The sequence below is a fragment of the Tamandua tetradactyla genome, chromosome 9, assembly GCF_023851605.1.
Source record: "Tamandua tetradactyla isolate mTamTet1 chromosome 9, mTamTet1.pri, whole genome shotgun sequence".
In the NCBI taxonomy this organism is placed as follows: Eukaryota; Metazoa; Chordata; class Mammalia; order Pilosa; family Myrmecophagidae; genus Tamandua; species Tamandua tetradactyla.
In genome coordinates, this window is record NC_135335.1 from 36,088,684 (window position 1) to 36,377,041 (window position 288,358).

Below are 288,358 nucleotides of genomic sequence, written 5' to 3' on the forward strand. Positions count from 1 at the left end.
ATCCTTTGAAGTGTTTTCAACAGGAAAGGATGTTGAATCTTGTCAAATGCCTTCTCTACATCAATTGAGATGATCATGGGAATTTTCTGCTTTGCTTTGTTGATATGGTGTATTACATTAATTGATTTTCTTATGTTGAACCATCCTTGCATACCTGGGATGAATCCTACTTGGTCATGATGTATAATTCTTTTAATGTGTTGCTGGATTCGATTTGCTAGAATTTTATTGAGGATTTTTGCATCTATATTCATTAGAGAGATTGGTCTGTAGTTTTCTTTTTTTGTAATATCTTTGCCTGGTTTTGGTATGAGGGTGATGTTGGCTTCATAGAATGAATTAGGTAGCTTTCCCTCCACTTCAATTTTTTTGAAGAGTTTGAGCAGGGTTGGTACTAATTCTTTCTGGAATGTTTGGTAGAATTCATATGTGAAGCCGTCTGGTCCTTGACTTTTCTTTTTGGGAAAATTTTGAATGACTGATTCAATTTCTTTACTTGTGATTGGTTTGTTGAGGTTGTCTATTTCTTCTTGGGTCAAAGTTGGTTGTTCATGCCTTTCTAGGAACTTGTCCATTTCATCTACACTGTTGTATTTATTAGCATAAAGTTGTTCATAGTATCCTGTTATTACCTCCTTTATTTCTGTGAGGTCAGTGGTTATGTCTCCTCTTCCATTTCTGATCTTATTTATTTGCATCCTCTCTCTTCTTCTTTTTGTCAATCTTGCTAAGGGCCCATCAATCTTGTTGATTTTCTCATAGAACCAACTTCTGGTCTTATTGATTTTCTCTGTTGTTTTCATGTTCTCAATTTCATTTATTTCTGCTCTAATCTTTGTTATTTCTTTCCTTTTGCTTGCTTTGGGATTAGTTTGCTGTTCTTTCTCCAGTTCTTCCAAGTGGACAGTTAATTCCCGAATTTTTGCCCTTTCTTCTTTTTTGATACAGGCATTTAGGTCAATAAATTTCCCTCTTACCACTGCCTTTGCTGCGTCCCATAGGTTTTGATATGTTATGTTTTCATTTTCATTCACCTCGAGATATTTACTAATTTCTCTTGTAATTTCTTCCTTGACCCACTGGTTGTTTAAGAGTGTGTTGTTTAGCCTCCACATATTTGTGAATTTTCTGGCACTCTGCCTATTATTGATTTCCAACTTCATTCCTTTATGATCTGAGAAAGTGTTTTGTATGATTTCAATCTTTTTAAATTTGTTAAGACTTGCTTTGTGACCCAGCATATGGTCTGTTTTTGAGAATGATCCATGAGCACTTGAGAAAAAGGTGTATCCTGCTGTTGTGGGGTGTAATGTCCTATAAATGTCTGTTAAGTCTAGCTCATTTATTGTAATATTCAAATTCTCTGTTTCTTTATTGATCCTCTGTCTAGATGTTCTGTCCATTGATGAGAGTGGGGAATTGAAGTCTCCAACTATTATGGTAGATGTGTCTATTTCCCTTTTCAGTATTTGCAGTGTATTCCTCACGTATTTTGGGGCATTCTGATTTGGTGTGTAAATATTTATGATTGTTATGTCTTCTTGTTGAATTGTTCCTTTTATTAGTACATAGTAGCCTTCTTTGTCTCTTTTAACTGTTTTACATTTGAAGTCTAATTTGTTGGATATTAGTATAGCTACTCCTGCTCTTTTCTGGTTGTTATTTGCATGAAATATCTTTTCCCAACCTTTCACTTTCAACCTATGTTTATCTTTGGGTCTAAGATGTGTTTCCTGTAGACAGCATATGGAAGGATCCTGTTTTTTAATCCATTCTGCCAATCTATGTCTTTTGATTGGGGAATTCAGTCCATTAACATTTAGTGTTATTACTGTTTGGGTAATGCTTTCTTCTACCATTTTGCCTTTTGTGTTATATATATCATATCTGATTTTACTTCTTTCTACACTCTTCTCCACACCTCTCTCTTCTGTCTTTTCGTATCTGACTCTAGTGCTCCCTTTCATATTTCTTGCAGAGCTGGTCTCTTGGTCACAAATTCTCTCACTGACTTTTTGTCTGAAAATGTTTTAATTTCTCCCTCATTTTTGAAGGATAATTTTGCTGGGTATAGAATTCTTGGTTGGCAGTTTTTCTCTTTTAGTAATTTAAATATATCATCCCACTGTCTTCTTGCCTCCATGGTTTCTGCTGAGAAATCTACACATAGTCTTATTGGGTTTCCCTTTTATGTGATGGATTGTTTTTCTCTTGCTGCTTTAAGATCCTCTCTTTCTCTTTGACCTCTGACATTCTAACTAGTAAGTGTCTTGGAGAATGCCTATTTGGGTCTAATCTCTTTGGGGTACGCTGCACTTCTTGGATCTGTAATTTTAGGTCTTTCATAAGAGTTGGGAAATTTTCAGTGATAATTTCTTCCATTAGTTTTTCTCCTCCTTTTCCCTTCTCTTCTCCTTCTGGGACACCCACAACACGCATATTTGTGCACTTCATATTATCATTCAGTTCCCTGATCCCCTGCTCAAGTTTTTCCATTCTTTTTCCTATAGTTTCTGTTTCTTTTTGGAATTCAGATGTTCCATCCTCCAGTTCACTAATTCTAACCTCTGTCTCTTGAAATCTACCATTGTAGGTTTCCATTGTTTTTTTCATCTCTTCTACTGTATCTTTCATTCCCATAAGTTCTGTGATTTGTTTTTTCAGGCTTTCCATTTCTTCTTTTTTTTTTATTAATTAAAAAAAATTAACAAATCATTTAGAAATCATTCCATTCTACATGTACAATCAGTAATTCTTAATATCATCACATAGTTGCATATTCATCATTTCTTGGTACATTTGCATCGATTTAAAAAAAGAAATAAAAAGACAACAGAATAAGAATTAAAACGATACTAGAGAGAAAAAAAGAACCTATACCTCACATGCAACTTCATTCAATGTTTTAACATAATTGCATTACAGTTAGGTAGTATTGTGCTGTCCATTTCTGAGTTTTTATATCCAGTCCTGTTGCACAGTCTGTATCCCTTCAGCTCCAATTACCCCTTCTCTTTTTTTTTTTTAATTAACGGAAAAAAAGAAATTAACCCAACATTTAGAAATCATACCATTCTGCATATGCAATCATTAATTCTTAATATCATCACATAGATGCATGATCATCGTTTCTTAGTACATTTGCATCGGTTTAGAAGAACTAGCAACACAACCGAAAAAGATATAGAATGTTAATATAGAGAAAAAAATAAAAGTAATAATAGTAAAAACAAAACAAAACAAAACAAAACAAAACAAAACAAAAACCTATAGCTCAGATACAGCTTCATTCAGTGTTTTTTTGTTGGTTTTTTTTTTGCCAAATTTTAAAAGGATTTATTTATTTTTTTTTTATTAATTAAAAAAAAATTAACAAAACATTTAGAAATCATTCCATTCTACATGTACAATCAGTAATTCTTAATATCATCACATAGTTGCATATTCATCATTTCCTAGTACATTTGCATCGATTTAGAAAAAGAAATAAAAAGACAACAGAATAAGAATTAAAACGATACTAGAGAGAAAAAAAAAACCTATACCTCACATGCAGCTTCATTCAATGTTTTAACATAATTGCATTACAATTAGGTAGTATTCTGCTGTCCATTTCTGAGTTTTTATATCCAGTCCTGTTGCACAGTCTGTATCCCTGCAGCTCCAATTACCCCTTCTCTCTTTTTTTTTTAAATTAACGGAAAAAAAGAAATTAGCCCAACATTTAGAAATCACGCCATTCTACATATGCAATCAGTAATTCTTAACATCATCACATAGATGCATGAACATCGTTTCTTAGTACATTTGCATCGGTTTAGAAGAACTAGCAACACAACCGAAAAAGATATAGAATGTTAATATAGAGAAAAAAATAAAAGTAATAATAGTAAAAACAAAACAAAACAAAAATCTATAGCTCAGATGCAGCTTCATTCAGGGTTTTAACATGATTACTTTACAATTAGGTATTATTGTGCTGTCCATTTTTGAGTTTTTGTATCTAGTCCTGTTGCACAGTCTGTATCCCTTCAGCTCCAATTGCCCATTATCTTACCCTGTTTCTACCTCTTGCTGGACACTGTTACCAATGACATATTCCAAATTTATTCTCGAATGTCTGTTCACATCAGTGGGACCATACAGTATTTGTCCTTTAGTTTTTGGCTAGACTCACTCAGCATAATGTTCTCTAGGTCCATCCATGTTATTACATGCTTCATAAGTTTATCCTGTCTTAAAGCTGCATAATATTCCATCATATGTATATACCACAGTTTGTTTAGCCACTCTTCTGTTGATCCATTTCTTCTTTTTGTTCATCCCTTGCCTTCTTCATGTCCTCCCTCAATTTATTGATTTGGTTTTTGAAGAGGTTTTTCATTTCTGTTCGTATATTCAGAATTAGTTGTCTCAGCTCCTGTATCTCATTTGAGCTATTGGTTTATTCCTTTGACTGGGCCATATCTTCAATTTTCCTGGTGTGATTTGTTATTTTTTGCTGGCGTCTGGACATTTAATCAGATTTCCCTGAGTGTGAGACCCAGCTGGTTGAAAGACTTTCCTGTGAAGTCTCTGAGCTCTGTTTTTCTTATCCTGCCCAGTATGTGGTGCTTGTCTGTCTGCGGGTCCCACCAGCCAAAGATGTTGTGGCTCCTTTAACTTTGGAAGACTCTCGCTGCTGGGTGTGTGGTGGAGACAGAGGAAAGGTTGTAGGCTGGTTTTAATGACTTCAAATTGCGAAGTCCTGGGATCTGAATTCCTTGAGAGAGGGATTCCACCTGAGATGCATTTCACCCCTCCCGTGGGGAAGGTTCAGGTGGTAGAGAGCCCTGAAAACAGCCTGTTTCTGTGTTTGGGGCAGTTGCAACCTGTGTAATCCTGGCGACCAAGCCTCCGTAGAAACAGCCGCAGAAGGCTCTGTTTCGCCCACTTTCCTCTTTTTCAGTTAGCCCAATAGGCGACTTCTGCCTTTATCAGTTTCGCCTGAGCTGGGGGCCTATTTTTAGTAGTCAGAATTTGTTTATTAATGCCACTATTGGTGTTTTGTTGGACTCAGTCCCTGCTACTGTTGGAGACTCTTTCCTTTCCCTCTGGGTAGCCGCCTGTGGGGGAGGGGCGCTGGCTGCCGGCCGCTGCGGCTTGGGGATCTCGCTGATCTGAGACCCGCTGCCGGACTGGGAAGCCGCCCGCTGGGGAGGGGCGCCGGCCGCCATGGCTTGGGGAACTTGCCTCTCCGAGACTCTCAGCCAGCCCAGGAAGGAGGGAGGGAGAGGCGCTGGCCACCAGCCACCGCGGCCCGGGGAAGTGCGCGCCGCTCGGGGATCTCACCACAGCGGATTCTCACAGTCGGTCCAGCAGTCCAGACTGGGGTGTGCTATGTGTCTGGTCTCTGTCGTGGCTCCAGGAGCTGTTCTGTACTGTTTCTGGTTATTTAGTAGTTGTTCTGGAGGAGGAACTAAGACGCACGCACCTTACTAAGCCACCATCTTGGCCCCGATTCCCCCAGTACTATTATTTTTGGTTTGTACCTCCACTTTTTGCTTCCTACAGAATCTAAACAGTGGATGCACAACATATAATGGTAAATCAATGATTTTGAACTCAAAACATATAAATATATAACTTGGGGACTACATAGAGAGGTTTAGGAGAATAGTTTGTTTGTGCTATTGAAGTTATCTTGGTGTCAAAGCAAAGGAGATTGTTACAGATTTAGTATATGAAATTTAAGTCCCAAGGTAACCACAAAGAAATTATCAGAGAATACGCAAATTCATGGAGACAGAAAATAGAGCACAGGTTGCCCAGGTACAGGCAATGGGAGTTAATGCAAAATAAGTGTAGAGTTTCCATTTGGGGTGAAGGGAAAATTCTACCAATGGAAGGTGGTGAGGGTCCTGTGACAGCGTGAAGGTGATTAATCCCACTCAATGGTATGCTTGAGAGGGGTTGGATGGGAAGATTTATCCTGTACATAAATTTCCACTGTTAAAAGAGAAAGAAACTGAAGAGATAAAAATTAAATGCAATGCATGATACTGGATAGGATCTAGGAATGGAGGAGAAAAAGCTCAAAAGGACGTTATTAGGACATAAAAAAAATGGAACATAGAATATAAGCTTTATGTCAATGTTAAATTTCTTGAACTTGATAACTGCACTGAAGGTTGTTATAGAAGTGAATATACTTGTACCTAGGAAGTGTTATCTGTTCAAGGATTATAATGTGTGACACCTGCTTTCAAGTGTTTAGAAAATAGATAGATAGACAGACAGAAAGGTATGGCAATGGTGGCAAAATAATTTAACTGGTGTCTCTGGGTATCTGGGAGTAGGGATATGTTGAAGTTTTCCATCCGGGGCTTGTATCATTTTTGCAATTGTCCCTACAAGTTTGAAATTATTTCAAAATAAAAAGTTAAAAAAAAAAGTAAACTAAAATGTGGTATATTATTCAGCTGTAAAAAGCGAGGAATGCTGATCCATGGTAAAACAAGGATGACCCTCAAAGGTGCCATGTTGAGTGAAATAAACCAGATACGAAAGGACAAATACTGTGTGATTTCATTTATTTGAATTAATTAGAATATGCAAATTCATAGAGTCAGAAGTTAGAATACAGGCTACCAGGGGCAAGAGTGGGGTTAACGAAGGGAAGGTGTTGTTTAATGGGTATAGAATTTCTGTTTGGCGTGATGGAAAAATTTTATTAATGGATGGTGGTGATGGCAGTACCTTGTGAATGTAATTTACCCCGCTGAACTGTATACTTGAAAGGCAAATTCATAAAAACAGAGAATAGATTGTAGGTTAGCAGGGGCTGGGGGCGAGATGGATGGGCCATTGCTACTTAATGGGCGCTGTGTTTTAGGGGTGATGATAAGTTTTGGAACTTGGTAGTGATGGTGGCACAACATCATGAATGTAATTAAGGCCACTGACTTGTATACCCAACAATGGTTAAAATGGCAAATTTGATGTTGGAGATATTTTACCACCAAAAAATGTTTCAAGTACCCCCAAAATTCAATTACTCTGAACGAAAAGGAAGAACATTGCTTCCACGAACAATTTTATAAGCACATATTTGTGGACCACAGGAAGACCGTAGGATTAACTCCTCATCATGGAAGGGCTGTGCCAAAAGGTTCATGCATTTTAAATTTCCAAACTGTCTTCCAAAAACATTGCCCTGGTTTTCCCTCCCACCTTCAGTGAGGAGAGTGCTTGGAAGCTACATTTATTAGCTGAGGTCTCTCCTATAGCAGGCACCGTGCTGAGGAGTTGGCATCTATAACCTCGTCTACACCTACCACAGCCCTGTAGGGAAGGGTCAAGGTTGTCCTCCTACTACTCTTCCTCCTCCTCCCTCTACTTCCTTCTTCTCTTCTCCCTCTCTTCTTCCTTTTCCTCCCTGCCCCCCCAACTCCTCCCCTCCTCCTTCCTTTTTATAAAAGGAAGCTTTATAGCTAGAATATATAAAGAACTTTTACAATTCAATAATAACATGACAAACCAATTTAAAAATGGGCAAAGGATCTGAATAAACATTTTTTCCAAAGACGATCCACAGATGATCAACAAGAACATTCTTAGGGATTAGGAAAATGCAAATCTAAACCACAATGATCTAGCACTTCACACCCACCAGAATGGCTGTGATAAATCTCATCTGTTGCTGATTTTACATCTGCAGTCGGCTAGGAGGTGTGCCTGCTGCAATGAATGATGTTTGACTTAATTGGTTGGTGCTTAAATGAGAGAGCTCAATGTAGCACAGCCCCAGCAGCTCAGCATTCCTCATCTCAGCACTCGCAGCTCAGCCCAGGCCTGTGGAGGTGCAGAAAGGAATCACCCTGGGGAAAGTTGTCGGAACCCAGAGGCCTGGAGAGAAGGCCAGCAGAGATCACCCTGTGCCTTCCCACGTAAGAAAGCACCTCAGTGGAAAGTTAGCTGCCTTTCCTTTGAAGATCTAGCAAAATAAATCTCCTTTTATTAAAAGCCAATCTGTCTCTGGTGTGTTGCATTCCGGCAGCTAACAAACCAGAACAGATGTCTTCTCACTTTCTTGGTGGTGTCCTTTGAAACATAAACGTTTTTCATTTTGTTGAAAGCCAACATCTATTTTTGATTGAGCTTTTGGTGTCATAGCTAAGAAACCACTAATCCAAGGTCACAAAAATTTATACTTATGTTTTCTTCTAAGTATTTTATATTTTAGGCCTAATATTTAGATCTTTGATCCATTTTGAGTTAATTTTGTATATGGTGTGACATAGGAGTCCAACTTCATTCTTTTGCATGTATTTCTCATTGTCCCAACTTCACTTACTAAGAAGACTATTCTTTCCCCATTAAATGAACTCGGCACCCTTGTAAAAAATCAGCTGGCTAATGAGTAAACTATATGGATTAAAAGTAAATAAATAGGGATACAGACTGTGCAACAGGACTAGATACAAAAACTCAAAAATGGACAGCACAATAATACCTAATTGTAAAGTAATCATGTTAAAACACTGAATGAAGCTGCATCTGAGCTATAGGTTTTTGTTTTGTTTTGTTTTGTTTTGTTTTGATTTTACTATTATTACTTTTATTTTTTTCTCTATATTAACATTCTATATCTTTTTCGGTTATGTTGCTAGTTCTTCTAAACCAATGCAAATGTACTAAGAAATGATGATCATGCATCTATGTGATGATGTTAAGAATTAATGATTGCATGTGTAGAATGGTATGATCTCTAAATGTTGGGTTAATTTCTTTTTTTCCGTTAATTAAAAAAAAAAAAAAAAAGAGAAGGGATAATTGGAGATGAAGGGATACAGACTGTACAACGGGACTGGATATAAAAACTCAGAAATGGACAGCACAATAGTACCCAATTGTAATGCAATTATGTTAAAACACTGAATGAAGCTGCATGTGAGGTATAGGTTTTTTGTTTTTGTTTTTTTTGTTTTTTTTTCTTTCTATTATTGTTTTAATTCTTATTCTGTTGTCTTTTTATTTCTTTTTCTAAATCGATACAAATGTACTAAGAAATGATGAATATGCAACTATGTGATGTTATTAAGAATTACTGATTGTACATGTAGATTGGAATGATTTCTAATTGTTTTGTTAATTCTTTTTTTAATTAATAAAAAAAACTAATGATAAAAAAACAAAAAAAAACAAAAAAAATATAATTGTTACCTATAGTCAAAAAAAAAAAAAGTAAATAAATAATAGTGGGAACAAATGTTAAAACAGATTTAGTAGACTGAAATGCTAGTGATCAACGAAAGGGAGGGGTAGGGGGTATGGTATATATGATTTTTTTCCTGTTTTCTTTTTATTTCTTGTTTTGAATTGATGCAGATGTTCTAAGAAATGATCATGATGATGAATATACAACTATGTGATATTATGAGTTATTGATTATATAACAAGAATGCACAGATCATATGGTAAGAATGTTTGTGTTTGTATGGGGATATGTTTTATAGAAAAAAAAATTGATGGCTCTAGATGTGTGGGTTTATTTCTTGACTGTCACGTCTATTCTCTTGGTCCATTTATCTGTCCTCATGTCAATACCAAACTGTTCTGGTTACTTAGCTTTGTAGTAAGTTTTGAAATCAGGCAATGTGAGTCTTCCAATTGTATTCTTTTTTTCAAGATTATTTTGGCTATTCTAGGTCTCTTACATTTCCATATACATTTTTAGGTATAAGTTGTCAAATTCTGCAAAGCAGACAGTGGGAAACTTTTTAAAAATGTCATTAGAGAAATTGCAGGGCTACAAAAAAATCTTTCAGAAAATGCAGAGTTCCCATATATTCCTACATGCACACAGCTTTCCCTTTGCATTACTGTGATACCTTTGCTGCAATTGATAAAACTATCATTATACTATTACCTGTAGTCCATAATCTACATTAGGGCTAAGTTTGTGTCATTCAGTTCTATGGGAATTTTGATGGGTTACATTGACTCTGTACATCAATTTATTGTTTTGCCTCTTTTAAATTATGTATTACTTTTTAACATTTCTCATTAAGAAAACAATAGCCTCCAAACCTAAAACCCCAAATTAACCACAGTTAATGGTTTGGTGTGTTATCTGTGGGTCTTTTTCTTGAAGGTGAATGAGCTCATTGGTTTTTATTTTGTGCTCCTTTTTCTTTCACCTAAAAAAAGTGTTTTTCCATTATTATATACTACATAAGCATCATTTCCAACCACTGCATATATTATGATTTACTTAATAGTCCCTCTAGAGCGAGGAAATAACATTAATAGCTAACATTTGTTCAGTCCTTCTAAGCACTTTACATTGATTGTGTCATTTTACAGAGGAGGAGAGAAAGACACTGAAAATTAGGTTCTGAGGTTTTGATTCCAAGCAGTTGTATATAACTTAACTTTTTTCTCAAGGGAACTGAGAGTGCACACCAGATATTTACCAAACATATAAAGAAAACGTAAGATTAAAAAAAAACCCCACAAGATTTCACAATAGAAATATGAATGCGCCTCATTTATAGGAATGTCCCTGTGGCCAGTTCCAGCACTTCTTCACTGTGATGTTGGACAAGCCTTTCCTTCTCCAAGCCTCAGATTCTTTTTTCCTTTTGTCCCCATGCACTTTTTTAAAAATATTTTTATTGGCCTATATTCACACACCTACAGTGCATGCATGGTGTACAATCAGTGGCTCACAGTATCATCACATAGTTGTGTGCTCATCACCATGATCATTTTTTGGAAAATCTGCATCATTGCAGAAAAAGAAATAAAAAGGAAAAAACTCATACATCCCATACCCCTTACCCCTCCCTCTCATTGACCACTAGTATTTCTATCCACCCAATTTATTTTACCCCTTATCCCCCTCTTATTTATTTATTTATATCCATATTTTCTTATTCATCTGTCCATACCCTGGATAAAAGGAGCATCGGGCACAAGGTTTTCACAATCACACAGTCACATTGTAACAGTTATATCTTTACACAATCATCTTCAAGAGTCAGGGCTATGGAACACAGCTCTACAGTTTCAGGTATTTCCCTCTAGCCACTCCAATACACCATAAACTGAAAAGGGATATCTATAATGCATAAGAATAACCTCCAGGATAACCTGACAACTCTGATTGAAATCTCTCAGCCACTGAAACTCTATTTTCTCTCATTCCTCTCATCTCCCTTTTGGTCAAGAAGTCTCTCTCAATCCCTTGAGGCCGGGTCCCAGCTCATCCCGAGAGTTCTGTCCCACGTTGCCAGGGAAATTTACACCCCTGGGAGTCATGTACCACATAGGAGGGAGGGCAGCGAGCTTACCTGCCTGCCGAGTTGGCTTAGAGAGGGAGGCCACATCTCAGCAACAAAATAGTTTTCTGGCAGTGAGTGTTATGCCTAATTTTAAGTAGGCTCAGTCTGTCCTTAGCAGGAATAAGTTTCATAGGGATGAGCCCCAAGATTGAGGGCCTGGCCTGTCGATTTGGTTGTCCCCACCGTCTAAGCCTTTGATTCTTCATCTGTGCAGTGGGAGATCAGAGCACACCCCCTCCCGGTGTTGTGGCGAGGATAACAGACCATTTTATAAAGCCTCAAATGCAGTGGCTGGCACGCAATTAGATGCTCAGCAAGTGGAAATTATTTGATTAGAGCAGGGTCCCCTAGAAAATGGGAAATCAGATTTGTAAGAAGTGTGCGGTACTAATTTTTAAAAATTTCAGCTGCGTTGTGGCCCGAACAAAACTGGCTCCATGAGATGGATCTGACTGCAGGCTGTGGGCTTACATTGCATTGGGGACTTCCCACAGTGTCAAACTGGAGACAGGAGCTGAAAGAGGTACCCACGGAATGGGGGAGAAGGCCAGAGTGAGAACAAGAGCACAATTATTTCTGTGTCATTTTTCAATTTGTGGAAGTCTGACTGCATTGCAGAGTCATGAATTCAAATCCTAGTTCAGCAGCTGGGAGCCTTGGCCAATCTGGGTCCCAGATATTAAAGAAGGGGGTTGGGGCGGGCCACGGTGGGTGGCTCAGCAGCTAGAGTTCTTGCCTGCCATGTTGGAGACCAGGGTTCGATTCCCAGTGCCTGCCCATGCAAAAGAAAAAAAAAAAAAAAAAGAAGGGGCTTAGGCTAGCTGGGCTCTAGAAGTCCCCCCATGCCCTAGGAGAAAATCCCCTACTCTCCAGACCTCTGTCTGCCCCAGCATACTGCCTCTTTGGGGCCCCAACCCCCAGCACTGCCCTTGAAACCTCTCACTGCTTCTCTGCCAAGCTAGAGCTCAAGGCCAGTGCCAGCCCGGGGTTTGGTTACACCTACGGCGTCAGGCAGATTCCTGGAGCCCCAGTCCAATGTGTGGTCTAAAAATAAAGCTTTGGCTCCTGGGCCAAAGAAGGCCGGGTTGGAAAGTGGAGGAGGACTGCCCTGGACTCCGTGTGCTAGATTTCTGCTGAGATCACAGGAGAGGGAGGATGGGGTAGTGAGAGTGTTTGGAGGCTACCGCAGGTCAGCCTGTGCTGGGGAGAGGGGAGGGAAGCCCAGGAGGGCTGTGGCAGTTGTTTGTCCAATTCTCCTGACACCACCCCTAGGAATCCTGCCGACTCCAGAGGGCCCCAGGCCTGGACCAGAGAAGGAGTCTGTGGGAAATGCAGACCGAGCCTGGGAAGCTAAGGAAGGTGGTTGATATCGGAGCCGGGCTTAGAATAGGAAGATGTCGGGAAGGACAACCCAGGCAGAGGACACAGTGGGGGCTAAGGCATAGAGGAATACAAGAGGAGAGCCCATCTGGGAAGGAACAGGTAGTCAGTTCAGTGTGGTTGTGGCATATAAGATGTGACCGGGGCTGAGGATTGGTGGGTAGTGGTGTACACAGGGTCAATTGCACACCTCACCCCTCAGTGGGACTTTGAGAACTGGACTAAGGAGCTGGGACTTCAGCTTGAGGACACTGGGGAGCCATGGAAGGGGTTCCAGCAGAGGAATGGCATGGCAAGACTTGCATTTTAGCAAGATCACTCCAGGAGCCCTGTGGCGGTTGTGGGGATCATGAGAATGAACCTCAAAAATCTCCAGCTACTGGAATCATAATTGGTTGCTGTGGCCTGTGTTTGCTCCAAGGGATACTAAAGTAGGCCCATTCCTTGGAGACTTAGAACTCCTCTGGCAACCGATTTTAGCTTCCCAGCAGCTTTGCCAAACCTTCCCTAGATTCCATGGCAGACTATGAGTCTTCCGCCCAAACTTCCTTCCCTCTCTCCTTCACCTGGTGCTAGACTGACAGCAGCTCTCCCAGCTTACCCAGTCCCTCCACGTTTTTCTCTCCCACAGGTTTTTTTCTTAATAAAATTCTTGCACTCTTAATCCTGTTGTGGCATTAGTTTCTTGTAGAACACAAGAGGTGAGATTTGATGTAGAAGATACCAATGGCCACAGGAACAGAAAGAAAAGATGAACGTGAAGACATTTAAAGATCTTATCCACAGAACTACTTGAAGATTATACCACCCGCAGCCCTCTGGGCTTTCCCCACAGTTGGATTTCTTAACACCCCACATAGCAATTGCTTAGTGTATTCCCCACTAGACTCCGAGTTTGTTCAGGGAATAAATTAATGATTGAATGAAAGAACAAATGTGGTGAGGGCAAGAGGAGAGTCTAGCATGACTCCAGAGATTGAGACTGAACCACTTGGTAGATGGTTATCATAGATATTTGCTGTTTAGGTCCCTAGTATTTTGGTGGGTTGTTTGTCATTGTCACTCCAGGTTGCCTTTGAAGAATAAACCTGAACCAATGGGGTTGGGGTTGGTTGACCCCACCACTAGCTCCACAGGTAGGCTCAGACTGATCTTGGTAATTGATTCAGGTGCTAGTTGTCTCCTGGCATCTGTTCTTTCCTTCTCCCTTTTTTGTATCTCTTTGACACAGCTGCATAGTCTGGAAATTAATTAATTCAGGGTCAGAACTCAGCAGAACCCATAGGTTACCAATGGGATAGACTCCTAAGATGCATGCCCACACTTTCTCTTCCTTATATGCATGTGCTTCTCCCCCCATCAAGAAGTGGAGTCTAAGTCCCTTCCAACATGAAAAAGTTAGAATGGGCATAGCCCAAATACCCCTACACTGTGGGAGAAAGATTGAAGGTGATGGTGGAGTTATACAGAGAAGGTTGGGTTTAACAAACGAGTATGAGTGCTGAATCCTTATATTGTTATTTCTTTCGATCTCCAGTATTTTAGAGCAGCAAGAAGTAAAAACCTAAAATTGTGGAATTGTAACCCATGCCAAACTCTGAAATCTACTCTACAACTAATTGTTGTACTGTGCTTGAAAATTTATTGCTTTTTTTGTATAATGTTATTTTTCACAAAAGAGAAAAGAAAAGTTGATTGTGATTATTAAAAATATATATATTTATTCCTTCTAGTCTCTTATATTCTGGAGCAGCTAGGAGGAAAAATTTGAAAGGATGGTATGATAGCTCGCCACAAACTCTGGGATCTGTCCTGTAACCACTTGTGGAAGAGTGCTTTGAAAACTATTGCTTTTTTCTTTCTTTGCTTTGTACATATGTTATATTGTACAGTAAAAAAAGTAAAAAAGAAAAGAAAAAACTATTTTAAAAAGTAGAATCTATTTCCTCTCCCCTTGACTTAAAACTGTGACTTGCTTTGACCAATAGAATGTGGCAGAAGTGACATGTGACGGTCCCAGGACTACTCTCAAAATGCTGGACTGTTCTACTTTTCTTCCTGGAATTCAGCCTCTCTGTAAGAAATATCTGACTATCCTAAATCACCCATACTGTGAGAAAGACCTATCTTGCCCTTTGGAGAAGCCAGGTAGAGAGAAGTCTGACCAGTCCCAGACTTCTCAGCTACTACTTGCTATGGCACCAAAAATGAGCGAAAAATCATCTTGGACTTTTTAGCCTCTATAGAAACCATATTAAGCAGAACCACCAGCTGAGCTCTGACCACACTGAAGAATCATAAAAATAATCAATTGCTATTGTTTTAAGCCACGAACTTTGGGATAGTTTGTTTCAGCACTAGATTATTGAAACAGACATCTTTGCTGGGGCTTCTGAAAGACAAGAACTTTCTCCTTTGTCGCATTTCATGGGGTGAGGATGTGGACTTTGGGACCACCGTCGCCATATTCCTACCTGCAGGGGACCAGTCTGAGAATGAAGTCCACACAAAGAAGGGAGTAGAACTCAAATAGGTTGAGAAACCAAGCCCTGATAATAATGGTCAGTCTTTTGGGTCAAACCAAAATGGAAGTGAGCTCTGTTGTATGAGGCAACACATTTCCTTTTTTTTTTTTTTTTTTTACAAGGGCAGGCCCTGGGAATCAAACCTGGGTCCTCTGGGATTGCAGGCAAGCATTCCTGCCTGTTGAGCCACCATGGCCCACCCTACATTTCCCTTTTTTTTTTTCCTTTCACCCACTTTGAGTTGGTGTTTCTGTCCCTTGCATCCTAAGAAGCCTAACCAAAGTAATAGCAATGACAGATGTTGCCCCCATCAATGTGGATGGGAAAGCAGATTTATGGGTATATTCTTTAGGATCATAGCCTTAGCTGTTATGGCAGAGATCCAAAAACACTTGTTTAAATAAAATGGAACTTTATTTTTCTTTCAGTAACATTCCAGGGTGGAGTAGTCCAAGCTGGCATGACAGCTCTCTCCACAGGGGCTCCATCTGTGACCCAGCCATTCCTTTGAGTATTATTCTAGTCAGCATGAACAAAGATAGGTGGTTGCAATATCCACATTCCAGACCTTGCCAAGAGAGAATGAGAGGAAGTGAGAGGACAAGCAAATTTCTTCTCCTTCTCCTTCAAAAGCAAGGACATGGAAGTTGAGCCCATCACTTTCATTTACATTTTCCTGGTAAGAACTGTCATGAGGCACACACTTAACTCCAAAGGAGGCTGGGAAATGTAGTTTCTTGCTGGGAAGCCATGTCCCGAGCCCAACCCCATTACAGATGAAGAGCAAAATTGGATTTGAGGGGACAGCTGGAGCAGGTGATACATTCCATCTTGGGCATGATTATTTTTTTTTTTTTTTTTTTTTTTTTTAAAGGAAAGACAGAGAGAAGGAAGGAAGGATAGAAGGAAGGAAGGAAGGAAGAAAGGGAAACATTTTTAAACATTTTCTTGTTTTTATTGTATTCTGTTTCTCCGTTTTTGTTACATGGGCTGGGGCCGGGAATCGAACCAAGGTCCTCCGGCATAGCAGGCAAGCACTTTGCCCGCTGAGCCACCGCGGCCCGCCGGCATGATTATTTTGAGGAGTCTGCAGGACATCCAGGAGGGCACATTTCTTCTGCAATTGGACATATGGGGCTGAGAAACAGGTGAAAAGTCACACCTAGTGATAACAACTAGACAGAGAATAAGAGGCGAGGAACTGTAGACATTGAGTGTAGACAGCTCTTTCAAATCATTTGGCTGAAAAGGGTGTCCCAGGAGGACCTTGAAAATATTCCTTTCAATTGGCCTGAAGCCCCACTTTCTTTTTTTTTTTAATCCAAATATGGTTTATCAGGACAGTACATATACAAAAGCAGTGCATTGTATATAGTTACTTGAATAATACATATATATAAAACCTACTATGATATGTTTTATATAATAATATATTTGCTATGTATTATATAATATATAAAGCATATTACAGTTTATAGGACTGGTATGCATATACAAACATGTGTATTGTATCTCATGACAAGTAAGGATTTCTGAAACTGTCATCAGAAAAAATGACTCTAACACATTAGCTGGTATCATTGATGACTTGGAAATAGACGTTCGGCGGTCTTGAAAAGTTTTTCATATGTGTTTGTAATCAGAGCAGCACCATTCTCAGAGCATTAGTAATAAACGTTTCATCTTTGGGGGATAAAAAGATCTACAAGTTACCAATAGTACTATTTCAGGCACATCTGTCTGTAAAGACACTACTTTTTGGAATTTAAAAGATACCACCTCAAAGAAATTCCAGCATTTCAGAAACATGACCATTTTACGCTCCTTCAAAACGATGATATATGCATACCCACAAGAGAAACAAGTATTTTTTTTTGAAACAGTACAAAAATGCCAAAAAAAACATGCATATATTGAAGCAACAGCTTAATACTAGCTACTGTCTTAGTACAGATTGTTTCTTTATTATATATTTGCCAGAAAACATGACAAACATGTGAAGCCCCACACTCGATGAATTTTGCTTCTCAACCCTTTTTTTTTTTTGCATGGGCAGGCTCTGGGAGTCAAACTCAGGTCTCTGGCATGGCAGGTGTGGTAGTTAGATTCAGTTGTCAACTTGGCCAGGTGAAGGCACCTAGTTCTGTTGCTGCGGACACGAGTCAATTGTACGTGAACCTCATCTGTTGCTCATGACCTCTGCAGTCGGCTAGGAGGCGTGCTGCTGCAAAGAATGATGTTTGACTTAATTGGCTGGTGCTTAAATGAGAGAGTGTAACGTAGCACAGCCCAAGCAGCTCAGCATACCTCATCTCAGCACTCGAAGCTCAGCCCAGGCCTTTGGAGATGCAGAAAGGAATCACCCTGGGGAAAGTTGTTGGGACCCAGGGGCCTGGAGAGAAGGCCAGCAGAGATCACCCTGTGCCTCTCATGTAAGAAAGAACCTCAGTGGAAAGTTAGCTGCCTTTCCTCTGAAGAACTAACAAAATAAATCCCCTTTTATTAAAAGCCAATCTGTCTCTGGTGTGTTGCATTCCAGCAGCTAGCAAACTAGAACAGCAGGTGAGAACTCTGCCTGCTGAGCCACCATGGCCCACCTACAACCCTCTTTTACTGGGGATAAAAAAGAAGGAAATAATTTGATCAGATTCAGAGGCAGCTCCCAAGCTCTGCAGTGGTCATATCGTCTACCCAATCAGTCATTTAGTCATTCCTTAAATCTGAATTGGAACTGCTCTGAGTGCCAGGCCCTGTGTGCACTGAGTTCTCAGGCTACAGAGGTGCGTCAATATTTATTGGTTGTTTGGCTCTGCTATAGACTGTCTAAAATACAGCCCTGAACTAAACCAGGTAAAAGTTCTAGCCTTAAAAAAAGGGGGTGCCAAGGGATAGATATGGTAGATGGTATCTGGGTGATAGGTATATGGGTGTGGACTTTACACTACTTGCAACAACTTTTCTGCATTTGAAATTTTTCATTAAAAATGTCGAGAAACTTTTTTTTAAAGGCCCTGCCTTCACGTAGCTCAGGTTCTTGACTGGGAGCTGTTTTGCCTCCTCCTCCCACCGTCGGGCGACATTTGCTAATGTCTGCAGACGTTTTTGGTTGTGACGACAGGAGGGAAGGGATGGCTCCTAGCATTTGGTTGGTACCGGCCAGGGATGCTGCCAACATCCTACCACACATGGGACAGCTCCAATGGCAAAGAATTATCTAGTTCCAAATGGCAATCATGCCGAGATTGAGAAAAAAACCCTGATACAACTTTCATTCTGGTAGGCAGAAATGAAAAGTCAATAAAATAGGTAAAATATGTCAGATGAGGGCTAAGTGACATGTGCAAAGGGGAGTGGGTAAGGAATGCTGGGGAGGTTCCAATTTTAAATTGGCTAGTCAGGGAAGGGATCATTGAACAGATGATGTTGGAGTAAAGGGTAAAAGGATAGCAATGTAGCTACCTGGAGGAAAAGTGTTCCAGGCAGAAGGAACAGCAAGGCTCTGAGGCAGTAGCGTCCTTGGCATGTCGGAAGAATGCTGAGGAGACCTAAGTGGGGATTCTGGCTTTCACTCTGAGGGTGAAGGGAGCCATGGGAGGCTCAAAGCAGAGGAGGGACAGGGTCTGACTTAGGCTTTAACAGGACCCCTCTGGCTGCTGCTTGGGGCATAGACTTCAGGGGTGAGGTAGAGGCAGGGAGCCCAGTTAGGTCTAGAATGTACGCTGTTACATTCATGCAGGCCAGAGAGGACGGTGGCTTAGACCAAACTATGGGCATTGGAGATGGTGAAAAGTGATTGGTTTCTGGATGTATTTTTTTTTCATTATTATTATTTCTTTATATATATATTTTTTTACTTTTTTTTTTCTCTCCCAATCCTTCCTTTAATGTCAGACAGTGCTTCAACCCAAACATACACAGTATACATACCGTAAAGAAAGGGACCCGGGGGCATCTGAGCCATGCAGCGGGGTGGCAGGTACAAACCTTGGCCCAAGGTAAAGGAGCAGTCAAGGGCCATTTCTCTTTCCTACTGGGCTTAAACTAAAATCCCTGGAAGAGAAAGTGTTCAATCAGTGGAACTGATGAGGCCCCAGGGCCTTGGAGGGTAGATTTGGTTGCACAGTATTACAAAATGTATTAAGAAAAAAACAATCCAGGCCTCCCAGTAACAGCCCAAGTGTCAGCTGGTCCAGGGGCCTGACCCCTATAACTAGGTGTTGGGCAGCAAAGAGGAGAGGGTGACTGCTGGGTGTCGTTTTATGATGGAGCAGCCTATGATTTTCCCTGCCCTGTGAACACGTACTTAAATATTTATAGGCCCCTCCCCTCAGTCCTGCTGTGCTGCAAGAAAGCAGCTGACAGTGAATGACAGCTGGGCACAAAACATCCGGTGAGCTCAGTTATGGAGTCTAATGCTGTGAAGGAATCATTTCTTTAGGACCTAATTTCAAATGGGCAAGAAAAACCAGAAGCTTCTACCTCACTCTTAAAAGTGAAACGCCCCAACCTACACAATTACCTGTATCAAATGTCTCAGCTCAAAACACAGACCTTAGTTTCTGCTAAGGTTTGAAGTGTGGGATACATATAATCCAGGTCTTCTTTTTCGGTCCGAGCCCTAGCTTATCACCAAGACTGTTGCAGAAGATTTCTAATTGAGAGGCAGAAATAGCTGCAGTGAGGAAGGCAGCCATTGAAGGATTCCAGGAGCATGAGACTGAGTTTGCAGAGCTGGGTGCTGTCAATTTCCTTTTCTACCGATATCTTCTTCCTTCAGAGCAAACTTCCTCCGTAAGACTTCGGAGATAAGGACAGCAGGGTCTTCCTCCTTCAGTAAACTCCGGTTCAGATCTTGGCTCTGTGTCATCCGGTGAAAGTCCTTCAGGACACCCATCACGTCTGCAAAGCTGCTGGCCCTGGACAGAGAGAGGCAGGCATCCTCTTCAGACGAGCTGCAGGTGGCTTTGTGTTCTGGTTTGCAACATTCAGGGCTGGCAGAACAAAGCAGGGGGACTGATGGTAGCTCAGGGTCCTCTCCTTTGGTTTCCTTGGTGATGTCACGAATGACAAAGGAAGTTGTAGAGTGGAATGAGGATCCAAAACAAGGTAAAGGAGAAGAGATATTTGAACTTCCTGGAGAAGAGAAATCTGGCGTTAATGAAGCCTAAGCTGCATCAGCTGCCACTATCTTGGCCATCTGGCTGCATAGGTGGCTCAGCTCATCCTGCAGCTCTGCGGTACGGCTCAGGGCTGGCAGGTCTGGCTTCTTCAGCGACAAGAGTCTTTCTTCAGACCCACACATGTTGGGAACTGAAGCATTACGCTGCATGACAATCAGAGGGCTGGGCTTCCAGGTGTGCTCAGGGGTTGTGTATGGCTCCTGACCTGAGCATAGTTCCCCTCTTCACCTGCAGCGACCCAGGAGATGTCAGCCAAAGTAGGGACTGGGGGCACATCCCTCAGACACAGGTCAGAGATGTTGGGCAGGGTCTCAAAGAAAGCCCGGGAACATGGCTTCAGGGGCAGGTTGGTCCCGAGTCTTCTCACTACACTTCAAGCAGCTCCATGTGGCTTGTTTTGCCAGATTGGGATGGTCACGTGGGCTTCCATTTCTGACATTTCAACTGGTTCCTGCACTTGAAGGACAAAGCAGCCACAGCGCAGCTCTAGGGACTTGGGGAGGTGGAAGTCGTGGCTCCCTCATGACAGGCCATCTTGAGGGACACCAGACTTCCCTTCCTCACAGCTCCTCCTATCACAGCCTTACTTTTTTTTCTTAATATACATTATGTATTCACAGACCATGTAATCATCCAAAGTGTACATTCACAAGTTCACAATCTCATTGTAGAGCTGTGCATTTATCATCGCAGTCGACTTTGTGTGTGTGTGTGTGTGAAAAATAACATATATACAAAAAAGCGATAAGTTTCAAAGCATATCACAGCAATCAATTGTAGAACAGATTTCAGAGTTTGGTATGGGTTACAACTCCACAGGATTCTGGATGTATCTCAAAGGTAGAGTAGACAGAAGTCTCTGACGGGTGAGATGGAAGGGGGGATATAAGGGTTGAGAGAAACAGAGGAGTCAAGGATGAGGCTCAAGGCTTTTGGTTTAAAAAGAATGATTTGCCATCAACTAAGATTGGGAAGGCTGGGGATGGGACAGGGGTGAGAAGCAAGCTTGGGGTGTGGCTGGGAAGAGCAGGGGTTCCGTCCAGAGCAGGTAAAGTTTGAGGTGCCCATCAGATATCTAAGTCAGAATGTGGACAATTATATATGAGTCCAGAGGTCAGAGGGGAGGTCTGGACTGGGGATACATATTTGGGAGACATCAGTGTTGTGCCGGTTTGAAACTATTGTGTACACCAGAAAAACCCTGTTTTAATCCTGATCCAATCTTATGGGGGCACATCTATTGTTTAGGGTGGAAACCTTTGTTTAGAATGTTTCCATGGAGATGTGACACTCCTAATTGTGGGTGTGACCTTCTGATTAGATGGGCATGTGACTCTGCCCATTCAAGGTGGGTCTGATTAGTTTGAGTCCTTTAAAAGGGGAAACATTTTGGAGAAAACTCAGACACAGATACTTGGAGAACAGCTGCTTCAGAACTGACAAGAGATGTCTAGACACAGACGTTTGGAGATGTAGAGCCCAGCAGACATCACCATGTGCCTTCCCATGAAATACTAAGCAAGCAGAACCCAGAATTGTGACCCGGAGGAACTAAGTGAAGGCCCACAGATGCCTAGAGGGGAAACCACTGGCATCAGAAGCTGGAAGCAACAGAACCAGAAACAAGGACCAGCAGACGCCAGCCACATGCCTTCCCATGTGACAGACACCAGCTTTTCTTGAGTCAGGGTATCTTTCTCTAGATGCCTTAGATTGACCATTTTTATGGCCTTAAAACTGTAAACTTGTTACTTAATAAATTTCCTTCATAAAAGCCATTCTAGGTGGGCCACTGTGGCTCAGTGGCAGAGGTTTTGCCTGCCATACTGGAGACCCGGGCTTAATTCCCAGTGCCTGCCCATGCAAAAAAAAGAGATATACAAAAGCCATTCCATATCTGGTATATTGCATTCTGGCAGCTTTAACAAACCAGAACAAGTACATAGATGGTGTTTAAGGTCACAAGACTGATTGAGAGCTCTAAGCTCACGAGTATAGGAAAGAGCCAGCACACCTTCCTTCAGGGGCCCCATCATTGTAGTTATTTTTACACCAAACCTCATTCCATGGAGGAGGAAAAGCCTCTTGAAAGAAGAGAAGTGTTTTCCTAGATGGAGAAAGGGAGGTCTGGGCAGAGGAAAAAGCAGGACGTGGAGGCTCGCTGAAGTCTACATAGGACATGGTGAGTGGTCTTAGGGTCGAAGGTCAGGAAGCAGCAAGTGGGCAACAGAAAATATGGTGGCCCAGAAGGCCAGGCCAGGTGGTGAAGAGTCTTCATGGTGGAGCTGAAGAGTTTGGGCTTTGTCCTGATGGCAGAGCAGAGTAAGAGAAAGGAACTGTAGAGGGGCATGAAGCAGTTGGCTCTGAGCTTTAGAGAGAGCCCTCTGCCTGCGAAGTGGGTGCAAGGAGAAGGAAGCATGGAGGAGGGGAAACTGAGGAACAGGCTGGGGTAATTGTCCTAGGGAGATGGGGAGGCTGAGCTGAGGCAGAACTTGAGGGAGACAGAGGAGAGGGCAGCTGGATACTACCACCTTGGCTGCTGGGCAAAGGGTTCTGGGAGGATGCTGTGCTCTTGGGGAAAGGTCTAAGGCAGTTGAGCACTGGGTCTCAGGCTATTCCCATCCCAGAGGGCCAACCCTGAATGCCGAAGACAAGCCTGTGGTCAGAGTGGGCCAGCCAGGGCTGCTGGGGAAGCAGCCCCATCTGTGGCAACTTTCCAGCGGCCTGGCCTGGGGGTGAGACTGGGCCTCTTGGATGAACCCCAGGCCCTGTATGCCTTCAACTAAGTCCTTTTTCCTTTCAGGACTTCAGTTTCCTCACCTGGAAAATGGACTTTTCAGGGAATATGGGATTTCTAGGGGAAATGTGTAAACAAATTAATCACAAAATCTGCTTGGTACCACGATGGGGTTGAAGAAAAGGTATGAGAGCAGGCTGGAGAAAGAGAGATTGCTTTGGTGAGAAGGAGGTCTTGGGGGTTGAATCATGTCCCACACCAAAGACATGTTCCAGTCCTCAACCCTGGTCCTGTGGGTGTGAACCCCGTTATGTTTAGGAGCTTTGAAGACATTGCTCCTAGTTAAGGTGTAGACTCACTTGTGAGTGGGATCTTTGAAGGTCCTATTTAGATGAGAGCAAATCGGATCAGGGTAGGCCTCCATCCATACGGCTGGAGGCTTATGAGGCAGGGGAAATTCGGGCACAGTCAGTCAGAGGAAGCTATGGGATGACGCCAAGGAGAGAAATGGCCATGCGACAGAGGCGGAGACACAAGCTAAGGGTCTCCAAGATGATGGCAAGCCAGCACCAGCACGCTATAGGCTCTGGAAGAACCTGGGGCCTGCTGAGACCTTGCTGCTGGACCTCTGTCCTCCCAAACCGTGAGACAATGAATTCCAGTCGTTCAAGTCGCTAGTGTGTGGTATTTGCAGCCCTGGCAAGCCAAGATAGGAGGTCAGAGAAGTCCTTACCCTATAGTCATTTTGAAACTTTCATTTTGTAAGCATTGGTCCAATTGGTGGCAATGGAAACAGGCTGGCGGGGTAGGGGGTGGGGGTGGGGGGTCTGGGGGAAGGGGAGTTGGTGGTGTTAAAATTTAGAGAGTCTTCCGGTCAAGTGCAAAGAAACTGGTTTCAAATTCTGGCTCTGACTGTGTGACTCAGGGCCAGTCACTTCATCCCTTTCGACCCCAGTATCCTCATCTGTGATATGGGGATGACAGCACTCCTCGTGCCTAGAAAGTGAACGTGGGAATAAATGAAAGGCACTTGATGGAATGTTTGGCACATAGTAGGTGCTCTACAGATGTTAAAAATGAAACTTCCCCCTCATCCATCTCTTCTCTTCTTTAAATTAATTTTTAAAATTAGAGACATTGTAGATTTACAGAAAAATCATGCAGAGAAAAATACAGTTCCCGTATACCCTCCCGCATTATTAACTAATTTTGCCTTCATGTGGCACAGTTGTTACAATTGATAAGTGAATATTATTATAGTTGTACTGTTCACCCTAGGCCGTGGTTTACATTAAGGTTTATTTTTGTTATACACCCCTATGGTTGGTTCTTTTTTCATCTATACACCACCTAGAATTTCCCCTTTTTAACCACAGATATATAATTCAGTGCTGTTGGTTACATTCACAATGTTGTGTTATCATAACCACCATCCATAACCCAAACTTTTTTTTAATAAAAAAGTTTATTAGAGAAGTTGTGGGTTTACAGAACAATCAGGCATTAAATACAGGATTCCCACACACCACCCCTCCATCAACACTTGCATTGGTGAGGAAAATTGGTATTCTGCTTTTTTTTTTTTCCAGAGAGAGAAAGAGTTTATTACTAGAAACATAGTAGGAGAGCAGATGGCCTACCGGCCCAAAATCTGTCTCCCCAAGTTTAGGGGGTTCAAGGTTTTTATGGATTTTGGCAAGGGGAAATGAGGTCATTACAATTTCAAATGCAAGTTCTAAGCAGAAAAGGAGACAGTGTAATCAGTATCAGTTCAGTAGGAGAACATAATCAGAAAGGAGGGGAGGCAGAGCTGTCGTTTCAGTACTAAAGGGGTAAACCGAAAGGAAAGGAGACAAGTTATCTTTCCACAGCACAGTCTAGCTGATATGATTTACAAATGTCCAGGATTTAGATTAGCGAATGGCTGACTTCAAATTCATTAGCTTTAGGGCCTTTGCCCTACAGGAAAATGACCAGATAAAGGGAATGACAGCTCTTAACAGTCACAAAGGCACAAGATATGGGCTTTTACAATCATTACAGATATCAAGCCAGCTGAATTATAGTTTGGGGATTTTGGAAGTTACCTTTTGTCTGCTCCAATACACCAGAAAGCAAAAAATATCTATATAACGATTCAGTAACCAATATCATCCCTTAAATCCTAATTTCTCAGTTACAGTTCCTCCCTCTCATTTGATAATTCTCTCTCAATCTTGAGGGATATATAGACCATAACTCTTCTAACTGCTTCAAGGCTGAAAAGGTATTACCAGGTAAAGGCCATGGATTTTTTTTGCCTGACCCACTCAATAACCAATTCCTGAGACACAGGAGTTTCAAAGAGAGAAAGAGTTTATAATTAGGCACATAGTAGAGCAGATGGCCTAGTGGCCCAAATCTCTCTCCAGACTACAATAATTCGGATAGTTTTATTAGTGAAAAGGATGGGCAGGGTTTAGGCTAATGAGCACAGTGGCCCCAGATGATGTAATTAGAAGAGATCTAATTTTTGCGCCTGCGCAGATTGATTACATGCTTGGTCACAGGTAAGAAAATGGCAGAATGAGGTATGAGTGACTTCTAAGTTAAAGTCAAAGCTACTGTGCATGTCAGGCGGGCCCACTTTGGTTAGATCCAGTCTCAGCTGTCAAGATAACTTTGGACCGGGGGTGGGTTAGGTCTGGGCTGACCCAAGACCCTTCATTAATAAGCAGTATTGTCTTTAGTGATTACAAGACTCTAAACTTGAAAAACTGGACAACTGGGTATAAATGAAGGTTAGTCACAAGGTTTTTACAATCACAGGGCAGAAGATAAGGGCTATAGAATCATCAGAGATCAAGGCAGCTGGATTACGATTTAGAGATTTCAGGAACATCCCTTTGTCTACTCCAATATACCAGAAAGCAAAAAAAGGAATATCTATATAATGATTCAGTAATCACAGTCATCCCTTAAATCCTAATTTTCGGTTACAATTCCTCCCTCTCATTTGATAAATAGCTCTCAATCTTGAGGCATAGCTGGATGACAACTCTTTAGGCTGAAAAGGGGCGTTGTTATTAAGGGGCAAAGGGATGAAACAATGAAACCAGTTGTTATCCTTGGAGAGTCAAGTATCTCTGGATTTCAGAGCTTCTCTGGCATTCGAATAATCCAGAGGTTTCAAGTCTCTGAAAAACAAATTTATGCTTACCATTTCTAATCTCCAGGCCCAGTAAAAAAAAAAAGAACTCTAAACCATACCTCCGCCATCTTTCTGTATCTAGCTGTCCCCCCATAACTGCTTTAGGTGGTTGGGCCTTGGGGCAGGGGTAGGTTAGATAGAAAAAAACAGGCCTGTTGAGCTTGGTTTCAAAAGTTTTAGGTGAGGGACATGGGAGATTTTTTGGAGGGGTGCATGGTCCAGGAATTGAACCCGGGTCTCCCGCATGAAAGGCAAGCATTCTAACCACTAAACTACCTATGCACCTGGGACATGGGATTTTGAAAGTTCCTATGCCCTACTTTAACTATTTCCAATTATTAAAAGCTAAAAGCTGTGACCAAGACCATTGGAAAAGGTCTTTGCTTTTTACAGAGGCAGCCCTTTGGCAGTTTTTTGCTGCCTTAGGGAAATTACAGGGGCAATTTCTTTCTAATGTCCAAGTTTGTTCACAGTAATTACAAAGCTAAGATTTTGAATCTTGCCCTTCAGAGAGTTTTTTCTTCTTCATTTCAGAAGTATCAATTTATATATTTCTATCAGGGACCTAATTATTTCTAAGCAGTTCAAATAGAGCTCTTTAATAATTTCCTTATTAATTTGCCATTAGCATCCAGAGTTATGAGAATATACATGAAATTCTCATGTATATTGTATCTCCTATACATTGTGTCTCCTATATCAATGTATCTCCTATACATTGAACAGGCAAACAGACACAAATAGAAAGTATGGGCCACTTTTTACAATTGATGAAAGCACATTTTTATAATTGTACTATTAACTATGTAGTACAATGAAATGCATTAGGCTTTTGTCTTAAGAGCTGGTGAATTGATTTTGTATTTCTCTTTCTTAAAATGTCTCAGCTAAATTGTTGGTTGTCTAGAATAACTTGATGCATTTCTTTCCCACTTTGATTGAAGTTTCCACCCTTGCTCTAAGACTCTCCTCAAAAGACCATTTAAATTTGCCTTTACTGTTATTTCCCAAGATCAAGGACATTTCTGCATTGCTTATGGATGGCCTATATGTATATTAAAGCATTAAAAAATTCTGCTCATGTCTTCCATTGTTCTTAGAATTTCTAACTGAACATGCCTTGGGAAGACATTTTTTCATTGGATACTCCCATTGGGCATAAAAACACCCCTATATCTAATCCTTTTTATCCAAGTGGATTTCAATACATTTTCATTATTAGGTGGTGCTAGCTGTTAGTAGAGACGGTACAAGAGATTGTCGCTCTCACTGGGCCATGTTCTCAAAATTAGTTGTAAAATGGGCTAACATGAATTATACAGAAATATAACTTGGTTCTCTAACATAATCTGTCTTCAAATGTATAGACCAATTGTAGCACACTTCATAAAATTTCTGCTGTGGCATATCCATTAGCTTTCATGTATGTCTCCTGTACATCCCTTCTCTTCAAGAGAAGGAGAGAACAAAAGGAGAGGAGAGAACAAAGGCCCACAGAGGAGCTCATTCGTGGCCTCCGAGCACAGGGGACAGCAGTGAAATGTCCTGTGGGGTTTCCAGGAAACCAGCCTTGGGCCCTGGATACGGCTCCAATAAGGAATGGCCAGTCTCCATTCTGGGCATTCGTAAGTCAGAACCTGAGTAGATCTCGGAAGCCTTGGGCCCCAGGAGGTGAATCTGATGAGATTTTTAAGATTTGGAAAGCCAAGAAAATGCTGACTTGGAATAACTAGCCTCAGCTTTTAAAATTAGCTTTTTGTTTATTTACTTAGACCAGGGAGGTAAGACCTGTCCATGTATAAAAGCCATAGTCTTTTCAGGGGGTGCAAGGGTAGTTCAATGGTAGAATTCTTGCCTGCCATGCAGGAGACCCGGTTCTATTCCCAGCCCATGGACTTCCCCAAACAAGCAAATCAGCAAACAAACAAATGAAAATCCAAAAGCAAACAAAAATAAACATTAACAAGTCCCCCAGGAAGGCATGCTAATTTCCCTGCACATAATAACTGCTTCCCCCCATCTCTAGCCTGAGAGGGAATTACATTCATAACTTTTATGATTAACAATGTCCTTGCTTTTCTTTGGCGCCTCACCGCCTAGGATTGCAGCCCTAAAAGAACAGTTTAAATGTCCCTGGCTTTGAACTTTAGATATACAAGGGCTCTAGCTTGTGCCTGGCTTCTGTCACTCATAGTTACGTTTGTGAGATCTATCCATGCTTCTGTGTGTAGTTGCAACGTGTGCGTTCTTTTTGCTGTAAAGCAGTTTGAGTTGCAAAGTGTGATCCCAGCACCATCATCATCTTCAACGTGGAAAATTTGGCGGCTCCACACACCCCCTGCCCCGATCCACTGAATCAAAAACTCTAGGGGGGTTTTAGTTTATGGTGTATTGGAGAGGGTAGAGGGAAATGCCTGAAGTACAGCTGTGTTCCAGTAGCCACGTTTCTTGAAGATGATTATATAATGATATGGTTTTCGCAATGTGACTGTGTGATTGTGAAAACCTTGTTTCTGATGCTCCTTTTATCTATGGTATGGACAAATGAGTAAAAAATATGGATAAAAAAATAAACAAATAATAGGAGGGGAAAAAAACTCTAGGGGGAAGTGGGACTCACAATTTGCACATGTTTGTTTTTTAAACTGCTTTATTGGGATGTAATTCACATACCATATAATCCACCCACTTGCATGTGCACAATTCGATGGTTTTTAGTACATTCACAGAGTTGGACAACCATTCACTACAATCCAATTCTGGAATATTTTCATCACCCTGAAAGAAGCCCCACACTCATTAGCAGTGCCCCTGGCCAGGGTCACTGGCAATCACTAATTTACTTCCTGTATCTATGAATTTGCTTGTTCTGTATATTTCATATAAGTGGAATCATACAATGTCCTTCTGTTGTATGGCTTCTTTACACAGGATAATGTTTTGAAGGTTCATCCATGTTGTTACATGAATCATCGGCACTTCATTCTTTTTCGTGGCTGAATAATATTCCATTGCATGGATAGATCGCATTTTTGTGTATCCATTCATCAGATGATGGACATTTAGGTTGCCTCCACCTTGGGGCTATTGTGAATAAGGCTGCTATAAGCATTTGTGTGTAAGTTTTTGTGTGGACATAAAGCTCTGCAGGTGGTTCTGAAGCATGCTCAGATTTGAGAACCACTGCTGTAGAGTCTTCGATTGGACAAATACAGTACAATTTAGTTATCTTTTCTACTGTTGAGAAACAAAATCACTCTATGAACATTGTGCATATTTTCTGGTGCACCAGTATAGGAGTTTCTCTGTGGTCGTGAAATTCCTGGATTATAGGTGTGCATGCTTTGAACGGATTAAAGCCATACTCTTTCCCAAAGTGACTGTACTACTGAAAGCTTTTTAAATTTGTGCCAATGTGTTCAGCGTATATTGCAATCTTGCTGTGTTTTAATTTGCATTCTCTAGTTTATTAGTGAAGTTGACTGCCTTTTTACATATTTAGTGTCCATACGAATTTCTTCCTTGCGAGGAGCTGGTTCAACTCTTTACTCCATTTTTTCCCCTTTGGGTTGTCTTTTATCTGTTGATTTGTAGGAATTCTTCATGCATTTTTTTTTTTTTTTTTTTTTTTTTTTTTTAAGAGAGAGGGAGGAAAGGAAGGAAAGAAAGACAGAGAAGGAAGGAAGGATGGAAGGAAGGAAGGGAGGAAGAAAGGGAAACATTTTCTTATTTTATTATATTTTGTTTGTTTGTTTGTTTGTTTTTACATGGGCTGGGGCCGGGAATCGAACCGGGGTCCTCCGGCATGGCAGGCAAGCACTCTTGCCCGCTGAGCCACCGCGGCCCGCCCTCTTCATGCATTTTTAATACTATTTTTTTTTTCTTTAGCATTTGTTGTCTAATATGTATGTTTCAATGCTCTTCTGCCTCTTGATGGCTTATCTTCATGATGCTAGAATCTCTAGGCTTATTATCAACAATATCTTGCCACTGAAGGAATGAATAACATACTGCAGTGATGTTCGGATTTAAAACGATGCTCTGGAACACAGCATGAGTTCTGTGATATTATTGCCAAAACCCACAACCTGAATCTGATCACAAGGAAACATCAGACAAGGTGGAGGGACAATTTACAGAAACACTGATCCTTCAAAACTGTCAATGGCATGCAAGACGAATAATGATAGAGGAGGTATTACAGATGCTAAAGGGATATAACAAATGAATGTAACACACGATAGTGGATTTTCTTGAGCTATTGAGAACATTATGTGGTCGATAAGCAAAATCAGATACGTTCTGCAGATAAGACACTGTTAGAGTGTCAGTGTTAGTTTCCTGATTTGGTTCAATATATTATGGTTAGACAAGAGACCATCATGGCTTTTAGGAGATACTAAAGGATTGAGAGTAAAGAGGCATCATGTTTACAACTTGCTCTTAGATTCAGAAAAAAAGATACCTATAGAGAAAAGGCTAAAATTTTTGTGAAAACATGTTAACATTTGGGAGTATGGTGAAGGAGATATGGGAATGACTTGTTCTATTCTTGCCGCTTTTCTGTAAGCCTGAAATTATGTCCAAATAAAAAGTGAAGGGAAAAAAAACACTTTGTCCTCTGCATCAGCTGTTGAAATCAGAAGTGGTTAAAGAGCAGGCTCTAGAGGTCTGCTACAAACACAGACAATCCAAAAGAAAATGGACAAAGCATTTTAATAGACACTTCCAATGAGATGAGACCCAATTTGTCAGCAAACATATGAAAACCTGCCTAATCTCTTTCCTTGTTAAGAATGCGAATTAAAATTAAAATGCAATACCGCTGTACACTCACCGGATTGGCAAAAATTCGGGACTGACAATATGAACTTTGGCCCCCTGGAGTGCTGCTGCGTGGAACTGGACATTGATTTGTTCAACCGCTTTGGAAAATTGTTTGGCAATATTTAGAAAAATCAGAGATAGACATGCTCTGTGGTCCAGTAATTCCACTCCTAGATACAAAGGCTGGAGAAATACATGCGTATGTGCAACAAGACACATGTATAAGAATGTTCGCGTTCAAACTCGCCCTAATATGGAGACAGCCCAAATGTCCATCCAGAGGAGAATGGATAAATAAATTGTGGTACGGCATATACTGGAATATTATGCAGCTGTGAAATTGAATGCACTACATTTGCACATAACAATATAGATGAACCTTACAAATGTAATATTGAATAAGACGATGTGGTTTTTTACAAAGCTCCCAAAGAGGCAAAACACAGAGTGTTTAAGATCACATGTACAGGGCCGGCCACGTGGCTCAGCAGGCAGAGTTCTCGCCTACCATACCAGAGACCCGGGTTTGATTCCCGGTGCCTGCCGATGTTAAAAAATAAATAAATAAATAGATTACATGTACAGGTAAATAAAACCATAAAGAAAAGGGAGGAGGGATACCTCAGAGGTCCTGAGAAATCTGAAGGGATGACAGTGTTCTATTTCTTTGCTCGGCTGATGGTTATAGGGAGGTTTACTTTATAACTATTTGTCAAGCTGGGTGTAACGTTTTCCCCCCCCTCTAACTCCCACTTAGAGTTTGTTTTTTCTTCCTTTCAAATACGTTTCTGTATTCCAAAATAAAAGTGATTTAAATAAAGTGTTAACTAAAAAACAAAATGTCATCTTTGATCTTTGCTCAGCTAGAGATGCTAATGCAACGTAGGAACACAAGAGGGGGCGCTAACCAATAAGCAGCAGAGACGCGAGGTTTCCTAGCAACGGATAAAAACATTATGGGGAGACGCTCCTCAGCATCGTTAACTGATGGATTTTGGCTCCTTTACCTGCCAGGTGGGCATGGGGTCTGCTCTGACCCCTGGAGCGTCTCTTTTGGGTCTCAGCGTCTCTTCTGACCTTTCGTGGTTGAGTGCGGAGGTGGGGGGGGGCTCTTCTCCCAAAAGCCAAGATGGGTCTGCAAAGCCGGGGAGGCGGTGCCCTCCCATCGCTGAGCTTTCTTCTCTCTCCAGGGTCAGGTAATAGTGACTCCCACAGGCCTTGACTGAGAGCCCTTCTTCTTAAGGACCCAAACAACGTCTCATTAGAGTTTCCTCTCTGGCAGCTTCCCTCAAAAAACAGAGGAAACTGAGGAATGAATAAAGGGGACTTTGTCTGCAGCTTTCTGAGACACCAAGTTTCAAAAAAAAAAAAGAAAGAAAAAAAGAAGAGGGAAGAGGGCTTTCAAGATTTGGGAAGCAGTGAGAATTTTCCAGATTCTTAATAAAAATGGAATGTTTTATAATGAATAGGTGACTCAGTAAGTTTGAGGATGAGGGTGTAATGATAATGAATACATGCAGAATCCACTGTTAAAAAGAGCTTTCCCATACTTACCTGACTTGATCTCACAATCACGCTGATATGACTCCATTTTGCAGATGAAGAGACGGAAGCTCAGAGAGCTTAAATCACATCAAGAGTTTGGAGGCAAAACTACATCCAAAGAAGTCCAGAAATTTCCTCCCCAGCCCAATTTACAAAGAAAGAAATATTGACTTTTTTTTGTTTCCTAATCACCAAAGAAAGGACATTTGAAACAACAGGGAGGTAACTTGTTTTCTCCATTAAATTAGCAAACAACTTTAAATCATAATGCCCCCCCCCCCACCTCGGAGACGGCTTGGAAACTGGCAGTCTCGTTCAAAGCTAGTGGCGGCGTAAACTGGTAGGGCCTCTGGGAGAGAAGCTTGGCAACACCTAGCAAGAGCTGTAAAAATGTTCCTACTCTTAGATCCAGCAATCCCATTTCTGGGAACCCATCTTAAGGGCATAATTAGAAATTTGGGAAAAGGTGTATGTGCAGATATTGATGGCAGTATTATTTACGAAGGCGAAAAATTTGTAACAAGGGGGAACAGTTAAGTGATAAACGGAATAAACATATTAAGTAACAGTAATGGCTCCATTAAAAATGATGATTCTGAAGACTGTGGCATCATGGGAAATGCTGCTGTATAACAGTAAATAGAAAAAAAAAAAAAGCTGCCAAAATTGGCCTGTACACTAATAAAGCTTGCAAGTCATCTCATTAGTGTGATGGTGGAGTCAAGGTGGGGGAAGAGAAAGCAGTAGCCATGCTAGGGGGATGGGAATGCTTTTATTGTTTTCATAACTTTTATTTTTCCATATTTTTCCCCCCTTTCATTTGGAGTTTACTTTTTCTTCTTAATTTGTTTTCTTTTATTGGGTATTTTTCTTCTATCAGAAACAATGTGTGCTCACTCTAGGAAAAGACTATTAGAATACCCATACGACTCACAAAGAAACACTTTCCAGTGACATCTTAGGACAGTGGTCCCCAAATTTTAACATGTATTAGCATCTCCTAGGCAATCTGTTAAAACATAGATTGCTCGGTCCCAGTCCCAGAGCTTTTGATTCAGTAGATATGGGAATGGGGCTTGAGAATTTACTATTGTAACAAGTTCTCAGGCGATGCTGATACTTCTGGTCCCCCAACAATCCTTCATGTTGTTTTAGTGTCTCACCTTATAGATTCTCTGTGTCCCACATATATATTTCTCACACAAAAAATGGTGGGACATTCAAGTTGTTTTTCTAGGAGCGTTCTCGTAGCTAAATCTTTGGTGCAGCTTTACTTGTTATCTGAATAATGAAGATGAGCATGATTATTCATTATCCTAATTATTAAAATTATTAGGATTAAGTCTCACAAATGGAAGTGCTGGGTCAAAAGACAGATTTTTCAAGCTTTTGACATATAATGTCAAACTGCCACCGTGCACTGTCTTCCCCTTTAGTCCTCAAAATTCATTCATTCATTCAGAATATATTCAACAAAAGTTACTTTGTGCCAGGTAATTTAGAGACTCAGAAATGAGCAAGATGCAGCAACCCCAGGGGGTAGATACAATTATTCCCATTGTATAGATGAGAAAGAAGATCCATGAGATGACAAACTCTAAAACAGATGGACTATAGCTGTACCTTGGCCTGCTTCAGCATTTGCACAGGGTAATTCACTGCCAGCTCTCAGCAACCTCATGCCACATTGTTCCATATGGAAAGGAATGTTTTTATTTTGGGTGGCAACTCATTTTCCTCTTTTTTTTTTTTTTTTTCCATTACGAGCCTGGAAAAATCAAATGAGCAAACATCCTGGCATGTGGCTTAGGAAATAAAGCTCATCCAAAAACTGCCAGGAATAAAAGCTTATAGAACTTTTCTCTTACTGACTTTGACTTTCCACTCTTAAGAAATAAGACAGAATTGGCCCCCTTTGATTCCAAAGCTAGGCTTGTTAGTAAAGCTTCTACAAAAAGCACCCAAGAGGGTGTGGACATGCTGCCAATAGGCTGCTTTTCTTTTTATAACTCTATGATTATTGGCTGCGTAGCTTAGTGATTAAAGCAAAAGCTTGTCAATCAAACAGATTTGACAAAAAGTTTTACAATAAGTAAACTGTATAACTTGCTAAGCTTTGGTTTCTTTATCTGCGAAATGGGGCTAGGAATACTTTGTTCACAGATCTCTGTGTAAGTTCCAAAGGACTCAAAGGTGGTGGTTACCATTTATCCCCATTAATTCACTAACCTGACCCCCTACAAAACCCAGACAGATCCTAAAGTATAATGGCGGACTCCCACAAACTTCAGCCAAACAGTAGTCCCAACGGCATTTGCTGTGTTAGATATGGTATTTTTTGCTGGATCAGATTGACACAGCCTCAAGTTAAAGAAATGCAACCATGTATCTAAGGTTTCCATCCTAAGAGGAAAGAGGGCCAGAAACAGTTCAAAAACAGTTGTGTTTGTGTGTGTGTGTTTGTTTTGTTTTTTTGCATGGGCGGGCACCAGGAATCAAACCTGGGTCTCTGGCACGGCAGGTGAGAATTCTGCCTGCTGAGCCACCGTCGCACCACCCAACAGTTCACTTTTATGTGAGGCAGAAAACAATATACATTTATGACCTACCCCAAAATATAGTCTGAAGGAACTGGGACGATCTGGGCTTCACGTTGGTCCACTGTATCAATGAAATAGTGTTCATGGGACCGAATGAACAAGACACGGCTCTAGAGAATGGGAATTCAAGGGCTCCAGAAGATAGGAGATTAACTGTCAAGTTCCAGGAACCCACCACATTAGTGAAGTTTTTAGGGATTCAGTGAGCTGGGGGATGTTGGGACATCCCTACACATCATTGTATCCTGAACCTTCCACCATTGTGAAGTACGCAAGATACCTGGTAGACCACTGAAAGTTCTAGAGTCAGCATATATTATACTTGGGAATATTCCCCTACCCCATTTTCTGAGTGACATGAAAAGCTGCCAACTGTAACTGAGTCCCAGGGCAGAAAAGGGCTCTATAGCAGGTCCAGGCTTGGTGGCAAGTAGCTCTGCCTCTTGGGCCATATGACTTGAAGACCTTGTGGTGGGAAAACATGCCACGTGGAGTTTATGGCAAGCCCCAGGGACAGCATCACAACCTAGACACCTTCAAGTTCTGGAGCAAGACTGCTCAGTCTGCAGTGCAGAGTTAATCACCATTTGCAAATCTGTTTCTGGTGTGGGCCCTGGTAGACATGGAGCACCTTACACTGGGACATTGTGACCCTTCAGCTAGAATCGCCCACCACAAGTGAGGTTCTGTCAGACCCACCCAGTCATAAGGTGAGATGGGCTCAACTGCAATCCATGTAAGATGGTACAGCAGGAATCAGACACAAACATGTTTAAGGCCCTCATGTTACAGTAGCACCTCTCCTTCAGCTCATACATGTGACTGCATTGGAGCTAACCTTGTGACCAGCTAACAAGGAGAAAAAAGACCAAGCTCAACTCAACAGATGGGTACATTTGGTATGTGGGCAGAAGTTGAAAAGGAAAGAGTTGCACTATGTCCTCGTTCAGGAGTGGCCCTGAAGGACAATAACGAGGAGCCATCTTCCCAAAGGTGCTTTGGGCATCGCACCTGGTGAGCCCCTTGGTGGACAAGGAAAGAGGCCTAAGGTGAGAATAACTACAGACAGATGGGCTGCAGCAAATGGCTTGGCTGGTTAAACAGGAAACTGGAAGGATAATAACTGGAAGATTGGGGACAAGGAGGCCTGGGGGAAATGGGTATGTGTGTGGACCAGTGGGAATGGCCACAAAGTATGAGAATCTGCATGACATGGTAATGCCTACCAGAGAGCATCCATCATGGAAGAGTCACTGAGCAACCAAGGAGACAGAATGACTCAACCAGTTCATCAGTGAGCCTCTGTGACTGCCCACCACAGTTTTGGCACAATGGGCTCGTAAATGGAGAAGCTGTGTGGCAGGGATAGAGCTCCTGCCTTGACCAAGGATGAGCTAGCCCCGTTCACTGCTGAAGGTCCCACTTTCCAGCAACAAAGACAAATTTGGGGCCCTCAACATGGTGCCCTCTTTTTGAGCAGACTTACCAGCCACTTTGTGGCAATTCAATTATATTGGATCTCTTCTATCATGAAAGGGGAAGCAATTCATCTTACTGGGACTGACACATATTTCAGGTGTGGGGTTACGTGTCCTGGCTGCAGGGCCTTGGCCAATACCACTATCCCAAAGACTTGTTGAGTGTTTGATCTACTGACTTTTGATCTCATCACATTAGACCACGGGACTCACTGTACAGCCCAGAAGGTGTAGCAATGGGCATAGGACCATGGTATTCACTGGACGTTTCACATTCTGCATTACCCAGAAGCTACTGGCTTGTAGACCCAGGGCCGTAAACTACATCTAAGCCAGTCAACCTGGGGCCTGAGGAAAGAATAAGTTTCAGGTCTCTTCTAGTCCTAGCCCTGAAGTGTTATTCATTTCTACTCCACAGACCTGTAAGAAGTAGGTATTTTAGTTCTTCATTCTTTACGACTTGCATCCTTTCTCTCTTCCACATACGTGATAAATTCTGCCTGAAAGCTATTGTATCATTGTGCTGCTTGGGTACCACTGGCCAAAAGCTGCTTCCCACAGACCTCCCTGGCTTGCTGTGACACTTTCTTGGTCAATGTCTGGCAAGCTTCCAGCCTTTTTAAGCCAAAGACTCTGTCATTCCTTCCCCTTCCCAAATGTCTGAGTGTATCTACCCCAGTTTCCAGGGTCACAGGCATTCTGGTAGGAGGTAGGCTCAGATCCAATTTCTGTTCTATTCCCGGGGAGATTTTTAGCACTTCTCAATCCAGTGGCCCCTGGAAAACTCTATCCCCAAAATGTGACTAGTCTGACATGCTGTAGAATGATAAGGTGCCTCTCCTACTATCTTCTAATTGGACCTTGCTTTTCCTACAAGTTGCCATGATATGATGAAGGGGGTCTACTGTATTCAGCCGTCTTAGAGTTGGCGTTAAGGTCCCTCGGCCTCTGGCTGCCTTGACTTACCCTCTGCTGAGGCCATGTTCTCACAGGTGACAGGAGCGAGTGCAGGAGAGGGAAACTGTCAGGAATCTGAAAGCCCTTCCTCCCTCTCATAAGACTCTCCCCAGCCCTCATACTCCCATTCCCTGCTGAGCCTCTCACCATACTCCCAGAATATGTCTCCCCATCCCCACGAGTCCAGTCTTTGCAGAGTTAGGGGTCCTGGTTCCTAGCAGGGAAATGCTTCCATCAGGAGACACAGCAGGAGGCCCATTTAACCTGAAGCTGTAGCTGCTACTTGGTCACTTCAGAGACCAAGAGGCAAGAAAAGGAGTCACCATCCTGCCACGTTAATCGACGCTGATCAGCAAGAGTAAGTCAGCTTGTACACAACAGGGCAGAGAAGAATGCACTCGACACTTCAGGTGATCCATTAGGTTGTCTCTTGGTTCTTCCCTGACCAACAATTTAGATGGTTAACAGAGACAGATGCAGCAGCTTTGGCCCGAGACAAGCATGATGACCAGGGTCTCAGACTCCTTAAGGATGGGGGTCTGGGCCATCTCACTAGGTAAATTATCTAGACCAGTAGAGGTGCTGGCTGAGGGGGCAGGCATTCTCAAATAGGTAGCAGAGGAGGGAGAGGATGAGTACCAGTTGTGGCCTAAGACCACCTATAGTATGGGAGCTAGCTGTAGTTCATTCCACTCACCCTTTCAGGTTGCCCCAGAAAAAAGATGAAGCAGAATCTTGGAGGAGCTGTCCTCAGATGGGCTGAACTTATTTTATGACCCCAAATGGTGCAGAACTGTAGTGGATGCTGTGGTGTGTTGCCCGGACCTTTGTGCTCACTCCCCAGCAGCCAGGATTCTTGCCCTATAATCATGGGAGCTGCCTTCTCCAAAGTTGCAACCCCTCCTTGGGGGTGGCCCTAGCCAATGCCCGGTCACTGCAGGAGGACAGAGGCCCCCATCCCTCAGTTCAGGACAACTCTGAAGGGCCATCCCTTTTTAGAACTTCCTACAATGGAAGTCTCTGTTACAAATGTGTTGGAGTTTATCTGCTCCCATCATTCAATGTTGCTTTCCTCACTCCCTTGCAGGTGTTATCCCTGAGAGCACTCCCCAGTAAATCTCCTGCATGCAAATCTTCTCCTCAGAACTGGTTTCCCAGGGAACCTGACCCAACACTACGCACGTTCCTAAACCGCACTAGATAATGTGAAACTATTCCCGAGGTGGTTGTACCAACTTACGTTCCTACCAACAATGCTTGGGAGTTGCATTTGCTCCACATCCTTGCCAAATCCTGTTATTGTTAGGCTTTTATTTTTAGTCAATCTGGTGGGTGTGAAATGGAATCTCATTGTGGTTTTAATGTACATTTCCCTGATGACTAACGAGGTTGAACACCTCTTCATAGGTTTACTGGCCATTTGGATACTGTACTAGTCAGGGTTCTCAGAGAAACAGAACCAACAGGACATATCTGTAAATATCAGATTTTATAAAGGTATGTCATGCAGTTGTGGGGATGCACGAGTCCAAATTCCATAGGGCAGGCTGCTAGCTGGCAACTCCAATGAAGGTCATTGATGAACTCTCCAGGAGAGGCTGGCTGGCTGAAGAAGAAAAGAAAGTTCTCTCTTTTCACTTAAAAGTCTTCAATGGATTCGATTCTCTCATTGTGGAAGACACTCCCTTAGTTGGTGGTAGATGTAATCAGACCTGGATGCAATCAACTGACTGATGATTTAATTAACCAGCCATGAAATGTTCTTGCAGTAATAGCTAGGCCACTGCTTGCTTGATCAGACAACTGGGCACTATTACCTAGCCAAGTTGACACATGAACCAAACCATCAAGGTGCACCCTTTGGGAAGTGGCCCCAGCAACTTTGTCAGTCCCTATTCACCTACCCACTCATTTAACACTGTCTTATAAGGGAGTGGTCCAGGATTAAGCCCAAGTAAAACTGAAATGGCTTTTCTTAAGGTCACCAGCAACCTCCACGAATCCTTTGGCCCTCCTTCTTCTAACTTGATATCTGAGCCATGTAAAATTTGGTTGACCACCCCTTTCTTCTATGTCCCTCTCTTCTTGGCTTCCCTGACATAGCACAGTCCCAGTCCCCTTACCTCTCTCGCTGCCCCCATTCTGTCTCCTTCGCAGACTTGACCTCCTTTGTCCAACGGTTAAGCAATGGGGTTCCTCAGAACTCAGTCCTTGACTTTCTTCTCACCTTCCTCTGGGCCTTCTCTTTGGGAAAGCTCACCCTCACCCTCACCCTCAGCTACACTTACCATCTCAAGTCACTCATAATGCCCACAGTCCCCTCCTTTGATTCTTCTACGCAAACATCTCAAAGACTCTCAATGTCAATATGTCCGAAATGGAAATCCTGGGTCCTCCCCATCCCGAAACCTGTCTGTTCAGCATTCTCTAGTTCAATGATCTTGTAATCCTTCTGTACTGGTTTGAAAGGAAGTATGCCCTCTAAGAAAAGCCATGTTTTAATATAAATCCCATTTCATAAAGGTAGAATAATCCCTATTCAATACTGTATATTTGAAACTGTAATGAGATCATTTCCCTGGTTGATGTGATTTAGTCAAGAATGGTTGTTAAACTAGATTAGGGGATGACATGTCTCCACCCATTTGAGTGGGTCTTGATTGGTTTACTGGAGTCCTATAAGAGAGGAAACATTTTGGAGAGAGAGATTCAGAGAGAGCAGAGAATGCTGCAGCACCACGAAGCAGAGAGTCCATTGGAGATGAAAAAGGAAAACGCCTCCCGGGGAGCTTCATGAAACCCGAAGCCAGGAGAGAAAGCTAGCAGATGACGCCATATTCGCCATGTGCCCTTCCAGCCTAGAGAGAAGCCCTGACTGTGTTCGTCATGTGCCTTCTCACTTGAGAGAGAAGCCCTGAACTTCATCGGCCTTCTTTTTTTTTTTTGGCTTTTAAAAAGGGGAATTTAATCAGTTGCTAGTTTACAGTTCCAAGGCTGAGAAAATGTCCCAATTAAAACAAGTCTACAGAAATGTCCAATCTAAGGCATCCAGGGAAAGATACCTTGGTTCAAGAAGGTTCATTGGCCTTCTTGAACCAAGGTATCTTTTCCTGGATGTCTTTGATTGGACATTTCTGTAGACTTGTTTTAATTGGGATTTTCTCAGCCTTGGAACTGTAAACTAGCAACTGATTAAATTCCCCTTGTTAAAAAGCCATTCTGTTTCTGGTATATTGCATTCTGGCAGCTAGCAAACTAGAACACCTTCCAAATCTGAAATTCAAAATTCCACAATGCCCCCTCTCTCACCCTAAATCTCAACACAGAGTTTGAAATGCATAAGGAAGCTACTAGCTCTGCAGCCCCACCACAAAGGAGTAGAAAAGAGATAGATGTAGGGAGAGCACTGGTTAGTTATGGGAGTACTTCTCAAACTTACAGGAGTTATTTTAGTTTGTTAAACTGCCAGATTGCAATATACTAGAAATGGAATGGCTTTTAAAAAGGGAATTTATTAAGTTGCAAGATTAAATTTCTAAGGCAGTGAAAATGTCCAAATTAAGGCACCAAGAGGTTATCTTCACTCAAGAAAAGTTGATGCCATCCGGAACACCTCTCTCAGCTGGGAAGGCATATGGTGACGTGTGCGAGTTTTTCTCATTTCATAAGGCTTCCCAGGGGCTTCTTCCTTCCGCATCTCCAAAGGTCTCTGGCTATGTGGGCTCTGTCTGTTCTAAAACTTTTCCCGAAAGGGCTCCTGTAAGTGACCTCACCTTGAATGGGTGGGGACACATCTCCATGGAAACCAACTAATCAAAAGATCCCACAAAGCAATATTGAATGAGCATCAAAGAACCTGGCTTTTCTGGGGTACATAACAGATTCAAACCAGCACAGGATCATCGGAGGGTCCTTGTAAAATGCAGCTTCTGATCCAGCAGGACTGGGGTGGGCCTGAGATGGCGCATTTCTGACAAGCTCCCAGGTGACTCAGATGCCTTCCATCCATGAATTGCACTTCGAGTAGCCAGGATTCAGGGGCAACTTTTTTTTTTCAAATGCCAAAAAACACCAAACAACCGTAAACATTCTTAAGTCAGTTCCCCTCTCTGAGCCTGGGTTTCTTCATCTTTAAAAAATAGGTGACAGTACAGATGCTGCCTCCCCCCCTCCGCCCCCCACCCCAAACAAGCCTCTTACAGTCAGCTACTTGGTGTCAGGGTTCTCTGGGGATCCAGAGCCAGCAAAGCAGGAGGTCCCTGTGAAAGCAGGACCGCAGGCTGACAGCCCATGGGTGAGATGGCCCAGGAGCTCCCCTCCTGTCTTTCTACTATAAGCCAACATTAAACATTAAGGGACATCTCACAAAATCCTAGAGCTACACCTCCTTCCAAGAAAGCATTGTATCTAAAAGCACTGTATTCCTTTTTCAGCAACACTCCAGAACTCTCCAGTTTGTCACAGGATTTACCCCTCCAGAATTCTGACAGCCTGTCTGCTAGCTCACAGACCACGCCCACCCAGCCCCTACAAGCCTTTGCATCCTCTGGCCTTGCCTGGTCAGCCTGAGGAGTCAGAGGATGGCAGGTTCTAAGACAAGCCTCGCTGTGTGCCAGGCACACCATGCATGTTCGTTCTCAGGGCCCCCTAAAGGGTCATTGCTCTATTAGCCCCCACTTCATGGGTGAGGAAACAAAGCACAGGAACTAAATAAATCGCCCAAATTTGCACAAGTAGGGTGTAAACGCAGGCAGCCCGGCTCCAGTGGCTTTGGAGTTAACTACTCCCCTGCATTGCCTCTGCCAGATTCACTGAGTGCTTTCTCCTGTTTGTGCTTCTAAAGAATAAACTAGCTTTTGTTTTTCTGATAATGAAAAAGATACATGCTTGAAGTATTAAGTGTTCAAAGAGCATGATGTATACAACCTATACTCAAATGTTTAGAGGATAGGTGGATAGAGATAGATACATATAGATTAGATGGATAGCTAGATTCATGGATGGATGGACGGATGGATAGATGGATGGATAAAATGACACGGCAAATCTGGCAAAATGTTAAAAGTTGGTGGACCTGGGCACCTGGGTGGGTAGTTTGGAGTTTTCTGTATGGGTCTTGTGTTATTTTTGCAACTGTCCAGCACTCTTGAAGTTATTTCAAAATACAAAGTTAAAAAAAAAAGATACACACTCCTAAAAAATAGAAAAGTTTAAAGAAGCAAGTGAAAAAATATCTCAAACTTTCACTCTCTATTCCTCTCCAAGAGTAACATTTTTGGATCATCTCCGCAGGTTTACTCAAATACATGTTACATGAAATGGAATAATATCCCCTGTGTCATTTTGTAACACAAATCTACAAAGATAAGAGACTGATCAAGAACTCACACTCGGGAGCCGTTCAGCTCTCTCCCTAGCTGTGTGACCCTGGGCAAATTAATCTTAACTTTCTGTTCTCCCACTCCTAAAATGGTACTGATGAGAGTCCAACCTCACAGAGTAGACTTAAAACTTCATACACACACACACACACACACACACACACACACACACACACACACACACAAATGCTTAGCAGGGTCCCTGGCTTATAGGGAACCCTTGATAGATGTTTATCTATGATTTTATTTGAATATTCATTTTGATTAGTCATGATCAAATCCAATGGCTTTATCAGGTAGGCTCCTTGGGTGTAGTGAGCTCCTGGCCCGAGGGTTGAAAGGTACTGGGAAAATGAGATCTGAATTCTTGCTGCAGAGAGAAGCAAAGGGTCAAAGCTGCAGGAGGGCTGAGGGCTGAGTTGAGGCACCAAGCGTGGATGGAAGGGCTGTGGTCAGGGTCCGGCAGGGCCAGGGGCAATTTCAACAGTGCCAGGGTACTTGGGCCAGTATGTGAATGTTTACTGGGGGTGGGGGTGGGGGGCTAAAGGTGTAGAATGGAATCAGTCTCAGTCCGAAGCTCTCTGACGGAGAAGATTCCCTTGTCTTGTCTATTGGGTGTATTCATCCTCCCGGGCTCAGGATAATCACCCATGCTGAAACTCGCCCTGCCCTGCAGCCTCCTCCCTCCAAGTAAATAGGTGTTGCTATTCTCAGTCAGGCTTGTGATAAAAATACTTGCTTTGCTTTGGAGGAATTTTTTTTTTTTTAAGCCGTGAAAATAACAGGGCAGTGGGCTGTCTATTTTAGGTTGGGGCTTTTGGCTGGCTTTCAAATGGCCCAAATGAGGTCTGTTTAGAATCGGGTTGCTGTACATTTTGCAGAGGTTGGTGGTCCCATAGCACAAGCCTCCCTGGATGCACCTAAGGGACTCTGCCAGCTGTCCCTGAGGGGGTGGAGTTGGAAGGAATCGAGGGGGAAGAGAGGTAGGCAGTGTTTATGCTCGAATGTAAATGCGAGCCCTGGCATCCCTCCCTGGGCCTCAAAGCCCTCCTCCAAAGTTCTCAAGGAGTAGACTGCCTGCCGCTCTCCCCACCTTAGGAATCCTGGGTCAGGGTGGGACTGGGACGTGAGGAATGCTCCCCAACATCTCCATAAATCAACGTGGCATGCGGTTGCCACGGAGCCAGGCTGGAGCTCCAGCTGGGGCCCGTCATCCGGAAGGAGCCTGGGTTTTTCCATCCTCATTGGAACCGATGGGTGCCTGTGGGGACTGAGAAAGAAAGACATTCTTGTGGGTGTGGCTTGTGATGACACGGCAGCTGGCATGGAAAGAGCCTGAGCAGACCTGGGGTTTGAATCTTGCCCTTAGCCCTCATGAGCTGTGTGACCTTGGGTAGCTAACATTACCTCTCTGATCCCTTGTTTTCTCGATGGTAAATTAGGGGATAGAGCGCCAGGCGTCTTCACAGAGTTGCCATGGTTTCTTGCTTCCACAGTGCTTGAACGCAGCTTCCCGCTGCCGGCCAGCCAGCCCAACCCAGCTCTCTGCCACCTTCTCACAGCACCCTCGGGCCATCTGGAGGTCCTGCTGCCTCTCCTCAGTCACCCACCAGGGAGACCACGTCCAGGCCAGAGCCCAGCCAGGGCTCAGAAGCGGTCATCAGCTGCCAGATCAACCTGAAGCCCCAACTTCTTGGGTCCATCTGTCCACAGCTTACCAATTTGACTGTGATGACATGGCCCCGAAGAATTTCGTCAAGTATTTTCTTTACTAAACTCATGTGGAGAGGGAACATAACTCAAGAAATTACGAAGCTGCAGAGCTAATGAAGTGGCTGAATCTTCCTTCAAAATATCAAGAAACCAGACACATGATGACTGGGAGGGTGGGCTGACTGCAATGCAGAGAGGGTTACACTGGGGCTGGGAGGGGAAAGGGAAGCGGTCACTAAGGGGACTGCCCAAACCGGCCCCTGACAAAAATGACCCCCATTTGTGTGACTTCATCAAGACTCATTACCTGAAAGAGCAGGAGAAATCCATCTAAGAATTAGGTGACTGTGTAGCCCAACTGGTGCAAGGTGGGGGTTCGGGGGGGGGGGGGCAGGGGTCCAGGAATCTGGCTTGGCAGAGTCTCCCTTTGACAAGTCCACGCTGGGCAATGATGAGAACTAAAGCCTTAGGCCGGCTTCCCCACACCTCCAGGGTCATCACCGCTGGAAGTGCACGTTGGGTTAATCTTCAGCTTGTCTCTAAGTTTTATCAGCATCCTCCAAGCTCTTTCATTTGTACCTTTCCTTCAAATTTAACTTGGTACCCCTACCACCACCGTCAAAAAAAAATGTGGGGGATAATGAAGTCAATGTTTTGAGGGATATTGGGAGGATTAAAGAAGATAATGTATCTAAAGCATCTGGCACATCCAAAGTGGTCACATGTCTGGCAACAGATGAATTTTTATGATCACTGGTTTATTGAAAATACATAGGAAAATAATATTCTCCATGTTTCCAGGTGGGCTGGTTTGAAAGGATGTATGTGCCCTAGAAAAGCCATGTTTTAATCCCAATCCCGTTTTGTAAAGGCAGCTGTTTCTTTTAACCCCTATTCAGTATTGTATGTTTGAAACTGTAATTAGATCATCTCCCTGGAGATGTGATTTAGTCAAGAGTGGTTGTTAAACTGGATTAGCTGCAGGCATGTATCCACCCATTTGGGTGGGTCTTGATTAGTTTCTGAGGTCCTATAAAAGAGGAAGCATTTTGGAGAATGAGAGAGATTCAGAGAGAGCAGAGCAGAATGACATGGCCACGAGACGCAGAGAGTCCATCAGCCAGCACTTTGGAGATGAAGAAGGAAAACGCCTCCCAGGAAGCTTTGTGAAAGGAAGCCAGGAGAGAAAGCTAGCAGATAACGCTGTGTTCACCACATGCCTTTCCAGATGAGAGAGAAATCCTGACCCTGTTTGCCATGTGCCTTCACACTTGAGAGAGAAACCCTGAACTTCGTGGCCTTCTTGAACCAAGGTATCTTTACTTGGATGCCTTAGATTGGACATTTCTATAGATTTCTTTTAATTGGACATTTTCTTGGCGTTAGAACTGTAAACTAACAACTTATTAAATTCCCCTTTTTAAAAGCCATTCTGTTTCTGGTATATTGCATTCTGGCAGCTAGCAAACTAGAACACCAGGCCCTGTGACCTAATTGCTAGCACTTACATGGTTCTAACCAGACACTGTTCTAAATACTTCACATATGTCAACTGATAAATGCCTCATAGCAACCCTATGAGCTAGGCACTGGCGTTGTTCCCATTTCACAGATGAGAAAACAGAAGCTCAGAGGTTAAATGACTTGTCCAGGGTCACACAGCCAGCAAGGGACAGAGCCAGGAATTAAACCCAGACAGTTAACCATTACCCTATTGTTCCTTTTTCTAAGACAACTGGTGTCTCCACACTGATACGTGAGAATAATGATGAGGACAGATATGACAGAGTCCTGCCATTGCAAGGAATCTTAAGAGGCTTCCCAGGCACGGTGGTCTTAACCCTTTGTCTTTCTCAGTCAAGAACACACCAGAAGTACCTGTGAGATAGTGAGCAAACATTCTGACTTTGCCCAGTTGGCTAGGTGAGAAGTGGTCTCAATGTGATTTCTCCCATGGCAATGGCTAACTGTCTTCTTAAATGTTTGATTTAATTGCATGCTTCTTTCTGGGAATTGTCTGTTCATACTTTGGTCATTTTTCTATTGAGCTCTTGATCTTTTAATAAAACATTGTTTTTGGCGCTCTTTTTATATTAGGGAAACCACTCCTTTATTTGTGAATAGATCTGCAAATGTTTTTTTCCCAGTTTGCCATTTGATTTTTTATTTTGTTTAGGGTATTTATTAACATGCATTACATTTGATGTAGCTGAATTTATCAGTCTTTTCTTTTTTTGTATGCTGTATGGTGGGAGTCACATCTCATTCTTTTTTCCAGGTGACTATCCCGGTATTATGAGCACCATTTGTTGAATTATTTTGAGGGGGAGGGCAAGTGCATGGGCCGGAAATTTAACCCAGGTCTCCCTCAGGGCAGGCGAGAATTCTACCACCGAACCATGCTTGCACCGCCAGTTTTTTCTTTTATGGTGTCTGTCCTTTGAATCATGCATTGAGATGTCTCTCTCCCTGCACAGTGATTATTATAATTTTAAAACTTTTTCCCCACATGTTTTTCCTTTAGTACTTCTATGGCTTCATTTACATTTAAATCTTTTGCTCATTTGGATTTTATTTGGGCTTGAGGTGCAAAGGAGAGATCAAGATTTTCCTTTTCTGTTCTTTTCCATATGCTAGCTAGAGTCCCAGTCCGTTCTATATGCATAGCATTTCCACATTTCATCACAGTATCACTTCCGTCCAGTTCTCCTTGGGTCCAATTTTAGTAGGAAAATTTGGCTGTAAGGTAGTTCTTCAAAACCATCTAAGGGGGTGCAAGGGTGGTTCAGTGGTAGAATGCTTGCCTGCCATGTGGGAGACCTGGGTTCGATTCCTGGCCCATGCACTTCCCCAAAACAAAACAAATAAGCAAGCAAACAAAAAACAAACAAACAAAAATTTAACAAATGGTGTGCAATAATGGGATACTTACATGGAAAAAGAATGATATATGACCCCCACCATACAGCATATAAAAATCAAAAACAAAAACAAACAAAAAACATCTAACTTCTAGAGGTGACATCTTAAAAGCCATAGAGGGCCGTGTGACGATGGCTCAGTGGCAGAATTCTTATCTTCCGTGTCAGAGATATGGGTTTGAATCCCAGTTTGGATCATGGAAAAAAAAAAAGCCATAGAAAGAACCATTAAAACACACACACACACACACACACACACACACACACACATCAAAATGCAAATGGAAGGGTGAGCCACAGTAGCTCAGTGGCAGAGTTCTTGCCAGCCATGCCGGAGACCCTGGTTCGATTCCCAGTGCCTGCCCATGACAAAAAAAAAGGCAAATGGAAGACTTCTCTGGTTTCAAAACTTCCCTAAACCCCAAGACAATAAAAACAGATATAACAACAAAATTACTAAAAAAAAAACAAAACAGCCTCAAAATAAAAAGCAAAAGATTAAGACTAAACATTTGCAGCAAATACAAATGATAAGAAGTGAATTTCTTTATCATAAGAAATAATTCATTAAGGGATATGGGATGTTTTAGGTTTTCTCTTTTTATTTATTTTCCTGGAATAATGAAAATGTTCTAAAATTGATCATGCTGATGAACGCACAACTTCATGATGATACTGGGAGCCACTGATTGTTTAGTTCATATGGATTGTATTTGTGTGTGAATATATCTCAATAAAATTGCATTTAAAATAATAATTCATACACACTGATAAAACAATGCCCACACCCCAAGTTAGACAAATGGTCAAAAGTTATAAACAGATAAGTCAGAAAATAGGAAATATATTCGTGGGAAAATATTCACACACACACACCAATGATTAATTAAAGAGCTACAACTTAAAACAATGGAAACATACTTTCCTTTTTTCTAATAACCATCAGAAAAAAATTAAATCGTCGTACTCTGTGGTGACAAGGGTGTGGGGACACTGACATTCTCAGATGCCCCTGCTACCGGTTCAAATCTGTAGCTGTTTTCTCTTGGAGTGACAGACCCCAGAAAAGCATGTTCTTAATCCCTTTCCGTGGGTGTGAACTCTTGTAAATAAGACTTTATGATGAGGTTACTTCAGTTAAGGTGTGGCCCAGCTCAATCACGATGGGTCTTAACCCTATTACAGGAGGCACAGAGAAGGCAACAGAGAGAGAGAGAGAAGCCACCGGGGGCAACCAGAAGCCAGAGAGAAAGAAGACGCCACCATATGCATTACCATGTGACAGAAAAGCCAAGGAACCCCAGAGATTATTGGCTGGCCAGAAGATACTGACCCCTAGAGGAAACAAGTTTTCTAGCCCCTGAAACCATGAACCAATAAATTCCTGTTGTTAAGCCACCCCATTGTGTGGTATTTGCTTCAGCAGCCAGGAAACTACAAGAGTAGCGGGTGGGAAGGCAATTGTGCAATATATATCAAACGCCATAAAAATGTTCATACCAGTCAATCCAGCAGTTCTACTTCTGGGACTCCATCCTCCAGAGATAATCTGAAGGTTGGTAAAATCTATTTGAAAAAGGTAGGGAAGAAGGGTGGGCAATGGTGGCTCAGTGGCAGAGTTCTTGCCTGCCATGCTGGAGACCCGGGTATGACTCCTGGAGCCTGCCCCCCCATCCCCCCCCCAAAAAAAAGGTAGGGAAAAAGGACGTTCATTGGGTCTTTTGTAGACACCAAGATCTTTATATGTCTTATCTCACTTAATTCTCTCAATAGCCTCATGAGGTACCTAACTTGCTCCCTTCACAAATAAGGGAACCAAGGAGTTGCGAGGTTAGACCACAGTTCAAGGTCACACAGCTTAGAGCTGTGTTTCAATCCAAGAGCTAGGTTTCAATCCAAGGGGATCCAATTCTGACCCCTTTTGCGTCTCAACTCCTATTGGCTGCTTGGGAGTCCAGGGCAAAGTGAAAATGCAGGCCCCTTTTGCAAAAAGTTGGGAAAAGTGCTGCTAAAAGTGTGAAAATAGAAAATCTTTTCTTTTTTCTCTCTATCACATCGTGGTGTTTGTATTTGTTATTTAATGTCGGGCTTCCTCAGGCACGGGGAGACTCACAGGGTGGGTGTAGAGCCCACAGGGCCTCAGGACTCCCACTCCTGCACCCCCGGGCTGGGTGCTGCTCCCCCACTGCCTGCTGCATTTCTCTGCCCATCGAATCTGAGACTGGTTCTCTGTATCTTCCCTTTCCAAGGGCCTATCGTCCTGACTCATGGTACAGCAACTTCTGTACCAGGCCAGGCATGGTACCTGAATCAGGGGTGCCCCCACCCCACCAAATGTGCTCTGTGTTCTGCAAATGTGTGGTGATATTGCCCCTCCAGGGCACTGAGGCTGCAAGGTTGGCCCTGACCTTCTCCAACCTTCCCTGTGCTTGTGCCCAGGCAATGCCAGGAACCAAGGGTAGAAGCGCTGACTGGTGAGGGCGCAGGGAGGGCTGGGCAGGGCCGGGGGGCACCAGAGAACCCCCCTTGGGGAGTCTGGGACGTAGAGGTGGGTTCCATCATGTGTGAGCTGGAGCTCCAAGACTCCAGGGCCATTGCTCCATTGTCCCCTCAGCTCCCCTTACAAAATACAAAGAGAAAATTATTAAGAATTTCGAGAAGGTGACCACAGAGCATGAAACCCCAAGCATGGGGTCCTTCTGAGTGCAGCCTGCTGTGACTGTGCAAATCGCACACGCACAAAGCCCTCTCTGCCTCTCTCCAACACAGGGTAAGGTGCTTTAAATAAGGATTTCAACCTTCTCAGAGCCCTGTGAGGTGGGCATTCTAATACCCGATTTCACAGATAAGATCACAGAGTAATTCTCAGACAGGTGTATTAGCTAGTGAGCCTGGCCTGGAGTCACACAGCTTATCAGAGAAGGTGCTGGAAATTCAAAGTCTGATTCCAAAGCTTGGGCCTTTCCTGCTAGCTGAAGCAATAAGAGGCTAGGCAAAGACAATGTAATGAAATGTGGGGGTGAAGCGGAAGATGCAGGAAAATTCAGAGGAAGGGCAGGTCACTCTAGGCTAGGTTGCCAGAGGGGGCTCTGTGGAATGTGGTCCTTGAGCTAGGATTTAAAGCATTTCCAGTGGAGGAAAGATGTGAGCTGCCTGCCAGAATGCTCTGTTTTGCGGTCCTGTGAGGGGGTGAGGGGGAAAAGAGGAGCCATTCCTGGGACAAGAGGCATCAGAGAGGCCCGTGGAACAGGAGAGAGGCAAGGAGAAGTAGAATTTCAACAGGAGGAGGATACCCTCTACCAAATGTCATAAAGGAACTGGGACCCGCACTTGGGAAGACCTCCTGGGACTAGCCATAGAGGCCAGTTTCAGTGGGATGGAGAGGCCTTCTGGGGGATGGCTGTGGAGGGTGGACTATAGCGTTTAGGAGAGGGATAGGTGGGAAAATTAAGCCCGAGTTCTAGAACATTTTTGGATAAAGTTGGTCCTTGAAGGGAAGAAAGAACTAGAGTGGAAGTGGAAGGGGTAAGGGGACATTTGAGAGTGCTGGTGTTCTTCTTCTTTGAGACAGAGCAGGCTTTATTTAAGTGCCAGGTCGAGGAGAGATGATGGAGAGGGAAGGGCGGAAAGAGCAGCACTCACTGAGCACCTACTGTGTGCTAGAGCCTGCACGGTCTTGTTTCATTTACCTCACAACCCCTGGTGAGTGTCCCGACTCCTGTGTTACTTGAGAGAGGGGCAAAGAATCACAGTGGTAAGGGGCAGGACTGGGACCTCTGACTGCAGAGCCCTGGCCCCTCCTCAGTGCTGAGGAGAGAGGAGGGTTTGGGTTTTTCAAGCAGAATGTTTGCCTTTTCCTTAGAAGCTGCTCAAAAGGGGGCAGTGAACAGGGGTCTGGGTTCTTGTTGAGGGAAGGTCTGGGGTGGGTGGCATAGGGCCTTGAGGGCCCGGAAGTGCGCCTCGCAGGTGGTGGAGGAGGTTCTGGGGTGGCCCACACATCGGCCATGCACGAGGCAGGAGGACCGTTGACCATCCTAGTGATGGTCCCTTCTCTCCCGGGGCTGTTCTGCTCAGGGGCTGGAGTGGAAGGGGCTACGACCTCGGGAAGTGTGGAGAGGCTGGCCAAGTAAGACGGGGTCACAGAGGGCCAGAGGCTGCGGCCCTGAGGCATAGCCCCAGGAGTCCTGGGTGGTCAGTGCGGCCTGGTGAGGGTCACGTTGGATTTGGGGGTGGGGGGGAGTGTGAACGAGGGCTGGGTGGAGAGGGGGGTGGGGCCAAAGAACTATTGGCCGACTCCATCGACTGTTATTCCCTAGTTTCCATGTCCAGTTCCGGCCATTTAATTTGACTTCAGGGTCCGTTGTTGTTATTATTATTTAAAGTTGTTTTAGGTGAGTTTTGTTTTCATTTTTACTGTGGTAACATATATGCAACATAAAATGTCCTATTTAACCCACAATCCAGGTATGCAATTCAGGGCTGTTAATTACCCCAGTCCCTGGTAACCTATATTGCAATTGATGACTCTGAATTTGCATATTCTAATTATTTCACATAAGTGAGATCATACAATATTTGTCCATTTGTTTCTGGTTTATTTCATTCAGTGTGATATCTTCAAGATTCATCCACGTTGTCTCGTGTTTTGGGACTTCGTTCCCTTTTATGGCCAAATAATATTCCGTTGCGTGTATAGACCACATTTTGTTTATCCATTTTTTGGTTGATGGACAGTTGAGTTGCTTCTATCTTTTGGCAACTGTGAATAATGCTGCTATGAACATAGGTGTGAAAATATCCGTTCAAGTGTCTTGCTTTCAATTTTTATGGATATATACTTAGAAGTGGGATTGCTGCTGGGTCATATGGTAACTTTATATTAATTTAAATTTTGAGTGAGTAACACAATCACATCCTTCAAAAATTAAAACTCATAAAAGGCAGCAAAAAAACATTTTTCCCACTCCTGTTCTCCAGCTACCCAGTTCTCACCCTCTCCCTAACCTGTCATTGCTGTTAATTGCATACACTGTTAGCTGTATCCAAATTTACTTGAAGTCCTTACAAGTAAGTATTTCTCTCCTTTGTACAAAAGTAACATTATTTTCACACTCCTTTGCCTCTTGGGTCTTTATTTTTTTTTTATTCAACAGTATTTCTTGGACATGTTTCCATATCAGTACATAGAGAGTTCTCTGTTCTTTCTTAAAGCTGCACGATATACCTTTGTTTAGATTACAAACAATGCAGCAAAGAGAGACCTTACACATCATTTCACATGCTTGCAAATATATTTGTGGGATAAATTCTCAGGAGAATCATTGGGACAAAAAGTGTATGCATTTGTAATTTTGATATTGCCAAACTGACTTCCCCAGGGTTGTACTGATTTATATGTCCACATGTAATTTTTGAGAGACCTGAGGTTTTAATTCTCTCACTGGTTTCCTCAATTACTGAACTTGGCTTTCCTACATACAACATCATAGTATTATGGTTGCACCCCAGCAGCAAGTCCCCTACCCCCACTATAGAGCTGCCCCATTATGGATTGAGGGGGTTGGCCACCCTCAGCCAGATATCTTTTGCCCTTCCAGATCACCCCTTTACCATTGTCTCCTTGCTCTCTGCCCTAGGGAGATGACCCTAACCCCACAGAGCTGTTGGTTGTTTCCCAAACATGTCACTCTATGCCCTGGCTTTTGCTCTTCCCACCTTTTGCCCTGCCCTCCCTTTCCTGTCTGGAAAATTCCGACTCATCATCCTTTAAGACTCAGCTGAAATATGGCCTCCGTGGAGATTTCCCTGACCTTTCCTCCCTGGGTGCTCTCCCACGGAGAGTGCATTAGTATCAGTTGGTGGGGTAACTGTTTTTATGACTCCCACAGCTCCCAGCATCCAGCCAGGGCAGCCCCACACCTCACGCTCATCTTTGACTAAAACTAAACTTGCTCAAGAGGCAGGATGGCATGGAAAGGCCACAGGTGTGGAAGTCCAGACTGGATTTGACTTCATCCTTTGTCCCTCTTCCTGCAGAGCTAGCCTCATCTCCTTCCTGACTCCCTGTGTTCTGGCCACACTAATCTGCTCCTTTCCCACTCCTGGCCCTTGCACATGCTGGTCCACCTGCCTAAAATGCTCTTCCCTGCCCCTTCCAATCCTTCAGCTTAACTATCTCCTCCCCAGAGACCTCCCTGAACTACTAAATCTAAAGGCTGATTTCTGTTATTCCCTGGTCATTCCCTTTGTTGACCTAATTATCAGGTTAATAGATTGGTTTACTCATTTGTTACTCCTCTTAAGGGGTAGGGGCTTTGGCTCACTTACTGCTCTGGGCGAATGCAGGACCTGGCATAGACCAGGTCCTACGAATTCTTTATTGACTGAATGTGGAATGCACAGGTGAACAGGTTCAAATCCCGGCTCTATTGCTTGCCAGGTTTGTCTTTGGATTACTTACCCTCTCTGAAGTTCTCTGCATCTGAAAACCAGGCCTTTTGGGGGCGGGGTATTTATTGGAGATTGTGTGAAATGCCTCATACATGAAGATGCTTCATAATGGTAGCTGTTACTGTTAAGTTTTTCACCCTTCATCTGAGAAATGCATGCTTTTGGCCAGGCTTAAAGTCCTTACTGTTCACCTTTCAAAATAATTTTTTATGGAAAGGTAATAAATGTATAGAAAAATACACATTTCTTAAGTGTACAACATGACCAATTTACACATACACACACACACACGACCAGATCAGAAGTAGAACATTATAATACCCAGGAAGATTTCCGTCTTGCCTTACCCCAATGCCCTTCTCTGACCTAGAGACACCTTCCATTTTTTCCCCTCTCCTCTGTGTGACCTGAGATCATGGTGTGCCCATTCAAACCATTTCTGACTCATTCCTTCCCACCATTCCTTTTCTGAGTACTCTTGATCTCTCCCTGAACTTACCACCAAACCAGACAATTCCAAAGTAGGGGACACACACCCAGCAGAGTGCAAGATGATCCATCAGAGCGTGGTTTTCCTTGGCTTGGACTAGGTGACACCCCCATCCTTGGGCCAATGGCTGTGACTCCCATTGACCAGGCTTGGGCCAGATGTGCAACCCTGGAGCCAGGGGCAGGGGAGGGGCTGAGGGAGGTGGTGCCAGCCAACTCTGAGTGTCATCGACTGAGAATGGAGAAAGGGTGATGCTCAAAGCAAAGCTGAGGGGAGAGAAGGAAGGTGGGCAAGAGTAGCAGCTGCCGGGCGGGCCGCGGTGGCTCAGCGGGCAAAGTGCTTGCCTGCTATGCCGGAGGACCTCGGTTCGATTCCCGGCCCCAGCCCATGTAACAAAAACGGAGAAACAGAATACAATAAAACAAGAAAATGTTTAAAAGATGTTTCCCTTTCTTCCTTCCTTCCTTCCTTCTATCCTTCCTTCCTTCTCTCTGTCTTTCCTTTAAAAAAAAAAAAAAAAAAAAAAAAAAAGAGTAGCAGCTGCCAAGAGGCTACATAGTTAATTATATAGTAAAACTAGACAGCCAGGGTTCAAACGCCAGGTCCTCCAATTTACTTGTGTCTCTTCAGCAAGTGGCCCAACTTCTCTGTGCTTCAATTTCCTCATCTACAAATGGGGATAATAATGGTTACCTGCTTCATCGGGCTGTTATGAGGTTCAAAAGAGTTAATAATATATGTAAAGTGCTTAGTGCCTGGCATGACACATAGGGCTCAATAAATATGCCAGCTATTATTCCAGAGATGGACAGGAGGACTTACGTGCAGGGGTGACGCAGGTTAATTGAAGAGACAGGATCTCACGAACCATGGTAAATCTAGTCATTCCTTCTCCGAATATTGTCTGAGCCCTCCTCCATGCCAGGCACTGTTCTGAGCCAGCTCAGGTCTTCTGAGAGATGTCTGGTGGAGGTGGACAATCTCGATGCATACCCCACAGTGTGCGGTTGACACCTACGCACAGGAGGAGCCTGCCGGAGACCTTACCCTCTCCTATGCTCCTGGGTCTGAAACTCAGCCCTGGAGGGGAAAAAGCCTTACTTCTGCAAGTGTGGGCCTCAGACCAGAATCTTCCATAGCCCCTGGGCGGCTTCCCCAGGCCAGACTTCCTGAGGCAGAATCTGCATTTAAGCAAGATGTCTGGGTGATCCTTGAGCACACTGCTGTTTGCAAAGTACCTGGGAGAAGAGAGGGCAAGTTTCCTGGAATCCTTTGAATTGGGCCATTGAGGCAGGTGGGTTCAGGGATGGGTAGCCACCCCAGCCTTCTTCCTTCCCTTACCCCCAATATTCCTTGAACCCCGAGACCAGTGAGTGTGCTTTCTACCATCAGGGATGCTGTACCTTGCCACCCTGCCACTCCCCCCTTGGCCTGCGTGAAGCCCAGCTCAAGGTACCCCCTCCCCACCCTCACAGACCACCTTTCTCTGAGGTCTGAAGATCAGCAGCCTGGGTTGGAGTGCCCCACTCATCCCCAGGTGATATCCATGCTAGATCTCACGGAGGGTGACACTCCAGGCTGTCCCTACTACTCCAGGTGTTTTTATTCTGTCTTCTGAAGGAGGCTAATAGGTGTTGGATGACCAAATTAATTTTGGGAAGTGGAGGGTTGAACAAAGTCAAGGAGTTTATTTCTAATTTTTTAATCAGGACATTTAAAAAAATTGAGGATGTAAGTGGAACAATGAATTCAAAGGAATTGTTCTGCTTTTCACAGATCTATGGATATAAACCCTTATGCAGTGAAGAAATGTAATTAAATGAAATACAAGTTAAAAAAACTTTTATCAGTCTTCTGCTAAAATATCAATCCAGATTTAATTAGCTTCTAAAATAAAACCCATGGAAAATTGAGGAATTGCTTGAATTTTAATGCTATGAATATGAACTAGAGTTTTAGTAGCTTTTAACTTCCTGTAAGAAGTCCACAATTGGTAATGGCATACATTATATTAAGGATGGTGTTAGTTCCTGAATTAATATTCCAGGCAAATTTAAAGAAAGGTATCTTCATGTTTGCTTTCTTCAGCTCTAAGCAGGCTCTATACCTGTTACTCGAGGTAACAACTTGTACAGTAAATGTTTACTTATAAATTAGTGTTGAATTTAAAAACTGATAGGTTAAAAAAATAAAATAGTAGATATGGATATTCTGAAAGCACTGTTAAGGCATTTCCCCCACACCATGGGGGAAAACATGAACATGACACTTCATAAGATCCACAATAAAGTATGAAAATGTCTCTTTGTTGAGGGGTAACAAACCCCTCATGACTCTTTGTTGAGGGGTAGCACGTACCAGCAGAATCACATGCTGTAACTTTAAAGACAGAAGAAGTAATTTGTATTTCCTTGGTTTGAAGATGCTTTTGAATACTCACCATATCCTTATAGATAAGTCTTTGCAGCTTTCAGATATGGATTAAGTGCATCTTCATATCGACAAAGGGTTCTGCCAAGGCAAAAATGTTTAAAAAGACAAGCAGGAACTCTTCTCTATTTAGTTGGCTGAACACCTCATATTTTTCTCAGTCTTTCACTAGCAAAACTTCATAACTCATCGGAAATGAGAAAGGAATCACGAAAAGAATCTGAACATTTAATAACATGCCCATTGTCTCATACAATGTCTTCATCGTATAAATGGTTAAAAAATGACATTGAAAGCTGTGTGCAAGGAATGTTTATTGCATCAATTTTTTTCACTTCAGTTCCTTGTTTCAAGAAGGCCGATGATGTTCAAGGTTTCTCTCTCAACTGGGAAGGTACCTCGTGAACATGGCAGCGTCCACTGGCTTTTTCATGGCTCCATAAAAAGGCTAAGGACTTTATTTTAATTTTAAATCTCATGAGTCTTTAGGGCAGAGATTGGGAAGTGATGGCCCAAGAGCTGAATCTTCTCCCTAGGCCCTCACAGTGTATTTTGTTCGTTTGTTTGTTTTAACATATAACTTTACGGTCACCCATGACTTCTCTGTTTCTCTCACCCCTCCTTCCTCTCTCTTCCCACCCCATCCACTTCTAAGCCATTGGAGAATCAACCATCATTGGCTCAACCTTCAAAATGTAGCCAAGCATCCAACCACTTCTCACCATCTCCACCACCTCTACTGGTCTGAGCCACCGTGACTACCTCTCGCCTGGACTTTCTGATACTTCCTGTTTTCCCCACTTCCACTCTTGATTTCTTAAGTCTGATCTCAGTACAGCAGCCACACACAGGTGTTTTAACTTAAAAAGCTGCGTCCCATGACTCTCATATTGCTCAGAGTAAAAGCCAAAGCTTTTCAAAACAAGGGAGTTCTTCCAAAAGTCTACAAGACCCTGTACCATCTTTCGTCCTGGCCTTCTGACCTCATCTTCTACCTCTCACTCTTCACTAGATCCACCCCAGCCACACTGGCCTCCTTGCTGCTCCTCGGACAAGCACTAACTATTCTCTCTGCCTGAAGTGCCCTTCCCCCAGACATCTCCATGGCTCACTCTGAGTCTTTGCTCAAATGTCACCTCTCAGTGAGGCCACCCTCTTTCATTTTGTAACCTGCCCCCTCCCAGTCCCCTTCACCCAGCTTTATTTTTTCCCAAAGCATTTATTCACAAATTACATATTTTACTTATTTATTATGATTTTTATTATTTTTTAATATCTCCTCTTTCTAGAATGTGTGTTCCTTCAGGGCAGGTACTGCTGTCTGTTTTGTTTAATGATGTGTCCAAGCACCTAGGATAGTACTCTGTACATAATTCAGTGCTCAATAAATATTTATAGAATGAATAAAAAAATAAAAGTCTGATTTTTGACTAAAAAAAAAAAAGACAAAACCCTAAGAGCCACCACCACTGGGTTGCAGCCCTCTCTGGTAACCATTGTGGTGGCTGAGTGGTAGCTGCCTGCTTTAGATGGGACCTACATTTCCAAAGGGCCATAGCTCCCCACCCCATGTCCACTTTACTCATTCATCTCATCTGCCTAGTACCTGCAGGCACTTGAGTTTGCAATCCCTGTTACCAGATGCTTTGGGATCTCTGAAGAGGAGAACAGAATACATGGAGCCTCCCAATTTTTCAGGCCATAGAAGCTTTTGCTGAAATGACCTTTATCAACCTGCAGGCAGCGGGAGAAAAGGTGAACATCAGCTGTTTGCTGAACTGACAAGGGTGAGGGGAGTTAACACAAAGGATGGGGAGGCCCTGGAGTCATTTTCCTCCCCATGATAGGGGTTGGGAGCTCCCTGACAGCTGGGGGAAAGTCTGATTCAACTCTATCTCTTCCACAGGCTTTCAAATCAGGGATGGTGGGAAGGGCTGGTCTGGCAGTCAGAATAAGCTCCCTGATTCTGCACTGGGTGACCTGGCTTGAGTCATTGAACATTTTGAGTCTCTAGTCCCTCATCTAAAAAACGAAGGTGTAGCCATCTTTCCAGATCAGCTGTGAGGTCTGAATAAGGCATAGTCTTCTTGAGCTTTCTAAGCTGCAAAATGCTTGGAAAATACCATCTGGAGGAAATTAAAGGAAGGCATGACCTGGGAATGAGCCAAGTGTGACCCTGTCACTCTGCCTCACCCGATGATGCTGATGCTGATGACAATGGTGGTGATGATAAGTGATAGCTTTAATTATAGTTAACTGTATTTAATGTTACTACTACAGGCCAGGCACTATTCTAAGTGCTTTACACCTTAAATTCACTAAATTCTTACAACTTTTAAAAACTATCACATTTTTGTTACAGATGAGGATACTGAGAAACTGAGAGGTTTAAGTGACTTCCCCGAGTCCCAGATCAGGAAGTGGCAGTGTTCGGATTTGAACTCAGGCAGGCTGGCTACATGTTACTGAAGTCTCAACCGTCTGGCGGTGTGCTAAATGCTCTCCACACAACACAATCTTATTTAATTCTATGAGGTAAGAGTTATTGTTATCACTCTTATTGGAAAAAAAATACCCCATTCAGGGTTCTCTCCACATTCCATGCCTCAGTTTTCCCCTGGCTTTTATTTTCATGCAGGATCACATGTTCCTGCCTATCCTGATTTGCTAGCTACGGAAAGCAATATACCAGAAACAGAACGGCTTTTAAAAAGGGGAATTTAATAAGTTGCTAGTTTACAGTTCTAAGGCTGAGATAATGTTCCAGTTAAAGTAAGCCTATAGAAATGTCCAATCAAAGGCATCCAGGGAAAGATACCTTGGTTCAAGAAGTCTGATGAAGTTCACGGTTTCTCTCTCAAGTGAGAAGGCACATGGTGAACACAATCAGAGTTTCTCTCTCATCTGGAAGGGCACATGGCGAACATGGTGTCATCTGCTAGCTTTTTCTCCTGGCTTCCTGCTTCATGAAGCTCCCCAGGAGGCATTTACTTCTTCACCTCCAAAGATAGCTGGTTGGTAAACTCTCTGCTTCTGGTGGGTATGTCATTCTCTGCTCTCTCAAAAATCTCTCTCATTCTCCAAAATGTTTCCTTTTTTATAGGACTCCAGAAACTAATCAAGACCCACCCAAATGTGTGGAGATACGCCTTAACCTAATCCAGTTTAACAACCACTCTTGATTAAATCACATTTCCAGGGAGATTATCTAATTACAGTTTCATACATACAAAATTGAATAGGGATTAGAAGACACAGCTGCCTTCACAAAATGGGATTAGGATTAAGACATGTCTCTTCTAGGGTACATACAACATTTCAAACCAGCACACTGCCCTTAACTCCTTACCTTCCTTCATTTTTCCTTGTAGTGCACATATTCCTACCTGAATTTACACATTTTTTCTTCCCATTACTAGGAGACAGGGATTTTGATTATTGTTGATTTCCTAATACCTAAACGCTATGTGTGGTATGTAACAGGCTGTCAATAAATAGTTAAAAGAATGAATGTAACATGTAGCTTTGTATGCATGTGCTTGCATAAAAGCCTTTTTTTTTTTGTTTTACTTCATATCTTGGAGGGTTTTTGTTTGCTTTTATCAGTATATAGATTTAGTGTATTGTTTTAAACAGTTGGGATATTCCACACTGTGGGTGTGGCATCATTTAACCAGTTTCCTATTTAATCTACATTTTTCTATTGTTTCTCTAATCCAAACAATATGGCAATAAACATCTCTGCACATACCATTTTGCGCGAGTGTGAACGTATTTCTCTAGAACGAGTGCCTATAAATGGAACTGCCGGGAGCATGGGCGCTTACATTTAAAATGTTAATAATAATCCCAAATTGCCCTCCCTATTCACTCCTGCCACTGCTGTATGAGGATACGTGACAGGTGTGCATATACCTAGGACCAAACTGGATATCAGTCCTTTAACTTTTTGCCAGTCTGATGGGAGTTGGTGGAGGTGGGGATGAACCTCATTTACAACTGAGGTAACTGCGGCTCAGAAAGGTTTAGGAATTTTCCCAGGCAACTGGTAAGTGGCGGAGCCATGATTCGGCATCGGATGTGAGACTGTTGAGAGGAGGCACCATAGCTGGATACTGTCCTCTCTGCACGTGTACATGTGGTCATCTCTGAGACTCAACATGCTGACAAGCACGCAATTCTCGGCCAGGCCGCTTTCTCTCCCCATCCAGGCCTTGGGGCTCTCCCCGGGAGCTACACTCGAAAGCTCCTCGCTCCCCTGGCAACCTGCTCGGTTCCAAAATGGCGGCTGCAGCAGTCGGGAGCTCGAGGCCACGCCCCTTCCCCAGGGGGCGGGCCTTGAGATCAGGCCCAGCGATCGATGCCGGAGCCAAGCTCTAAGTGGGGCCTTCAGGCGGCTGGAGCCGCAGCAGAGTCGGAGGCCCCGCAGGTCGGGAGGAAGAGTACCGAGCGGAAGGCTCGCTTGCCGGGGCTGTCCGAGAGTCTCTTCATCGCGGGCACTGTGGCCGCCATTTTAGATGGCGGGAGTGAAACGAGAGCGAGCGTAAAGCGGGACGTCTTCCCTTCTGCTCTCCTCCGGCCCTTGGCCGGGCTTTGGGGCGTGTGCCCTGAGGCGCGGAGCGTGAGTGGGACGATGCGGGGTCTGCCCGGGGCCCCGTCCCCCGGGCTGGGGACGCGCCGAATGTGACCGCCTCCCGCTCCCTCACCCACCGCGGGGAGGAGGAGCGGACGAGACGCCGCCGCTGGACGTCGGGACACCCGGGCGCCCCGTCTCCCTCAGGTAGGCGGCCGGGCCTGGCCCGGCCCTGGACGCCGGGGGAGCGAGGCCGGGTTTCCCTGGAGCCGGGCGGGGGCGGCGCTGACTGAGCGACCCGGCAGCTGCCGGGCTGAGGGCCCGGGCCAGGCCGCTGTCACCCCGGGTGGCGCTGGGCGGGTGGGGGGCCCGGTGTCATGGCCGGCGACCCGAGTTCCCACATCCCCACTCAGATTTCGTTGTGTGTCGGGGAAACGTTTCAGTGCCACCTACGTGCCCAGTGCACATTCCTCATGTTTTGGCCGTGGGAAAATCCACCCAGAGCTTCGCCGTATCGTTGTCATTAGGACAGACTTGTTTCTTTTATATCTGGCGGCGGAGTTGGGGACTATGCTTTCGCCTTCTCTCCGGGTTCATCACTAAGTAACACCCTCTTAGGGAAGACGAAAGGAATCCGGGAAGAGAAAAGGAAATGGGTCAGTGCCTCACCACAAAGACAGAAGGGCCTCGCCTTGGTTTCAGGACTCTGTGGGTTATTAATGAAAGGTTTGGGATGCTTAGACTGAGGATTGGTCCCGGGATGCTTTGGAAGGGAGAACCAGGGCTATCTTCTGTGCCAAGGAAGAGCCGCCAGGATGGTTCACTTCTGTAACTGCAGAGAATCTGCAGAGCTAGTCGATGCCCGGAGACCAAGAGGAGTTTGGACGTCGTGAGAGACGAGGCGGCTCTGTGTTCATTCATTGTTCTTTTTCCAGGACTCTGGGTGTGCCCTCTGGTATTCGTTCTCTGGTGGGAAGAATGATAGGATCTCGTTTGTCTCCTTGAGATGCGATCTGGTTCCAGGGGGTCACGCAGTCTAAGTAGAGAAGGAATTCCTTGCACATTCACATAGCATTTCTGCCTGCCTTGACTCTAATGACTGAGGGAGGAAGTCTCCTTTTCGTTGCGCTCCCAAGACGAGAGAAGAAAGCCTTGTGATGAGGTTTGGCTTTCCGAATGCTATGGAAACTTGGAACACCTAGTTCTGCCTGGGGGAGCTAAGGAAGCTTGTACACTTCAGGGGACTTTTGCCCGGAGTTTTGAAGGATTGATGAGTAAGTCCTCACCAGGTAGGAGGAGGGGAAAGGCATTTTCTAAGCTGAGATATAAAGGCATAGAAGCTGCCGGAGTTGGGATGAGTTTAGGGAGGAGCAAATAGTCTGCCGGGAGAAATGGTGAGAGTTGAGAATCCAAAAGAAAAGTTGCTAGATTGGGAAGGGTTTTTCTTTATTGGAGGTAGCGGTCAATTAATTGATTTAATTTGGATTCTTCTAAATTGGTGGTGTTGTTTCGTTGTTCTTACCGAAAACTCGTTTCTCTCCCCTCCCTTCATGATTTTGAAACTAACAGTAATTTTTGAAAAGATTTACTTTGTTTAACCCAGTTAAGAGCATTTTTGATAAATGGTTTAGATAAAATGTTTTGCATTTATGCAACGGTGAATGGACTGCGCTCATATTCCTAGGGAATTTTGCAAAACATTTTTCTCACGTTAATGCTTGCTCATTAACGTGACACACAAAAAAGTGAATTTTTAAATGTCGCACACACTGTTAATTCTCAGGTTTAAGTGGCTGTTTCACAACATAAACAATGTTTCCAGTCATACAGAAATTGGCAGATTATATATAACATCCAAAAAAGTGTAGAATGCAAATGACTATTTTTAGCTTAATAGATGTGTTTTACGTTGTAAAATGGGTCTTCGGGTTCCACTTCTCGTATCCTGGTTCCAATTCTCATATAAAATCTGAAGCTCTATGAACATAATTTTCCTAAAATAGTTGTGTTATTGTGATTAATTCTTATGCTAAAGTTGCTATTAACATATTAACAGACTTCAGCTGGTAGTTCCCACATCTTTCTTAAAGGATTGTGATTATATACCACTGAAGAACATTAAGTCTTTGGCTGGCTGTCACCCTTATCATGTCAAGGGCTAAGCTGTTTAAAATGCAACAGAAACATTTGACCCAGTTGAACAATGGATAGTTGGGAGTACAAACCTATTACTGTTTCTGTTCTGAAAATGTATCTATTCGGTGTGTGGCGTTTGTGATTATAAATCGTAGTAATCTTAAGCTCTTGTCCATAGTTGGAAAACTTTTCGTCTTCAAAGTAGAAGGCTGGAATGAAATATTTGAGGGTATTTTATGGGATTTAATTTAGCAGAAAGAAAACTTAAGTGAAAAGCTGATTAAGCCTGTCATTTATGACAAAAAGTATCTAGAAGATGAAATAGAGAATGGTTACACATCCGGTACCTTAGAATTGCTGTGAACCTTGTTGCTTTTAGTTTAAAACATGCCATTTGTGAAGTCCAATGTAGGTGGTTTGCTCTGAAGATTAAAAAAATGACTTCATACTTCTTGTATGTTAAATTTGACTTTTCTAGAAGCTCTAGATTACTTATGAAATAGGAAATAAAAGTAATAGCTTCATTTACTGTTTCAAGTGTCCAGTTAGTAGATGTATGAGTCTATATTTTAATTTCAGATAAAACATTGCTAGTGACCTGTAGCCTAAAAATAGGAAAATATTACACAAGGGAATACTTTTATTTGCATGTTAGAGACATAATAGGCCCTACACAATAATACTATTCTTGGGAGGAGCTTGTTTGCCAAGCAACATGCCTTAACGTTGACTTGCAGATGAGAATTTTAAATATTGCCTTTGAAAGGTGGTAGACTAATGTAACAGTGGAGTGGGGGAAGAGGGATGGTGTACTGAGCTTTGACTTGAAAAGCTTTTAGATCATGGAAGTAATTTCTTCAAAACAAATAACCGTAGTTGGAAAATTGCTTACCTTGACGAAATTAATTGGAAAGTCAAGGAACATTGGCTTCGTTCAGGATTTAAGTCATAATTTACTCTGTGTGAGTGTGTATGCATGCGTATGGGCGCCGTGTGCTCGTGCATGCCGTGAGTGTATGTGCCTATGGATAGGTAAGAATTCCTCGTTGCTCATCTGGGTTAAAAAAATGTAATACTAGCTATTTGTGTCACAGTTCAGTTGGTACCCCTTGTATATGGCTACGCTACTGTGCTGGTTTGAAAGGATATATGCCCCCTAAGAAAAGCCATGTTTTAATATAAATCCCATTTCATAAAGGTAGAATAATCCCTATTCAATACTGTATATTTGAAACTGTAATGAGATCATCTCCCTGGTTGATGTGATTTAGTCAAGAATGGTTGTTTAACTGGATTAGGGGATGACATGTCTCCACCCATTTGAGTGGGTCTTGATTGGTTTACTGGAGTCCTATAAAAGAGGAAATATTTTGGAGATTGAGAGAGACTCAGAGAGAGCAGAGAATGCTGCAGCACCACGAAGCAGAGAGTCCACCAGCCAGCGACCTTTGGAGATGAAGAAGGAAAACGCCTCCCGGGGAGCTTCATGAAACAGGAAGCCAGGAGACAAAGCTAGCAGATGACACCGTATTCGCCGTGTTCACCATGTGCCCTTCCAGCTGAGAGAGAAGCCCTGACTGTGTTCGCCATGTGCCATCTCACTTGAGAGAGAGAGCCTGAACTTCATCGGCCTTCTTGAACCAAGGTATCTTTCCCTGGATGCCTTTGATTGGACATTTCTATAGACTTGTTTTAATTGGGACATTTTCTAGGCCTTAGAACTGTAAACTTGCAACTTATTAAATTCCCCTTGTTAAAAGCCATTCCGTTTCTGGTATATTGCATTCCAGCAGTTAGCAAACTAGAACAGATTTTGGTACCGGAGAGTGGGGTGCTGCTGCTGCAGTTTGCAAATACCAAACATGTTGGAACGGTTTTTTAAATGGATATGGGGAAGATTCTGGAAGAGTTGTGAAAAGCTTGATAGAGAAGGCCTAGAATGCTTTGGAGAGACTGTTGGTAGAAATGTGGACTCTAAAGATACCTCTGATGAGGTTTTAGAAAGAAATGAGGCACATGTTATTGAAAACTGGAAGGAAGGTGATCCTTGTTTTAAAATGGCAGATAATCTGGCAAAGTTGACTAATGGTATTGGCTGGAAGGCAGATTTTAAAAGCCATGAACTTGGATATTTAGCAGAAGAGATCTCCAAATTAAATGTCGAAAGTGCAGTCTGGTTTCTCCTTGCAGCTTATAGTGAAATGCGAAAGGAAAGAGATAAGCTGAGAACTGAACTCTTGAGTAAAAAGAAACTAGAAATTGAGGTCCTGGAAAATGCTGGGCCTCCAGAAATGGAGACCCCAGAGAATAGTGCTCCATGTGAGGATTTGACCAGATGTGGAAACAGTCAGCCATTTCAGAGAAAGTCAGGATCGGACATGGAGTTATCCAGGAAAGATTTGTGGAAACTCCTTATGTCTGATGGGCATGATCCAAGGCTACTGCATAGAAAGCCAACGAGAGTGCTGTGGGACCTGTATAAACAGAGCTGCTGCCAGTCTGGACTGAGGGGTTCAGAGAAGGGACACATTGGAGGAAAAATAACTTCAGAGGCAAAACCGTGGGGGCTGAGGTCTGAAGTCAGGAAGCCTCGGGCCAGGAGAGTGGACCCACCCAAGCCCGTGGAGAGGGTGAGTTTGCCCCAAGGGCAGAGAATGGGCCTTCCACCTCGTTGCAGTGGAAGAGTCATGCCGCCTCAGGCCTTGGAGAGAGTGAAGCACGTTTCTTGGGGTTGGGGGAGAGCCTGGCTGCCACCACATGGAGGGGCTGAGCGTGTGCCCCGGAGATGGCAGAGAGCCCGGGTGCGGCCCCAATGCTTGGAGAGGGTGGAGCCGAGAGAAAGGTGTTCTCCCCAATATCCCCCAAGGTTGCATTCAGAGATAGGCAGGCGTAGGCATTTGGAAAGGGTGGGACTGCCACTTTCTGAAGCCCTGAGGATAAATGAGTCTCAGACTTTGAAAACTAATGGACTTTGCCCTGCAGGTTTTCGAAACTGTACGGGTCCGGTGACCCCTGTGTTCCTTCCTCCCTATGGAAATGTGTCTGTGTATCCTGTGAATGTTCCTTCTTTGTATGTTGGCAGCAAATAACTTGTGGATGAGTTTTCAAAGGTCCAAAGCAAATGGAGAAAATTTTGCCTTAGGACAGACCATGCCTGTAACTGACTTGATGACATTTTATACTGTCTCTAATTTTGTACTTCATTGTATTGCTACTGAAAGGTTTAAGGTTTCTAATATTGTTATGAAATTAATGTATTTTGTATTTGGGAAAAACATGTCTTTTTTTAGGGGCCAGAGGGTGGAATGTGCTGGTTTGAAAGGATATATGCCCCCTAAGAAAAGCCATGTTTTAATATAAATCCCATTTCATAAAGGTAGAATAATCCCTATTCAATACTGTATATTTGAAACTGTAATGAGATCATCTCCCTGGTTGATGTGATTTAGTCAAGAATGGTTGTTTAACTGGATTAGGGGATGACATGTCTCCACCCATTTGAGTGGGTCTTGATTGGTTTACTGGAGTCCTATAAAAGAGGAAATATTTTGGAGATTGAGAGAGACTCAGAGAGAGCAGAGAATGCTGCAGCACCACGAAGCAGAGAGTCCACCAGCCAGCGACCTTTGGAGATGAAGAAGGAAAACGCCTCCCGGGGAGCTTCATGAAACAGGAAGCCAGGAGACAAAGCTAGCAGATGACACCGTATTCGCCGTGTTCACCATGTGCCCTTCCAGCTGAGAGAGAAGCCCTGACTGTGTTCGCCATGTGCCATCTCACTTGAGAGAGAGAGCCTGAACTTCATCGGCCTTCTTGAACCAAGGTATCTTTCCCTGGATGCCTTTGATTGGACATTTCTATAGACTTGTTTTAATTGGGACATTTTCTAGGCCTTAGAACTGTAAACTTGCAACTTATTAAATTCCCCTTGTTAAAAGCCATTCCGTTTCTGGTATATTGCATTCCAGCAGTTAGCAAACTAGAACAGCTACCTTACCTATAATCCTCGTGATAGTAATAACTGGGTATTTTATTCTTGTTTTCAAGTTGTGAATACAAATTCCTTAAATATATTTAAACGTTTTTATCTTTAATTTTATGTTTGAGTCATTCTGTTCCCTCTTTCTCCCAGAATTTCTTTGGTAGTTCTCATTGATTTTAGTGTTAAAGATGTTTGTTTTCCTTCTAAAATTACTCCTAGAATCTTAGTGTCACCAAGAAAAATGTCAAGTGATACTGTTTCTTTATTATTACTGGTTTTGGTCCAGGCTATCTGAAATCTTTTTGGCAAATCACTCTCAAAGTTTATTAATTGGCATCACATTCCAATCATTGTACCAACCGTTTGGAGGAACATGTAGCAAGTAGTTTTATTTTTAGATCTATTTCTAAGGGGTAAGGATTAACAATCCTATAACTAGCTCTGAATTTTAAAACCTTTGTGACTTAGTTTGTTTACATTTTTGGTTAATGAATGGAGGGCAGGCTGCAATGACAAACAATGTTTATGGAGAACTCAGTATGTTTAATTGCTTCTGAGAACCCTTGAGGGTTATATGTGTCATCTTCCTCTTCTGTTCACCTGTTGGGATTTAACTCAATTTCATCCAGCAGCAAGAGTAACCGCATCTTTACTGTTTTAGTCAGAATGTTCTCTCTTGATTTTCCTCTGACTTGCTATGGAAAGTAAAAACAGTCTGATTTCTTTGAAGTTTCAACATACTAGCTGTCACACTTGGCCAAATGTTCCCCTTTTTTTCTTCCCCCTAGATTTCTGATGGAATGTTTTAATAGTTACGAGTTTTCATTATTAATCTGGCATTTGGGAGGCACCCTTTTCAACCTTAGGTAGCTTTTAACGTTTATCCTTTATCAAGATTTGGGGTAGATGAAATTTTGATTTTTCCCTGGAAGAACATAACTCTTGCCCTCTATAGCACTTCTCATTAGGAAGCTCGGCTTCTGGGAGAGGCATTTCTCTGGATCCAGATAGCTCATTAAGAAAGGAGCTCCCACTTGTATTTCAAAAAGTTTATTTGCAGTAGGAAAAAAAACTGGAAACAGTTCAAATGTCCAACAACAATAAAATGATTAAAGTAAACTGTGTGTACAACTACTTGATGGAACATTGTTTTTCACTAGAAGTAACATATATAAGGCAATTATAGTGTGAAAGATGCTGAACACAATATATCTGGAAAAATTTTAGTTGTATTGAAAAGACAAACTTAATACAGTGGAATATTATTCAGCTTGTAAAACAAAATGATGTACCTGAGATGTGCCACAACATGGCTGGACCTTGAAGACATGCTAAGTAAAAGAAGCCAGTAACAAGGGACTACATATTAAATGATTCAGTTTATATAAAATGTCCTGAATTGGCAAACCCATAGAGACAGTAAATTAGTGGTTGCCATGGGTTGGGGGTGGGGTGAGGTGGAGTGGGTAATGGCTGGGAATAGGGATTGTTTTTTGAGGGGATGGTGAAAATGCTCTAAAATTATTTGTGGAGATGAATGCACAACTCTACAAATACACTAAAAACCATTGAACTGTACACTTTAAAGGAGTGAATTGTATCGCATGTTAATTAATCTCAGTAAAGCAGTTAAAAAACAACAACAACCCCACACTTACAAAAAGAAGACTGGAAGAAAATACATGCACATATAACAGGTGGTTATTACATGGTAGAAGTACAGAGAATTTCCTTTTTAGACCTTCCAAATTGTCTGAATATAATGCTTTTATAATACAAAAGCATTTAATTAAGTTAATATAAGAAGTTAACTCTATTCAGTGTTGGGCCCTTACTTCACTCTATATTTTCATTCACTTGTCAGATTGCATCGACGAGTATGTTTTTAAATTGCTTTTAGCTGCTTTTACTGCCTCCAATATAAGTTCAGGTTAATTGCCTGGACTACTGTAAGTCCTCTGAAGAGTGAACTTCTTTTTCTTACAGAGCAGATTAAAAAAAATTAAATTTTATTTATTTTTTGAATAGGTGATACATTCATATTCCACAAAATTCAAAGATTAGGAGAATTTATGCTTTGCAGGGTAATTTTGCCTTTCTCTTTGTTCCTCCGCTACTTAGCTTTCTTTCATAAAGGGAAATGCGTTCTTATGTATCCTGTACTCTGATACTACAAGAATATTCAGGTATAAATGTGCTTGCCTTACTTCCTTGTTCACATCTTCCAAGGGTTTCTGTTGCCTACCAGACTAAATATGCAGTGCTTGCCTCCATGCTTTGTTAATGTGTCTTCTTCAGACTATATTGGAATTCAGCAGGCTTTTTTTTTTTTTTTAGCATCTAGTAGGTAGACTCAGGTTCCTATTTTTGGTGCAGCGTGAATAAGGCAATTTCCTGCCTTCAAGGACTTTATCATCTGGGGCGTGGCACACAGTTTCTTCACTTTTATGTGTTCCTCTTTTTTTAAAAACAACAACAACATAAATTAACCCATTTGTTATAGGCTAGAGATGTTTCAAGTTGTGGTGCTTCTACTGATCTTTCAATTCTTTTGGACTCCTGATGGCAGACTTTACTATGACTGCAGAGGTGATGTAGGCAGGAGCCACAGTTTAGCTCTTCACAGTCTTTTCGTTTAGGTTATACCACAGAAGGAGCAAGTATTCTTGTTGTGCTGGCTGATTTCACTTTTCTTAACCATTTTCCTGTGGGAGGTGTCATAATGAGTCTCATATTTACCAGCGATTTCAACTTTGTGGTGTATTTAACCATGTTCTATCTGTTCCTCTTTTAAGAGCCATTTCAAGCTGCATCTTCCAAAAAATTATTTCCTGATAATTTTTCTCATTCCTACTCTGTTTCCTTCCTTGAACCCCTCCATAAAATCTTTGCATTTGTTTTTCTTAGGGTCTTATGCATTTGTGAACATCCCATTGCATTATAAATGCACATTAATGTTTCCTATTCAGTATTTTTAATTCCTTTATTGATGCTTGTGAAAAAAGTTTCCATTTCATGGAGACCAAGGGTCCAATCTTGTGTGATTCAGTGAATTCTTTTGATACCGTGCAAAGAAGAATTTATATGCATTTATCGTGATGTGCATTAAAGTATTTGTTTGCCTCTCTCCTCTTCTGGAGGACTATTTCAGTCCCCTTTGACTACACAGCTTAGCACATTGGCTGGCCCCTGATTGCAACCACTTTGTTAAATATTTGTAAGGTGCTAAATGATATATGTTCATTTTTTGTATAGATGTCTTATGTTTCTGGCTAGACTTAAGCTTCTTAAAGGTGCAGTACTGCTTTACTCTTGTTTATGTATCTATAGTTTTTAAAACCTTGTCTTGCTTATACAACACACATTAATTGAAGGAGTAGATTCAGAGGTTAATTAAACCTGTGGATTTAGTTCCTTCTTATTCCCACCACGCATGCGAAAAAAAGAGAATGTACTTACTGAACTCATGCTTAGAATGTCTGTTGAAGGAGTTACCTTGCTTATGCTTTGTTCTCTATTGAGCATTATGTCGAGTGCTTTGGGTTCTCATTTCTGGCTTCTTGAGACATTTGCCTGCTTTACTGGCTTGCTAAATCATTGGCTCACAGCTCCTTTTGCCATGCTGGCTATTTCCTTCTGCCTTTATAGGTTTTATGCATGGAAGAGAGTTTTAATCAGAATGAGGGGTTAAATGATTCTCTTCTACCCCTCTTGACCTTAGTTTGGACTGGAATTAGAGTGTGATTGTGAGGGTGGAGATTATGACCTTTATGACTAGTATTATCTAGCTGTCTGACAATTCAGAATGGGCCCTAGGCTCTTTTACTTAATGCTAATTAGATCTCAAGGGCAGTATTAGAAGCTTAGAAGTTGACTATATTTGGGTCTGATGGACTTTTTCTCTATTATGATTTTTTTATATATAGCATTCTTCAAGAATATAATTAGTTACACAATCAGTGACTCATCTTTTTTGAAAAGAATAACATTGTTTTCATTAATTGCTGTTGTGGTTACCTTCTTTATATCTTCATATCCTTTTATAAATGATCTTATATTTGATGTAAATTTTACTTTTTTTTTACATATGGTTTTATTTAAGAAAAGCAATATACTTAGAACTACCAACAGTGGATATCTTAGCTTAAACTTAAGCATATTTAATAAAGTATCCATAGACTCATAAAACCAGAGTTTGCGCAGTGAGTTTCATAAACCAATTTAAAATTAAGGCAACAAGGAAAAAAACCTACGTATTCAGATAGCAAAGTTCAAAATTTACATAAGCAAAGTTCTTATGTAAATTTTACTATTTAAAATAATTTTTTAAAGAGAATACTCTGTCACTGTTATATGTTGTAATCAAATTACTCCCTCTCTTTTTTTCTTTCTTTATTTATACTTCCTCCTGGATATGGGATGAACTAGATGGCAGGCTATCCTCATATCCTTTAATAAAATGTATTTAGTTGATCAGTGCAAGATGATTTCAGTTAATCCTGGTTGATAAAAGATATTAAGAGAAAAAAGCAGGATACTAAAATGTGTACAGTAATATCCTGTTTTTATGAAGAAACATTTACACGTTTGTATCTGTGCATAGAAAAGACTGGATATATATGCCCACAAATATTAGTGAGGGTCAACTTTGGTCATTTTAGGTTTTTTTTCTTCGGGGGGGTATATTTTTCCATTTCTCCCCTCTCAATGAGCATGTCTTCTATAATCAGTTTATTGTTTTTTTAAATTAGTAGATAGGGAAATACAAGTTACTGCAAAAGACCTGTGTATGTATGTATATGTGCATATGACATCTATATGGGATTATAAGGATGGAGAAAAATACAGTTATTTGAGCAAGGGTAGAAGAGGAAAAGGACAGGTAAAGCAAAGATGAAGACCCCTCTAATTTATATATAAATTTTTCCTAAAAACAAGGATATTCACTATATTAACCACTTTAAGTACAGTTATCAAGTTCAAGAATTTAACATTGATACAAAGCTTATAGTCTATATTCCATTTTTTTTCATATGTCTATAGATACATTTTAAGTGCTATAGAAAAAAATAAAGCAGGGTAAAGGATTTATTGAGTACCAAGGGTGATTGAGGGGTTGCTGCTTATAATGGGTGTGTTTGTAAAGACATTAAATATAAAGATTAAAACACAAAAGGAGAATAAAGTTGTGTAATAAGCAAAAATGTCTGTATCCTTCATGATCAGGCCTATTTTTTTTAGTGTTTTCTTCTGCTCTCATTTACTTGATGCGCTTTGACTTTTGTTTTACCTCTGTATCCATCTGTTTCTGAAATACAAATGATACTATCAATTTTAACGGTACAACAGATGTATCCATTTGTTGAAATACCTCTTCAGACTCAGATATTACAATAAAATCATCCTTTATTGTCCATCCTTTCCTTAATTTAATCTAGAAGTGTCCTTTCCATGATTTCAGTTCTTAACAGTAGTTTTTTTAAGGTGTTACCAAAAAAAAAAAGTTTTCACATTTTGTTGTAGGTTTGCTTGTCTTCCTGAAAGTTCTTAGCAGTGCCCAGTACATAGTAACTTTGGTAAATGGTGGTTTTATTTCAAAAACTTCTGGAAGTCAAGGGCCATGTCTTTTTTGAACTTTATATTCTTCAAAACAGCTAACAGATGAATGTGGATGCTTCAGAATTGTTGGATGAATGATGCTCCTTATATTTTTCCTCTCAATTCTATGCCGTACTGCAGTACATGAGGCATTCTGATTCTTTAGATTATATGTCACTGTTTTTATGTGATAAATGATCCAGCGTCCATGAAAAAGCGTTAGGATAAATATTGTAATGTATCTTTTCTCCATTAGTGTTTAATTCAGCAAATCTATGAGCACCTAATTTTGTGTGCTGTACTGGATGAGAGAGCACCAAGGTGCATATAGTTTTTTTCCTGAAGGCATTTATAATTTCATATATAATTATATAGGCTACATTTTCATGTGTTTTTTCTCCCCATGGCAAAATAGCTAGGTATAATTTAGAACTTCAGTTGGTTAATGGTCTAACTCAAGGGGAAAATATCTCTGCATATTCTTGTTTTAAGAAAGTTATGCTTAAAAAATTGATTAAAAGTAGTTTCTGAAATACAAATGATACTATCAATTTGAAAGGTACTTTATTTCTTATATGTGTTCAAGCGAGCGAGGTGATTAGCTTTGGAGATATTACTAAAGATGAGACAGTCTTTCTCTATGAAAGCCATCAATCAGTTCCAGAAGAAAGTAGGAGAGATGGCTGAATCACATGATTACTTCTTGAAATTGTTTTGGCAAGATGTAAGTGTGGCAAATACTTCCTATCTTTAGGAAAAATTCTAGTGTCTTCCTAAAGAGTTGGTGCCAGTGTGCAGAATGGTGGATTCATTTATATTTTGTGCTTCTTTATGAGGAAAGCTGACACTATTTTTTTTAACCACTTGTTGACTATGCAAGATTTGCCACTAAAATTCATACCTTTCATGTGGACAGAAATTAGCTGTACAAGGTTAAGTAAATGTTTAATAAATTTAGCAGGATGACATCTGAGTGACTTTTGTTCCTCTTCCTAGCTTTTTTTTTTTTTGTGATCCAAAAACTTATATTTAAAATTTGCCAGCTGGGCTCAGTTTAGATGATCCCAATTGTGTTGACAATATCCAAAACATCATAGTCAGGAGCCAGTTGAACATATGCCTTCTTTTCTCCATCACTCCTGATGTGTGCTTGTTGTGCTTGTTGGCCTTGACATCCACAGTGGACACAAGTGTGTTTTTTTCTGTAGTCTTCTTCATGGCCGATTCAGTGGTTGGGGGAACTTGATGATGGCATAGTGGTCAAGCTTGTTTCTCCTGGGAGCGTTGTTCTGAGGATATATTCTGAGACAGTTTCTTGGGCTGGCGGAATGTGGGTGAAGTGTGGATCTTTTTTTTTGTGGCTGTGGATGCCTTTCAGTACTGCCTTCTTGACTTTCAAAGCCTTTGCTTTGGCTTCGGTTTTGGGAGGGGCAGGGTGGTCCTTCTTTGCTTTTGGCAACATCTTTGCGAAGAGACATTTTTTACCCCCTTGTTACCTGGCCATCAGAACGATCATCCCTAAACAATGTTTTTTTGTGTGTGTTATATGTCTGGTACTTGTGATAGTAGTGTACTTTGTAAATGGGTCTGTTCATTTTAAAATTAGCAGTTGCTGCCCAAGTGACCAGGTAACGACTGATTTGGGATTGAAAACAAAAATGGGTTAAAAAGATATTCAGGGTGGGCCACAGTGGCTCAGCAGGCAGAGTTCTCACCTACCATGCCGAAGACCTGGGTTCGATTACCGCTGCCTGCCTGTGTAAAACAAACAAACAAAAAAGATGTTCAGAATATCGTATGGTCTCTCTTAGAAAATACCTATAAGAAAATCGGGGCCTATATTGTAAACTCAAAGCAGTCACATTTAGTCCAGAGCTGCAAATGTTATTTCTAGATTTTGAGATGTTGTGCTGTGTTATCTAGAACATGGTATTTCCCTGGAATTTTTGGTACCTGTGCCACCTAAGACTCAGAGTTGGGAGTTCTGCAGCTCTGAAAGCCGCATTGCTATATACACTAACTGCTAAAGAAGCCAAAAATCAGGCTTCCTTCCGTTAGAAGTGAGAATGAAGCTGATGTAGTTGGAACTAAGGTAAATCAGAATACAGGGTAAAGGATGATATTGTCTGTATTTTAGAACTTCACCTATTGTATGAGTCCAAAGGAAGAGAGGTTTATTTTCTTCAAAACGTAAATTTTCTGTTGCACATAATCTTAACTCAACCTAGATAGCTCATTTAAACAACCCAAACACATGGTGCCCAGAATGGAAATAAGTGCTTAATGTAATAGTATTATGTATCCCATAGTAAGATACATCCCATAGTATGTTGAGCAGATAATTAAAAAGTACTGGCTAAATCCCTTGAGGGACTGGATTAAAAATATGGAATTCTTAAACCTTCCCACCAGGGACACCCCTTTCCAATGTGAAAAAATTAGAATGGGCATAGCACAAATACTCCTGAAGACTGGGAGAAGGATCAAAGGAGAAGGAGGAGTTATAACAGAGAATATAGGATTTAACAAACGAGTATTACTACTGAAGCATTATATTGATATTTCTTTCAGTCTCCAGTGCCGTGGAGCAGCTAGAAGGAAGAATCTAAAATTGTGAAACAGTTACCAAAACTCTGAAATCTTCTATAACTACTTGTTAAAAGGTTCTTTGATTTGTTGCTTTTTTGTATATATGTTATATTTCATAATAAAAATGTTTAAAATTCCTTCCATGTATATAAAAGAAATTTTAAAGTTTTAGATGAAGTGATTTAAAGTGGGAAACTCACTTGTGAGAGTTAGAAATAAAATCAACTCATCACATCTTTTACTGTGGAATTAATTGCTTAAACATAATTGATTTTGAAATGGCTGATTTTTATTTTGTATTATAAGTTACAATTTTAAAAAGCTAGAGTTTCCTAAACTTGGGCAACCCCTGCTTGTCAACTTTTAGAAGGATAGAGTAGTATATTTCATCATGTGTCAGTCACCTGATGAAGTTACCAGTTCATAGTCAGAAATTGAGAAAGAGGATGAGGAAACTCAAAATATTGACACATGCACACCACCTTGCAGTGCATCAGAGTGCCCTTTTGGATTGGTTGGGAAATTGTAGCCTAAGCCTTTTCCAAAGTAGACATATTGTTTCCTAGTTTGGATGAAATGATTTAGGTTTTTATGTACTTGAGCACCTCTTTATATTTAGTAGAAACTTATGTATGGGTTTTTTTTTTTTTTCCCCAATGAGGTGTGACCAATTGAAATTCAAAACAAAATGAAATACACATATTCCCTAAAGGAAACTTGGGATGCTCTTGAAAAGTTGGTATGCCTTGATCACCAGTCTATCAGATGGACCAAGGCTAGAGAAGGAAGGAATGTACTTAAAGGAGGAATGAATACAATGAAATTACATTTTAAGCACAGAATGTGGGTTTTTGCTCTGCCAAAGGAGGGAACCGTGTTTTTAAAGCTATTTTAGCCACCATTCCTCACACTGAGCACTAACATTCTTATGAGAGTTTGTTTTTTTTTTTTTGCATGGGCAGGCACCGGCAATCAAACCCAGGCCTTCGGCATGGTAGACGAGAACTCTGCCTGCTGAACCACTGTGGCCTGCCCCTTTTGAGAGGTTTTAATTGCAGCTGAAGTAAGTGAATCTATTCCCTCAGTCGTTCTCAATTCCCACAGGTCTTATAGTTATAGTCTTACAGTTAAGTATGATACTTTTGTCTAAAGATAAAATTAAAAAATATGATCCCTAATCATAATAGCTTACCTTTATTGACTGAATACTACCTGCTAGGTTCTCTAACTTTAACTCATTTAATCTTCTCAACAACCTACTTATATAGATACATTATGATCCTTATTTTAAAGAGGAAGAAACGGAGGGAGAGATGGAGTAAATACCCTAAATACAGACCATCTAAGCTAAATAAAGAGGAATGGAAATAAGTGGAATGGGAGACTAAAGAGATTTTTTTAGGGTATTTTTGTCTCCATTCTATCATTACCTTAGAACATAACCCCCAGGTATGATGCACATTTGTTAACTTTCTGGGAATGACCTATAGTAGTTCCAGTTCCTTCTTATAGACCATATATAACTAATCTTACCAAATCCCTGAATTGTCTCTTTAACTAAATTATGAAATTATTGAAGGCAGAAATTAAGTCTTAATTTCATTTTCCTCTCTGTGTTCTTTGCCTTCTGTTTTCATAGTGTTCAGAGATACCCTTTTAAAGAATTGTCTTTTCTAAACTTTTGTTGACTTAAGTAGAAACACTAATTTCCATTCCTGTTTTTTTTTTTTTCTGTAAGATGGAGGGTTAAAGTTCTTATGTCAATTTGGCTAGGTTATGGTGTCCAATTTAGTCTAACAAGCACTGGCCTGATTGTTACTGTGAGGGTATTTCATGGCTTTAAATCATCAGTCAGTTGATTGCATTTGTAGCTGATTGTATCTACAGTCAACAAAGGAGATTGCCTTCAGCATAGAAAGAAGTCTGGTCATCCAGTCAGTTGCAGGCCTAAAAGGGACAAGTGATGATTTCAGCAGTCAAAAAGAATTTTTATCTCTGTCTCAACCAGCCGTCTTCTTCTGGGGAATTAATTGAAACGTTCATTAGAGTTCCCAACTTGCAGCCAACTCTATGAAATTCAGACTTGAGATAATTCTTGTAAATAAATCTCATAATATTTACATATATGTATATATATGCTGTTGGCTCGTTTCTGTATAGAACCCTGACTAATGTAAATGGTAATGAAACATTTTGATACTACTGTTTTATGTGAAAACCTTTCTTCAGGTCTCAAATATTTAATTTAGGGGCCGAGTTTAAAATACGTGTTTGGAAATAGTCTTTCTAAAATGCATTTCCCTTCACCACCAATTAATATTTCCTAATGTTCTAAGAAACTTCCTATCCCTATCATTTATATATATATAAAGTGTACCCTGTTCAAGCCTTGTTGGTGAGGTTATGGACTTAAACTGAAGCATTTTTAACCTAAAACTTGAGGCAATTATGTATAGCAATCTGATATTTTATCTTAAATATTTACCATTTAGTGGGGGAGTTTCTTTCTTTGGAAACTTTCTGTGCTAATTTTGTTAATTCTTAGGACAATGCCTAATTCCAGGTGCCTGGAATTTTGTGATAGGTAATACTAGAAATGTTTTAGTAGAAAGATTTCAAAACTGGACAGTCTTGGCGTTTGGAATAGTAAAGATTCCTTATGCAATTAAATAATCATGAGCAAGAAGACACAGTCTTTGTGCTGTGATCAGAATGTCTATTGACGTCTTTAAATATATATAATTTAATTTATTCTTGGTTTAGTTCATTACTACCACTTCTCATTCTCTTTATTTCCAATCTATTTTGTAATCTTCTGATTTATCATTAAGATACTTTTAATATCTGTTAGAATATTTACTTGGAGGTGACTTAGTTAACTAATAAAATATTAACTGAAATATACTTCAAATAAAATTATAAAGTATATAGCATTAATAGGGCTACTTTTGCCTGAATATTTACTTCAAGAACAGTGAAACAGATTTTTTACATTTCTCTTAAGCATTAAGTAGCTTTGAGTTGTACATGGCCTTTGGTTTATATTCACTTGTACTTGGTTTGATAATTAATCTTGTCTTAATCTCTGGAGAGAGAAGATTTTTTTGAGGAAGTGATAAATCCATGCTGGAGTTGTCGGGAGTATAGGGAGGAAGAGAGGTAGGGGGAGAGGGGGGAGAACGAGAGATAGATTGATTTTCCAAAAAGTTGCAACGGTTAATTGGAGGTGATTTTAGGAATGTATTGATGCCACTTAAATTAATGAGTTTAGAATTTCCCCATGCAGGGTCTGCATAGGATCTTTGGGCATCTGCAGACAATTTGCAAAGAACTGTACATGAGTAAGAGTGTATATAGTCAGTGTGATTCCCCCTAAGTAATCTGAGAGTTAAATAAGCTCTTTCAGAATTATTCACCTTCCCCATTTGGAGAATTCCTGATATTCTCACAAGCAGTGTGGACAACCAAAGCAATAGGTTGAGCCCTTAATTTTGGGGTTTACCTCTATGAAACTTATCCCAACAAATGATAGGCTAAGCCTACTTAAAATAAGTCTTAAGAGTCACCCCCAGAGAATCTCTTTTGTTACTCAGATGTGGCCTCTCTCTCTCTCAGCTGACCCAGCAAGCAAACTCACTGCCTTTTCCTCCTCTACGTGGGACATGACTCCTGGGGGTGTAAACCTCCCTGGCAACATGGCATCAAGGGATTGAGAAAATTTCAACCAAAATGGGGAAGAGAGAAGTGAGACAGAATAAAGTGTCAGTGGCTGAGAGATTTTAGAGTCGAGAGGTTATCCTGGAGATTATTCTTAAGCATTATATAGTTATCCTCTTTTTAGTTTATGGTGTTTTAGAGTGGCTAGAGGGAAGTGCCTAAAACTGTAGAGCTGTGTTCCAGAAGCCATGTTTCTTGAAGATGATTGTATAATGATACAGCTTTCACAATGTAACTGTGTGATTGTGAAAACCTTGCATCTAATGCTCCTTTTATCCATGATATGGACAGATGAGTAAAGAATTTGGATAAGAAATAAACAAATAATGGGGGAACAAAGGTTAAAATGAATTGAGTAGATTGAAATATTAGTGGTTAGTGAGAGGGAGAGGTAAGGGGTATGGTATGTATGAGTTTTTTCTTTTTTCCATTTTCTTTTGCTGGAGAGATGCAGATGTTCAAAAAAATGATGATGAGTACATAACTATGTGATGATGTTGTGAGCCATTGATTGTAATCATATCAAGAATGTTTGTTGTTCATTTAAAAAAAAAGCAGTCACTGAAAATGGGAAAAAAAAGATCTTTCAGAGTTTATCTGTACTGTGGAATCTGGGACTTGATTTTTGGAACACACTAAGAGCTTAGGCTTAAAAACCCATGCTGGATGTTTAATTCTAGCTGGATGACTGGGCAAATTAATGTCTTTGAGCATCAGCTAGAATGAGATAATGTGGAAAAGCACAACACAATGCCAGGTACAAATACGATTTTTCTGTTGTTTATTCTTGTTACTAATACTCCAAAATAAGTAAGATGCCCTCCCTATTCCTGTTAATGCGTTCAAGGCAGTTAAAACAGCATAGTCACAGAATCAGAGTTCTAGAAGAAACTTGAGTGACCGTGTAATCATTTAAACACATTGAATTAAAACACTTTGTAATTTAACACTTTGAATACATGTGTTAATTTTTGCCCTCTCTGAAACCTACTAAAAATGGTAATAAAGGAATAAAATAAGCCCACAACGATAAAGAACAGGACGGGAGAGGTCAGCAGAGGAGAAGTAAATGATTTTGGAAGCCAGGAAGTAGACAGAGGAGTGGTAATAGACCAAAGGAAGCTGAAATCTGAGCCTGTGAGGAGGTGGGAGAAGTGAGAGAGCCTTGCTTAAATAATTGTATGCCGCAAAGTCCTGGAAAAGTTCAATCACTGGAGACACCGGGAAAGGTGTGGAGTGGGGCTGAAAGTTGGAGTATTGATTGAAAGCTTGAATAGGAGCAGTTCTTCAAATCCTTTTACCTGTCCCAGCTTAAGGTAGAGAAGAATGAATTGGGGAAGCTCTGGTCAGAGGCGCCAGATAAGAGTGGGGTGGAATATTTTACCAAAGAGAAAAGTTAGGAGGAAGCCTCCCTGCTTAGTTGTAGAAAGGTGGCTCATAGCTCCCCAGGCAGAAGTTTGGAGGATTCCTACCTGGGGAAAACAACTCAAGAGAAAAAACGTTAATTCTCTTTCTCTCACTTTCACACGCTCTAGATTTGGGGGTTGGGGAGGGGGTTCCAACTGAGAAAGACATATGGTTTCCTTATTACTCTTATTACTCCATGCTAGTGATGCCCATCACCTGTTGACAAGACTGCTTATGCCTGTAGACCTTCTAATCAGCTTTTTCATTCCTTGCTTTTAAGTTTGAATATCTAGCCAAAGACCACCAGACAGTTTGAGACCATAACAAAACAGAAAAGAAGAAATTGGAGGAAACAATGCAGGAACTAGAAGAAAACTAAAACAAAACAAACCAAAAAACCCAAACACTTCACATATCTTTAGAGATAAGAGATTCGTGGATGTAATAAGAAAGTTCAATGAAAATAAGAATAAGAAAGAGATTTTGGAAAGTAAGAATATGCCAAGTACAGAAGAAAAGAATGCAAGTAAATCTTTAATTTAGGTGTCGGTAAGTTAATGCCTATTTTAAAAAAACAGGCACCTAAGTATATTCAGGTCATTTGTGCCAAATAGTTGACATTGCAAGCTCTTGCTACCAGTTCTTTCTCCTTCCTCTGCTTTCAAACCAAGGATAAACTCAGGGCAGCCAGATAATATTACAACAGAATTTATTTACTTATTAAACATAACCTACAAACACAGACATTATTACCATGTGATCATTCCATTCTTGATATATAATCAGTAACTCACAATATCATCATAGTTGTATATTCATCATCATGATCATTTCTTAGAATGTTTGGATCAATTCAGAAAAAGAAACTAAAAGAAAACAGAAAAAAATTCATACATACCATACCCCTTACCCCTCCCTTTAATTGATCACTAGCATTTCAATCTACTAAATTTATGTTGACATTTGTTCTCCCTATTATTTATTTATTTTTAATCCATATGTTTTACTCATCTGTCGATAAGGTAGATAAAGGAGCATCAGACACAAGATTTTCACAATCACACAGTCACATTGCAAAAACTATATCATAATGCAATCATCTTCAAGGAACATGGCTACTGGAATACAGGTCCACATTTTCAGGCAGCTCCCTCCAGCCTCTCCATTACACCTTAACTAAAAAGGTGATGTCTATATAATGCATAAGAATAACCTCCAGGATAACCTCTCAACTCTTTGTAATATCTCAGCCATTGGTACTTTATTTTGTCTCATTTCTCTCTTCCCCTTTCTGGTCGAGAAGGTTTTCTCAATCCCTTGATGCTGAGTCCCAGCTCATTCTAGGGTTTCTGTCCCATATTGCCAGGAAGGTCGACACCCCTGGGAGTCATGTCCCAAGTAGAGGGGGAGGGCAGTGAGTTTGTTTGTCATGTTGCCTAAGAGAGAGAGAGAGAGGCCACATTGAGCAACAAAAGAGGTTCTCTTGGGGGTGACTCTTAGGCCTAATTTTAAGTAGGCTTAGCTTATCCTTTGCAGGGTTAAGTTTCATATGAACAAATTCCAAGATTGGGGGCTCAGCCTATTGCTTTGGTTGTCCCCACTGCTTGTGAGAATATCAAGAATTCTCCACTTGGGGAAGTTGAATATTCCCCCATTCTCACCATTCCCCCAAGGGGAATTTGCAAATTCTTTTAAATCTTATTTTATTTTACCATTCAAATTACTCTGGGATTTATCAGGGCATCACTCTGGACAAACCTACAAAATCTCATGCCCTGCTCAAGGTTCCATGTACTGTGGTGTTCAATTAAGGTGTCCACATAAGTTATATTAGGAAATGCACTAGTCAAAATATAAATTTTGTACCAAATAAACATTTTTTGCTTCAGTCTCACACTTAAGTTAAAGTTTTAAAATATTAATCACCGTCTGTTTTCAACGCCCTGCAGTATTGACATTCCTTTGTTCTTCCTTATGCAAAAACATTTTAAAATTTTACATCTGTGCTGGTTTGAAATGATGTATGTACCCTAAAAAAGCCACGTTTAATCCTAATCCCATTTTGTAAAGGTGGCTGTTTCTTCTAATCCCTATTCAGCATTGTATGTTTGAATTGGGTTGGGTGACGACATGTCTCCACCCATCCCAGTGGGTCTTGATAAGTTTCTGGATTCCTATAAAAGAGGAAACATTTTGAAGAATGAAGGAGATTCAGAGAGAGCAGAGGATGTTGCAGCACCACAAAGCAGAGAGTCCACGAACCAGCGACCTTTGGAGATGAAGAAAGAAAATGTCTCCCGGGGAGCTTCATGAAACTGGAAGCCAGGAGAGAAAACTAGCAGATGACGCTGTGTTCGCCATGTGCACTTCCAGATGAGAGAGAAGCCCTGACTGTGTTTGCCATGTGCCTTCTCACTTGAGAGAGAAACCATGAACTTCATTGGCCTTCTTGAACCAAGGTATCTTTCCCTGGATACCTTTGATTGGACATTTCTATAGACTTGCTTTAATTGGAACATTATGTCAGCCTTAGAACTGTAAACTAGCAATTTATTAAATTCCCCTTTTTAAAAGCCATACTGTTTCCAGTATATTGCATTCTGGCAGTTAGAAAACTAGAACATCAGAATTTTAACTCCAGGGCAGTGCCTGGGTTATTTTAATGTATAAGAATTCTGTTGTATTGACCAATATTCAGAATTAGTGAGTAGTGGTTTGTAGTTCAGCAGTCTTCTCATTACATGGAAATTTTCTTTTATCTAACCCATATTTATTACCAACTCTGGGAATAAAATTTTGGTGATGAAAGTGAAAAAGAATGGCTTGAAAGAAAGAAATTTGTACATTCATATTTGTGTGTATCTCAAATCTTTATCCATTTGCCACAGATTATAGTAGCTAAATAAATAAGAGATTATCAGTTTGGTGCAGTCTCTATTCCATATCATTTAAAGGGTTAAGAGGAAAGAAAGACTGGTTTAGAAGAAATATTAGGGATGTAACTGCTATAATACAGTAAGTATTGTATCTAATCTAAAATTCTTTATTATTTAGAAATGAAGTAAAAAATCTCCTAAACATGTAAATAAAACTTAATTTGTTTTTGGTATATAAAACATGGTATGTATACAGTTTCCTTTTCTCCATATGTATGTCCATTGCATTACTTATAAACAGTATTTGTTTCAACGTATAATAGTAATTTATCATTAAATTTTTTCAAGTTCAAATTTGCCTTTTTAAAATCAGTATAAAGTAGTACAGCTATAATTTAGTATGAAGATCTGAATTTTTTTGTTTTGCTTCTTTAAATTGTCACAAATTTGACATGTCACCTTTGAACGTCACTTTTTCCTGATTTAAAGAAGAGAGGAACGTTTGCTTTAGCCTATGCACTTCTGCTGGTCTTTTGAGATGCAGATAAGAGAGCTGAATAGACTAAAATTTTGGAAATTTTTAAGTTCTCTTGACTGAAGTAAACTTTCTGGAATCAGTCTTTGGATTTTTCTTTACCAGTGACATCATATGCATTGTTATGTTCTCAGAAACTAGGTTTCAGGTAGTTGAAACCTTAAAATCTATTTAACGCGAGGCCATTGGCTACCTAAGACATTTTGTTCTACCATTTCAGTATTTTAAAGTAAAATATAGTATTTGAAGAAAAACTTGAAAATGAGGTTTTTCTGAGTGGTTGTAATTACTGATTTGCTGAGGCATTTTTCAAGGAAAAAAATAACAATTCCTTCCCTGAAGTATTTACGTTGTGTGTGTGTATTTCCCTAATTCAAAAGGGCAGCTGAAGGATTTATTTGGCTACTAGACTTGGCTGAGGTGGGAGAGGGTAAAATAAGGTAATCCCTTAACCCTCAAGTCTGCCCAACTGCTTCTTGCCTCTCTTTTGGGCAGAAGTTTTAGAATTTTGGTTTCTTGTACACTCAGCTAGTAGAATGCTTCCTGGATTAACGAGGGATTGTTACAATTGGTTTTTCTTGCCATGGCCCAAAGAATCAAATTCTGTCTTTTAGGAGAGGATCTGTAACAAGAAAATCCGTGGGAAATGTTGAATGAGCATTCCAGTGTGGTCTGTATCCCAAGAAGTTGGCACAGTGAATTTCCAGTCTAATATTTATGCCTCAGATTAGGTTTTAAAGTGGGAGATGTACTGTAAAACATTAGGACTAAAAAACCCCAAGAACCAAAAAAAAAAAAACCATTGGGACTTAACTCACTAAAAATTACACCCTATGTATTTGTAGTTACGTTTTTATAATTGTACCCTCATCAGATTTGACTTATCCTGAGGCTACTTAATAGTGCTTCGCGTGTGTGCTGTTCTAAATAATCTTACATCTTGGAGGCAGTCTTGCTTTTAAAACATTTTATAAAGCATCTGGTAAATTCAAAGAGCAAAAACAACAAAATCCTTCCAGAGTTTTGGAAAAGTTTATTTTGTTTTCTAATTTATGCTTTATTAAGCTGGCACTGTGTTTTGATTTTGTAGAAATGCCTCTGAATGCAGCAATTTACTGAAATTATTCTGAAGCCGGACCACATGATGAGAAGGCTGAGGTGAATGGGTTAGAATTTAAAATGCCTTTATCACAATCCAGTGTTCTCATGGGTTATGGGCATCAGAATAAATTATATGTGTCCTTTGTGAGATAATTTCTTACGGTTCATAAGAAATTGTGCTAGGAAATAACTGGTTTGCTTTTAGACTTTTGAACAAGTCATTTTTTTCACAAACATAGTCTGGCCCCTCTATTTACTACCCTTTTACTTTGTTTGATCCTTAACATATTTGCAAATCTACTGTAAGCTGTTTCTCAGACGTGATGCTTTGTGTGGATTGTGGTGCTCAGGAGCTCTGCAGGCTTTCTGGAAATACAGTACAGTTTTTTGTTTTAGCCAACAGAATACTTGTGACTTCTCTGTTATTGCATGGGGATTGATTGGTAGATACTGTATTCTTACCTATTTGATTTGTTGCCTGAGGATAGAAGTGCAATTGTATGGGTGCCTTGCCTTACTTTTGCCTAGACTTTTAAAAAGGTAATGAATCTTATTTCTTGGAAGTGTAAAGAGATGAAAATCACTTGCCTGCTGTTCTTTTTCTTCATAGCTTTTCACTTTGCATATTATCAGAAACTTTATTGCCTCCACTACTGCAAGTTGTTTGGTTGTTCATGGAAATCCTCAAGAATGCATTCATGATTTTAAAACATATGAATTTACTGTTAAAGTTGAATTTTCCCTAAAATTCCTATAGTTTTGACTTACTCAAGAAGTATAAGACAATTTGTTTGAACCATAAAAGTCAAAGTTAATTAGTTGTGGTCTTTAAATTTTGTTGATAGTCAACAGTCCCTTTATTTTATGCATTGAGAAATTGGCTTCATCCTTCACTAAAATGGGAAATTTTTCTTGGGATTACAACATTATGGCCTGCAGTTTCTATTTGTCCAGAGCAAGTCGATAAAAGGTAGTGACTACTCTCTGATTATAAAATCATTCACAAATATGAGATGTATGTAGCTATTTTCCCACATTTAAGCATTTATATGTTCTGGAAATTTCTGGAAACAGTAACAGTATATTAATTTTATGTTTGTTTTTCTCCTTAATTCTACTTAAGGTCTGGCTGATTTCACAGTTGACAACCTATGTATATGAAGAATATTTTAAATGAACACCCAAGGACCAAACTCTAATTAGCATTTTATGGTTAATAAAGTATCTTTGTTTTGGGACATGTCCCCAGAATATTTGGAAATTTGTTTTATTTCTTTTAAGCTGAATTCTTTCTTCTGCAAATGTGAAATACTCCTGTCACTAAACAGGCTTTTACATTCTACACAATCTTAAATATGTTTAAAAACACATTTCTGCATTTCATTAGCAGGGGTGCTGTGGTTTAAAATTACTTTTTATTTTTTGCAGTATACATTTAGGAAAAATAAGTTATGTGCAAGGTAGAGAATGTTTACAGTTTACTCAGACAAAGCAGGTTTTATTGGTAAAAATGAAACAGCTATAAAGGAATATGCCCCAACAATAATAGTAAATAAAACTTGGGAAATAACTCCAAAATATTTGAATTCCATAATGGCTTCAGCTGTGTATCATCAGCTGATTTTTGTGTGTTTGGTATTTGTTTGGTGAGCTGTAGCTGACTACCAGGCAACAACTATACTGTTGATTCTATAGTTTTCTATGGTTGTCAGTGTTCTAGTTCTGGAGTGTAGCCCTCAGCATAGTGTGGTTCCTTAATGAGTGCAGTCCATCACTCATTGAACCCAGATGGCAGCGTTTGTTATTCCTTCAAGAAATAATTCATAAGGACCTGCTATGTGCTAGGTACTCTTAAAGGTGATGAGAGTATAAGAAAGAACTGAATTTAGCACTTCCTTCTTGGAGCATACTCTTTCCGAGACAGTAATCCATAAGTAGGCAAACATCAAATATAATTTCAAATGGTGATAAAGTGCTATAAAAAACACAGGGCTGAGTAAAGGGAGGGGCAAGATACACGAACAGGGTATTCTGGAAGGTTCCTCTTCTAATTTGCTAGCTCCCAGAATGCGATATACCAGAAACAGAACAACTTTTAAAATGGGGAATTTATTAAGTTGTAAGTTTACAGTCCTAAAGCTGTGAAAATGTCCAGATTAAAACAAGGTTATAGAAATGTCCAATTTAAGGCATATAGGGAAAGATACCTTGGTTCAAGAAGGCCGATGAAGTTTCAGGGTTTCTCTCTCAGCTGGAAAGGCACATGGCAAACATGGCGATGTCCACTAGCTTTCTCTCCAGGCTTCTTGTTTCATGAAGCTCCCCTGGAGGTGTTTTCCTTCTTCATCTCCAAAAGTCTTCGGCTGCATGGGCTTCTGTGGGCTTGTGGCTCTCAAGCTTTATCCTCTTTTAAATTTTTAATTCATGGACATGCTCAGAAGTTGAAGGTTAGAAGTTAACCCTCTGCCTTTCACTAAATGATGGTCTAGTTCTTTAGTAAACTTACTAGTAAGTATAATACACTTAAAACAAAAACAAGAACAAAATCATCAACCTGGTTCAGCTTTCCATTTGAAGAATTTGTGATAGCAGAGGCACACAATTTTTGCTAACTTTTACAGTGCTTTTTCTGTGATGGACTATAAGCTAGGTGCTTTACATACATTGTCTTAAGGCTTTGCTGCAATTCAGTGAAGTTTGTATTGTTATTATCTTAATTTTATAGCTAAGAAATCTGAAATGCATGGAGTTGAAATGTTGCTTGGATGTGGCCTCTCTTCAGATAGCCTGTAAATTGTGAACCTGAATTTTAAACCTGGTACCTGTTCTCTCATACAATGAATTGCCTGTTTCTTGGATAATTCATGGAAAGTGTTCAGTATTAGCACACAGTACTCATATTGTTGCTGCTGTTGTTAGCAAATATATTTTTTTGGCAACTACTATGTGCCAGATTTGGTTTTAGATACTTAGGGATATGGGGCAGGAATTGCAGGATTTATGCAATTCCCCTCCCAATCACAAGAGACCTGCCCCCCCCCTTTATTAAATGTTTCATTGAAATACAGTTTACGTATCATACATTCACTTGTTTAAAGTGTATACTTCATTGGTGTTTAGTATATTCACAGAGTTGTGCAACCATTACCACTATGAATTTTGAACATTTTCATCACTCCAGAAAGAAACACCTTAGCTGTTACCAATCTCCCTCATCCCCCCAGCCCAAGGCAACCACTAATCTATTTTCTGTCTCTGTAGACTTGCTATTCTGGAAATTTCTTATACAGTAAATGGAATTATATCTGTTTGTTTTGTGACAGGCTTCCTTCACTTAGTGTGTTTTTAAGGTCCATTTGTAGCATATATCAGTCCTTCATTCCTTTGTCTTGCCAAATAATATTCCATGTATGGATATACCACATTTTGTTTATCCATTCAACAGCTGATGAACATTTGGGCTGTTTCCATCTTTTGGTTATTATGTATACTGCTGTTGTGAACATTCGTGTCAAGTTTTTGAGTGGACATATGTTTTCAGTTCTCTTGGGTATATACTTAGGAGAGGAATTTCAGGGTCATATGGTAAGTGTGTTTAAGCATTTGAAGAATGGTTAGATTTTTTTTTTTCATAATTGAATAAATTTATTAAGATTGAATAAAATTTTAAAAACATATCATTACTATGACATTTAATAATTAAGGGCCAAGAGTATATTTCTGATAATAGTTGACGCTGAAATATTTCCAGAGAGCAAAATCTTTCTTTTCAGTACAGGGACTGCTAAAAGTTGCAAATCCTCTGGGTGTTCCTTTAGCCAGAGTTTACAAAAATTCAGTCAGCCAATAAAAATTAATTTAATAGCTTCTTATTTTATTTTATTTTATTTTTTGATTTTTGTTTTAATTTTTTTTATTAATCAAAAAAAAGAAAAGAAATTAACACAACATTTAGAAATCATTCCATTCTACACATGCACTCAGTAATTCTTAGTATCATCCCATAGATGTATGATCATCATTTCTTAGTACATTTGCATCGATTTAGGAAAAGAACTAGCAAAACAGCAGAAAAAGATATAGAATGTTAATATAGAGAAGAGAATTAAAATAATAATACTAATAAAAAATATATATACATATAAAAAGGAAAAAGAAAAAAAACAAAAACAAAAGATACAAACAAACAAACAAACAAAAAACCATATTTCAGGTGCAGCTTCATTCAGTGTTCCAACATAGTTACATTACACTTAGGTATTATTTTGCTGTCCATTTTTGAGTTTTTGTATCTAGTCCATTTGCACAGTCTGTATCCCTTCAGCTCCAATTACCCATTATCTTACCCTGTTTCTAACTCCTGCTGGACTCTGTTACCAATGATATATTCCAAGCTGATTCTCGAATGTCGGTTCACATCAGTGGGACCATACAGTATTTGTCCTTTAGTTTTGGGCTAGACTCACTCAGCATAATGTTCTCTAGGTCCATCCATGTTATTACATGCTTCATAAGTTTAGTCTGTCTTAAAGCTGCATAATATTCCATCGTAGGTATACGCCACAGTTTGTTTAGCCACTCATCTGTTGATGGACATTTTGGCTGTTTCCATCTCTTTGCAATTGTAGATAATGCTGCTATAAACACTGGTGTGCAAATGTCCATCTGTGTCTTTGCCCTTAAGTCTTTTGAGTAGATACCTAGCAGTGGTATTGCTGGGTCGTAATCCATTCTGCCATTCTGTGTCTTTTGATTGGGAAATTCAGTCCATTAACTTTTAGTGTTATTACTGTTTGGATAATATTTTCCTCTACCATTTTGGCTTTTGTATTATATATATCATATCTGATTTTTCTTCTTTCTACACTTTATTCCATACCTCTCTCTTCTGTCTTTTCGTATCTGACTCTAGTGCTCCCTTTAGTATTTCTTGCAGAGCTGGTCTCTTGGTCACAAATTCTCTCAGTGACTTTTTGTCTATAAATGTTTTAATTTCTCCTTCATTTTTGAAGGACAATTTTGCTGGATATAGAAGTCTTGGTTGGCAGTTTTTCTCTTTTAGTAATTTAAATATATCATCCCACTGTCTTCTAGCTTCCATGGTTTCTGCTGAGAAATCTACACATAGTCTTATTGGGTTTCCCTTGTATGTGACAGATTGTTTTTCTCTTGCTGCTTTCAAGATCCTCTCTTTCTCTTCGACCTCTGACATTCTAACTAGTAAATGTCTTGGAGAACGCCTATTTGGGTCTATTCTCTTTGGGGTGCGCTGCACTTCTTGGATCTGTAAATTTAGGTCTTTCATAAGAGTTGGAAAATTTTCAGTGATAATTTCTTCCATTAGTTTTTCTCCTCCTTTTCCCTTCTCTTCTCCTTCTGGGACACCCACAACACGTTTATTTGTGCGCTTCATATTGTCATTCAGTTCCCTGATCCCCTGCTCAAGTTTTTCCATTCTTTTCCCTATAGTTTCTGTTTCTTTTTGGAATTCAGATGTTCCATCCTCCAGTTCACTAATTGTAGCTTCTGTCTTTTAGATCTACCATTGTAGGTATCCATTGTTTTTTCCATTTTTTCTTCTTTGTCCTTCACTCCCATAAGTTCTGTGATTTGTTTTTTCAGATTTTCTATTTCTTCTTTTTGTTCAGCCCATGTCTTCTTCAAGTCCTCCCTCAATTTATTGATTTGGTTTTTGAAGAGTTTTTCCATTTCTGTTCGTATATTCAGCATTAGTTGTCTCAGCTCCTGTATCTCATTTGAACTATTGGTTTGTTCCTTTGACTGGGCCTTATCTTCAATTTTCCGAGCGTCATCCATTATTTTCTGCTGGTGTCTGGGCATTTGATCAGATTTCCCTGGGTGTGGGACCCAGCTGGTTGAAAGGTTTTTCTGTGAAATCTCTGGGCTCTGTTTTTCTTTTCCTGCCCAGTAGGTGACGCTCGTGGCGCTCGTCTGTCTGCGGGGCAGTCGGCTGGGAAACCGCGCGTGGAGGCGGGGGTCGCTGGCCACCGCGGCTTGGGGGAGTGCCGGTCCAAATTGCCCAGCTGGCCCGAGACGCCAAGTGTGACGGGAGGGCCCTGCTATCCAACGTTCCCAGTCAGACTGGGGAGCCACGTGCGTGGAGGGGACCCCAGTCGCCAGCCGCCCTGGCCGGGAAAACGCGCGCCCCTCGGGTATCTCACCGCAGCGGATTCTCCCTGCCCGTTCAGCCGTTCCAGAATGGGGTACGCTGTCTTTTTGGTCTCTGTCGTGACTCCGGGAGCTGTTTCGTATTGTTTCTGTTTCTTTAGTTGCTTTTCTGGAGGAGGAACTAAGACCCGCGCGTCTTACTAAGCCGCCATCTTCTCCGGGAGCTTCTTATTTTTTAAAAAATATTTTTATTGAGGTGTCTTCACATATAATGCATCCAAAGTATACAATCAAAATAGCTTCTTATCGTTATTATAATGAGATGAGATGTTGTGTCTTTCCTGCCATGTGGGGTTTCACTCTTCCAGAGGAGGAGTCACTTATCCTCAGAGAAAGAGACCAGAAGTTCCTCATAGAGTACTGTTCTAGTTTGCTAGCTGCCAGAATGCAATATACCAGGAACGGAATGGCTTTTTAAAAGGGGAATTTAATAACTTGCTAGTTGACAATTCTAAGACCAAGGAAATGTCCCAATTAAAGCAAGTCTATAGAAATGTCCATTCAAATGATATAGCTTTCACAGTGTTACTGTGTGATTGTGAAAACCTTGTGTCTGATACTCCTTTTATCTAGTCAACAGACAAGTAGAACATATGGAATAAAAATAAATAATAGGGGGAACAAATGTTAAAATAAATTTAGTTTGAAATGCTAGTGATCAGTGAAAGGGAAGGGTAAGGGTATGGTGTGTATAATCTTTTTTCTGTTTTCATTTTATTTCTTTTTCTGTTGTCCTTTTATTTCTTTTTCTGAATTGATGCAAATATTCTAAGAAATGATCATGATGATGAATATACAACTATATGATGATATTGTGAATTACTGATTATATATGTAGAACGGAATGATCATATGTTAAGAATGTTTTTGTTCGTTTGTTGTTAATTTTTTTTTAAATAAATAAATAAAAGGAAATGTCCATTTGAGGCATCCAGGGAAAGATACCTTGGTTCAAGAAGGCTGTTGAAGTTCATGTTCTCTCTCTCAAGTGAGATGGCACATGGCGAATACTGCTAGCTTTCTCTCTTGAAGCTCCCCGAGAGGCATTTTCCTTCTTCATCTCCAAAGATCTGGCTGGTGGACTTTGCTTCTCGTGGCTGCATTCTGCTCTCTCAGAATCTCTCTCCTTCTCCAGAATGTTTCCTCTTTTGTAGTACTTCAGAAACTAATCAAGACCCACCCAAATGGGTGGAGACATGCCTCCAGCTAATCCATTTTAATACCCGCTCTTGATTAAGTTACATCTTCAGGGAGATGATCTGATTACAGTTTCAAACATACAGTGCTGAACAGGGATTAGAAGAAACAGCTGCCTTTACAAAATGGGATTAGGATTAAAACATGGCTTTTCTATGGTACATACATCATTTTAGACCAGCACAAGTACACTCAGTTGGGTATGGGGACAGTTTCCCTCAGACTCCTTTAAGACATGAGAACTCTGATCAGAAAGTGTGAGCTTCTCAGGAAGCTGAGAGGTGGGAAGAATTCTAAACCTGGAGCTCTACCATCATTGTCCAACCAGAATTATCTCAGAAGACAGTTCTGAGGGGCTGGCCTGGACCATGGCTTGGTGGTGTAAGTTGGGATGTGGTGTATGCCTGGACAGTATTCAGGTGAAGTCTGCTGTGTGCATCCTGGAAATCTCTGCTTGCCATCTGTACAGATGTCCTCATGATCTCTTGGGGTGCCTTCTGTGTTCTAGTCCAGTTATACTGGTGGGAGCCTGGAGAGTATAGATAGCCTCCATATGAGGTCTCAGTGTTCTGCTGGGGTGCCTGGCAGGGACTGAGTCTTGGTTTCTTTCAGGGATTCTGGTAAGTCTGGAGGGACATCTGGCTGACTGTGGAGTCCTTGGTCAATCTGTGTGTGACAGGCTCTAGTCTGGGATTTGAGTTTATATCTGGACATTTGTCCCCTGCCTGTTCCAGGCTAAGCTTTTTTGGGGTCGAGTTGGAGAACATCATGGGAGCAAACATGGTCTGTTGCTTGTCAGCTGAACAGTTAGAGCTGGGTCCTGGCTGAAGTGCTTGGATACCAGCTGTGGGGAGTCAGGGATATCCACTTCCTGTGATTTGATTTCTCCATGAGGATAGAAGAAGCCGCTCCAGGTATTTTAATGGGAGACACTGCAGAGCAGTTGGATCTTATGGCATGTAACTTGACAGGAGGCCAACTTCTGGTCCAGCTCAGGTCTCTTCTTGGTTGTGTAAACAGGCTTTGGCTGGCACAGATGCGTACTCCATTCAAATCAGCTTCATTCATATCTCTAGTCCAAGTTTGATCACTTTTTCAACTTTTTTACAGTTGCTGTATGGGGTAATGCTAACTTTCATAGCTTCAGTGCTCTAATTGCATCTTGGAAACACAGATACCCAAAGTTCCAGGGGACAACTGGATTGTATGCAAATAGCTTAGCATCTCAGCACTTAGAAATAAAAGTTACAAGCTTGGACTTGTGACTGCTGTACGAGCTTGCAATCTAGGAACCTTTACAGTAGGCCCTAACCTGTTAACCCATGTTCTTGATTTCAGTTCTCTGAGTTTGCATATTATAGTTAGTCCATGTGAGTGAGGCATGATTTTTTTTTTTGTTTCTGACATTTCATTCAACATACTGTCCTCAAGATTCATTAATGTTGTTGCCAGACTTTTTAAAAGTGGCTGTACCATTTTATACTCCCACCAGCAATGTACGAAGATTCCATTTTCTCCACATCTTTGCACTTTGTTATTACTTTTTTTTTTTTAATTCTAAGCATCCTAGTGGGTGTGAAGTGGTATCTCATTATGGTTTTGATTTGCATTTCCTTGATAATTAATAATGTTGACCATTATATTTCATTTGCTTATTGGCATCACGTATCATTGGATATACGTGTTTAATTTATAGGTCAGTTTGGGAATATTTTTGGTTTAATAGCAGAGCTGCTTTTACTCCTTTGGTTATACATGAACCACCATTCTCATCCTATAATTTCTCAGTTATTATGTCCTAAGTTGAAAGGACCATTCTATCTAGGCTCTCAATTTCAAATCCAGATTTCCAGCTTAAATGCTCCCTTCATTCTGGTTGTATTGAAGGCTAGAGGGGCAGGATCATTAATATAAACATGGGTAAACATAGCTGCAGAGGGCTTATTCCTGTGGGTAGAACAAAACTAGATCTCAAAAGAGGAGTGTAAGTTTGAAACAGCATAACAGTTTCCACTATACTTTACACTGATGGGCGCAGTAGTTCAGGATAGAAAGACTGCAGAACACAGCCTGCAGGGAAATACAGCTTTGAGGTACATCCATGGTTGGGGCAGAAAGGAGAATAAGTAGTGGCAATGTGCAGGATTGTTTATTTAAAGAATGAATTGCCTTCTGCTAGACTACAGTTTCTTCAGTTTTAGTCATTCAGGTATTTACCTTCCTGACTTTTATAATAGTGGAATTGTGTATTTAATATTTTCTTTTGGATAGCTCACTTTAAAAAATTAAATACATTTATTTTTAAAAGGAAGCTGTAAAATTACCATTTATGGAAAATCAGTTTAAGCATTTCTCCCATAATGTGATAAGTGTTTGTAGAAATCCTTACATTTTGACAAATCACACACTAAAGTTAACAGGCCTTATAGGTAAAACAAGGGCGGACCGCTTAACACCTGTGCAACTTAGAAATCCCGATATAAATGTACTATAAATTCTAATATAAATGTTAGCAGTTTAAAAGACACTATAAATTCCTAATATATATGTAATGCAGTAAATGTAGGATTTTACTTTAAAGAAAAAGGTGAACATTTAATGGAAGTGTTTAGGCTGTTGAGTAGAGGAGCTAATGGTGCAATGATATTATCATAATTACAAGCAGGTGTGAGCTTCTTTGCTGGAAATGTAGTAATTTAGGGTGGTTGGCTGTGGCTCACTATCTTGTGTTGAGTTCATTTGCACAAAAATGAAAATAACTATTTTATAGGGACTTCTAAGACACAGAGTTAAAATGAGGCCAGAGGAAGTCTGCTAGGAGAATAGGCATCATGATAGGCAGTATTTATATTCCTCAGTTGCTGTTTAAAAACCAAAACAATGGTATTAATTTCTAGTTAGATATTATGATTTGTCAGTGGCTTTGGAATCTCTTCTTTTTATTAAAAAGGGAGGCTAGGAGGTGTTCCGGAGGTATTAAAGATATTCTAGCACTGAAATGAGATTCTCTCCTTATCAGAATCTTTACATGATTGAGTCAGTTTTAATTTAAATCATATCCACACATCCCCTAAAATCATTTTGCAAGCCATGAATAATAGGTGTCCTGTGGTTTGGGAACCACTAGGCTGCTAGTCTGTTTTATTCATGTTTTATAGCCACCTGGAATATCTCAACCCAACACGGATCTCACTCACTACCTCATCTATGAAGAGAGTGTACTTAAAAGGGGCTTGTTCCAGTTTGCTAAAGCCGCAGGAATGCAGTTTACCAGAAATGGATTGGCTTTTCAGAGAGGATTTATTAAGTTACAAGTTTACAGTTTTAAGGCCATGAAAATGTCCAAATTAAAGCATCAACAAGAGGATACCTTCATTCAAAAAAAGGCCGATACTGTCCTGGGCTTTTCTGTAACATGGGAACGCATATGGCAACGTTTGCTGTCCTTCTATCCCAGCTTCTGATTTCAAATGGCTCTGATTCCAGTAGCTTTCTCTGTAAGCATCTTGGGCAACTCAGGTTTTTTTTTTTTTTTTTTTTCCTAATTTAGCATCTCCAAACATCTGTCACTTTGTTTCATCTGTCTGCTCTCCAGGTCAGCCCTGAACTCATTCTCTTTCTGTGAACTGTTTTAAGGACTTCAGTAAACTAATTAAGATCCACTTTGAATGGGCGGGGCCACCACTCCATTGAAATAATCTAATCAAAGGCCACATCTCTCTGGAAACAGCCTAATCAAAAGATTCCACCCTACAGTAGGTCTGCCCTCATAAAACTGGATTAGGATTAAAGAACATGGCTTTTCTGGGGATACATAACAGTTTCAAACCAGCACAAGATTATAGGATCAAGTGAAAAAGGTAAAATTTGGTGTTGTTTCTTCCCTCTTCCCCTACCTCCAACACATCAAGAAGAAAGAAAATAATATTGGCATAAATGAGTGGTATTGGTGGTAGTTTGAGGTTACTAGGAGGGGTCACATAATTATGGATTCTCGTGCCTTGTGTACAGTTGTCATCCAGGGATTTCCCTTCACTGGTCTGGGGATTTCCTTTCCCTCTTTCCAGTGTCGGGTGGCCTGTTTTCTATGTTTCATGTCTTCCTCTTTCTTGATTTGCTCATACGCACATAACAAATCCCTTGAGAAAGGGTCCGTAGGAGGTAAAAATTTTATAACCATGAATTTAGAAAATACCTCTCTTCTATCTTTATGATAGTTTTGTTTGTTATCTTATTGGAGATAATTTTCCTTCAGAGTTTAGAAGGCTTTGCTCCAATTTTAGTGTTGTTGTGAAATTCGAGGGCATTCTAATTCCTGATCTTTTGTATTATTTTCCTCTAGAAGTTGATAGAATCTTCTGGTCCCCATTGTTGTAAAATTTAATGAGCTAAGCATATAGTGGTCTCTTTTAATCTGATAGTTTAAGACCAGCAATTGTGTGTTTGTTTCTTTTCCTGTGCGTTTTGGTTTTAGTCTTTATTATCCATATTTGAGGCTTTCCTCTGGTAATTCTTGTTAGACTGTTTTTAAAAGAATGGGATTAAAAAACTGATTGGAATGTTTTGAGTGTTTGGGTGGGGTTTGTTTCTTTGTTAACTTCATTGTAAGGTGGGGGCGCTTATAATATTGATTTCCTTGGGGCTGGTTGCCCAGCTAGGGAGGAGGCTGTTTGTTTCTGCATTCAAGCATAGTTAGTATGGTTTTCAGAATGGTGCCCATGCTCCCGATTGTGCCTGGAATCCCCCTTTTAGAGATCTATTTTACTTCCCCAGAGAAGAAGGGCCTAGGCCTTCTTATTAGGAGGGTTTCAGAGAGCTCTTTGAGAATTAGGCTAAATTCTACTTTTCTTCTGATGAGTATAAAAAACCACATAGTCGCACTCAACACTTAACCCTGCTGATGGAAAACTGATCCAAATGTGGACTTCTTTGAAAGGTTACATCCATTGATATTGCCTTTATCAATCTGTATCTTTACCCTTTATGAAGTTTTTGAAGGCTTTGTCTATTCTAATATGAATTAGCAGCACAACCCTCCTTTTCCTGGTTAAATCTACATGTGTGCCCCTTGCCCCCAACAAGTGATAAGAACAATTAGTGACCAGTTACTTTAGAAAACAAGTATATCTTACCAACAGAACCTTCCCAAGACCAGTTTTGAAATAATTAAAAACATGATTGTAGCAGTAGTCATACATATATTACCTTTTGACCTAGTATCCCACGCCTACAGTATTAGGCAAAAACTCCATATACTTGAAGGTGTTTATTTCTGGTTGTTAGGACAACAAGGTACACCAGTGTTTGTAAGATGCATTCTTACTTAAGAGGTTTTAAAATTGGAAAAAAAAAGTGATATAAAAATAGTTAAAAAATAATTTACATTGGGCAGGCCATGGTGGCTCAGCAGGCAAAGTTCTTGCCTGCTATGCCGGAGGCCTGGGTTCGATTCATGGTGCATGCAAAAAAAACAAAAATTGGAAGGAGACTAATGCACCAGAACGTAGATTGAGAATGTAATTGTGTAAAATGCATATGCTTGTGGACAAAGGCCAGGGCCACAACTAACTCCAAAGGCACCTATGGTGGTTTGAAGCTATTATGTACCGCAGAAAAGCCATATTCTTTTAATCCAATCTTGTGGGTGCCGACCTGTTGTGTGGTGGGACCTTTTGATTAGGTTGTTTCCATAGAGATATGGCCCTGCCCATTCAGTGTGGGTCTTAATCCTTTCCTGGAGTCCTTTATGAGAGAGAACTCAGATCCTATATGGAGGGCAGAGAGATGAAACGAAGGGACAGGTACTTGAAGATGCTCAGAGAAGCCACTGGGACCAGGAGCTGAAAGTAATGAAACCCGGGAACAAAGAGCCAGCAGATGTTGTCATGTGCTTTCTCATGTGAGAGAGAAACCTGGACATGATCAGCCTTTCTTGAGTGAAAGTATCCTCTTGTTGATGCCCTTAATTTGGACATTTTCAATGCCTTAAAACCGTAAATTTATAACTTAAAAATCCCCTTTATAAAAAGCCAGTCCATTTCTGGTATATTACATTCCAGCAGCTTTAGCAAACTGAAACAGCAGCACTGCTAAAACTATAAGGTCCTCTCTGGCCAGATGAAGCTCTACAGAGGCATAGCTCAGTAATTATTGTGGCCTCTTCTTGTGAATTAGGAGGGTCCCCTTCCTCTAGAATGATATGGTACCTGTACCAGGCTTAGTAAGTAAAGCATGGGCTGAATTTCCCCCCCCCCCCCCCCACTTCCTTTGCTGGCTACCCTTGTGTAAGGCAGAAGCTATGACAATAATATCATTTACTGTGCATCAGACAGTGTTAAGTGCTTTACAAATATTATTAAACTTAATTCTCATAACAACTCAATGAGGTATATATTATTATTATTATTATTGTACAATTAATTCTTCCACCTAAATATTTCTGAACTGTATATCTAGCTGCCTTTGTAGTTTATTTTCAGTATAGTAGCTGGACCAATCCTTCTATGATCTAAAGCAGATCATGTCTGTCCTGTGCTGAAAACCTTTCAGTGGCTTCCCTTTTCATTCATTAAAAGGCAAAGTTCTTACAATGGTCTACAAATGCTATGTTATATGCATTCCTCTTCCTTCTCCCACCCCCTAGCTCTAGTGTCACATCATTTAACTGTACTGATCTCTTTACTGTTTCTTGTGCTTGAGGCACTCCTGCTTTAAGGTTTCTTACGGCTCTTTCTTCTGCCTGGACTGTTGTCCCAGCTATCCTCAAGTCAGACTCCTAATTTCCAAGATGTGGTTCAGCTGTTTCCTACTCATTGAGACCTACTCTGACTTCATTATATAAATTGCAACCTGTAATCCTCTCCCAGTACCTATCACTCATTAACATACTATATAATTTACTTCTGTCTTTCCATTCAGAATCTTTGTCTCTTGTTCAGTGAGGTAACCCAAATACCTAGAACCAGTGGCTGGTACATAGTAGGTGCTCATTGTTCATTGAATGAATGAATGGGGTAGGGGTGGAGGAGTTAAGCAATTTGGCCAAAGACCACACATCTATAATAAATGATAAAAGGTGGAGGGAGATTTTGAACTCAGATCTATATATTGTACTTCTAGCATGAGAAGATGATATCTAAAAAAATGTTAGGATGAATAAGATTATATAACTTTTCCTTAATCACCTCCCCAAGTTTAATTCTTGTTACATATATATATATTCATTTTTTATTTTTGGAGAAATAGGGACAATATTTTATTGCTAGTGGGACTGTAAAATGGTACAGCCTCTGTGGAAGACAGCTTGGGAGTTCAGGAAGCTAAATATAAAATGACCATATGACCCAACAGTCCCATTAAGAACACATCCAGAAGAACGAAAGCAGGGACTCAAACAAACATTAGAACACCAATATTCATAGCAGCAGCATCCACAACTTCCAAAAGATGGAAGCAGTCCAGGTGTCCACCAGTCAAAGAATAGACAAACAAAATGTAAATACACACAGTGGAACATTATTCAGGTGTAAAAAAAGGAATGAAGTACTATGTTTATCAGATTTTGGTATTAATTTCATTGAATGAGTTGGGTAGTGTTCCCTCTTCAATTTTTTGGAGGAGTTTGAGGCAGGCATGGTATTAATTCTTGGAATGCTTGGTAAAATTTGCTTATGAAGCCATTCGCTCATGGGCTTTTCTTTGTTGAAAGGTCTATTGACTGATGAGCAGAAGACTGGACTGTCATGTACACATACGATGGAATATTGTGCAGCCAACAGTAGCGTAATACACATTCTTCTCTAGTGTATGTGGGTCATCCTCCAGGAGAGTCTCCACAGAAAGATATGGGAGGCAGGACCACCCGGTATCTTCTTCTGCCCTGAGCAGGCAGGAGTTGTGAGCATTCTCTGCCCCAGGAGGGTACTGACCTTGTCAGCAGCATCTGGGCTAGTGCATTTCCTGCAGCAGTGCCCAGTGCTGGTGGGGGTGCTTATGGACCTGGAGCTGAGGCTCTATGGAGCACGGGTTGGGCTGCCCACTCCTGCACAATTCCTGGGCACTTCCCTCCTGGGTCTAGGCCCCATTGGAGTGGATCATCCTGTGCCAGAGGCCCCCCGTAGGTGGGGTGGGGAGGGTGGGTATGCTCCTGGAGTCCACTAAGAAGATCATCTGCAGTGCCAAAGATTTAAGGTGTCAAATATTTGATTACGAAACTTCCAAATAAATGAAACATCCCTGGATAACCTTCATAGTTTAGGGCTTCTGTGGCTGCGTAGGCTCCTTCAGCCCCTGAAGGGATTGGTCATGTTTCTCCCAACCACACTAGTGAGAATGGGAGCTAATTCTTGTTATATTTTAAATAAAAGCATAATTAAAAACAAGTTACTGCAATTTGTTTTTAGGACAGATGCTATTCTGTATGATACTGTAATGGTGGATATATAGTATTATGTATTTGTGAAACTCATAGAACTGTATAAAACAGTGAACCCTAATGTAAACTATAGACTAGGTAATAATAATGTATCAATGTTAGTTCATCGATTGTAACAAATGTACCACACTAATGCAAGGTGTTAATAATAAGTGAAACTGGGAGAGGGGGGTGTATATGGGAACAAATCTGTTCAATTTTCTGAAAACCAAAAACTGCTCTTTAAAACAGTGTGTGTGGTAAAAAATTACCACAGTACAAGGACAGAGCCAGCTATCAGGAAGTTAGAACAAATAGCCACAAGGTTTAACTCTGATATCTCCTCTGAGGAGCAGTTTGTCTCACAAATGCACTGATCTTATCTGCCTTAAGAATAATGAAAACTGATGATATGATGCAGCATGGTAAAGCTTATGAGTGCTTTTGATCTCAGATATTGTGAGTAGTCTTGGCTCTGCACCTTACTGTATGCCTTGGGCTATTTTACTTAACTGTTGTGGTCCTCAGTTTCCTCATCTTCAAAAACAGGATGATAAATCTCCATCATACAGCCCCTTCCTAAATGAAAAAGTTAGAATGAGCATAGCCCAAATACCCTTAAAGAGTAGGAGAAAGAGCAAAGGTAAAGGTGAAATTAATTGTACAGGGAAGGTAGGGTTTAACAAATAAGTATGGTTGTGGAATCATTGTATTGATATTTCTTTTAGTCTCCAGTATCTTAGAGCAACTAGAAGTAAAAATCTAAAATTATGGAATTGTAACTCATACCAAACTCTGAAATCTGCTGTACAAGTAATTGTTGCAATGTGCCTTTTTGTATTTTTCACAAAAAAAGAAATGAAAAAAAAAAAAACCCTCGATTGTGATGATATTGTGAACCATTGATTGTACACTTTGGATGATTACATGGCATGTGAATATATAATATATACCAATAAAAAAATTTTAAAAATCTCGGTCTTGGAGTTGGGAGGATTAAATGAGACATTGCATATAAAGAACTAACATAATAAGCATGCAGTAGTTGTTAGCTAATACCATTATTGTTTTTACTGTTATAAAATTTGAATTAGGGTAGTTTTTTCCTAGTTGCTACAAAATTTTAGGAATCTAAAATTTTTTGGTAATACTTTTTTTTTCCTCTTCCAGTAGCAATGGGAAGATCATCCGCCTCCCATTACTTTTTTTTTATTAATTAAAAAAAATTAACTAACACAACATTTAGAAATCATTCCATTCTACATATGCAATCAGTAATTCTTAATATCATCACATAGATGTATGATCATCATTTCTTAGTACATTTGCATCGATTTAGGAAAAGAACTACCAAAACAACAGAAAAAGATATAGAATGATAATATAGAGAAAAAATAAAAATAATAAAAATAAAAAAGAAAAAAATGTAAAAAAGAAAAAAGGAAAAAGAAAAACAAAAAACACAAACAAACAAAAAACTATAACTCAGATGCAGCTTCATTCAGTGTTTTAATATAATTACATTAAAATTAGGTAGTATTGTGCTGTCCATTTTTGAGTTTTTGTGTCTAGTCCTGTTGCACAGTCTGTATCCCTTCAGCTCCTTCTGTTTCTAACTCCTGCTGGTCTCTGTTACCAATGACATATTCCAAGTTTATTCTCGAATGTCGGTTCACATCAGTGGGACCATACAGTATTTGTCTTTTAGTTTTTGGCTAGACTCACTCAGCATAATGTTCTCTAGGTCCATCCATGTTATTACATGCTTCATAAGTTTATCCTGTCTTAAAGCTGCATAATATTCCATCGTATGTATATACCACAGTTTGTTTAGCCACTCGTCTGTTAATGGACATTTTGGTTGTTTCCATCTCTTTGCAATTCTAAATAACGCTGCTATAAACATTGGTGTGCAAATGTCCGTTTGTGTCTTTGCCCTTAAGTCCTTTGAGTAGATACCTAGCAATGGTATTGCTGGGTCGTATGGCAATTCTATATTTAGTTTTTTGAGGAACCACCAAACTGCCTTCCACAGTGGTTGCACCATTTGACATTCCCACGAACAGTGGATAAGTGTGCCTCTTTCTCCGCATCCTCTCCAGCACTTGTCATTTTCTGTTTTGTTGATAATGGCCATTCTGGTGGATGTGAGATGATATCTCATTGTGGTTTTGATTTGCATTTCTCTAATGGCCAGGGACATTGAGCATCTCTTCATGTGCCTTTTGGCCATTTGTATTTCCTCTTCTGAGAGGTGTCTGTTCAAGTCTTTTTCCCATTTTGTAATTGGGTTGGCTGTCTTTTTGTTGTTGAGTTGAACAATCTCTTTATAAATTCTGGATACTAGACCTTTATCTGATATGTCATTTCCAAATATTGTCTCCCATTGTGTAGGCTGTCTTTCTACTTTCTTGATGAAGTTCTTTGATGCACAAAAGTGTTTAATTTTGAGGAGCTCCTATTTATTTATTTCTTTCTTCAGTGCTCTTGCTTTAGGTTTAAGGTCCATAAAACCTCCTCCAAATGTAAGTTTCATAAGATATCTCCCTACATTTTCCTCTAACTGTTTTATGGTCTTAGACCTAATGTTTAGATCTTTGATCCATTTTGAGTTAACTTTTGTATAGGGTGTGAGATACGGGTCCTCTTTCATTCTTTTGCATATGGATATCCAGTTCTCTAGGCACCATTTATTGAAGAGACTGTTCTGTCCCAGGTGAGTTGGCTTGACTGCCTTATCAAAGATCAAATGTCCATAGATGAGAGGGTCTGTATCTGAGCACTCTATTCGATTCCATTGGTCGATATATCTATCTTTATGCCAATACCATGCTGTTTTGACCACTGTGGCTTCATAATATGCCTTAAAGTCAGGCAGCGCGAGACCTCCAGCTTCGTTTTTTTCCCTCAAGATGTTTTTAGCAATTCGGGGCACCCTGCCCTTCCAGATAAATTTGCTTATTGGTTTTTCTATTTCTGAAAAATAAGTTGTTGGGATTTTGATTGGTATTGCGTTGAATCTTAAATCAATTTAGGTGGGATTGACATCTTAACTATATTTAGTCTTCCAATCCATGAACACGGTATGCCCTTCCATCTATTTAGGTCTTCTGTGATTTCTTTTAACAGTTTTTTGTAGTTTTCTTTGTATAGGTCTTTTGTCTCTTTAGTTAAATTTATTCCTAAGTATTTTATTCTTTTAGTTGCAATTGTAGATGGAATTCGTTTCTTGATTTCCCCCTCAGCTTGTTCATTGCTAGTGTATAGAAATGCTACAGATTTTTGAATGTTGATCTTGTAACCTGCTACTTTGCTGTACTCATTTATTAGCTCTAGTAGTTTTGCTGTGGATTTTTCAGGGTTTTCAACGTATAGTATCATATCATCTGCAAACAGTGATAGTTTTACTTCTTCCTTTCCAATTTTGATGCCTTGTATTTCTTTTTCTTGTCTAATTGCTCTGGCTAGAACCTCCAACACGATGTTGAATAACAGTGGTGATAATGGACATCCTTGTCTTGTTCCTGATCTTAGGGGGAAAGTTTTCAATTTTTCCCCATTGAGGATGATATTAGCTGTGGGTTTTTCATATATTCCCTCTATCATTTTAAGGAAGTTCCCTTGTATTCCTATCTTTTGAAGTGTTTTCAACAGGAAAGGATGTTGAATCTTGTCAAATGCCTTCTCTACATCAGTTGAGATGATCATGTGATTTTTCTGCTTTGATTTGTTGATGTGGTGTATTACATTAATAGATTGTCTTATGTTGAACCATCCTTGCATACCTGGGATGAATCCTACTTGGTCATGATGTATAATTCTTTTAATGTGTTGCTGGATACGATTTGCTAGAATTTTATTGAGAATTTTTGCATCTATATTCATTAGAGAGATTGGTCTGTAGTTTTCTTTTTTTGTAATATCTTTGCCTGGTTTTGGTATGAGGGTGATGTTGGCTTCATAGAATGAATTAGGTAGCTTTCCCTCCACTTCGATTTTTTTGAAGAGTTTGAGTAGGGTTGGTACTAATTCTTTCTGGAATGTTTGGTAGAATTCACATGTGAAGCCGTCTGGTCCTGGACTTTTCTATTTGGGATGCTTTTGAATGACTGATTCAATTTCTTTACTTGTGATTGGTTTGTTGAGGTCATCTATTTCTTCTTGAATCAAACTTGGTTGTTCATGTCTTTCCAGGAACCCGTCCATTTCATCTAAATTGTTGTATTTATTAGCGTAAAGTTGTTCATAGTATCCTGTTATTACCTCCTTTATTTCTGTGAGGTCAGTGGTTTTGTCTCCTCTTCCATTTCTGATCTTATTTATTTGCGTCCTCTCTCTTCTTCTTTTTGTCAATCTTGCTAAGAGTACTAATTCTTAGGGCCCATCAATCTTGTTGATTTTCTCATAGAACCAACTTCTGGTCTTATTGATTTTCTCTATTGTTTTCATGTTTTCATTTTCATTTATTTCTGCTCTAATCTTTGTTGTTTCTTTCCTTTTGCTTGCTTTGGGATTAGTTTGCTGTTCTTTCTCCAGTTCTTCCAAGTGGACAGTTAATTCCTGAAGTTTTGCCTTTTCTTCTTTTCTGATATAGGCATTTAGGGCAATAAATTTCCCTCTTAGCACTGCCTTTGCTGCGTCCCATAGGTTTTGATATGTTGTGTTTTCGTTTTCATTCGCCTCGAGGTATTTACTAATTTCTCTTGCAATTTCTTCTTTGACCCACTCGTTGTTTAAGAGTGTGTTGTTGAGTCTCCACGTGTTTGTGAATTTTCTGGCACTCCGCCTATTATTGATTTCCAACTTCATTCCTTTATGATCTGAGAAAGTGTTGTGTATGATTTCAATCTTTTTAAATTTGTTAAGACTTGCTTTGTGACCCAGCATATGGTCTATCTTTGAGAATGATCCATGAGCACTTGAGAAAAAGGTGTATCCTGCTGTTGTGGGATGTAATGTCCTATAAATGTCTGTTAAGTCTAGCTCCTTTATAGTAATATTCAGATTCTCTATTTCTTTATTGATCCTCTGTCTAGATGTTCTGTCCATTGATGAGAGTAGTGAATTGAAGTCTCCAACTATTATGGTATATGTGTCTATTTCCCTTTTCAGTGTTTGCAGTGTATTCCTCACGTATTTAGGGGCATTCCGGTTCGGTGCATAAATATTTATGATTGTTATGTCTTCTTGTTTAATTGTTCCTTTTATTAGTATATAGTGTCCTTCTTTGTCTCTTTTAACTGTTTTACATTTGTTGGATATTAGTATAGCTACTCCTGCTCTTTTCTGGTTGTTATTTGCATGAAATATCTCTTCCCAACCTTTCACTTTCAACCATTAACATTTAGTGTTATTACTGTTTGGATAATATTTTCCTCTACCATTTTGCCTTTTGTATTATATATATCATATCTGATTTTCCTTCTTTCTACACTCTTCTCCATACCTGTGTCTTCTGTCTTTTCATATCTGACTCTAGTGCTCCCTTTAGTATTTTTTGCAGAGCTGGTCTCTTGGTCACAAATTCTCTTAGTGACTTTTTGTCTGAAAATGTTTTAATTTCTCCCTTATTTTTGAAGGACAATTTTGCTGGATATAGAAGTCTTGGTTGGCAGTTTTTCTCTTTTAGTAATTTAAATATATCATCCCACTGTCTTCTAGCTTCCATGGTTTCTGCTGAGAAATCTACACGTAGTCTTACTGGGTTTCCCTTGTATGTGATGGATTGTTTTTCTCTTGCTGCTTTCAAGATCCTTTCTTTCTCTTTGACCTCTGACATTCTAACTAGTAAGTGTCTTGGAGAACGCCTATTTGGGTCTATTCTCTTTGGGGTGCGCTGCACTTCTTGGATCTGTAATTTTAGGTCTTTCATAAGAGTTGGGAAATTTTCAGTGATAATTTCTTCCATTAGTTTTTCTCCTCCTTTTCCCTTCTCTTCTCCTTCTGGGACACCCACAACACGTATATTTGTGCGCTTCATATTATCATTCAGTTCCCTGATCCCCTGCTCAAATTTTTCCATTCTTTTCCCTATAGTTTCTGTTTCTTTTTGGAATTCAGATGTTCCATCCTCCAGTTCACTAATTCTAGCCTCTGTCTCTTTAAATCTACCATTGTAGGTATCCATTGTTTTTTCCATCTTTTCCACTTTGTCCTTCACTCCCATAAGTTCTGTGATTTGTTTTTTTCAGACTTTCTATTTCTTCTTTTTGTTCAGCCCATGTCTTCTTCAAGTCCTCCCTCAATTTATTGATTTGGTTTTTGAAGAGGTTTTCCATTTCTGTTCGTATATTCAGAATTAGTTGTTTCAGCTCCTGTATCTCATTTGAACTATTGGTTTGTTCCTTTGACTGGGCCATATCTTCAATTTTCCTGGCGTGATCCGTTATTTTTTGCTGGCGTCTGGGCATTTAATCAGATTTCCCTGGGTGTGGGACCCAGCAGGTTGAAAGATTTCCTGTGAAATCTCTGGGCTCTGTTTTTCTTATCCTGCCCAGTATGTGGCGCTTGTCTGACTGCCAGTCCCACCAGTAAAAGATGATGTGGCTCCTTTAACTTTGGAAGATTCTCGCTGTGGGGGAGGGTCACCAGCCGAAGCGGCTTGGGGGAGTTCCGATCCAAATCTCCCAGCCGGCCCTGAAAGGAGGGAGGGAGGGGTGCCGGCCACCACGGCTTGGGGGAGTGCCGATTCAAATCTCCTAGCCGGCCCGGGAAGCCAAGCGTGGCGGGGGCGCCGGCCTTTGCGGCTTGGGGGAGTGCCGATCCAAAGTTCCCAGCTGGACCAGGAAGCCACGTATGTGGAACGGACCCCGGTCGCCGGCCTCCGCGGCTTGGGGGACCTCCGATCCAAATCTCCCAGCCGGCCCACGAGGCCGTGCGTGGTGGGGGGGGCTCCGGCCGCCGCAGCTTGAGGGGACCGCCTGTCCAAATCTCCCATCCGGCCCGGGAAGGAGGGAGGGAGGGGCTCCGGCCGCCAGCCACCACGGCCCGGGAAAGCGCGCACCCCTCGGGGATCTCACCGCAGCGGATTCTTCCAGCCGGTTCAGCCATTCCAGAATGGGGTACGCTGTCTTTTTGGTCTCTGTTGTGGCTCCGGGAGCTGTTCTGTATCGTTTCTGTTTCTTTAGTAGCTGTTCTGGAGGAGGAACTAAGACCTGCGCGTCTTACTAAGCCACCATTTTCTCCGGAAGTCCTCCCATTACTTTTTTTTTTAAACACTTTTTATTTTGAAATATATGTACAAAAAAGTGGTAAATTTCAAAGTTCATTTTAACAAGCAGTTATAATTTCAAAGTATGGTATGGGTTACAGTTCCACAATTTCAGGTATTTCCTTCTATCTGCTCTGAGACACGGGAGACTAAAAAGAAATGTCAGTATATTGATTCAGTAGTCATACTCATTTGTTAAATCCTGTGTTCTCTATTACAACTCCTCCTTTTCCTTTGAACCTTCTCACAGTCTTAAGGTATATTTCGGCTGTGACCATTCTAACTTCATGTTGAAAAGTGTCCACATTATGGGGTAGGGGATGTAACTGGTTGATGCTCTTGGAGAGACTAGTAACTTAAGGTTTCAGGGATTATGTGGCCTAGAACCATCTGGAGGTTTTAGGTTCTGAAAAATTGACTTTGTGAGTGAAACTTTTATAGAGTCTCAGATAGAAGTCCTGGATATTCTTTAGGGCTTGTAGCAATACTATTGGTTGGGGTATGGCATACCATGGCAGTTAGCTCCAGAGTAGCGTCTCAATTCCATTTGAACTCTCTTAGCCACTGATACCTTATTTTGTTACATTTCTTTCACCTCTTTGAATCAGGTAGGTGTTGTCAGTCCCATGGTGCCAGGGCCAGGTTCATACCTGGAGTCATGTCCCTTGTTGCCAGGGAGACTCCTGGAAGTCATGTCCCATATAGTGGGGGGTGAGGTGGGGTTAATGATTTTCCTTGCATAGTTGGGCTTAGAGAAAGGCCACATCTGAGCAACAAAAGAGGTTCTCTAGGAGTAACTCTTAGGTATGCTTATAGGTAGGCTTAACTTCTCTGTTGCAGATATGTTTCATAAGAGCAAGCCTCAAGAACAAGGGGTTGTCCTACTGTTTGAGAGTCTCTAATGTTTGAGGGAGTGTCACGTATTTCCCAATTGAGAAAGATTAATGGTTCCAAATTTTTCCTCTAGTCCCTCAAGGGACTTTGCCAATACTTTCTAATTATCTGCCCAACATACTCTTGAATATATCTGGACATTACATTAAGCTATAAAGAATTGCAAGACCTCATTCCCAATTCTAAGCTTCGTGTGTTTAGGTTGTTTAACTGAACTGGTCGGACAGGTTGAGTTAGATTGTGTGCTACAGAAAATTTAGTTTTGGACAAATAATCCTTTCTTTCTTTGGACTCATACAATAGATGAAGTTCTTAAATCTTAACTGCTTGTCTTAACAGCATCTCAAAATCTAGAAATAACATTTACAGCTATGGACTAAATGTGACTGCTATGAGCTTACAGTCGAGGCTCCAGTTTTCTTATAGGTATTTTCTAAGAGAGACCATACAATATTTTGAACATTTTTTTTTTTACCTGCTTTTCTTTTCATCCCCAAGTCAGTTATTGTTCTTAACTGCTTGTTAAAATGAACTTTGAAATTTACCACTTTTTTGTACATATATTTCAAAATAAAAAGTGTTTAAAAAAAAGTAATGGGAGGCAGATGATCTTCCCATTGCTACTGGAAGAGGAAAAAAAAGTCTTACCAAAAATTTTTAGATTCCTAAAATTTTGTAGCAACTAGGAAAAAACTACCCTTATTCAAATTTTATAACAGTAAAAACAATAATGGTATTAGCTAACAACTACTGCATGCTTATTATGTTAGTTCTTTATATGCAATGTCTCATTTAATCCTCCCAACTCTAAGACCGAGATTTTTTAAAATTTTTTATTGGTATATATTATATATTCACATGCCATGTAATCATCCAAAGTGTATAATCAGTGGTTCACAATATCATCACAATCGAGGGTTTTTTTTTTTTCTTTTCTTTTTTTTGTGAAAAATATAAAAAGGCACATATCATTCTTTACCCTGTATTCCGATTTACCTTAGTCCCAACTAGGTTGACTTCATTCTCATCTCTAATGGAAGACGTCTCTTTTGGCTTCTTTAGCAGTTGCTGTATGTAGCAATGCTGACTTTTGGAGCTGCAGAACTCCCAGCTCTGAGTCTTAGGTGTCACACAGGTACCCAAAGTTCCAGGGAAATACCACGTTCTAGATAACATAGCACAGCATCTCAAAATCTAGAAATAACATTTACAGCTATGGACTAAATGTGACTGCTGTGAGCTTACAATCAAGGCTCCAGTTTTCTTACAGGTATTCTCTAAGAGAGACCATACAATATTTTGAACTTTTTTTTTTTTTTTTTTAACCTGCTTTTCTTTTCATTCCCAAGTCAGTTATTGTCTGGTCACTTGGGCAGAAACTGCTAATTTTAAAATGAACAGACCCATTTATAAAGTACACTTCTAACACAAGTACCAGATATATAACATACAAATAAAACATAGTTTAGGGATGACCATTCTGATGGCTCAGCAATAATGGGGTAAAAAACGGTTGTCTGTCTTTCCACAATGATGACATTGAAAGTGAAGAAGGAAGCCCCTGCCCCTCCCCAAACCAAAGCCAATAAAGGCTTTGAAAGCCAAGAAGGCAGTACTGAAAGACATCCACAGACACAAAAAAAGAGAAGATGCGTACTTTACTCACATTCCACCTGCCCAAAACGCTGCCCCAGTTTTCATATAAGTATTTTCTAAAAGAGACTGTACAATATTTGTTTGTTCTTTTGTTTCTGGCTTGTTTTGCTCAACATAACATCCTCATGGTTCATTCACCTCATTGCATTCCTCTTGACTTTGTCCTTTTCTGTAGCCGTACAGTATTCCATCATGTGTATATACCATAGTTCACCCCTTCTTGTTCTCAAAGTACCCTTCAGCCACCTCCATGGTATATGCATCTGTTGCCGAGTGAGTTTTGGCAGGTTTCAAATAGACTGCAGACTAGTGTTGTCATTGCTCAGATAGCCAAACAGACTTTGTTAAATATTTATGTTTTCAATGGACACTCGTTTGTGATTCTAATTTTATATTACATCTTAAAAACAGTCATTTCCTTAATCGTTTACATACATTTTAATATTTGATATAGTGTGGGTTCTACAGCTACTTCCATTTCATTGGTTTTGCAGTCTTGTGTCGGGTATTAGGGTAAGTTTGGTGAGCAATGATGAAAAAGGCATGTAACCTATTCTCCTATCCTACCTGAGCTTATTTTCAGGTAGGAGAGGCAGACATTTAAAAAAATAATTACAGGGTGGGAAGTGCTGTTAGTAAAGAAATATGAATAATATAAATATGGAATATAAATAGAGGAGGGAGTAGCAAATTCTTTATGGATAGATAGCAACTAGGAAGAGACTTTATGAGGGAAGATTTCAGGTATGTTACCTGAAGAACCACTGTTAGAGAGGCTCTGAAAGCTTCAGTTAGAGGGTTATAGGAACTTACTGTGTACATATTAAGGTTTTAATATACTGTACAAAGACTGGATCTCTGAAACCGTCTAGAAGAGAGTTAAAAAAAAAAGTTGCAAGAATGCAAATGAGTACAATCTTTGTTGGGTATACTTTGGAGAAGGACTTGAATTGGGTAGGGGATCTACATTAAGTTCATTGAAATAGTCCTACAGTGATACCTTATGTTGACGCTTTTCCTTGAAAGCAGCAAAGAATATATTCTCAGCAGGCTGAAAACTGAAGGTCTCACAGTGACAGAGATCATTGCGAGGAGCGAGAGAGATGAGAACGTGAAGGATAGGCTCTTTTTTAGAGAAAGATTAGAACTTCTGCATAGAGTAAACTAAATTAGTAAATGAGACTAATGTGAGAACCGTTGGGAATTGCCTTCAAGTTGAATGAAAATGACCAGTAGGAGTTATGATTACAGTTGTCATGATATTTAAAAGTTAGTGAGCTGTGTAACCCAATCCCAGTAGGAGAATTTCAGGAATACTGAAACAAAAACTGATAGAATTACATGAAGTAGGAGAAATGACTGTTCTTAATTGTCATATAGTTAAATATATGAGTATACACATGGAGGTCATTGGTAGGATTAAAGAGAACACTTTAAGACTAGATGGATCTTTAAAAAACTTCAAGTGCAAGAAAAGATGTATTTTTTGTGGATAAATGCTTCTAGATTAACTCATGATTGTCAAGGTGAAGTGGGGGACTGAGGTAAGCAAAGATATTGGGCAGTGGTGAATCACCCTTTTCTTTCTGTCATAAAACATCCCCTAGTGTCTTTAGATAGGCTTTGGGTTTTGGCCCAATGTGGCAATTCTTTAATGCACTAATAGCAAAAGTGGAGGAAGCAGAGTAGGGTGGGATCTTTTTGATTTCTGAGATATTCTGTGATGGTTGGGGACTGGGAGATTAGGGAGATCTGGAATGCTGAAGGTGGCATCTTGCAACTAGTTGAACCTGAATTTTAGAATTAGTATTAAGCAAATTGTAAGCTTCTTAAATAATTTATTTTCTATAGCTATCATTGTAAATGAAATTGTGAAAATTTTTTGTCTTTTCTGGCATGTAAAAGGTAAATGTTTAGTCTGTAGACTACAAATTCCCAGACTTTCTCAACAAATAAGTGTTTAAAGTCTGGAGACTTTTGTGATAATAAAGCTACTGTTTTGTGTATATGAAGAGAGTTATCTAAAAATTAGTTTCTATATAAACTTTTTGTGGTTAAAGTTATCTTCAAATGGCTTATTTAACAATTATTTTTTAGACAGTACTTTTTTTTTCCCTGCGTGGGCAGGCACCGGGAATCGAACCTGGGCCTCTGGCATAGCAGGCAAGACTTCTGCCATTGAGCCATGGTCGCACTTGCCCTAGACAGTACTTTTTAATATAAAGGTTGAAAAGTTGAATAAGTGTCAGGAAATACTTTATAAACATTATCTTTTCTGATGGCTGGTTTACTTTTGATGTTAGGCAATGTGCATATGCCTTCCATGAAGTATTTTTAAATGTATTGGTGACAGAGGATGACCCCTTCCTTCCTTCCTTCCTTCCTTCCTTCCTTCCTTCCTTCCTTCCTTCCTTCCTTCCTTCCTTCCTCCCTCCCTCCCTCCCTCCCTCCCTCCCTTTCCCTTCCCTTCCCTTCCCTTCCCTTCCCTTCCCTCCATCCCTTCCTCCCTTCCCTTCCTCCCTTCCTCCCTCCCATCCAATCAACCATCCAAGTTGTGGGTTTACAGAGCAGTCATGCATAAAATACACATATCATCCTATTACTAACATCTTGCATTGGTGTAGAGGATCTGTTAAAATTGATGAAAGCACATTTTCCTAATTGTACTATTAACTATAGACTGTGGTTTAACTTAGGAGTCACTGTTTGGTAGTGTTGTATAGGTTCCTTGGATTTTGCTTTAAAAATTTATTCTATTACCATATAATATAGCCTAACATTTCCCCTTTAAACAACATTCAAACATACTTAAATTCTGCTGATTATATTCACAATATTGTGCTACTATTACCACCATCTATCACTAAAACATTTCCATTGTTCCAACTAGAAACTCTGTACATTGCAAGCATTAACTTCCCATTTCCTATCCCCACCCTGTCCCCTGGAAGCTTATAAGTTCTCCCTTTGCCCTTGGATTGTCAGTAATCCCCCATCAAACCAAGGCCTGGATCTTATGTAGGGGGTATAATTCTACTTGAGGGTCTGTTAAAAGCTAGGCAGGGGTACACTGGTACTTCAGGGGCAGAACACCCACCTGCCATGCGAGAGACCCAGACTTGACTCCTGTCCCACGTACCCAAGGGGAAAAAAAATACCTCAGCAGTCAGAAGCCAGGAGGAGACACCCCAAGATATACTGGGTATGAACTCGGATTATAATATAGAAAATTAAAAACTAGGCAGATAGGGAGTTTGCCAGACTGCACTTACTGCTTCTTCCCAGCAGATGGTGCTTTGAGCCACCTTCTCCCCTCAGGCCCACCTCTTTCCAACTGTGGCAGCCAGCTGGGCAGGGTGGCGGGGTGGGGGTACTCCCTCCGTGTGGCGGTGGGATGGTCAGTTCCAGCTCATGGAATGGGACAACCTTTAGCAAGGCAGCTGATCACAATTCCTGGTGCCTAGTGGAGCAACTGATCCCAGTGCCTGGTAGACATGGCTTTTTGCAGTGAGTGGTGCTTTTCACAGTGGGCAGCTGCATGTGCCTCTGGACTCCCCATGCATGCTGCCAATTGCAGCACTGCGTGAGGAAGTCGCCCAGCTAGTTGTTGGGGCCGGTTGGATAGGAGGGATGGTCTGTTCCTTCAGATCCACACTTGCCTGCATCCTGCTGCCTGTCCCAGCGGGGTCACATCTGAACAGATTCACATTGATCTTCCCACCTCTCTGTACCAGGACCTCCTCACTAAATTCTAAAGATCCTCTTTTATCACTCACTTCCAGGACTGCAGTCTCGGTTGTTTCTCCTGTCCCCTCTCTTGTTACCCCCATGTAGCAGGGGTGAAATCAGCCTACTGTACTCTTTCATCTTTGAGGTCTTTGATCCATTTTGAGTTGATTTTTATGAATGGTAGCCATATAATCATTGTAAAACCTGTGTTTGTACAATAAGTTTCATAAACCAATTTAAAATTAAGGCGACCAGGCAAAAAAATCTACATATTCAGATAGCAAAGTTCTTAAATTCTGAGCATTAAACACTAACTAGATACCATTTGATCAGCTGCCAAAACTGTAAATGTTCTCAAAATATCAAGTAGAAAATTCTTACACATATCTGCATTGCTGCAGTAATGACCTATGTTATGAAATGTTTTCCTAATTTCAGGAAACTGTGAATATGCAAATATTTTTACCAGCAACATATGGAAATCTTAACCCCCTAAAATGGATATCCAAGTTAGCATATCCATAGGCATATTAAAAAAAAAAATCTACTCATCGTACAGCCTGTTTGTGCACTATGTTTCATAAACCAATTTAAAATTAAAGCAAGGAAAGAAAAAAATCTGTAAATACAGATATCAGAGTTAGTTGAATTCTAAATGTTAAACAGTGTCTTAACTACCATTTAACTATCAAAACTGCATTCTCAAAATATCAAGTAAAAAAGTTATACAAATATCAACTTTGCTATAGTAGTGAGCTATGCTACTAAATATTTTCAAATTTTTGATTTCAGGAATTTTTTAATCTAATATTACTATAACTGCCTATAGTTTTTTTTTTTAACCGTTTTTTAGTTGTGAAATGTATATATACACACAAAGAAAAGAAAGAACAAAAGCATCAATTCCCTAAGCACTTAATTCAACAGGCAGCCGCAGAATAGTTCCCAGAGTTTGTCACGGACTACCATGCCCTTAACTCAGATTATTCTTTCTTGCTGCTCCAAAACACTGGCGGCTTTATCAGAGCCATAATAATGGAATCATACAGTATCTGTCTTTTTGTGTCTGACTTATTTCACTCAGCGTTATGTCCTCAAGGTTCATCCACATTGTCATATGTTTTGGGACATCATTTTGTCTAAATGGTGCATAATATTCCATCGTATTATATACCACATTTTGTTTATCCACTCATCTGTTGATGGGCAACTGGATTGTTTCTGTCTCTTGGCAATTGTGAATAGTGCCGCCATGAACAGTAGTGTGCAAATGTCTGTTTGTGTCATTGCCCTCAACTGTTATACCGAGTATTGATATTGCCAGGTCATAGGGCAACTCAATATTTAGTTTTCTGAGGAATCACTGATGGGCCTGTCAGGTACTGTGACTGCAGACTGGCTTTTCCTGCTCCTGATGGGGTGATCACTCCCCCTACACTGAGGCCCACCCTGCAGCGGACAGTCACGGGCCTCCAGGCTCCCTGAAGGTACTGCCCACCACAGGTTTCTCTGCAGGCTGGAACCGAGGAGGATCAGTTCCCTCCGGTTGCACCTCCCTGATGTGCCCGGTAGAATCCCAGTCACCTGTTCCAGTCACCTGTTCCACTCGCTCTCCTCTGATCCTCCTCCCCCCCGCAAAACTTCCTAAAGACTCTCCTAGATGACTCACACCCCAGGACCTGCAGTTCTGGCTTTTTTCTCCCTATCTGCTATCTTGTTTCACTGAATAGGAGTGAATTCACTCCACTCTGGTCCGCTGTCTTCCCCTACCTGTAATATGAGCCCTCCAACTTCATTCTTTTTCAAGATAGCTTTGGTTATTCAGGGCTCCTTAAACCATTCCATATAAGTTTGAAGATTGGCTTTTCTGTTTTTACTGAGAAGGTTGTTGGAATTTTTATTGAGATTGTGTTAAATCTGTATATTGCTTTGGGTAGTCTTGGCATTTCTGATATTTAGTCTTCCAGTCCATGAACATGGAATGTCATTGCATTTATTTAGGTCTTCCTTGATTTCTTGTTTTGTATTTTCTGTGTTCAAGTCATTTACACTCTTGGCTAGATTTTTTTCCCTAGATATTTAATTCTTTTTGTTGCTGTTATGAATGGAATTATTTTCTTGATTTCTTCCTCCAGTTCTTCATGGCTTAAATTTAATAGCAACCATTCTTACAGGTGTGAGATGGTGTCTCCTTGTAGTCCTGATGTGCATTTCCTTTATAGCTAATGAAAGTGAGCATCTCTTCATGTGCTTTTGCGCTATCTGTAGTTGCTCTTCAGAAAAATGCCTATTCATATTTTTAGCCCATTTTATAATTGGATTGTTTTTTCTTTTGTTGTTGACAAAAGAACAACCCAATGTTGAATGATTTCTTTATGTATATGGGATGTCAAAAAATCTTTGTCTGATTGTGATTTCCAAATATTTTCTCCCATTGAGTTGGCTGCCTCTTCACCTTTTTGTCAAATCTTTTTAGATGCAGAAGCATTTGATTTTGAGGAGTTCCCATTTATCTGTTTTTTTCTTTTGTTGCTTGTGCTTTGGGTATAAAGTTTAGGAAGTTATCTCCTATTACTAAGTTTTGAAGTTGTTTCCCTACATTTTCTTCTATAAGTTTTATGGCGCTGGTTCTTATATTTAGGTGTTTGATCCACTTTGAGTTAATTTTTGTTTGGGGTATAAGGTAAAGGTCCTTTTTATTGATATCCAGTTCTCCCATACCCATTTATTGAAAAGACTGTTTGTTCCAGTTCAGTGGATTTGGGGGCCTTGTCAAAAATTAGTTGACATAGATTTGGTGATCTGTTTCTGCACTCTTGATTCAATTCCATTGGTCAATACTTCTGTCTTTGTGTCAGTACCATGCTGTTTTGACCACTGTGGCTTTATAATAGATTTTAAAGTCAGGGAATGTAAATCCTCCCATTTTGTTCTTCCTTTTTAGGATGCTTTTAGCTATTTAGGGCCTCTTTACTTCCAACTGTATTTGGTAACTAGCTTTTTCCAAGTCTTTAAAGTAGGTTGTTAGAATTTTGATTGGTACTGCATTAAGTCTGTAGCTCAATTTGGGTAGAATTGACATCTTAACTATATTTAAATTTCCTATCTATAAGCAGATGGAAATTATTATTTCCATCTATTTAGATCTTCTTTGACTTCTTTTAACGATGTTACATAGTTTCTGTGTACAGGTCCTTTACATCCCTACTTAAAAGTTCATTCCTAGGTATTCAAAAGTTCATTCCTAGGTATTTGATTCTTGTAGTCACTATTTTGAATGGATTTTTTTCTTTAACCAACTCCTCGTTGCTTGTGTATAGAAATGTTACTGATTTTGCACATTAATTTTATATCGCACCACCTTGCTGTCTTTATTAGTGAAAAGTAACTTTGTTGTATATTTCTCAGGATTGTCCAAGTATGATATCATGTCCTCTGTAAATAATGAAAGTTTTACTTCTTCCGTTCCAATTTGGATGTCTTTTATTTCTTTCTCCTGCTTGATTGCTCTAGCTAGAACTTCTAGTACAATGTTGAGTAACAGTGGTGACAGAGGGCATCCTTGTCTTGTTCCTGATCTTAGGGAGAAAGTTTTATTCACTCTCCATTAGGTACAATAATGGCTATCCATTTTTTATATATGCCCTTTATCATATTGAGGAAGTTACCTTTGATTCCTATCTTTTGAAGTATTTTTCTCAGGAAAGGATGTTGAGTTTTGTTGAATACTTTTTCAGCATCAGTGGCAATGATCATGTGATTTTTCCCTTTCAGTTTGTTACTGTGCTGTATTACATTAATTGGTTTTCTTATGTTGAAGCTCCTTGCATTCCTGGTATAAACCCCACTTTCTTCATGGCTTGGATTTAGAAACACTATTGATCTTGTACCCTGATACTTTGCTGAATTCATTTATTTTAGTGCTGGAAGCTATTTTGCAGATTTTTCAGAATTTTCTGTAGATGGGATCATGTCGTTTGCAAGTAGAGAAAGTTTTACTTCTTCCTTTACATTTGGATACCTTTTCTTCTTTCTTTCCTATTTATTTTTCTTCCTTTCATTTTTATTTATTATTATTATTATTATTAGTTAATTATTCTGGCAAGAACTTCTAGTACAATGTTGAATAACAGCAATAATAGTGGGCATCCTGTCTTGTTCCTGATCTTAGAGGGAAAGCTGTCAGTTTTTCACCATTGATTGTGATGCTAGCTCTGGGTTTTTCATATATGCCCTTTATCACATTGAAGAAATTTCTTTCAATTCTTAGTGTTCTAAGTATTTTTATTTTTTCTTCCATGATTTTTTTTTAATTGGGATAAAATCATCCAGAGTGTACAATCGGTGATTCAAACAGTATCGTCATAGAGCTGTGCATTCATCATTGCAATCAGTTCTTGAACATTTTCATTGCTTCAAAAACAATAGAAATAAAAATAAAAATTATAGTAAAGGGGGGCTGCTGGGTTAGTTCAGTGGTAAAATTCTTGCCTTCCATGCTGGAGACCTGGGTTCGATTCCTGGCCCATTCACTTCCCAAAAACAAACAAAATTTCAACAAATGGTGCTGCAATAATGGTATACTAACATGGAAAAAGAATGAAATATGACCTCTGCCATATGGCCTACCAAAATGAATGAATGAATGAATATAAAAAAGAATATCCAATACTCTACAGTTATTCAATCATCTTCAGGAATCAAGGCTATTAGGTTCCAGTTTAACAGTTTCACCTATTTCCCTCTAGCTATCCAATACAACAAAACCTGAAAAGTGCTATGTATATACTATATAAGAATAACCTCCAGAAAGACCTCTAGACTCTATTTGAAATCTCTCAGCCACTGAAACTTTATTTTGTTTCAGTTATCTTCTGCCTTTTGGTCAAGAAGGCTTTCTCACTATCATGATGCAGGGGCCAGGCTCATCCCTGGAAGTTATGTTCCCTGTTGTCAGGGAAATTTACACCCCTGGGAGTCATGTCCTGCAAGGGGAGGAGGGCTGTGAGTTCACTTGCAGAGTTTGCTTAGAGAGAAAGGCCACATCTAAGCAACAAAAGAGGTTCTGTGGGAGTGACTCTTGGGTATAATCATAAGTAGGCTTAACTTCTCCTTTGCAGGAGTAAGTTTCATAAGGGCAAGCCCCAAAATTGAGGGCCTATCCCATCATATTGGCAGTCCTCAGTGCTTGTGAGACTATCAGGTCTTCTTAAGTTTAATAATTCCACCTTTTTCATCAGTCTCTTCAGGGGAGTTTGTGGAATACTTTTTAATATTCTGCCCAGATTATTCTGAGATGTAGTGGAGTATCATACTATCCTGTACAAACCAACAAGAGCTCACTCCCTTTTCATGGTTCCATGCAATTATGGTGTTCAAATAGGCTGACCATTCAGGTTTACTGAAAATATAAATTTTGTACTACATGAACATCCCTTCCTTTGGTCTCACACAGAAGTTGAAGTTTTAAAATATAGTCATATCATCCATTACCCTTTAGTCTGATTTACCTTGGTACTACCCAGATCAGCTTCATTTGTATTTCTAATTGAATTCTATTAGTTTTTCGGTATTTTAAAAAGTTGCTGTAGAGGTAATGCTGACTTTCATAGCTGCAGAACTCTAGCACTGAGTCTCAGGTTTCACACAAATACTGAATGTTCCATGGAACGACCATTGTGCTAAGTGTTATCAAGAAACGGTGCTGTAATTGTTAAATGCTGTTTCTGAATCAAGAGATGATCAATGTGGTTTTTTTCCCTTCATTCTCTTGATCAGTTCTCTAGTTAATTTCCTTATTGTTCAACTACCCTTGCATACCAGGGATAAATCTCTCTTGATCATGGTGTATACTTTTTTTAATGTGCTGTTGGATTCACCTTTGCTAATATTTTCTTGAGGATTTTTGTGTTTGTATTCACAAGAGATTTTTGTCTGTAGTTTTCTTTCTCATAGTATCTTTATTTGGCTTTGGTATGACTGTGATGTTGGCCTCCTCAGAATGAAGCAGAGAGGCCTGATCATTTTTTTGGAAGAGTTTGAGTAAAACTGAAGTTAAGTTTTCTTGGAATGTTTGATAAAATCCTCTTGTGTAGCCATCTGGCCCAGGGCTTTTCTTTGTTGGGATTTTTTTTTGTAAACAAAAATAAAATTATGTAAACTACATTACTCTGGGGCAAATAAATGTTTCTTTAAAGCACATTTTAAGTGCCCTTTTATTCACCTCTTGCAAAATAATTTAATTTTTCAGCAGCAAAACGGAAAGCCTATTTCTCTTTACACATTTCCTTATTTCTTAAAAAAAATTGCCCAGTGCTGCTATAAACTGACTTTAACCATTAGCAAGCCTAACTTTTCTCTTTTGGTGAGATGACTATAATAAGCATGAATAAAAGAGGCAAGGAATTTTAACTCAAAATGTTTCATTTATATACTATTACCTGACAAGAGAAGTCTGATGTGAGATAATTTTCTCCAACTTAACTTTTCATTTAAGATAATCTCAATTTGTCAAATATAGTTAAAAGATCCAGTCCCAGGGATTCGGTTACCTCTTATGATATTAAAAGGTATTTTTTAAAAAGTATTTATTTAAAATATTAAGAATTCTAGTACCTGGTTGAAAAAACAAATCAAGTATAAAGTCTACCCTGAGGCAATGTTGGCCCCCTGCTTGGAGCCCAGCTAACACTATGACCACTGTTGAAGGCTCTGATAGGCTACCTTTCATTAATAAGCCCCATATTCTGAACACCGGCACACTTTAAGTAAACATTAATATTTAGTTCTGAAATCTGATGATTTCACAGTAGAATTTTCTTCTTTTCTAAGTGATCCAGTTTATCAATTCCTCCCATACAAACCTACCTTCCCAGAAAGGTGACAGTTATATTTACTTAAAAACCAGATAAAAACTGCACAGTACATTTTAAGTTCATATTTGAAAAGCAGGTCACACCAAAAGGGGGAAAAGAAATTTAGCAAAATAAGGTATCAGTGGCTAAGAGAATTCAGATAGAGTTGAGAGGCTATTCCAGGGGCTACTTTTATGCAAGGTTTGGTTAGATATTGCTGATTGCCACCATTTGCCAAATCCCAACCAACATCACTGCTGTTAACCCTGAAGCTCTCCCAGGGCTCTCTATCTGAGAGTCTGTGAAAGTTGGACATACTAAGTTTACTTTTCAGAAACCTAAAACCTTCAGTTGGTTCCTAAGCCTTCTAAGTCCTGAAACCCCAGAGGTGCCAGTGTCTCCAAGAACATCAACCAGTTCCATCTCCCTAACCCATATTCTTGATACCCCTTTTCAACATTAAAAAAGTTAGAATGTGCATAACCCAGATACCCCTCAAGATTGGGAATTGGCTCAAAGGAGAAGAAGGAGTTATAACAGAGAAGTTAGGATTTAACAAATGAGTATGACGGCTGAATTAATATATTGATAGTTCTTTTAGTTTCCAGTGTCTTGGAGCACTAGAAGGGAAAACCTGAAATTGTGGGACTGTAACCTATACCAGACTTTGAAATGAGTAGTTCTATAACTACTCATTAAAATGTACTTTGAAATTTACCACTTTTCTGCATGTTGTATTTCATAATAAGAAATGTTAAAAAAAAAAAAAAAGGAAAGAGAAGCAGGTCATAATATTATATTACATCTAAGCTGGACAGAAGACCCTAGTGATCACTAGGAAATCTGCCACAGTCCAGTTTTTCCAACCCAAATAGGTCTAAACTTTGGGGAGATAACACGGCCAGCCCCATAGTGCTGCTGCTTTGAATAGTGTTCTGTCAAAATGAAACTTACAAGTAGCAGGTATTTCCAAGGTTAGAGTTCATTTGTATATCCCATGAATACTGGTAATACTTAAAAACTCCCAGACATCCAAAATGTTGTTGGGCAAATCACCAGTTTGGTAACCTGAACACACAAAAGGTTTCTCATCATTTTTGTGCTTGGAAAGGGAATGATCTCTTGCCTTTTTAATTTTACTCTTGATTTTTTCAACATTATAGTTAGCTGGGAAATATCTTTCTTCATGACCTATGATAATCTTATAACATGTTGCTCTCTTCTTTAGGTAGCTGTAGTATAGAGAAACGATTTCCTGTATAAATATTACATCTGAGCTGTACAAAGTTAAATAAGAACATATCCCTTGAGCGCTTTTTTGCAGGTTGTCCAGTCTGTCAATATTCCAGGTAATTAAAGAACCTACTGTCATCTTCTTGGTGAATATTTTCACATGAGCTGATTTTAGAATGAGTGATATCAATTAAATCTTTATTGCTAAGGTCAACACAAGTCTCAGGCTCAGAGGAGGTCTGAGAACAACTTTCCAAGGTGCTCTATCTACATACTACTCAAAAAGCAGTTCAGCACTCTGAAAAGCAAAGCCACAGGGATAGGGTAGGTGTGCTTCACCAACCAAGGTAAAGAGCAGGAAGTATGAGAAAGAAAATGTACTTCCATCTCTTAGTCATTCTCTGCTAGGTAGCACTGAGCCATGGCCATGTGCTTCGTGACTGAGGCAAGCTCTATATATGAGTTACCACTTTTTTTTCACCCTGGGCTCTCCCTCTTGTCCTGTTGGGAAATTTTGATTACTGATTCAGTTTCTTTAACCAGTAATTGGTAAAATAAGAAATGGAGTTACATACCAAGTAACATAATACAATAATGCTGGCGTTTAAAATTACCCAAATGATTACTTTGACCACAGGTCTTTATTTCTTTATGATGTTTTGAACCACTGTCTAGTGTCCTTTCCTTTCAATCTGAAGAACTCCCTTTAACGTTGCTTGTTGGGCAATTCTAGTGTGAAAGAACTCCCTCAGCTTTTGTTTATCTGAGGATGTCTTAATCTCTCCTTTATTTTGGGAAGAAAGTCTTACCAAATATAAAATTCTTGGTTGGCAGTTTTCTTTCCTTCAGCACCTCAAGTATTTCAATTCACTGTCTTCTTGCCTCTATGATTTCTGATAAGAAATCAGCACTTAATCTAATCAAGACACCCTTGTACATTATATATTGCTTTTCTCTTCCAGCTTTTAGAGCTCTCTCCTTGTCTTTTACATTCTGTTTGTAATCAGTATGTGACAGGCTGTGCTTTTCTTCATATCTATCCTGTTTGGTGTCCTCTGGGCTCTTGATTGTACATATTCATGCCAGTCTGGTTCTTTTGCTTATCACCTGTGTGTTCTTGGGCAAGTAACCTGACCTCTGTACCTTATATGTTTAGGAAAGAAAGGGTGGTAGGGGAAGGGATTTAAAAATCTGTGGGGCTTAAATGAGATAATTTATTTAAGGTGTCTAACTCACATTGTAGAAATACTAGCTTTCTCTTCGTTCCTTGAAGGTAGAAATTATGCCTACGCCTTTTTTTTTTTAATTTTTTTTTTGTATTTCTTACCATAGTAAAGTGTTGCTCATACTCGATGGCTGCTCATACTAAAATAATAATAACCAAGAAGAAAAGAAATATAATTGAAAAAAGTATTAGACTGGAAACCAGGAGACATGGGCTCATGTCTCAGATTGACTTTTTTTTTTTTTTTTTTTAAAGAGAGAGGGAGGAAGGGAAGGAAAGACAGAGAGAAGGAAGGAAGGATGGAAGGAAGGAAGGGAGGAAGAAAGGGAAACATCTTTAAACATTTTCTTGTTTTATTATATTTTGTTTGTTTGTTTGTTTTTTACATGGGCTGGGGCCGGGAATCGAACCGGGGTCCTCCGGCATGGCAGGCAAGCACTCTTGCCCGCTGAGCCACCGCGGCCCGCCCTCAGATTGACTTTTAACTGGTGTGTAAAAAGCCTGATATGTCTTTGGCTGCTAGTCTTCATTTTACTTACATATTTTATGGAAATGTACTAGTATTTAGATACTTAATTTACTGAACAGTTTAAAGTAGTATATGTCATTTACAAGAAACTGCCACAATTACACTATATTGTCTTTTTAGGTTAACTGCTTTTGTTCTGGAATTACAATTATTTCTTTTTCTTACCAGGTTTAATTTTTGTTTAGGCTGCATCAATGGAGCACATACAGGGGGCCTGGAAGACGATCAGCAATGGTTTTGGATTCAAAGATGCGGTATTTGATGGCTCCAGTTGCATCTCTCCTACTATAGTTCAGCAGTTTGGCTATCAGCGCCGGGCGTCAGATGATGGCAAACTCACAGATTCTTCTAAAACAAGCAAAACTATCCGAGTTTACTTGCCAAACAAGCAAAGAACAGTGGTACGTATGTGAGCATTACCTCTTAGAAAATTTAGCTGTTCTCCTGCCTATAGAATACATTATGTACCATGTTGCCCTAATTACAGATTGGCAAAATTTTTTTTGGTATTTAGGGTCTTTATTAATTAGTTTTCCAGTTGCAGATTTTATTGCTTTGTGTTGTTGTATTCTTTCCACATTCCCTTCTTTTTCCTACCTCTTGGCTCTCTTTCTGTTATTTATAATTGCTGGAATGTCTTCCTTTCTGCCACTTTTCCAAACAAATAGTGTGTTCTTCTGGTGGGGGTTTATTTCAGAGACTTTTCTTTGAAAGGATTCCTTTCAATTGATAGCTAATTAGAAAAACAAAAAGCTATCGTTTTCTTCTTAATATTAGAGTAAAATGTTCACTTACATTTTTTAAACAACACAGTCAAGTATGAAGAAGCAAATAAAATTGCACAGAAAAAAAGGATTTTGATATATTTCATAGGCCCAGCAAAGGCCTAGAAGCAGCTTAGAAACCATTGTTCCTCTTCTCCAGGACATTGGCATGAGTTATTTCAACGTAGTTTATTTTATTTTATTTTTAGAATTTTAACTTTTTTTTATTGTATAGTATAACATATATACAAAGCAAAGAAATAAAAAAATAATAGTTTTCAAAGCACTCTTCGACAGGTGGTTATAAGACAGATCCCAGAGTTTGTCGAAGGCTACCATATGATCTTCTCATATTTTTCCTAGTTTTAGCTGCTCCAGAATATAGAGGTGAGAGGGCTTAAATATTTTTTTTTATCATCACAATTGATGTTTTTTCCTTTTTTTATGTGAAAAATAACATATATACAAACTATAAATTTCAAAGCACAACAGCACAATTAGTTGTAGAACATATTTCAGACTTTGACATGGGTTACAATTTCACAATTTTAGATTTTTACTTCTAGCTGCTCTAAAATACAGAAACTAAAAGAGATACCAGTTTAATGATTCAGCATTCATATTCATTTGTTAAATCCTGTCTTCTCTGTATGACTCCACCCGCACTTTTGCTCTTTCCATCCCCCTCTTTAGGGGTGTTTGGGCTATGGCAGTTCTAAATTTTTGATATTGGAAGCATCTGTCACTAATATTGGATAGAGAGATGGAACTATCTCATGTTCTGGAGAGGCTGGGCTAGGTTTTAGGACTTATCTGGAACAGGGACCCATCTGGAGGTTGTAGGTTTCTGGTAAGTTATTCTAGTGCCTGGAACCCTTGTAGAATCTTATATATTGCCCTCGGTGTTCTTTAGGATTGGCTGGAATGGTCCTAGTTGGGGGTTGGCAGGTTATGATAGGTAGCATGGTCTACTTGAAGCTTATATAAGAGCAACCCCAAGAGTAGCTTCTCGACTCTATTTGAACTCTCTCTGCCACTGATATTTTATTAATTACAATTCTTTTCCTCCTTTTGGTCAGGATGGAATTGTTGATGCCACGGTGCCAGGAGTGGATTCATTCCTGGGAGTCCTCTCCCACATCACCAGGGAGACTTTTACCCCTGGATGTCATGTCCTACATGTGGGGAGGGCAGTGATTTCACTTGCAGAGTTGGGCTTAGAGAGACTGAGGCCACATCTGAGCAACAAAAGAGGTTCTCCAGAAATAACTCTTAGGCATGCCTACAGGTAATCTAAGCTTCTCTGTTACCTACATAAGCTTCACAAGAGTAGGCCTTCTGATCGAGAGTATGGCCTATTGATTTGGGTGTCCCTAAGGTTTGACACAGTTTCAGGGGATTCCCTCATGGTAAGGTTTAATACTTCCATATTCTTTCTCCCTTCCCTCGTGGGACTTTGCCAATACTTTTTGATTATCTGCCTAATATAGTCTAGGATGTTTCCAGGCATTACAATAATCTGTACAGGATTAAAGGACTTCTCTCTTATTCAGTGCTTCCTGTGTTTCAGTTGTTCAGATGCGCTATACAAATAGGTTGAATTAGATTATGCACTACAGAACATTTCAGTTCCAGATCAAATAAACCTTTCTTCCATTGGTCTCAAAGAGTATGTGTGGTTCTAAAATATAGACACTGTCTTCCTTACCCCTATGTTCTGAATTACTTTAACCCCAACCTGTTTGGCTTCGTTCTTATCTCTAAATAATCAGGTTATATATAAAACAGCCTCTCAGAATCCAGAAATAATAGTCACCACTCCGGACTTAATGTGTCTGTTCTAAAAGCTTACAATCTAGGCCCCTGCTTTCTTATAAGCATTTTCTAAAGGTGACCATACCATTGTTGTTCTTTTGCTTCTGTCTTATTTTGTCTCACCAAATATTCACATGTTCATTCACATTGTTGCATACCTCACAACTTTGTTCCTTTTTGTAGCAGCACAACCTTCATTCGTAAGTATATACCATCCTTCGCCAATCTGTTTCTCCTTCAGTGCATACTTAAGCCACCTGCATTCATCAGGCATCATGTAGATGGCCCAAAGTCCACAGTCCATCAACATTGTCAATTTTAGATGATTTCATTGTTCCCAAGAGAAAGAAACCCAACAAACACACCCTTGCCAAATAGGAAATCTAAACCTCCTCTTGACTCTTGTACCTTCCACCATTATTTACCTCTTTTGTTGTTGTAGTAGTACTGATGGTTTCCTTTTGCACATAGCTCATTGTAATGCAATAGCAGTTTTTCCCCTGTACCCTGGACATAAACACTCTTTATATAAGAATCATGTCTTTGAAGTAGTTCTTGTGAGAACTAATTCATATTGCTAGTGTTTATCAGTGGGACACATAGATTAATACAACCCCTTTCAATCTCGTTCATCTTCAGTGTGGTAATATTACTTCTGGACCACTAGAGAATCATGTTTGCTCCTATTTATTCCCTTACTTTGGAGTTCAACCTCTTTGCTAACGGTTCATCCATCGCTAGCTTTTATGTATCATTAAGTCCCCTATATTCTATAGTGTAAGCCTCTGATTAAACCTTTATGCTGGTAATAAAAGTGGAATCATGCAGTAACTATCCTTTTGTGTCTGGCTAATTTTGCTCAGCATTATGTCCTCAAGGGTCATTCATCTTGTCTTGTGCTTCAGGACGTCATTTTGTCTTAGTGCTGCATAATATTCCATTGTATGTGTATACCACATTTTGTTGATTCAGTCATCTGTTGATGGGCATTTGGTTTGTTTCCAGCTTCTGGCGATTGATGCTGCTGTGAACATTAGTGTGCAAATGTCTGTTTTGTTGTTGCTTTCAGCTCTTCTGGGTATATACCAAGTAGTGCTTGCTAGGTCATAGGGCAACTTGATATTTACTTTCGTAAGGAACCACCAAACAGTCTTCCATAGTGGTTTGACCATTATACATTCCCACCCGCAGTATATAAGTGTCCCAGTTTCTCCACATCCTCCCCAACATTTATAGTTTCCTGTTTGTTTAATAGCAGCCATTCTTATAGATGTGAGGTGGTATCTCATTGTAGTCTTGATCTGCATTTCCCTTATAGCCAATGAAAATGAACATCTCTTCATGTGCCTTTGAACCATCTGTATTTGCTCTATGGAAAAAATGCCTATTCATATCTTTGGCCCATTTTATAATTGGGTTGTGTTCTAGTTTGCTAGCTGCATGAATGCAACACACCAGAAATGGAATGGCTTTTAAAAGGGGAATTTAATAAGTTGCTAGTTTACAGTTCTAAGGCTGAAAAATTGTCCCAGTTAAAACGAGTCTATAGAAATGTCCGATCTAAGGCATCAAGGAAAAAAACCTTCATTCAAGAAGGCCGATGAAGTTCAGGGTTTCTCTCTCAAGTGGAAGGGCTCATGGCAAGCGCAGTTATAGCTTGTCTCATCTGGAAGGGCACATGGTGAACATGGAGTCATCTGCTAGCTTCTTCTCCTGGCTTCCTGTTTCATGAAGCTCCCTGGGAAACATTTTCCTTCTTCATCTCCAAAGGTCTTTGGCTGGTGGACTCTGCTTCTTGTGGCTATGTAGTTCTGCACTGCTCTCTCTGAATCTCTCATTCTCCAAAAATGTTTCCTCTTTTGTAGGACTTCAGAAACTAATCAAGACCCACCCAAATGGGTAGAGACAATGCCTCCCTAATCCAGTTTAACAACCTCTATTGATTGGGTTGCATCTCCAGGGATCTAATTACATCCAGTATTGAATAGGGATTATTCTGCCTTTACAAAATGGGATTTTGATTAAAATGTGGCTTTTCAAGAGCACATAATCCTTTCAAACCAGCATAGGTTGTTTGTTCTTTTGTAAAGTGTATAATTTCTTTGTATATGCAGGAAATTAAACCTTTGTCTGATACGTGATTTTCAAATATTTCCTCCCATTGAGTTGGCTGCCTCTTCACCTTGTTGACAAAGTCTTTTGAGGTACAGAAGCATTTGATTTTGAGGAGTTCCCATTTATCTATCTGTTGTTGCTTGTGCTTTGCGTGTAAAGTTTAGGAAGCTACCTCCTGTTAGTAGGTCTTGAAGATGTTTCCCTACATTGTCTTCTAGAAGCTTTATGGTGCTAGTTCTTATATTTAGGTATTTGATCCACTTAGAGTTAATTTTTACGTAGGGTGTAAGATAGGGATCCTCTTTCATTCTCTTGGCTATTGATATCCAGTTCTTCCATGTCCAGTTATTGAAAAGACTATTTTGACCCAGTTCAGAGAATTTGGGGGCCTTGTCAAATATCAGTTGACTGTAGATTTGGTGATCTATTTCTGCACTCTCGATTCGATTCCATTGGCCAGTACTTCTGTCATTGTGCCAGTACCATGCTGTTTTGACCACTGTGGCTTTATAATAGGTGTTAAAGTCAGGGAGTGTTAATCTTCCCACTCTGTTCTTCTTTTTTAGGATGCTTTTAGCTGTTCGGGGTCTCTTTCCCTTCTATATGAAATTGCTAATTAGCTTTTCCAAATCTTCAAAGTAGGATGTTAGAATTTTGATTGGTATTGTGTTGAATCTGTAGATCAGTTTGGGGAGAATTGACATCTTAACTATATTTAGCCTTCCTATCCATGAGCAGGGAATGTCTTTCCACCTGTATAGATTTCCTTTGATTTCTTTTAGCAGTGTTATGTAGTTTTCTGTGTACAAGTCCTTTATGCTCCTAGTTAAGTTCATTCCTAAGTATTTAATTATTTTAGTTGCTATTTTGAATGGATTTTTTCCTTACCTGACTCCTTAGCCAGCTCATTGCTTGTGTATAGAAATGTTACTGATTTTTGCACATTAATTTTATATCCCGCCACCTTGCTGAATTTGTTTATTAGCTCAAGTAACTTTGCTGTAGATTTCTCAGGATCTTCCAAGTATAGTATCATATCATTTGCAAATAATGATAGTTTTACTTCTTACTCTCCAATTTGGATGGCTTTTATTTCTTTTTCCTTCCTGATTGCTGTAGGACAATGTTGAATAATAGTGGTGACAGTGGGCATCCTTGTCTTGTACCTGATCTCAGGGGGAAAGCTTTCAGTCTCTCTCCATTGAATACGATGCTGGCTATTTGTTTTTCATATATTCTCTTTATCATATTGAGGTGTAGTAGTTACCTTTGATTCCTGTCTTTGGAGCGTTTTTATCAGAAAAGGATGCTGAATTTTGTTGAATCCGTTCTCAGTATCAATCGAGATGATCATATGATGTGTTAATGTACTGTATTACATTAATTGATTTTCTTGTGTTGAGTCATCCTTGCATTCCTGGTATAAACCACACTTGGTCATGGTGTATAATTCTTTTAATGTGCCGTTGGATTTGATTTGCTAATATTTTATTGAGAATTTTTGCATCTATGTTCATTAGGGAGATTGGCTGTAGTTTTCCTTTCTTATAGCATCTTTACCCGGTTTTATATTAAAATGATATTAGCTTCATAAAATAAGTTAGGTCAGGTTCCTCTTTCCTCAATGTTTTCGAAAAGTTTGAGCACGATTGGTGTTAGTTCTTTCTGGAATGTTTGATAAAATTCCCTGTGAAGCCATCCAGCCCTGGGCTTTTCTTTGTAGGAAGATTTTTGATGAATGACTGAATGTGATACTTGTGATTAGTTTGTGGAGATCTTCTATTTCTTCCTGAGTCAGTGTGGCTTGTTTGTGTCTCTCCAGGAATTTGTCTGTTTCATCTGAGTTGTCTAGTTTGTTGGCATATAGCTGTTCATAGTATCCTCTTATGATTTATTTACTCAGGATCTGTGGTAATGCACCCCTTCTCATTTCTGATTGTGTTTATTTGCATCCTCTCTCTTTTTTCCTTTGTCAGTCTTGCTAGAGGACCACCAGTTTTATTGATTTTCTCAAAGAACCAATTTTTGGTTTTATTGATTCTTCCTATTCTTTTTTCTCCCATTCACTTATTTCTGCTTTAATCTTTTGTTATTTCTCTTCTTCTATTTGATTTGGGGTTAGTTTGCTGTTCTTTCTCAAGTTCTTCTAGGTTTGCTGTTAAGTCCTTGATTTTTGCTTTCTTGTTTTTTAATATAGGCATTTAGAGCAATAAATTTCCCCCTCAGCACAGCCTTTGCTGCATCTCATAAGTTCTGATAAATTGTATTCTCATTTTCATTCATCTCCACATAGATGCTGATTACTCTAGCAATTTCTTCTTTGACCCACTGTTGTTTAATAATGTGTTATTTAATCTCCATATATTTGTGAATGTTCTCATTCTTTGTTGGTTATTGAGATCCAGCTTCATCCCGTTGTGATCAGAGAAAGTGCTTTAAATAATTTCAATGTTTTTAAATTTATAAAGTCCTGTTTTGTTCCCCAGCATATGATCTATCCTGGAGAATGTTTCATGAGCACTAGAGAAGAATGTATGACCTTTTGCTTTGTAGTGCAATGACTAAGTATGTTTTTTGGTCTAATTCATTTATCAAGTTATTTAACTTCTCTATTTCCTCGTTGATCTTCTGTCTGGTTGTTCTATCTATAGAGGAGAGTGGTGTATTGAAGTCTCCTATTGTTATTGTTGAAATATCTATCACTCCCTTCAGTTTTGCCAATGTCTGTCTCATGTACTTTGGAGCTCCTTGATTGGGAGCATAAACATTTATGATTGTTATGTCTTCTTGGCAAACTGACCCTTTAATTGGTATATAGTATCCTTCTCTGTCTGTTATGATGTCTTTACATTTACATCTGTAAATGTAAAATTGTCCGATAGTAGTATAGTTACTTCTACTTTCTTTTGGTTACAACTTGTGTGGAAAATCTTTTTTCATCTGTTTACTTCCAATATGTTTGTATCCTTGTGTCCAAGATGAATCTTTTGTAAGCAGCATATAGCTGAATTATGTTTCTTAATCCATTCTGTCAATCTGTATCCTAATTGATAAATTTTATCTATTAACATTGAAAGTTATAATAGAAAATACATTTCTTGATTCCACCATTTATCTTTATTTGTCACCTCTATATATTCTTTTCCCTCTATTTCTTTGTTTTCTTTAAATTACCCTTAGTGGTACTCTTCAATTCTGTGCCCTCTTTCAGACCACTCTCTCCTGTCTTTTTTTTCCCCCTGACAGAACTCCTTTTAGTATTCTTGTAGGGCCGTTCTCTTGTTGACAGATACTTTCAGGACTTCTTTGTCTGTGAAAACTTTAATCCCTCTCTGAATTTTGAAGGACAATTGGCTGGGTACAGAATTCTTGGCTAGAAGTGTTTCTCTTTAGGATCTTGAATATATAATACCACTGTCTTCTCGCCTCCAGGGTGGTAGTTGAGTCGTCTGAACTCAGACTTACTTAATTTCCGTTATATGTAGTAGTTCAGTTTTCTCTTGCCCCTTTCAGGGTTTTCTGCTTCTCTTCAGCATTTGACAGACTGAGGACTTTGTGCCTTGGGGAAGGCCTGTTTGGATTTATTCTGTTTAGAGTTTGTTGGGCTTCTTTGACTTGCATATTTATGTCCTTTATAAGGGTTGGGAAGTTTTTCCCCGTTATATCCTCAACTACTCTTCCTAGCTCTTTACTCCTCTCTTCTCCTTCTGAGACACGAGTGATTCTTATGTTTGTGCGCTTTGTTTTGTCTGTCATTTCCCTGAGTTCCCATTCAGTTTTTTCCATCCTTTTTGCTATTTGCTGTTTTGAGTCTCCAAAGTCAATTATCGTGTCTCTGTATCACTTGTTCTTTCTTCTGTCTCTTCAAATCTGGTGTTGTGTGCCTCTAGTATGTTTTTTATTTGGTCAGCAGAGTCTTTAATCTCTGCGATATCAGCTGTTTTTCTACTTATTCTTTCAAATTCCTCTTTATGCTTTTCTACTGTCTTCTTGATCTCCTTTATGTCATTTGCTATCTCACTTATTTTATTAAGTAGTATTGTATGAACATCTTTGATTAGTTGTTCCAATGTCTGTTTCTCCTCTGGTGTTTTAATTTGGTCATTTGGCAGGGCTTTATCTGTCTGCATTGTGATATGCTTAGTGATCTTCTGCTGTCTTTGTCACATGTCAATATCTTGATTGATTAATTTTGGGAGTTGATTTCTTTCAGTAGTCTAAGGCCTTGTGTTTGCAGGATGGTTGTATAGCAGGGAGCAGGGCACCAGGCGGGGTGATTTGCAGTGATTTGTTTCAGGGCAGGTATAGGTGCATGTTGGGGATGCTACTCTGGTGCAGTGAACATTGGCGCCCAGCAACCAGGGAGGATGTAACAGTGCGGGTGCACCAGTCTGGGGGGCGTAACCCTGGTGTGTGCTGGTCTAAGGCTTGGGGCCCTTTGTGTGCATCCATAGAGCTGTAGCAGCAGGTCAGCATTATGGCTTCATGGATTGCGGGCAGATGTGACCTGGCTGTGCAGGTCAGCACTTTCTCTGAGCTGGGAACAGTGGCTGAAGGCTGTGCGCATGTGCGGTTCTAGGACTGTTGTAAAGTGCGGTTCCCAGAGCTGAATGACGTGATTGCGGGCTGTGCGCATGCATGGGCCTGGGAATGTCGTAAACGTATCTGCAAAGATTAGGTGGGGCAGAGTGAGGCTGTGCAATACAATGAGTGTGGGGGCAGGGGTAGCCTAGGTATGGAGGTTAGTGCCCACAACCTCTGTGTGCTGGCAACAGCCTGCAGGAAACAGGGAGGGGGAAGTAGCGCTCGGGTGGGGTGCAGGAGAGGTGGGTTGGGCTGCACTTGGGGTGGGGGTGTAGAGCAGGTACACTCACTGGGGGCTAGTGGGGTGGGGGCGCTTGGAGCACAGGGAATGGGAATGGGTGCCGGATTTGGGTGTGTGGGGTGAGTTGCAGGTCATGTGGTTGTGCTGGTGAGGGTAGCATGCCCAAGGAATGTGGCCTGGCTTACTTAAGTTTTAGTCTTGGTCTCCTGTCCGCGTACTCCTGCGGGCTCTGTGCCTTTGTGCCAGGCTCCAGCTTTCTGCTGTTCCTTGGCCTCTGCAACCAGGGCTACTCTGTGTGGTGCAGAAGGCTCTCCCAGGTCAGCCACACTTCCAAATCGCCACCTCAGTCACCCTCCTGTCCCTTCTTTAACTGTTCTGTGAAGCAGGGCTAATCTTGAGCTGCTCTATCTGGCCATCTTCCTGGAAGTTGAACATACTTTATTTTTGTAGAACCAGTGACTGGTTCATGTTGTTATTGTGACAGGATACTGCCACTGAATTTTCTAACTCAAAACCCCAGTTTTTCTAAGAACTTACTGCTCAGAAAAGTTTTCTGCTATCCTTGGGAGAGGGGAGAAACTGGCTGAAACAAAAAAGTGAAATTATACTGATTTTGCTTGCTCAAATATTTGAGAAAACCTTTGTTCAAAACTTCCATACCCCTCCCCACCACCATTCTTTGTGTAAAATCATTACATTGTATTTATCCTGTATACTCCAGGTGAAGTATGTTCTAGGTTGGGAAGTCCAGTCCTAGAGTTTTCTCAGTTGGCTTCTAGTAGTTCTAGTCTCCTTAGTTTGCTAATAAATTTCTTTATACTTCTTTTGTTAACTTAGGGAGTCTCCAGTTATAGTGCATTTTGAACTGAAGGCAAAATTCAGAAGGCCAATTATAGTTTGAGTATGCTTCTTTTTGTTCCCCTTTCTAAAAATTGAAGTTTTATGGCTGGCAAAAAGAGTAATAATCCCCCATATTTGCATAATGGTGTGTGTAGTTTGTAATTTTTACTCACTGCTTCTTTTTAATGTGGAAACATGAATGTGCTGGACGCTGAAGACATTCTGGTACTGGTCTGGGTATCTTGCTGTTATGACAACTGTGACTGAGGTTGGGGAAGGGTTCTTTTTCTCCCTATAGAAAAAGGTTTCTTCCTCATCCCCATCTACTGCCAGTTTGCCTGGAAGGTTGGGAAACAAGGTTTGGATATTGATTAAGCATGGATTTTTATGACAAGCTGACCCAAATTTAATTCGTGCATTGCCTCTAATTAGCTGTATCATCTAGAAATGAGACCTGTATTTAGTATGAATATTTCTGATGAATTTTTGCTACACTTGTGTAGTCCCTCACAGCTTTCATTTGCTCACACCTGGTGACTGAAAACCAGTGATTTGGAAGCTTAATTTCCCTTAGAGTTTATGAGAAAGTTCTAGCAGAGAAGGTTCATTTCTTTAGCCAAAGATGGCCCATCTATTCATGGAAGAATTACTTTTTTTCACCAGGCACCTAGCTTTAGGAGAGTAATGATCTGGTTTATTATTGTAATTATTGGATGAGTGATTGGATCAGAGCTCAGTGCTGCTATTAATGGAAACACCTGACAAGTGGGCTTAATTCAAGATCAACTGATTCAGAATTCTCCTTGGGTGTGTGGAGGTGGGAGGCTAGAAATCTAGATTTTCACAAGTTCCTCAGATGATTTTGATGCCAGCCATATTTGAGTACCCACTTTATTGGAGGATATTTAAAGAACTGTCCAGTTCTTGGAGTCTTGACTTTTAATGAAGATTGATGATAACACAGATGTCTTTTTACAGCTTTCAAAATGCCTACTACATAGTATTTGGTACAGGTCATGGTACTGTTAGTGGATGTTTATTACTCTTCATTTTCCATATTCTCAGTGTTACATCTTTGTAGTTCAGATTAGTCTATCTCACTTAGTGGTTTTGGTTTTTTTTTTTTTTTTATTAATTAACGGAAAAAAAAAAATTAACCCAACATTTAGAAAACATACCATTCTACATATGCAATCAGTAATTCTTATCATCACATAGATGCATGATCATCGTTTCTTAGTACATTTGCATCGGTTTAGAAGAACTAGCAACACAACAGAAAAAGATATAGAATGTTAATATAGAGAAAAGAAATAAAAGTAATAATAATAGTAAAAAACAAAAAAAACCTATAGCTCAGATGCAGCTTCATTCAGTGTTTTAACATGATTACTTTACACTTAGGTATTATTGTGCTGTCCATTTTTGAGTTTTTGTATCTAGTCCTGTTGCACAGTCTGTATCCCTTCAGCTCCAATTACCCATTATCTTACCCTGTTTCTAACTCCTGCTGGACTCTGTTACCAATGACATATTCCAAGTTTATTCTCTAATGTCGGTTCACATCAGTGGGACCATACAGTATTTGTCCTTTAGTTTTTGGCTGGACTCACTCAGCATAATGTTCTCTAGGTCCATCCATGTTATTACATGCTTCATAAGTTTATCCTGTCTTAAAGCTGCATAATATTCCATCGTATGTATATACCACAGTTTGTTTAGCCACTCGTCTGTTGATGGACATTTTGGCTGTTTCCATCTCTTTGCAATTGTAAATAACGCTGCTATAAACATTGGTGTGCAAATGTCCGTTTGTGTCTTTGCCCTTAAGTCCTTTGAGTAGATACCTAGCAATGGTATTGCTGGGTCGTATGGCAATTCTATATTCAGCTTTTTGAGGAACCGCCAAACTGCCTTCCACAGTGGTTGCACCATTTGACATTCCCACCAACGGTGGATAAGTGTGCCTCTTTCTCTGCATCCTCTCCAGCACTTGTCATTTTCTGTTTTGTTGATAATGGCCATTCTGGTGGATGTGAGATGATATCTCATTGTGGTTTTGATTTGCATTTCTCTGATGGCCAGGGACATTGAGCATCTCTTCATGTGCCTTTTGGCCATTTGTATTTCCTCTTCTGAGAAGTGTCTGTTCAAGTCTTTTTCCCATTTTGTAATTGGGTTGGCTGTCTTTTTGTTGTTGAGTTGAACAATCTCTTTATAAATTCTGGATACTAGACCTTTATCTGATATGTCATTTCCAAATATTGTCTCCCATTGTGTAGGCTGTCTTTCTACTTTCTTGATGAAGTTCTTTGATGTACAAAAGTGTTTAATTTTGAGGAGCTCCCATTTATTTATTTCCTTCTTCAGTGCTCTTGCTTTAGGTTTAAGGTCCATAAAACCGCCTCCAATTGTAAGTTTCATAAGATATCTCCCTACATTTTCCTCTAACTGTTTTATGGTCTTAGACCTAATGTTTAGATCTTTGATCCATATTGAGTTAACTTTTGTATAGGGTGTGAGATATGGGTCTTCTTTCATTCTTTTGCATATGGATATCCAGTTCTCTAGGCACCATTTATTGAAGAGACTGTTCTGTCCCAGGTGAGTTGGCTTGACTGCCTTATCAAAGATCAAATGTCCATAGATGAGTGGGTCTATATCTGAGCACTCTATTCGATTCCATTGGTCGATATATCTATCTTTATGCCAATACCATGCTGTTTTGACCACTGTGGCTTCATAATATGCCTTAAAGTCAGGCAGCGCGAGACCTCCAGCTTTGTTTTTTTTCCTCAGGATGTTTTTAGCAATTTGGGGCACCCTGTCCTTCCAGATAAATTTGCTTATTGGTTTTTCTATTTCTGAAAAATAAGTTGTTGGGATTTTGATTGGTATTGCATTGAATCTGTAAATCAATTTAGGTAGGATTGACATCTTAACTATATTTAGTCTTCCAATCCATGAACACGGTATGCCCTTCCATCTATTTAGGTCTTCTGTGATTTCTTTTAACAATTTTTTGTAGTTTTCTTTATATAGGTTTTTTGTCTCTTTAGTTAAATTTATTCCTAGGTATTTTATTCTTTTAATTGCAATTGTAAATGGGATTCGTTTCTTGATTTCCCCCTCAGCTTGTTCATTACTAGTGTATAGAAATGCTACAGATTTTTGAATGTTGATTTTGTAACCTGCTACTTTGCTGTACTCATTTATTAGCTCTAGTAGTTTTGTTGTGGATTTTTCCGGGTTTTCGACGTATAGTGTCATATCGTCTGCAAGCAGTGATAGTTTTACTTCTTCCTTTCCAATTTTGATGCCTTGTATTTCTTTTTCTTGTCTAATTGCTCTGGCTAGAACCTCCAACACGATGTTGAATAATGGTGGTGATAGTGGACATCCTTGTCTTGTTCCTGATCTTAGGGGGAAAGTTTTCAATTTTTCCCCATTGAGGATGATATTAGCTGTGGGTTTTTCATATATTCCCTCTATCATTTTAAGGAAGTTCCCTTGTATTCCTATCTTTTGAAGTGTTTTCAACAGGAAAGGATGTTGAATCTTGTCAAATGCCTTCTCTGCATCAATTGAGATGATCATGTGATTTTTCTGCTTTGATTTGTTGATATGGTGTATTACATTAATTGATTTTCTTATGTTGAACCATCCTTGCATACCTGGGATGAATCCTACTTGGTCATGATGTATAATTCTTTTAATGTGTTGTTGGATACGATTGCTAGAATTTTATTGAGAATTTTTGCATCTATATTCATTAGAGAGATTGGCCTGTAGTTTTCTTTATTTGTAATATCTTTGCCTGGTTTTGGTATGAGGGTGATGTTGGCTTCATAGAATGAATTAGGTAGTTTTCCCTCCACTTCGATTTTTTTGAAGAGTTTGAGGAGAGTTGGTACTAATTCTTTCTGGAATGTTTGGTAGAATTCACATGTGAAGCCGTCTGGTCCTGGACTTTTCTTTTTAGGAAGCTTTTGAATGACTAATTCAATTTCTTTACTTGTGATTGGTTTGTTGAGGTCATCTATTTCTTCTTGAGTCAAAGTTGGTTGTTCATGTCTTTCCAGGAACCTGTCCATTTCATCTAAATTGTTGTATTTATTAGCGTAAAGTTGTTCATAGTATCCTGTTATTACCTCCTTTATTTCTGTGAGGTCAGTAGTTATGTCTCCTCTTCCATTTCTGATCTTATTTATTTGCATCCTCTCTCTTCTTCTTTTTGTCAATCTTGCCAAGGGCCCATCAATCTTATTGATTTTCTCATAGAACCAACTTCTGGTTTTATTGATTTTCTCTATTGTTTTCAATTTCATTTATTTCTGCTCTAATCTTTGTTATTTCTTTCCTTTTGCTTGCTTTGGGATTAGTTTGCTGTTCTTTCTCCAGTTCTTCCAAGTGGACAGTTAATTCCTGAAGTTTTGCCTTTTCTTCTTTTCTGATACAGGCATTTAGGGCAATCAATTTCCCTCTTAGCACTGCCTTTGCTGCGTCCCATAAGTTTTGATATGTTGTGTTTTCATTTTCATTCGCCTTGAGGTATTTACTAATTTCTCTTGCAATTTCTTCTTTGACCCACTTGTTGTTTCAGAGTGTGTTGTTGAGCCTCCACGTATGTGAATTTTCTGGCACTCCGCCTATTATTGATTTCCAACTTCATTCCTTTATGATCCGAGAAAGTGTTGTGTATGATTTCAATCTTTTTAAATTTGTTAAGACTTGCTTTGTGACCCAGCATATGGTCTATCTTTGAGAATGATCCACGAGCACTTGAGAAAAAGGTGTATCCTGCTGTTGTGGGATGTAATGTCCTATAAATGTCTGTTAAGTCTAGCTCCTTTATAGTAATATTCAGATTCTCTATTTCTTTATTGATCCTCTGTCTAGATGTTCTGTCCATTGATGAGAGTGGTGAATTGAAGTCTCCAACTATTATGGTATATGTGTCTATTTCCTTTTTCAGTGTTTGCAGTGTATTCCTCACGTATTTTGGGGCATTCTGGTTTGGTGCGTAAATATTTATGATTGTTATGTCTTCTTGTTTAATTGTTCCTTTTATTAGTATATAGTGTCCTTCTTTGTCTCTTTTCACTGTTTTACATTTGAAGTCTAATTTGTTGGATATTAGTATAGCCACTGCTGCTCTTTTCTGGTTGTTATTTGCATGAAATATCTTTTCCCAACCTTTCACTTTCAACCTATGTTTATCTTTGGGTCTAAGGTGTGTTTCTTGTAGACAGCATATAGAAGGATCCTGTTTTTTAATCCATTCTGCCAGTCTATGTCTTTTGATTGGGGAATTCAGACCATTAACATTTAGTGTTATTACTGTTTGGATAATATTTTCCTCTACTATTTTGCCTTTTGTATTATATATATCATATCTGACTTTCCTTCTTTCTACACTCTTCTCCATACCTCTCTCTTCTGTCTTTTTGTGTCTGACTCTAGTGCTCCCTTTAGTATTTCTTGCAGAGCTAGTCTCTTGGTCACAAATTCTCTCAGTGACTTTTTGTCTGAGAATGTTTTAATTTCTCCCTCATTTTTGAAGGACAATTTTGCTGGATATAGGAGTCTTTGTTGGCAGTTTTTCTGTTTTAGTAATTTAAATATATCATCCCACTGTCTTCTAGCTTCCATGGTTTCTGCTGAGAAATCTACACATAGTCTTATTAGGTTTCCCTTGTATGTGATGGATTGCTTCTCTCTCGCTGCTTTCAAGATCCTCTCTTTCTCTTTGACCTCTGACATTCTAACTAGTAAGTGTCTTGGAGAACCCCTATTTGGGTCTAATCTCTTTGGGGTGCGCTGCACTTCTTGGATCTGTAATTTTAGGTCTTTCATAAGAGTTGGGAAATTTTCAGTGAAAATTTCTTCCATTAGTTTTTCTCCTCCTTTTCCCTTCTCTTCTCCTTCTGGGACACCCACAACACGTATATTTGTGCGGTTCATATTGTCCTTGAGTTCCCTGATACCCTGTTCAAATTTTTCCATTCTTTTCCCTATAGTTTCTGTTTCTTTTTGGACTTCAGATGTTCCATCCTCCAAATCACTAATTCTATCTTCTGTCTCTTTAAACCTATCATTGTAGGTATCCATTGTTTTTTCCATCTTTTCTACTTTATCCTTCACTTCCATAAGCTCTGTGAATTGTTTTTTTCAGTTTTTCTATTTCTTCTTTTTGTTCAGCCCATGTCTTCTTCGTGTCCTCCCTCAATTTATCGATTTGGTTTTTGAAGAGGTTTTCCATTTCTGTTCGTATATTCAGCATTAGTTGTCTCAGCTCCTGTATCTCATTTGAACTATTGGTTTGTTCCTTTGAGTGGGCGATATTTTCAATTTTCTGAGCGCGATCCATTATCTTCTGCTGGCATCTGGGCATTTAGTCAGATTTCCCTGGGTGTTGGACCCAGCAGGTTGAAAGATTTTTCTGTGAGATAGCTGGCTTCTGTTTTTCTTATCCTGCCCAGTAGGTGGCACTTGTGGCACACGTTTGTCTGCGGATCCCACCAGTAAAAGGTGCTGTGGGTCCTTTAACTTTGGAAAACTCTCGCCGTGGGGGAGGTTCGCCAGTTGAAGCGGCTTGGAAGAGTGCCAGCCGGCCTGGGGGTCTGAACGCAGGGAGGGTCACCTGCCGCCGCAGCCTAGTAGAGCGCCCGTCCGAATTTCCTAGTCGGCCCGGGGCGCCAAGCGTGGCGGGAGGGCACCAGGTGCCGCAGCCTGGGAGAGTGCACCGTTCCCAGCCGGACCGGGGAGTCACGTGTTTGGAAGGGACCCCCCCGGTCACTGTTCTCCGCGGTCTGGGGATTTCCGATCTAATTCTCTCAGTTCGTCCTGGGGGCCTTGCGTGGTGGGGGCGCCAGCCGCCGCGGCTTGAGGGGACCGCCTGTCCAATTCTGCCAGCTGGCCCGGGAAGGAGGAAGGGAGGGACTCCGGCCACTTGCTGCCCCACCCGGGAAAGCCCGCGCCCCTCAGCGATCTCACCGGAGCTGATTCTCCCAGACAGTCAGCTAATCCAGGATGGGGTACGCTGTCTTTTTGATCTCTGTCGTGGCTCTGGGAGCTGTTCTGTATCGTTTCTATTCCCCTAGTAGCTGTTCTGGAGGAGGAAAGGTGAGGGTGGCAAGGCTGTCGAGGACAGTGGTGGAGGACCCGGTGAAGGCGGAAGAGGGCATGGTGGTGGTTGGAGAGCCGCTGGAGTAGGAGGAGCTAGTCGTTTTGTTTTTGAAGAGCAGGAAGTTAGTGGGATCTTTCTAAGAGAATCAACTGCGAGATTAGATTTTAGAATAATGAAAGCTATGTACCCATTACCCAGTTTCAACAATTAGATGATCATGGGAATATTATTTGATCTACATTTCCACCCATTCCTTTTCAGTTATTTTGACAGAAATCCCAGACATTATTTCATGTACAAGAAACTTTTAAAGAATATTAATTATGTTTATTTAAAAAATAGGTAATGTATTCATATAGGTCAAGAGTATCACTCCTTCCCCTAGCTTCTGGTTCGTTTTTTTGGAGGCTCTCTGTGATGAAGAAATTTTATCTGTTTGAAGAATCAGTTGGACCCCTGCTACCCTGTTGTTTGAAATATCTTTATTCAGCATGAGAGGGCAAACCAACAGTAACCAAAGGTGGTTTTCAGAATCTCCAAAGGAGCTTTCATAGTTTGGAAGAACCCTTTCGCTTCTTCTAGGTAGTTGATCCTCCAAGGGAATTTCCTTTTCCTCTCTCAGTACTTCTTGAATTTATCTGTTCTATGAGTTCATATTTTTGTATATTATATATTTTTAATGTGGACTTCACCTTTATCCTTCAAAGACTGATAGCTGGTCAGAAAAGTACACGTCACTTGCTTGTAATAGCAAAATACAGCCTTTAGAAAAACTTCTTGAATTTGCCCTACACTGATGTTCTTCCAATTCTTAAACACACTTTCACTCCCTTTCTTCCTGGATTGTTTAGTTATCTCTGAATGCAAATACTCTGCCCTATTTTCGAATCTAGTAAATGGGCAGGCCCACAAATCTCTGTCCTGTGTCTTAAGACTTTTTTCTCTGTCCTAAACCAGCCAAAGAAAGAGTGATCTAGGAAGGCAGTGAGAGAGTGGGATAAAGAAAACTTTGGACCCATTAGAGCCCCACTTTACCCTCTCCTCTACCCCCCATTATACATCCCTCCAGAAGGGCCTGGGATGTGGTCACTGTCAGCCAGGAGCTGGAGCTCCACTGTATTAGCAGCTTACAAGCCCTCCAAATCTACATTCTGTTCCCCTTGTTGACTATATTAACTCTGGTTGCTTTACTTTTCATTTACTTTATTGGCCTTTAAAACAAAATGCATAGAGTTTTTATCAACGCTCTTAAGATTTTAGTTGAAATTTTTGTACAGCTGCCATTAATAGCATCCTGGGCATTCACACTTTCCATTAGGCGTCTGAGCTTTTGAGCGTTGGGTACAAAGGGGTATGGAAGGGAATATATACTGCCAAGGCTATCCTGTAAGGCATGCACTGTCATTTAAAGCTGTGTTTCCTCCACCTCTTCATGTCTTTACTAGTATGAATAACATGTGAAATGGAGATTTTGTTAGGAAGAAATATGATTTCATTGAAAATAGGTTGAAAAACAAATTTTTGGTCAGAAAAGCTCATGTTTGTTTATATATATCAGATTGGCTCATCTATTTTTGGTGGAAGTTTATGTTTGTGTCTACATGCAGTCAAGCAAATTAGAGATTTATAAAGGGAAAGTTTGTAGTTTGCTCTCTCCCAATTTCTGCCTCCTGATATTTTACAGCTTGATATATGTCTATCTGCATTCAAACAACATATGTAAACATCATATATAGGTCCCCCCCTTTGATTAATAATCATGCCCTTTGTATTTTATTATGGACACCCCCTTCAAGCCATTGCAAGTAACATAATATAGTAGCTGCATACTGTGATATAATATAGATGTTCTGTACTTTATTCAGGTTGCTGAACATTCAGATTTTTTCCTGTGTGTGTGTTTACCATTAAAAGCAATGCTGTCATAAATATTCTTCTACACCCACCTTTAGAGATTGTTGCATTTATTTTTGTGGTATACCTTTCTGAAGGGAGTTGCAGCCTGCATTTGGTCCTAAAGAAGATGGTCTTTTTTTTTGCAGGTCAATGTGCGAAAAGGAATGAGTTTGCATGACTGCCTTATGAAAGCGCTCAAGGTGAGGGGCCTACAACCTGAGTGCTGTGCAGTGTTTAGACTCCTCCAGGAGCACAAAGGGTAAGAACTCAAGCCAGTTAGTTTCTCCTCCATACTAGTCAGGTCCTCTTAGCTTCAAATAATTACTATGCTTCCATTTCTTAAAAACTGTAGCTTCCTGTAGAATACTGTGTGTTGGTATTCTCTTGTTTATAAAGAGACAAAAAAAAAAATAAGATACTGAGAACTTAAAATTATTGTATGGACATACTCCATCAAAATTATTGTATGGACATACTCCATCCACCAGCACCATGTTTGGTGTTGATAGTGGATGAAACGATATATATATTTTTTCTTTGTGGCTTTCTTTTTGATTGACAAATCTTCACACACATAAATTCCATACATGATGTACAGTCAGTGGTCCACAGTATCATCACATTGTTGTGAATGCATCACGATGATCATTTTTAGAACATTTGCATCACTCAGAAAAAGAAATAAAAAGAAAAAACTTATGCTTACCATGCCTCTTAGCCCTCCCTCTCATTGACCACTAGTATTTCCCAGATGTTATATTTCTTGAAAGCAAAGATTTTCCTTAGTTTTGCTGTACCACATCACACAAAGTAGGTACTCAGAAAGTGTTTGCATTATTATTTATAGTTTAAAGAATGTTATCCTCAGGAGATGACTGTCTTGTCATTTACTTATTCATTTTTATTTAGCATAATGTTGACTGAATCTCTGCAGTTTTACAGAACCAGCTGAAAGATACACGAAATTTTCTACTTAAGGAAAGATCCATAGTTCTCCTGTTTCTTATGGTAGCAGGAAGATAAAGGCATCCCCTCAAAGGCTAGAAGTAATACCCCAAAGCAGCAAAACTGTCCAAAATTATCCTTTATCCATTATTACCCCCCCAAATCTGGGGAAACCTTTTAGTAGATTGCTGAACTTTGCTCCCTTCTTGGAAAGTGGCACTCCTGTTTTGGTCTTCAGTGTACATCTTTCATGTTTCAAGGGATTCCCCAGTTTGAGAGGATAACCCAGGGAATTGATCTGCTCAAAGAGATGAGTGTTTATTCCTCTCAGTGTAAGAGACAGTTTTCTGAACTGCATATTTCTGGAGCAGATAGCTGAATGCAGTCCCAGGCTTCTCCCAAAACCAGCCTACAGTATTTCTTAAGAACTGGAGATTATATTCTAAAACTGAGAGGGGCTTTGTCCACTCTGGTCCAAGGATGCATTGATTTAGAGCTACCCTGGATTCTTTCTAGGATAGACAGATCTGAAGACTAATATGGAAAAAGAGCCTCTCCTTCTTCTCTTTATTAAGGTCAAAACAGGACTTTGGAATAAAAGTTTTGGAGTGAAGTTTCCCAGATCTTACATTATATTAAGGGTTGGGATATTTTCTGTTGGAGAACTGGAAAATGAAATAGGCTTCCTGGTGGAAGGTGATGAGAGAGCTTTGAATGGAACTATGTATGAGTTATTCTCTCCCTACCTGAGAAAATTCTTGCATCAGGAAATGGACCAGTTTACCTGTGTGTGTGTGTGTGTTTCAACTCTAGGCACAGAAATAGTGACAATCAGAGTAAATTTTAAGGCAATTTTGGAAATAGAGATTAATCAGTTTGTATTTTTCCATCAACTTATATTTGTAGAACCTGCAGACAACTCTGCAGATTTGAGCCTGTTTATTACTAGAGAAGTATTTTTCATCTATGTTTCTTATTTATGTGGGTTCCAGTTTGAAGGAGACTAGTAGAAACTAAATTTTGCTATTTGGCAATATTCATAACCTGTTTTATAGGATTTTTATAAGATTTTAACATCAACAACTTTAATTTATTATGTTTATCACACTATTACTGTATTTCATTGTTTAAAGAAAGCTATTGTTATAAACTTTGGAGTCCAACAGACCTGGATTCCAGCACAAGCCACTGTGTGACCTTGAGCAAGCTCAATGGGGGAACTTAGAGCCCCAGTTTCCCCATTATTACAATGGGGATAATAATGTCTAGTTATAGTTTTTTGTGTGTATGAATTAAATAAACTGGTGTGGATACTTTGCCTTGTGTTTATATTTGAGCCTGCAGTAAATGGTAGCTATTGTTATTATTGGTATTGAATTATCTTACCTTTTTTAAACATTCCCTTTCATATTATGAGTTTTAAATCTCTTTTAGTAAAAAAGCACGTTTAGATTGGAATACTGATGCTGCCTCTTTGATTGGAGAAGAACTTCAGGTGGATTTCCTGGATCATGTTCCCCTCACAACACACAACTTTGTAAGTTGCAGATCTCCTCTCTCTTTGTGATATGTGGGGTGCTTTGGCTAGCATAACAGGAATTTCTCAGTTATAAGCATATGTAGTTTGGATTGCTTGAAGTTCTAGTTATGCCTTTATTTGCAGTAGGACAATTTAGATTTCATTAGTCAGAGATATACCTTAATTTCTAGTAATGAATTTTGCAACTGTTGGAAGTATGATCGTTAATTCTGTAAAAATTCTCTTAGGGCCCAAGGGAGAAATTATTTTGTCATCTTTCATCACAATTTACATCACAATTTACACTTGTGTTCTTGTTCTAGGCTCGAAAGACGTTCCTAAAGCTTGCCTTCTGTGACATCTGTCAGAAGTTCCTGCTAAATGGATTTCGATGCCAGACTTGTGGCTACAAATTTCATGAGCACTGTAGCACCAAAGTACCTACCATGTGTGTGGACTGGAGTAATATCAGACAGCTCTTGTAAGGCATCATTCTTATTTTCAGAGAATGGAGGGGAAAAAAGTATAACACTTTTGAAGGTACTCCTTATATATTTTGACTGAAAAGTCTGGATTTCTTCATTGTTGTGATCCAGAAACCATCTACTTCAGAAAATGATTGTTCTGAAAGTATCAAGTTTCAATATGGCAGTATAACCTAAATTGAGCACACCGACTTATCTGTCAAATAGAGATTGGCATACTTAGATTTGGTAAGGAACAAAACAAAGTCATATTAATAAAGAAAAGACTTTTGTTTTTATCTTTTAACAATATCATCTGTTAGATTGCCAGTATATGTTAGTCTTTTGTTAAGTATGGTGAACAGACCTTTGACATTGAGAAGGAGCAGAAAGCATAGTTGGAACAACTTTCTTCACTTCAAACTGGAGAAAACATTGGACTTAAAATAGTTCGAAAGCAAAATTTTTTTTTTAAACTTTTAAATTGTATAATATAACAAATATACAAAGCAAAGAAAGAAAACAAGCAGTGATTTTTCAGAGCACTTTTTCAACAAGTACTTACAGGACAGATCCCAGAATTTGTCAAGGGCTACCATGAAAACAAAATCTCAAAAGACACTTGTATTTCTCAGGAGACAAACCAGTTACCAAAATATAGCTCATATAGACATATACCTATTTCTTTATTACTAAGGTTTAAATGAAAAGTGTATGAGGGCAGGCCATGGTGGCTCAGCAGGCAGCATTCTCACCTGCTATGCCAGAGACCTGGAGTCATTTTCTGGTGCCTGCCCGTGCAAAACAACATGAGTATATGAGCCAAACAACCTTCTAACAACTGACAGTTAAGCCCAAGTCAAAGTTTTATCTTTTTTTTTTCAAGGTACTAGAAAAACCAAGGGAGTGTTATCATTAAATCACGATGGGAACGTCTTTTTTTGCTTTTATGGTTACATGTTGCTTTTGCAAAGGGAGCTTGTGTAGCATAAATGGTATAAGCTTTGAAGTCCAACAGACGTTGGTCAAAATCTAAGCTCTATCATTAACTAGCTGTAACCTTCTTTGAGCTCAGTTTCCTCATCAGAATAAAGAGGGTATTTCCTTCCTTGTAATGTTGTGAGGACTGACTTAGATAACAATATGTAAAATTACTGAATGCAAGTGCCTGACTCAGCAAGAACGGGCCCAGTTACTGTTAGCACTTTTCATTTTATTTATGATTTTTGGTAATGAATATGACATTCTTCATATTTTAACCTTTTGATCTATGTGTTTCCAAGACAAAATGTTTCTTAGAAAGCTCTATGGGACTTAGGTTATAAATGCCCTAATGTATCTTTAAAAAACATTTTAATGTTTTTTGATACATAGCTGAATATATTCAGCTATATTTTGATATAGCTGAACATTGGACCACTTATATGAGTATTTCCTAAAAATGAAGGCAGGCCAATTTGTTCTGTCATCATTTGGGTTGGTAGCCCCTTTATTCTAAGTATCCTAAATGGAAGAGGTAAATGTGACTAGGCAAAGTTCAGTTTGAGTAGCTGTATAAGTTTGCAAGAGATAAGGCAGACTAGAAGACTTTGTAAAATGACTGCAAGTCTATAAACTAGTCTTTCTCTGATTTCATTTAGATTGTTTCCAAATTCTACTATTGGTGATAGTGGGGTCCCAGCACTACCTTCTTTGACAATGCGTCGGATGCGAGAGTCTGTTTCCCGAATGCCTGTTAGGTAACTTTTTACCAGTAGCTTTTCTTTTGGAAAGTTGTATTGTAGTAGGTGGGGATGGAAGCCAAAATACAAAAGACAGGAATTCCTTTGCATTTCCTCTTTTGGTAAACTCCTTGCTCCTTCTGTGGAATTTGGCATACCAGAGATAGGGATTGGTATTACAACTAGAAGGTAGAACATTCTTTGTGGTCCTGTAGTTCTTATGTTCTGGAAAGTGACTCTGACTAAATAGTTCCTGCTGTTATAATAACACATCCCTTAATATCCCACCACATTTTGAAGAGCTTAAGATTTCGCTTTTCTCAATAAGTACTGGTGAGATGAATTTCAGTGGAAAGGGTCTCAAAACTGCATTCAATAAAAATAAAACCCTAAACTTTGAAATGCTTATTATGGCCTTGCATTGCTTTTAGCTATGGTATTTAATAGAATGCTATAAAAAATAATGTAGTTTGATTTTCAGTATAAATATTCTTTTTACAACTGTTCTTACTCTTTTATCCACTTTAAAATCAAAACTTTTTTTTTTAGTTTATATGACTCTCAGAGTGTGACACATGAATTTGCAACTAGGTCTTTGTCCAAAATATCTGACTTCAATATATATAGAATTATATTGATGGCCCTTTATAAAACTGCCAAGGATATTATTGAAGGCAGCATATCTCAGAACGAGGAATTTGTGTTGAAACAACACGTATGATAATAATTTGAAAAGCAAGTCTGACCAAAAACTGTACACACATATATATGTGTGTGTGTGTGTGTGTGTATATATATATATATATATATATAGTGCATATATGTATTTGTGTTTGTGTGTGTGTGTATATATGTATAAATATATGAAACCTCTTGGTATTTCCGAGAAGAAACCAGGCCTCTGAAGGCATAAACATTTAAATATATGGGAAGGCAGTTTTTCAAGGCAAAAGAACATAAACATTTATGTTTCTAAATTTTCTTTAGAAACACTGTAGTCTTTTATCCCTTGAATTCATGTTGTGGTGTTATTTGAATTTGAACAAAGCTCAAATTTAATCTTTAGAACAAATACTGAAAATGTTAAACTTCTTAATGCATGTCTACAGTTCTTTTGGTAGGGGAATGGTGTTGGCTGAAAGAGGTCAGTGATTAATTTCAGTGCATATCACAACCTAAAAACTGAATTCATATTAATTCACTTTGTGAGCTGGGGTGGCAGGGGTGAGAGGTAGTTGGCACAATGGGTAAAATTCTAGTGTTTTTGAGGACTTGCTCAGCAGGTCTAACCATCTGTTAACAATCTTCTTAAAGTTCTCTAATTTGGTCTCTAAATTAAAGGAGGCAAGTCCCAACTAGCTTTAATAGGTGGCGTAGTTGGCAAATTCTAATTCCTCTCTCCCAGATATGCTATGAAAATTTGGGGTATTTGTAGACATGATGTGAGGACTGAGGAAACTTACTATGTGTTGTTCAGCTTTTCATGTGAATTCAAAGTGCATGTGTTAGTTCCTTTTTAAAATTTGCACATGAAGAACTTAAATTTTTAGTTTTCAAATGGTGTGTATTTAAAGAATGGCAAACTTTGTTAAAGATTGTGGTGCAGGTAGAATTTGCCCCTGCCTTAATGAAGAAGGCAGTAGAAAGATTTACCCATGGTAAGACCTCTCATGGAATATCCTTTCTTCTCTTTGCCTAGTTCCCAGCACAGATACTCCACACCCCATGCCTTCACCTTCAACACCTCCAGCCCCTCCTCTGAGGGTTCACTCTCCCAGAGGCAGAGGTCAACGTCCACGCCTAATGTCCATATGGTCAGTACCACCTTACCTGTGGACAGCCGGATGATAGAGGTAATAGGGCGCCTTGGGGTAAACCCTGGGGCAGAGTGGGATGGTTAAGTACAGTCCATATTGTAGGTGGGGTTGAGTGTTACATCAGAGTTTTGGGTTTCCAGCCTGATCAGTAATGTTGCAGTGCTTCCTCAGGTCCCTGGACTTTTAAAATTTCCTTTTTGTTGATAACATCTTTTAGAATGGCTGAATAATCTGATTGGTTTATTAAAGTGGAGAACAAAAATTTTATGAAGTGTTAATATTTGAACTCATTCTTTCCACTCACATTTGGATAGGATTTCAATGAGTAGTTTAATTTGGTGTGGGAAAGAAAATACTAGTGATAGCTGGAAATTCTCTGGAAGACTTTTAAGTGATTTTATTTAGAAATAAAAGGGTGGAGTCATAAGATTTTAATAAGCAGGTATTCAAGAATATGTAAACGTGCCCAAAGCTAGTATTTCTAAACTGCTTTTCTTTTCTCTGCTTTTGGTATGTTCTATTTGTTTGGTTTGCTTTCTAATTCATCTTGAACAACTGAATACACTTAAAATACTTCCTTTGTTCTTTATTCTTCTTTATTTCTCATTGCTTTGGACTAGAATAACAGCCTGAATGCTTCTCCCAGGGCGTGGTCCAGACGATTTTGTTTGAGGGGAAGAGTAGGTATTATTCTTCATGCCTTTGCTTTCTTGTAATTAGCAGGATTGCTAAGACTGTCAGACAGTAGGCTGTCAAAAATGAAACAATTGCTAACTTAAATTTTATATTGCTTGTCAGACTGGTTTCCATATTTTTCTTTTTTGTCGATAGAATATACTTAACATTTACAGCGCAGAAATAAAAATTGTACTATATGCGGTATTGCTGAGAGGTAAAGTAAATTTCTCAAGTGAGGTTTTGAGGCCAAGTGCATTAAACTTTTTTTTATTCCAACCAAAATAAATGTTTGACTGGCTAGTTGGTGCTCACAGGATCAATATTCTATTTATACTTCCTTTAGAAACCAAATTTCTTAGTTTGGTTGATATGCCCTGGGTCTTAAAAGTTTAACAAGAGATGATTATGCCCTCTCTACATCATGAATTGTTCCTTTAAAAGTCTTCAAGGATCTGCCACCTCAGGCATAGTTTATTTCATTCAGACCTCAAATCACTTTCAGTACACTTGTTCTGCCAATTAGAGGTGGCAGGGACTTAACAAAAATGTTGCCTTCTGAATGTATCTGAATATGGGGTCTGAACTGGTTATTTTGGGGGCACTTTGAATCTCAAAGGTGAAGGGTATTTAAGTTACACATTTTTATTATTTCTGTCTTATCACTAGGATTTGTCTGATAATGATGAAATAATATGTATTACTCTTATTCTATTTTATGACTTCTTCCTAAGAATGCTAATATTTGGAATATTAAAAATGAAAATTCTTTAAAAATTTTTTTTATAAAATAACTAGTACAACTGTTGGGCTTTAGTCTTACTTCCTTGTACTTTAGAAGCAGAGTAAATTTTGATTCCTGTTTTTTTAATCACGTATTCAACATTTTAAAGGCTCCTGTTACTTTGTTTAAATGATTTGTAGTTCTATTTACCTAATATTTAGATTGCAGGATGATAGGGCAATTCCTTCTAGGATAAATCAAACCCAACTGTAAAATTTAGCACAGAATAAAATATGAGTTATATAATGGATAAAGGCAAGAAAAATACTGTTAAGGAAAAAAATTCTAGTATATGGGAATCTATTTCTGGTCATTAAAAATTGTGATATGCTTCAACTAAAAACAAAGAATAGATTAATTGAATAATGGAGCTAGAGCTGCTGAATATTACATTAAAATCGGGATTATTTTTGGGCAGTGTTTTGTCTATCTGACCAGTCATACTCCCTCACTTTAAGAAACATAAAACTAAAACCAGATTCTTGGGCTTCCCACCCTCTTCTCCCCAGACATGCTCAGTTTCACTGGAAGTAGGTTTATTAGGAATCTGTATTCTTAAACAGGTGGTTCTGAAGACTGACCCCATTTGAGAACCCTCGGACCAGATTTTGTTGATAACCTGTGAAGATGCTTGGATGGGGCCTTCAAAGAGGGAATAGAGCAGTTTGGTTTATGATTGTTTTTATTCTGTAAAGATGTCATTTTTGAGTGATAGCATTCCAGTAATGACTGTGTGAGAAAATTATCATGTCATTACTATGGCAACACAAAGAAAATGAGAATACCAGAAAAAAAAATATCCTTTTTGAGGATATGGGGACCAAGTGGTTTTATATTATTCTCTTCTAAATTTTACTCTTAAGTAAGGATTTTAAAGAATTCTGATTGATGGAGGCCCTATGGTTTAATCTGTTCCTTGAACAGTTCCTAATAAAGTCTAAGGGTAGTCTTTCATTTCTCATGGGAGTAGAATATAACAAATTTCAGAGCTTAATATTAAGGTCTTCAGGCAGCATTTCGTGGTGGAAGAACCCTGGGTTGAGATCTGTGGGTGATAGTTTCTAGCTCTGTTTCTACTCCCTATGGCTTTGTGACCCCTGACCAAGTCTCTACCTGTTCACATGGGTTTTGTTGTATGTAAAATGTAGATTATAGACTAAGAGGATTTACAGTTCTTCCAGGTTGCCATGATTTTAGATTTGGATCAAGTATGTGGTAATGGTACTTATTCTTAATAATCCAACTTTTGCTTGCTATGTCCTGAACTCCTAGTGGAGTAAGGGTGAGCTTGCCACCTAATTCTGCCTTTTCTGAACCTCAGTTGAGCAAGATTTCCAGTCTTTGGAAAGCTCTCCGCTGATAGTAACTTTATTAGCCTTCTTTGAAAGAGGATGAATTTGCTATGTGTAGGGTTTTTTTTAATTTTTTGAGAAAAAGAGTGAGATTTCCATTATATATGAAGAGTTAATATCAATCCTCCTAATACTTGATGTCAACAAACTTAGATATATTGGCCACTGGCATTTGGTGAATTTAATCAAAAGAAAAGTTATTTAGAGTATATAATTAGATATATCTTTGTATTTTAGAGGTTTTATAATCCACATTTTTCCCTGTAAATTCTCCTACCTAATTCCCCTCTCCAAAAAGAAAATCTTTTCTAGTGTAGACGATGACCAGCTTTCATTTTCTGTTTCAGGATGCAATTCGAAGTCACAGTGAATCAGGTACTTATCTCCATAGTCATGTAGCAGGTAGTAATGGACTTTTTCTTTTTATGCTCTATATCTTCTGTTGGCGTATCCACATGTGGATTCTGTTTTTCTTGTTTATTAAGCCTCACCTTCAGCCCTGTCCAGCAGCCCCAACAATCTGAGTCCAACAGGCTGGTCACAGCCCAAAACCCCTGTGCCAGCACAGAGAGAGCGGGCACCAGCATCTGGGACCCAAGAGAAAAACAAAATTGTGAGTATGGAGAACAGTACCTCCTGCAGTTTAGGGTTCAAGAATAAGCTGATTTCCTAACTGAAAATTAGATTATTTTAAAATTATCTAGGTGGATGACTCTAAAATACACTTTATGAGGGAGATTATAAATGTCCATGCCTGTGTTGGACCCCTTGCCACTTTGCTGTGAGGTGGGGCACAATTAAAATGGCACATGTTAGAGTTGGAAGTATTTTCTTAAAAGACAAAACTTGGAATTATGGGTTACTATGTAAAAGAAAGGGGAAGTGGATGGGGTTGGTCTTTTCGTTGATGTCCCCATTAAACAGATCTTTAGCAATCCTTGGAGTATATTCATGATTTCTCCTTGTTTCAGAGACCTCGTGGACAGAGAGATTCAAGCTATTACTGGGAAATAGAAGCCAGTGAAGTGATGCTCTCCACCCGGATTGGGTCCGGCTCATTTGGGACTGTTTATAAGGGCAAATGGCATGGTAGGTTCAGGGCCCTCTCTTCACTGCAGGGTTCAGTATGAGTCCTGTGCAGTTTCATACAGAGGGATAAGATTCAGTGTGCACAAAGCAGCACTCTTCCTTGGATACTTGATAACCTCTAAAGATTATTGAATTTAGTATCTCAGTAAAACTTCACACAGCATTCTTTTCAGACTCACAGTGCTTTAATTGTTGTGTTAGAATTCCCAGGATAACTAGAAATTAGTGAACAAGATTTAAAACTTTTTTTTTCCTTTTTCTGTATCCTCTGCAGTATACTGAGCTATATAGCCTTGGTCAAATGTCAGAGTTTCTATTCTTTATAAACCAGTCAAGTACAGTGTACACATGGAGGGCATGCTTTGAAGCCCCTTAAATGAGCAAGAGTCTGTTGTTGTGAGGAGAGCATGGCGCCTAGAAACCTAAAGCTGGAAAGGACTTAAGAGATTTTGCATGCAAAAACTGACTTGCCCTGCAGTTATTTAGGCCTAGGAAAGCCAGGAACCTCCTGAAATAGTTCTCTTTGCTGTGCCCTGGAATTGGTTGTGGGTGTCTCATGGAACAGGGAATACATAGACTTATTCTTGAATCTGTGTAGAGTGTCTGTGCTCTGTTTTAATGGAAATATTTTGTCACTTGGACGAATGGCACTATTTTAACTTCTGTAGCTACAACTGTGTATTTTGGCAACATACTCAACATCTGTCAGGTTTTTAATGCCTCTGGCTTTAGGATGTTAGCTAATATAGGCAGTATTATATTGAAAATGCAGCATGTTCCTAAAAAGTCATCTCTTCTAATTCATATTATACTAAAGCAAAACTGTAAGAGCCTACATGCCTACATGCCTATTCTGGTTGCCACTCTGTCTTTACAGATAGGCAAAGGTTGAGAGAAATTAAGAGCATCACATGAATGTAGCATTAAAAATCAAGGTGTTGAAAACACTTCTGAATTTCTGAGTACCTTAGATTTGTTAATACATAGCTTGGCTTTGCGATTTATATCTAATCATCTGACAAATTTTTGGTTCTTTAAGGAGACAGACAAAGGATATTTGTAAATTACACGTAGGATGGTTCCTTTTCCTTGGAAAATTGGCTTGTCTGCCAGGTAACTAAGAAATAACTTGATGCTGTTACATAATATTTCCCAAGTAGATGTCATAAATGGCTCAGCGATCTCTTAGGAAAGGAAACATAAGCATTTGTAATGTGGAGTGCTTGTAGCTGAGACAACAAGGCTCAACAAGTAAAACAATTACTGTTGCTTTTATTGCTTCTGTTAGTAGCATTTTATCATTTTCTCTACCACATTTTTTCTCCATCATTAAGATTTATTGAGCATTTACAGTGTACAAAGCACAATAGAACATACAGAAAACATTGTCCCTGCTCTTGAGAAGCTTACATTTTAAAAGAAAAAAATACACCTCTTTTAAAATGGTATTTTGGTTTGGTGTTTTCTGCAAGGTAATGAGGAAATAATCTGAAGGGTGAGCTTTGGGTATAATTTAGCCACATCATTATTTAGAGAATAGAGGAAGAAGGATTTAAAGGCAGACAATGACAGACCATTCAAGATAGACAGGGCTATAGGGAGATAAACATAATCTCATCAACAAGGAGAGATTTGCTTCAGTAAATAGGATGAGGGAAATAGTTTGTGGGATGCAAGCAGAGGAAGGAGGTTGGTATCTTAGACACTAAGTAGAGCCAGAAAGATCATGCAGCCTTTTTCCAAGTCCCCAGCCACCAAGTAGGAATGGTTGGTGACAATACAGAAGAAGGCTAAGAAAGGAAGGTAATCCTGTGTACCTGACAGATGAAAGGAATAATGGATCAAAATTGAAGGCAGGCCATAAGAGTATCAAGAAATTCTTAAAAACTAAAAGTAGGGGCACAAGATTTACAGCTAATGCTACCTAACATCATGATGGGCCAAGAACATTGTGGCTTGTGGCTTAAGTTAGAAAATGGAGTATTTAAATGAAACACATTACTTTTATCCAATTGACAAGTCCCCCTATCCCCCAACAGTAATTTATTTTGGAGGGAGCAGGGAAGGAGGGAGGGAAAGGAAAATGGGACATGATTGGGTCTACTGTGTTTAAAGCCCCAAATAGATTTGGTTTAAGTAGTGTCCAAATTTAACTTTCCTCGTTAGAAGGGTTCATAATATTACAAGGCATTATACTTGCACAGTACTGTTAATGAGCCTGTGTTTTTTCCAGGGTGTGAGCTTTTAGACTATGAGTTGGAAAAAGAAGCTGTTATTGCCAGAAACCAACAAGGTTTACTGGAGAAAAACCATACCTAACTGATTATGTGCTGTGTTTTATCACAAAATTATTGGACAGATTGATGAAGGGAATGCTGTAGTATAGAATGTAGCTTCTGGATTTCAGCAAGAAATTGTGTACAGTTTGTTAATGTAACTCATAACTGTGAACTGAATGGCAGGTAGGTCTCAGAGATCACCATAGGGCTCTGTCTTTAGTTTGATCCGGTTTTGTCTTTCCGTCAGTGACTTGGATAAAAACACAGGTATTGTAAATGACTTTCGGCAATTGAGAGGTATAGTAATTGAATAATAGGATTTAAAAAGATGAGAAGACTTTATCTGGCTGTGATAATGGAAAAAGAAAAGATGAACTTTTAACAGGATTAAATCCTGTTCACTCTTCTACAAGGTAGAAGCCACAAATGGAGAATGTGGTTTAGGAATAGAATATGCAAAAAATGCTAACGATGTTCAACTGAAGACAAGGTCAGTGTGAGTCAGCATGTGTGGGCTTTGGCTGCCAGCAAATCCTTGTGAACTCTGAGGTTGCATTACTAATCAGGTCCAGAGTGGTTGAGGCTGGATGGTGAGTTCAGTGACAACTGGAGCATGCCCAGAGGAGAGCTGTGAGAAAGGAAAAGGGATTGCAAAACTAAGTCCACGAAATACCAAAATCTTGAGAACATGAGTTCTTGAGAAGAACCTCTCCTGGGGAACCATATCCAGCATCTTCCTAAGCTTTCTCCTGTACCCCCACCCCCATCCTGTCCCTTTAAAGGTTCTGTCCAGTGTTGGAGTCTGGGCCACCAGCATTGCCATCTTCCTGGCCCTGCCACTGAGTTGACTGCCATGCTGGATAAATTCACTTTTCTAGGGTTTCTTGCCCCCACCTCACTTAGAATATAAATATCCCCACTGTCACCGTTGTGCCTGCTTTTTTGCCTGGGTTGCCCTGTTCTCCCTCCTGCTGTCTTACAGGTGCCCAAATCGTACTTCCAGACACAACTCATGTTTCTCTCTCATGCCTATGCCTGGACTTCCATTTACTAAAATTCTTTTCCTCCTATATTATTTTCTTCAAAACATCTTCTGCCAAGGAAATGTACTGGCCCCTCTTGGGACATCACATCCTCCAGATTACTCCTATGTTGGCCCAAACTTCAGTAAAACGAGTGGTTTTGGAGAAGACTTTTGCCCTCATACTCAATCATAAGGAACTTGAAGTTAGGACTCGTGTGTGTGTGTATGTCCCATATGGTTCTACCATATTGATTTTCCTAGATGGGAGGCAGTCCAACGTCAACAGCAGTTTCACAGGCATCCCTGGACCCTTGGTTGATACATTTGCAGATGAACTGAATGAGAACAAGTTTGGAAGTTGTTCTGTTAATTTAGCTTCAGGTGATAAAATTGGGGATTATAGGAAGAATTTGGGACACACTATAAGAACTGTCTCCTTATCAGTTGGTGCTACCCAAAAGTGAAGTGAGGGATGAGTACTCCAATAGAAGACTTGGCTGCAAAGCAGTGCTGCAGGGGGACTTGCTTGTTACATAGAAGATGGAACTAAGTTACTTTCATGGTTCCATTCCACTAACTCCTAATTTGTGTGGTCACTGGAAGGCTACGTTTAGTAAATTCACTTGCCTTGAAAGTTTGAGGTCCTAATAAGGCATAAATAATTTATTATAATTATTATTCTAAATATATTGATGTAATCAAAGCACTTTACAATTTATTTCTAAATCCTAGCACCTTTAAAATGGAATTGATCCCTGGATGATTGTAAAGAGGCTGGTTTTACTCAGTGATTAACGGTGTCAGTATTGCAGTTAGAAGTGTAGACACTGGAGGCAGACTGGGGGTCTAATCCTGGTTTCAGTGCTTTTTTTGGCCATGTGTCCTTGGGCAAGTGGCTAAACTTCTCTGCTTGTTATCTGTAAAATGAGGATGTGTTTATGTCATAGGGAAGTTGTAAGAATATTTAAGGAGATAATGCCTGTAAAAGCACACACAGTGCCAGGGCATACAGTTTAAGCAATCAGAATTATAAGGATTATTTTTAATGGTATTGAAGGCAGGTAACTTAGTTTCAGTATACCTTTGAATTTTTATAAGGGACGTCTCAGATTGAAATGTCGATGCTGCCTCTGGCATCAACCAGTTGCTAAATGGCCTACTTCCTCACTCTAGGGATTAAATACCTTCTGGGCCATTCATACCTTGATCTGATTCCATCCTTACAGGCCTAGGATAGTGATCCCATCATACATCTGGGGTTGTCAGAGTTGATATGAATAGTTTGAACAAACCTATTAAAGAACTTTGGGGTAGTATTTTGAGGATCGCTATATAACCTATTTAACTTCCTTTCACCGAGTTGAATTATTTAGAAATTTGCAAATTTGTTCCATTAGTTGTAGGTATGTGAGTCTTTGGATAAATGATTCATTATATTTTCCCAGAAATTAGGGTATGTGAAAAATAACCAATTTAAGATCATCCAACTGAATGTACTAACTACAAACTCATTTGTAGGAGACGTTGCAGTAAAGATCTTAAAGGTTGTCGACCCAACACCAGAGCAGTTCCAGGCCTTCAGAAATGAGGTGGCTGTTCTGCGGTGAGTAGAAAGCTGGCCTGTCCCAACTCCCTAGAGTGGTGGGGCAGGGGTGTAGAGTGGTATGGGGAATTAGAGTAAGCATGGGCTTCATGGCAGGGCCTCAGGCTGTCTTGGACTACTCAGTGGTCAAAGTTCCTGTAGTTGGAAGTTCCTTCCTTAGGAGTGAAAAAGGTGATGTTTCCTTCCAGCTTAAATGTGGCTGTCAAACCTTTAGAAAAGCCCTTTCCTCTGAGAACATCCTTTTTCATTACCTGTAGGTCTCTGGTCATGACTTGACTGTATTCTGAATAAAAAGAATGTTTTCTTTATAAACACTTTACATGAGAGGAACAGTGATAGGCTCCTTGGTTTGCTCAGAGCACCAGCTGCATTTTCAGATGTCTCATGTGTTGGCTTTGATAGTCACCTCCAAATTGTGAGCATGGTCAAGTCCAGACCCCAGCAGATCCGCTGTCAGTGGAGTAGTAGAGCACATCTCCCTAAACTAGGGCACTTGAAGGTCAGAGCCTTTTCTCTCCTCCAGCAAAACACGACACGTGAACATCCTGCTCTTCATGGGGTACATGACAAAGGACAACTTGGCTATTGTGACCCAGTGGTGTGAGGGCAGCAGTCTCTACAAACACCTGCATGTCCAGGAGACCAAGTTCCAGATGTTCCAGCTAATCGACATTGCCCGGCAGACAGCTCAGGGAATGGAGTGAGTAGATGGTCTGATAACTTTCTCTCAGGCCTAAACACTTGTCTTAACCCTAAATTGGAACTAGGATTAGAAAAAATCAGCAAGTCTGTTAAGTGATTTCTCTGATATTTGTGCACAGGTCTCTTTTTTAAAACAGAACTCCAATATACCCCACTACCCCTTAGATACTGCAGATTCACCAATTTTAACATTTTGTCACATATCCCATATCATTCTATATATCCATCCATCAGTCTATCAATCCATCTATTTCTTAATCCATCTTCTGAACACTTGAGTATAGGTTGTATACATGATGCTCTTTGAACACTAAATATTGTTATGTACATTTCTTCAAAACAAGGATATCCATTTATGTCCACCTTTTGTGCAGTTATCAAGTTCAAGAAATTTAACATTGATATAAAGCATACATTCTATATTTCAGTTTTTTCAAATATCCCACTAATGTACTTTTTTTTTTATGTCAAGATGTGCTTTATTGTTCTTTTTTTTTTTTATTTTTTTTTTGAAAAACCAAAGCATTTTTTTTATTAATTAAAAAAAGAATTAACAAAACAATTAGAAATCATTCCAATCTACATGTACAATCAGTAATTCTTAATAACATCATATAGTTGCATATTCATCATTTCTTAGTACATTCGCATCGATTTAGAAAAAGAAATAAAAAGACAACAGAATAAGAATTAAAACAATAATAGAAAGAAAAAAAAAAAAAACCTGTACCTCACATGCAGCTTCATTCAGTGTTTTAACATAATTGCATTACAATTGGGTAGTATTGTGCTGTCCATTTCTGAGTTTTTATATCCAGTCCCGTTGTACAGTCTGTATCCCTTCAGCTCCAATTATCCCTTCTCTTTGTTTTTTTTTTTTTTAATTAACGGAAAAAAAGAAATTAACCCAACATTTAGAGATTATACCATTCTACATATGCAATCATTAATTCTTAACATCATCACATAGATGCATGATCATCATTTCTTAGTACATATGCATTGGTTTAGAAGAACTAGCAACATAACCGAAAAAGATATAGAATGTTAATATAGAGAAAAAAATAAAAGTAATAATAGTAAAATCAAAACAAAACAAAACAAAACAAAACAAAAACCTATAGCTCAGATGCAGCTTCATTCAGTGTTTTAACATGATTACTTTACAATTAGGTATTATTGTGCTGTCCATTTTTGAGTTTTTGTATCTAGTCCTGTTACACCGTCTGTATCCCTTCAACTCCAATTGGCCATTATCTTACCCTGTTTCTACCTCCTGCTGGACTCTGTTATCAAGGACATATTCCAAATTTATTCTCGAATGTCTGTTCACATCAGTGGGACCATACAGTATTTGTCCTTTAGTTTTTGGCTAGACTCACTCAGCATAATGTTCTCTAGGTCCATCCATGTTATTACATGCTTCATAAGTTTATCCTGTCTTAAAGCTGCATAGTATTCCATCGTATGTATATACCACAGTTTGTTTAGCCACTCTTCTGTTGATGGAGATTTCGGCTGTTTCCATCTCTTTGCAATTGTAAATAACGCTGCTATAAACATTGGTGTGCAAATGTCCGTTTGTGTCTTTGCCCTTAAGTCCTTTGAGTAGATTCCCAGCAATGGTATTGCTGGGTCGTATGGCAATTCTATATTCAGCTTTTTGAGGAACCGCCAAACTGCCTTCCACAGTGGTTGCACCATTTGACATTCCCACCAACAGTGGATAAGTGTGCCTCTTTCTCCGCATCCTCTCCAGCACTTGTCATTTTCTGTTTTGTTGATAATGGCCATTCTGGTGGGTGTGAGATGATATCTCACTGTGGTTTTGATTTGCATTTCTCTAATGGCCAGGGACATTGAGCATCTCTTCATGTGCCTTTTGGCCATTTGTATTTCCTCTTCTGAGAGGTGTCTGTTCAAGTCTTTTTCCCATTTTGTAATTGGGTTGGCTGTCTTTTTGTTGTTGAGATGAACAATCTCTTTATAAATTCTGGATACTAGACCTTTATCTGATATATCATTTCCAAATATTGTCTCCCATTGTGAAGGCTGTCTTTCTACTTTCTTGATGAAGTTCTTTGATGCACAAAAGTGTTTAATTTTGACGAGTTCCCATTTATTTATTTCCTTCTTCAGTGCTCTTGCTTTAGGTTTAAGGTCCATAAAACCGCCTCCAGTTGTAAGATCCATAAGATATCTCCCAACATTTTCCTCTAACTGTTTTATGGTCTTAGACCTAATGTTTAGATCTTTGATCCATTTTGAGTTCACTTTTGTATAGGGTGTGAGAGATGGGTCTTCTTTCATTCTTTTGCATATGGATATCCAGTTCTCTAGGCACCATTTATTGAAGAGACTGCTCTGTCCCAGGTGAGTTGGCTTGACTGCCTTATCAAAGATCAAATGTCCATAGATGAGAGGGTCTATATCTGAGCACTCTATTCGATTCCATTGGTTGATATATCTATCTTTATGCCAATACCATGCTGTTTTGACCACTGTGGCTTCATAATATGCCTTAAAGTCAGGCAGCGCGAGACCTCCAGCTTCGTTTTTTTTCCTCAAGATACTTTTAGCAATTCGGGGCACCCTGCCCTTCCAGATAAATTTGCTTATTGGTTTTTCTATTTCTGAAAAATAAGTTGTTGGGATTTTGATTGGTATTGCATTGAATCTGTAAATCAATTTAGGTAGGATTGACATCTTAACTATATTTCGTCTTCCAATCCATGAACACGGTATGCCCTTCCATCTATTTAGGTCTTCTGTGATTTCTTTTTGCAGTTTTTTGTAGTTTTCTTTATATAGGTTTTTTGTCTCTTTAGTTAAATTTATTCCTAGGTATTTTATTCTTTTAGTTGCAATTGTAAATGGGATTCGTTTCTTGATTTCCCCCTCAGCTTGTTCATTACTAGTGTATAGAAAAGCTACAGATTTTTGAATGTTGATCTTGTAGCCTGCTACTTTGCTGTACTCATTTATTAGCTCTAGTAGTTTTGTTGTGGATTTTTCCGGGTTTTTGACGTATAGTATCATATCGTCTGCAAACAGTGATAGTTTTACTTCTTCCTTTCCAATTTTGATGCCTTGTATTTCTTTTTCTTGTCTAATTGCTCTGGCTAGAATCTCCAACACAATGTTGAATAATAGTGGTGATAGTGGACATCCTTGTCTTGTTCCTGATCTTAGGGGGAATGTTTTCAATTTTTCCCCATTGAGGATGATATTAGCTGTGGATTTTTCATATATTCCCTCTATCATTTTAAGGAAGTTCCCTTGTATTCCTATCTTTTGAAGTGTTTTCAACAGGAAAGGATGTTGAATCTTGTCAAATGCCTTCTCTGCATCAATTGAGATGATCACGTGATTTTTCTGCTTTGATTTGTTGATATGGTGTATTACATTAATTGATTTTCTTATGTTGAACCATCCTTGCATACCTGGGATGAATCCTACTTGGTCATGATGTATAATTCTTTTAATGTGTTGTTGGATACGATTTGCTAGAATTTTATTGAGGATTTTTGCGTCTGTATTCATTAGAGAGATTGGTCTGTAGTTTTCTTTTTTTGTAATATCTTTGCCTGGTTTTGGTATGAGGGTGATGTTGGCTTCATAGAATGAATTAGGTAGTTTTCCCTCCACTTCGATTTTTTTGAAGAGTTTGAGGAGAATTGGTACTAATTCTTTCTGGAACATTTGGTAGAATTCACATGTGAAGCCATCTGGTCCTGGACTTTTCTTTTTAGGAAGCTTTTGAATGACTAATTCAATTTCTTTACTTGTGATTGGTTTGTTGAGGTCATCTATGTCTTCTTGAGTCAAAGTTGGTTGTTCATGTCTTTCCAGGAACCCGTCCATTTCATCTAAATTGTTGTATTTATTAGCGTAAAGTTGTTCATAGTATCCTGTTATTACCTCCTTTATTTCTGTGAGGTCAGTAGTTATGTCTCCTCTTCCATTACTGATCTTATTTATTTGCATCCTCTCTCTTCTTCTTTTTGTCAATCTTGATAGGGGCCCATCAATCTTATTGATTTTCTCATAGAACCAACTTCTGGTCTTATTAATTTTCTCTACTGTTTTCATATTTTCAATTTCATTTATTTCTGCTCTGATCTTTGTTATTTCTTTCCTTTTGCTTGCTTTGGGGTTAGTTTGCTGTTCTTTCTCCAGTCCTTCCAATTGAACAGTTAATTCCTGCATTTTTGCCTTTTCTTCTTTTCTGATATAGGCATTTAGGGCAATAAATTTCCCTCTTAGCACTGCCTTTGCTGCATCCCATAAGTTTTGATATGTTGTGTTTTCATTTTCATTTGCCTCGAGGTATTTACTAATTTCTCTTGCAATTTCTTCTTTGACCCACTCGTTGTTTAAGAGTGTGTTGTTGAGCCTCCAGGTATTTGTGAATTTTCTGGCATTCCGCCTATTATTGATTTCCAACTTCATTCCTTTATGATCCGAGAAAGTGTTGTGTATGATTTCAATCTTTTTAAATTTGTTAAGACTTGCTTTGTGACCCAGCATATGGTCTATCTTTGAGAATGATCCATGAGCACTTGAGAAAAAGGTGTATCCTGCTGTTGTGGGATGTAATGTCCTATAAATGTCTGTTAAGTCTAGCTCCTTTATAGTAATATTCAGATTCTCTATTTCTTTATTGATCCTCTGTCTAGATGTTCTGTTCATTGATGAGAGTGGGGAATTGAAGTCTCCAACTATTATGGTATTTGTGTCTGTTTCTCTTTTCAGTGTTTGCAGTGTATTCCTCACGTATTTTGGGGCATTCTGGTTCGGTGCATAAATATTTATGATTGTTATGTCTTCTTGTTTAATTGTTCCTTTTATTAGTATATAGTGTCCTTCTTTGTCTCTTTTAACTGTTTTACATTTGAGGTCTAATTTGTTGGATATTAGTATAGCCACTCCTGCTATTTTCTGGTTGTTATTTGCATGAAATATCTTTTCCCAACCTTTCACTTTCAACCTATGTTTATCTTTGGGTCTAAGATGTGTTTCCTGTAGACAGCATATAGAAGGATCCTGTTTTTTAATCCATTCTGCCATTCTATGTCTTTTGATTGGGGAATTCAGTCCATTAACATTTAGTGTTATTACTGTTTGGATAATATTTTCCTCTAACATTTTGCCTTTTGTATTATATATATCATATCTGACTTTCCTTCTTTCTACACTCTTCTCCATACCTCTCTCTTCTGTCTTTTCGGTTCTGACTCTAGTGCTCCCTTTAGTATTTCTTGCAGAGCTGGTCTCTTGGTCACAAATTCTCTCAGTGACTTTTTGTCTGAGAATGTTTTAATTTCTCCCTCATTTTTGAAGGACAATTTTGCTGGATATAGGAGTCTTGGTTGACAGTTTTTCTCTTTTAGTAATTTAAATATATCATCCCACTGTCTTCTAGCCTCCATGGTTTCTGCTGAGAAATCTACACATAGTCTTATTGGGTTTCCCTTGTATGTGATGGATTGTTTTTCTCTTGCTGCTTTCAAGATCCTCTCTTTCTCTTTGACCTCTGACATTCTAACTAGTAAGTGTCTTGGAGAACGCCTATTTGGGTCTAATCTCTTTGGGGTACGCTGCACTTCTTGGATCTGTAATTTTAGGTCTTTCATAAGAGTTGGGAAATTTTCAGTGAAAATTTCTTCCATTAATTTTTCTCCTCCTTTTCCCTTCTCTTCTCCTTCTGGGACACCCACAACACGTATATTTGTGCGGTTCATGTTGTCCTTGAGTTCCCTGATACCCTGTTCAAATTTTTCCATTCTTTTCCCGATAGTTTCTGTTTGTTTTTGGAATTCAGATGTTCCATCCTCCAAATCACTAATTCTATCTTCTGTCTCTTTGAATCTATCATTGTAGGTATCCATTGTTTTTTCTATCTTTTCTACTTTGTCCTTCACTTCCATAAGTTCTGTGATTTGTTTTTTCAGTTTTTCTATTTCTTCTTTATGTTCAGCCCATGTCTTCTTCATGTCCTCTCTCAATTTATCGATTTCGTTTTTGAAGAGGTTTTCCATTTCTGTTCGTATATTTAGCATTAGTTGTCTCAGCTCCTGTATCTCATTTGAACTATTGGTTTGTTCCTTTGACTGGGCCATATTTTCAATTATTTGAGCGTGATCCGTTATCTTCTGTTGGCGTCTGCGCATTTAGACAGATTTCCCTGGGTATTGGATCCAAAAGTTTGGAAGATTTTCCTGTGAAATCTCTGGGTTCTGTTTTTCTTATCCTGCCCAGTAGGTGGCGCTCGTGGCACACGTTTGTCTGCGGGTCCCACCAGTAAAAGGTGCTGTGGAACCTTAAACTTTGGAAAACTCTCGCCGTCCGGGGGGTTCGCTACCCGAATTGGCTTGAGCCGGCCCGGGGTCCGAGCGCAGGGAGGGTTGCTGGTCGCCGCAGCCCGGGAAAGAGCCCGTCCGAATTTCCTAGTCGGCCCGGGGCGACAAGCGTGGCGGGAGGGCGCCAGCGGCAGCAGCCCTCCCGGGAGTCACGGGTTTGGAAGGGGCCTCCCCCACCCGTCACCGTTCTCCGCGGCCTAGGGATTTCCGATCCAATTCTCTCAGTTGGTCCAGGGGGCTGCGCGTGGTGTGGGCGCCAGCCGCCTTGGTTTCAGGGGACCGCCTCTCCAATTCTCCCAGCCGGCCCGGGAAGGGGGAAGGGAGTAACTCCAGCCGCTTGCCGCCCCACCCGGTGAGGCCCGCGCGCCTCGGCGATCTCACCCGAGCTGCTTCTCTCAGCCAGCCAGCCGTTCCAGGATGGGGTACGCTGTCTTTTTTATCTCTGTTGTGGCTTTGGGCGCTTTCTGTATCGTTTCTACTCCCCTAGTAACTGTCCTGGAGAAGAAACTAAGATCCGCGCGTCTTACTAAGCCGCCATCTTCCAGGAAGTCCGCTTTATTGTTCTTCCCACTAATGTACTTTTGAGCCTTCCACTCTCCCTGTTCAGTCCTGTCCAGGATTACATATTGCCTTTCAGTGTCGCTGTCTCTTTAATTGCTTTTTTTTTTTTTTTTTTTAATTGTGGGGATATATATACAACGGAAACTTTCTCAACCACTTCCAGGCTTACCAATACCGGTGGGATTAATCACATTCATTATGTTGTGGTACCCTTGCCACCTTCCCTTGCTGAAACGTTCCCACTCTCCAAACAAACACTATACCCATCTTGCATTAACTTCTCATTCTGCCTTTTCCCCACCCCTGAAAACCTTTGTCTCTGTGAGCTTGCATATCTCTAATACTCTTTTTGTAGTTAACCATGGGTCTTAAATTTAGCTTCCTAAATCTAGAGCAGGCTCCTTTGCTTTGAAATCAACTTAACTTCTTATATACAGACTGTGTTCCTATACTCCTACATCCCCCCACCTTTATATAGTTCTTGTCACAAATTACTTATGTATTATGAGTACATTATTACATTTCATGTATTTGTCTTTTAGATCTATAGGAAGTAAAAATGGGGTTATAAACCAAAATACCAAAGTACTGTCATTTGTATTTACCTCTGTTGTTACTCTTATCAGAGATCTTTATTTCTTTATGTTGTCTATTGGCCTTTCTTTTCCAACGTGCAGAACCCTCTTTAGCCTTTCTTTCAGGGCTGGTCTAGTGGTAAACTCACTCAGCTTTTGTTTATCTGGGAATGTCTCTTCTTCAGTTTTGAAAGACAGTTTTGCTAGATATAGAATTCTTGGTGTTTTGTGTTTTCTGTACTCTAAGCATGTCATTCTATAGTGTTGCCTTTCCATGGCTTCCAATGAGAAATTGGTATTTCATCTTGAGGTTCCATTTATGTGACATGTTGGTTTCGAAGGTGCACTATCCAGGGGGTTCTCAGAGAAATGGAGACCTCAGCTAAGGGCTGGTGCTGTAAGAATACTTGACTTGGTTTCGGGAAAGAATTCAAGGACTAGCCAGTGTGTTTAATTAAGCCAAAGTTTCTCAGCTAGATGCCAGAGAGCCCTGGGACTTCTCAGCTGGATGCCAGAGAGCCCTGGAAGTTCTAGGCTGGATGCTGGAGAGCCACGGGAATTCTTGGAGAAGTCTAGACCTTGAGCAGGGGCTGAAGCTGTGAAGGTTCTTAACTTGGCTGCAGAAAGCTCAGCCACAGGAAAACACTTGAGACTAGTCAGTGTGTTAAGCTCAAAACTTTAATGCGCAGCAAAGATACACACTCGAAGATGAACATGGATATTCTTCAAAGGAGAAGCAGTCTGAGGTCAGAATCCTTGAGTTAAAAGGACTTGGAGGGCCTCTTCTGGGTGTGCTAATAAGGGACTGATGAGCTGGACTTTTCCACTGGTTCTTTTCAGGTGCTGACCTGCATGAGGGCTATGTATGTGGGGGCTGGGTGTGTGCGCCAAGAGGAACTTCTTGTTATGGGGTTTAGGATCATTTCCCCCTCCCGCCTTCCCTGTCTAACCTGCCTCACTTCTTTCTTGCAGCTTTCAGAATTCTATCTTTGGTATTCAACAGTTTGACTAAAATATGGTATAGCAAGGATCTATTTGGGTTTATCCTCTTCAGAGTTGAACGTCTTAGAAGTATATATTCCTGCTTTTTGTAAAATTTGGGAGATTTACTGCCATTATTTCTTTGAATATTCTCTCTGCCTTTCTCTGTTTCTTCTCCTCCTAAGACTCTCACAATGCGAATATTGGTACACTCAGCGGTGTCCCACAGGTTCCTCAGGTTCTGTTCACTTTTCTTCATTCTTCTTTCTGCTGTTCAGATGGAGAGATTTCACTTGTTTTTTTCCTTCAAGTTCATCTATTTTTTTCTGCCAGCTCCAACCTGCTTTTAAACCCCTCTAGGGAATTTGTAATTTCTGTTACTACACTCTTCAGCCCTTTTTTCATAATTTCCATTTCTCTGTTGATATTCTTTGTGTTCATTTTCTGTTTTCCTTATTTCCTTTAACTGTTAGCCCACATTTTCCTTTGGTTTTTTGAGCATATTTAAGACCATTTTTTATTTTTATTTTTTAATTAAAATTTTTTTTAAAAACACCAAACAAATGCAAACATTCTTAAGTTTTGATCATTCCGTTCTACATATATAATCAGTAATTCTCAATATCATCACATAGTTGCATATTCATCATCATGATCATTTCTTGCAACGTTTGCACCTATTCAGAAAAAGAAATAAAAAGAAAACAGGAAAAAATTCATACATACCATACCCCCCGCCCCTCCCCCCCACTGATCACCAGCATTTTGGTCTAAATTTATTTTAACATTTGTTCCCCCTATTATTCATCTTTATTCCATATATTTTACTCATCTGTTGATAAGGTAGATAAAAGGAGCATCAGACGCAAGGTTTTCACAATCACACAGTCACATTGTGAAAGCTCTGTCATTATACAATCATCTTCAAGAAACATGGCTACTGGAACACAACTCTACATTTTCAGGCAGTTCCCTCCAGCCTCTCCATTACATCTTGGATAACAAGGTGATAGCTACTCAGGGCGTAAGAATAACCTCCAGGATAACCTTTCAACTCTGTTTGGAATCTCTCAGCCATTGACACTTTATTTTGTAAGACCATTTTTTAGATGTCTCTGTTTTGGAACGTCCAGGTCTGATTCTCCCCATTGATGGTTACTAATGCTTTCATCTTCTCCTTTTCCTGGGGCCATCATTTTGTTTCTTTGTTATGTTTGTAAACTTTTGCTGAAACCTAGACCTTTTGAAATTTTTTGTTATCTCTGGAGTTTAGACAAGCTTTGTATCCAACTAGTGTTCTGACAGCTTTCCTTAAATGCACAGGAGCTGACCAAGTGGAAAAAAAAGAAAGTATCTTTTCCGTGTTTATAGACTGACCTGTGCCAGTGCTCTCCTTCAGGGCTTTTCCATACAACGAGTTTAGAGAGAATAGTTTGAGGCCAAAGAGTGGGGGCCTCCTTGGTCTTTTCTCCCTTGCTTCTTGTCTTGGCTACCTGCATTTGTAGCCCTATATATGAGTTCCCTTCTTCTCAGTTTTTCCTCACTGTCCTTGCACTTGTACTGTATGTTCTGTAGCCTGTAGCCTGCAACTCCTTGCCCCAGGCAATCACTTAACTGCTCTTCCGCAGTGGTGTACAGAGCTTGGTGAGCCGCCTTCTACAGGCTGTGGAAGTTCTGGGATGGCTAGTCTTTCAGGCTCCCATCAGACTGGGTCATACATGCATGCTCCTAGCAGGTACATGAGAGTTAACTCTGTTCCTACCAGAATCTATACTAGGGACACGCTGTACTGCAGGCCTGCCCAGTACTGTGCCTGTGAGGAGTTTGGGGAGGGTCAGTCAGGGCATCACAAGATACTACTGCTTTTAAGTCACATTTTCCTTGATTTGGTGCTTACCCTGTTACTATGGATGTTTACTGTTTTCTGGAGCTTTGAGAAAGGTGTTTCTGCCAGTTTTGCTGGTTGTTCAAAGCTTCTGTGGCGGGAATGGAGCCCTGAAGCATGTCAGTCCATCACCGTGATCTGTTTGTTTTGCCTCTCCTCTGGAGGGGAGTCATTAGGAAAGAGAAATTCGAGTTCCTTGCCCAAGCTGAGAATGCCTCCTTGGGAGGCAGATTCACGTTCCAGATTCTACCTTGAGGTTCATCCAGAAACAGAAGAACTTGATGGGGGTGGGTAACCTCAGTTTGGGCAACCACAGCAACGTCCTTTGCAGATCTCAGGTGTCTGAGGCTTGGTCCATCGGTAAATATGTTTTGTTCCACCTGAAGGTTTGCTCAGATGTCAATTTTGGGACCATTTATTTTCCTCTTAGAGAAGGCTTAAAGATCCTTAGCTCCTGCATTAAGTACTTACTAGCCTTTTGGGTGCCTGTGCTTGACACTGAGGTGGGGGAGTGGGTAGGGCTTGGCAGTGCTTCTCAAACTTTTCCTCTGAAGTAACCCTTATCATAGAGGAGTAGAAACTCCTAATACTGTAGATACCTGGGAGCAAAGTTATAGTTGTGCTTGCAAGGGTTAAATAAAATCTTAGGTTGTATCTTAACATTCATAAGGAATTTGTACTCTCCATATTTTAAGAAATAACTAGTCGAATTACTTTTTAAAAATTTTTGAGAGAATTCACTTACCATTATAGTTATTTAAAGTGTACAATTCATGGCATTTTAGTATATTGACAAAATTGTACAGCCAATACTGTTATCTAATACTAGGGCATTTTCATTGCCCCTGTACCCATTACCAATTACTTGCCATTTCCTCCTTCCCTTTTCCCCTACTAACTACCAATTTAGTTCTGTGTGTTTAGATTTGCCTATTCTGGACAATTCATATATAAAATGACACATTTGTCCTTTTGCCCCGGCTTCTTTAACTTACCATAACATTTTCAAGGTTCATCCATGTTGTAGCATTTATCAGAACTTTCATTCCTTTTTATTGCCAAATATGATAGATAATATAACACATTTTGCTTATTCATTCATCCACTGATGGACATTTGAGTTGTCATAATTACTTCTGAGTAAACCTTGAGTAAAACTGATGCTTAAGTCACAGTGTTTGTGCTATAACCTTACCTTCAGGTTGGGAGCACGGCCTTCCAGTGTCTTTTCTTCTTTTTAGCTATGGTTTGAAACTATTTTCTATCCATGTCCTTCAGACTGCTTTTCATATTTTCCCTTCACAGCTATTTGCACGCAAAGAACATCATCCACAGAGACATGAAATCCAACAGTATCCTTTGGTTGTTGAGCTTCATTTGACTGCTCATATCTCAATTTAGGAAAACAGAAGGGAGACTTTTTTCACAAGTGGTTCTTGGTGCCAGAGCAAAGCAGTTTATGAAATGAGGCAAAAGACAGGAGGAAATAAAGTCAGACATTTAGTTATTTGAAAGTCAAAAATCCAAGGTAATTTAGGATGAGTAGTCACAGCTTCTGCTTCCATTTGTCTTTTGATAAAAGTGATGTCTAGGGAAGGTTACTTTTTTTAAGTCCATCTCAGCAAAACTGACTTTGGAAAGATTTCCACACTAGTTGAGATACAGGTTTGGGTTAAGTTTGAAACAGGCCTTGTTCGTTTTATTACACTGTGCTAAATTTAGCTTGGAGAAATGGGTCTTTTGTCTTTTATATCTAGTTTGTAGACTTATATATATGTTCAGAAAGTAGCTAACTACAAGTCAAATGCTGCAAGCTTTTCAAATCTATTTGAAATGTTTTTTTCCAGAATATACCGTTAAGTGTTTTTCTTATAGGTCATTATTGAAAAAAGACTCTACTCCCATTTCTAAGACAATGTGTTTTTATAGAAGGGAGAATAAATAATAAATAAATGTATTTTTCATGCTCTTTAAGGCATGAAATATAAAAATTTTTTTAAAAAAATTGTCCTTCTTCCCCAGACTTTCCCTTTGAAAGGGACAATGCATTACAATCAGGCTTCACTTCTTGGCCCACAAGAGGAATAATAGTTGGGCTGAGTTGGATTATGGCACCTGGCCCATTTTGGGTCCATGTCTGACACATGGAACACCTTTCAGTGGTGGGTTTTGGCAGCAAGACATTACACCATGGAAGCAGCACAACTGGTTTTAAGAAGGTTTGAATCACTGGGCATTAGCAGGTTACCAGTGTGCTATAAATTGCCTAGTTACTATTCAGAATCAAGGTGGCTTTGCTTCTGATTTTGAAGTCACCAAATGGTAGCTATTCTGTTGAGAGGTTTCTTATGACAATATTCAGCAATCAGTAAGGGATTAGCCATTTTATAATCTGCTTATGTTTCATTTAGTCTTTGAAGGCAAAATGCAGGCAGAAATGAATGTCAGCCAGCCTGTACTGCTTAGTCTTGGGTTAGGGCACCTCCATGACATGGTAGGTTGTCACAAGGCCAGGGACCTGATACCGACAGGTGTAAATGGGGAAAGGGGCTGGGGAGGATGGAGGGACTTGACTTTGGCTTGTTTCTGACCAGGTGAAGGGGAATTTTAAAAGTAGTTTTTAAAACTTCAAAAACCTTAGTAAATCCAGAGCAGAGAAGGCTGGAGCAGATTTGAGGTAGAGAGATTGTTATGCTGTGAAGAATTCTGGGCAGTTTTTAAAAATTAACTTGACCATTCTTTTGAAATCAGAGTCCTTAACAAGCATTGAGATATATTTCTCCATGAAGGCCTGACAGTGAAAATTGGCGATTTTGGTTTGGCAACAGTCAAGTCACGCTGGAGTGGTTCTCAGCAGGTTGAACAACCTACCGGCTCCATCCTGTGGATGGTGAGGAATCCTGGCTCTTCATCGCTATCTGGAGATAGAGGGTGGAAGGGATGCCCTAAAGGTGTACATACAAACTTAAAGCACTTCTGCACATTTCCCCAAAGTCTAGGCAGCCTCAGGTTATTATGCCCACTTCCATAGTGTCAGACTACCCGGGGCAAACTTGGATTTTCTAGAGGAAGGTGGTGATCAGAATCATTCTGAAGCATGGCATGAAGAGAAGTTAGAAAACTGGGTGACAGGAAATGCTAGATCTGTCAGATTAGAATTTCTTAACTGGCTTTAGCCAAATCCTGAGATTTGGAGCTGTTTAGGGGAACTATATAGGAAAAGAGGAATGGACTCTCTCTCGTAACTAACGGGACAACCCAGCCCCTGGATGTCTGTGGGCCCAGATAGTTGTGAATGCACTTTTTCCCTGTAGGCCCCAGAGGTGATCCGAATGCAGGACAATAACCCATTCAGTTTCCAGTCTGATGTGTATTCCTATGGCATCGTGTTATACGAGCTGATGACAGGGGAGCTTCCCTATTCACACATCAACAACCGGGATCAGGTAAGTCTGAGCTGGCTGTTTAAGGAGGACCTCATACGTTGTGGTAGCCCCCCTGCACCTCTTGCCGGTCGGAGAAACAAGAGCATTTGAGGGGACTGTTGTTCTTCATTGGTGTTTATGCACCCATTCCCTCGCTGTTTTCAGATCATCTTCATGGTGGGCCGAGGGTATGCCTCCCCAGATCTTAGTAAGCTATACAAGAACTGCCCCAAAGCAATGAAGCGGCTTGTAGCTGACTGTGTGAAGAAAGTTAAGGAAGAAAGACCTCTTTTCCCCCAGGTAAGACTTAGCTCAGTAGTGCCATAACTGGATTAAAGCAGTTCTTATTTTTCTTATTCTTACAGGGAGGGGACTAGTGCTCTCCACATTTTGGGGGTGGGAAGGGAGTGGGGGCCTAGCTTGTCTTTGGACCCATGGTTTAAAGCTGCTACTGAGAAAACCCTAAGCCCCAGGTATCAGACGACTTTGTACCATTATTTCAGATTCTGTCTTCCATCGAGCTGCTCCAACACTCTCTACCGAAAATCAACCGGAGTGCTTCTGAGCCATCCCTGCATCGGGCGGCCCACACCGAGGACATCAATGCCTGCACACTGACCACATCCCCTAGACTGCCTGTCTTCTAGTTGAACTTTGCACCTGCACTCAGGCCACCAGGGTGGAAGGAGAGTCAGCAGGCACCACTTTGCCGTTCCCTTTCTTTGGGGCAGAGAGCTCATTTTCAGAGAAGCTGCTGCTAAGGACCTCCTGGACTACTCACAGGGCCTTAACTTCATGTGGCCTTCTTTTCTACCCTTTCTGGCCCTGGGAGAAGGAAGCCATTCACAATGCTGGTTTGTCCTGCTTCCTCTCCTGTCCCCTCCCCACTCATGAGTCACGCCTTCTCCAGATGCACAAGTGGATGTAGATGGCAGTACATCATTTGGGGCCCAGGCTACTGGTTAAGTGAGTATTTTTAAGGCAAAAAAAAAAAGAGGGGAGGCACTTGGAAGGGGAAGTAAAGATAGCAGGCAATCCAGCCCTGATGTGGGGACATGTGGATTTTGGAAAATAGCTCCTATAAGGAATGCGATCACTCGAAGGACCCTTCTTCAAAGATAGTGGTGGTGCGCCAAACAGGCAGTTTTGCACATTAATGCACCAAACAGCCCAAGACTGTGGAGACTGACCTCCGGAAGGAGCCTGCTTTGGTACTATGGAACTTAAACTTCTCTGACACAGCCTGCGAGGTTCCCACTGTATTGGGATGGTTTTCCTGATGAGGTAAATGGTGTGCCCCTCTCATTCTCCACCCTCCTCTCAGGGAGCAGTCTTCCATCATGCTGAATTTAGTCTTCCAGGAGCTGCCCCTATGGGGTGGGGCCGCAGAGCCAGCCTTGTCTCTACAGTCACATCATGTATATGCAAGGAAGCCAAGAATACAGGTTTTCTTGATGATTTGGGTTTTAATTTTGTTTTTATTGCGCCTGACAAAATACTGTTATTATCCTACGGTTCTTCAATTATGTTATTTTAATAAAATAAATTAAAGTTAGGTTTCATGTTTCTTACATCCTTTTAAAGTAATAAAGTGTCACAGGTTAGGACCAGAGTTTGACCACAGCTCAAATTCTCCACTTGCTCACTCCCTTAAGGTGCACAACATAACTTAGTACTCCCCTCTGGAGCTGAATGCAAGAAATTGGAAATGGTCCTGGAGATAGGCTGAGAATGAATTTAATTCAGCTGTTATCTATGTTCTTTGTAACCTTACAACCAGCAACTATGCCTGGTTGCTGAAGGAAATTAAAGGCAGTGTAGCTTTTTCTTAGTTTTCTTTTGCCTACCCCAATTCAGTGCTGCCCAAATCAGAGAAGGGGAACAAGAAAACAGTACCTGGACGTGCCTTTAAAGAGTTAACCATTTATAAAAATTAAGCAAAGAACACTCTAAAGGTTTATGGTTAAACTAAAGAAACTTTTCCTCCCCATACCATAAAGTAATGCATTTTATAAAATATTTGGTATCCAGAGCTTTTACAAAAATAGATAAATTCAGACTTGGAGAGGAGTTCATCCTGATTTACAAGATTATTATGCTCATCATTCAATTAAAATCACAACTGCGAACAGAAGACTTTTTTCAGATCTCTGCTGGACACAGAACTAGAAAATTTCCATTAAGTTTTTATGAAACTTCACATGGTACCACAAGCACATGTGTGCAAAACCCTCAATACTATTCCCCCATAGACCTGCACCCAAAGGAAAAGCCCCGGGTGAGAGCTGGGGGGGGCTTGTTTTCCCTGGAGAGACAGGTACACAATAGTTGTATGGTCCAGGCACCACACCAGCCAGAAAGGAGGCACGTGTGTCTACTCACCACCTGGTATTTTCTGCTACTTCAAAAGCCTCCCTTTCAGGGAGAAAGAATTCAACTTTAACTGTGAGTTACTGGGCAAGACCGCTCGCTGCTCTTCCTTCAAACACTGCCTCTTTCATTTCCCAGGTTTGTCTCACAATACCACTTCCAGCATCACAGAAACTGGAAAGGCTTTTTCCTGAAAGAAAGCAGCTGATTTTGAATAAATACTTTAGAAAGCTCCTAAGAGTGATGCTAAAAGCCTGAAAGAAAGCTTCTTACTACAGGTGTACAGTGCCCACTTCACATGCAATTTGTTTCTGGAAAAGTTCTGTATAAGTCACATTTTTGACCACACGATATTTTAATACACTAAGGTAATGCAGTACAGAGGAATTCTTTCATAAGGCTGAAGAATCCTATTGTAAAAAATGAATCTGCAGCTTTAGGGACTGCTGCAATTTTACTGTTTCTCAGGAGAAGAAAATCAAGAAGCACAAGCACCAGTCTTGTTTAAAAGCTACCAATCAGAATTTAGCCAGAATGGTTAGCTAGAAGTGCAACTAAGATATCAACTATAGAAATGGCAATTTCATATACTTGTCAGGTTATTTTATATCCTTCAGTGTTCCCATGGCTGTAATAATGGAGAGTGGATCAGACCAAGGTTAAGTAATCCAAGTGACACACCATCTAGTACTGTGGTACAAGGAAGCTCTGTACACCCTAGCTCAGGAAGGGCTTGGCCCGTAGAGCCCAAGACGCAAGGGGACAATCATTGACCCGATTTTTTAGGACTCTGCCGACTCCACTCCAGAAAGATGCATGAAGAGGTCCCCCAGCTCTGTCATGTCAACATCATCAGTGTTTGGGATATTCTGACTTTCTCGGTTCTCGATGAAATCCCAGAGCCGCACTGAATTAAAGAACTGTAAAAACAACCAGCAAACATGTTTGGTTATTGCCCAAAGTAATTAAAGGTGGTGTAGCTTTTTCTTAGTTTTCTTTTGGCAACCCCATCTGCTGCTGCCAAAGTCAGAGGGTGGGTGGCCCAAGGACAGTACTTGAAAGTGCCCCCAGCAGAGCTGGTCCTTACCCGCACAGTGCCTTCAGAACTGAGCTGTTTCCGTGGTTTCTCAGGCTCTGCCAACCGCCCATCAGGGTAAGCATGGCGGTAAAGGCATTTGTTTCCAAAAGGGCAGGTCCCCTTGCCTTGCTCAAAATATTTACAAGCTTTTTTCCTGGAAAGCAGAAAGAAGAAATCAAAAGGGTGGTGGGAGAGTCTGGGGACCAGATGGACCACTGCCCCCCACCCCCCTCTGCCGTGTACAATGCCAGGACTTGACGGCCTCAAGTTATAGATGTGGACAGTGTGTTTCAAAATGGTGAGGTGACTTGTCTAAGGTCACATACAGTTGTGATTCTGACTGTAGAGCTGCATAACGTTCCCATGGAAACACACAGTCTTATGCACCACGTGAACCTGTGTGGGGACTCCACTGCGCTGTCAGTCTGTGATGCTCTGAACGTCTTCAGGGGCAACCCAGACCCTCTAGGCAGTTCCTGTACCTACTGGTCCCCAGGCAGCAGTCAGAGGCCTGACTGCTCCCCTGGGCCAACTGTCTGGGCTCTAAGGTTCTGACCTCAGCTCAAAGTCCCAAAAGGAGTTCCATCTGGCACAGTTTTCCTTTCTCCTGATCAGCAATGATGTCAACGTGACCACAAGAAGCCATGCCTTAGGAGTCACAGGGAAAGCAATAGATTTTAGCAGCTGCCTAAAGCTACAGGTAGGTCTCACTCCAATTTTCCTTTGCCCCACCCTCTTAGAGCAAGAGTTCCTGTCTGCTTTGGACCCCTTCTCAGAATAATGTCTGTAAATGAGTTTACAAAATAGAAACCAAAAAGTTAAAACAAACACACAAAAGTTAAAACAAACAAACAGAAAAGTTGGGCACTGCGATGGTGCAGTGGCAGAGTTCATCGTCTGCCATGCCGGAGACCTGGGTTTGATTCCCTGTGCCTGCCCTTGCAAAAAAAAAAAAAAAAGTTTCCTATTTGAATTTACCCACAGAATGCCTGGCTCCAGAGGAAATACAGAACCATGAAGGATTCTCATTTCTTCTTATTAAGATGGAATCCAACTCATACAATCATAAATTTGATTCTCCCAAACTGCAGAAAAGGAAGAGGTATTGAAGAAACGAGTGGGCTGCCTGGCAGTACTGCAGAAGAGAAAGTACAGAAAGAAAACCAATCCACAGGAGAAAAGGCAGGGCAGCTGGTGTACGTGATGATGGCAGGTGACAAGGAAAAGGGGACTCCTTATTCCAATTATCTTCCTTTTTTTTCTCAGACAAGGAGATGGTTAATGGTGAAGTTCTCTGAAGCATACTTGAGAAGAATATAGAGAAATCTCCCTCATAGCTATCAAGAGAGGGAGGTGCCACCGTTGCTTGCACAACAGCAAGTATCTATGCTCAACAAGTTTGCTTCAAGCATAGGTGGTAGCTGAGAAGGGGATTCAAGCAAAGCAGGTATTTGAACCCAACATCTTTCATGGCCCCCTCATGTACCCCTGATAAATGAGTACATTCGCAGTGAACACGCCCCGGAGTAAGGGGGTATGTTGTCAAGTACCTGCTGAACGCGGATTCAAGGATACTCCAGGGCATGCCCTTTAACAGACTCTGGATTAAATAAGTTATTCTCTATTCCCTCACCCAGTCCCTAACATTTGGTCAGAGGCCAAATGCCTCTTATTTTTCATTCTGACTCTTCTTTCCCATATCCAATCGTGTAAGTTTTGTTTACAAAGCCCCTCTTAAATCCCCCATCCTCTCCATCTCCACCTGCTGAAAACAGAAGGGTCACCATCCTCTGCTGCCTGGCCCTGACACGGTCATTTCTTAACTGGTCTCCCTTCCCCCAGTTTCCAACCTCTTCACACCACCAGAGAGGAGCTTCCCAGAAGAGTATGACACCTTCATGCTATTCTTAAAGAGGACTGTTAGGCTGGAACTCAAGGGCTCCTGAGACTTGATTCCAGTCTAACTGTCTCTGTGGGTCCCACTAATCCTTCAGATGCCCCATGTCATCACTGTTCCCTCCAACATGGTTAGGCTATTCAGGGTCCAGGGTCCCCAACTTTTCCCCTAATACCCCCAGGTGGGGCTAAGTGCTTTCTCTTTTGTAACTTCTGCCTTGTGCCTTTCCTGAAGAATGTGTCACTGGAGAATCTGTATCATAACTGCCTTTGCAATTTTCCATGATATTATCTTATTAATCTCTAACATCTCCCCACAAGCTGGTGCTTGGCTGGAAGAAGCCTGGCCTATAGGGGTTCAGGAAATGGGACCCAAACAGAAAAGACACGAAGTCTCCTTTCTCCAGGCTGAGACTCTTCCCCTTTGTCTTGCCATGCCTGCCCTCTGGTGGACACACAGTAAGATAACAAGCGGAAAAATCGTAAAAGAAGAAAATATCAAGCCTTGAGTAATCGATTTGTAACTTAAAGGAACCATCAAGGCGGGCCGCGGTGGCTCAGCGGGCAAGAGTGCTTGCCTGCCATGCCGGAGGACCCCGGTTCGATTCCCGGCCCAGCCCATGTAAAAAAAACAAACAAACAAACAAAATATAATAAAACAAGAAAATGTTTAAAGATGTTTCCCTTCCTTCCATCCTTCCTTCCTTCTCTCTGTCTTTCCTTCCCTTCCTCCCTCTCTCTTTAAAAAAAAAAAAAAAAAAAAGGAACCATCAAAAAAGTAACACTCTGTTTCCCCTACGGCCAAGTAAGCCTCTGCCAGACCTGACCCTGCCCACCTGTTAAAACCATACTTTTTTTTTTTTTTTTTTAAAGGAAAGACAGAGAGAAGGAAGGAAGGATAGAAGGAAGGAAGGAAGGAAGAAAGGGAAACATCTTTTAAACATTTTCTTGTTTTATTGTATTTTGTTTTTCCGTTTTTTGTTACATGGGGTGGGGCCGGGAATCGAACCGAGATCCTCCGGCATAGCAGGCAAGCACTTTGCCCGCTGAGCCACCGCGGCCCGCCCTAAAACCATACTTTTAAAGAAGAACCTAACAGAATCCAGCATCTCCACAATGTAACATTTACAATGTCAAAGATACAATCCAAAATAATTCAACATCAAAAAATTAGGAAAACATGGTCTCAAGAAAAGTCATTTGAGATCAACCTCAAGATGACAAAAATTTAAGGCAGGTACTAAAAAACATGTTTAAGGACATGAAGGGAAATACAATCAGTGAATATAAGGAGGAAATCTTAGCAGGGAAACAAAACTATAAAATAAAGAACAAATGGAAATCCTGAAACTGAAATCTAAATATTTCAAATAAAAAAAAATAAAACACCAGAGAACTTACTGGCAGGCTGAATATGAAATTAGAGTCAGTGAACTTGAAGAGGTATCAATAAAGATAATCTGAAGAACAGAGAGCAATAAAAGTTTGGTGGGGGGGACAGAGTCCTAGAGACCTGTGGGATGTATTAAGAAGTCTATCATGAGTAATGAGAGTCCCCAAAGGGGGAAAAAAAACAAGATGGAAAAAATATTTAATGAAAGAATAGCTGAAATTTCTCAAAACTGTTCAGAGAATACCAAGCAGTATAATATGAAGAAAAATACACTGAGGTAAAATATCAAACTGCTGAAAACCAGGATAAAGAAAATAAAAAACTAAAGAGGCTGGATTTATAGTGGAGCAATGTCTGCAAGGGGTGGGGAGGTGGGGGTGGGTGGGGGTGGGGGCCAAGGATGGGATCCTGTCAATCAAATAGGAAGACAAACTAGACCAATATATTCAATGAAGCTCTTTCAAGAATGAAGAAAAAAGTCATTTTCTGATAAAAACTAAGGGAATTCATCACCAGATCTACACACCAGAAATGTTAAAAGTCAGTTCTGAGGCTGAAGGGAAATTATAGGAAATGTAAGAATAAACAGCAATGGAAACAGTAAATAACTGGGTTAATGCTAAAAAAAAACCTTTGTTTTTCTCAATTAAAAAAAAAGCACATGGACTTTTTATAAGGCAAAAATTATATTACCTTGTGGGGTTTGTAGTATGTGTACATATAATGTATGTGCGCTGTATCTCTAGTATAAAGGATGGTAATGAGGTAAGTAAGAGAGAATACAGGCACAGCCTGGAGATACTGCAGCTTCACCACAATGAAGTGAGTCACAAATTGTTTGGTTTCCCAGTGCATATAAAAGTTCTGTTTACACTACACTATAGTCTATTAAGTGTGCAACAGCATTGTCTAAAAAGGCAATGTACATACCTTAATTAAAAAATACTTAATTGCTACAAAACGCTAATCATTTTGCTGGTGGAGGGACCTGCCTTGATGTTGATGGTTGCTGACTGATCACGGTGGTAGCTGAAGTTGGAGTGGCTGTGACACGTGATAAATGAATTAGACCTAACAGACATATAGGTCATTGCACCCCAAAGCACAAGGATATACATTCTCCTCTAGTGCTCATGGAACATTCTCCAGGATAGATCATATGCTGGGGCACAAAACAGGTTTTTATAAATTTAAAAACACTGAAATTATTCAAAGCATTTTCTCTGATCACAAAAAGCTGAATCTCAATAACCACCAAAGAATGAGAACACTCACAAATATATGGAGATTAAATAACACACTATCAAACAACCAGTGACTAAAAGAAGAAATTGCTAGAGAAATCAGTATCTATGTGGAGATGAATGAAAATGAGAATACCACTTATCAGAACTTATGGGATGTAGCAAAGGCTGTGCTGAGAGGGGAATTTATGGCCCTATACGCCTATATTAAAAAATAAGAAAGAGCAAAAATCGAGGACTTAAGAGCACACCTGGAGGAACTTGAGAAAGAACAGCAAACTAACTCCAAAGCAAATAGAAGAAGAGAAGCAACAAAGATTGAAGCAGAGATAAATGAATGGGGGAACAAAAAGAACAATAGAAAGAATCAATAAAAACAAAAGTTGGTTCTTGGAGAAAATCAATAAAACTGATGGGCCACTAGCAAGACTGACAAAGAAAAAAAGATATAGGATGCAAATAAACACAATCAGAAATGAGAAGGGATGTGTTACCACAGACCCTGAAGAAATAAAAGAAATCATAAGAGGATACTATGAACAACTATATGCCAACAAACTAGACAACTTAAATGAAATGGACAAATTCCTGGAGACATACAAACAATCTACACTGACTCAGGAAGAAATAGAAGATCTCCACAAACCAATCACAAGTAAGAGATTCAGTCAGTCATCAAAAATCTTACTACAAAGAAAAGCCCAGGGCCAGATGGCAGCTTTACAGGGGAATTTTATCAAATATTCCAAAAAAAAAAACTAACACCAATCCTGCTCAAACTTTAAAAAAAAATCGAGGAAAAGGAACTCTACCTAACTCATTTTATGAAGATAGTATCATTTTAATACCCAAACCAGGTAAAGATGCTATAAGAAAGGAAAAAAATCTCACTAATGAACATAGATGTAAAAATTCTCAATAAAATATCAGCAAATCTAATCCAACAGCACATTAAAAGAATTATACACCATGACCAAGAGCAGTTTATACAGAATTGCAAGGATGGTTCAACACAAGAAAATTAATGTAATACAGCACATTAACAAATCGAAAGGGAAAAATCACATGATCATCTTGACTGATGCTGAAAAAACATTTGACAAAATTCAGCATCCTTTTCTGATAAAAACACTCCAAAAGATAGGAATCAAAGGTAACTACCTTGATAAAGGGAATATATGAAAAACCAATAACCAGCATTGTACTCAATGGAGAGAGACTGAAAGCTTTCCCCCTAAGATGAGGAACAAGACTAGGATGACCAACTGTCACCACTGTTGTTCAACACTGTGCTAGAAGATCAAGCTCGAGCAATCAGGCAGGACAAAGAGATAAAAGGCATTCAAATTGGAAAGGAAAAAGTAAAACTCTCATTATTTGCAGATGATATGATACTATACTTGGAAGATCCTGAGAAATCTACAGCAAAGTTACTCAAGCTAATAAATTCAGCAAGGTGGCTGGATATAAAATTAATGTTAAAAAATCAGTAACATTTCAATACGCAAGCAATGACCTAGCTGAGGAGTCAGTTAAGGAAAAAATTCCATTCAAAATAGCAACTAAAAGAATACTTTTATACTTTTCATACTTAGGAATAAAATTAACTAGGGACATAAAGGACTTGTACACAGAAAATTACATAATGTTGCTTAAAGAAATCAAAGGAGATTCAAATAGGTGGAAAGACATTCCCTGCTCATGGATAGGAAGGCTAAATATAGTTAAGAGGTCAATTCTCCCCAAACTGATCTACAGATTCAACACAGTACCAATTAAAATTCTAACAACCTACTTTGAAGATTTGGAAAAGCTAACTACCAAATTCATCTGGAAGGGAACGAGACCCCAAATGACTAAAAGCAGCCTGAAAAAAAATGAAGTGGGAGGATTAACACTCCCTGACTTTAAAACCTATTATAAAGCCACAGTGGTCAAAACAACTTGGTACTGGCACAAAAGCAGAAGCACTGACTAATGGAATCAAATCAAGAGTGCAGAAATAGACCACCAAATCTATGGTAAACTGATTTTTGACAAAGCCCCCAAATCTTCTGAACTGGGTCAAAATAGTCTTTTCAATAATGGGGCATGGAAGAACTGGATATCAACAGCCAAGAGAATGAAAGAGGACCCCTATCTTACACCTTACACAAAAATTAACTCAAACTGGATCAAATACCTAAATATAAAAACTAGCACCATAAAGCTTCTAAAAGAAAATGTAGGGAAACATCTTCAAGACCTAGTAATAGGAGGTAGCTTCCTAAACTTTACACCCAAAGCACAAGCAACAAAAGAATAAACAGATAAATGGGACTCCTCAAAATCAAATGCTTCTGCACTTCAAAAAACTTTGTCAAAAAAAGTGAAGAGGCAGCCAACTCAATGGGAGAAAATAGTTGGAAATCACATATTGGACAAAGGTTTGATTTCCTGTACATACAAAGAAATCATACAACTCAACAACAAAAGAACAAACAATCCAATTATAAAATGGGCTAAAGATATGAACAGGCATTTTTCTGAAGAGCAAATACAGATGGCTCAAAAGCACATGAAGGGATGCTCATTTTCATTGGTTATAAGGGAAATGCAGATCAAGATTGCATTTGATACCAATGAGATACCACCTCATACCTATAAGAATGGCTGCTATTAAACAAACAGGAAACTTCAAATATTGGAGAGGATGTGGAGAAACTGGTACACTTTTGCACTGCTGGTGGGAATGTATAATGGTGCAGCCACTATGGAAGTCTGTTTGGTGGTTCCTTAGGAAACTAAATTCGAGTTGCCCTATGAACCAGCAATAGTACTACTTGGTATATACCCTGAAGAGCTGAAAGCAACAACACAGAGACATTTGCACACCGATATTCATAGCAGGATTATTCACAATCTCCAAAAGCTGGAAATAAACCACATTCCATCAACAGAAGATTGGATCAACAAAATGTGGTATATACATAAGATGGAATATTATGCAGGATAATGCATAATAAGACAAAATAACGTCCTGAAGTACATGACAAGATGGATGAGATTGAGGACATAATGCTGAGTGAAATTAGCCAGACACAAAAGGAGAGATACTGTATGATTCCACTTTTATGACCAGCATAAAGGTATAATCAAAGGCTTATTAAAAAATAGGGGACTTAGAGATACACAGAAGCTAGCTAATGAAGTTGAACTCCAATGTAATAGAATAGATAGGAATGAAAGTGGTTCTCTAGTGTGTATATAAGTAATATTACCACATTGAAGATGAGCAAGATTGACAGGGGTTGTAGAGACCTACATGTCCCACTGATTAACACTAAAAATATGAATTAGGTCTCGCAGGAATTATTTCAAAGAGTGTTTAAGACCAGGGTACAGGAGGAAAACTATTGCATGCTATGAGCTATGTTCAAAAGGAAACCATCAGCACTACACAGCAACAACAGAGGTAAATAATGTGGGGAGGGATAAGAGTCAAGAGGAGGTTTAGATTTCCTATTTGGCGAAGTTGTATTTACTGGCTTTCTTTCTCTTGGGTACAATTGAGAATGCTGATGGACTGTGGACTTTGGGCCTTCTACATGATGCCCGATGAATGCAGGTGGCTGAAGGACGCACTGACGGAGAAGTAGATTGGAGAACAATGGTGTATACTTATGAACAAAGGCTGTGCAGCTACAAAAAGGAAAAAAGTCGCAAGGCATACAACCATGTGAGTGAACATGTGAGACATTTGGTGAGACAAAATAAGTCAGCAACAAAAGAATAACAATGGTATGGTCACCTTTAGAAAATGCTTATAAGAAAACGGCCTTAGATTGTAAGCTTTTAGAGCAGACCATTAAGTCTGGAGTAGTGATTATTATTTCTGGATTTTGAGAGGCTGTTTTATATATACAACCTGATATTTAGAGATAAGAACGAAGCCGAACAGGTTGGGGTTAAAGTAATTCAGAACACAGGGTTAAGGAAGACAGTGTCTATATTTTAGAACCACACATGCTCTTTCAGACCAGTGGAAGAAAGGTTTAATTGGTCTGGAACTGAAATTTTCTGTAGTGCATAATCTAATTCAACCTATCTGTATAGCTCATTTGAACAAGTGAAACACAGGGAGCAAAGAATAAGAAAGAGGTCCTTTAATCTAGTATGGATTATTGTAACGCCAGGATACATCCTAGAATATATTAAGCAGATAATCAAAAAGTATTGGCAAAGTCCCCTGAGGGATGGGAGAAAGAATATAGAAGTATAAAACATTACCATCAGGGAATCCCCTGGTATGTGTTAAACTTAAAGACACCCCAATCCATAGGCCATGCCCTCAATCAGGAGGCTTACTCTTGTGAAGCTTATGTAAATAGTGGAGAAGCTTAGACTACCTATAGGCATGCCTGAGAGTTACTTCTGGAGGACCTCTGCTGTTGCTCAGATTGGCCTCAATCTCTCTAAACCCAACTCTGCAAGTTAAATCACTGCCCTCCCCGCTACATGGGACGTGATATTCAGGGGTGAAAGTCTCCCTGGTGACATGGGAGATGACACCCAGGATGAATCCAGACCTGGCACTGTGGGATCAACAATTTCATCCTGACCAAAAGGGGAAAGGAATTGTAATTAAGAAAGTATCAGTGGCAGAAAGAGTTCAAATAGAGTCGAGAGGCTACTCTTGGGATTGTTCTTAACACCTAAGGCAATATATACGATTCCACAAGGGTTCCAGGCACTAGAATAACTTTCCCAAAACCTACAACCTCCAGATGGGTCCCTGGTCCAGATAAGTCCTAAAACCTAGCCCAGCCTCTCCAGAACATCAGATAGTTCCATCTCTGTACCTCATATTAGTGACAGACCCTTCCAATATGAAAAATTTAGAATTCCCATAGCCCAAACACCCCTAAAGAGAAGGATGGAAAGATCAAAGGTGATAATGGAGTCATACAGAGAAGATAGGATTTAACAAATGAACAGGAATGCTTATCATTAAACTGATAATCTTTTAGTCCAATATTTTAGAGCAGCTAAAAACCTAAAATTGTGAAATTGTAAGCCATATATCAAAGTCTGAAATATGTTCTACAACTAATTGTGGTGCTGGGCTTTGAAATTTGTAGCTTTTTTGCATATATGTTATTTTTACACAAAAAAAGAATGAAAAAAAGCCGATTGTGGTGATAAAAAAATATTTAAGCCCTCTAGCCTCCTATATTATGGAGCAACTAAAAGGAAAAATAAGAGGATTAAAAAAAAAAAAGTTTGTATGGTAGCCCATATAAAACGCTGGGATCTGTCCTGTAGCTATTTGTTGAAGAGGACTTTGATAACTATTGCTTTTTTATTTCTCTGCTTTGTATATATGTTATACTGTGCAATAAAAAAAAAGTTACAAATAAAAAAAAAAACTACGTTAAAATGGAATTCCAAAAATTAGAAATAGCACAGATGTCATGGGAGAATGTAGAGACTGTGGCACACAGGTAGTCCTGAGTTTTCAAGGTTCTGTTGCACATCAATTTCAGTTACCATGTCTGTATAAATGGGCTGAATAGTGGCCCAAAAGACATGCCCAAATCCTAACTCCCAGAACCTGTATATAGTACCTTGTTCGAAAAAAAAAAAAAAAAAAAAAAAAAAAGGTTCTCTGCAGCTTTAACTAAATTAAGGATCTGGAGATGAGATTGTCCTGGGTCAATCTTTTAAGAAAGATATCATTATAATGAGAGGAGAGGATAGAGAGATTGGAATTAGGCTGCCACAAGCCAAGGAATGCAAAGAATTGCTGACAGCCAACCAGAAGTTAGGAGAGAGACATGGAATTGGTTCTCCAGAAACAGCCAGTCCTGCTGATACCTTAACTTCAGACTTCCCAGTCTCCAGATTGTGAGACAATAAACTTCTATTGTTTAAAGCCATCTAGTTTGTGGTAATCTGTAGAGCATCCCCAGGAAATGAATACACCCAATTGTTCAATTACTAATAATTACATAAATCACAAAAAAATCACCAAAAGCTCTTCAGTCCACAAATCCCTACAGAAATAACAGATGCTCACTGTGATCAGTAAACAGTCAAGGCACCTCTTTAAAATTTGGGTGGTGACTGGTAACCATGAATCTGTTATCAGCTCACACACAGATGGCAAAGCTTGTATTTGTACTGCATCCTGGTCTTTCAGTATAAACCATGTGATGTTTTACAAAAATGGATAATCCAAAGAAGACACTGGTCAGGTTTTCATATGCAGCAGAGCAGCTCCCTCACTGTGATCTGTTAAAAGTCAGCCCTCGACACAAGGGTTTGAAAAAAAAAGAAGACACTGGCCAAAATGACAGTAAAGAAATGAAAAATGAAAAAAACCTGAAGAGAAAATTGAATTCTCAATCCCTCCTCTCTGTCTCATATTAACCCTCACTAACCCTTCCTCCCTCTCACACCCATACCGTATTCAATCCACCAACTAATTCTGTGGATTCTACCTTGGAAATAAATCCAGAATCTGACCACCCCTGGATTACTGCACTAGCCTAACTGATCTCCCTCTTTCTATCTTTACCTCCTCTTTTAATATATTCTCAACAGATCAGCTGGTGACCCTTTAGAATAAAAATAAGATCATATAATTCTTCAATTCAAAACCCATTTCATTCAGAATAAAAAGTTTAATCCACATAATATGACCTATAAGGCCCTACAAACCATCTGTTCCTTGCCTGCCCCTTCTGCTCATATCTCCAGTGTATTCCCCCTTTGCTCAGTTTCATCCAGCCACTCCTTGGTTTTCTTCAAACTCAGGAGCAGACAAGTTCCTGCCTCAGAGTCTTTGTAATGACTATTCTCCACCTGGAATGCTCTTCTCTCACTCACATCAGCATGGCCCATTGCCTCATCTCCTCCACGTCTTTGATCAAATGTCTCCTCAATGAGACATTCGCTGGTCTCCCACACTAAAATCGTAACTCCAAGCCTCTCTCCCTCTCCCCTGTTCCCTGGCTTCATTTCTCTCCTTAGCACTGACCACCACCCAATATTATGCCATCGTATTGATCAAGTTTGTTTTATTCTTCCTGTTAGTTCTTTTCCTTAGAGGGCTGAGAGTGCTTGTTTTATTAAATGCAATTTTACTGAGATATGTTCACACAACATAGAACCATCCAAAGTATAATCACTGGTTAACAGTATCATCACATGATTGTGTATACAGCCTCATGATCAAATTCAGAACATTTTCACTACTCCAAAAAAGAAATAAAAATAAGAAAGAAAACCCTAATCCTTCCATACTCCTTATTCCCCCATATTATTGACCCACAGTGTTGGGGTGGTAACATTTGTTACTGCTGATGAAAGAGGACTAAAATATTACTGTTAACTACAGTCCATAGTTTGTGATAGATACATGTTTCCCCATAGAAGCCTCTATTAACTCCTTATAATAGTGTCATACATCTGCTCTAGTTTGTGAAAGAACTTTTTAATACTTGTTCAGTTAATCACGGACCTTGTCCACCACAAGTTTCATTGTGTTTTACGTGCCCATTTTTAGCCTCCAACTTTCCTTCTAGGGACATACATGACTCTAAACTTCTCCTTTCCACCACACACACACCATTCAGTATTGTTAATTATTCTCACAATAACGGGCTACCATCACCTCTTGTCCATTTCCAAGTGTTTAGGTTCACCCTAAACACTGTGCACATATTAAGCAACTGCTGAGGGGTGGAATTTTTGTCTGATTCGTTTAGTGTTGTGTCCCCATCAACTAGAAAAGACCTGTCACGTAGTAGATCCTCAATATTTGTCAAATGAATGAATGCTCACAGATGACAAGTCAACCCAAGAAAAGCCAGGATTCTCAGGGATCCTGCTCAGCTTAGAAACTAAACAAGTACACTTCAAAAGAAAATGACACATAATCAGGTGTTGAAATCAATACAGCACCGAACCCCACCCAACTGGGAACCCATGGAGGCAGGCCCACAGTGTCTATATCCCCAGAGCCTTGCATGATGCCTGGGAGAAGGAAGAGACTCTTGAGTGCCCATCAGGCCCCAAGACCACACTTTTACAGAGGAGAAGGGGAGATCCTGCAATGATGGCAAAGACGAAAATCAGAGCCAGGCAGGAACCAGGATCATGTTTGGACACTTACCCCATACCCTGTTTGAAAGCTTCAATCAACTCGTTCTTTTTATCCTGATCTTCTACCCAGTACACACTTGGAATTACAAACTCTGATATCACACGGCATTCTGGACAAGACCTGAAATAAGAATCAAGTTAGGGAGGGAGCAATGATATTACAAATCCTGTGCGCAATCCACCACAAAACCCCCTGCTCAAGTGCATGACTACTACAGGTACTGTCTTAACCCAGAATTAAAAAAAGCACAATGAAGCACGCGGGAAGTGACAGAACCTTATTTACTGTTAAAAACAAACCTTTTGGGTGTATCGGTGGTTCAGTGGTTAGAATGCCTGCCTTTCAGGCGGGAGACCCGGGTTCAATTCCTGGACCATGCACCAAAACAAACAAACCTTTTCCAACAATAAAAAGACAAAAACCCTAGTTTTAAAATGAGCAATGATTTAAATAGGCATTTCTCCAAAATGGCCAATAAGAACATAAAAGATGCTCGACATCAATAGCCATCAGAGAAAAGCAAAGCAAAACCACAATGAGATATCACACCATATGGACTCAGATGGCTAAAATCAGAAATACAAAGAACAAGTGTTCTTATACGTTACTGGTGGGACTGTAAAACTGTGCAGCCACTTTGGTACTTCCTCAAAATTCACCATAGGACCCAGCAACTCCATTCCTAGGTATATAACCAAGAGATGTGAAACCTATGTCCCAACAAAAACTTGTCCTCAAATGTTCAAATGTTCATAGCAGTTTTCATGATAGCTAAAAAGTGGAAATAACCCAAATGTCCACCAACTGGTGAATGTGGTATTATCCATACAATGGAACTGTTACTCAGCGACAGACAGGAATGAAGTTCTGCTCCATGCCACCTCCTGGATGGACCCTGAAGGCATTATGCTAAGTTAAAGAAGCTAGACACAAAAGACCACATATTGTATGGCTCCATTTATATGAAATGTTCAGAATAGGGAAACCCACAGAGACAGAATATGTATCAGTGGTTGGCAGGGGCTGGAAGGAGAAGAAATGGACAATGACTACAAATGAAAGTTTCTTTTTGGGATGATAGAAATGTTCTAAAATTAAATTGTGGTGATGGCTGTACAACTCCAAATATACTAAAAAAGCAACTCAATGATGCAATTTTATCTTGACAAATCTGTTATTTTACCATATAAATGTGTGACTTTAGGCAAATTCCTTAACCTCACCATGCCTCAGTTTCCTCCTCTGTAAAATGAAGATTAAGATCACAGGGTCTCTGTGAGAATGATGAGTTGTGTGTAAAGAGTTTATAATCGGATACAGAGATGTAGTAAGGGCTCATAATAGTTAGCTCTTTCCCTGTCCCACTGTAGAATTTAAGATTTCTGTATTGGCGATATCAGGCATCATGCTGTATGTTTTACATGCATTATTCCAGTAATCTTCAAATAACCTTATTTTACAGATGAAAAAAATGAAGCTGGAAAAGTTTAATAAGCAATCTGCCTAAGGTCATACCAAAAGTTGTTAGCACTGGATTCAAAGTCAGGTCTGAAAGATGAGAAACATGCCAGTGACACCTTTTCACATAGTTTATCTCTGCTGAGTTTCCCCTTCAACACCTCATAGGTTTGGTAGGAGTTGTCATCCATATTTCATAGGACAAGGCACTTGGACCCTGGAAGGCTAAATGATTTGCTCAAGTTCATACAGCCAGTAATATGGAGGAGCCAGGACTCAACCACTTGTCTTGCACAAAAACACCTGTGGATGGTAGTAAGTCCCAAATCAAACTTTCTCTGCAATTTCTAGAGCCACACCCCCTGGCTATACTTACTTAATGATTGGGTTCTCAAACTGCTTGGCACACCTCCACTGTCGGATGCAGGACAAGCAATACGTGTGATTGCAGTTGGAGAGAATCCCAAATCTTCTCTCTGAAGCAGATGCCTTCTCGAGGATCACTTCCATGCAGATACTGCACACTTTGTCCTGACTCGCCTGGAAGGCAAAGGCCTTCTCCATCTCATGTTCAAATGTCGACATGCAGATCTGTAGCACAGATGGGGGGGGGAGGGAAAACCCACTGAGGTTGGAGCCGAGAAGCACTGAGTGCCTTGAGAGCTCCTGCCAGCCACACTGCCACCACCCAAGATCAGGACTCATGATGTGAAGAGCTTGCTCAGGGCAGAAAAAGGATTTCCAACTCTCACCTGGTGCGCTGGTCTGAATCTACTGTGTACCCCAGAAAAGCCAAGTTCTTTAATCCTCATTCAATATTGCTTTTTATTGTTTCCATGGAGATGTAACTCCACCCATTCGAGGTGGAGTTGCTTACTGGAATCCTTTAAGAGGGAAACATTTTGAAAAAGCCTCAGAACTAACAGAGCCCACACAGCTAGAGATCTTTGGAGATGAAGAAGAAAAATGCCCCCGAGGGAGCTTCATGAAACAAGAAGCTGGGAGAGAAAGCTAGCAGACGTCACTATGTGCCTTTCCAGCTAAAAGAGAGACCCTGAATGTCATTAGTCTTCTTGAGTCAAGGTATATATTTTTTTGGATACCTTAGTTTGGACATTTTTATAGGCTTGCCTTAATGTGGACATTTTCAAGGGCTTAAACTGTAAACTTGCAACTTAATAAATTTCCCCTTTTTAAAAGCTGTTCCATTTCTGGTATACTGCATTCCAGTCCCTTATAAACTAAAACACCTGGTTACCACCCTTATTTTCCTAGCATGATGTGATCACTTCCATTTTAGGTCCAAGACCATGGAGGTCCAAAAAGTTAGGGGACTGCTGCAGGATCACAGAATTAGTAGGACTGGGACCCTGGTCTCTTGGTGCCTTTGGGCAGTGCCCTTCCCCACAGTGAGCAAATATCAGAATGACAAACTGCCTGTAACTAGAAACATGAGGCTGGCAGTTCAGGGAAACAGAACCACTTCTCCTTATGAAAACTGATCTAATGTATTTATCCATTGAATATGCACACCCTGAGTGTCCCTCTGTGCTGGCTGCACTGTATATTAGGCACTAGTACAAAGAGTAGGAGACCCAGGTCCTGCCTTGGGAGCTCACCAGTGTACAAAGATGTGAGACAATTAACAGCCCCAACACAAAGATCTCAACATACCTTGACAAAGAGGAAAGCTCTGGTGCTATATTCACCTGAAAAGGCACTAAGAAGACAGTGGAAAGTGACACACTCAACCTCTACACACCAGGCCCCACCTGGCTCCGGGCTCTGCCATGCATACTCAGCACATTTTAACTCTCAATTACTTAGGAACACATTATCCACTAAAATATACACTGAGCAACCCTCCCAGAAGGAAGACCCTCCCTAACTTAGGCCCCAACACTATTTGATCCCTCATTAAAATTGAGCCCTAAATTGAATAACATCTGCTCTTTCTAGTGACAAGCTGCCTTCTCTCTTATCTACCTTCATACCCCTGCACTTAATATAGAGCCAAACGTGAAGCAGAGCTTCAAGCAACACTCAGTGAATGAACGATCCCAGGGGTCCCTTCCAATACCTGACTCCTCAAATTCTCCAGAACTTAGCCACAATGATACATGTGTATATGAAGGAGATACAGAGAAAGAATGAGTGAGAGTGAGAGTGAGTGAGTGAGTGAGTGTGTGTGAGAGAGAGAGAGAGAGAGAGAGAGAGAGAGAGAGATACAATGTTCCTGAGCTAGATTTGTTCTCTGAATTTTGCATTATTTTGTTTCTAATGCCTCTTCCTTTTTCTTTATTCTAAATAACCAAAAACTGCAAAGTGACAAAAAGAAAAATTTGAAAGAACATCACACACACGGTGCAAATACGCTAGGTACTAAATGTAGGCATTATTGGCAGAAAGCTACCTCCGGATATACCCACAATTCTGTCTTAGTGCATTTCAAATTTCTTAAAAAGAATTTGTGCATCTTTACCTTCTCATGAGCTTTTCTTTGTTCTGGGTCGAAGGGGTGCAGGACCTGCAGTCTACAGATCTCACACACATCACCATGCAGGTAGACACAAGCATCTCCAAAATGGCACTCCCCAGCAGCTGCGTAGGGGCAGAGCTGCTGCTCACTGCTGTAGGAGCTGCTGGCTTCTAAATCATCAAGACCACTCCTGATTGCTTCTAGGTAGGAATGCGGCTTCATCTCAGGGCTATTCTGGAGGTCCGTGCAGCCTCCTGGATTACTCACCACACAGGGTCGAGTCTTCTCTTCAGCCATGCCACAGAGATCTTAATACAAAATATATACAATGAATGAAAATGAAAACTGGTCTAAGTTTTCTGGTAACCCACTAGCCAAAATCTAAGAAAGAAGATTACTGATAAATTTATATGAAAGAATATCAAAGTTACTGTTTAAAAATGCAAACATGGAGCTCTCAACACATGGACCAGTTAATACTAAAAAGCTTAAAACACAAACACACTCACACAAGAGGAATACTGATTACAAAGAAGAGGAGGAAGAGAATGAACTTCTGAATGTAAATTGTGTGCTGGGCCTTGGGCTAGGCACTTAATGTGCAAGATCTCACGTAACCCTTCCAGTAATCCTGTAAGGATGAAATTTTATTCCCATTTTATGAGTAAACTGAAGTTAAGAAAGGCAAATGCTGTGTCCAAACTTATACAGCCAGGAAGTGGGAGATGGGAACCCAAATCTGCCTGGTTCCAAGGCCTGCATTCTCTTCTTTGGTCCCATCCCTCTAAGTCCTGTGGAAGGGAATTGAGAATGAGGTCAATAGAATTCAGTGGTCTCCTTTAAACCAGTACAGTTACTTCTCATTTTAAATTGAACTACAGGAAGTCTTTGGATCCTGAAGCCAGTGTTAAATGGCAACCCCTTTCTTACATCAGTAGCTGCTGCCTTCCCCAGTACATACTTTCAAGCCTCTTTAGAGGTAACATACTCAAGTGGATTGATTATTTGTTTGCTTAGAATGGCATCTGCCTATTTTTTGCTGCACAACTCTAAGAACTAAAATCCCTTCAACTAGGGAGAACATGCATAGTACGTACGTAGTATACACACAATGGACTACTGAGGGGCCATAAGAAGGAATGAAGTTGTGAGGCATGCAACTAGATGAATGAATCTTAAAAGCTTTATGTTGAATGAAATGTTAGCAACAAAAAGACAAATATTATCATGCCTCAATCGTATGGACTAACTATAATATAAAAATTCAGTGAACTAAAGTCGAGACCATGGGTTATCAGGCTGGGGCTTATCTTAAGGGTCCTACATCGTAAGCTCTTACAGCACTCACACAGATTCAGGAATTCTTACTGTTAATTCTAAACTCTGAAGCTGTTTGTATATAATATGGTCTTTCCCAGAAACGTCAGGTATTTATCCGACACCTGAAACTCAGAGAGTTAGATCTCTGAAGCTATGAAAGTCAGCAGTACCCCATACAGGAACTGTTTAAAAGCTGAAAAAGTGAGCAGACATCAAGTAGAGATATGAATGAAGCTGATCTGGATAGGACTAAGGTATATCAGAAAGACTGGGTGAATGTCTTTCTGATATAAAATATGGACTGGACGATATGGTCCATATTTTAAAACTTCAACTTCTGTGTGAGACTAAAGGGAAAGATATTTATTTGGTACAAAATTATATTTTGGGTTGTGCATTCCCTAATTTAACATGTACGATCAGTTTAGTTGAGCATCATAAGTACATGGAATCTTGAATAGGGCATGAAATTCTGTTGGTTTGCCCAGGTTAGTGTCATCCCTTGATAAATACTAGAGTGATCTGGACAGTGAATAATGAAGTATTTGCAAAGTCCCCTTGGGGGAATGGGGAGAAAGGAGAAAATAGTCAACGTCGCCACTTGGAGAATTTCTGATATTCACAAGCAGTGGGGACAACCAAATCAATAGGCTGAGCCCTTGATCTTGGGGTATGTCCCTATGAAACTTATTCCTGCAAAAGACAGGCTAGACCTATTTAAAATTAGGTCCAAGAGTCACTCCCAGAGAAACTCTTTTGCTGCTCAGTTGTGGCCTTTCTCTCTAAGCCAATACAGCATGTGAATTCTGCCCTCCCCACCTACGTGGGATATGACCCCCTGGGATGTAAATCTCCCTGGCAATGTGGAACAGAAATCCCAGGATGAGATGGGACCCAGCATCAAGGGATTGAGAAAACCTTCTTGACCTAAAGGGGTAAGAGAGAAAAGAGAAAAATAAAGTGACAGTGGCTAAGGATTTCAAACAGCGCTGAGAGGTCATCCTGGAGATTATTCTTTTGCATTATATGGATATCCCCTTTTTAGTTTATGGTATAATTAAGTGGCTACAGGGAAGTACCTGAAACTGTACAGCTGTGTTCCAGTAGCCTTGTTTCTTGAAGATGACTGTATAATGATATAGCTTTTACAATGTGACTGTATGATTTTGAAAACCTTGTGTCTAGGGTATGGACAGATGAGTAAAAAATATGGATAAAAACTAAATAATAGGGGGAACAAAGGTCAAAATAAATTGGGTAGATGGAAACACTAGTGATCAATGAGAGGGAGGGGTAAGGGATATGGTATGTATGAGTTTTTTCTCTTTTCTTCTTTATTCCTTTTTCTAGAGTGAGGCAAATGTTCAAAAAAATGATCATGGTATGAATGAATACACAACTGTGTGATGATACTGTGAGCTGCTGATTGTACACCATGTATGGAATGTTTGTATGTTAAGTTTTATCATTAAAAATATTTTAAAAAAAAAGAAAAGAAAGAAAACCCTTCAACTGGTGAGGACTGGTCAATAAAAACAGCTTTTATGTTTGCATAGCCTTTCCCCTCCAAATCTTATGGTAGAGGCCACTTCCCAAATCCCTACATACTATTCTACCCAAAAGTACAATCTGAAAAAGCAAACAATGGCTCAGCATAAGAACTAAAAGACTCTGAGTTGACCTAAAATTCAAACAGTGAAATATGCCCTTTAATCAAACATTTAGCTTTGAAATGAGTAGCTTGGTACCTCTCACCTACTGGGCAGATATCCAATGCAGACAACAATTACACACTGATAAAAAGATCACTTTCGACGTTTGCCAGGACAAGCATAGGGCTAAGCCTAGCTGCACGAGGCTGAATGCATCACCCAAAAGCTGTGTGATCAAGTGATGCATTCTCAGAACAGTTCTGATATCTCCACATTTAGACAAGTTGAAGAGGTATTATATTAGGAGCCCTCTTGATAAGAGGTCAGAGGGAGTATCGAGAACAAGCAAGTGGGCAGGGGGGAGTCTGCTTTTCAAAAAAAGAGGCAATGAAAGGATTCTGCTCACTCACTTCGGTCTCTAAGTACCAATGTTTTCTTTTCACGTTTCCGAGATTCATGTAAGTTAGTTTTCATGATAGATGAAGTGAGGTCGGAAGGAGGGTGAGGGCTATGGAAACCCGGGGAGGGCAAGCTGTGGGGTATGGTGCCCACAGCACCACCAGCTGCAGTAGAGGGCCTCGTGTGATCATATCTAAACAAAACAGAGCAAATGCATTAATGGACACACTACCCACACAAGCCTCCTCCACTCCCCAGATAGGGAACATCCCTCTTTCTATTCCAGGCATTGAGGCAGACAATGAGACAAGTTTTCCCAATACTTTAATCTAAAAAAAAGGTTTACCTATTAGTAAGAACTGCCTTACAGAAGCTGTGAGACACCCTGACCCAGACCTCCCTAATAGAGCCTGAAAGTTCCAAAATGATGCTGAACTGAGATTCCTGATACCCAATCCAGTATTCTTCCGGGAAGGGGTCCCTAAAATGTTAACGGTGGCAAAACAGTTCTGAAACTGGCCTGTATTGACTGTCACTCTGGGGAACTCACTGGCAGGGATAAGGCAAGGAAGACCAGCTTCCATCATCCCCCACATAGCCCAGAGTGAGAGGGTGGGGAAAAGCAGAGAAGCTCTTCATTACAAAAGCACAGGAACAGGATTTTGTAATTTTTATCCCGTCTAGAAGTTATAAAACCTTGCCTAAAGATGTCAATGAAGAAAAAGCAGAATCCATATACACCTAAGTATTCACCACAGGAATATCGTAGCAAAAAAACTGGAAGCCATTTAAATATCTAACAGAGAAATAGTTCATAAAACTTTGCTACGTGAACATTATGAAACATAAAAATCACAGGAGACAAAATTAGTTTCCTACAGCATAGGAAAAAGCTTATGACAGGTTAAGTGGTGAAAAAGCAAGAAACAAAATCTTATATATACTGCAAGTGCCACTTTATAATTACATATTCATAAAAATAAAGCCCAAAAAGTGATCATGAAAAGTTACAATTTTTGTTTAGGGCTTTGAAACTAAGGTTTTAAAGCTTGTTACCATACTCTTTGTAATGTTGTCATGTTATTTTTAAATTAAAATCTCCCTCCATTAGGACCCATGCTGATACTGTGTCAGGTGGGGACAGTTGCGGGATTCTTGCCTGCAACGAGTTCCATAGGCACAATAACCCTTCTGATAGTATTTGCAGATGGTGGATGGCCTGCTGTTTGCCAAGTCATGTGAGAACAGGCACTGGTTTCCTTCTCGACACACACCATGCATAAAATACCTGAAAAGACAAGCACACACAAAAACTTTTAGAAAAACACTTTGCTTTATAAACTCCTCATTTTCTTGAACCTAGTATACAAATATTTATTAAGGACACATTATGTGAGAAGGCTCTATCAGGCACTGAATTATACACATTTCCTTGATTCTAAAATAGAATGATTTTAGATACACTATTAACTGATTCATTGACAGCTTTTCTGGAAGAAAAAGAAATGATCCCATTTGCTCCTATTTAAGATATATGCTCCTGATTTTAGATATGTTAAATATTATATTCTGAACCTTATAATTGAGAAGATACTCTATGAAAAACTGCACTCTCTGTTCTCATGGAACTTAAAGGGTATGGCTGTAATGGAATCAGAGTGACCTGGACTCAAGACCCAATCATAACACCAGTGAGCATGTCACATAACAAGCCTCTCTAGAACTCATCTAAAAACTGAAGATTACACTACCTGCTTCCAGGATTGTGGTGAGGAATAAATAAGACACCATAGCATCAAAACATATATATGTAAGAAACTTCCACTGAGATGTCCACTTTCGGCCCTGAAGGAATAAACTTGTTCAGAGTAACAGGGAGACGTTCTAATTCTGTCCAGCCAGAGTACAGACCTCACTGAATATTCAGAGCAAACAGTAAAGAGATCCCAGAAAGGACAAGACTTAGTACTAAGGCTAAACCAGTTCTAGAGTGAGTAATGAGTAATTTAGACCTGTCCTAATAAAACTTAAAAACAAGCTTCGAAAGGACTGAACTGAACTGACCAGCAGTGAGTTAAAACAAATTTCAGTATCCTTTACAGGAAGACAATAAAATCCAAATTTTATTGTCACCACTCACAATGTTTGGCATGTAATAAAAAATTATTAGACATGACAAAAAGCAGAAAAAGCGACTCATTACCAGGAGAAATGTTAATCTCAGAAAAGACGGAGATGATGCAATTAGTTGACAAGGATTTAACAACAGTTATTATAAATCTGCTCAATATGCTCAAGGATTTAAAAGGAAACATGAACATAACATAGAAAGAAATGGAAGATACAAAAATAAATCAAATGGAACTTCTAGAAATGAAAAATGCAATTCCTGAAATGAAAAATACACTGGATGAGCTTTACAGTCAATTAGACACCATAAAAGAAAAGATCAGACAAACTTAAAGATATAGCAGTAGAAAATATTCAGAGAAGCACAAAGACTGAAACTGAAAGACAAGAAAGATTCTTGCTTCTAGCTATAAGGGAATAGCTGGTATGAAATGTGTCGTCCCACAAAACAAAATACACAAAACCACTTTCAGACAATGGACAAAAGGTAGCACAAGACTGATACTTGACAGAAGGGAAACAAGTTGAGTGGAGTCCCATGTTCAGCCTAGTTGTCTACCTGGAGGCATATTCTGGACTATGGTGCAGGGAGGAGAATCACAGGCAAAGCACAGTGGCCTTGCTGAGGTGGAGACACAAAATGGCATTTAGGTAGGCTGAGTGGGGGGGCTCTCTAAAGAGCCTGGAAAAAGAACCACACATACATGATTACTTTTTTTTTCAATAGTCTATAAAATCTATTTTATTGTCTTTATTTTGAAAAATCACCAGTTACGCTGTTCTAAGCAAAACTGTCACATAATCTATGTGACATAATCTATTACTGACAGTAATTATCTAATGGATTTTTAAATAATATGAAATTGCATTAACAGTGTGCACATTTTAAAAACATGAACACCAAAAATTTAAATTAAAGCAGGCATAAAGATCAAAATCCTTAAATCATATATTTCAAGTCTCAAAAATAATTTTCTTCAAAAACCCTTAAATTCATGTATTAAAATTAAACAGAGCAGGACGTCAGTCTTCTGAGTGGGTTCTTCGTACCCTACGCAATGAGTGAGCGAATTCAAAATGGGTGATGTTGAGAAACGCAAGAAGAGTTTTGTTCAGAAGTATGCCCGATGCCACGCCATGGAAAAGGAAGGCAAGCACAAGACTGGGCCAAATTTGTATGGTCTCTGTGGGCAGAAGACAGGTCAGATCCCTGGATTCTCTTACACAGACATCAACAGGTACAAAGGCATCATTTGGGAAGAGGAGACAGTGTTGGAGTATTTGGAGAATCCCAAAAAGTACATCCTCTGGAACAAAAATTATCTTTGCTGATAGGACAAGTCTCCTTAAAATTTAGGCCTAAGAGTCACCCCCAAGAGAGCCTCTTTTGTTGCTCAGATGTGGCCTCTCTCTCCAGCCAATATGATGAGCATTCTCACCACCCTCCCCCTCTCTGCGTGGGACATGACTCCCAGGGGTGTGGACCTTCCTGGCAACGTGGGACAAAGATCCTGGAATGAGCTGAGACTCAGCATCAAAGGACGGAGAAAAACCCTAGAATGAGCTGAGAATTAACATCAAGAGACTGAGAGAACCTTCTCAACCAAAAGGGGGAAGAGTAATATGAGGCAAAGTGTCAATGGCTGAGAGATTCCAAACAGAGTCAAGAGGTTATCCTGGAGGTTATTCTTACGCATTAAGTAGATATCACCTTGTTGTTCAAGATGTAGTGGAGAGGCTGGAGGGAATTGCCTGAAAATGTAGTGTTGTGTTCCAGTAGCCATGTTTCCTGATGATGATTGAACAATGATACAGCTTTCACAATGAGACTCTGTGAATGTGAAAACCTTATGTCTGATGCTCCTTTTAGCTACTATATCAACAGAAGAGTAGAACATATGGAATAAAAATAACAGGGAGAATAGATGTTAAAATAAATTCAGTTTGAAATAGTGGTAGGTGAAGGCGAGGGGTAAGGGGTATGGTACGTATAGTTGTTTTGTTTTTTTTTTCTCTCTATTATCATGTTATTTCTTTTTCTGTTGTCTTTGTATTTCTTTTTCTAAATCGATGCAAATGTACTAAGAAATGATGAATATGCAACTATGTGATGATATTAAGAATTACTGACTGTATATGTAGAATGGAATGATTTCTAAATGTTTTGTTTATTTTTTTTTAATTAATAAAAAAAAAATTATCTTTGCTGGCATTAAGAAGGCAGAAAGGGGGCCATGGTGGCTCAGCAGGCAAGAATGCTCGCCTGCCATGCCAGAGGACCCAGGTTCATTTCCCGGTACCTGCCCATGTAAAAAAAAAAATTAAAAAAATAAAAATAAGAAGGCAAAAAGGGCAGACTTGACAGCTTATCTCAAAAAAGCTACTAAGGAGTAATACTTGGCCACTGCATTATTTATTATAAAGCAGATGTCTCGTGACTTTTGTACATGGATTATATTTAAATTGATCTCATATACCAGAATTCAGATCATGAATGGTTGGTAGCATATTTCTGTATACTATCAAGAAAGTCCCGAGTTAAATAAGATTAGCTTATAGGTAAATGAAGAGATCAAGCTTTTAAAATTTTGTTAGTCATAAAATTTTGTTAGTAATTCTGGTTCAGCAAGTGCTATCACTATTTTCCCTTTCTAAATATGTAATTGGATTTGAGGCTAGTTTGAATCAGTAATGTTCAACTTTTCACAGAGATGGTGAATACCAACTTATAATCTATAGACCGGTTTTATATTTAGATATACATACATAACTGGTTTTATGAATATATTTGAATCTAGGGAAATCACTTCACTGTTCAGAATAGAGCAAGACTCTCCTGGGTTTCAACTGGTGTTATTAGCCTGTTTAAAGGCAGGTGCTGAAAATAAGGTAGTTATGTCTGCTTTATCTTTTTGGTTTTAACTGTGTAAATCTAATTAAGCCCCCCTGAATTTTACCATCTGAAATGCTGCCTTTTAATTAGCAAAAGGCATTTTGGTGTGATTTACGTATAATACCCAATAAAGAATGCTGAACCTTTCTCACACTTTATAGATAATCTATAAAGTTAAACGTTTTCAAAAGTCAGTGTGGCAAGTTAAATTTTGCTTTTTCTTTACTATTTTAAGTCGACTAAGTTATAATTCAAGTTGTCTTTAAACTGCTATTCAAAAAATAAGCACACATAATACATAAAATTGTAAAAAAATGAAAAAATGGGAAAAAAAAGATAAACAAAATTAAATAGGGGGCAGTGCAGCGGTGGCTCAGTGGCAAGAATTCTCGCCTCCCAAGCTGAAGACCCGGGTTCGATTCTTGGTACCTGCCCATGCCAAAAACAGAAAAATAAAATAAATAAATAGGAAATATAACCGGGTAATAGCAAATATTTATCAAAATTATCTAAATGAAACTGAAATTTAAAATTTAATTTTTTAATATGTAAGGAATTCTTACTAAATATTTTAATAATAGGAAAACAATATAAAAAATTGGTATCCCATTTCACACGTTAAGTCCAGACCTATGTATATAGGAAATGTACACTGTTTAATATTGCTAAATGTTCCTCAGTGGCCATGTTGCAAATGTGTAATTCTTGAGTACCTCCAGAACCATGAATCTGAATTCTGAGAGAAGCAAGAAAACACTCAGAACCACTAGGAGAACCGCTACTTGCCGAGTCAGATATCTTTTCTCCTACAAAAGCACACCAGTCCTTCCAATCCTCACACCATTTATTTTATTTTATTTTTATTGAGAAAACATGATTGGCTTGAAAAAGATGCCAAGCTAATTCAATAGGGAAAGAACAGTCTTTTCAACAAATGATGCTGGACCACATATGTATCAAATATTATGTCTGCTGATATGACACAATATGAAGTACACAACATACCCCACGATGATGTAGTCCAGCTAAAAACATTTAACTTGAATCTAATAAAATCCATTAATAAATAATAAAATAATAAAAAATAATTTAAATAATAAAATTTCAATTTATATGAAATACAGTAGATTGGGAAAAAACTAAAAGCATGAGGAATCAACTAGATATACAACAGAGGCAGTATGTAAGACCACTGGCCTCATCTCCTTAACAATTCAGTGTTACAAAAAAAAAGGGGAGCTGAGTTAGGAAAAGCTTGGCAGTTTCTCAAAAAACGAGCAAACAATTCCAGACCTAGGTATCCACCTAGGATAACTGAAAACACATATGTATACAGAGACTTGTACACAAATGTGTACTGTGTTCACAGCAGCACTGTTCATAATAGCCAAAAAAGTAGAAACCTCCCAAATGTCCATCAACTGTGAATGGATAAAATTTAATATATCCATAGAATCATATATTATTTGGTAATATAAAAGAATAAAGTCCTGTTAAATGCTATGACATGGATAAATCTCAAAAACATTATTCTAAGTGAAAGAAGATAGACACAAAAAACAGATATTGTATAATTCCATTTACATGAAATGTCCATAAAATGAAAATCTATAGAAACAGAAAGCAGCTTAATAGATGCCCAGGGCTGGGGAGGAAGGTATGTGTTGACTGCAAATGGGCACAAATGAAATCTTAAGGGTGACAGAAATGTTCTAAAATTTTATTGTAAATTTTACTAATTTTTCTTTTGCTAAAAATCTTTGAATTGTTCACTTAAAATGACAGAATTTCTCAGTATGTAAATAAAGCTGGTTAAAAAAGAAAAGAAAGAAGGGGACTGTACTAGATTAGTAAACAGAACAAAAGAGATATAATAATCAGATTAAAAACATCCTGGATTAAATTCTGGTTTGGGCAATCTGGTTGTAAAAAGTGTTTTGAGGACAGTGGGGAAGTCCAAGCAGAGACTAGGTATTCAATGAAATGAAAACAGATTCTAAAACAGCGTATACTGTATGATTTCATTTTTGTAAAAATTCATAAACACACATACATATATGTACATACATATTTTAAAAACCTGGTAAGTATATAATGGTGTATTCAGAATGGCAACTCTTGAAGACAAGGTATATGATATTTTACTTTCTTATTTTTACTGAACTTCACTTTCCAACATTTCTACCATGAACATAAACAGCTTTTGAAATAAAAGGTGTCATAGCTCAAAAAAAATTACAAAGATTACCCAATACTGGCAAGGGTCTGGCTACAAAAAAAAAAAAAAAAAAATTGTATGCAAAATGCCTAACACGGTACCTATTCCACTGTAGGGTGCCCCAAAAGTTCAGTTCTTATTAAAAGTAGTAAGACTCACTGACAATTAAACTGGCAATTCTTACAAGAATGATGTTCGCTTTATTAAGATGTATGCAAAATATGGGGAAGCAGAAAGTAGAGGCATATACCATTGGCTGAGGGCAGGTATGGGAGGGCCACAGGGAAGGTGATACCCAAGCAGAGCATGGAAGCACAAGGAGGTGTGCAAAGTAAAAAGGGCCAGGTGGGAGGAGAATGTGTCAGAAAGGACACACCAAGTAAAAAGGCACAGAAGTGTGTTACACAGTGAAGGGTGTGTGAGCAGGTCTGCTGAGGGCTATATTACTCTAATTGTGCTCCAAGAAACCCTGGTGTCAGTTGACATATTGGTGCATGTCTCAAAACCTAGGGGTACAGGGCTGACAGTCACATAAGCTGAGGAAAAACACAGCATCTAGTCCTTTATAAGAGATTTACAATAGGCACTGGGCAGAGAAAAGGTTCTGGGAGTCTTGAAGTGAAGAAAAATGTTTATTTTTATTAAACATGCCCTTTCCCAGGCCTTTTTCCAAAGGGTCACTTGAGCTGCAAGGTAGAAGACAAAACTGTAGGCAAGGAGACAGATCATTAGAAATTGCACAGTGTACACACTAGGAGGGTCTTGATAAAACTGTCAGTTCATTAATGGCTAAGGAATTCTGGCTACAAAACTTTCTTTGTCACAGGGCTTGTGCCAGTTTGAAGGCATTATATAAAATCCCCTACATAAAAAAATACAAAAAAAAAAAAACAGGCTTTTTTTTGGATCAGACAGCATAAAATACTTGAAAAGATTTGGACCCTAAAAAAAAAAAAAGAGGGGGCACATAGGACCTGGAGATACACAATCAACTCAAGCTTTTGATTAACAAACCCCAGGAATGGGGCTCCTGCTCTGAAAAGGATTTCTGTTTGTTTCTACCACTTAAAACTGCTCCCAGGTTCCAACTGCCCCAGGCAAGGGCGGAAATAAGCTTGTCTGAGAGACAAAGAGGCTGGTCAGGTGTAATTCCCTGGAGGCTGTGCCTTCCCCAGGAGAGGGGTGGGGCCTAGCTCAGGTGGAATTCCTCCCTCAAGGAATTCAGACCCCAGGGACTGGAAAACTGAAGCTATTAAACCCAGCCTACAACCTCTCCTCTGTCTCAGCCACGCCCCCAGAAGGAAGAATCTGCTGAAGTTAATGGTACTGCATCACTTAATGTTGGTAGGACCTACAGGGAGACAAATGCCACATACTGGGCAGGACAGGAAAAAGAGTTCTAGAGGCTTCATAGGAAAGTCTGTTAACCTGCTGGGTCTCACCCTCAGGGAAAACTGATGTAGGTGACTCTTTCCTCCTGACAGGAGGCCAGTTTGGTCTAGGGAAATCTGACTGGGGTCTTTAATACCTAAGTAGACCCTCCTAAGGGGGTAAAAAAAAGGCACCATAGAGGCAGAGCAAAACAAGCACTGAGAAATTCTGATCTGTTAAACAAAACCTATGCTAGAGGTCTAGAATAAGCTGAACTGAATGTCAAAGAACAGGTAGACAACAAAGTCATCCATCATGAAAGTCCTAGGTAAAAGAGTGAAGACAATCTCCAGAAAAAACTAATTAAGGAAATTAAATGCCTAGATGCCAGCAAAAAGTAACTAATCATACTTGGAAAATTAAAGATATGGCCCAGTCAAGGAACAAACCAACAATTCTAATGAGATACAGGAGTTGAAACAATTAATTCAGGATGTTCGAAAAGACATGGAAAATCTCATCAAAAATCAAACTGATAAATTGAGGGAGGATATAAAGCAGGCAAGGGACAATTGAAAGTCTGAAAAAACAAATCACAGAATTTATGGGAATGATAGACACAGTAGAAGAGATGAATAAAATACAATGGAAACCTACAATGCTGGATTTCAAGAGGTAGAAGACAGGATTAGTGAACAGGAGGATGGCACATCTGAAATGCAACAAGCAAAAGAAAATATAGGGACAAGAATGGGAAAATATGAGCAGGGACTCAAGGAAGTGAATGACAATATGAAACAGACAAACATACATGTTGTGGGTGTCTCAGAAGGAGAAGAGAAGGGAAAAGGAGGAGAAAGACAAATGGAGGAAATTATTACTGAAAATTTCCCAACTCTTAAGAAAGACTTAAAATTACAGATCCAAGAAGTGCAGTGCACCCCATACAGAATAGATCCAAATAGAAATACTCCAAGACACTTACTAACCAGAATGTCAGATGTCAAAGACAGAGAATCTTGAAAGCAACAAGAGAAAAGCAATCCATTACATACAAGGGAAGCCCAATAAGACTACACGTAGATATCTCAGCAGAAACCATGGAGGTGAGAACAGAATGGTATGATATATTTAAGATTCTAAAAGAAAAACTGCCAACCAAGAATTCTATATCTAGCAAAATTGTCCTTCAAAAATGAGGGGGGAATTAAAACATTTTCACAAAAAAATCACTGAGAGAATTTGGGACCAAGAGACTGGCTCTATAAGAAATACTAAAGGGAGTGGAGAAGAATGTAGAAATGAAGAATATCAGTAAAGGTAAAAAGAAGAAATATTAGATATGACATATGTTCTAGTTTACTAGCTGCCAGAAGGCAATATACCATAATCAGAATGGCTTTTTAAAAGGGGAATTTAATAAGATGCTAGTTTACAGTTTTAAGGCCAAGAAAATGTCCAATTAAAACAAGTCTATAGAAATGTCCAATCAAAGGCATCCAGGGAAAGATACCTTGGTTCAAGAAGGCCGATGATGTTCAGGATTTCTCTCTCATCTGGAAAGGCACATGGTGAACACAGTCACAGTTTCTCTCTCGGCTGGAAGGGCACATGGTGAGCAAGGTGTCATCTGCTACTTTCTCTCCTGGCTTCCTGTTTCATGAAGCTCCCTGGGAGGTGTTTTCCTTCTTCATCTCCAAAGGTCACTGGCTTGTGGGGTCTCTGCTTCTCATGGCTATGTCGTTCTTCTCTGCTCTCTCTGAATCTCCTTCTTTCTCCAAAATGCTTCCTCTTTTACAGGACTCCAGAAACTTATCAAGACCCACCCAAATGGGTGGAGACATGTCGTCACCTAATCCAGCTTAACAACCACTCTTGACTAAATCACATCATCCAGGGAGATGATCTGATTACAGTTTCAAACATACAGTACTGAATAGGGATTATTCTACCTTTATGAAATGGAGTTTCATTAAAACATTGCTTTTCTAGGGGACATACATCCTTTCAAATCAGCACAATCCAAACAGCAAAATGGAAGAAGAAATACTACCCTTACAGTATTAACACTAAATGTTAATGGATGAAATTTCCCAATCAAAAGGCACAGACCGGTAGTGGATTAAAAAACAGGACTCACCTATATGCTGTCTACTGGAGACACATTTTAGACCCAAGGACAAACATAGATTGAAAGTGAAAGGCTGGGAAAAGATATTTCATGCAAACAACAATCAGAAAAGAGCAGGAGTAGCTATACTACTATCTGATAAATTTGACTTAAAATGTAAAACAATTAAAAGAGACAAAGAAGGACACTATGTAGTAATAACAAGTAGACACTACACTATGTAGTAATTTAACAAGAAGACATAACACTCAAATATGTATGCACCAAGCCAGAGTGCTCCAAAATACATGAGGCAAACACTGAAAACACCGAGAAGAGAAATAGACACATCGACCATAATAGTTGGAGACTTCAATTCTTCACTCTCATCAGTGGACAGATCATCTAGGCAGAGGATCAATAAAGAAACAGAATTTGAATAATACAATAAATGAGCTAGACTTAACAGACATACATAGAACACTTACACTCCACAACAGCAGGATACACCTTTTTCTCAAGTGCTCATGGATCATTCTTAATGATAAACTATATGCTGGGTCACAAAGCAAGTCTCAATAAATTTTAAAAGACTGAAACCATACAAAACACTTTCTCAGATCATAAAGGAATGAAGCTGGAAATCAATAATAGGCAGAGTGCCAGAAAATTCATAATATATAGAGGCTCAACAACATACTCTTAAACAACCAGTGGGCCAAGGATGAAATTACAAGAGAAATCAGTAAATATCTCAAGGCAAATGAAAATGAAAACACAACATATCAAAATTTATGGAATGCAGCAGAGGCAGTGCTAAGAGGGACATTTGTGACCCTAAATGCCTATATCAAAAAAGAATAAAGAGCAAAAATGAAGGGATTAACTGTCCACTTGGAAGAACTAGAGAAAGAACAGCAAACTAACCCCAAAGCAAGCAAAAGGAAAGAAATAATGAAGACTAAAGCAGAAATAATTGAAATTGAGAATATGAAAACAATCAAGAAAACCAACAAAACCAGAAGTTGGTTCTATGAGAAAATCAGTAAGATTGATGGACACTTAGCGAAGTTGACAAAAAGAAGAAGAGAAAGGATGCAAATAAATAAAATCAGAAATGGAAGAGGAGACATAATCACTGACACCACAGAAATAAAGGAGGTAACGAAAGGATACTGTGAACAACTTTATGCTAATAAACTACACAATGTAGATGAAATGGACAACATCCTAGAAAGGCATGAACAACCAACACTGACTCAAAAACAAATAGACAACCTCAACAACCAATCACAAGTAAAGGAATTGAATCAGTCATTAAGAGGCTGCCTAAAAAGAAAAGTCAAGGACCAGATGGCTTCACATGTGAATTTTACCAAACACTCAAGAAAGCATTAGTACCAATCCTGCTCAAACTCTTCAAAAAAAATTGAAGAGGAGGGAAAGCTATCTAACTGATTCTAGGAAGCCAACATCACCCTCATACCAAAGCCAGACAAAGATATTACAAGAAAAGAAAACCTACAGACCAATCTCTGTAATGAATATAGATGTAAAAAAACCTCAACAAACTTCTTGCAAATCGAATCCAGCAGCACATTAAAAAAATTATACACCATGACCAAGTAGGATTCATCCCAGGTATGCAAGGATGGTTCAACTTAAGAAAATCAATTAATGTAATACACCATATCAACAAATCAAAGCAGAAAAACCACGTGATCATCTCAACTGATGCAGAAAAGGCATTCAACATCGTTTGCTGTTGAAAACACTTCAAAGGATAGGAATAGAAGTGAACTTCCTCAACATAATAAAGGGAATATATGAAAAACCCACAGCTAACATCCTCCACAATGGGGAAAAACTGAAAACTTTCCCCCTAAGAACAGGAATAAGACAAGGATGTCCAATATCACCACTGTTATTCAACATTGTATTGGAAGTTCTAGCCAGAGCAATGAGACAAGAAAAACAAACACATGGCATCAAAATTGGAAAGGAAGAAGTAAAACTCTCATTGTTTGCAGATGGTATGTATGATACTATATGCCAAAAACCCAGGAAAATCCACAGCAATGCTACTAGAGCTGATAAATGAGTACATCAAAGTGGCAGGTTACAAGATCAACACTGTTTCTGGTATATTGCATTCTGGCAGCTAGCAAACTAGAACAGTGACTAAATGTACAAATTTAAAGATATTTTTGCATGAGGAAGAACAAAAGAATGTCAATATTACAGGGTGTTGAAAATAGTAATTCATATTTTAAAACTTAAACTTATACGTAAGACTAAAGCAAAAAAAATGTTTATTTGGTACAAAATTTGTAATTTGACTAGTGCATTTCCTAATATAACTTATGTGGACAGTTGAATTAAACACCATAAGTAAATGGAACCTTGAGTAGGGTGTGAGATTTTGTAGGTTTGTCCAGAGTTGATGACCCAATAAATCCCAGAGTGATTTGAACAGTGAATAAAAAATTATTTGTGGAGTCCCTTAGGGGGAATGGCAAGAAGGGGAAAATTCAACTTCCCCCTGTGGAGAATTTCTGATATTCTCACAAGCAGTGGGGTCAACCAAAGAATAGGTCAAGCCCTCAATCTTGGGGTTTGTTCATGTAAAATTAAACCCTGCAAAGGATAGGCAACTAAGCCTACTTAAAATTAGGCCTAAAATATGCAACTATGTGATGATACTAAGAATTACTGATTATATATGTAGAATGGAATGATTTCTAAATGTTTTGTTTGTTAATTTTTTTTAATTAATAAAAAAAGTTGAAAAAAAAAATTAGGCCTAAGAGTCACCCCCAGAGAACCTCTTCTTTTGCTCAGATGTGGCTTCTCTCTCTCAGCCAACATTACAAGCAAACTCAGTGCCCTCCCCTTTTCTACATGGGATATGACACCCAGAGGTGTGAACTTTCCTGGCAACATGGGACAGAAATCCTAGAATGAGCTGGACTAGACTCAGCCTCAAGGGATTGAGAAAACCTTCTCAACCAAAAGGGAGAAGAAAGAAATGAGGCAAAATAAAGTGTCAGTGGCTGAGAGATTTCAAACAGAGTTGAGAGGTTATCCTGGAGGTTATTCTTATGCAGTAAATAGATATCACCTTTTTAGTTATGGTATATTGGAGAGGCTGGAGGGAAGTGCCTGAAAATGTAGAGCCGTGTTCCAGTTGCCAAGTTTCTTGAACATGACTGCCTAATGATATAGCTTTTGCACTGTAACTGTGTGATTGTGAAAACCTTGTGTCTGATGCTCCCTTTGTCTACTTTATCGACGGACAAGTAAAACATATGGATTAAAAATAAATAAATAATAGGGGGAACAAATGTTAAAATAAATTTAGTAGATTGAAATGCTAGTGATCAATGAAAGGGAGTGATAGGGGTATAGTAAAAAATAGGCAAACAAAGGCTAAAATATATCGGGTAGATGGAAATACTAGGAATCAAAGAGAGGGAGGGTAAGGGATATAGTATATATGAGTTTTTTTTTTTCTTTTTCTGAATTGATGCAGATGTTCTAAGAAATTATCATAGCAACGAATATACAACTATGTGATGATATTGTAAGTTATTGATTACATACATATCACAAATAAAATGATCATATGGTAAGTATGTTCATTTCTGTATGTTGCTATGTTTAAGAACATTTTTAAATATTAAAAAAAGAAGATTAACAACATGTTTTTTTCTGGGTTACATAATTCAACCTACCATGGTCCTAGCCTAGTCTATCCTCTAAAAGAAACCTAATGAAGCATCATTAGAGCTCATGTATTTGTTTTTTATTTTTTTCTTTATTAGAAAAGTTGTGGGTTTACAGAACAATTATGCATAAAATACAGGATTCCCATATACCACCCACCATCATCTTGCATTGGTGTGGAACATTGGTTACAATCTGTGACAGCAATTTTTCTAATTGTACTGTCAGCTGTAGTCTATGGTTTCTTTAGGATTCACCGTTTGTGTAGTGTAGTTGCATGGATTTTTGTTTTAAATTTTTATTCTGATAATATACATACAATTTAACATTTCCCCTTTTAATCATATTCAGATATATTTTTCAGTGCTGTTAACAGGGTTCACAATGTTGTGCTACCATCACCATCATCCATAAAATATTTCTATCATTTCAACTAGGAACTCTGTACATTTAAAGCCTTCACTTCCCAGGCCCTGTCTCCACCCCATCCCCTGGTAACTGATATTCTAGATTCTGACTCTATGAGTTTACTTATTCTAATTGTTTCAAAACAGTGAGGTCATACAATATTTGTCCTTTGTGTCTGGTTTATTTCACTCAACACAATGTCTACAAGATTCATCCATGTTGTTGCATGTATCAGGATTTCATTCGTTTTTACAGCTGAATAAATAGTCCACTGCATGTATATACCACATTTTTGTTTATCCATTCATAGGGTGATGGACACTTGGGTTGCTTCCACCTTTTGGCAACTGTGACTAACGCCCCTGTGAACATCGGTGTGCAAATGTCCGAGTCCCTGCTTTCAATTTTTTTTATATATACCTAGCAGTGGGGTTGCCGGGTCATATAGTAGATCTATACATAGCTTTCTTTCTGATTTTTTTTTTTTGAGTGCATGGGCCAGGAATCATACCCATGACTCCTGCCTCATATACATAGCTTTCTGATGAATCACTAAACTGTCTTCCACAGTGGCTGCACCATTTTACATTACCACTAGCAATGAATGAGTGTTCCTATTTCTTAGCATTCTCTCAACACTTATTTTCCTTTTTTTAAATAGCCATTCTAATGAGTGTGAAATAATATCTCATTGTGATTTTGATTTGCCTTTCCCTGATGGATAATGATGTTGAGCATCTTTTCATGTGCTTTCTGCCATTTGTATATCTTCTGTAGAGAGATGTCTATTGAAGTCTTTTTGCCCATTTTTAAATTGGGTTGTTTGTCTTTTTGTTGTTAAGTTGAAAGATTTATTTTTCTGTTCTGGATATTAATCCTTTATTAGATAGGTGGTTTCCAATTATTTTCTTCCACTGTGTAGGTTATTTTATTTTCATGATAAGTACTTTGAGGTGCAAGTTTTTTATTATAATGAGGTTCCATTTGTTTCTCCTTTTGTTGTTTGGGCTTTGGGTGTAAAGTCTAAGAAACCATTGCCTCACACAACATCCTGAAGATGCTCCCTATTTTCTTCTAGGAGTTTCATAGTTCTAGCTTTTATGTTAAGGTCTTTGCTTCTATTTGAATTGATTTTTATATATGATGTGAGGTAAAGGTCCTTCTATTTTTGGAAATGGAGATCCACTTCTCCCAGCAACATTTTTGAAGAGACTATTCTTTTCCAGTTGAGTCTTTGACACCTGGTCAAAAATCAGTTGGACAAAAATATGAGGGTTGATTTCTGTGCTCCCAATTTTATTCCATCAGGCCTTATGCCAGCATCATGCTGTTGTGATTACTGTGGCTTTGTATTAAGTTTTAAGAATGGGAAGTGTGGAGAGTCTTCCAACTTAATTTTTCTTTTTCAAAATGGCTTTAGCTATTTGGGGTCCTGTACCCTTCCATATAAATTTAATGACTGGCTGTTCCATTTCTGCAAAGAAGGTTGTTGGAATTTTGATTGGGATTATATTGAATCTTTAAATTGCTTTGGGTAGAATTGATATCTTTATGATACTTAGTCTTCTAATCCATGAACTCAGAATACTCTTCCATTTATTCAGGTCTTCTTTAATTTCTTTTAGCAATGCTTTGTATTTTCTGCGTACAAATCCTTTTTATACCCTTGCTTAACATTATTCCTAGATACCTGGTTCTTTTATAGTTGGTATTGTGAGTGCAATTTTCTTCTGTTTCTTCTTCCAGTAGTCCATTGCTTGCGTATACAAACACTACTGATATTTGGGTGTTGATCTTGTACCCCACCACTTTGTCATATTCATTTATTAGCTGGAGGAGCTTTGTTCTGGATTTTTCAGGATTTTCTGTATATAGGATGATATCATCTGAAAATGGGGCAAGCTGTACTTCTGCCTTTACAGTTGGATGCCTTTTATTTCTTGTAATTGCTCTGGCAAGAACTTTCAGTACAAGATTGAATAACAGTGGTCACAGTAGGCATCCGTGTCTTGTTCCTGATCTTAGAGGCAAAGCTTTCGGTCTTTACCATTAAGTAGGAAGTCAGCTGTGGACTTTTAATAGATGCCCTTTATGGTGGTGAGGAAGTTTCCTTCAATTCCTGATGTTCTAAGTGTTCTTATCAAGATAGGGTGCTGTATTTTGTCCAGTGCTTTTTCTGCAGCAATTAAGATGATCACATGTTGTTGTTGTTGTTGTTTTACCTTTGTTCTGTTAATGTGGTATATTATATTGATTGATTCCTTATTGTTGAACCACCTTGTGTATCTGAGATGAATCCTACTTGATTATGATGTATAATTCTTTTGATGTGCTTTTGGGAATTTTTTGGAAGTGTTTAGGTAGAATTGGACTTAAATTTTCTTGAAATGTTTGTAGAATTACCTGTGAAGTCATCTGGCCCTGGGCTTTTCTTTGTTGGGAGGTTTTTTTTTTCTGTCTAAAAAAAATATGGAGCACTTCATGAATCTACATGTCATCCTTGCACAGAGGCCATGGTAATCTTCTCTGCATGGTTCCAGTTTTAGTATATGTGCACCCAAAGCAAGCACATAGGGAGGACTTTGATGACTGATTTCATCTCTTTACTAGCAATTGGTTTGTTGAGATCTTCTGTTTCTTCTTGAGTTGATGTACATATTTGTATGATTTTAGGAAGTTGTCCATGTCATCTCGGTTATACAATTTGTTGGTGTACAGCTGTTCAAAGTATCCTCTTAGTCCTTTTCATTTCAGTGGAGTCAGTAGTAACGTCCCCATTTCATTTCTGATTTTGGTTACTTGTATCTTCCTCTCTCTTCTTTTCTTTGTCATTCTAGCTAAAGGTTTTATTGATCAGCAAAAGGTCAATTTCATTGACCTTTTCAAATAACTAATCTTTGGTTTTGTTGGTTCTCTCTGCTTTTTTTTTTTTTTTTTTCAATTTCATTTAACTCAGCTCTAGTCTTTATTTCCTTCCTTCTGCTCACTCTGGGTATAGTTTCCTCTTCTTTTTCTAGTTCTTCCAGTTTTTGAGGTTGAATTTATGATGGCCTTTCTTTTTTAATGTAAGCAATTAGAATTATAAATTTCTGTCTCAGCACTACCTTTGTTGCAACTCATAAGCTTTGGTATTTTCATTTTAATTTGCCTCAAGATAATTCCTAATTAATTTCACTTATGATTTCCTCTTTAACTGCACTAGTTGTTTAAGAGTATGTTGTTTAATTCCCTCAGTTATGATTTCTAGCTTCATTCCATTGTTGGAGAAGACACATTATATGATTTCAATATTTTTTAATTTATTGAGACTTGTATTATCACCCAACATGTGGTCTATCCTGGAGAATGATCCACATGTGCTTGAGAAGGATGTTTATTCTGCTTTTGTTGGGTGTCTATACATGTTTGTTAGGTCTAATTGGTTTAGAGCATTATTCAAGTTCTGTACCTTCTTATGATCTTCTGACTAGATGTCATATCCATTATTGAGAGTGATGTGTTATAGCCTTCTACTAATTTAGAACTGTTGGTTTCTCCCTTTCAATCTGTTACTATTTGCTTCATGTATTTTGTAGAACTGCTGTTAAGTGCATATATATTTATAGTTATTACAATTTGCTGTTGAATTGTCCTTTATCATTATATAATGACCAACTTTGTCCCTTGTAACTGTTTTTGACTTAAAGTGTGTTGTTAAAAATTTTTTAATTAATCTTTAAATTAAAAAAATATTACAACAAAGAAACACAAACATTCTTAACATATGATCATTCCGTTCTACATATATAATCAGTATTCACAATATCATCACATAGTTGCATATTCATCATCATGATCATTTCTTAGAACATATGCATCAATTCAGAATAAGAAATAAAAAGACAACAGATGGACCTTAAACCTAAAGCAAGAGCACTGAAGAAAGAAAGAAAGAAATGGGAGCTCCTCAAAATTAAACACTTTTGTGCATCAAAGAACTTCATCAAGAAAGTAGAAAGACAGCCTACACAATGGGAGACAATATTTGGAAACGACATATCAGATAAAGGGCTAGTATCCAGAATTTATAAAGAGATTGTTCAACTCAACAATAAAAAGACAGCCAACCCAATTACAAAATGGGAAAAAGACTTGAACAGACACTTCTCAGAAGAGGAAATACAAATGGCCAAAAGGCACATGAAGAGATGCTCAATGTCCCTGGCCATTAGAGAAATGCAAATCAAAACCACAATGAGATATCATCTCACACCCACCAGAATGGCCATTATCAGCAAAGCAGAAAATGACAAGTGCTGGAGAGGATGCGGTGAAAGAGGCACACTTATCCACTGTTGGTGGGAATGTCAAATGGTGCAACCACTGTGGAAGGTAGTTTGGCGGTTCCTCAAAAAACTGAATATAGAATTGCCATACGACCCAGCAACACCATTGCTAGGTATCTACTCAAAGGACTTAAGGGCAAAGACACAAACGGACATTTGCACACCAATGTTTATAGCAGCATTATTTACAATTGCAAAGAGATGGAAAAAGCCAAAATGTCCATCAACAGACGAGGGGCTAAACAAACTGTGGTATATACATACGATGGACTATTATGCAGCTTTAAGACAGAATAAACTTATGAAGCATGTAATAACATGGATGAACCTAGAGAACATTATGCTGAGTGAGTCTAGCCAAAAACTAAAGGACAAATACTGTATGGTTCCACTGATGTGAACCGACATTCGAGAATAAACTCGGAATATGTCATTGGTAAAAAAAAAAAAAAAAGACAACAGAAAAAAACTCATACATACCATACCCGTTACCCCTCCCTTTCTTTTTTCTTAATTTATGTTTTATTTATGATACATAACCGCATACAAACACAAACATTCTTATATTATCATTCTATTCTTTTACATAATCAATAACTCACACTATCGTCACATAGTCGTCTATTCATCATCATGATCATTTCTTAGAACATCTGCATCAATTCAGAAAAAGCAATAAAAAGAAGACGGAAAAAAATTCTTACCCCTGCCCTTCACCGATCACTAGCATTTCAATCTACTAAGTTTATTTTAACATTTGTTCCCCCTATTATTTATTTATTTTTAATCCATATGCTTTACTTGTCCGTCGATAAAGTAGACAAAAGGAGCATCAGACACAAGGCTCTCACAACCACACAGTCACACTGCGAAAGCCATATCGTCATACAATTATCTTCAAGAAACATGGCCGCTGGAACACAGCTCCACATTTTCAGGCAGTTTCCTCCAGCCTCTCCATTAAATCTAGACTAACAAGGTGATATCTATTTGATGTATAAGAATAACCTCCAGGATAACCTCTTTACTCTGTTTGGAATCTCTCAGCCACTGACACTTTATTTTGTCTCATTTCACTCTTCCCCCTTTTGGTCGAGAAGATTTTCTCAATCCCTTAATGCTGAGTTTCTGCTCACTCTAGGATTTCTGTCCCATGTTGCCAGGAAGGTCCACACGCCTGGGAGTCATGTCCCATGTAGAGAGGGGGAGGACAATGAGTTTGCTTGCTATGTCAGCCAAGAGAGGGAGGCCAAATCTGAGAAACAGAAGAGGTTCTTTTGGGGGTGACTCTTAGGCCTAATTTTAAGTAGGCTTAGCCTATCCTTTGCAGAATTAAGTTTCATACAAACAACCCCCAAGATTGGAGGCTTGGCCTATTGCTTTGGTGGTCCCCACTGCCTGTGAGAATATCAAGAATCCTCTACTTGGGGAAGTTGAATTTTCCCCCCTTCTCACCACTCCCCCTAGGGGACTCTGCAAATACTTCCCTGTTCACTGTTCAAACCGCTCTGGGATTTATTTGGGCATCACTCTGGACAAACCTACAGAATCTCATGCCCTATGCAAGGTTCCAAGTTCTATAGTGTTCAATTAAGCTGTCCACATAAGTTATGTTAGGAAATGCACTAGTCAAAATATAAATTTTGTACCAAATAAACATTTTTTTGCTTTAGTCTTACATGTAAGTTAAAGTTTTAAAATATGAATTACTAACACCCTATAATATTGACATTCTTTTGTTCTTCCTCACGCAAACATATTTTTAAATTTGTACATTTAGTCACTATTCTAGTTTGGTAGCTGCCAGAATGCAATATACCAGAAACAGACTGGCTTTTAAAAGGGGGAATTTAATAAGTTGCTAATTTGCAGTTCTAAGGCCAAGAAAATGTCTCAATTACAACAAGTTTATAGAAATGTCCAAACAAAGGCATCCAAGGAGATTCCTTCATTCAAGAAGGCTGATGAAGTTCAGGGTTTCTCTCTCAAGTGGAAGGGCCAATGACGAACGCAGTCCAAGTTTCTCTCTCAAGTGGAAAGGCACATGGTGAACAGTCGGCGTTTCTCTCTTATCTGGAAGGGCACATGGTGAACACAGTATCATCTGCTAGCTTCTTCTCCTGGTTTCCTGGGAGGCATTTTTCTTCTTCATCTCCAAAGGTCGCTGTCTGGTGGACTCTGCTTCTCATGGCTATATTGTTCTGCTATGCTCTCTCTGAATCTCCTTTTTCATTCTCCAAAATGTTTTCTCTTTTATAGGACTCCAGAAACTTATAAAGACCCATCCAACTTGGTGGTGATGTGTCATCAACTAATCCAGTTTAACAACCACTCTTGATTAAATCACATCTTCAGGGAGATGATCTGATTACAGTTTCAAACATACAGTATTGAATAGGGATTATTCTGCCTTTATGAAATGGGATTTTGAGTAAAACATGGCTTTTCTAGGGGACATACATCCTTTCAAACCAGCACAGTCACTATCATTGTACACTGTATTTTTATCAGATAAGAGTCAGTCTTTATTGTATATCTCTCCTTCTGATTTCATTTGTGCCCCCAGCCCTCCTCTATCATTCTCACATTCAGCTTCATTCAGTGTTATAAGATTATTATATTACAGTTAGGTAATACTGTGCTATCCATTTCTGAATTTTTACAATCAGTCCTGTTGCACAATCTGTATCCCTTCAGCTCCAATTACCCAATATCTACCTTATTTCTATCACCTGATGGTCTCTGTTCTTTTTTCTTTTTCCAGTGATATTAAAACAGAATGTATTAGGAAAGTAATTAAAAGATTATTAGAAATAAGACATAGTTACATCACCAGACAGGGCAGCACCAACACATGAAGACGAGTGCTGGGGAATCTCAGAGACAGCATTCAGGGTCTGAATGGTAAAAATCCACAGCTGAGTGTCTTCTTCCCAGATAAGATTCTCTTCCTCTCTTCCTTATGAGGTTCTCTCTCTCTCCCGCTCTCATGAGATTCTCCTCCTTCTTCTTCTTCTAACTCCTTGAATGAAGTTTTTATGATATCTTTACACAATAGTGGCCGGATCCCAATTAGCTTATGTGACTGGGCCAGGTGGTCTTCTGGGAACTGGCTAGGGACGGAGAGGAGCTTCCCGGGACCTAGATAACTTTATCAAAGTATGTCTCTTTCAGGGAGAACAGCCAGTCCTCCCAGCTAGAGTGCCCATTTCAACAATGTATTACCAGCGTCATGCAATGGCCACATCAGTTGAATAGAACAGACTCTACAAATGCATCTTCCCCTTACATATGGCCCTTGGAGTCTGATCTATTCATGATGTTGGCCATGGTCATTTTTGGATACATTTAGTCTTTATGCTTTGCCCTATATTTAAATTGGAAAAAAAAATTTATACAGGTCAAAGGAATTCAGGTATGCACATGATTTACATATCACTTAGCTGGTACAATAATAACATAAGAGATTAAGCCACCTGGTCTGAGGGCAAACACAGAAAGACTGAACAGCAGGAGAACAAGCAACAGAGTAGAATTAAAAATGTTATTATACCAGCTAATGTTATTAATACCGAACACCAGGTATCATCAGTGAGAGAGGTCTGCTGTGACTGCAAAGGGTCTTGGGAAAGGGTGTGCATGCCTTTCATTTCCTCATCTATTTCCTGTAAAGCATTCTCAACAGAATCTTGATTATCAGGGATATATATCTACATGTATAACAGCACAAGTATGGTCTCTGTTCTTAGCTGAAATTCTCCAAGTTCATATCAGTGAGACCACACAGTATTTGTCCTTTTGTTTCTGGCTAATCTCACTCAGCATAATGTCACGGTCCATCCATGTTTTCACATACTTCATAACTTTATTCTGTCTTACACCTGCATAATATGCCATCGTATGTATAAACCACAGCTTGTTCAGCCACTCGTCTGTTGATTGACATTTGGGCTGTTTCCATCTCTTGGCAGTTGTAAATAATAATGCTATAAACACTGGTGTGCAAATAGCCATCTGTGTCCTTGCCCTCATGTCCTCTGAGTAGATATCTAGCAATGATATTACCGGATCATATGGCAATTCCATACTTAGCTTCCTGAGGAACTGCCAAACTGCCTTCCACAGCAGTTGTACCATATGACATTCCCACCAACAGTGGATAAGTGTGCCTCTTTCTCCACATCCTCTCTAGCACTTGCCACTTTCTGTTTTATTGATAATGGCCATTCTGGTGGGTGTGAGATGGTATCTTGTTGTAGTTTTGATTTGTATTTCCCTAATAGCCAGGGAAGTTGAACATCTTTTCATGTGCCTTTTGTCCATTTGCATTTCCTTTTCTGAGAAGTGTCTGTTCATGCCTTTTGTCCATTCTGTAATTGGGATGTCTTTTTGTTGTTGAGTTGAACAATCTCTTTATATATTCTGGATACTAGACCTTTATCTGATACAGTGTTTCCAAATATTGTCTCCCATTGTGTTAGCTGTTCTTTATTTTCTTGACAAAGTTCTTTGATGCACAAAAGTGTTTAATTTTGAGGAGTTCCCATTTCTTTCTTTCTTTTCTTCAATGCTCGTGCTTTGGGTGTAAGATCTAGGAAACCACTTCCTATTATAAGATTTGTAAGATATTTTCCTACATTTTCTTCTAAAAGTTTTATGGTCTTAGATCTAATATTTAGGTCTTTGATGCATCTTGAGTTAATTTTTGTATAGGGTGTAAGATATGGATCCTCTTTCATTTTTTTGCATGTGGATATCCAGTTCTCTAGGTACCATTTATTGAAGAGACTGTTCTGTCCCAGGTGAGTTGGCTTGATTGCCTTATCAAAGATCAATTGTTCATAGATGAGAGGGTCTACCTCTGAACAATCTATTAGATTCCATTGGTTGGTATATCTATCTTTATGCCAGTACCGTGCTGTTTTGACCACTGTAGCTTCATAATACACCTTAAAGTCAGGCAGTCTGAGACCTCCGACTTCATTTTTCTTTCTCCAGGTATTTTGAGCTATTCGGGGCACTCTGCCCTTCCAGATAGATAAATTTGGTTATTGGTTTTTCTATTTCTGTAACGTAAGTTTTTGGGATTTTAACTGGTATTGCATTGAATCTGTAAATCAATTTAGGCAGAGTTGACATCTTAACTATATTTAGTCTTTCAATCCATGAACATGGTATGCCCTTCCATTTATTTAGGTCTTCTGTGATTTCCTTTAGCAGTTTCTTGTTTTCTTTGTATGGGTCTTTTGTATCCTTAGTTAAATTTATTCCTAAATATTTTATTCTTTCGGTTGCAACTGTAAATGGATTTTTTTTTCTTGATTTCCCCCTCAGATTGCTCATTACAAGTGTATAGAAACGCTACAGATTTTTGAGTGCTGATACTGTAACCTGCCACTTTGCTGCACTCATTTATTAGCGTTAATAGTTTTGCTGTGGATTTTTCGGGATTTTCGACATATAGTATCATATCATCTGCAAACAGTGAGAGTTTTATGTCTTTCTTTCCAATTTTGATACCCTGTATTTCTTTTTCTTGTCTAACTGCTCTGGCTAGAACTGCCAACACAATGTTGAATAACAGTGGCAATAGTGGACATCCTTGTCTTGTTCCTGATCTTAGGAGGAAAGTTTTCAGTTTTTCCCCACTGAGGAGGATGTTAGCTGTGGGCTTTTCATACATTCCCTTTATCATGTTGAGGAAGTTCCCTTCTATTCCTATCCTTTGAAGTGTTTTCAAGAAGAAGGGATGTTGAATTTTGTCAAATGCCTTTTTCTGCATCAATCGAGATGATCATGTTGTTTTTCTGCTTTGATTTGTTGATATGGTGTATTACATTAATCGATTTTCTTATGTTGAACCATCCTTGCATACCTGGGATAAATCTTACTTGGTCATGGTGTATAATTCTTTCAATGTGCTGGTGGATTCGATTTGCAAGAAGTTTGTTGAGGATTTTTGTATCCATATTCATTAGAGAGATTGGTCTGTAGTTTTCTTGTAGTATCTTTGTCTGGCTTTGGTATGAGAATGATGTTGGCTTCCTAGAATGAGTTAAGTAGCCTTCCCTCCTCTTCAATTTTGTTGAAGAGTTTGAGCAGGATTGGTACTAATTCTTTCTTGAATGTTTGGTAGCAGTCACATGTGAAGTCGTCTGGTCCTGGACTTTTTTGGGGGGAGCTTCTTAATGACTGATTCAATTTCTTTACTTGTGATTGGTTTGTTGAGGCTGTCTATTTCCTCTCAAGTCAATGTTGGTTGTTCATGCATTTCTAGGAAGTTGTCCATTTCATCTACATTGTGTAGTATTTTATTAGCATAAAGTTGTTCACAGTATCCTTTCATTACCTCCTTTGTTTCTGTGGGGTCAGTGGTTGTCTCCTCTTCCATTTCTGATTTTACTTATTTGCATCCTTTCTCTTCTTTTTGTCAACCTCGCTAAGTGTCCATCAATCTTATTGATCTTCTCATAGAACCAACTTCTGGCTTTGCTGATTTTCTTGACTGTTTTCATGTTCTCAATTTCGTTTAATTTCTGCTCTAATCTTCGTTATTTCTTTCCTTTTGCTTGCTTTGTAGTTAGTTTGCTGTTCTTTCTCTAGTTCTTTCAAGTGGACAGTTAATCCCTCCATTTTTGCTCTTTATTCTTTTTTGATATAGGCATTTAGGGTCACAAATTTTCCTCTTAGCACTGCCTCTGCTGCATTCCATAAATTTTGATACGTTGCCTTTTCATTTTCATTTGCTTCGAGATATTTACTGATTTCTCTTGTAATTTCTTCCTTGACCCACTGGTTGTTTAAGATTGTGTTGTTGAGCCTCCATACATTTGTGCATTTTCTGGTCCTCTGCCTATTACTGATTTCCAACTTCATTCCTTTATGTTCTGAAAAAGTGTTTTGTACGATTTCAATCTTTTAAAATTTATTGAGACTTGCTTTGTGACCCGGCATATGGTCCATCTTTTAGAATGATCCATGAGCACTTAAGAAAAAGGTATATCCTGCTGTTGTGAAGTGTCATGTTCTATAAACGTCTGTTAAGTCTAGCCCATTTATTGTATTATTCAAATTCTGTTTCTTTATTGATCCTCTGTCTAGATGTTCCTTCCACTGATGAGAGAGGGGAATCGAAGCCTCCAACTATTACTGTAGATGTGTATTTCTCTTTTCAGTGTTTGCCTCATGTATTTTGGAGCACTCTGGTTTGGTGCATACATATTTATGAGTGTTATGTCTTCTTGTTAAATTGTTCCTTTTATTAATACATAGTGTCCTTCTTTGTCTAATTGTTTTAGATTTGAAGTCTAATTTGTTGGACATTAGTATAGCTACTCCTGCTCTTTTCTGATTGCTGTTTCCATGACATATGTTTTCTCAACCTTTTACTTTCAACCTATGTTTATCCTTGGGTCTAAGATGCATCTCCTGTAGATAGCATATTATGGGTCCTATTTTTTAATTCATTCTGCCAGTCTATGTCTTTTGATTGGGGAGTTTAATCCATTAACATTTAGTGTTATTATTGTATGGGCAGTGTTTCTTCCACCATTTTGCCTTTTGGATTTTATATGTCATATCTAATTTTTCTTCTTTTTATCTTTACTGATAGTCTTCATTTCTACACTCTTCTCCACACCTCTCTCTCCTTTCTTTTCCTATCTGTCTCTAGTGCTCCCTTTAGTATTTCTTGCAGAGCTGGTCTTTTGGTCACAAATTCTTTCAGTGATTTTTTTTCTGAAAATATCTTAATTCCCCCCTCATTTTTGAAGGACAATTTTGCTGGATATAGAATTCTTGGTTGGCAGTTTTTCTCATTTATTATCTTAAATATATCATCCCACTGTCCTCTCACCATGGTTCCTGCTCTCTCACCATGGTTCCTGCTGAGAAATCTATGCATAGTCTTACTGGGCTTCCCTTGTATGTGATGGATTGTTTTTCTCTTCCTGCTTTCAAGATTCTCTCTTTCTCTTTGACATCTGACAATCTGATTAGTAAGTGTCTTGGTGTATGACTATTTGGATCTATTCTATTTGGGGTACACTGCACTTCTTGGATCTATCATTTTAAGTCTTTCATAAGAGTTGGGAAACTTTCATTGATAATTTCTTCCATTAGTTTTTCTCCTCCTTCTCCTTCTGGGATACCCACAACATGTATATTTGTGCGCTTCATGTTGTCATTCAATTCCCTTAGTCCCTGCTCATATTTTTCCATTCTTTTCCCTATATTTTCTTTTGCTTGTTGGATTTCAGATGTCCCATCCTTCAGTTCACTAATCCTATCTTCTGCCTCTTGAAATCTAACATTGTAGGTTTCCATTGTTTTTTTCCCCCTCTTCTACTGTGCCTTTCCTTCCCATAAGTTCTGTGATTTATTTTTTCAGACTTTCAATTTCTTCTTTTTTTTTCATTCCTTGCCTTCTTTATATTCTCCCTCAATTCACTGATTTGATTTTTGATGAGGTTTTCCATGTCTGTTTGAACATTCTGAATTAATTCTTTCAACTCCTGCAACTCATTTGAACTGTTGGTTTGTTCTTTGGGCCATATCTTCAATCTTCCTAGGTTGATTTGTTGCATTTTGCTGGTGTCTAGGCATTTAATTTCCTTAATTAGTTTATTCTGGAGATTGTTTTCACTTTGTTTACCTAGGATTTTCTTGCTGGATGACTTCGTTGTCTACCTGTTCTTTGACATTTAGTTCAGCTTATTCTAGACCTCTAGGTTAGGTTTTGTTTAACAGATCAGAATTTTTCAGTTTTTGTTTTCTCATTTTTTGCCCTGCCTGTATGGTGCCTCTCCCCGTCCCCTTAGGAGGGTCTACTCAGGTATTATAGACCCCAATCAGTTTTCCCAGACCAAACTGGCCTCCTCTCAGGAGAAAAAGAGTCCCCTGTATCAGTTTTCCCTGAGGGTGAGACCCAGCATGTTGAAAGACTTTTCTATGAAGCCTCTGGACTCTGTGTTTTTCCTATTCTGACCAGTATGTGGCACTTGTCTGCCTGCGGGTCCCAAAAGCATCAGGTGATGTGGTATCTATAACTTCAGCAAACTCTCCCTGCTGGGGGCATGGTTAAGACAGAGGAGAGGTTGTAGGCTGGCTTTAATGGTTTCAGTTTTCCAGACCCTGGGGTCTGAATTCCTTGAGGGGGTATTCAACCTGAGCTGGGCCCCACCCGTCTCCTGGAAAAGGTACAGCCTCCAGACAAACCCTCAAACAAGCATAATTCTGCCCATGCAGAATTAAGGGAAAGTTGGAGCCTGAGAAGTCCAAACAGCAGTTAAGCCACAGAAACACAGCCACAAAAAAGAAAAGAAAAAAAAACTTTTCAGAGCAGGACCCCCATTCTTCCAGTTTGCCAATCAAGAGCTTAAATTGGTATGTTGTTCTGTGTATCTCCAAGTCCTATGTGTCCCCTCTTTTCCCCCAGGGCCCAGACCCTTTCAAGTATCTTGGGCTGGCTTATCCAAAAACCTCTGGTTTTTTGTCTTCGCTTTCGTTTTTTTGTCAGCCCCTCCCCCTCTGCACCGGGCCAAAAAACAGCAACTCCAGCTTTTACTCAAGGTTCAGTTGAGCTGGGGGCCTATTTTTAGCAGTCAGAATTTGTAATTAATTCCACAGATGGAGCTTGGTTGCACTCTGCTCCTGCTGCTAGTAAAGTCTCTTTCCTATCCTCTCTAGGAAGCAGTCTGTGGGGAAGGGGCGCCGGCTACCGCAGCTTGGGGAACTCACGGTTGTGGTTGGGCTCGCAGCGGGTCCAGCTTCTCCAGACTGATGTGGCCCCAGCAATTCTTCTGACTGTTCCTGGCTATTTACTAGTTGCTCTGGAAGATGAACTAAGTTCCACTACTCACTAAGCTGCCATCTTGGCTCCTCTCCCCATGTTCTTAATCTTAATCCCATTCCTATGGGTGTGGACTCATTGTAAACAGGACCTTTTGAAGATGTTATTCTTAGTAGCTAACTGAATCAGGAATGGTCATAATCCTATTCCTGGAGGTATTATAAAGAGAAAGTCCTGGGGAGGAGCTAGAAACTGGAAGTCAACCAATCTGAAGAGAAAGGAGACATCACCATATGATGGGAAAGTCAAGGAATTCAAGAATTGCTGACTAACCAGAACTTTCCTGATCCCTGGAGTAAGCAATCCCCCCAGTCTCTGAAACTGAAATAATAAATTCTCATTGTTTAAGCCAACCCATTGTGTGGTATTTTTCATAGCAGCCTAGAAAGCAAGACAGAGACTAAAAGCAGTCCTTTCTACCAGATACTGTTTGTTACTCAGGGAGGCAAGCAGAAAGATTTTTGGGTAGTGATATCCTACCAGGATGCCTTTTTTATAACATTACCTTTACCTCTTCTAAATCCTATTCAAAAAACTTGCCTTATAAATCGCACTTGCTAATTATCTTTTCCATTAAAAAATAAAATATTTAACTGCCAAGTAGAGCTTCTAGGTAGTTTTGCCACTTAAAAGCTGGATGACTTCATGAATGCCACCTCACTTCTGTAAGTATATGAGCTGAAAATGAAACAGGTTCAAAAATAACTTCTAGACCACCATCAAAACCTTCAAGAAAGGCAAGTGGGAAACAAAGAGGGGGCCAGACCAGCCCTATTTCTGTAGCATATATCGCCAAATTCACTCCCCAGTGACAAACACAAAAGCACCTTGAGGTTGTCCTCAGCACATCCTGCCTGTTTCTTGAGGTATCTTTGGCATCTACATACAACCATTCCTCTCCATCTATGCTATATGAAGCTTAATCCAGGTCTCTTTCATGTTGCACCTTGTTATATATTTCAACTGCTTACCCTTCCTGATGGCCAAATACTGGAGCAGACAGAGACTCAACTGGTGAGAATAGGGAGGTTCTTTTTGTGGGGGGCAATTCAAAGAGGTCTGTTTCCCTGGGTGATCCAAAACGACTGCTTCAGACAGTATGGTTTTGTATGCTGCAAAGGATAACAGGTTTACTACTAGCCACTCAGAATGGCCAGCAGTTCTAGTGGCAACTAAGCGCTATGCAAAACAGTCTCAATCTAGTTTTTGTGTAGGGCCTTCAATGGTGTCTTGCCTTGGGTAAAATTATTATATTTCCAATTATATAGGTAATTTGCAATTTCAATGCCACTCTCCTTTATATCCCTTACATGTTTTCACAAGCTAAATTTTATGACTGTACTGCTTGTGAGAGCAGATTCTTTGAGGGGGAAGGGAGCTAACATTAGGCATCACGGTAAGCTTGAAAGAAACTGTCTTATTGATTAGAGATGGATGAAATATAAAATACAATGTAGTGATTAAGTGAAGACCCTAAAGGCAGACTGCTTGCTACATGACCTGGAGCAAAGTACTTAAATCTCCAAGCCTTAGTTACTGCACCTGTATTATGGTTGTAAGAATTGTATTTAGTTCATAGACTGCAAGATACACTATTACAAGGTTTAACTGAGACAGTGTATTTAAGAGCTTAGCCTAACACACAGTAAATGCTTTCAGGTGGTTAGCAGTTGTTATCTCATCATCTAAATAACTATGCAGTTAGGCATCACCGCCCCCATTTTACAGACAAGGAGACTACAGCATAGGTGGTACCAGAATCAGAATCTGGGACTGCCCAACTACTGAGTTCCTGCTTTTCCTACCATTTACCAGTAGACAAGATCCCCCATGTTTTGTGACTTTCAAAGACTGGAAAGCTTTAGGCTTGACTAACTCAGTTAAACTCAAATTCTAGGTCTTCCACTAGTTAGAGGGCCCACTATCACTTGAAGGTTACCGAGTTATAATCAGGGCCTGAACCAGGGCTTTGAAAACAGACTGGAAGGCATAGGGAGACTATTAGGAGAAAACATCAGCAAAAAGTATCCCCAGGTTGAAATTCTGGACAAACTGGCATGTCAAGGAATGTTGACTAGAAAACTGTGCTAGTGGCCACTCTGGCTATTTCAGGTAACAAACACATGGAGGAAGTGTTTGTCCGTTTGGGAATCCCTGCACTTGATATCCATGTCTCAGAGAGACATAATGCATATTAGAATGGATGCAAAACTGACACTTTGTCCTGCTGCCATTCAGAATATGTATTATCATGTTCTAGTTAGGAAAAAAGAGTCTATAAACACTTCATACTCTGAGATAAAAAAAACAGTCAAGCACCCTGTTCAGATCTGGTTCCTTAAATAAATGATATCCTAAACATTTCCTATAAGTTATGAAGTCTGGAGATAAGATTTTTGTAGGTAAGATAATCAAGTGAGAAAAGCTGCTGTTTTTCCACAATGAACTCACTAATGTAAACCTGGTACTCTTGATAATTCTGAAGTTCAATTTTTTTCATTTGAATACCTCATGTTTTTTATTTGACAAGGTAACCCTTCTGAGGTCGGACTCCCTTGCACCTCTTCATAAGTAAGTTTCTTTCCCACTGTAAATGCTTTTGTCTGATTTTCCTCTCAAATGAGCATATTAAAAGCTTTGAAAATTCCTGCAGTAAAGAAACTTTAATTTAGAACGTCTAAAAAGTTATTTGGAGGCCATATAGTTTATGACAGCATGAACTCTAATGTCATACCTCTGTCACTTAGAAAATGAATGACCCTGGGCAAGTCACTTCAATGCTAAGCCTGTTTGCCAATCTATGGAATGGTCTCAGTTACGGCATTACATTTGATATGGCTGGAAGAGCACCTAAAATAACATCTAGACATTGTAAGATCCTCCACAAACATCAGCTAGTATTTAAGCAGAAAATTTCCTTCCCCTCCCACTCCAAACAATTCTCAGTTTATATGTACCAAACATCCTTCAGGATGCACCTGTCTGGGAAACACAAGATTAAAGTTTTTAGGTTAGGCTATTACAAGGTGCAGAAAGAAAATTCCAAGATGATCTTGATTTAAGTTTTTGGTTCAGCTGCTGGGTGTGAAATTCTGGCAATGCACAAATCTCTTTCTGAACATAAGTATTCCTTATCTATAAAATGATATTACATGGAGTTGTTGAGACTCAATTATAAAACATTATATAAAATGTGCACTGTTTTGTGAAAACAAGTATTGATTAGGAGCTGTATATCGAGCTCGGGAATGGTAGAATTACACAAGACAAGCGAATGGAAGGAACAAATAAATTTTTCACTGGAGCTAGAATTTGTTTAACAGTCCTCAGTGACCTACGGGTACTTCTCCATCAATAAGTACATGCACACAGGTCTTCACAAAAGACCTGCTAGTACATATAACCTAGTAAAAGTCGTTTCTATGGACACTAAATGCATCAAATTTCTGACAACTACTTAACATAAGCCACCTCATAGGCCTTGAATAAACAGGTTTAACAATTAAACATTTAAAACATAACTTTAAAAAATAGTCACTTCTCAATTATTCATACTGATGAAGAGAAGTGACAGTACAGATGATCCCTAAATAAACCATCACATAACCAAATTATACAACTATTATTTTAGCAATGTTTCCTACGCAAGTTTTACTGAAATCAACTACTAAAATAAAATTTGTACTTTCCAAGCATACAATGCAAAAGGACAACTATTCCCATACTAGTAAGCCATAATCGTACCAACGAATGAGGATGTCATACAACCAAGCCATTTCTATTTCACAGCAAGTCACCAGATAGCACAGCCATCTACATGGTTTCGAATTTTCTACAACAAATCATTCGTCACCGTTATATTTCTGCAAGTAAAAGGGTTTCTCAGTAAGATAAGGGTATCGTTTAACCTCTTTCTCGGTTTTTTTGCAGTGTAAAATGGAAATGACGTCTAACAGTTACGGAAAGGCCTAGATTTAATGTACATAAGGTACTAGTAAATAAGCTGGCTTTCACAGACCTTCAGTAAATGTTACCCGCTGTTATTTTCCGCACAACGATCTTACTTGCTAACTCTCTGCAAGTTTAGATTACAACTGGATTTTTTCCAACTCTGGTTTGCCAGCTGGAAAGTTAAGGGGTGGCTGAAGGGAAGCAAAGGTTGTTTACGGTCCCTCAGCTTCTCTTCTCTGCGGACCGTATATCGAGCAACAACCTACCCCTCTGTGGCATCCCCACTTGTAAACAATCTTTCAGTGTCCTTTAACTCCAAATTTCCCTTTTCAGCTACCGAGAGGCCTCGCCAGAATACTCTGCACAGACCAGGACAACCCGCCCCTCCTCCCAATCTGCAGGGGCCCCACTTCGAATTCGCCGTACAGCCTCCCGCGCTGGCCTGGAGAGGGGCCCAGCGATGCCGGGACTCGGCCAATAGACTCCGCCACGCATGCGCCGCCTCTCCGGTTCCCACTAGCTCCGCCTTGAAAAGCCTGACAGCGAACAGCGGGGGAACTTTCCACCAGGCCTATCCCAGCCTCAGTTTCTCAGGCAGCAAGACCGAGGCGCACCGGTCGCCCGGGGTCAAAGGAAAGGGTCCCAAGGTGGCTCGGCCCTTCCGAGCCCGTGGCGCACATCGGCCGGCGCTGGCTACCGCCCAGTCCTAACCACACGGTTCGCCCCGGCGCCGCGCACTGACCTGCAAGTGACCTGCTTGGTGCTCATGGTGGTCGGACTGGGGGGCTGTCGTCTTGCCGCCACCTCTCTTTCTCGGCGCCACCACCTCGGCCTTGGCCCTGCCCATCCCGCGTGGCCGCGTCACGCCGGCGTTCCCCGCCCCTCCTGTGTGGCATCTTTGTGGGGCCGGTGGGGAAACCTATCCGCCGTCACAATTGGTTCCGCTCATGGGGGCGGAGGGCGGGGTGGGGAGGCAACCCTCTGTTTCCGCTTTTCTAAACCGTCCGGGTGGGGCTCGCTTGCCGTCTTAGCCTCCTTGCCTGTCTTGTTCCATTTTCCTACCATTCCTTTCGCTCTGCTCCATCTCCAAAGCATTCCTTAGCGACTGCTCGCGTTCCTAGGGTTCTCTCACTTCTTCCCCGGGCCGAGCTCTCGGTTTTACTCTGCTCAGCTTAAACCGAAAGATTCCCATCCATCTAAACTTGCGCCCTCTAGGCCTCTGTCTCAGGCAGCGTCTCATCCGCGCCCGCCGGACTTAGCACTAAAGAATTCCTTAGCTCTCTCCCAACTGCTGTTCTTGAGGGGTTTTTGTTGTTGTTATTGTTTATTTGATTTTTGTTTTTCAAAATCTCTACTCTTGGGCGGGCCACGGTGGCTCAGTGGCAGAGTTCTCTCCTGCCATGCTGGAGACCCGGGTTGGATTCCCTGTGCCTGCCCGTGGGGGGAAAAAACCTCTACTCTCACCCCCCGCTTTTTAGTCCTCATTTCCTTCCCTGGTTGTCCTTTGATGGTCAGCTAATATTTCCTATGGTGGGAACCCCAAAAAGACAATCCTTTTTTTTCTCATACTGTGCTGGTGGGAAAGGATGCAGCTGCTTTGAAAAACAGTCTAGCAGTTGCTTAAGTGATTACAAATAGAGTTATCATAGAACCCAGCAATTCCACTCCCAGGCATATACCCAGGGAAATGACAATGTATGCCCACACAGTAACTTGTGTGTAAATGTTATTAGCAGCATTATTCATAATAATCAATAGATGGAAACAACCCAAATGTCCATCACCTGTGAACACGTAAATAATGGATTATTCAGCCATTAAAAAGAACAAAATACTGATACATGCTACAACACGAATGAACTTTGCAAACAAATTAAGTGAAAGAAGACAGTCATAAAAGAATATACATGATTCTATGCATATGAAAGTCTAGGATAGGGAAAGCTGTAAAGACAGAAACTAGATTAGTGGTTACTTAGGTCTTAGGAGAAGGGATGTGAAAGGACAGGGAGTATTAGCTAAAGGGATATCTTTCTGAGGTGGTGAATGTGTTCTAAAATTGACTGTGGTGATAACTGCACATGTCTGTGAATATTCCACTTTAAGTGGGTGATCCACTTTAAATGGGTGAAGTGTATAATAAGTGAATTATGTCTTAACAAATTTTTTTTGAGGGGGGTTCATGGTCTGGGAATCGAACCCAGGTAGAATGGAAGACAAGCATTCTACCACTGAACCACCGTACACCCAACAAAAGTATGTATTTTTTAAAGTGAAACTAAATTATGGTGAGAGTAGAAGAATAAGCAGTTATCTTTGGGAGGTATTGACAGGGAGAGGGGTGTAAGGAAACTTTTGGGGAACTGGTAAAATATTCTTTATCTTGATCTCGGTGATCATGCATGTGAACACATGTAAAAATTCATAGAGGCATATACCTGTTTTGTGCACTTTATTATATATATGTTATATCTCACCTTTTTCTGTATGATGGGGGGGGTCACAATTCATTCTTTTTCCATGTGACTATCTGCTATTGCAGCAACATTTGTTGAATTCAGGGGGAGGGCAGGGAGTGTATGGGCTGGGAATTGAACCTGGGTCTCCTGCATGGCAGGCAAGAATTCTACCACTGAACTACACTTGCACCCCCATCTCACCTTTGAAAAATGGAAAATTAAAAAATAAGAAACCACTGAAAACTTTTAAACTTTTAAAGTTTTAAAGGAGGTAAGTGAAATGGTCCAGTTGATGTTTATGAATAGGTTTTATGTGACAGCAGTTTAGATGAGGATAGTTATGGAAGCAGGAAGACCAGTTAAAGCTCTAAAAAAAATTCTTTCCATATGTTTGTTTACCATTTTCTGTATTCTTTATATGCCTATTTTATTTTTATGCAGAGCTTAGCACCTCTATTTTCTTATTTTATTTTATCCACACTTTTCTTCGGAATTATGTTAGCAATTATTTGTTATATCTGGTAATTGATTTATTCAATGGTGAAACCATTGAATGGATTTTAATTTTATCTTTGAGATTAAAAAAAAAAGGCAATTGTAAGGCATTCTGGGCTCCACCTCAATCAAGATAGCAGAATGGGAGAGCATCAGCACTCCATACACATTTGCCAAATGGGAGAGCATCAGCGCTCCATACACATTTGCCACTTCTATTCTACATTGTAATGGCACTTCTAGCCAAGAAATTAAGCAATAAAAATAAATAAAAGGATCTAGGTTGGAAAGGAAGTAGGAAAATTAAATCTATTTGTATATGATATGATCTTGTATCTAGGAAATCCCAAGGGATCCACCAAAAAACTATTAGAACCAATAGATGAGGTCATCAAGGTTGCAGGTTACAGCACAATATGCAAGAATTATGTTTCTATATGCTAGCAATGAACAAGCTGCAAAAGAAGTTAAGGTAGCAAACCGTTTATAATACCATCAAAAATAAATTAAGAATAAATTTAATAAAATAATTGCAAGAATTGTACTACACAGATACTAAAAAGCACTGTTGAGAGAAAGTAAAGAAGTCTATATAGATGGAAATACACATTTGTTCATGGATCAGAAGACTTATTGTTAAGATGGCAATTCTCCCAAAATTGATGTACAGATACAATGCAGTCCCATCAAAATTCTCACTGGCTTCTTTGCAGAAATCGAGAAGCTTATCCAAAGTTTATATGGATAATGCAAAGGATGCATAATACCCAAAACACTTTTCAGAGAGGATAATAAAGCCATAGGACTCACATTTCCTGATTTCAAAACTTACTAGAAAGCTTACAATTATCAAGATAGTATTGAACTAGCAAAAGGATAAACATATAGATAATTGGAATAAAATTGGGAGCCCAGAAATAAACCCTTACATTTACAGTCAATTGATTTTCACAGAGGTGCTAAGATAAGTCAATAAAAAAAGAATAGTGACTGCAACAAGTGTTCCTGGAACAATGGATATCCCTATCTAAAAGAGTGATATTGAGCCCTACCTCACACCATACACAAAAATTAACTCAAAATGGCTCAAATACTTAAATGTAGGAAACTATAGAGCTCTTAAAGAAAACCTGGATGTAAATATTGATGATCTGAGATTAGGCAATGGCTTCTTAGATAAAACACCAAAAGCACAAACAACAAAAGAAAAATTAGATAAACTGAACTTCAACAAAATTAAATACATTTGGATTCAAAGGGCACCATCAAGTAAGTGAAAAAACAACTCACAAAATGGAAGAAATTATCCCAAGATCATAGATATATTAAGAGAAGAGTATCCAGAATATGTAAAGAACTCTTACAACTCAATAACAAAAAAGACAAGCAACCCAATTTAAAAATCGGCAATTTATTTGAATAGACATTTCTCCAAAGAATATGTACAAATGACCAACAAGCCATTATTTTTCATTAGGGAAATGCATATCAGACCACAAAGAGATACCACTTCACACTACCACTAGAATGGCTATTATAAAAAGGACAAATAATAAAGTAAGTGTTGATGAAGATGTGGAGAAATTGGAACATTTATACATTGCTAGTAGGAATATAAAATGGTGCAGCCACATTGAAAAACAATTTAGCATTTCCTCAAATGTTGAAAATAAGTATCAAGTGGCCAAGAAATCCCATTCCTAGACATATCCCCAAGAAAATTTAAAATGGTTGTCCACATAAAACTTGCACAGTAATATTCATAATAGCTAAAAATAGGAACAATTGAAATATTCATCAACTGATGAATGCATAAACAAATGTAGTATAGCCATCAATGGAATATTATTCAGCCATGAAAAAAACAAATTAATGATACCAGCTATCACAAGGCTGAACCTTGAAAGCATTATGCTAAGTGAATAAAGCTAGAGAGACACAAAAGACCACATATCATATTATTCCATTTTATACGAAATGTCCAGAATAAGCAAACTCATAGAGACAAAAAATAAATTTGTGGTTTTCAGGGGTTAGGAGGATGGGGAAATGAGGAGTTACTGCTAGTAGATACAGGGCTTGTTTTGGAAATGATGAAACATGCTGGAATTAGATAGTGGTGATGGTTGCACAACCTTATAATTATACCAAGACCACTGACTCTTATAATTTAAATTGGAGAACTTTACTGTATGTGAATTTCATCTTAATATTTTTAAAAAAGGAAGTGAGAAAAATTGAAGACAGGCAAAAGGATCCAATATAAACATAATAGCATTTCCTGAAGAAGAAAAGCAAAGTAAAAAAAACAAAAACGCAAAAACAGGATAAATACAAAAAACTGTAATTCATGAAAAAAATTCTTGAAATAAAAAAATGAGAAGGTATATACTGAAGGAGCACACTGCAAATCTTAGTGCAGTTACACAAAATGAGCACCACCAAGACATCTATAATAAACTTACTGAACTTTAAAGAAAAAGAAAAAGACCCTTGGGAGTATTGGCAAAAAGAAAACATGACTTGTAAAAGAAAGAAGATAAGTTTATCATCAGAATTTTTTATACCAGTGTTTAATACTTTAAGAAAATGGAATAATATATTTAAGTAAATGTGAGTTAAGGATTTTATAGCCAACAAAACTGACCTTCAAGTATAAAGGACAGAGATTAAAGTGTTATTAATATGAAAGAACTCAAGGAATATTCTTCTTATGAGCCCTTCCTAAGGATTCTTCTACAGAATGGACTTCAGACATCTATAATAACTAGAGAGTGACAGAAAGACTGGCAGTGAGCATTAAATATGTTTGCTTGTAGAACTAAAACCTAAGGAGAGTTAAAAGGGAGAGATTATTGTCTATAATGCAGAGGCTTTGACATTGACGATATGGGACAATTATTTAAATAAGTCAGGGGAAAATTAGAGTAGTGTATACAAAAATAAATTTAACTGTACTGAGTAACCATAATTGGAGGGGATAGTGTTGGCATTGTTACTCTTGAGGTGGGTATATCTATAACGTGGATGAAGCAAATGGGTAATTATAGGATATTCTATTTCCATAATCCCACATATCTTGGAGAACCAAGATTTTCAATGTGGAAGAAAGAGCTACAAATGTAATGTGGAAAAGGTAAAGGAAAAATCCTTAACCTGAATCAGAAACAGTAGTATGGATTCATGAGGTACATATGTATGTCTGTGCATGGAGAGGCATGTGTACTTGTGTGTGTGTTTCCCACCCCCCAGCTCTGTCCCCTGAAAACATCAAGAAACAATCACCACCCTAGAAGTAATGGGCATCCCTAGAGGGTAGGTTTTGTAGTGTTGAAATACCATTTTAAATGTAATGAAACCAGGACTTCCAAGAGAAATGGTTGAGTCCAGGTCTTCAGCAGGAAAGTATCAACTGAGCCCAGAATATCTTGATAAACTAGATTTCAAGGAAAGTATCAGAGACTTCTAGAGTCTTGTGAAAAGAGCACAGGAGTCAATTGAAGAGCCCACTATTCTTTATAAGAATAAAAATTGCATTGGGTGGCAACCCATCTAGTACGTTTATCTATTAGTTTATAATGAGCTCATACATGATATTTAAGGGAAAAAGATACAGAACTAATTGGCACCTTCTGAGTGTGACAGAGATGACTTCAATACATTGAAAAGTGGATGAGTAAAGAGTCATGCTATTATCTTACCTTTTCTGTCTGACTGTACCACTAGAAAACTAAATAAAAGCTGGGGAGAAGTGTCTTATAAAAATGCTCTAGCTAATATAAGAAAGCAAAATGATGGGCTTGGGATCTCATCATTGTGTGACGCCAATTAATTATGGATCTCTAGGCATTGCGAATTAATGGCTGTTAACATCCAAAAAGAGTGGAAAGCAGACCTGATATGCCTCCTGATGAAAGGACACACCACCCCCCACAGTCTTGCCAAGGGAGTGGAACCTGAGTCTGATCCACTTTCCATGGGGTTCAGAATAGCGGGGAGCACGCTGAAGTACACCCTGTGAGAATGCAGCCGGCAGTGTCAGGCTGGGGGAAACTCCCCGGGTCAAACAACGTGCCTTCTTCACAGATGTGTTAGAAGGAACAGAAAGGGAAGAAGTGGGAAACAAGAGACTTCCAAAGCATCAAAAAAATTGAAAATGGGGGTTGCTTCTGGAAGGAGAGTGAGAGGGGGTACTGGAGGGGCTTCTGGAATTGTAGGGAAAGTTCTACTTCTTGCCCTGAGTGCTGGTTACAAGGAATTTGCCTTAAAATCCATTGTTACACATTTGTTTAGTGTAGTCTTCTGTATTTATTTTATTTTATAATAATAAAATATTTTTTTAGAGACAAGGCAAGTAAAAACTCAAGATGCCTGTGTTTGTTTGTTTGTTTTAAGCGTATTGTGGATTCAAAATGTTTGTGAAATCATGGTGCCTAGGTTCATTTTATTTTATCCTTTTTTTTAAGGTTCTTTTTTCTTTCATCTTTTTTTCTTTCTTTTTTTAAGGTTCATTTTTATAAGACTAAAAAGTACTCTTGGTGTCAGTATCAGGAATGTGACTATTTTCTCGGTAGCAAAAGCAGTTTAGCAAACAATAGCCATGTGGTTTATATTAATAATGAACAATCTCAGGTCCTTGTCACTTGAGCTTGATATCTAGCTATAACCTTTCTGCCTTCAGTGTAACAAGAGAAGTTCGGATGAAATGATTTCCAAGGTCGGTTGCAACTCTGTGAGTCTAAACTGAGGCTGTCCATTCTTGCATATCAGTGTACTGTAATATATTCAAATGCACATTATAAAACACTTAACCTTCCTAAAGCACCTTTGTCTACAGGACGTTTTTTCTGAGAGTCCCCCCCCCCCCCCGACTGTTACTTATCTCTGGAAATAAAAGCATCAGTAAGAGATCAGTTAAAAAAATTGTGGTACAACCAAACTATGGATTCCTATGTTATCATTTGAAAGGATGAGCTGGACTTATATTACTGATATTGTGAAAACGTTTCCAAGATGAGAGAAAAACACAAATTTCAAAACAGTATGCAGTTTATCAACATTGAGGTTAAAAAAAAATTGCACGGAAATCTTCACCCATGTTAACACTAGTTTTCTGGTGGGTGGGAAAACATTATGGGACAATCAAGGGCATTCTCCCTTCTTTATTGTTTAATTTTGTGCAGTTGCTTAGAAGTTTTTTAATTGAAGAATAATGTAGTGCATATAGTAAAATGTACGACTTGATGAACTTTCACGCAGTGCTCCCATATAATCAATGCCCAGATAACAAATCAGAACATTCCAGGGCCCAGAAGCCCCCTCATGCCCTCTTCCTGTCAGTAACACCTACCAAGCATAAGCATTATCTTTGTTTCTAACTGAGCGTTAATTTTTTTATGCAGATTACTTCTATAATATAAAACTCTGAAAGAAAATAGCCTCCAAGTAAGGATTTCCTTTATTTATTCAACAAAAAGAGATAACCCACTCTAGGAACACAAAAATAAAGGTTGGTCCCCAACTCCAAGGTGCTCACAGAGAAATGGGAAAAACAAAACGAAATGACTAAGTAATAGGCCCCAAGCAGAAATCTGAGCGGAGTGCCATCCGTGCAGGGGATCGCTGGGGGAAGCTGAGGAAGGTTTCACAAGAGAAGTAGGGATCTAACGAATCGGTAGGCGCTGGCTGTCATCAGCCGTGAACAGGAGAGCGGCTGGAAGGAAACTTTGTGAGCGAGCACAGATGGAAACGAGCCCTTTAAGAAACGAGGCTCAGGGACGGTCTGGTTACTGATTAATCCTCGTGATCGTGTTACCTGGGCCGCATTTATTTGCTAGTCTGTGTCATCAGGAAAAGGAACTCTCGGTGGCTATCGCCATGCGGGGCGCAGAAATCGGAAGGCCTTTAATTAAATTCAACCACTGTCAGAAATGCATCTACGGCTTCGGCGTGCCCGAGAGCTGCCCCCTCTGCGGGCGCGCCGTGGGCTTCAGGAAGCTGGAGGAGGCGCCTGTTAGCATCTCTAATCCATTTACCAATGGGCATCAAGAAAAGTGTGCCTTCCTCCTAAGACCAACCCAGGGGACGTTTCTTAGGTACAGCCTTTTTCTTTTTCTTTTCTTTTTTTTTAATTTTTAAGTGTTATGTTGAGTTGGGCAAATGTTTCCCTTCGTGGTTTAGTCATTAGGATTTTCTTTTATCTAAACCTGTACCATATACAGCGTGAGATTGGGGAAAGGATCTCTCCATCGTTTTGGCTTCAAGTCCTGAGAGGTAGGCCTATTTGTATCATAACAGATACTGCAAGACTATATGGAGGTAACATGGCTTATACAATTTTAAGAGAATGATTGACAGCCTGGTGATTTTCTATGCATAGATCTTGTGCTAAGAGGCTAACTGGGAAAACTGACCCAGCAGTGAATGTCATCAAAATACCTTTTAATAATAATAAATACTGATGGGCCAGTGAGTTTGTAACTTCGGTGACTGACAGGTACAATAGACAATGTCTGAAGAATGGCCACTTCGAGACAAGATGTGTTAGAAATAAGGTGAAATGAATTGAAAGCTAGACCCGGTCTATTTTGATTGTAGACACCACATTGGCTCTGGTTAAGAAAGACTTCAGGAATCGAAAGAAAGGATTGTGTTTCCTCATTGCCCCTGGCTTTAGCAATGGCATTGGAATTGGCCCCTTATAAGCCTAGTTTTACAAAGAGCAAGGATGTGACCGAGTGATGGGTCCTCCTTTGTAGAGTACGTTCCAGTGTCCGGCATCCCATGAGGGTTTAGTGTGGAGATCCTCTTTCTCTCCTTGAAATCTAGCCCCCTCCCCCCCACCTCCCCCTCCCGCTCCCACCCCCTCCGGAGTGCTCGGTTTGGGGTCAGGACATTTGGAGTTGAGACCTCACTTTCTGCTTATTCTCCATGTGGCTTAACCTCCTTGATCACGTTCCTTGGGTTCCAATGCCACAAACCGAGGAGTGTAAAAGGTGTTGGTTAAACTTTTAGGCACAGAACAAACTGCACCCCTGACCCTTCCTCTTGGGGCGTGGTGGGGTGGAGTGGGCTCGGTGAATCAGGATGCAGAGAAGACCCCGCAGGCTTTGACATCTTTAAACCCTGGGTTCCCATCTGGGTTGATCTCCTGACCAGCTCTGCATCCCTCCCTAGGCCTGCCTGTTTCCTCCTCTGCATTAGAAACGGGGAGCAGGGCTCCACCAGCCTCTTGTCACTGTGTGTCTCATCAAAAGAATGGCCTCTTACCATGAGTAATCCGGCCAGTTTAATGAGCAACCAAGATGTAAAACAAAGATAGTCAGCACCCTTGCAGAGCTGTGAAGGCTCAGTGACGAGGCACGTAAGAAATGGCTGCCTGAGCGCCTGGGACGATGTTTAGCCAACGCGTTCCTTCCCATCCTATTCTTTTCCTCTTCAGTTCAGGCTGTAACTCCATAGCCTGGCAGACCTTTATTTCCACCTATTCAGAATCACGAAGCCTGGACCGTTTTGTTTTGTTTTTAATACTTTTTTAATAATTAAAAAAAAAGAAAAGAAATTAACACAACATTTAGAAATCATTCCATTCTACATATGCACTCAGCAATTCCTAACATCATCACATAGATGCATGATCATCCTTTCTTAGTACATTTGCATCGATTTAGGAAAAGAACTAGCAAAACAGCAGAAAAAGATATAGAATGTTAATATAGAGAAGAAAATTACAATAATAATAATAATAATAAAAATATATATATAAAGGAAAAAGAAAAAAACAAAAACAAAAGATACAAACAAAACAACAACAACAACAACAACAAAAAACCTATAGCTCAGATGCAGCTTCATTCAGTGTTTTAACATGATTACTTTACAATTAGGTATTATTGTGCTGTCCATTTTAGAGTTTTTGTATCTAGTCCTGCTGCACAGTCTGTATCCCTTCAGCTTCAATTACCCATTGTCTTACCCTGTTTCTAACTCTTGCTGGTCTCTGTTACCAATGACATATTCCAAGTTTATTCTCGAATGTCGGTTCACATCAGTGGGACCATACAGTATTTGTCTTTTAGTTTTTGGCTAGACTCACTCAGCATAATGTTCTCTAGGTCCATCCATGTTATTACATGCTTCATAAGTTTATCCTGTCTTAAAGCTGCATAATATTCCATCGTATGTATATACCACAGTTTGTTTAGCCACTCGTCTGTTGATGGACATTTTGGCTGTTTCCATCTCTTTGCAATTGTAAATAATGCTGCTATAAACACTGGTGTGCAAATGTCCTTTTTTGTCTTTGCCCTTAAGTCCTTTGAGTAGATACCTAGCAGTGGTATTGCTGGGTCGTAATCCATTCTGCCAGTCTATGTCTTTTGATTGGGGAATTCAGTCCATTAACTTTTAGTGTTATTACTGTTTGGATAATATTTTCCTCTACCATTTTGCCTTTTGTATTATATATATCATATCTGATTTTCCTTCTTTCTACACTTTTCTCCATACCTCTCTCTTCTGTCTTTTCGTATCTGACTCTAGTGCTCCCTTTAGTATTTCTTGCAGAGCTGGTCTCTTGGTCACAAATTCTCTCAGTGACTTTTTGTCTGAGAATGTTTTAATTTCTCCCTCATTTTTGAAGAACAATTTTGCTGGATATAGAAGTCTTGGTTGGCAGTTTTTCTCTTTTAGTAATTTAAATATATCATCCCACTGTCTTCTAGCTTCCATGGTTTCTGCTGAGAAATCTACACATAGTCTTATTGGGTTTCCCTTGTATGTGATGGATTGTTTTTCTCTTGCTGCTTTCAAGATCCTCTCTTTCTCTTTGACCTCTGACATTCTAACTAGTAAGTGTCTTGGAGAATGCCTATTTGGGTCTATTCTCTTTGGGGTGCGCTGCACTTCTTGGATTTGTAATTTTAGGTCTTTCATAAGAGTTGGGAAATTTTCAGTGATAATTTCTTCCATTAGTTTTTCTCCTCCTTTTCCCTTCTCTTCTCCTTCTGGGACACCCACAACACATATATTTGTGCGCTTCATATTCTCATTCAGTTCCCTGATCCCCTGCTCCAGTTTTTCCATTCTTTTCCCTATAGTTTCTGTTTCTTTTTGGAATTCAGATGTTCCATCCTCCAGTTCACTAATTGTAGCTTCTGTCTCTTTAAATCTACCATTGTAGGTATCCATTGTTTTTTCCATCTTTTCTGCTTTGTCCTTCACTCCCATAAGTTCTGTGATTTGTTTTTTCAGATTTTCTATTTCTTCTTTTTGTTCAGCCCATGTCTTCTTCATGTTCTCCCTCAATTTATTGATTTGGTTTTTGAAGAGGTTTTCCATTTCTGTTCGTATATTCAGCATTAGTTGTCTCAGCTCCTGTATCTCATTTGAACTATTGGTTTGTTCCTTTGACTGAGCCATATCTTCAATTTTCCAAGCGTGATCTGTTATTTTCTGCTGGTGTCTGGGCATTTAATCAGATTTCCCTGGGTGTGGGACCCAGATGGTTGAAAGATTTTTCTGTGAAATCTCTGGGCTCTGTTTTTCTTATCCTGCCCAGTAGGTGGCGCTCGTGGCGCTCATTTGTCTTCGGGTCCCACCAGTAAAAGCTGCTGTGGCTCCTTTAACTTCGGAAAACTCTCGCTGTGGGGGCGGGTCGCCAGCCGAAGCGGCTTGGGGGAGTGCCGATCTGGATCTCCCAGCTGGCCCGGGAATCCACGTGTGGGGGGGGGACGCCGGCCGCCGCGGCTTGGGGGAGTGCCGGTCCAAATTGCCCAGCCGGCCCGAGACTCCAAGTGTGGCGGGAGGGCCCCGCTATCCAACGTTCCCAGTCAGACCGGGAAGCCACGTGTGTGGAAGGGACCCCGGTCGCCAGCTGCCCCGGCCTGGGGAAACGCACACCCCTCGGTGATCTCACCACAGCGGATTCTCCCTGCCCATTCAGCCGTTCCAGAATGGGGTACGCTGTCTTTTTGGTCTCTGTTGTGGCTCCGGGAGCTGTTTTGTATCGTTTCTGTTTCTTCAGTTGCTGTTCTGGAGGAGGAACTAAGACCCGCACGTCTTACTAAGCCGCCATCTTCTCCAGAAGTCCCCTGAACCGTTTTACAAGAGCCTTTCATTCCGGTTAACTCTGAGTCGTTAATTGCTTTGGATTCCAAAAGCTTCTGAGTAAAGTGTTTATAATTTGAAATTCATTTCCCATGATGCTGTTCACTCAATGAATCTCTATTGTGCAGCTCTGCGTGGGAAGTGCTACAGATGCCACATCACATGTGACAGCGTCCACCCAGGATAGGTTTTCAGGGTGGCCCACTAAACATTTATTTACCTTGTGATGCAGTGGTGATACAGATGGACCTGGTCTCAATTCTGGGTTCTGGGAATACGGGGTCACTTTGCATCTGCAGAAGGGAGGTGGAGTCGAAACACCATCCCTCACTCAGGTGCTCAGACCAGGATCTGTAGCACAAGGCAGTCCCCTGCCCACCTGACCCACTAAGGCCTCCAAGTTCCAAACTATTTCCCTCTTCTAATCCAAATTTCCAAACTCTCAGTACAGTTAAGAAAACACTGAGGGGACAAAGTTCACTCCGAACTGCGAATGCCTGACTTCCACCGCTCACCTTGAGACAATTGCACTGGTTTTGTAAAAGAATCGTCGAGGTTCTACCCTAACTAGGTTAGCATCCCCCACGGCAGCCACACCAGGTTGAGCAGGTTGTGGACTGCACAAATGCACCTGGCCGCAGAGGTGGAAACTGCCGAAACTCAGCCCTCATTCCACTCACCAAACCAAGTGCCCTGCACAAAGCTGCACCTACAGAGCTACATGAAGGAGCCCTATGGGAGAAAGATGACCCGATTCTGCGCCTACCAGGGGCTTCTATAACATTCTACATTTTTTTCCCTTCCTAGCACTTGTCAATCTATTCCAAACTTAGTAAACTGAAACGAAAAACTCTTCTCAGGACGTAAGTAAACTCCATGAGGGCAGAGACATCATCTTCTTCCCTGTTGTGTCCTGAGCCCTTCAGTTAACAAAAAGACAGACCCATCGTCAGAGCCCAATACGTCTGCTGTATGAATGGGAAATAACTGAAGGAAAGGAGGGAGCAAGGAAGGGCATGCCAAGGATTTAGGCAATGCTAAGCTTAGGGAGCTATGCACACAGCCCTTCACCAGCCACCTAAAGTGGTTCCTTTCTTCCCAGCTTCTTTCTCAATCTCTGCACCCACAAGTTCACCCCACAAGCTCAAAGGTGGCTGCAACTGGATGTCTTGGTGAATTGCTCTAAAGGAGATAGGACAGCCCTTTGTATCCAGTGGCAGTTTAAAGCCTGGGAGTGCTGGTTTTCATGAGGATTTATTCCCTGAACCGAATATCCAAACCTGGGGTCTCGACAAAGGATTTTTTTATAAATTTAAAAATTACCTCTGATTTATTAGACATCTAGCTGTGCCTGGCACTCATTAGGCATTTTATTCTTACATCCAGCTTGCTAGGAGGCTTCTGGTATTCCCCTTTTACAGGTGTGGAAACTGAGATCAGGGAAAATAGGTGACTTGCCCAGCGTACCAGGCTAGTGAGTGATGACCTGAGATTGCATATGATTAAATTACATTGAATTATACATTTTATGGATAATTTCAGGAAACAAGGGCTGTCCAGGGGGAAAAAGGTGTGGCCACAGACCAGAAGGACCAAAATGGGCTTTTCTAAAAGGTGTGACTGTCCAGGTCCACTGAGATGCATTCAGGACCCTACCTCCACATTATCCTTGGATAGTGCTGGGGAAGGTACGATGCTGGATTTATGCTCTAGCTGGGCTGGTCCCCAGCACATTCACCTTTAGCACTGGGCATTGCAAGGAAATCCAGAAGGAGCCAAAGGACTGCTTATTATCTCAGATGTACTCTTTGCTTAATCAACTTGCAGACAGGGCATCTGCTAAGCTGGACACATTGATGATGGGGATCTGGTGGCAGCCAAATAGGGAGACCCATATCACGCCTCCTGCTTTATTAATTTTTTTAGTGCAATTTTATTGAGTATATTCACATACCATATAATCATCCCAAGTGTACAATCAGTGGTTCACAGTATCATTATACGGTTGTGCATTCACCACAACAATCCATTCTTGAACATTTTCATTACTCCAAAAAGATAAAAATTTAAAAAAACACCCAAAACATCTCATACCCTTCACACACACACCCCCACCACTTAGTTAGTTTTTGTCTTTATTTTCTTACCAATATGTCCATACACTGGATAAAGGAAGCATCAGCCACAAGGCGTTCACAATCACATGATCACACTATAAAAGCTTTATAGTTATACAGTCCTCTACAAGAATCAAGGCTACTGGGTTAGTTAAATAGTTTCAGGTATTTCTTTCTAGCTATTCTAATATACCAAAAATTGAAAAGGGATATCTATAAAATGCATAAGAATAACCTCCAGAATGACCTCTCAACTCTTTGAAATCTCTCAGCCACTGAAACTTAATTTTGTTTCATGTCTCTTCCACCTTCTGATCAAGAAGCCTTTCTGAATCCTATGTCAGAGCCACACTCATCCCTGAGAGTTCTGTCCCACGTTGCCAGGGAGATTTACACCCCTGGGAGTCATGTCCTGTATAGGAGAGAGGGCAGTGAGTTCACCTGCCAAGTTGGCTTAGAGAGAAAGGTCACATCTCTCAAAAGAGGTTCTCTGGGAGTAACTCTTAGCATAATTATAAGTAATGCCTCTGACTTTAAATGTCAACTTTTTACAGCAAATTCATGTGCAAAGGAGAAAAATGAAAACAAAAAGCTTATTATTTCTTTCAGGGAGTATGATGGAAGGTCTGATCTTCATGTTGGAATAACCAGCACAAATGGTGAGTGTGATTTCATAGATATTTCATTTTTAAAAAGCTTCCAAATTTTCAGTTAGAAAAATGTGATTATGGTGACACTGAATTAGTGTTTTCTTAGTTACTTGGGTTCTACTCCTGCATGAGGTGAGGCATCACTACTCCCCAAATGAGAAATACTTGCCTTTAGAGCAAGTTATAATACTACCAACGATACCAAATATTGAAAACTCTAGACGTTTTCTCAGTTCAAGAGCCTCACAGTCCTGTAAAAGTTTTTGTTTGTTTTTAACAGAGGAAGAAACAGATGTCCAGAGAGGCTGAGTTGCCCAAGACCACATTGTGTGTTTGAGCCAGAATTTGGACCCAGGCCCTCTGATTCCCCAGTCCCCATATTGCCCACTTCTACTGGGTTTCCATACACCAGGGTCTTCAGGAGCTGGGCAGCGACTTGGAGAATAAAATAAGGGGACATAGCTCCTTAGAATGTGGTGGGGACTGTAGGGGTCTGGCTAAAAAAAAATGTTTTTAAAAATTGCATGTGAAGATTTTACCAAACAGCCTCTTTGGCCAGATTTCCCTCTGAGGATTCAGAGTGTGCAACTCTGCAAACCAGGAGAACTCCTTGTCCACAGGAAAGGGGGCTGGACGGAGCCACACCCACGAGGTAATGGCCCTGGAATGATGAGTGGAGTAAGCCAGAAGAGGCTGTCATCAGAGGCCTGGGTCAGATATTACAGGAGAAACTGACTTCATGGAAAAAAAAGACCTAGAACAGGTTTTTTGAACCAGGATTTACCTACATGAGCAGTCACAGTTATCATCAGTCTTTATCAGTGGAAATTTACTGCTGATTTAAGGAAACAAGATGAACTCATTTGTACATAGGGCATTTGAACAAAATATTTGGAGATGACTATCCTGGCACCTAATTTCCTAGGGGGCAACTTCACAGCCGAACAGCAGGTAGAGTGAGAACTGGGTTTCCTGGAATGAAATGCTTTGCTGAGAGCCGGGGAAGCAGAGGCCACCCAAACCCCAGGCAAGATGTATCAAAATCACATTAGACAGATGGCGGCTTTCTACACTTGACCAACCCCAAGGAAGGAGATTCTAGAATTTACCATGGCCCATTCCCCCCTGACATGCACCCAGGATTCTCAGACTGCAAACTGGGTTCATATTTTCTATTGTTAATGAGGTGGCTTCTGTCATTTTCTGACGTCTCTTTTTAACAGAGGTGCATTTTCCCTTAAGATTCTTTGCTTTTGGTCTGTAGGAGTTGTGTATAATTACAACACACAAGGTGTTCACCGAGATGATGCCGGGTGGGAACAGAGTCTAAGTGTCCCGTTATTGCAGCCCAACATGTTCGGGCTGATGGACCAATGGGACCAGTACCTGGAAGCGTTCTCAGCCTCGGGGGCCTGGCTGCCTCACAGGTACGTGCACCCGAAGACTACCCCCTCACCCCAGCACGCGTTTAGCACGTAGGTATGCTCACCTGTGACCCTGGCCCAGGGGTCACTCTAAACGGCACGTTTCACCTGGAGCCCATGTTGAGATATTTGTGCCCGTAACAGAATTTAAACAGGGGTTGAGTTACTTTGGATTTTCTGCATAGGTGAGTCAGCATACATTTATACTACAGATTCACAACATTTTAAGAGCTAAAAAAAAAAAAAAAAAGGACTAGAATCTAGAACTCTAGTTATTTTATTTGATAGATATTTTTCACATATTTAACATCTATCTATCCACAAACACTCATATATATATATTATCAAAAGCCATGACATTATTTTCCCTTAGAACAGTTTTTTTAAAAAAACTATGTTCAAAATGTAAAAAGATTTAAGGATTTAAAGCTCTGGGTTTTAGTTTTTGTTTAGTGAATTTGAAATGGTTTCATTTCCCAATTTGTCCATCCCTTGGCACTTTAGATGCATGGCCTATGTGAGGATTTCAATGGCTTTAAGGCTTCCTTTGAAATGTATCTAGAGACTGTGTGAGCTCATAAAACTTGGGTTTTGAATTCCACTTCTAGAATGCAGAATTTCAGGGAAAATTAAGTTCCTCCAATTGGCAGTTTACTTGCAACTTAAGTCTCCACTCTGGGTGAGGCCACTCCTGTCTGTGTTTGAGTAGCAAACGGACACAGCCCAGATGTCACACTGTGGCTCAGCTATCACCACTCAACACTGTCACGTGGGTCTGTGCCGACTCACCCCCATTAATCACCAAAACTTCTTGAGGCTTCGTGGCCTGTTCCTTAACAATTTTCAAAGCTAAACCTTCTCTTCTCAACGTCTTTGTCTTGTAAGGTACAGAGAAGACCACCACAACTGCTACAGTTTTACTCTCGCATTCATTAACTGTATTCTGACCACACAAGGCAAGAAGCAACTGGACAAGAATGAATTCACGGAGCAATACGTGATCCCGAGGACGAGGACGGCGTCCAAATATATCGCCCTCTACCGGGCGATAGAAGAACGCGGCTTCTACATGGTGGACCATCCGGACGCACAGACAAACCCTCCGAAGGAGGCGGCTTCTTAGGAACGCACTTTATAAAGCTGGCAGAGACAGCATGTTTGGGGGTTACTACTTTTAATAGGTATCAGGACTTCTAAATGCACTGATGCTCTGGGATTAATGGAAAAAAGTGTCACGGCTGTCCTTTAAGCATATTTCAGCTGACAACAGCATGAGAATTTATAAAACTACTAACAAATTTAAATTTTGTGTGCATTACAACTAAATTATTTTCCTAGCAGTTTTGTTTTTAAATTGAGAAACCATGTTACAGCACAACACGGTGAGGCATCTTTTATTCACAATTTATACAGTTGTTTTATTGATAGGAAATTGAATGAGGCATTTATAATTTATGAAGTAATGAGTACTTACACCTCATTGCTTTTATTTAAAAGCATATGATAACCTTCTTAATGATAAAAATTAAAAAATGAAAAGACCCCAGAATCTGGTTTGGGAAATGAGTATTCCTTTGGAATTAGCTTTTCTGAGTCTATGTACAAAACTGGGATGGTCAGTAAAAACACATCTGCTTTCTTTTCATTTTGCCTGTCCTGACCAAGTTGGAGATTGGGGTGTTAGGTTTACCACTTGAAAGAGCTTTCTTTACCCACTTTAAATGCAGAATTCAGAAAGGAGAAAAAGAAAGGGCTGTGTTCTTTCTCTAAATTCTTAGAAGGAAAGAGAAATCTGTGATGAGGAACCACAAAGAAATGAGGTGATTTTTAATGAGCCTATCAGAATTAGCACACCCAAATAATCACCAAACTTTAAAAAAACCAATGAGCAAGACATTTCAGAATTATTCTTTGGAAACTGCTTCCAGAACTCACTTTGTTTTTGATAGAGTCCACTTAAACTTTGTTCTCCAGCCTTGATGGCAAATAATGTTTAATTTCCAAAATCCAAACCTATCTTCAAGGTACTCATAATTTCTTTATTAATAAGGATATGCAGAAAGCATGCTATAGGTCCTTAAAGCTTGCTTCCAAAGATGCATTCAGGTAATGTTCCAATAGTGGCAACTTCAGTGGAAAAAAAATGCATGGCATACCAACATTTGCATTTATAAGTTCACGGGTTTTTTTTTTTTTTTTTTTTTTTTTTAAGAAAAACAAAAACGAATTTCCCATCCAGAATATAATACCGGTTTAAACAGAAATGCGATGGTATTCCATGGCATTCAAGAAATCATAAAGACCTTAGAGGGTAAAGATGAAGGAAGTAGTGAGTTAGAGAATATTCCAATTTGTCCCCATTTTCTTGACACTCTATTTAGGACTCAACTTCCAATTATTTACCTGATGTTAGTAATAACAGCAGCTGCGTTTAAAGAGTGTCCATGAAGGGCTCTGCCCCAGACTGAACAATTCCTATTCTTTCTTTTCAATCCTCATGACCACTCTGTGAGATAATTATTGACATTATGCCCATTTTACAGATGAAGAGGGAAACTGAGTCAGTGACTTGCCCAAAACCGAAAGCACATGGTAGCAAAACCAGGGTTCAAAGTTGTTGCACCTAACCCCTGGGCCATGCTGCAGCAGTCATGATTACAGAACCCGGTAAACCAGAAGGGACCAACAGTCCCTGGGATGTGAGGCCACCTGATCAGCAATTTGCAAACACAGGAGAAGATAAAAGCAAAAAGTGAGGACTTTTTTCACTAACATTCGAATGTGGAAAGGAAATGAATGGTATGTCAAAAATGATTCAGGAAGGAGGATTGTGGAAAACAGCAGAGTAAGAAGCTCCAGAATGACAACTGAACTGGCAGAAACCACCTGAATCAACTATTTTGAAACTCTGGAGTCTAGTGGAATACTATGAAGAATCCAGGTTAGAACTGGAGGAAGAGGGCTGGTAAAATGCAGCCCTCTGGGCTGTGGCTGCCATCCCTGCCCCCCCAGCCCAGTGGCAGGCAGCAGTGGGGACTGCAGCCTGGACTCCTGGTGTAGCTTGCTGGTGCCAGGGTGGGCTACAAGGACCTAGCCCACCCAAATCAGAGGGTGTGTGGACTGTTCACTGGTCACCACTTTTAAAAAAATTTAATGCAATTTTATTTATATATATTATATATTCACATACCATGTAATCCTCCAAAGTGTGCAATCAATGTTTCACAATATCATCGTGTAGCTGTGCGTTCATCATCACAATTGACTTTTTTTCTCTTTTTTGTGAAAATTAACATGTATATCAAAAAGCAATAAATTTTAAAACACACTGCAGCAATTAGTTGTAGAACAGATTTCAGGGTTTGGTATGGGTTACAATTCTGCAATTCTAGGTTTTTACTACGAGCTGCTCTAAGATACTGGAGACTAGAAGAAATATCAATATACTGATTCAGCAATCATACTCGTTTGTTAAACCCTACCTTCTCTGTATATAACTCCACCATCACCTTTGATCTTTCTTCTACTCTTTAGGGGTATTTGGGTGATGGCTATTATAATTTTCATGTTGGAAGGGCTGTCAGTAATATGGGATGGGGGGATGGAACTAGTTGATGTTCTGGAGAGTCTGGGCCCTCTGCATTTCAGGATTTACCTGGTCTAGGAACCCATCTGGAGATGATCACCACTTTTGATCAGCCACTTCAGATTGCTGGGGTCCAGCTGCGAGTGTGCCATTGTTCCAACCCCCCTCAGGCAAAAGCAGCAGGGGAGTCTTAAACAGGGCACTACCTATTCCCTGCCCCACCCCTTCTCTTTCCAGTCCCTGACTGAGCACAAAATAACTTGGAAAAGTCACAGATCTGATGGCTCCAACCCTCAACAACAACAACTACAGCAAAAACTAGCAATCCCACAGGAGTGGGAGATTTGGATTGGCAGAGTTATAATAACTCAATACTCAGAATGTCTAGTTTTCAACAACAAAAAATTACAAAACACACAAAGAGACAGAAAAGTATGGCCCATTCACAAGTAAAAAAGAACTTGCCAGAAACCAGCTCTGAGGAAGCCCATACATTAGAACCATTCGTTAGAGATTTAAAATCAACTGTCTTAAATAGGTTCAATAAGCTAAAGGAATCTAGAAGACCTGCTGTATAAGAAATGCTGAAGGGAGTCCTTTAGGCTAAAATAAAAGGACACTAGACAGTAACTCTAAGCCATAACAAGAAATAAAGATCATTGACCGAGGTAAATATCTAGGTAAATACAAAATCCTATATTACTGTACTTATGGTTTGTAACCATTCCCCTCACATCCCCTCCCTGACATATGACTTAGGTAAATTTATAAAATAACATTTTAAATCAATGTTACATATGTATGTACCTATGCATATATGCATATAATATATAAAAATGTAATCTTAGACAATAGTATAAAGGAGGAGGGATGAAAATACATGTATAAATAGTTTGTTTACTATGAAACTAGGTTGTTATTATTTTAAGATGTTCATTGTTTTTTACAAAGAATCTCTACTAGTAGAGAAAAGGAAAGACAAAGGGAATCAAAATGATACATTACAAAAAACCAACTAAACACACAAAAAAGGTGGTAATGGAATAACTGAGAAACAAAAAACATATGATGCATAAAGAAAACAAAAAGCTAAATGGCAGTAGTAAACCCTTCTTCTCAATTATTACGTTAAATGTCAATGGATTAAACTCCCCTATTAAAAGGCAGAGACTGATAGATTGGGTGAAAAAGCATGATCCAAATATATGCTGTCTACAGGAGACTGATGTAAGACGCAAAAGCAAAGAGGTTGAAAGTAAAGGGGTGGAAAAAGATATTCCATGCAAACAGTAATCAAAAAAGAGCCAGTGAGCCAATATTATTCTCAGACAAAATAGAGTTTAAGTAAAAAAAGATTACAAGAGACAAAGAAGATTATTATATATATTGATAAAAAGTTCAACCCAAGTAAGAAGATACACTGATTATAAACATATATGCATCTTACAAGAGATGCCCCAAAATATATGAAGCAAACACTGTCAGAATTGAAGGGAGAAATAAATAGTTCTACAATAATTGTTGGAGACTTCAATACACCGCTTTCAATAATTGATTGGAGCATCTAAACAGAAGATCAAAAAAGAAATAGAAGACTTGAACCACACTATTAACCAATTAGATGTAATGGCCATATTTAGAACTTTCCACTCAACCAGAGCAGAATACACATTGTTCTCAAGTGCACATGGACCATTTTCCAAAATAGACCACATGTTGGTCCGCAAAGAAAATCTAAGTAAATTTTAAAATACTGAAATCATACAAAGTATCCTCTCAGACTAGAATGGAATAAAACTAGAAATCAATAGCAGAAAGAAAATTGGAAATTGAATAATAACACTCTTAAACAACCAATGCTTCAAAGAACAAATCGCAAGAGAAATGAGGAAATGTCTTGTGACAACATACCGAAACTTACGGGATGCAGTGAACACAAATGCTCAGGGGGAAATGTATAGATCTAAATGCCTACAAAAAAAAGAAGAAGAAGGATCACAGATCAATAACCTAATTTCACACCTAAAGAAACTAGAACAAGAGGATCAAACTAAACCCAAAGTAATTAGAAGGTAGAAAGTAGTAAGGATTAAAGCAGAGGTAAATGAAATAGAAACAAGAAAAATAATAGAATCAACAAAATAAAAAGTTGTTTTTTTAAAAAAGATTAAGTCAGCAAACCTTTAACCAGATTGATAAAGGAAAAAAGAGAAAGGAAATACTTAAATCAGGAATGAAAGTAGGGACATTACTAATGGTAGAAATAAAAAGGATTATAAGAGGATACTATAGACAATTACATGCCAACAAATTAGAAAATCTGGATAAAATGAACAAATTCCTTGAAATACACAAATGACATCATCTGTTGCAAGAAGAAATAGAAAATCTCAACAGATCTATAACAAGAAAAGAGATTGAAACAGTAATCAAAACCCAACCAATGGACATGGGCAACCCTGGTTGCAGAGGCCGAGGAACTGAGAGGCAGAAAGCTGGAGGCTGGCATGGAGATATGGAGCCACAGAGCCCATGGAAATGCACAGATGGGAACCCAGAACCAGGAAGTAAGCCAGGCTGCATTCCTTGGGCATGCTATCCTCACCAGCACAGCTCCATGACTGGCAACTCACCCCACACCCCACACAGCTGAATCCCGTCACCCGTGCCCACTCCCCATGCTCTGGGCACCCCCGCCCCACCAGCCCCCAGTGCACGTACCTGCCCCCCACCCCCACCCCAAGTACAGCCAAACCCACCTCTCCTGCACAACCCCCACCCGAGCACTACCTCCCCCTCCCTGCTCCCTGCAGGCTGTTGCCAGCACATAAAGGTTGTGGGCAATAACCTTCATATGTAGGTTACATAGTGGGCAATAACCTTCATACGTAGGTATACCCTGGCCCCCTACCCACAGTGTCACACAGCCTCACCCCATCCTCCCTGAGCTCAGTGCATCCATATTACAGCACTCCCAGGCCCATGTATGTGCACAGCTCCCCAGTCACATTATTCTGCTCTGGGAATTGCACTTTACAGCAGTCCTAGAACTGCACATGAGAACAGCCCTCAGTCTCACTTCCCAGCTCTGAGAAAGTGCCAACCTGTGCAGCCTGGTAACATCTGCCCCCAATCCACAAAGGCATAATGCTGACCTGCTGCCACAGCTGTACGCATGTGCACAAAGGGCCCCATGCCTTAGACCAGCCCACCACAGTTATGCCTCCCAGACCGGTGCCCGCACACAGCTACATCCTTCCTGGCCGCTGGGCACCAACATTCACAAGCATCAGTGTAACATCCCCAACATGCACCCATACCTGCACTGAAACAAATCAACATACTGAATGTTCCACCCTGTGCCCTGCTCCCTGCTGTACAACCATCTCACAAATGCAAGGCCTTAGATTACTGAAAGAAATCAACTCCCAAAGTAAATCAATCAAGATATCTACATGAGATGAAGACAGCAGAAGATCACTAAGCATATCACAATGCAGACAGATAAAGCCCTACCTAGTGACCAAATTAAAACACCAGAGGAGAAAAAGACGTTGGAACAACTAATCAAAGATGTTCATACAACTCTACTTAATAAAATAAGTGGGACAGCAAATGACATAAAGGAGATCAAGAAGACAGTAGAAGAGCATAAAGAGGAATTTGAAAGAATAGAATAGAAAAAATAGCAGAAATCACAGAGATTAAAGTCTCTGTTGACCAAATAAAAAACATACTAGAGGCACACAACACCAGATTTGAAGAGACAGAAGAGAGAATAAGTGATATGGAGGGCAGGATAATTGACTTCGAAGACTCAAAAAGCAAATGGCAAAAAAAGGGAAAAAATTGAATGGGAGCTAAGGGAAATGATAGATAAAACAAAGTGCACAAATACAAAAATCATTGGTGTCCCAGAAGAAGAGGAGAGGAATAAAGGGCTAGGAAGAGCAGTTGAGAATATAATGGGGGAAAACTTCCCAACCCTCATAAAGACATAAATATACAAGTCAAAGAAGGCCAAAGAACTCCAAAGAGAATAAATTCAAATAGGCCTTCCCCAAGGCACATACTAATCAGTCTGTCAAATGTTGAAGAGAAGCAGAAAATCTTGAAAGCGGCAAGAGAAAAACAATCTGCTACACACAAGGGAAACTGAATAAGACTGAGTTCAGACTACTCAACTAGCAGGTGAGAAGGTATGATATATTCAAGATCCTGAAAGAGAAAGACTTCCAGCCAAGAATTCTGTACCCAGCCAAACTGTCCTTCAAAATTGAGGGAGAGATTAAAGTTTTCAGAGACAAAGAAGTCCTGAAAGAATTTGTCAACAAGAGACCGGACCTACAAGAAAAGCTAAAAGGAGTTCTGTCAGCTGAAAAAAAAAAAGATAGGAGAGGGAGGTCTGGAGGAGGGCACAGAATTGAAGAGTACCACTAAGGGTAATTTAAAGAACACAAAGAGAAAGGAGGAAAACAATATATAGATCTGACAAATAAAATTAAAAGAATAAGATGGTGGAATCAAGAAACACTTTTTCAGTAATAACTTTGAATGTTAATGGACCAAACTTACCAATTAAAAGATACAGATTGGCAGAATGGATTAAGAAACATAATCTAGCTATATGCTGCTTACAAGAGACTCATCTTAGACACAAGGATAAAAATAGATTGAAAGTGAAAGGATGGAGAAAGATCTTCCAAGCAATTTGTAACCACAAGAAAGCAGGAACAGCTATACTAATTGTGGTAGCTAGATTCAGTTGACAACTGGGCCAGGTGAAGGTGTCTAGATCTATTGCTGTGGACATGAGCCAATGGCGTGTGAACCTCATCTGTTGCTGATCGCATCTACAGTCGGCTAGGAGGCATGCCTGCTGCAATGAATGATGTTTGATTTAATTGGCTGGTACTCAAATGACAGACCTCAATGTAGCACAGCAAAAGCAGCTCAGCATACCTCCTCTCAGTACTCACAGCTCAGCCCAGGCCTCTGGAGATGCAGAAAGAAATCACCCCGGGGAAAGTTACTGGAACCCAGAGGCCTGGAGAGAAGGCCAGCAGAGATCACCCTGTGCCTTCCTACATAAGAAAGAACCTCAGTTGAGAGTTAGCTGCCTTTCCTCTGAAGAACTAATGAAATAAATCCCCTTTTATTAAAAGCCAATCCTTCTCTGGTGTGTTGCATTCCAGCAGCTAGCAAACTAGAACACTAATATTGGATGAAGTAGATTTTACATGTAAAGACATCATAACAGACAAAGAAGGACTAATTATACTAATGAAAGGGTCAATTCACCAAGAAGATATAACAATCATAAATGTTTATGCTCCCAGTCAAGGTGCTCCAAAGTACATGAGACAGACATTGGCAAAGCTGAAGGGAGCAATAGATGTTTCAACAATAATAGTAGGAGAATTCAATACACTACTCTCCTCTATAGATAGAACAACCAGACAGAAAATCCACAAGGAATTAGAGAAGTTAAATAACTTGATAAATGAATTAGACCTAACAGACATATATAGGTTATTGCACCCCAAAGCGCAAGGTTATACATTCTTCTCTAGTGCTCATGGAACATTCTCTAGGATAGATCATATGCTAGGGCACACAACAGGTCTTTATAAAATTAAAAATATTGAAATTATTCAAAGCACTTCCTCAGATCACAATGGGATGAAGCTGGATCTCAATAACCACCAAAGAACAAGAACATTCACAAATATATGGAGATTAAATAACACACTCTTAAACAACCAGTGGTTTGAAGAAGAAATTGCTAGAGAAATCAGGAATGCAAGGATGGTTCAACACAAGAAAGTCAATTAATGTAATATAGCACATTAACAAATCAAAAGGAAAAAAATCACATGATCATCTCGATTGATGCTGAAAAAGCATTTGACAAAATTCAATATCCTTTTCTGATAAAACCACTCCAAAAGATAAGAATCAAAGTTAACTACCTCATTATGATAAGGGGCATATATGAAAAACTGATAGCCAGCATCATACTCAATGGAGAGACTGAGAGCAGAAAGCCTAAGATCAGGAATGAGACAAGGATGCCCATTGTCACCACTATTATTCAACATTGTGCTAGAAGTTCTAGCTAGAGCAATCAGGAAGGACAAAGAAATAAAAGACATCCAAATTAGAAAAGAAGAAGCAAAACTCTCATTATTTGGAGATGATATGATATTATACTTGGAAGATCCTGAGAAATCTACAGCAAAGTTATTTGAGGTAATAAACACATTCAGCAAGGTGGCGGGTTATAAAATTAATGTGCAAAAATCAGTAACATTTCTATACACAAGCAATGACCTAGTTGAGGAGTCAGTTAAGGAAAAAATTCCATTCAAAAATAGCAAATAAAAGAATCAAATACTTAGGAATGAATTTAACTAGGGAAGTAAAGGACTTGTACACAGAAAACTACATAACATTGCTAAAATAAACCAAAGAAGATCTAAATAGGTGGAAAGACATTCCCTTCTCATGGACAGGAAGGCTAAATATAGTTAAGATGTCAATTCTCCCCAAATTGATCTACAGATTCAACACAGTACCTATCAAAATTCCTATAATCTACTTTGAAGATTTGGAAAAGTTAAGTACTAAATTCATCTGGAAGGTAAAGAGTCCCTGAATAGCTAAAAGCATTCTAAAAAAGAACAAAGTGGGAGAATAAACAGTCCCTGACTTTAAAAAGTATTATAAAACCACAGTGGTCAAACAGCATGGTACTGACATGAAGACAGAAGCATTGACCAATGGAATTGAATCAAGAGTGCAGAAATAGACCACCAAATCTATGGTCAACTGATTTTTGACAAGGCCCCCAAATCCTCTGAACTGGTATAAAATAGTCTTTTCAATAATGGGGCACGAAAGAGGACCCCTATTTTACACAAAAGTTAACTCAAAGTGGATCAAACACCTAAATATAAGAACTAGCACCATAAAGCTTTGTTCTAGGTTGCTAGCTGCTGGAATGCAATATACCAGAAAAAGTGTGGCTTTTAACAAGGTGTGCTGGTTTGAAAGGATGTATGGATCCTAGAAAAGCCATGTTTTAATCAAAATCCCATTTTGTAAAGGCAGAATAATCCCTATTTAATACTGTATGTTTGAAACTGTAATTAGATCAACTCCCTGGAGATGTGATATAATCAAGAGTGATTGCTAAGCTGAATTAGGTGACGATATGTCTCCACCCATTTGGGGGAGTCTTGATAAGTTTCTGGAGTCCTATAAAAGAGGAAACATTTTGGAGAATGAGAGATTCGGAGAGAGCAGAGCAGAACAAGATAGCCACGAGAAGCAGAGTCTGCCAGCCTGCGACCTTTGGAGATGAAGGAAAATGCCTCCTGGGGAGCTTCATGAAACAGGAAGCCAGGAAAAGAAGCTAGCAGAGATGCTGTGTTCACCATGTGCCTTTCCAGATGAGAGAGAAACTCTGGGTTCACCATGTACTCTTCCACTTGAGAGAGAGACCCTGAACTTAATTGACCTTCTTGAACCAAGGTTTCTTTCCCTGAATGCCTTTGATGGAACATTTCTATAGACTTGCTTTAACTGGGACATTTTCTCGGCCTTAGAACTGTAATCTAGCAACTTATTAAATTCCCCTTTTTAAAAGCCATTCCGTTTTTGGTATATTGCATTCTGGCAGCTAGCAAACTAGAACACAAGGGGAATTTAATAAGTTGCTAGTTTACAGTTCTAAGGCTGAGAAGATGCCCCATTTGAAACAATTCTATAGAAATGTCCAATCTAAGGCATGCAAGGAGATACCTTGGTTCAAGAAGGCCCGATGAAGTTCAGGGTTTCTCTCTTTTTTTTTTTTTTTTCTCTATTCATTTTTTTTTATTAATTAAAAAAAGAATTAACAAAACAATTAGAAATCATTCCAATCTACATGTACAATCAGTAATTCTTAATAACATCACATAGTTGCATATTCATCATTTCTTAGTACATTTGCATCGATTTAGAAAAAGAAATAAAAAGACAACAGAATAAGAATTAAAACAATAATAGAAAGAAAAAAACAAAAAAAACAAAAACAAAAAACCTATACCTCACATGCAGCTTCATTCAGTGTTTTAACATAATTGCATTACAATTGGGTAGTATTGTGCTGTCCATTTCTGAGTTTTTATATCCAGTCCCGTTGTACAGTCTGTATCTCAGGGTTTCTCTCTTAAGTGGAAGGGCACTTGATGAACACAGTCAGTGTTTCTCTCTCATCTGGAAAGGCACATGGTGAACACAGTCAGGGTTTCTCTCTCATCTGGAAGGGCATATGGTGAACATGGCATCATCTGCTAGCTTTCTCTCCTGGCTTCCTGTTTCATGAAGCTCCCCGGGAAGCGTTTTCCTTTTTCATCTCCAAAGCTCACTGGCTGGTGGACTCCGTTTTGTGGTGTTATGTCGTTCTTCTCCGCTCTCTCTGAATCTTTCTCATTCTCCAAAATGTTTCCTCTTTTATAGGACTTCAGAAACTAATCAAGACCCACCCAAATGGGTGGAGACATGCCTTCAGCTAATCCAGTTTAACAACCACTCTTCATTAAATCACATCTTCAGGAAGGTGATCTAATTACAGTTTCAAACATACAATACTGAATAGTGATTAGAAGAAATGGCTGCCTTTACAAAATGGGATTAGGATTAAACATGGCTTTTCTATAGTACATTCATCATTTCAAACCAGCACAAGCTTCTAGAAGAAAATGGAGGGAAACATCTTCAAGACCTAGTAATAGGAGGTAGCTTCCTAAACTTTACACCCAAAACACAAGCAACAAAAGCAAAAATAGGTAAATGGGAACTCCTCAAAATCAAATGCTTCTGCACCTCAAAAGACTTTGTCAAAAAGGTGTACAGGCAGCCAACTCAATGGGAGAAAATATTTGGAAATCACATATCAGACAAAGGTTTGATTTCCTGTGTATACAAAGAAATCATACAACTCAACAACAAAAGAACAAACAATCCAATTATATAAAATGGGCTAAAGATATGAATAGTGATTTTTCTGAATAGCAAATACAGATGGCTCAAAAGCACATGAAGAGATGCTCATTTTTACTGGCTATAAGGGAAATGCAGATCAAGACTACAATGAGATACCATCTCACAACTATAAGAATGGCTGCTATTAAACAAACAATAAACTATAAATGTTGGAGAGGATGTGTAGAGACTGGGACACATATGCATTGCTGGTGAGAATGTATAATGGTGCAGCCACTATGGAAGACTGGTGGCTCTTTAGGAAACTAAATATCGAGTTGCCCTATGACCCAGCAATAGCACCACTTGGTATATATCCAGAACAGCTGAAAGCAACAACACAAACAGACATTTGCACACCGATATTCATAGCAGCAGTATTCACAGTCACCCAAAGATGGAAACAAACCAAATGCGCACCAACAGACGATTGGTTCAACAAAATGTGGTATATACACACAATAGAGTATTATGCAGCACTAAGACAAAATGATGTCCTGAAGCGCATGACAAGATGAATGAGCCTTGAGGACATAATGCTGAGTTATTATCCAAACACAAAAGGACAGATACTGTATGATTCCACTTCTATGACCAGCATAAAGGTATAATCAGAGGCTTATAATACAGAATACAGGGGACTTAGAGATACATAGAAGCCAGAGATGGGTGAAACGTTAGCTAATGAGGTTGAACGCCAATGTAAGGGAATAGATAGGAGTGAAGGTGATTCCGTAGTAGGTCTAGAAGTAATAGTACCATATTGATGATGAACAAGATTGAAAGGGGTTGTATAGACCTACATGTCCCACTGACTCACACTAGAAATATGAATTTGTTCTCGTAAGAATTACTTCAAAGATAAGATTCTTATATAAAGAATGTTAAAGTCCAGGGTACGGGGGAAACTGCTATTGCATACTATGAACTATATTCAAAAGGAAACCATCAGCACTACCACAGCAACAGTAGAGATTAATAAAGGGGTGAGGGACAAGAGTTAAGAGGAGGTTAGATTTCCTATTTGGTGAGGGTGTGATTATTGTTTTCTGTCTCTTGGGAACAATGACACTATGTAAAATTGAGAATGTTGATGGACTGTGGACTTTGGGCTTTATACATGGTGCCTGCTGAATGCAGGTGGCTGAAGGAGGCACTGATGGAGAAGAAGATTGACAAACGATGGTGTATACTTATGAATGAAGGTTGTGCTGCTACAAAAAGGAACAATGTCATGAGGCATGCAATAATGTGAATGAACATGTGGGACATTTGGTGAGACACAATAAGCCAGAAACAAACAAACAAACAAAAACAATGTTATGGTCACCTTTAGAAAATGCTTATAAGAAAACAAGCGCCTAGATTGTAAGCTTTTAGAGCAGACACATTAAGTCCAGAGTGGTGATTATTATTTCTGGATTCTGAGAGGCTGTTTTATATATATATAACCTGATGTTTAGAGATAAGAATGAAGCTGAACAGTTTGGGGTTAAAGTAATTCAGAATATAGGGGTAAGGAAGACAGTGTCTATATTTTTTGAACCACACATACTCTTTGAGACTAATGGGAGAAAGTTTTATTTGGTCTGTGGGCATGTTTCATGCTGGTCTAGGGTGTGGGGCCCTTTGTGCACATACGCAGAGCTATGGCAGTGGGTCAGCTGGGTGCAGATGTGACCCGGCTGTGCAGGGCAGCACTTTCCCAGAGCTGGGGGGCATGAGTGAGGGCTATGTGCATGCAGTTTAGGAGTGCAGTAAACTGATGTTCCCAGACCTGTGAATCTGCATGTCCTTCCTGGTCACTGGGCACCCACGTTCACAAGTACCAGCATAACATCCGCAACCTGTGCCTATACCTGTGCTGCAGTGCGTCACCGCACTACTGTGCCCTACCCTGTAAACCGCATCCTGCCACACATCCACCTCGAAAACACAAGGCTTCAGATTACTGAAGGAAATCAGCTTCCAAAGTAATCAATCAACATGCAATGAAAACAATAGATCTGTTAGCATATCACAATGCAGACAGATATCACCCAGTCTAACAACTAAATTAAAACACCAGAGGAGACACAGATGTTGAAATAACTAACCAAAGATGTTCCTATAACTCTACTAAATAAAATAAGTGGGATAGCTTACTTACATAAAGGAGATCAAGAAGGCAGTAGAAGAGCATTAAGAGGAATTTGAAAGAATAAATGGAAAAATAGCAGATATCACAGAGATTAAAGACCCTGTTGACCAAACAGAACACATACTAGAGACACACAGCAGCAGATTTGAAGAGACAGAGGAAAGAATAAGTGAACAAGAAGACAGGATAACTGATGTTGAACACTCAAAACAGCAAATGGCAAAACAGACGGAAAAATTTGAATTTCATCTCAGAGAAATGATAGACAAAACAAAGTACACAAATATAAGAATCATTGGTGTCCCATAGGGAGAAGAGTGGAGTAAAGGACGAAGAAGAGTAGTTGAGAATATATTGGGGGAAAACTTCCCAACTCTTATAAAGGACATAAGTATACAAGTCAAAGAAGCCCAACAAACTCCAAACATAATAAATCCAAATAGGCCTTCTCCAAGACACAAACTAATCAGTCTGTCAAATATTGAAGACAAGCAGAAAATTCTGACAGTGGGAAGAGAAAAACAATCTACTGCATACAAGGAAAACCACATAACACTGAGTTCAGACTACAGAACTGGCATGATGGATGTGAGAAGGCAGTGGTTTGATATATTTTAAGATCCTGAAAGGGAAAGATTTTCAGCCAGGAATTCTGTAACAAGCCAAACTCTCCTTCAAAACTGAGGGAGAGATTAAAATTTTCACAGAAAAACAAATCCTGAAAGATGTGTCAACGAGAGACTGGCCCTACAAGAAATGCTAAACGGAATTCTACCAGTGGTCAAAAAAAAAAAAAAAAAAAAGATAGGAGAGGGAGGTCTGGAGGAGAGCACAGAATTTAAGTGTACCTGTAAGGGTAACTTAAAGGCTAAAAAGATAAAGAGGGAAATGAATATATAGCTCTGACAAATAAAATTTAAAAAGATAAGATGGTGGATTTAAGAAATGCCTTTTCAGTAATACTTTTAAATGTTAATGGACTAAACTTATCAATTAAAAGATACAGATTGGCAGAATGGATTAAGAAACATAATCCAGCTATATGCTCCTTACAAGAGACTCATCTTAGACACAAGGATACAAATAGATTGAAAGTGAAAGGATGGAAAAAGATTTTCTACACAAGTTGTAGCCAAAAGAAACCAGGAGTGGTTATACTAGTGTGGGGTGAAATAGACTTTAAATATAAAGACATCATAAGAGGCAATACTAGCTATACTAATGTTGGGTGAAACAGACTTTAAATATAAAGACATCATGAAGTAAAGAAGGACACTATATATTAATTAAAGGGACAATTCACCAAGAAGATAAAACAATCATAAATGTTTATGCTTCCAATCAAGGAGCTCCAAAGTGCATGAGATAGACATTGGCAAAACTGAAGGGAGCAATAGATGTTTCAACAATAATAGTAAGAGACTTCACTACACCACTCTTCTCTATAGATAAAACTACCAGATGGAAGATTAACAAGGAAATAGAGAAGTTAAACAACAATAAATGAATTAGACCTAACAGACATATATAGATCATTGCACCCCAAAACACCAAGATTTACATTCTTCTCTAATGCTCATGGAACATTCTCCAGGATAGATCATATGTTGAGGCACAAAACAGGTCTTTATAAAGTTAAAAGTGCTGAAATTATTCAAAGCACTTTCTCTGATCACAATGGAATGAAGCTGGATCTCAATAATCACCAATGAACAAGAACATTCACAAATACATGGAGAATAAATAACACACTCTTAAACAACCAGTGAGTCAAAGAAGAAATTGCTAGAGAAATCAGTAGCTATTGGAGATGAATGAAAATGAGAATACAACCTATAAGAATTTATGGGATGCAGCAAAGGCTGTGCTGAGAGGGAAATTTATTGCCCTAAATGCCTACATTAAAAAACAAGAAAGAGCAAAAATCAAGGACTTAACAGCACATCTGGAGGATCTTGAGAAAGAACAGCAAACTAACCCCAAAGAAAACAGAAGAGGAGAAATAAAAGCAGAGTTAAATGAATGGGAGAACAAAAGAACAATAGAAAGAATTGATAAAACCAAAAGTTGGTTCTTTGAGAAAACTAATAAAATTGATGGGCCACTCACAAGATTGAGAAAGAAAAAAAGAGGATGCAAATAAACAAAGTCAGATGAGAAGAAGTACATTACCACAGACCCTAAAGAAATAAAATAAATCATAAGAGGATACTATGAACAACCATATGCCAACAAACTAGACAACTTAGATGCAATATTGACAAATTCCTAGAAACACACAAACAAGCTACACTGACTCAGGAAGAAACAGAAGATCTCAACAAGCCAGTCACAAGTAAAGAGATTCAGTCAGTCATCAAAAATTTTCCTACAAAGAAAATCCCAGGGCCAGATGGTTTCACAGGAGAATTTTGTCAAACATTCCAAAAAGAACTAACACCAATCCTGCTCAAACTTTTCAAAAAAATTGAGGAAAAAGGAACTCCAGCTAACTCAGTTTTTTAAGCTAATATCATTTTAATATCAAAACCAGGTAAAGAAGCTATAAGAAAGGAAAACTATAGGCCAATCTCTCTAATGAACACAGATGCAAAAATTCTCAACAAAATACAAATAAATCAAATCCAACAACACATTAAAAGAATTATACACTACAACCAAGTGGGGTTTATACCAGGAATGCAAGGATGGTTCAACACAAGAAAATTAATTACTGTAATAGAGCACATTAACAAATCAAAAGGGAAATGTCACATGATCATCTCGATTGATGCTGAAAAAGCATTTGCCAAAATTCAATATCCTTTTTTGATAAAAACACTCCAAAAGATAGGAATCAAAGGTAACTACTTCATTATGATTAAGGGCATATATGAAAAACTGATAGCCAGCATCATACTCAATGGAGAGAGACTGAAAGCTTTCCCCCTAGGATCAGGAACAAGACAAGGATGCCCACTGTCTTGTGCTGGAGCAATCAAGCAGCACAAAGAAATAAAAGGCATCCAAATTGGAAAGGAAGAAGTAAAACTCTCATTATTTGCAGATGACATGATTCTAAACATGGAAAATCCTGAGAAATCTACAACAAAGTTACTTTGAACTAATAAACACATTCATCAAGGTGGCGGGATATAAAATTAATGAGCAAAAATCAGTAACGTTTCTATACACAAGGAATGACCTAACTGAGGAGTCAGTTAAGGAAAAAATTTCATTCAAGATAGCAACTAAAAGAATCAAGTACTTAGGAATGAACTTAACTAGGGACATAAAGGACTTGTACACAGAAAACTACATAACGTTGCTAAAATAAATCAAAGAAGATCTAAATAGGTTGAAAGACATTTCCTGCTCATAGATAGGAAGGTTAAATATAGTTAGATGTCAATTCTATCCAAATTGATCTTCAGAGTCAATGCAGTACCAATCAAAATTCCAACAACCTATTTTGAAGACTTGGAAAAGCTAATTACCAAATTCATCTGGAAGGGAAAGTACCCGAATAGCTAAAAGCATCCTAAAAAAGAAGAAAGAAGTGTGAGGATTAACATTTCCTGACTTTAAAACTTATTATAAAGTCACAGTGGTCAAAACAGCATGGTACTGGCACAAAGACAGAAGCATTGACCAATGGAATTGAATCGAGAGTGCAGAAATAGACGACCAAATCTATGGTCAACTGATTTTGACAAAGCCCCCAAATCCACTAAACTGGGACAAAATAGCCTCTTCAATAAACGGGCATGGCAGAATGGGATATCAAGAGCCAGAGGAATGAAAGAGGACCTTTACCTTACACTCTATGCAAAAATTAACTCAAAGTAGATCAAACACCTAACTATAAGAACTAGCACCATAAAGCTTCTAGAGGAAAATGTAGGGAAACATCTTCAAGACCTAGTAATAGGAGGTAGCTTCCTAAACTTTACACCCAAAGCACAAGCAGCAAAACAGAAAAATAGATATATGGGGCTCCTCAAAATTAAATGCTTTTGCACCTCAAAAGACTTTGTCAAAAAACTGACGAGGTGGGAGGGCCACGGTGGCTCAGCAGGCAAGAATGCTTGCCTGCCATGCCAGAGGACCTGGGTTCGATTCCCGGTGCCTGCCCATGTAAAAAAAAAAAAATGACGAGGCAGCCAACTTAATGGGAGAAAATATTTGGAAATCACACATTGGACAAAAGTTTGATTTCTTGTATACACAAAGAAATCATGCAACTCAACAACAAAAGACCAAACAATGCAATTATAAAATGGGCTAAAGATATGAATAGGCATTTTTTCTGAAGAGCAAATACAGATGGCTCAAAAGCACATGAAGAGATGCTCATTTTTACTGGCTATAAGGGAAATGCAGATCAAGACTACAATGAGTAATCACCTTATACCTGTAAGAATGGCTGCTATTAAACACCTATAAATGTTGGAGAGGATGTGGAGAAACTGGGACACTTATGCACTGCTGGTGGGAATGTATAATGGTACAGCCGCTATGGAAGATAGTTCTGTGGTTCCTTAGAAAACTTAATATCAAGTTGCCCTATGACCCAGCAATAGCACTTCTTGGTATATACCCAGAAGAGCTGAAAGCAGTGACACAATCAGACATTTGCATAGTGTTCTAGTTTGCTAGCTGCCAGAATGCAATATACCAGAAACGGAATGGCTTTTAAAAAGGGGAATTTAATAAGTTGCTAGTTTACAGTTGTAAGGCAGAGAAAATGTCCCAATTAAAGCAAGTCTACAGAAATGTCCCATCAAAGGCATCCAGGGAAAGATACCTTGGTTCAAGAAGGTCGATGAAGTTCAGGGTCTCTCTCTCTCAAGTGAGAAGGCACATGGTGAACACAGTCAGGGTTTCTCTCTCGGCTGGAAAGGCATGCGGCAAATATGGCATCATCTGCTAGCTTTCTCTCCTGGCTTCCTGTTTCCTGAAGCTCCCCAGGAGGCGTTTTCCTTCTTCATCTCCAAAGGTCGCTGGCTGGTGTACTCTGCTTCCTGGTGCTACAGCATTCTCTGCTCTCTCTGAATCTCTCATTCTCCAAAATGTTTGCTCATTTATAGGACTTCAGAAACTAATCAAGACCCACCCAAATGGGTGGAGACATGTCATCACCTAATTCAGTTTAACAACCACTCTTGATTGGGATGCATCTCCAGGGAGATGATCTAATTATAGATTCAAACATGCAGCATTGAATAGGGATTATTCTGCCATAATGAAATGGGATTTTGATTAAAACATGGCTTTTCTAGGATCCATACATCCTTTCAAACCAGCATACACAGTGATGTTCATAGTAGCATTATTCACAATTGCCAAAAGATGGAAACAAGTGCCTATCAACAGATAAGTGGATTTAAAAAACACGGTGTATATATATATATATGGAATATATGATGGAATAATTTGCAGTTGTGAGACAAAACGATGCCCTGAAGCACATAACAAATGGATGAGCCTTGAGGACATAATGCTGAGTTTTAAATAAGCCAGACAAAAGGATAGATACTGTACGACTCCACTTTTATGACCAGCATAAAGGTAAAATCAGAGGCTTATAATACAAAATATAGGGGACTTAGAGATACATAGAAGCTAGAGATGGGTGAACTGTTAGCTAATGAGGTTGAACTCAAACATATGGGAATAAATAGAAGTGAAGGCAGTTCTCTAGTGGGCCTAGAAGTAATATTACCATTTTGAAGGTGAACTTGATTAAAAGGGGTTGTATAGACCTTCGTGTCCCACTGATTAGCATTTGAAGTATAAATAAGTTCTTGCAAAAATTACTTCACAGGTATGATTCATGTACAAAGAATGCTTAAGTCCAGGTACAGGAGGAAAGCTGCTATTGCATGCTATGTGCTATGTTGAACAGGAAAATATCAGCTGTACCACAGCAATCAGGGGTAAATAATGTGGGGAGGGACAAGAGGTTTAGATTTCCTATTTGGTGAGGGTGTGTTTGTTGGTTTTCTTTCTCTTGGGAACAATGAAATTATCTGAAATTGAGAATGTTGATGGACTGTGGACTTTGGGCTTTACACATGATGCCTGATGAATGCAGGCACTGAAGGATGCACTGACGGAGACGTAGATTGGCGAACGATGGTGTATACATATGATCAAATATTGTGCTGCTACAATATGGAACAAAGTCATGTGGCATGCAATGATGTGAATGAACCTATGGGACATTTGGTGAGGCAAAATAAGCCAGAAATGAAAGACCAATTATTGTATGGTCTCCTTTAGAAAATGCTTGTGAAGAAAACAGGGGCCTAGATTGTAAGCCCTTATAGCAGACATATAGAGTCTGGAGTGGTAATTATTATTTTAGATTTTGAGAGGATGTTTTATATATCTATAACCTGGTATTCAGAGATAAGATTGAAGCCAATCAGGTCCCAAATAAGGTAATACAGAACACAGGGGTAAGGAAGACATTGTCTATATTTTAGAACCACACCTACTCTTTGAGACCAAAGGAAGAAAGTTTTATTTCGTCCAGAACCTAAATTTTTGGTAGCACACAATCTAACTCAATCTGTCTAGATAGCTCATTTGAACAATTGAAAGACAGGGAGCCCAGAATAATAATGAGCGCATTTAATCCTCTATAGCTATAATGTAATACCTGGATACATCTTAGAATATACTAAACAGATAAGCAAAAAGTAATGGCAAAGTCCCTTGAGGGATGGAAAAAAAAAATGGAACTATTCAACTTTACAATCAGGAAATCCCCTGATACTGTGTCAAACATCAGGGACACCCAAATCAATAGACGAAGACCTTGATCTTGAGATTTACTTGATTCTTATGTAGGTAAGCCTAAGAGTTAGTTCTGGAGGATCTCTTTTGTTGCTCAGATGTGGCCTCAGTCTCTCTAAGCCCAACACTGCAAGTGAGATCATTGCCCTCCCCCTTAAGTGGGACATGACATCCAGGGGTGAAAGTCTTCCTGGCGGTGTGGGAGATGACTCCCAAGGATGAATCCAGCCCTGGTACTATGGGATCAACAATTTCATCCTGACCAAAAGGGGGAAAAGAAGTGTAATTAATAAAGTATCAGTGGCTGAGAGAGTTCAAACAGAGTCGAGAGGCTACTCTGGTAGTCGCTCTTATGCAAGCTTCTGTTAGACATTGCTACCTGTTATAACTTGCTAAACCTCAACCAAACCCATTCCAGTTAATCCTAAAGAACACCTAGGGCAATATATAAGATTCTACAAAGGTTCCATGCACTAGAGTAACTTGCCCGAAACCTACAACCTCCAGATAGGTCCCTGGATCAAATAAGTCCTGAAACTAGAGAGCCCAGTCTCTCCAGAACATCAGGTAGTTCCATCTCCCTACCCCATATTACTGACAGCCTCTTCCAACATGAAAAAGTTAGAATGGCCATAGCCCAAACACCCCTAAAGGAAAGGACAGAAAGATTAAAGGTGATGGGGGAGTTATACAGAGAAGGTAGGGTTTAACAAATATGATTGCTGAATCATTAAATTCATATTTCTTTTGGTCTCCAGTATCTTAGAGTAGCTAGAAATAAAAACCTAAAATTGTGGAATTGTAACCCATGCCAAACTCTGAAGTCTTTTCTACAACTAATCGTTGTGCTGTGCTTTGAAATTTATTGCTTTGGTGTATATGTTATTTTTCACAAAAATGAAAAAAAAGGTTGATTGTGATGATAAAAAAATACTTATTCCTTCTAGCCTCTGGAGCAGCTAGAAGGGAAAATCTGAGATGATGGTATGGTAGCCCATGACAAACTCTGGGATGCATCCTGTAACTACTTGTTGAAGAGTGCTTTGAAAACTATTGCAGTTTTCTTTCTTTGCTTTGTATATGTGTTATATTATACTAAAAAAAAAAAAGATAAAATAAAAACCTGAAAATGACAAGTGTTGGCAAGGAAATCTTTCATATCGCTGTTGGGGGTGTGTGGGTGCTTAAGTGGTAGATACTCGCCTTCCATATATTGTTGGTGGGTGGGTAAAATCGGGAAGCCTCTGTGGAAACAGTTTGGCTGTTCCTCAGAAAGCTAAACATAGAATTAGCATATGACGTGGCAATTCCACTTTACCCCAAATAAGTGAAAGTAGGGACTCAGATATTTCAAAACCAATGTTCACTGCAGCATTATAAACAATAGCCAAAAGGTGAAAGCAACCCAAGTGTCCACCAACAGATGAATGGATAACAAATGTGGTTATGCTGGTTTGAAAGGATGTATGTCCCCTAGAAAAGCCATATTTTAATCTAAATCCCATTTTATAAAGGCAGAATAATTCCTATTGAATACTGTATGTTTGAATCTGTAATTAGATCATTTCCCTGGAGATGTAACCCTATCAAGAGTGGTTGCTAAGGCGGATTGGGGGAAATGTGTCTCCACCCATTTGGGTGGGTCTTGATTAGTTTCTGGAGTCCTATAAAAGAGGGAACATTTTGGAGAATGAGAAATTCAGAGAGAGCAGAGAAGAATGACACAGCCACCAGAAGCAGAGAACCCACAAGCCAGTGACCTTTGGAGATGAAGAAGGAAAATGCCTCCCAGGGAGCTTCATGAAACTGGAAGCCAGGAGAGAAAGCTAGCAGATGATGCTGTGCTCGCCATGTGCCCTTCCAGCCAAGAGAGAAACTGTGACTGTATTCACCATGTGCCTTTCCACTTGAGAGAGAAACCCTGAACTTCATCGACCTTCTTGAATCAAGGTATCTTTTCCTGGATGCCTTTGATTGGACATTTCTATTGACTTGTTTTAATTGGGACATTTTCTTGGCCTTAGAACTGTAAACTAGCAAACTAGAATAGCGGTATATCCACACAATGGAATATTATTCAGACATACAAAGAAGTCATGGTACATGCTACAACATGGATGACCCTTAAAGACATCATGTTGAGTGAAATAAACCCGATGCAAAAGGACAAATATTTTGTGATTTCTCTAATATGAAATACTTAGAATAAGCAAATTCATGGAGACAGAAATTGGGCGAGTGGTGACCAGGGGCGGGGGGAGGGGAAATGAGGAGTTATTGCTAAATTAGTGTGAGTTTCGGTTTGGGATGATGAAAATAGTCTGGAAATGGTGGTGAAAGACATCCAATATTGTCAACATACTTGATGTCAAAGAATTGTCCACTTAAAATGGTTAAAATGATTTTTATGTTATGTATATTTTACCAGTTAAAAATAATTTTAAAACTTCAGAAAAAATGAAGATAGCATTGTTAGTATAAGAAATTCTTTTCATGCTCATTTCTCTTAGTGGCACCCCTTGATTTTCAAACAAAACTTCACACGGTCCTCTATTTTAGGGGGTTGCTTTCCAACCTGCAGGTGACACTGGCACTTATCTCTTCATTTTAATTCTCTTTTTCCTTCAGTAGGCTATGAATCTCCCTATTCTTGATAAAAATCACAGTATCGACCTACTGGTTTTATTTATAATAAAGAAAATCAAGTATTGGAAGACCACCACTAGATGGCACTGTTGCTCAATTTTGTAGAATTACGACGCAGTTTCCTTGAGACTAAGTTTCTCTGCTCATATCAGCTAAATGAGCAGTAAGGAGATTCAGTACTGTCACCCACTCTGCTAACCAGACTGTAGTGTCAGTGGACCCACCCACTGCTGCTCAACCCCCGCAGTGCACTTCTTCATTTTAAAGATTAGCCCTGCCCTGGGTACATATCTGGTACTCAACGCTCGCGAAGTGACCACTGGGTTCCTTTACAAGGCTACAGTAGTGTTTGCCTCGGTGTTACCTATTTAAGAGACTAATTCAATTCACACAAAGTTTTTTCCAAAGCATCTATAGGGTGCATGGATTATTTTATAACTAGGAAAAGCCAATAATTTGTTTGTCTGTCTATCTATCTATGCCATAATTACCATGTCTAGCTCCCTTTTATTTTTATTCTATTGAGATATATTCACACACCAGACAATCCATCCACAGTGTACAATCAATGGCTCCATGATATCGTCACACAGTAGAGCATTCACCACCACAATTTCAGAACATTTTCATTACTCAAAAAACAGAAAACCCAAAACATCCCATACCCTTTATCCACCCCCCTCCCATTATTGACCCCTAGTATTGGTGTGGTACATTTTTTACTGTTGTTCAAAGAGCATGAGGATATTACTATTAATTATAGCCCATAGTTTTCAATAGGTGCATTTCCCCCATATACCACTCTATTATTAACTTCTTGTAATAGTTTCATACATTTGTTTTAGTTCATGGAAGAAATTTTTTATATTTGTATTGTTAATCACAACCATCGTCTACCACAAGATTTACTGTGTTATACAGTTCCATGTTTTAACCTCTTGCTTTCCTTCTTGTGACATACATGACTCTAAACTTCCCCTTTCAATCACATTCACCCACAATTATATTGCTGTTCATTATATTAATGGTGCTGTTAATTAAATTCATAATAATGTGCTATCATCACCGCTATCTATTTACACACATTTAAACTGAAGCTAGTTAAAAATTCTGCGTATCTTAAGCAATTGCTCCCCATTCTCTAGCCTCATTCTACCTCATGGATACCTATATTCCAGACTCTATGTCTATGAGTTTACATGTCATAATTAGTTCATATAGGTGAGATCAGACAATATATGCCCTTTTGGCTTATTTCACTCAACATGATGTTCTCCATGTCCATCCATGTTGTCACACGCATCAGGACCTCATTCCTTCTTACTGCTGAACAATATTCTATTGCATGTGTACACCGCATTTTATTTATCCATTCATCAGCTGATGGACACTTGGGTTGTTTCCACCTCTCGGCAACTGTGAACAATGCCACTGTGAACACCGGTGTGCAACAGCTCCTTTTGTAGGAGGTACTTAATACAATCTTCCCGTCCACCCCTTCTCCTGAGCAGTCTCCACTACTTTACATCAACCCTGCTTTTCTATCACCTCCCTCTCCTTCGCTGTCTTCTCTACTAGATCATAAAATAGGCTTCTTGCTTACTAAAGAAAAATAAATATGGCAAAGCTTACACGTCTGGTTTATCTGGAAGGGAAGAAAGTACATCTCCTATATGCCAGGTATGCTCACAGACCATCTCATTTTATTTAGTTGCCAAAAACAACTTAAGAGGTATGAATGACCCCCTTTTACAGCTGAGGAAACTGAGGCGCAGAGTGATTAAACACCATCACGCAGACCACCACCCTTTTCCTGGTACTGACTTACAATTTGGACTCTGGATGTCTGATTCCAGTCTTTCTACTCTATCAGAATATGCTACTTAAAGCTTAGGAAGAATAACTGCCTTTGAAATACTGTTTCTGAAATTGTACATATATAAACAATTAAAAATTTAAAATGCTAGAAACTTATTGGTTAAAAGAAATCACAGAGGATTCTGTAGCAATAAAAATTTCACTACCTCTTAGTTTAGCAAATATTTTTTTCATATAATGAATTCTGAAGTGAAGCATCCCTACATTTCATAAAATAGTAAACAGACAAAAATTTCCAGTTTATATATAAAAACAAAGATTTAAGACAAAATGGTGGCTTAAAATATCTCTCGTTCAATTTTTTTTCTTTATTAGAGAAGTTGTGGATATAGAGAAAAATCATGCATAGAATACAAGACTCCCACACAACACCCGCCCACCAACACTCTGCACTGGTGTGGATCATTTGTTACAATTGATTACAGCACATTTTTATAATTCTTTTATATTAACTATAAAACAATTATATTATAGTCCATGGTTTAGCTTAGGGTTCTCTGCTTGCGTAGTGTAGTTACATGGATTTAAAAGAAAATTTTACTCAGAATCTACCATTTCCCCTTGTTAATCATATTCAGATATATATTTCAGTGCTATTAATTATGTTTACAATGTTGTGCTACCTTCACCACCATCCATTACAAAAATATTTCCATCATTCCAAATAGGAACTCTGTACATGTTAAGCCCTCATTTCCCAACCCCTATCCCTGTGTCCTGGTAATGTATACTCTATATTCTGACTCGATGAATTTGCTTATTCTAATTGTTTCAAATAAGTGAGATCATACAGTATTTGTCCTTTTGTGTCTGGCTTATTTGGGCATCTTTAGGTGACCTTCTCCATGGGGCCTTGTGGAAGTGGTGTGTGCCCACTCCGTGGGTCCCTGGCCCAGCACTGGCTGTGTAATACTGATAAACCAAGTGTCAAAGAAGAGCATTAACACAAACCCAGTCAACATCAAAGGTTTTGACAAGATAGAAAATGTGATATTCACAGTAAATTCACCGAGATTATATGATGCACAGACATTAGCAAAAAATAACAAGTCATATCAAGAAACAAGAAGATATGACCCAGTCAAAGGAGCAAATAAAAAAGTCAGAGGAGGTACAAATCTGGAACAACTAATCAAAGATGTTGAACCAAATCTCCTAAATCAATTCAAGGAGATGCTAAAGAGATAAAGGATGTCAAGAAGACACTGGGTGAGCATAAAGAAGAATTTGAAAGGATACAAAGAAAACTAACAAAGAAGGAAAGGCAAAATACATGAAATTAAAAAACACTATAGGCACACAACAGCAGATTTGAATGGGCAGAAGAAAGGATAAGTTAGCTAGAAGACAGAGCATCCACATTTGAACATGTGAAAGAAGAGATAGAGAAAAGAATGGGAAAAATGGAAAGAGTCTCTAGGAATTGACTGACAACATGAAGCATACAAATATTTGTACCATAGGTATTAAAGAAGGAGACGAGAAAGGGAAAGGGGCAGAAGGAATGTTGGAGTAAATGTTGGCTGAGAACTTCACAACTCCTATCAAAGCTATTGATTTCCAGGTCCAAGGAAATCAAGGTACTACAAACCAAAAAAATACAAATAAATCTACTCCAAGACACATACTAATCAGAATGTCAAATGCCAAAAATAAACAGAATTCTGAAAGCAGTAAGAGAAAAGCAATTCATTCCATATAAGTGATGCCTGATAAGAGTAAGTACCAATTTCTTATAAAAAATCATGGGGGCCATAAAGAAATGGTATGATATTTCTAAGGTACTGAAAGAGAAACCTTCCAGCCAAGAATTTTCTATCTGGCAAAACTGTCCTTCAAAAATGAGAGGGAGTTTTGAGATATTCACAGGTAAGCAAAAACTGAGAGAGTTCATTAACAAGAGATCTGCCCTATAAGGAATACTAAAGGGAGTCCTGCAGGCTGAGAAGAAAGGACAGGAGAGAGAGGTTTGGAGGAGAGTATAGAAATGAAGAATATCAGCAAAGGAAAATAAAAGGGTTTAAAGAGAGATGAAAATAGGATAAGATATATAAAAGCCAAAGGATAAATGGTTGCAATAATTACTGGCATTACAGCAATAACACTGAATGCTAATGGATTAAAGTCCCCTAATCAGAAGACATAGGCTGGAGGAAAGGATTAAAAAAATATGATCCATCTACATGCTGTATACATGAGCGTCACCTTAGACTCAAGGATACAAATATGTTGAAAGTGAAAGGCTGGAAAAATATATTCCACACAAACAGTCTCAAAAAAACCAACCAACCAATCAAACAAAAAAAACTGGGGTTGCTATACTAACACCAGACAAAATAGACTTTAAATGCAAAGCTGTTTTATAAGAGATAAAGAAGGACACTATATATTAATAAAAAGAACAATCCACTAAGAAGAAATAACAATCATAAATACATATGCACCTAATAAATGTGCCCCAAAATACATGAGGTAAATGCCAACAAAACAGAAGGGAGAAACAGACTTATCTGTAATAATAGTTGGAAACTTCAATACACTATTCACATCAATAGATAGGAGATCTAGACAAAGAATCAATAAGGAAACAGAGAACTTGAATAATTTCATATGAAGTAGACTTAATAGATATATACCAAACAATGCACCCCCAAGCAGTAAGATATATATTCTTCTCAAGTGCCCATGGATCAATATCCAGGATAGACCACATAATTGGGTCACAAAGCAATCTTAATAAACTTTAAAATACTGAAAGTATACAAAGCACTTTCTCTGATCATAATGGAATGAAGCTGGAAATGAACAACAGCTGGGGACTAGAAAGTACACAAATGTATTGAGGTTAAACAAAATAGTTATGCTGGTTTGACATTGTTATGCACCCCAGAAAAGTCATGTTCTTTTAATCCTAATCCAATCTTGGGGGGGCAGACCTATTGTTTGAGTGGGACCTTTTGATTAGGTCGTTTCTATGGAGATGTGACCCACCTAATTGTGGGTGGGAGCCTTTGATAGATGGAGATGTGACCCTGCCCATTAAAGGCGGGTCTTCATTACATTATTGGGGTCCTTAAAAGAGCTGACCCAGAGAACTCAGAGCTGGAGATGCTTGGAGAGCTGACACAGAAAGCAGAGAGATGAAAAACAAGACACAGAACTTTATAGATGCTTGGAGACTGACAGAAGCTCAGAGAGGAGCTGAAAGCAATGAAATCCAGGAGTTAAGGGACAGCAGACATCACCATGTGCCTTTCCATGTGACAAAGAAATCACAGATGTGATCAATCTTTCTTAAGGTCTTTGATTTTAGCTCTTACTTCCTTTTAGCGTAGGTGCTTTAGGCTATCTTAAGGGATGCCTTAATGTGGACATCTTCATGGCCTTAGAACTATAAATTTGTAACCTAATAAATTCCCTTTGTAAAAATCAATCCATTCTAGTATATTGCAACCCAGCAGCATTAGCAAACTGAAACAACAGTCTTAAACAATCAGTGGGTCAAAGAAGAAATTGCAAGAGAAATTAATGAAAATCTCAAGACAAATGAAAATGAGAACACAACATATCAAAATGTATGGGATACTATGAAGGCAGTGCTTAGAGGGCAATTCATAACGTTAAGTGCCTACACAAAAGGAAGAAAGAGCCAAAATCAAAGGCCTATTAATACACCTTGAAGAATGGAAAAAAGAAGGCCAAACTAATCCCAAAGCAAGCAGAAAGGAAGAAATAACAAAGATTAGAGCAGAAATAAATGAAATTGAAAACAAATAACAATAGAGAGGGTCAACAAAACCAAAAGTTGGTTCTTTGAGAAGACGAACAAAATCCATAAGCCTTTAGCTAGACTGACAAAGAAAAAGAGAGAAGATGCAAATAAATAAAATCAGAAATGAGAGGAGGGACATTATTACTGACCCCACAGAAATAAAAAGGACCATAAGAGGATACTATAAACAACCATTTGACAACAAACTAGATAAGTTAGATGAAATGGACAATTTCCTAGAAACACATGAACAACCCACAGTGACACCAGAAGAAATAGAAGATCATGACAAACCAGTCACAAGAGACTTAAACAGTCATTAAAAACCTCCCGATAAAGAAAGGCCCAAGGCTAGATGGCTTCATAGGGGAATTTTACAAACATTCCAGGAAGACTTGATTCCAATTCTGCTCAAACACTTCCAAAAATTGAAGAGGAGGGAACACTTCCTAAAACATTCTGAGGCCAACATCACCCTCATACTAAAGCTGACGAGACAACACAAGAAAAGAAAAGTACAGACAAATATACCTTATCAATATAGATGCAACAAAATAGAATTTAAATCTAAAACAATTGTGGGGGACAAAGAGGTCAGGATATACTGATAAAAGGGTCAATTTAAACAGGAAGATGTAATTAAAAATGTATATATGCACTTAATGGCAGAGCCTCAAAATACATGAAGCAAATATACACAGATTTTAGGGGAAAAATAAATGGTTCTACATTTCCATGTACATTTTCAAAATGGATAGAACATCTAGATAGAAGATCATTAAAGAAGTAGAGGACTTGAATGATGGTCTAAACCAGCTAGACCTAACACACGATCAACACAACAGAATCAGAATACACATTTTTCTGTAGCACACATGGATCATTCTCCAACACAGACTACATGTTACAAAACAGTGAATCATACAATGTATCTTCTCTGACTATAATGGTAAGAAGCTAGAAATAACAGGGAGAATGGAAAATTCACAAATACGTGAAAATTAAACAATATACAGGTCAAAAAAGAAATCACAAGAGAATAGGAAATATCTTGAGGCAAATGAAAACACAAGGTACCAAAACTTATAAGATGCACCACGGGGAATGCTAAGAGGAAAATGTATAGTTCTAAATTCTTACATTAAAAGAAGAAAGATCTCAGTTCAAAGACCTTATCTCAAAACTAAAGGATATAGAAAAAGAGGAACAAACTAAACCCAAAACAAGCAGAAGGAAGGAAATCAAGATTAGAGTGAAGATAAATGAGATAGACACTTTAAAAAACACAGAATCACAAAACCATAAGTTGAGAAGATCATTAAAATCAATCACCAAAGCTTTAGGTAGAATGACAAAAAGAGAGGGAACACAAATAACTAAAATCAGAATTGAGAAGGAGGACATTATTACCAACCCCACAGAAGTGAAAAGGACTAAGAGGATACTATGAACAACATAGGTCAACAAATACAAAATGGAGAAATTCCTAAAAACACACAAACTACCTACACTGACTCAAGAATAGATGGAACAAGAGATTGAATCAGACATCAAAATCTCCCAATAAAGAAAATCCCAGGACCAGATGACTTCAAAGGGGAAGTCTAACAAGCATTCTAAGAAGAAATAGCACCTTTCCTACCCAAAATCTTCCAGAAATTAAAGAGGAGGGAACTCTAACTCATTCTATGAGGCCAAATCTCCGTAACATTAAAGCCAGATAAAGATGTCACAATAATTGATAATTACAGTCCAATATCCCTGATGAATAGAGATGCAAATATCCTTAACAAAACACTAGAAAAATGAATCCAATAGCACAAAGGAACAATCAAGTAGGAGTCATCCCAGGTATGAAAGGATGGTTCAATATAAGAAATGTCAATAAATGTAATAAACCACATTATCAGAACATAGGAAAACCCACATGATCATCTCAATTGATGCATAAAAAGCATTTCACAAAATCCAGCACTCCTTCTTGATAAAAAGCACTTAGAATAGAAGGATACTTCCTCAACATGATAAAGGGCATATATGAAAAACACAGCTAACATCATTCTCAATGGAGAAAGACTGAAAGCTTTCTCTCTAAGATCAGGAACAATCAAGGTTGCTGACTGTCACCATCATTGATCAACTTTGTACTAAAAATTCTAGCCAGAGCAGTTAAACAAGAGAAAAAATTAAAACTTTCCCTATTTGCAGATGGCATGATCCAATATACAGAAAATCCTGAAAAACAGAAAAGCCAATCAACAAATTAATACATAAGGGTACAGGACCCTGAATAGCCAAAGCCGTCTTGAAAAAAGAAAGAATGAAGTTGGAGGACTCACACATGCTAAAACATATTACAAAAACCACAGTAATCAAAACAGCATGGTACTGGCACAGGGACATAGACCAATGGAATAAAATTGCGAGTTCAGAAAACAACTCTCACTTTTATGGCTAACTGATTTTTTGACAAGGGCTCTAAATCCTCTCAAAGGAGAAGGAATCTCTTGAACAAATGGTCTGGGGAAAGCTGGATGTCCATGTGCAAAAGAATGCTGGACCCTCCCTGAAACTATATATAAAAATGACCTCCAAATGGATTATAGACCTAAATATAGAATTTAAAACTATAAAACAACTAGAAGAAAACACAGGGAAGCATCTTCAGGACCTTGTGTTAGGCAATGATTTCTCAGACTTTACAACCAAAGCCCAAGCAACAAAGTAAAAAAAAAATAGAAAATATATATGTATAGATGCAAAAATCTCAACAAAATACTAGCATGCTGAATCCAACAGCACATCAAAAGAATTACACATCATGATCAAGTGGGATTCATTCCAGGTATGCAAGGATTGTTCAACGTAAGGAAATCAATGTAATGAACCACATTAACAGAACAAAGTGGGGGGTGGGGGAAACACATGATAATCTCCATTAATACAGAAAAGACATTTGATAGAATCCAGCATCCTTTCTGGATAAAAATATTATGAAAGATAGGAATAGAAGGAAACTTTCTCAACAAGATAAAGGATATATGTGAAAAACCCACAGTTAACATTGTAATCAATGGTGAAAGACTAAAAGCTTTCCCATTGAGATTGGGAATAAGACAAGGATGCCCACTGCCACCACTGTTATTCATCGCTGTGTTAGACATTCTAGCTAGAGCAATTAGGCAAGAAGAAGAAATAAAACCCATCCAAGTCAGAATGAAAACAAAAACTTTTCCTATTTGTATTCGATATGATCCCATACCTAGGAAGTCCCCTAAAAATCTACAACAAAGCTACTAGACCTAATAAATGAGTTCAGCAAAGTGGCAGGATACAAGAGTAACATGGGAAAGTCAGTAATATTTCTATACACTAGTAATGAGCAATCTGAGGAGGAAATCAGGGAAACAATCCCATTTACAGTAGCAGCTAAAAGAAAGAAATATTTAGGAATAAACTTAACCAAGGATGCGAAGGACCTGAATTGAGCAAACTACAAAATATTGCTAAAAGGATTCAAAGAAGACCTAAATAAATGGAAAGAAGACCTTTTGTGTTCATGGATAGAAGACGAAATATTGTTAAGATGTCAATTCTACCCTGAATGAATTACAGATTCAACACATTCCCAATCAAAATTCCAACAGCCTACTTTGCAGAATTGGAAAAGCCAGTCAACAAATTTATTTGGAAGAATAAGGGGCCCTGAATAGCCAAAACATCTTGAAAAAGAAAAATGAAGTTGGAGGACTCTCCATTTCTGACTCCAAAGCATATTGCTGGGGATGCAAGTGTAGTTCAGGGGTAGAATTCTCGTCTGCCATGTGGGAGACCTGGGTTTGATTCCTGACCCATGCACTTCCCAAACAAACAAAAGGAACCAATAAAAGAACAGCAAACAAAGAAAATTCAACAAATGGTGCTGCAGTAATGGGATACTCACATGGAAAAAGAATGAAATGTGACCCACCATATAGCATACAAATAAAAAAGCATATTTCAAAACTACAGTGGTAAAAACAGCATAGTGTTGGTATAAAGATAGACACATTGACCAATGGAATCAAATTGGAGATTTGGAAATAGACTCTCACATCTATGGTCAGTTGATTTTTTTTTTTTTTTTTTTGCATGGGCAGGCACCGGGAATTGAATTCGGATCTGTGGCATGGCAGGTGAGAACTCTGCCTGCTGAGCCATCATGGCCCGCCTGATGGTCAGTTGATTTTTGACAAGGCTGCCAAGTCCACTCAACTGAGATACAGCAGTCCCACGCTGGGAGAACTGGATATCCATATCCAAAAGAATGAAAGTGGACCCTCTATCTCACACCTTATATACAAATTAACTCAAAATTGATCAAAGACCTAAATATAAAAGCCCAAACTATAAAACTTCCAGAAGAAAACATAGGGAAGCATCTTTAAGATCTTGTGGAAGAGGTGGTGTTTTAATTTGTTAAAGCTACCAGAATGCAATATACCAGAAATTGAATGGCTTTTTTTTTTTTTAACTTTTTTTATTGTATAGTATAACATATATACAAAGCAAAGAAAGAATAAAGCAATAGTTTTCAAAACACTCTTCGAAAAATGGTTACAGGATAGATCCCAGAGTTTGTCATGGGCTACCATACAATCCTCTCATATTTTTCCTTCTAGCTGCTCCAGAATATAGGAGGCTAGAGGGCTTAAATACTTTTTTATCATCACAATCGATTTTGTCCTTTTTTGTGTGTGAACAATAGCATATATACAAAAAAGCTATACATTTCCAAGCATAGCACCACAATTAGTTGTAGAACATATTTCAGACTCTGACAAGGGTAACAATTTCACAATTTTAGGTTTTTACTTCTAGCTGCCCTAAAATACTGGAGACTAAGAGAGATATCAATTTAATGATTCAGCATTCATATTCATTTGTTAAATCCTATCTTCTATGTATAACTCCACCACCACCTTTGATCTTTCCATCCCTCTCTTTAGGGGTGTTTGGGCTATGGTCATTCTAACTTTTTGATATTGAAAGGGTCTGTCATTAACATGGGGTGGGGGATGGAACTATCTGATGTCCTGGAGAGGCTGGGGTAGGTTTCAGGACTTATCTGGACCAGGGACCCATCTGGAAGTTGTAGGTTTCTGGAAAGTTACTCTAGTGCCTGGAACCCTTGTGGAATCTTACATATTGCCCTAGGTGTTCTTTAGGATTGGCTGGGAAGGTCATGGTTGGGGGCTGACAGGTTATGATAGGTAGCAAGGTCTACCTAAAGCTTGCATAAGAGCAACCTCCAGAGTAGCCTCTCAACTCTACTTGAATTCTCTCTGCCATTGATACTTTATTAATTACACTCCTTTCCCCCTATTTGGTCAGGATATAATTGCTGATCCCATGGTGCCAGGTCTGGATTCATCCATGGAGTCATCTCCCACGTCTCCAGGGAGACTTTCACCCCTGGATGTCATGTCCCACATAGTGGAGAGGGCAATGATTTCACTTGCAGAGTTGGGCTTAGAGAGACTGAGTGAATGAATAGCTTTTATAAAGGAAATCTATTATAAGATTTCAGTCCTAAGCCAGAAAAATGTCCAAAGTAAGGTATCTAAGAAAAGATACCTTGACTCAAGAAAGGCTAATGTCTGTCACATGGGAGCGCATGTGGCTGACATTTGCTGGTCCTTGTTCCAGGTTCCATTGCTTCCAGCTTCTGATGCCAGGAGCTTCCTCTAAGTGTCTGTGGGCCTTCATTTAGCTCCTCTGGGACACAATCCTGGATTTTGGCTTGCTCAGCATCTCATGGAAAGGCATATGGTGACTTCTGCTGGGCTCTGCCCATGTCTGTCATCTGCTCCCTCTGTTGGCACTCCAAGCATCTCCAAACATCCGGGTCTATGTCAGCTCCAAGTGACTGTCATCTGAGGTTTCTCCAAAATGTTTTCCCTTTTAAAGGACTCTGGTAAACTAACCAAGATCTACCTTGAATGGGTGGGGTCACATCTCCATCTAGTCAAAAGGCCCTACCCACAATTGAGTGGGCCAATCTCCATGGAAACAGTCTAATGAAAGGTTTCCACCCTAAACACTAGGTCTGGCCCCACAAGATTGGATCAGGATTAAGACATGGCTTCTCTGGGGTAAACAATAGTTTCAAACTGGCACAGGAAGTTTCTTAGACCTTACACCCAAGGCACAAGCAATGAAAGAAAAAAAATAGATTCAATAGAAAAAAAATAGTATTTGATAGAAAAAACGGAATACTTTCATGTTTTCAAAGCACTTTCTCAAGAGGTGAAAAGACAACCTACTCAATGGAAGAAAATATTTGGAATATCCAAAAAACATATCCAATAAGGGTTTAACACCCAGGATATATAAAGAGAATCTACAACTCAATGATAAAAAGCCAAAAAACCCAATTAATAAAAAGGCAAAAGACATGAATAGACTTTTTTCCAAAAAGAATATACAAGTGGCTAAAAAAGCACATGAAAATGTGTTTGACATCACTAACTATTAGGGAAATACAAATCAAAACAACAATGAGATATCATTTCACACTTACTAGAATGGCCATTATTAAAAAAAAAAAAAGAAAACTTCAAGTGTTGGAGAGTATGTGGAAATTTAGAAATATTTATTCACGGTTGATGGGAATATAGAATGGTACAACTGCTGTGGAAGACAGTTTGGTGATTCCTCAGGGAGCTAAGTATAGAACTTCCATATATTCTGCAATCCCACTACTAGGTATATACTCAGAAGAACTGAAAGCAGGGGCATGAACAGACATTTTCACACTGATGTTAATCACAGCACTATTCACAATTGCCAAAAGATAGAAACAACTGAGGTGTCTATCAACCAATGAATGTATAAACAAAATGTGGTATAAATATATGATGGAATATTATGCAGCTGTAAGAAGAAATTAAGTCATTAAGTATGTGACTACATGGGTGAATCTTTTTTTTTTTTTTTTTTCCAAGGAAGCAACTGATGCAAAGAGGGGTGAAGTGATTTTCCTAAGGACACACATAACTCTGCTCTGAAACTGAAAAAGAAAAACACTTTGTCACAAACTGTCCAGAGGCTGATTCTCTTTGTCACACTGTTCTCCCAACTTAAAAGAATTATTCTTTCCGTAGGGAGCCTGGCAGTCTATCCTTACTGGTAGATAATGTCCTATGACAATAATAACAGAATCTTTTTAAAAAAATATTTTTGTTGAGAAATATTCACACACATACAGTCCAGTCATATTATACAATCAGTGTCTCACAATATCATCACAGTTGTGTATTCTTTACCATGATCATCTTTAGAACATTTGCATCACCCCAGAAAAAGACATAAAAAGAAAGAGAACTCATACATCCCATACCCCTAACACCGCCCTCTCATTGACCCACAGTATTTCAATCTACTAAATTTTACCCTTTATCTCTATTATTTATTCCTTTTTACCTATTATTATTTTTTTTACTTATTTATCCATACCCTGGATAAAAGGAGCATCAGACACAGGGTGTTCACAACCACACAGTCACACTGTAAACCCTATATAGTTATACAGTCCTTTTTAAGAACCAAGGCTACTGGAACACAGTTCAACAGTTACAGGTACTTCCCTCTAGCCACTCCAATGCATCATAAGCTAAAAAGAAATATCTATATAAAACATAAAAATAACCTTCAGGATAAACTTATGACTCTGAAATCTCTTAGCCACTGGGACTCTGTCTCATTTCTCTCTTCCCCCTTTTGTTCAAGAAGGCTTTCTCATTCCCGCAATGCCAGGTCCCAACTCATCTCTGAGAATCCAGTCCATGTTGCCAAGGAGATTTACACCCTGGGAATCATATTCCACATATGGGGGAGGGCAGTGAGTTCACCTGCCAAGTTGGCTTAGAGAGAGAGAGAGAGAGGTACATGGATGAATATTGAGGACATTATGCTGAGTGACATGTCAGACACAAAAGGACAAGTATTGTATGACCTCACTAATATGAGCTAAGTATACCTAACACTCTCATGTTACTAGTATCTAGAACTAATAACATGAAAAGAAGATAGAATGAAGGCAGAAAATGGGAGTTGATGCTTGAGTTGTGCAAAATATGTAATAAGGTTGACTATAAATAGATAGAGGTGATTGTAGCCTATTGCCATGGGGGCGATTGTGGTTGAACAAGAAAGTTTAGGGTCATATATAGTCATTAGAAAGTCATTAGAAAGAAAGCCAGAGGATGAAACAAGGGACTGTATAACATAGTGAATCCTTTTCAGGGAAAAAATGTTCCAGAATTGATTGTGGTGCTGAATGAATAATTCTGAATTTACTAGAAGACTCTGATTGCCCAATTTAGATGGTCTGCATGCTAGGTGAATTTATCTCAATAAAACTGCCTTAAAAAAATCAGTTGGCAATAAATGGAGGGTTGATTTCTGAGCTCTCAATTCTATTCCATTAGTCTATATGTCTATCCTTGTGCCGTGACCATGATGTTTCAATTACTCTGATTTTGCAATAAGTTTTAAGAGATTGGGAAGTGTGAGTCCTCTAACTCATTCTTCTTTTTCAAGATGGCTTTAGCTATTTGGAGCTTCTTACCTGGATTTTCCATATCTGCAAAGGTTGTTGGAAATTTGATTGGAATTGCATTGGATCTATAAATCGCTTTGGGTAGAACTGGTATCTCATGATTTTTTGATCCACGAACCCAGAATTTACTTCCATTTAGTCAAGACTTCTTTAATTTCTTTTAGCAATGCTTTGTAGTTTTCTTCTGATTGTTCACTGCTTGTTTATAAAAACACTATGGATTTTGGGGTGTTAATCTTGTACCTCACTGCATTTATTAGCTCTAAGAACTTTGCTGTGGATTTTTTCAGGATTTTTTTGTATATAGGATTACATCATCTGCAAATAGGGAAAATTTTACTTTGTCCTTTCGAATTTGGAAGCCTTTTATTTCTTTTTCTTGCCTTATTGCTGAAGTTAGAACTTTCTGTACAAGGCTGAGTAACAGTGGTCATAATGGGTAGGTATCCTTGTCTTGTTCCTTCTTTTAGAGAGAAAACTTCTTTTCTCATTTTTTTTTAACCATTAAGTAGGATGTTAGCTGTGGTCTTCTCACACATGCCCTTTATCATGTTGAGGAAGTGTCTTTAATTTCCTAGTGTTTAGAACAAGTGTGCTTTTATCAACAAAGGGTGCTGTATTTTGTCATTTCTTTTTCTGTGTCAACTGAGATAATCACGTGTTTTTTTCCCCTTCATTCTGTTAATGCGGTGTGTTAAATTAATTGATTTCTTATGTTGAATCAACTTTGCACATAAGGGATAAATCCCACTTGATCATAGTGCATAATTCTTTTCATATGTTGTTGTATTTAGTTTGCTAGTATTTTCAGGATTTTGCATCTATATTCATGAGAGATACTGGTCTCTAGTTTTTGTTTCTTGTGGTTATCCAGCTGTGTTATGAGGTTGAGGCTGGCCTCACAAAATAAGTTAGGGAGTGTTCCCTCCTCTTCAATTTTTTTCAGAAGTATTTGAGCAGAATTGGAGTTGCCTTCTTGGAATGTTTTAGAATTTCCCTGTGAAGTCATTTGGGGAAAAGGTCCTGGGCTTTTCTTTGTTGGGAGGTTTTTGATGACTGATTCAATGTCTTTACTAGTAATTGGTTTGCTGAGCTCTTCAATTTCTTCTTGAGTCAATGTAGGTAGTTTGTAGGTTTCTAAGTATATGTCCATTTCATCTAGATTATATAATTATTGGCATACAGTTGTTCATAGTATCCTCCTAAAATCCTTTTATTTCAGTGACATCTTAATAATGTTCCCTTTGCCACTTCTGATTTTTGTTATTTGTATCCTCTCTTTTCTTCTTTGTGAGCCTAGCTAAAGGTTATTGATTTTATTGATCTTTTCAAAGAACCAACTTTTGGTTTTGTTGATTCTAGGGGCTTTTTGTTTTCCATTTTCATTTATGTTCACCCTAATCTATGTTATTTTCTTTTTTTGGCTGACTTTGGGTTTATTTTGCTCTTCTTTTTCTAATTCTTCCATTTTGAAGTTAGGTCTCTGATTTGAAGTCTTTTTCTTTTTTTCTCTTTTAAAGTAAGAGTTTAGAGCTATAAATTTCCCTCTCTGCACTGCCTTCGCTGCATCCCATAAGTTTCAGTTTGTTGTATTTTCATTTGACTCAAAATATTTTCTAATTTTGCTCCTGATTTCCTCTTTAATTCATTGATTGTTTAAGGATACATTGTATAATTTCCACATAATTGTGAATTTAAAATTTTTTCATTAGTGATTTCTAGCTTCATTCCATCGTGGTTGGAAAATATATATTGGCTTATATCAGTATTTTTTAATTTGCTGAGACTTGTTTTCTGATTCAACATAAGGCCTATCCTAGAGAATTACCCTTGTGTGCTTGAAAAGGATGTGCATTTTACTTTTGTTGGGTGCAGTGTTCTATGTTTGTCCATTTGGGCTACTTTATTTATCACATTCTGTTTCCTTATTGATCCTCTGTCCAGATGTTCTATTGATGAGAATGTTGTATTGAAATCTCCAGTTATTATTGTAGAGACGTCTATTTCTCCCTTCAATTTTGCCAGTGTTTGCCTCATGTATTTTGGGGCACCCTGATTAGGAGCATTCATATTTATGATTATTATTTCTTTTTGGTGGATTGCCCCTTTTATTAATATATAGTGTCCTTCTTTGACTGTTATAATAGTTTCACATGTAAAGTCTATTTTGTCTGGTATTCATACAGCTACCCCAGCTCTTTTTTGGTTACTGCTTGCTTGCAATATCATTTTCCAGTCTTTCATTTTCAACCTATGTGTATTGTTGGGATTAAGGCGATTCTCTAGTAGACAGAATATAGATGACTCATATTTTTAAATCCATCAGTC

At 39.4% G+C, this 288,358-nt stretch overlaps 3 protein-coding genes, 1 non-coding gene and 3 pseudogenes across 11 annotated transcripts; 2 read left to right on the plus strand and 5 right to left on the minus strand.

Moving 5' to 3' along the window:
- Positions 1–20,125: 20,125 nt before the first annotated feature.
- On the minus strand, positions 20,126–20,851 carry LOC143646050 (mitochondrial fission regulator 1-like; annotated as a pseudogene).
- Positions 20,852–56,924: 36,073 nt separating this feature from the next.
- LOC143645658 (cilia- and flagella-associated protein 300-like) lies at positions 56,925–61,338 on the minus strand (annotated as a pseudogene).
- Positions 61,339–61,800: 462 nt separating this feature from the next.
- RAF1 (Raf-1 proto-oncogene, serine/threonine kinase) lies at positions 61,801–175,476 on the plus strand. 8 transcript variants are annotated; one of them, XM_077116494.1, is made up of 18 exons: positions 61,801–61,911; positions 124,943–125,175; positions 144,305–144,417; positions 146,538–146,640; positions 146,946–147,103; positions 148,727–148,825; positions 150,507–150,660; positions 151,245–151,304; positions 153,783–153,810; positions 153,921–154,048; positions 154,407–154,524; positions 159,346–159,430; positions 159,954–160,130; positions 171,802–171,848; positions 173,268–173,386; positions 173,811–173,942; positions 174,087–174,221; positions 174,425–175,476. In XM_077116494.1, exons 2-18 carry the CDS (start codon positions 124,969–124,971, stop codon positions 174,566–174,568), a joined length of 2,007 nt encoding a protein of 668 aa, XP_076972609.1. In that variant the 5' UTR covers positions 61,801–61,911; positions 124,943–124,968; the 3' UTR covers positions 174,569–175,476. The 8 variants fall into 8 exon arrangements, with proteins under 8 accessions (XP_076972609.1, XP_076972611.1, XP_076972612.1 ...); XM_077116495.1 differs by having other exon boundaries at positions 61,821–61,911; positions 124,960–125,175; XM_077116496.1 differs by lacking the exon at positions 151,245–151,304.
- On the minus strand, positions 122,582–124,966 carry LOC143645659 (tyrosyl-DNA phosphodiesterase 2 pseudogene; annotated as a pseudogene).
- A 1,427-nt stretch (positions 175,477–176,903) lies between the features above and the next one.
- MKRN2 (makorin ring finger protein 2) lies at positions 176,904–231,236 on the minus strand. The gene is made up of 8 exons (XM_077116502.1): positions 231,084–231,236; positions 198,519–198,647; positions 197,371–197,552; positions 193,992–194,296; positions 191,886–192,100; positions 190,061–190,171; positions 177,379–177,523; positions 176,904–177,211 (listed from the first exon to the last, which is right to left on the minus strand). The coding sequence occupies exons 1-8, from the start codon at positions 231,107–231,109 to the stop codon at positions 177,074–177,076; spliced, it is 1,251 nt and encodes a 416-aa protein (XP_076972617.1). The 5' UTR covers positions 231,110–231,236; the 3' UTR covers positions 176,904–177,073.
- LOC143647442 (U6 spliceosomal RNA) lies at positions 214,679–214,785 on the minus strand. Its single transcript, XR_013158069.1, has one exon. It is a non-coding gene; the product is annotated as a U6 spliceosomal RNA (small nuclear RNA).
- Positions 231,237–239,149: 7,913 nt separating the features above from the next.
- MKRN2OS (MKRN2 opposite strand) lies at positions 239,150–249,725 on the plus strand. Its single transcript, XM_077115096.1, has 4 exons — positions 239,150–239,390; positions 246,129–246,178; positions 247,434–247,596; positions 248,479–249,725. Exons 1-4 carry the CDS (start codon positions 239,173–239,175, stop codon positions 248,714–248,716), a joined length of 669 nt encoding a protein of 222 aa, XP_076971211.1. The 5' UTR covers positions 239,150–239,172; the 3' UTR covers positions 248,717–249,725.
- Positions 249,726–288,358: the final 38,633 nt, after the last annotated feature.

Bases quoted from the DNA above. Each gene is read 5' to 3' on its own strand.
- MKRN2OS (XM_077115096.1), top strand. From the start codon at position 239,173: ATGCGGGGCGCAGAAATCGGAAGGCCTTTAATTAAATTCAACCACTGT. The intron at 239,391-246,128 runs GTACAGCCTTTT...TATTTCTTTCAG, and splicing joins ACCCAGGGGACGTTTCTTAG to GGAGTATGATGGAAGGTCTG. The intron at 247,597-248,478 runs GTACGTGCACCC...TTGTCTTGTAAG, and splicing joins GGGGCCTGGCTGCCTCACAG to GTACAGAGAAGACCACCACA.
- RAF1 (XM_077116494.1), top strand. From the start codon at position 124,969: ATGGAGCACATACAGGGGGCCTGGAAGACGATCAGCAATGGTTTTGGA. The intron at 144,418-146,537 runs GTAAGAACTCAA...AATCTCTTTTAG, and splicing joins CTCCTCCAGGAGCACAAAGG to TAAAAAAGCACGTTTAGATT. The intron at 154,525-159,345 runs GTAGGTTCAGGG...ACTCATTTGTAG, and splicing joins TTATAAGGGCAAATGGCATG to GAGACGTTGCAGTAAAGATC.
- MKRN2 (XM_077116502.1), bottom strand. From the start codon at position 231,109: ATGAGCACCAAGCAGGTCACTTGCAG. The intron at 192,101-193,991 runs GTAAAGATGCAC...TCTGTGCTACAG, and splicing joins AAAGAAAAGCTCATGAGAAG to ATCTGCATGTCGACATTTGA. The intron at 177,524-190,060 runs GTAAGTGTCCAA...TCTGCTTTCCAG, and splicing joins GCTTTCAAACAGGGTATGGG to GAAAAAAGCTTGTAAATATT.